At 38.6% G+C, this 228,841-nt stretch overlaps 2 protein-coding genes and 1 long non-coding RNA gene across 10 annotated transcripts; 2 read left to right on the top strand and 1 right to left on the bottom strand.

The window, feature by feature from the left end:
• The first annotated feature begins 1,017 nt into the window (after positions 1 to 1,017).
• On the top strand, positions 1,018 to 5,808 carry LOC108502063. Its single transcript, XR_001876339.1, has 3 exons — positions 1,018 to 1,244; positions 5,473 to 5,531; positions 5,643 to 5,808. It is a non-coding gene; the product is annotated as an uncharacterized LOC108502063 (long non-coding RNA).
• Positions 5,809 to 22,854: 17,046 nt separating this feature from the next.
• Positions 22,855 to 171,658, top strand: PPP2R2C (protein phosphatase 2 regulatory subunit Bgamma). Of its 6 annotated transcripts, XM_017824554.1 has the most exons (11): positions 22,855 to 22,951; positions 33,135 to 33,319; positions 82,950 to 83,105; positions 114,487 to 114,584; positions 115,189 to 115,354; positions 119,506 to 119,618; positions 120,882 to 121,059; positions 140,976 to 141,140; positions 153,980 to 154,149; positions 158,795 to 158,886; positions 168,776 to 171,658. In XM_017824554.1, exons 3-11 carry the CDS (start codon positions 83,093 to 83,095, stop codon positions 169,065 to 169,067), a joined length of 1,287 nt encoding a protein of 428 aa, XP_017680043.1. In that variant the 5' UTR covers positions 22,855 to 22,951; positions 33,135 to 33,319; positions 82,950 to 83,092; the 3' UTR covers positions 169,068 to 171,658. The 6 variants fall into 6 exon arrangements, with proteins under 6 accessions (XP_017680043.1, XP_017680038.1, XP_017680041.1 ...); XM_017824549.1 differs by lacking the exons at positions 22,855 to 22,951; positions 33,135 to 33,319; positions 82,950 to 83,105 and adding exons at positions 33,991 to 34,559; positions 52,855 to 52,946; XM_017824552.1 differs by lacking the exons at positions 22,855 to 22,951; positions 33,135 to 33,319 and adding an exon at positions 33,992 to 34,559.
• An 11,040-nt stretch (positions 171,659 to 182,698) lies between these two features.
• Positions 182,699 to 216,542, bottom strand: WFS1 (wolframin ER transmembrane glycoprotein). 3 transcript variants are annotated; one of them, XM_017824543.1, is made up of 8 exons: positions 216,524 to 216,542; positions 214,137 to 214,313; positions 196,663 to 196,745; positions 192,644 to 192,788; positions 191,628 to 191,798; positions 190,931 to 191,011; positions 187,021 to 187,166; positions 182,699 to 185,367 (listed from the first exon to the last, which is right to left on the bottom strand). In XM_017824543.1, exons 2-8 carry the CDS (start codon positions 214,306 to 214,308, stop codon positions 183,559 to 183,561), a joined length of 2,607 nt encoding a protein of 868 aa, XP_017680032.1. In that variant the 5' UTR covers positions 214,309 to 214,313; positions 216,524 to 216,542; the 3' UTR covers positions 182,699 to 183,558. The 3 variants fall into 3 exon arrangements, with proteins under 3 accessions (XP_017680032.1, XP_017680031.1, XP_017680033.1); XM_017824542.1 differs by lacking the exon at positions 216,524 to 216,542 and adding an exon at positions 216,270 to 216,400; XM_017824544.1 differs by lacking the exon at positions 216,524 to 216,542 and adding an exon at positions 215,706 to 215,722.
• Between the last annotated feature and the right edge of the window lie 12,299 nt (positions 216,543 to 228,841).

Genomic DNA, 228,841 nt, shown 5'->3' with positions numbered 1-228,841 from the left:
GTATAATGTGATATGGTATTTATCTGTACAGTCATTGTAATATATTCCCTTTCCCCCGTTCTGAGTCTGGTGTGTTTTGTCTGGAAAAACCCATCTCACATTAGGTTGAGATGTGGGAGGGGGCTTAGACTAGAGGATTGGATTTTGGGGCTATCTCAAACCATGACAGGTATTAATCATCAGACTCCTAAATGATTTATTTCAAAATTAACAGCTTAAAGGATGTGTGCTTAGAGAAACCCAAAGCTTCCTGTTGTGTTTCTGTAACTATTTGGTGGTTTGTATTTAGAGCTTACAGTTCTGTATTTGAATTTTAGAATCTGAGAATCAAGATGTTCCTAAAGTAGCGTTGACTGTATTTTCCTGGCCTAATCCATCAGTGCTGAGATAACTGAATCATGTGCTTAAATTAGCTGTTCTAAAACAAGAAAAAAAAGCCTTGTACAATCTGACAGGATTCATATTGCTCTTTCTGAACTGTGTTAAAAGGAGAAATTATACTAACCTGTTTTTTATAGTTCAGTCTAGCTACTTTACGTTTCTACTCAGAAACCAATGAATAAATCATGTGTTACATATGTGTTAATCTAACCAGATCCTCAAGGAAGAATAAGTAGAGCGGCTGTTATTTTTACAGCTGTAGCTCATAATTTGAGTGCTTTCCATTTAGCTAAGTATTTAAATGCTGTCTATTTAAATATAGTGCAGGATTTAGACTTCTAATAAGTGTATTGATACAATACATCAAGCCTCTTTGCTTTTTCTGAAGCCCTAATTTTATGTCAGAAACTAGCTGTTAAACTAGTTTAAAATTAACTTGTACCATGATCCCTTTGGAGAGAGCTTATGTCTTAAAATGTTTTTGCAATGCCTAGCCTACTTAAGTTGTCAAGTTGAAGCTGTAAGTTTCTCTCTCAGAACAAGTATTAAATAAAAATGTTAAACTGTGGTTTGTGTGAAGATCTCCAGTCCAAGGGTGTGGCTTCACTGAATTCTCAAGACCTTTGTTCACTGGGGTGAATCTCTAGTTGTTAAAGAATTGACCTCATAGATATTAAGTTATTCTCCACAAGTCATGGAAAAGTTTAGATAGTAGAGCTTTGCATTAGAAAGTAATTGTGTTGATAATTTCTTTCACATAAAGATTTTGGTGTTCTGGCTAGGTTTTTTTTGTTTCAAGGTTTAGATGGAGACCCTGCTAATGGCTGTCTATGAAGAAAATGAAATTATATATACCACATATGGTAAGTACTTACTGTTTTATTCAGATTATTTAATTAAAATATTGCTGTTATTTTTATTTGATATTTCATTTATCACAAGTGAAATTTGTTGTAAATTACATATGAAAACTCACTTTCTAGCTGTGTCCTCTCACAGATACTGCTTTTTTTGGTAGTACATTCAAGGTTTTAAAGGAACTATCAGCAACTCTTCATGGTAGAGATAAAATGCTTCTGTGTGTTGGAACAGAAAAGAACACCTTTAGAAACAATTATGGCAAAGTAAAAATTTTTTCTTAAGTCAAAGGAGAGAAAAAATCCATTATCCCAGAGATGAAGTGGCCTGACATATTAGGACACTAGAGAGATTTCTGTTTCAGTTTGGCAGCTGGTGGCATTAGAGTTATAGTTCTGTTAAATAGTCAAAGAAAGGCTGGTAGTTATAAATAAAATCTTATTTGCTAGCAAATATGTTACTGAAGTACAAATGTTCTTTTTAATGTGTTTATTGAGTACTCCTCTGTTCAATTGTATATGTCATTTAAATATAATCAGTAGTCATTCTGTGGGAACTCTTTAGGTAATCAAAATGAAATATTGCTTTGAAAGGTGAGGATTTAGAACTAGGAAAGAGGGATAAGGCCCTAAAATTTCCTGTGGCTTCTGGTAATCAAACAGGTACCATGAGCAATTTGTTGATGAGTGATGCCCTAAATAACTTAATGCCCAATTAGGTATCACCTTATCAACAAAGGGAGGAGCTGTAGTTGGTTTCAGAGGGTTGGTACTGCACTCTGAATATCTGTAGAAGATACTTCTATGTTGGGCCTGTGAGTCCGTAGCCCCCGAAGAACTTCACTGCTGTAAGATTCTGTCTGGGACTTGCAGTGTAGCACCATAAAATCAGCTTTGTTGGCTGCAAACGCTGTGTTCCGCCTGGTTCACTGGGCTGGGGGAAGCTGCCATTATCAGCTGCGCTGTGGATGAGGAGGGTGATCGGAATGTGGTCTTCCCTTTGCTGTTCTATCTCACACTGTGCACACAATAATGTCCCTTCGTATCCTGGCTGCCTGTAAAGTAGTTATTAAGGACAGACGTGCCCGTTGCTGGAAGTCCTAGATTTTTTTCTAGTTAGTTGTGGGAAAAAAAATCTGTTGTTTTGCATAGCTGTGTAGCTGTGCTTCAGTCCTTTGGAGTGGTGACAGTTTCTGTGCCCTTCAGTGACCGTGGAGCCCTTGGCTGTTCTTGGCTGCCCACTTTGTTTGATTGAGCCTTGTTTGATTGAGCTGCTGTACCGAGAGCCTCATGGCTTATAAACATCAAAACATGTGAAGGATAGTTCAATGGATGAGAAAAATGAAGCTTGTTGAAAATATGCCACAGTTTCTCCCTGTGTCTGCATTGGTCCCTGATTAGATCTTTGAGGTTATGAGGCCTTGTTCCACCTAGGGACTCTAAACTGAGGTACCATCTAAGAAGGTTTCTGCATCAGCTCTTGCCTCTGTCATGTGGATTGGACCTTGTCACTGTTACTTAGGTGCTCTAAAGCTATTTGGCCGTACTGGGGAGCAGGATTAGGATAACAGGATGACACTCCTGTATTCTCATTTTGCCTCTGATTTATTGCTATGCTTTGGTCAGAAATGTATTTTGCTGCAGCCATGGTTGCATTCCTACAAGCTATATTTCTGGTGGGTTTTGCATTTCTTTGATTTCAGTGGGAATTAAAGTGTAATGAGATTTTAATTTTTTTTTTTTAAAGCACTCGGAAGACCTATCACTGTCTTTTTGGCACCAAAGTTCAAAAACATAACAAAACTGTTAAAAATGGTATCTCTTACTACTAAACCATCAGAAGTTACTGTTCTTTTGGTGTGATTGTAGGAAGTGATTTTCATTATTCCACAATATGCCTTGGCAGTTTACAGTGTTTACTGTACCACTGTGTTTGTAGTGTTCCACGGTAAAGTCCAGTGGAACTTGGGACCTTAAGAATCCATCAGCCTGATGAATGCTGAGGTTCACAGAGGTTCACTAGCACAAGGTTTTCAATGAAGACTTGGTTTGTGGGTCAGAGGATAGAAGGTTGATTCCTTTTTGTTTTGCTTTGAGGGGAAAAAGGTCTGTTTTTAATCAGATTTGGATGTAGGTTTCTGTTGGACTGCTATTCACAGCTGCCTCAGAGTTTGTATGATGTTCATAAAATCAGAAATCTCATCTTTATTTGGAATATCGAGTTAGTTTGACTTTTTGGAAGCAGATGTTTTCACTATTGTCTGTGTTTTATTTCCTCACAGAAATCATGATGTGTGTTTGTTTGCTTTTATTCATTTAGTCCAGTGTGAGATTTTAAAAACAAATGTTTCTTTAGGAAACTGAAAATATAGCAATAACTGTATAACAGTGTTAAAAACTTTATCCAGCTTAGTAACTTAGAAAAATACAAAGTACTGGGAAATATAAAATCAAACTCTAAATCCAAATGGAAAATAAGTTTCATCTCCAAAATAGTTTCTTCTTTGTAGAATTTAATTCTGAGCTATAGCAGATATATATCTTGCTTTGAAGGTAAAAAGAAGATTATGTAATCATTTAGATTAGAAAAGACCCCTTAGATCATTGAGTCTAACCATTTACATTTCCAAGTCCACCATTAAACCATGTCCCAAAGCACCACATCTACATGTCTTTTAAATTCCTCCAGGGATGGTGACTCAACCACTTCCCTGGGCAGACTTTTCCAGTCCTTGATAACCCTTTCAGTGAAGAAATTTTTCCTGATATAATCCAGTATTACCGATTTTCTTGCTCCTACGTTCTCCAGTTTATAGAAGTAGTATAGGAGTTTTTGTAGGATTTTGACTGTTTAATCGAGAGTTTAAATTGTCTTTATATAGATTTAAATAATAATCAGGAGAATACCAGGTCAATACCATGCTCAATAGACAAGGCTTATGATTTCATTAATATTTATAAATTAATACTGTGCTCAATAAGAAATGCCTTCATAATTGGACTGTAGGAAGATTAAGTAACTAAATATGAAAGGGTAATTTTAGAAAGTAACTGTCAAGCTAAAGGAACAGTGTTGTCAGCTGTGGTGCTCACCATTCTGTTCAAGATGTGTGAAACAACTGTTGAAGGACTATTTTGGGGGAAGGGATGAGGCCTCTTCCAGGGTTCAGTTTAGGTAAGAACAGAGACAAGTAAGTATATTGTAGATAAGTTCTTATACATGTGATATCTTGGCAACCATGGGAAGTTAAGATAATTTCAGGTAATCTCATGTTTTCATGTAGCATGAGAATATTTTATGATTTCTCACTTAAAAAAGAAAAAAGGCAGAATTGTTATTTTTCTCTCTAAACACAATAAAAACACCTTTTATTCTTAAAAAGTTTTTGCTTGTTTTTCCCTATACAAAGAATACCTACATTTTCCAGTCGCAGACAACTGCATAAGTCTTGAAAACAGTTTCTCTTGAAACCAGGGGAGAGAGTAAGAGAGCAAATATCACCTGATGTGACAAAGGATCTAGAAAAGACACTATAAAGAGGTGTTTCAGATGCTTTGATGGGGAGGGTACAAAATGACCTCAACAGATTAAAGGAACAGTGCTTTCCATCTCATTTCCCCAGATCTTTCTGGCTGTGGCTCTAGCTTGTTTGCTTGTCATTTACAGCACCAACACAGGGCACTAAGCAATTCAACAGGATAAAATTATCAGAGTTTATGAGCAGTTAAAGTCTACTGGAAACATGTTTCTTCAGTCTTGGTGTGATTGATGAGACAGTCTGGGTATCTCTGGTTGTAATTTACAGAGAATAACAAACTCGAAACTGTTTCAAAATGACTTGCTCACACTGATAAACAGCTGTAATTGGAGCAAGTAAATTGCATGTTTCAAATAGCCCCAGAATATTTCTTTAAAGGGTATGTCTAGCTTCAAGTATGGAGAGTCAGTATAAGACAAACAGGGAGTACACTGGGATTACGAGATAAATCCTTTATTGTACTTCAGTTCTGCAGTATCTTTGGTTGTTTGACTTTCTGGTTTAGTCTCAGGAAGGGTAGTTTGAAGGGATATTCACATTACATAGTCAGCGTCTCACATGAAGCGTGCTGGTATGTGCAGCAGCTTTTTGTGTAAAGATTGAGACAAAAAAGACGTTGAGTCTTTTCTTGCTGTCTGTCACTGAGTTCTCTCCCCTGTCTGTCACCCACACATTTTCTGAACTTCCTTTTACAGCTGTCATGCCCATGGCTTCCCTACATTCCCAAAATGTCCCTCCCTAGGCCTGTCTTCAGGTGAGTTCTGGCCTCTCTGATTTTGTCCTGAAGTTTCTGAACAGTTCTTTTGTACTCTGTCTTTTTTTGCCTGTCCTGGTTTTCATCTCCCTTTTTCTTTCTAAATTTTAGCTCATCAAAAAGCTTCTTCCTAAGCCAAGTGGGCCTCCTGCCGAAACTCCTAGTCTTTACATAGTGCCTTCTTCCTGCCTGAATTCTCAAACATCAAGAAGCTCTCCTGGGAACGCTTCGACCTTATGCCTGTTCTCCTGGGATTTTACCCTGCTGTTCTCTTTAATAAACGTAAATCTGCACTTGCAAAATCTCTCCTCACTCTGCTTATTACCTTTTCAGCCTTTCTCCATGTCCTCAGCTCAGTCATCTTGAGGTCACTGCAACCCAGGCCACTGGACAAGGACCACCAGCCAGTTCATGCCTGTTTGTGAGCAGCAGCAGTGTTACTGCTGGTGAGCCCCTTCAGTGGCTGTGTTAGGAAATGGTCACCAATGCAGTGCCATAATTTGCATTGCCAGTCTAGTGCTGTGCTGTCCTCTCAGCAGATGTCCAAGTTCCTTGATCAGGAAGTCTGTAGGACACCCCTGCCTACAGCAGTAAAAGGTTTTTCTCTCTTGCCTCAGGGCCTTGGTCTCTATTTCTTAAAAAATCCCCAAAACAGTGTAAAGCCACCTCGCTGGATTTAGCCTGTTTGCAAAGATGTTCTTCCCGGTCCAGATCAGGTGGGTTCTGCCTCTCCCCAGCAGTGGTTCCTCTCATCAGACAAGATGCTGTGATTTAGGAAACCAAATCCTTGCTGATGACGCTGGCTCTGAATGCTGCAGGTGACCCATGGATGCATTTGCTGCTACTTATGTCTCATTAAATGTAAAACAGCACGGGGACATCAGAGATTTGGTTACATGGTGCTAGACTGAAACTGCAGGGAGAACAGAGTCCTCTAGGAGAAGAGACTCATTTTAGCCTGCTTTGGGTTTTTCATTTTCCTCGGTTGTGCTGTTTTGAGGAGACACTGCTTGTAGTATCTAAACTAGTTTGTTTGTCTCTGCAGAGCATTGTGCTGTGAGTAGAATATACCTTTAGTCAGTTCTTCTGCAGAAAGGAGACCAGTTTATTATCTGTATACATCTTCTATCTGATTTCCTTTCCTGAGTTTGGCCTGTGGAACTGAATCTCAGGCTCTTCCTGTCTCTTTCATACTTATGAGTATCTTCTGGCTGTGTTTTCTGGGAAATTACGGGTTTTCTTTTAGGGCTGCTGCCAGGCTGTAGCGTGCAGAGACTGCATGTTTCTCTGTCAGAAGTGGAAAGCCCTGTTTACATTCAACACTTTACTCAACAATAGTAACTGGACTGGAATATCATTTGAATGAGTTCAGAGGATAAATTTCTGAAGAATTTACCTTGTTGCTTCTGTGTGGTGCCTAGCACATAAGGCTCTCATCTATCACAGGAGTCTCTAGGCACTGGTAAAGTACCAGTGCTAAAAGTCACCATTACACAGGATGGATTTTAGGTGTTCTGGCTTTTACTTTACTCGCTGGAGTGGTCAGCAGTGTCCTAGAGGCCTCTTGAAGCCTTTCAGAACCTCCCCTGTGTGAGACAGTGCAGATTCTAGAATTAGAGGATGGATGGCTTTTGGATTGAGATCCAAAGATGTTTTCCTGGTTATGAATTGAAAGTTCAGCCTGGCTGCTTTAAATATTTTATAACAACATACAATCCAGTAAAATTATTTGATAGCTTGGCAATGTGGTAGATTCAGCCTGCACTGTTATGAAGATGAGAAAACCTGCACCAATAAGACGGTGATCAAATTATCCTTATCTACTTGAAACCTGTTCCCTCACAGGTGGAAAATATCATAAATTCTTAACTTCTGTTGAAGATTGCTTGCATAATCTCTTATTGTCTGTATGAAAAGCTTTTTGAAACTACTTTCAAGGCAATATATTAATTCATAATACTTATAGGACTACCAACTAATAGCTTCATGACCTTGAGGATGAAGATAGAAAAATAATATTTTACAATAACAGGTTTTTTATTTATTAATATAAAAATAAAATGGTTTGCAGAATATATGGATAAAAGAAGTTGACATAGGAATTTAAAAATGTGAGATGATATTTTAGCAGACATACTTGGTTTCAAAAAATAGCATGACTAAAGAAGATAGGGTCAGCCACAGTTCCTTAAAAAGAGAAAAAAAAAAAGAAAAAAGTCTTTGAATCAGTGTTGCTGAGGACGAGTTTTGGTTTTGGAAAATGGAGCTAAATGTGATCCTAGGGCATAAATTAGAAAAAATGAGGGAATCTACAGCAAGTAGCTTCAGTAGAACTGGATGACCGAGCTGATATAGAGATCATAAAAATGAATCTGAACATAGCTAATCTGAGTCAGTTTTAATGGCAAACAACAACAAAAGTATTTTGTAGTTGGGAAGCGGATGATGGATGGTTTGTTTCTTCAGGTAACTGGGTGATGGAAAAGCAGCTTGTTAGCAAGATTAAATGTAAGAGTGATGTAAAGACCCTGGAAGCTGAAGGGACGCATTAACCTGCTGCCCTGCCCAATCTGGTTTACTCGGCTACAAATTGTGTGGTGTGTTCAGGAGGTCAGGCCAAGTCATCTGGGGGCTTGATTATGAATCTTGGAATCTCTCAAACTCATCAGTCTGTATTTTTATTCCACTGATCTTTATAGAATCAAAAGAATAACTATGGTAAGTAGACACAGCACAGTTAGCCATGATTAGCCACATTTTCCAGTGTCTTGTGGCCTTTTTGGAAACTTCTGAGATGGATGCCTTCCGCTGGTTACAGATATTAGATATGTCTAGTCCATCTAGTTTTCAGAGTTCTTTTGTTCAAGATTTTTAAAGCTATAATTAGACTTTTTATTTTTGTGTGAGAGGTTAGTTTTAAATATCTGGGAAAAAAAATTCAAACCAAACCAAAATGTGAGCATTGCTGTGAGTGAGCTATAATACCTGGCTGAAAACACTGAATTCAGAGCTCAGAGGAATGCTGACTGGCTACTGTATTGCTTATTAGAAAACTTGGTGTTTTCAAAAGCTTGACAGTACAAAACTAAAATGAGCAAGGCAGTGTTGGATAGAAAGCTTCAATTAAAAGGAAATCACCGAGAGTTGTTCATAGATATCTTTTTTTTTCTTGAGAAGGGGTCATGCAAGGTGCATTTTCTGGGGGCATAATAGACCACTTTCTCTTACAGCAATAAAGTTTTTGCCAATTACTCTATCTGTAATCTTCCTTTTATTATGGAAAATTAATTAGAAGGTTCTGGAGGAAATGGGGCCTAACAGGGGTCTTTATTTTTTATGGCCTATTTAGCTTTGAAAGCACAAATTAAAGTATTTTCCTAATATTTATAATGAAATCTGTCCTCTCATTCTCCTGTCTTGGTGATTACAAAACAAAAGCCTAGACTGCAAGGCTTCAGCCTGTATAATGGAACAAACAGCAGCTATGTCTTTACTGTGCTGGCTGAAACAGAAGCATGAAGAATTTAACCAAGGCAACGGAGTCACAAAAAGTCTTTTTAAAACAAAAATGTTTGGGAGCTGCCAGCAATATAAAACAGTGAGAGCTAACTAATATGATAGCATCTGGCTTCACCTATTGTGTTGAATGGAGATACAATCGGAAAAATGAAATATTCTTATGTAATTAGATTAAGCTTGCAAGGAATAGAGCTCTTAAATATTCTGAAGTTATTTTAAATAACTGAAATTGCACCTATTTTCATCCTTTTGCTTCAAATGCAGTTGTCTGTTTGAAGAAGTTTACCAGACCGTTAGCAACATGGTTTCAGTCTTACTACCCTGCACAGGTAAGACTTCTTTCTGTTTTCATCTGACACGGCACCTCCCTCGCAGCTCAAGTCCTTGCTATGAGGTGGTGTATCACAGATTGAGAACCAGAGAGCAGATGGAGCACAGAACGCCTGGACAGTTTTTTTTATGAGAAGATCAGAAATTATGACTTTATAATCTTCCCTCTCGCTGTTTTGGAGAGAAGCCATGTTTCCTGCTTTTACAGTAAGCATTAGCATAGCAATTTATGCCATCAGCTGTAACGAGTGGGGCTGGTGGGAGAGGAGGTGAGTAGTGAGATTGCGAAAGACAACCCTGAACCTGAAGAGCTGAGAATACTGATCGGAAACAAATGCTAGTTATTCAGCTTGTGCAATGAATTGTATCTAATGGTGAGTCCAGGCTGATGAGAAGTGAAACAGTTTCCAATTCCGTACTTCTTTTACCAACACCTGCAGACAGACTGAAACAGGAGGCCTCTGTGTTTGACATGTTCTGTGCAGAGAGCATTAAAGGAAATTGGAGGTTTTTCTGCAGAAACACTTTATTGCTGCTGTTATTCATCTTTAAGTGAATTTACTCAACTTTAGCTTCAACGTCCTGGAGTCAAATTAAGAAGTGATTAATTTTTTTCCAATTGTGACATTTTTACACTTGTAGAACCAAGCAGCAGTGTTTGCATTGGGTCAAACGTATATTATTTTTCTTTATCTGTTTGAGCTTTTTAAATTTTTTTTTTTTAGTAGTTTGTAATTCATGTCCTTTACATCTCCATTGTCTCTTTTGTCTGTGAGGGTTCACCTCAGGTAACGTACTTCAGTTAAGGCTTCCTGCAGGAGATTGCAACTGTCTGTTGCCATCCTGCCTACCTCAACCTATGGGCTACAGTGGGGGAAATAATTCTGGAAAATGACTTGTCCTGAGTATAATCTGAGAACAGATTGAGTTTAACATTTTGCCTGGAGAAGCTCTGGGTCTCCAATCCCTGAAAGTGTTCAAGGCCAGGTTGGATGGGGCTTTAAGAACCTCGTCTAGTGGAAGATATCCTTGCCCTTGGTGGGGGTTGGAACTAGGTGATTTTTAAAGGCCTCTTACAATCCAAACCATTCTATGAATCAGAAAACATGGTAATGACCATGTGAAGGTTTTTTGGACTCCTCAACTCTCCCACATCCCCCGGTTGCTTTGTGAATTCCAGCAAATTTCTGCAAAGGGCTCTATTATAATAAAGTACAAAACCAGCTCCAAAGTGGCTCTGAAGACTTACCATCCTATTTGCATTAATAGCTGTAAGGATCATGATTTTCAACAGTGGGTCTCCTTGTCTAATAGTAATTCAAGAATTTCCTTGTTAGGATTCATGACAAACTTTAACAAGCATGTTTGATTGTCAGCTTGTACGTGATGGTGAAGAGAAGAAAACAAGCATAACAGTGAGTGCTAGACAGCACTATACTGCAAGGCAAATTACTGTAACATGAAAAAATACAGACTAACATGGATGTGAGAAACAAACAGAAGTATCTGAACTGGGAGAACAGAACTGGGGTGAATGCATTTTCAGCATGATCCCATTAGATCTTTTCAACTAGAGCCGATGGATTAAAACAGTATAGCGTCCCTCAGCTGACATGGCTGGGTACATGGCTATGTCTCTGGAGGTTTGCACACTTTGCATGCCTAGTCAGTCTGCTCACCCTTTTAGCCTCTGGGTTTTCTGCTGTTGATGGGTTAAGAGATGCCTGCTCTTGTGATGGTTTGTGTGTGATGTACGAACCGGTTCATTCAACAGCTGATCTGAGTTTGTGAATTCATTTTCTACTGTTTATGTAATAGTCAGCTCTCTGATTTTCAACAGTCAGGTCCAGATCTAGATCTCAATGTCTTCATATTCCTTTATGAATGCCTTGTGTTACTTTTCTTTGATTTATAGCCATTTCATTTTTTTACTTGTATCCCTGCCTCCTTTGTTATTAATTAATTCAAAATAAAGCATAGTACAAGACAGTAGATTTTCAGAGTGGACATACTTCCTTACCACGTTTTTCTAATCTGAAGTTTTACAGGTCTACATTTTTGGACTTTTAATTTGATGGTTGTTTTCTGAAACTGTTTAGGATTTGGTTTCAGGTATCACAGCAGGTAATTTTTCTGATGGAAAAAGAGGTTTCATGTTGGGCTTTTTAATTTGTGTGTGCTAAAATACAAAAATTGAAAATGTACTTATATTTCCCCACTGTATTAGAAGAATGTTTCTTAATAATATAGTATATCTTCAAAGATTAATCACCTAGTACATTTTCTGTATTATTTGATACATTGCATTGATCAAACTCCGTGAGCAGTATCTAGTGTGAAGTTTTTTCAGGATACTGAGCCTGTTCATTTTAGTACTGTGGTCTGTCTATTTTTATCATTTTCTATATCTTTTATTATAACTTGTTTTTGGTAAATGCTAATGTTATTTATGCTTCAGAAAATATAAGTTCAGACATCAATCTGAGCAAGCCTTTTGGCAGTGCCAGGGTAAAATGAGAAAAATAATAACAGTCAAAGGAGCAAAAAGACCAACCAGAGCTTATGGATGAATTTAAAAGTGGTGAGGTGGTTTTTTTTTTAATTAAAAACAAATTCTATATGGATTTGCCTGGAAAGTAAACTTCCTTTAATATCAAGAGATTACTTATTCACTGATTTACTGATTCAGTCTTGTTTAAAGCAGATAGGATATTTTTGATTACCTGCAAGTAGTGTTGAATCTGTCCTTTACTACTGTTTTGTACTCCCTGGGGAAAGAATCCTGCTTTCCATTAGGTACAGCATTTTTCTTAATGGGCTTCTGCTGACAAGATCCTTGCAACTACTGACAGCTTAGTTTTCCTGCCATCTATGTATAAGGAAAGGTATTAACTACAAGTATTAACTTTTTGCTTTTTACTTGCTGCCTATTTTATATACAATAAAATGTGTTCTCAGTTTGAAAGGTGTCTTAGGACATCTAGAGTTTAGAGCCAGAGAAAGAAGAATTTTATGGTGCTCTCTTTGCTAAAGCATAATTTTTTTTTCATATAATTCATTCATTAATTTAGTATAGATAATAGAGGTCTTGTGTTTCTTTATTTCTAACTGAGCTATTACCAATGTGCTTCAGCCTTATTTCTGTGAAAGGAAGGAAGGTAGGTATGGGAAGGAGTATGATTTTACCTTGAGGTCCTAGCTCACGCTGAGCTCAGAATGCAGACGGAGCTTGGCTCTGAAGCCAAGAAATATAAAGTTTTGCATCTTAATAGCTAAGCTCTTTTCCCCTCTGGAGCAAAATTGGATGATACATCTGCACTACTCATTGGTACGATCCCTGGCTTGTGCTGTCCTTGAACAATTCTCAGGCATGGTGAGCATTAGCTAACACAGACAAAAGCCATTCTGGGAGCTGTTGTGACAGCTTAATGGGACAGAAATTGCATGCCAGCACCCAGCTCCATACTCTGTCTCTAGTTTAACAGTGTAGACAAAGCCACAGTGTCTCCATGGTGCCAGTTTGGCTCAACCCCACCCTTTGCTCACTTGATGGGATAATTTAGCTCCTGCACTTTCTTTTGAAGTAGTTCCCTTCAAAACTCAGGCACGGCAAGAGGTGTAGTGTGTTCAGGATTGCTCTGGGCAGTACAGATATGAACCATGCCAAGTTTGACTGCTTCAGTCAGCACTGCCCCAGCAGCACTTGCATCTTTGTATGCCCTACCTCGATCTACTTCTGTGCCTGTGCCTTTGGCATCGTGCTCTAATTCTGGGGTTGTGCAGCACAACTTTCTCATCATTTCAAGCACTTTAAACTAAAAAAAAAACAAACCTAGCAGAAAACAATCGTTGCATTAGGGCACCATATGTAGCTCAGAGGAGTTCCAAGCTGGGTGCTGTACAATGTGGACACGAATTGAGCTGATCTGAAAGGTGCTTGTCCAAAGCAGTGTGGATGTGAACCAGTCAGCTTTAACTGGAGTAGGTCACAAGCCTGTCTCTTTTTCTGGTCATATCATGTTTCTTTATGAGGCAAGCTGTTCTTGTTAATAGCCAGCAGCTGTCCCAAATGTTGCCATTTCTTACCAAAAGTTGCAATATGCTAATATTTAGACCTAAAAGCCCTAACTGATCTTGCATTTAAAAAGCACTATGTTAAATTGTGAGATACTCTAATTAAAAGCATTTAATTTCAAAAAAAATGCAACACCCCCCACCCGATTTTCTATTTTCCATTTTCTGATTAAAATGTATGCAATTATAAGTTGGGCTATAAGTGCTCATGCAGAAGTATCCCTATACACTGTTAAAAGTGCCCTGACACTTTGTGAACCTTGTGAACCTTCTTGACACAGGGCAGGACATCTGTAGTTTTCATATGCTGAAGAACAATTGGATACATTCATGGAAGAAAGACCTGGGAGAGACTGACAGAAATCTAAAAGCTGTATTCTGGGGTAGTCCCTAATCTACAAATTGATGGTGCCCAGGAGAGGTCTGTCTATGCTGCCCCTGTTCTTTATATTCCTCCTGAGACTGCTGTTCCTGCCAGGATATTGAGATACAGGGATCTTTGAGCACGTACTGCTGATTTTATGCTCTTATTTGCAATTCCTAAAAACACCTGCTTTTGTAAGTGTTGGATTTTCACTCTCTTCATGATCAAACATACTCAATTTCATTTTCATAAAAAAGAAACTGCTGTAAATGAAGAGTAGACTCTGAATCTGTGTCTTGTTGACATTGTCCTTTACAGAGATGGAGACTGTCATACCACAGCAGTATTATATAAGGGAATGGTGGTGTATAAATGTTGCTGCAAAGCATACAAATATTGTACCCTTGTCCCTTAGGGTTGATCTTCTGAAAGACACAAACAGAAGATGACTGTAGAATGAGAATGTAACATATAGGGAAAAAAGCAGATTAAATAATTGGTACAGATTGGTTGTATGCAAGTGGTGGTATTGGTATTTTCTTCTTTTTGCATGTTTTTTACCTAAAATTATAGGTAAGGAATTTTTATAGTGTTAATTTATACATTTGATATATTGTCTATTCAAAGCAGAGGTTTTGTGTCCAGAGCTGAGTAAGCCAGGAAGGAGGTGGGAGGGGGAAAGGACCAGCACAAGAAACCAGAGAAATTGTTTGTTTCCGCCAAGAACAGGAAAAACATCCTGTGGCTATCACCATCCACGTGCTGGCTTTCTACATGATACCAATAATAGGGACAGCAATTCTGTCTTCTAATTGCAATTGTTAATCAGTTTCACAATATTTTTGGATTATTTTTTTTTTTGACCATCAGTTGTGCTGTGGCAAAACTTTGTTCTTTGACTTGTGCTGCATCATATATATGATGAAAAACACTTTGTGCTTTATGGAGCATGTTGTGACTCTAGAAGGAAATGGCATTTGAATTACATTTGTGGGCTTAAGAATAAACTGCTTTGGCAACCCCTTACCTTTCTGTTACTGAGATTTTATGATTATAAGTTACTGATTTTCTGCTGAAATGATTTACTGCTTAAAAGTCTGGGGCTTGCAGGCATACCACCTTATGCTTTGGTAATGCTGTGGTGATGTGAATTACTGATTTTGTATTTTTGAACCTTTGCTGAACACCTTTTCTTTTCTTTGTATAGTGGTTATTTGCTTAATGGAGAGTTGTTTTTGCAGTTGCTAAACTCATCCTTTCATAGTGCTTATTGATTTTGAAGTGATGCTTCTGCTTTTCTCCCCCCAGTTTTTGTGACCTGATTGTATCTCTTGAGTATTGCTATGGTAATAACTTCTATTTTCTTTATCTGCCGTGTGTATTAATTTTAGTCTGTGCTGATTTTAGCTATAACAAAAAGAACTGGAACAGAAGCACTGACCTATTTGTATTGTGTTAGATAATACACATCTTCAGTAGAAAGTAAGGTGCATCTTCAAAGTGGGTCATGTCCTGAAATCCCGACTAAAGTTTACTTGAAGTTCAGTGTATTTTTAAAAATGAGAGACAAAAGCATCACTAATATGATATGAAAGGGAGAAAATCACCTGTAACTGCATTGTCAGTTCACAAATTGCTTAAAAATATTTTTAAAGTCATGACAGTTAATTGAAAGTCTCTTCTTTCTCCCTAAAACTGCATTTCCAAGTAATTTTACTAGCTGTTATGTAGTTGATGTGACATAAAAGCCAGCTCCCAAATCTGTGCATAAAGAGCTCAGATTTTTCTACAGTATGTTCAATTACGTAATATGTGCAATTTTAGATATCTAGCTTAAATGCTACTTCAAGATAACATTCCAAATAGTGTTTAATACTGATGATGTTCAAATGAATTCTCCATAACTTTTTGAAAATGTAGCTGATTTTGAACAAGTGTTGATACCTCTAGAGATACAATTGTGTGTTTTAGATGTAGTAAGTTTCTTAAAGATGATACATAAACAGTATTAGTAAAGTCAATGTCCTGTCTAGCCTTGCAGTGTTAATTTATATTTCATCTTCATTTAATATTAAATTCTCCATCTTTTGCCCTGTAAAATTTCTTAATGCAAAGGGTGTTACTGAGATTAATAACTGCAGAGGCTGCCCCCTAGGCTATGAGTCTTAGCCCCCTTAGGCTTACATAGAAACCTAGAGACAGAGACTTTCTTAAACTATGGCACTTACCATAGTTTAAGAAGAGAAAATAACTTAAATAATTTTTCAGTTCTTCTCTTTAGCTGTTAACATTTTAGAGCTGTGCAACAATGTCATGGTTTGGTTTGGCTTCTTTTTCATTCTTAAAGTTCCCAGTGGGAACTGTAAATCCCAGTTCAAATGTGTTATTGAGTTGGTTATAAAAATCTAAATTTATCTGGTGTTCTTCACCTTTGTCAATACCTAAGCACTCTTTTTAAGAAAGAGTCAGGTTTGCATTGCTCATTCTAAATTGTCTTTGGAAACTATTAGATACATTCAGCTGTTCCTTCTGCAACTTATAAAAAAAGCTTTAAAATCTATTTTATTTTGTAATTTTGTAATTACAGTGTATATATATTTATATTATTATATATTTATATTATTTTTTGTTTTCTTCAATATAGATCTGTCTCTAATCACTAATATCTGGAAATGGATTTGAAAGCTGGGAAGGCTAGATTGAGAGTATCTGTTTTATGTGATAAAGATCAGCAGCTGGGTTTTTAGATAGCCTCATGTCTTCCTAGCAGATATATAAAGATACATATGAGACCTTTTATTGCACATTTGTGATGTCTACGTTTAGCATTACTTTACAGACTTGTCATTATTTTCTGTAGAAATACAGTGCAACTCTACTAGAATTTGTTTTTTGTCTTTCATCATAAAGTGTGATTTGGTGCTTGAAAGATCCTGGTAAAAGTTCTGGACTGTACTGGATATTCTACTTTAACATGTGTAACATAGTTGAATTATACATAGTTTATGTTTCAGAGTTTGTTATAGTTTTTGTTTGTTGTTTTAACAGGGACTAAAATTGCAAATTTTACACCTTATAATGTATAAGAATTTTCGAAACAATACTGCCAAAATAAAAAGCTGTGCAACTCTTGCAGTTTTATTCCATCCTTGGTTCTCTTCTAGGTCTGGGCATGTGCCCAGAAAAGCACTTGAATTTTAGAAATGTGGGGTTAGTGCCAAGTGTGCCAAAGCAGATGCTTGTTTGTACAAGAACAAAATAAGAAGGGCCCCAATCTTGCATAATCTGTGCAAAAGTTCCTATAAAATCAGGCTGCTTCAAGAGGGAGTCCTTTGTGAAATCAGTGAAGGTCCTTATGAAATCAGTAATGGGATCAGCCCATGGTGTGGAGCCTTGATTTGTTTGTACAGTGGTGCTTTGTTATTACTAAAAATGAATAAAAGCCTGGTAGCAGAGTGCTGCAAAACTCTGGTATAAAAAGTAGGACAAGGAGCTCATCAACTTTGTATAATTACAGTTGCTTTGTTATGGTACAGTTTTAAAATAAATTTATATTCAGAGTATTTTATTCTTACTGAAAATTAAAACCAAGTAAAGTGATTCACCTTTTTTTTTGATAAACCAAATAATTAGGGCTATTTCGCATATATCAGAGTGTTTAGAACAAGGTCTGATCTCATTCTAATTAGTTGTGTGTTCGATTATAGTTCACAACACTTTATATATAGGAGTTTTTCTGACAGTCTTGTTAGATAGGAAGTATTCCTCTTGGAACATTAGGTCAGAATTTGAACTTGGAACTTGTAAACTGTTTGATCTGGAGACCTTTAATAGCTTTGTGAAGAGTCTTCAGAACTTGACAGAAGCCTACTGGGCAACGCAGAGATCAGTGACAGCACTTTAGGTGAAGAAATGACCAAATCAATCAGCTTATCCTGGGCACCCGTGGCTTTCAATGAAGCTGTCTTAGAACAGGTTCTTCCATGTGCTTCACACCAGTGAAAGGCTTCATGCTGCTTTTCCTTATCAGTTGTGAAGTGGTTAAATTGTGTGCCCTGAATGAAAACCTAATTTGCACATATTTTCGCTCAGGCAGTATTTCCCCTTTCTGTTCTGTGGATGGGGTCTTGGAAACCATTTCCTTTGACAGGGCTCCCACCCCAACAAAAGAAAATCCTACTAAGAAGAAAGTTGATTGGCCCGTCCCTGATGCTTGCTTTGGTAGGTGTCAGTGAGTAGCTGCTGGATATGGAGAGGAGTAGAGGAAATACAAGATCTTATGAGAAATAAGATAATAGAATAAGATAAATAGCATATGAAAATGTAGAAATTTCCTAATGTTTTGATAAGTAGCAGTATAAAACTTTGGACACCTACATACCGTGCAACATAGAAGTGTGACAAAAGACAGTGGATATTCTGTGTAACAGTTGTTACCTTCAGAATCCACTACATGAAGATTACTGACTGTGTGTGTAGCTTTGGATCCTCATGCTAAGCTTCCAGTGATGTAAAAAAAATCCCTGGAAATGATTGCAAATGCACTTTGCCATTCAGAGGCAGATCAATTGCATTCATTTTCTATACGTTGATAAAGTGTAGCGGTTGGCTGCTAATTACAAATAAAGACATAGCATCTTTTTAACCTTGCAGTCTTCAATTTTGAGTGTTTATTTTACGGATTAAGCTGGAAAAGGTTTGGAAGCGAGCCAACTGTCAGTGGTGTTACTGTTTTACACTTTATCACAGCATCCAGTCCAAAGGATGGATTCAAGTCTTCCTGCTCTTCTAAAGCAAATCCAAGTGGTTTCTTAAGCTTTGCCAATCTACCTAGTCCCTTCTTGTATTATTTTCTCTTCTTTTTCATTATACAGACAATTTTTGATGGAAAACTCTGGACTCCCGGTTGACTGTATTACCAGAAGGAAGAGATGTCAGAAACCTGTTGGCTTTAGTTTTAGGATGTATGTGATTTTTCACATTAGCAGCATACAGTTTATGTCTTGTAAATTGTATTTGTGAGGAGACATTGTCTCCTGCTCTTGCAAAGCTGAGAATGATGATCTGAATTGTGAGGCCTGTGAAAGATGCAATTTAGTATAAAGCGTGAATAAAAATCTTATGCTCCTTATAATGATACGGACTAATCCATAATGTCTAAGTATTGGTGGAGAACAAAATAAAGAAACAAAGCCAGAGTAAAATTCAATTCCCATGAGAAATATTAATATTTTAAAATAGCAATGTATATGTGGGGTTGAACTAGATGACCTTTAAAGATCCTTTCCAACCCAGTCTATTCTGTGATTCTGTGATTAGTGTTTTAAATAACGCTCATTGCATTTTGTTGTTTTTTTTTTTTTTTTAAATATAATTTTAATGAACAGCTATGCATTAGCATGCCATTTGATACTGTAAAATTGGTCTCTCTTATTTTGGTACAGAATAAGTAATTAATGATTCATCTGTTCTTATAGCTTGCCAATTTATATTTTATGTTGCCAGCTGGTTTATGATATATCAGAGAGACAGAGAAAGGTATCATGGGTGTACTACATGTGAAATACAGGTTTTATCTACTGTTACACAGATACAAACTAATCAGAAAGTGGAATTATGACCTTGCGTTACTGAAGGTATTTTGAAAACTACGTGTTCTAAAAATTATGAAAAGTAACTTGTAAGCAAGGAAAGACAAAAGCACTTAGTGGTTGCATTTCCACAAATGAGTGGAGAGTTCTGTAACTGGAAATGGAGCGTTAAGTTACTCACCAATGAGATTTTTACTGGCCCCCTTAACTGGATTGTCAATGTCATATGTTGGAGGTACTTATATTACTGGGTGTTCTCTTTAATTTTATCATTTTTACTGTGTCAGCTTTTATTATCATTAACAACTAGGCTCACAGACTCAATTGTGTCCCAGCAGGATTTCAGATTATTCTTCAAATTACAGCAATTTGTCATGATGTCAGTGTTTTTTAACCTATAACCCCAGGTTACCTATGGAGGCTGCAGAGCCCGAATTTCGCATGCCACAGATTCAATTTATGTGTGTAAACAATTACAGGGCTTCACAAACAAATGAAAGGCAGCCAAAGTCAAAACTAAAGGTCAGAGTCTAGCTTGTCCTGAATCCATTCTAATTGGATCCTTTTTCCAAACGGAATATAGGCAATGCAATGGCATCAGCTCTTGGCCATAAAATACAGTAGAGGTGAGTTAGGCTCTTGTTAATGGCAGAACCTCTACTGCTGATGGCAGCTACAGAGTTTAGAATAATGGCTGTTGCAACAAGTATTTCTCATTATATGTGACTGTATATGTGACTGTAAAAGTTTTCAAGAGTTTTGATGATATTAAAAGAGAGAACCAAGAAAAATGATCTTGAAGCTGAATGTTCTAGTTCAGGGACACCCAGAGCTGGGGAAGAGAAGGGAAGGCAAGAGAGTGACTGTTCATCTTCTCATAACTCATGTAACATTTCTGGGCATCATCAGTGCTGGGGGTTGGAACAGGTGGTCTGAAAGCCCAGAACCAGCCTGGCTGCCTGTGGTGGCCAGAGCTGCCTTACAGGACACAGCGGTGCTGATCCTTACCCACAGACAAGCTCTAGGATAACTCAGCTGCAGAGTGGAGGTTGGGACAAAGTTACCATCTTCACAAATTCTGTGTGAGGTATTGGAGTGTCAGATGGAGAATTTGATTGTTAAATGTGATGTAGAATTGCAATTTTTAGATTCTCTATTTATTACTTTGTTACTATTTCAACTACTGCCACCATATGTTGATCTGCTTGTTTAGTATGGAGCTTTGCCTGTAACAATGTGATTTTACAGAATAAATAGATAGTTTACTGTGCTTCCTCTGAAATGATACTGTATTAAATTCCTCTTTTATTCATGTTTTTTCTGGTGATCTTGAAATGCTGACATCTATCAATTACATTGGCACAAATGAAAGATAAATCTTCCTGGTTTTTTATAGATTAATTGCATAATTAATAAGCCACTCTTAATTACTGTCCCAAGGAGTTACAGAAATTACAGTTCTAAGTGTGTTACCAAGGAATTCTTTAGATTATATTTCTTTAAATAGAACTGTACAAAGTACATACTACCAGAGGTTTCTGCCACATCTTATTTGAAAAATTTTTTTAATAATCTAACTGCATGTTAAAATCTTTAAAAGTGCTTAACTGATTTGAAGATGAGATTTATGGTTAAATACTAAACAGGACTTAGGTATATGCTTAAAGGCTAATATATGTAATCAAACTCATAGTATGCCATTTTTTGGAAGTGGCTAAACTTACTAGGTTGTTCCCAGTTCTCCACTGAGTTTCTGAAATGAAGTAAGAAATTATCCTGAAAGCTCAAGCCAGGTTTAGAGTATTTCCTACATGCATACATTTAACCCAACAGAAAATGCAACTTTATTTGATTTTTGTTATGTTTTTGATGCAGAGTTAGTGTGGGTTAGCTTTGAGGGAGGGAGGGTGTTTAGCAGCATTATCTGGCAAGGAAGAAGACTCATTTTACAAGGAGATAGGATTTTTATAAGCTTATGCAGGTTGACAGTGTTTATGGACAAAGCAGAGCAATGACAGCTAAAAATCAGTGGCACTTAGCTATGGGATAATCAGAACAAGTCGGGATCACAGGCAGAGTCAGCAATCAGACTGTGAAGGAGGTTATGATAAGAATGACAGTGGGGTTGTTGGCAGAGGAATTCTGTAACTAAAGAGATTACATAAATGGCAGCAAGTATGAGGAACAGCCTATAGTCATTAACATATGTAATTTCATTTCTTTCTCTGGAGATACTCAAAAGCTGTCTGGACACAGTCCTGAGTAATGTGCTCTAGGAGACCCTACTGGAGCAGGGAGGTTGGACTAGATGACCTCCAGTGCTCCCTTCCAATCTTAACCATTCTGTGAGTCTGTAATTTTGCCATTATGGTAGTTACCTTTACTTCCAGATGCTTATGCCCTCCCAACCCCTAAGATACGCAAACCCTCTTCCTTAGGCCATATAGACCACACTCATGGCATGAGGGATAGAAGGACATCCCTCTGATGCATCAAGGTTTTTCAGGGAAGTACTCACCTCTACAAAAGTCAGTTCTCTGCTGTAGTGGTTTGCAGTGTTGATCCTCTTTTGCTATGCCCACCTTGTTGACTTTTGAATTTTCCTTTATTCTGTTCAAACTGCCACAACCATAGCTTACTTCCCTGATTTCCCACACTGCTCACTTTTTTACTGCTTCAGTTCCAGTCCTCAGATCACTGGTCACTGCGCCCTTAGGCAAGATGTCTCATAGATAGTCTTCCTCATCCTTCCCTAGGGAGTTGTTCCTTAAAGCTTAGAGATATCATCCTCTTTTCTTTGATTTATAATTGTCTTAAGCATACCATTATTGCATTACTTTTCCCATGCTTTGGTCTTTTCGTTGTGCTGGTGTGGCAGTTCATTAGTTGAAATGAGTTCATTCTGTTACAGACTGCAGATGTGTTAAGACCTAACACTTATGCTTGCTCAGCAACTGGGTTAGTCCCTGTCTGACTGTAAGTAAGGCTAAATATAGTTTTGCAGAGTTTAGCAAAAATTGTACTATTAAATGGCCCCCCCGCTCCCTTCTTTTTTTCTAAAGTGGTTATTGGTGCACAAGGGCTTGCTTTTGCTTAGCAGACCTTTCTTCTCTATCAGTAAGTTATGCTGGAGCGTTTTGGCCTCTGTTGGGTGGGGGCTCCTGTTCCCCAGCTTTGCCAAGTTGAATTTCCTCGTACACACAGTTGCAGTGTAGCTGTGTTTCCACATACTGTTCGAATGATTGTTTCTCTGTTATGTAAAGTAATTGCCAGTGCAAAAACTTGGAGCTGACCTCAAGTTTGGCTCAAAAAGCCCCAGATTTCCAGGCTATGGTGAGCATCTCCATCATAAAGACACAGATTTGTGTTCTTTTTAGTTAGGATAATTTCTGGTTCTACAAATACTGCATTTTTTGTTAATACCAGGTGCAGCTTCAGCAGGAGATATGGTAAATGTCCATACCCAGATGTTTTCCCTTGAACTAAAATGAAATGATACTGGATTTCTCATATGAGTTATCAGCACACAATTATCTAATAAGGTAAGACTGTCTCCCAGTTTTTTCAGGGAATATTCAGTGTCACCAGCTATTAGGACTGTATTAATATTGAGGCTGTAGATCTTATATCAGTGAGCACGTCTCCTTTGTGACCTTATTTGAGACCTGTGAGCTCTGGAAAGGAATGGATGTGTGTTTCTGGTCAGTGTTTTCAGGTGCTGGTTCTAGAGAGCTCCCCCTGAGTGGGCAGTTTCTGCACTGGACAGGCTGAGCACTTCCACCCCCCATTTCCAGATTCTCCTTGGTGCCCTGTGCCTCTGTTGTTTTTATTGCAACACTTAATTTTTGGGTGCTTAGTCCTTTATTATGTTGCAAGATCAATTAATAACTTTCCACTTGTATGTTCCCTTGTAAGTATAGCTCAAAATGAGCAACGTGTTTTCCTTTAATTTAATTTGCGCTTACTATGTCTTGAGCCACAATAAAAATGATTTCATTTGATATTTGTGCTTCCACGCCTTTCAAATTATTCCTACAGGAGTCTTTTCAGTCTTTGTTTACCTTGGAATTCTCAGATTCCAATGTTCCACCTCTGTGATTTATTCTGTTTTTCTGAATTTTGATCGCTGCTGTCGGTGTGAGGGCGGCCAGAAGTGGAACACAACATTTAGGTGCATTTGCTCTTTACTGCAATGTAGTATGGGGTTTCATACTCCTCAAAATTTGGGGCTTAATATGTGTTGCAAACTTCTGTTGTCATTCAGTACTGTCTTTCTTTCTACATTTCTGCATACAAATTACTTTTTTGTCCTCACACCATTGAATGCTTATGTGTTTGTTTTCTGTTGAGTGGTGGTTTATTTTTTTTCTTCTTTTTAAAATAGCTTGAATTTATTTTTAGCTTTTGTTTTATCAAGTGAATTTTATTTCAGAAATTGCAGTTCTTAGAGCGAGTGTAGCATTTTTTACTGTAGTTCAGATGCTACAGTAATTTAAATATTTGGATGATCAGGAGGAAAGGCTAACAGCAAAATCCTTGTTTATATTGACACAATTAGTTTTTTGAGAGATTTCCTCTCTCTTGAGGATGTTTCAACAATATTGCAGTTAATATTATGTACAAGGAAAAAATTTAGGAATGTATCATTTTCTAGAACAGCTTTTTTGCTTTTTGCAGCAGTGCCTTCTCCGTGGCCCAGGATGGCTGGGGTCTGCAGGCGCTTCCAAATGGCTGGATTCACATGTCACCTTAGTTACTGTAGAACAGAGAAATATGTAACTACTCACTGTGGTGTAATGCTGGAGAAAGAGCTGTGTGCACTATGCCTATCTGAATTAATTAATTCCTTTGGTGGAAGCAAGGAGTCAGGCTGAATGTCCTGTCATATGCCATGTCATTTCTCTGTGGTCTTGTGAAAAGCATAGTCTTCTGGGCTAAGTTCACTTCAAAACTGTCATTTTTTTATCACTGTCTGGAATTCAAAAACCGTAATAAATGATCCTGTATGTTGATTTTGTTTAACAGACTTGCCACAAGCAGGAATTGTTCCTGAACTGTTATCTCCTGAAATATTTTGAGATCTGAATTAGCAAAATGTTAGGAAGAGTGGCTATGGTTTGCATTTTTAATGTAAGAGTGAATACAACCTACTATGTTGATTTGATTTTTAATTATTTTTTTAAGTCTCACAAATCATAGAATCATAGAATGTTAAGGGGTTGGAATAGACTTTTTAGATCATCTAGTCCCAGGCCCCCTGCCATGGGCAGGGACACCTCCCACTAGACCAGGTTGCTCAAGGCCTTGTCCAACCTGGCCTTGAACACTTCCAGGATTGGGGTATCCACAACCTCCTTGGCCAACCTGCTCCAGTGCCTCATCACCCTCACAGTAAAGAATTTCTTCCTAATATCTAACCTAAATTTCCTCTCTTTCGATTTGCACTCATTACTCCTGGTCCTATCACTGCAGTTTCTGATGAATATTTTAGAGGTGTTACAAATTCTCAGTCAGCTTCTGATATTTTATGACAGGCCATGGTATTTAAAACAATTTCCTGTTTTATCACTTGTTTTTGTGCAACACTGAAAGTTTGTTTCTTTGTACCTGTTTTGATGACTTTTCTCTTGATTTTTTTTTTCTGTTTAGGTCGTTCAAGCTCCATCTCTTGAGATTTCTGTATCTTATTGGCTTAATCTTTTCAGCATGCTGAGTTTTGGAACCTGTTCTACAAACTGCTTTCCTTTCCTCATGTTTTGACTCACCACCCAGATGCCACACCAGGGTACTGCTGAAATGTTTTGGTCCATTGCTTTTCAGAAAAGATGTAGATGACCCTTAGCGTGGGTTTGAATACTGTTCACACTTGCTTTTCTTCCTGTCTTCCAGTTTCTGTCTTGGACAAATATGCACACAAACATATCTACACAGTCTAAAGGAGTTCTGACAGTGCCTGTATCCCTGCTATAAATTCCTTTTTCAGGCCACTTTCTGATCTGTGTTTTATGACAATATTTCCTTGGATTGTCCAGTGCCTTCAAGTGACAATTCTGTAATTATTTCACACCATTTGTAGGTTCTCTGTTGGTCTTTTTTCAGGCTTTTCAGTCTCAGCAGGCTTCATGTCCCACTCCAGAGCCTGACATCTACAAAGTTATTTGGGATGTGGGTCATCTTGTCTTAGGGTATGAAGTTAGTTTTGTAATGGCAGGCTCTCCTGGCTGTGCAGTGATAGGTCTTGTCTGGAAAGCATTTGTGACAGTGTGCTGGGTGACTTGCCGGGGAGGCAGCTGCGGTTCAGCTCCTGAGGCTCCACTGTTGTGACAGTCCCCATCAGCAGCCTCTGGTGCTGTGTGCTCTGATGCCTCTGATCCGTCCATCATGAACAGCCACTGAAACATCTTCCCTTCATACTTTCCAGACCTTTCCAGCAGGATTTTAACTATCCTTTTTAGGATCAATTGCTGCTTTACAGGTTCATAATTTTTTAGTAGTGTGGATACATTTTCTGCTTTGTTTGTGGGCATAAAAAGGCATAACGTAACAATGTTAGTTTGAATAAGCTATATGCATCAGGATTTTATAGGCCTGCATGTAGAGACATACATTCACTACCAGAGAACATGGTAGTGAGTTACTGATGTTAAAGGGTAATTCAGAGGGAGAATGCTGTCATAGGTGTCCCTTTAGAGAGAAAGTCGTACATGAGGTATGAGGCAACATGCAAGTGATGCTGTATGTATGAGTTAATTAACATCTGTTTAAAGTATTTATAAAACTAAACTAAATTAGCAAAATTAGTAGTATGCTTTCTCCAGCATGTAATGCAATGATACCAAACGTAACATAATTCTTCTTTGGAATATTTTTTTATTTGTATTGGTATTTCAATTTGAGAAACTTTGGAGCAGAGTAACCTCTGCTGAAAGTTAAGGCTTGGTTTGAAGCATTTGTTTCAACACTTGTCCCCAGTCCTGCTTTCCTCTTCAGGCTGTATTTTAATTTGTCCACCAAGGCCCCTGGCTTGCTTGGCACAGTGACAGGCGCTGTCACTGATAGGTTTTCTATGTGGGACTTGTCTTGAACCCTTCTTCAAGAAGGCTGCAGTTTATATGTTGTCTTTTTCTGTGATGCTGTTTGCAGTGGAGTAAATAATCCGCTTCATGTTTTAGAGGACACAGAAGCTTGTTTTAGGAACAGATGAGCTTTATTAGCTAGGAACAGTGTCTCATAAGTATCAACAGTGCTCAGGGGTTCTGCATCAGTCTCCATTTGCTAACTGTAGTGGGGAAGCCCTTGTAATTTTTGGTTTAAATAGGCAATACAGTGGAAAAGTGAAAAAGAAGAGTAAGAAAGTTAAATGTCATGGCTAAAGCCTCAAAGACAGCATTAGTGCTTGGTCTTTGATTCCTCGTCCTGTGCTCTTTCCCTTGGACCACTCTTCCCATTCCTGCTGCAGTCACTGAATAGGCTTCATCTCCAAATTAGTAAATTCTGGGAAAACGTCCAGCTTCTTCTTTTTGGCATCTTGTCTGTTCTTTCTACATTTCCTTCCCCTATGATTTTGCAGCCTTGCTTTCCATCTCTAGCTAAGCCTAGATCTTGCTGAAATCTGTTACAGTATTCTGAAGGTTGCCAAACTAAAACTTGCCCCTAGAGTGTGCAGAACTGGAATTTCTTCATGCTCTTGTTACCTGGTTCTTTGGGCTCATTATCTGATAGGTTGTAGGATTTGTTTTAGATGTGATTTTAAACCACAAAAGGACAGTGCAAAGATGCAGTTGGTTTTTCTAATACAGCTCTGGCTCTTCAGCTGCAAGCTTGCTCCGGCCAGACCCAAGCCAGTAGATAGGAAGCTTTATCTTTCCAAATTCTTCCTTTCTCCAGAGGGAAAACCTGAAAGCAGTGGCCAGTGTAGGTTGTGAGATTGTGGATTAACATGCCCTTATGGAGTTAGGAGGGGGCTATGGTTTGCAGCTGCTGTGGTAGGATGGGGAAATGTATTTCTTTCCAGCCAGAGGGATACAGTAGCCCTAGAGAGGAGCTTGTATCACAGAGAGGCATCCTGGGGGCACAAGAGTGTCATAGCTCAGGGCATCTTCTCTGCTGCGGGGAGACTTCTTGCAGGAACCTTTATGTCCAAATATGCTGGCTGCATTCTCTCAGTTTTTAAAAATCAATAAATTCGTCCCAGAGCTCTCCATATTGATTAGTTTCACCGCTACCATCAGCACATCACAGAAAAAGAAGAGCAGAACTGCTGGTTCCTGTGTGAAAAACTGTGAGCATGGTGTGTATTCACTTCATCCCATGCTCTGGCTTTCTGCAGACCTTGAAGTGGTGCTGGCTCTGCTAAGGATCCTTATGCAGTCAGTGTTCACCGGAACAGACAGGGTGAAAGTCGCTGACGGAAGTTGGCTTCTGTAATTTAAATTGCTCAATGATGACTTTTAATTTCTTGCTTTCTAAAATCACCAGGTGCTGGGAGGCATTAGTTTTACTCTACATACTCTGTGTCTAGAGTATGTAACTAAAAATAAATTACTTCTTCTGGGCAGGTGTTATTTTTAGGTTTAACACAGCAAAAGGTAGTGTGTTGTAGAAACTTCCCCTTTTTGAATAATGAAATATTTTCCAATTATGATAGCAGCCATTAGTTTTTTCAAAATTGTTGAGCTACATAATACTTTTAAATAGAAAATATTAAATGCAACTGATGACTGTGTATTGAAATATGAATTAAATGCTATACATGTAAAGATTCTAAATGGTTACTGTTGAGGTGTTAGAATAAGACAAAATTAATTTTTACTTGAGAGCTATGATTGATATAATTTTTCTTCTATTCCTTTTTATGTTAGCTTTTGGCAGTTTCTATTTGTTTTTGTTCAGCTGCCAGAAATCATAAAGGAACTGCATGGTAGTGCTGTATTTTATGTTATATTTGGCTATTAGACAAATATAAAAAGGACTTCAGAAGTGTATGGGAATGCAGATATTTATTTTTAAGGCACACTTTTATCAGAGTAATTTATGATACACTTACTACTATCATAAAGCCATTAGCTTAATTCCCTTGCAAGTAGGCATCATGTGATGAGCTGTACTTGAATGTCTTCAAAATAAGCAGTGGTGGAAAGATGTTTGTGCTGCTGCTGCTTTAATCACATGTGGGGTAACTTCCCTCCAAGGCACAGAGCTCGTGCTCAGGTCTCTGCCATCAGGGTTGGTTGGTTTTTAAGGCTCTAACTTGTTTAAAGCAAGCGTTGGTTAACATTAGCTGTTGCAATTTGCAGTTTAGATCTAGTCTCAGTATAGGGAAGGGTATGATCCAGACTGAATGTTCATTCTGGACACAAGTACTAAGAAAGGACAAATAGCAGGGAAAACCACAGTTTTAAAGTCAGCACTTTCAAATAGTGAGAAGGAAAATTACTCAAACTTGAGGGAGTGGGTTTGCTGTCTTATCCCTGGCTGAGAGCTCCAAGTCCCTTCTCTGAGCAGGGCTGGAGGAAGACCAGGGGAGTAGCTTTTTATCATGTTCCTTGTTGCTTTATCCTTTTAAATGAAAGGCAGCCAACGAGCTCCACTATTTCAAACAGAAACATGACTGTACTACATAATCTTATTTTCCTGGACATTATGAAAAAATAAATGAACTGCATGGCTGTTTTGCTGAAGGCCTAACTGGAGAAGTCAGTAGCTGAGCATTTCACATCTCTGTACATAGACCAGATATGCATAAAGGGAGAGAACATCTGGGTTATAAATGCTCTCTTTTGGTGAGCACACTCAGTTGCAATGAGCTATAATTGTCAAAGGTTAGCTAAATATTGTGTTGTATTTTTTATGTAGTTGACTGATGTGTTATCTTATTCCATCTGAAGATGAGAAGAGAAACTTTGTACTATTTCACACAGTTTGCAAATATTAGGATATGGTTAGAAGCAAATGCTGTCAAAGCTCTTAAAAACTGCCACTGACTTCAGCAACATTAAATTAAGGTAATATTTTAAGATAGTCTGGGTTTGGTGCAATTTGTGTAACTTCTAAGGGTTTTTTACTATCAGAGTTCTTTAAATCCCTTGTTCTTCAAAAATAAGTAACTCAAAGTTCTGTGCCAATTCAAAATTCAGTTCCATTTCATTTAAAGCCACTGTACTTTACCAAATGAAGTACAGAATGATCTGTATATGAGAAGTTTAGTTAGACAAAGAAAATATGTAAGTATTCAATAGCTATTTCTTTTGATTGCAGTTCAAGCTTAATTGTTCTAATTCAGAGAGAGTGATGAATTCAGGGGTAGTAAGCAGGAGACTTGGAGTACCTGATGATGCTTTATTTCGGATATTGCGAGTTTTAATTATTAAAGGCTGTGCTCTCAGTGTCTGACAAAGCTTAGTTTGCTTGATTTTGGTTTTGGTTTTGCCCTCTACCTTCCCCTTTCTCCAGTTCTTCTGCCCAAAACTGTGACAAAGGGAAATACATGTATATTCATCTCCTCAAATATTTTTCTCTCCCTGTGCTATCAGATTTTTCTCTTCCTGGCACAGATCCAGGTTTTTTTTACTTTGCTCTCTTATTGACACCTGCAGTCTGTATTGGCATCTGTGTCATGCCTGCCCTTGTCTTTTACTTTCCTCCTTGATCTGCTAGCCAGTCTTCCTCCTCTTACCTCTAAGCTCACTTTATTCTTGTTATGCAGTTGTTTTTCAACTTCTTGAATCCAGTTTTAATGTATTGCTGCTCTCCACAGTCTCTAATGACCTCCTTTTGAAGAAAGCTCTAAACCAGGACTCCATCCTCATTAATGACTCTGTTTACTTAAATGTCTCTGCTGATCTGTATATGGCTCTTCCATTTTATGGTGTACTTATAAATTCTTCAGGATAGGGCACCCTTTTTTACAGTATTCAGCTCAGTTAGTGTGTTGTTTTATGGGTACGACTATGAACTACTATGAAAGTCCAAATGACCAATATATTTTTGATTAAAGGTTCCTCCCTCCTGCACACCTTCTCTCTGGGTATTTGACTGAATGAAATTATGTAGGTTATTGCTGGGATTGATAAAAAAATAGCATTTTTAAATGGCACAGCTAGTTATCTGCAAATGCTGGCTCACAAATTTCCGTTGTGCTACAAATTTAGAGCAGAATTTTGCTAATCTTTCTCATGTGAACTGACCTACTTAAGTCAGTGGACTGCTAATATTTGCCACACAGTAAGGATTTGGCTCATAATCTTGGGGAAAGCATTTGCATGCACACAGGGAATATTGTCTAGTGTTTTTGCTAAAGGCTTCCTCCTCATTCTGTTCCACCTTATGAGATTTTTTTTAACTTAGAAATTGGAAGGTAAAGGTAAGTGCGATTTGCCCCCTATGTGATGCCTAAGAAAGTTGTCTGTGAACCTCTCTTATTCAAATGGTGAGTGGAGAAAATTATCTCTGGATGGGAGTTATTATTTTGGACTTGAGAAAAAAATGTCTACTTGGCTCCTAGAAAAAATGAAAACATCTTGAACTGCTTAAATTACACCTTACAAATAATGGGAGGAGGCTCAAAATGATAGATCACAGAAATTGTAAAGCTTCAACTGATTGAGGACAAATAAAGGACAGTGATTGGCAAGCTTACATGGAAGAGCAGGAACAGCAGGAAGGGCAGAATTCTCTCAAGCGCTGTAGAAATTGCAGACACGCTGGTCACAGAAATTTAGAGGTATTTACAAAGAAAATGATTCCTGGTGTTTTTTCACAGACTGTCAGTTTGACTTTTTTTGAGATTTTACACAACATTCACATAATTTATTATGGATTTATTTTCAGTAATAAATTTTTTATATAATTATTTTTCTCAGAACACATATTCATTTTCTGTATATTTGTAGATATAAATTGTTCCTGTGCCTTCTTACTGAATTGTGCTGCTTGATTTTTGGGATCAAATGCCCTGCAAGGTGACGTTTCTTTCAGTTTTAGCATCATCACAGTGATGGGAGGAAAGCTGCTCAGTGTTACCTCCACAGAGGAATCCACACTCTGCGATACATCAGCAACAAAGGATGGGCTAAAGAGAATCTCCATCCTTTACTGAATGCAAGGGGAAGCATAGTGACAAAGAATGAGGAAAAGGCTGAGGTACTTAATGCCTTCTTTGCCTCAGTCTTTAATAGTGAGACCAGTTGTTCTCGGGTACCCAGCCCCCTGAGCTGGACGACGGGGTGCAGAACGAAACTCTGATAATCCAAGGGGAAATGATCATTGATCTCCTATGCAACTTAGACACTCACAAGCCTATGGGGCTGGATGGGATTCACCTGAGGGTACTGAGGGAGCTGGCTGGTGAAGGGTCTGGAGCACAAGTCTGATGAGGAGTGGCTGAGGGAGCTGGGAGTGTTTAGCCTGGAGAGAAGGAGGCTCAGAGGAGACCTTATTGCTCTCTACCTGAAAGGATGTTGTAGCCCAGTGAGGACTGGTCTGTTCTCCCAGGCAACTAGCAATAGGATGAGAGGAAATGGCCTCAAGTTTCACCAGGGGAGGTTTAGATTGGATATTAGGAAAAATTTGTTCACTGAGAGGGTTGTCACGCACTGGATAAGGCTGCCCAGGGAAGTGATGGAGTCTCTGTCCCTGGAGGTATTTAAAAGACGTGTAGATGTGGGACTTGGGGACATGGGTGCTGGTCTTGGCAGTGCTGTGTTAATGGTGGGACTTGATGATTTTAAGGGTCTTTTCCAATCTGATATGATTCTATGATTCTAATGCTGTTATCTAACGTGGGTGCCTTAGTGAGAAACGTAAGCATCCAATATACAAAAGGGAGAATGAGAGGTTTAAATGACACTGAGTATATAAGGAGCTCAGGTTCCTAACAGAAGTACCTAGGTTACCAGGCAGTTTGACTGTCTCCTGCACAGATGCTGAAGGGGAAGTGCCTTCTTGACCCAGACCTGTCTAACCACGGTGTTAATAGTTGAGTGTAAGCTGGCTGTTTGTTGCGCTCTTTGCCAAGGACTTGGGTGGAGCTGGGATTTCGTGTGCAGTGCATATTGCTCATAGACCCTTTCCTTTGGAAAAACAAATCCAAGATGATAACATAACGTGTCAGGGAATGGCAGAATACACCAGCACCATCACATAGGTTAGAACCATTTTATACAAAATAAATGCAAGTGTTTGCAAGGCCTCCTTCCTCATTTCTGAAGAGGATAGGGTGGACACTGGAGAGCTGCTGGTACTGCACAGTATTGACTGATACTCTCAATGCAGAAATATCATTTCTAGTATTGTCACCCACAAAACCTGCATATAAATAAAATGTTTTATAGAGGTGCAAGTATTGAATAACTTCTTTACTTTTCCACCTGCTCAAATGTGAAGATTTTATAATATTTATTGGTAAGGTTGGAGATGGTTCTGTTTTATTTATTCATGAGAAAAAGAAGAAAGTCATTCTTCTTTCCCCTCCCAGTCTTACTTCATTCTGAAATTAGACATTTATCCCTGGGTAGGTTTTTACATAGTTCTCGACTTTTTCCAATGTCACATGCCTGTTTATAGTAGTAGCAGGGTAGTTGAATTTTCCTTCAAAAACTGTATGTTCTAGCTTCTTTAGAAAGAAATAAAACCGAAACAGCAAAAAATTTCAAGATTTGTTCAAAGTTACAGAAAATACTGTAGTAATGCTGACAACTGGATTGTATTTTTTGTGTGCAATTCCAGGGCCTAGAGCACAGGACTGTTCTTCTCTCCCCTAAATTGGTTCTGTGACTGTGGACTCCCTTAGCATGCTGTAGTGGTGGTTTGTGGTTTCTTGAACAGATACTGAAAGCTAAAGGAGAGAATTTTGCTGTAATATAAGCCATTAAACATCTGGACTAAAGAGCAAGCTTTATTTTATAATACAGGTGAGTAATTTTCCTCTTCTACTTATGTTCCTATTTCTGAGTATACATATTTCAACATGGCTTTTTCAAGATGATAGGATAATGCAGTGAAAGAGAGTAGCAGTTTTAAGAAAACCTCATGACCTGCAAACATTCCCTTTGTCCAGCTTTTCTTTCCTGTACAGGGAAGATACAGAGGTTTTCTGCCCCTCATTTTTTAATACTTTGTAATTTGTAATTTATTTACAAACTGGGGGTAAAAAAAGATGAATAACAGTTATTTTATCTTACTTTTTCTGAATGGTTGCCTTGACTCTAACAAATCCTTTTGCATAGGCAGATATTTGGCAATTTCAGTAGCATTTATCCAGGCTGACATTGAACGACTGTTGCTTTTGCTGCAGATGACAGCACGACTAGCACAAAACCGTGGCCGCGTATTAGTGTGCGGTACGTGTCGATGCAAACCCTTTTAGGCGCCTTGAAGTTTCTTCTCCCTCATCCTCCCCCCTCCCTCTCTCCCTCGGTGTTTTTTCCTCGCCCGTGTTCCCGGCAGCGGAGCCGAGATGATTACCTGCAGTCCCATTTTTCACCTCGCTCCATGCAGATGCGGCGCGGGCGGGCCGCGGGCGGGGAGGGGCCAGCGCTGATGCAGCACCGGCGTGTGACAGCGGCGCGGCCCGAGCCCGCTCCGGGCGGGTCCTGCTGCAGTCCGCGCATCGCCACCTGCCAGCGGCACCGCCAGCCCGGCACCAGCCGCCTGGAGGAGACGCTGCGGGGGCACTTGTTTAAGGAGTACCTGCCTGGCTGAACCACGGGGTTATTCTTTAACTGTGGGAGAAGTGCCTGTGCTGCCTTCACGCAAGCTCCCTACTGGCTTTCTGCAGTCGTAATTTCTCGGAGCCGTCTTTCCCTTCTCCCTCCGGCTTTTTCCCGCTACTTCTTTTTCCCCCCCCCCCCCCCCCCTTCTTTTTTTTCCCCCCCCCCCCCCCCTTTTTTTTTTTTTTAACCCGATCGTTATTCGCCCCCCCAATCTGTGCTGCCTCACTAGCTCTCATTATGCTGTGCTCAGTGGCCCGGTGTGTTCCCCGCCTCTGCTAGGCAGTGGCAGCATGGATGGTGCTCTTGTGACGACCTCTGCTGATGCTATCAGTCCACTGCGGATAGGCATGCTGAGTAATCCTGCTGTAAATGGGCGAGGACACGGACACACGGAAAATTAACCACAGCTTTCTGCGAGACCACAACTATGTGACTGAAGGTAACATGAATACTGTCATTATTCTCTTCTTGCACTGCGTATTCTGTGCCGGGAATGCACTGTCATGTTTGGAGATGTAGGCTCTTCCTTTTTTTCTCTTTTAAACAGGGAGAATGTCAAGGCGTTTTTCTGTGGGATGTAGCAACAGAATGTGTTTGAATTTGCTAAACCCCAAAGGCATTCTGTCGTGCTACAGCAGTATCTGAAACTATATGGGCTGGAGAAGGTCTTGCATTGTGCTGAGTTTCTGCTCGTGAGGTGTGCAGCACCTGGCATTGAATGCACAGTAGCTGCAGTGTGCAAGATTGGAAGCAGTTGGTTACTTTAAAAAAAAGATGAAAGATTTGAGAGCACCAAAGTAAGAGAAATAATCTGTAAAGTTAACTGTTTGCTGGTGTAATAAAGGTTATGCATCTCATTTTGGTAATTATAGCCTGAGCGTTACAGACATTGCTGAGTTGATTGTTCCCTAGAGAACCGTATACATTTAGAAGGGATGTGTAAGCATCATCTTTTGAAATACTTCTGCCTTCTTTCCATCCCCTGTGTATGTGCAAGGTACATGAGAAAAGGCACCTTCATTTTAAACCATTCAATGGCTGGTAGGTTATTACATAAAAAGGAATATTCCTGCAGGTGACACACATTAAATGCTGAGAGAATTTACCTTGAGAACAGTGAAATGGTCGGGTGAGGTACTGGTCTGTATTTTCCTGCCAGAAAGTTGGTTTAAGAGTAGGCCATTTTAAGATTGATTGAACAAGAGAAATGTGCTTGTAGGTGTTTGACTTTGCAAATATATTTGTATGTGCAGTTTTAATAGCACTTTTCAGCAGCAGAAACACTACTTCAGTGTAGGCTTATATAATATGAACATACTTAACATCAGGGTCAACCAATATTACTTGAGACTCAGTCTCCAGATTCTGTCGTCATTTGATCAATGCCCAGTCACTTAATACTCCCATGCTGCATCCTAAAATGTGATCAGCTGATGCTCTCTTGATTATTGATGATTTCAATTTTTTTAGAATGTAGAAAACATCAGTATTATTTAGAATGTAGAAAACAGCAGGACGATTTTGCCATACTGGGAACACAAAGCAGATTTTTAGAAGAAAAATTAAAAATACAGTATATTGTTACCAGTGACTGGTGTAATTGCTTGCCAATCTTGCCTCAAGGACATTCTTTGCACTCTGGTTCATGTTTCAGTAATTTTTAAATTCATTTTGAAGTTTTGGTTAATACTTTTTATCAGGATGATGATTTATGTTTTGAGATGTAGTCACCTGTAATAACATTTGAGGAAACTTTGTCTTAAATTTGTAAATTTATGCCTTAGATTCTGCAAAATGCACAATATAATAACTGCAGTGTACCTGCTACGTGGTGAAATTCAGATGTATATTTAATGTGCATGTGCAGCTATGTCGAAAATTGAATTTTCAAGTGTCTCAGTTTTGTAATCTGAGGAAAATAGTTCCTTGTGGATTTTGCAAATCTATATTCTATTTTATATGTTATGGGTGTTCTAAAAATTAGATGGAGATCTTTAATATTGTTTGTGACACTGCTGATGCAAGTGTTAGTTTTTTCTCATGTTTTATCTTCTCTTGATATTTGAATCAGAAGGACTAGATATTCTTCTGGGATAGCACATGGAGTGGCTTGTCTGAAATGGGTCAAAATATACCTTAAATGTCCATATTGGCCTGTATTATATTTTTCCTGTGATCAGAAGTCATCATGAAATATGTTGGCATCTGTTTTTGAAACCTGCAGTAGCAAAGTGGCAGTTCTTCAGCTCTACCTAGTTAATGCTTGTTGGGAATGCTCACTTGGTCAGGTGTAATGAAATTCTTCACATCTGTTATATCTGAAATTGCCACACGTTTTAAAAGCTCTTGGAAATCATGAGGGAATGGATTTATCTGTGAAATTTTTCCAGGGACACCTTCAACTCAAAGAGGAACATCACAAATTTAATTTCTCATTGATATTCTTTGTTCAAAATGCATAATGAATACCTGAGTTGAACTGATACTTAAAATGTGCTTTGCTTGTTCTGTTGTGGGGTTTTGGGTATTTTTTGTTTAAAGATTCGGCTTAAAGATGAAGCAATCTTAAACACTTCTCATCTGTAAAGGCCTGTAGTCCTTCCACAGTCCTTGTATTTGGTCCCATGACATGTTAAGTGCTGCATGTAGCAAAATACATATAAAAGGCAGTAATGTATTACTTTGTTATACTTCTTTGGGCTCAAATCTAAGTCTTTCTTTTGGGGTCTTTGGCTTTTGTAATCCACCATTTAAAACTAAGTAATACTTTATGTTGTGTTCAGTATATTAGAGAAGTTACCAGTTCATTGTTGTTTGTGAATAACTGCAGTTTTATCTTGTTTTCAGAGTATTAAAATCTTGGTAAGTGGTATCCTCTGTCCTTGGTGGTCCATGCAGCAGACTAAATTCTTTTACAAAGAAGGTATTTCTAGCCTTTACATGTACATTCTTCCTCTAACTGTTCCCTGAGGAAAGTAAAGCCAATAATAATCAAGAAGATGCAGGTTAACTACAGTCTTACTTTACCTCTCTTCCTCTTTTACTTCTTCAGTGATTTAAAAAAGCCTAAATAATCAGATGACACATGAATTCAGGGTATAGGAAAGCTGTGAGCCAAGTCTGATTTGCTCTGCTCTTGCTAGAGGACTGTGTTCTAACAAAACTGCTTGCTTGAGCAAAGTCAAATTTCATCTCTTTGATAGGTCATTATTCTGTAACATTGGGGTTGTCTGTATGAAATGTGGCTTTACCTTGACTACGGAAAATGGAATTGGTTTTTAAATCTCAGCAGTTCTTTGATTTGATGTTACACTGTTGATGTTATACTGTTTCTGGTAATAGGCATTATAGACACACATATGAGAACAGTGACTACTTGGACCTGTTTCTCCTGTTTCATATGCACAACTGCAATAAACCAAATGGAATTAAAACATGCAGGACTTGAATAATTTTGTCATTTAAAGTCTTAAAATTATGTTACAGTTGCACAATGGAAATTCCAGCAGCAATATACAGTAAGTTTTTCAGTGATCGCTTTCAAAAGTGGTTTTTGAAGCAAGCTGCTTTAATTGGAGTTGTCTGTGGGGGGAAAACAGAAAAGACCTGATGAGACTTGTAAAGAAAGAGAGGATAAAGATCTGAGGCCTAGAAAATGTGACCTGTGAGGAAAGATTGAACTTCTTTGTGAAAGTGGTGAAATGCTGGGATATATTGCCTGGGGAGCTTGTGTAATTTTTATCTCTGAAGTTTTTAAAAGCAGGTGACATAGATGTCTGTAAGAAATGACATGGGGATAGCTGAGCCTCCCGTGGGGCAGAGGAATGGACTAGATGACCTCTGAGATCTGTTCAGGCTTGTGATTCATTGCTGAGCTGTGTTTTATCTTAATTGCCTTTTGCACCACTACAGCTGTGGGAACCAGCTGCCCAGGAGGTGTTGGGTCAGTACAATGTGTTATTTCCACAGCAACTGTAGGAGCATTGAGGAGAGAGGAGAGGCACGGGAAAAGAAGATGGGCTGGATGGGAGAAACATGATCCTTCCTCACTTACAGACAGAGTCTGTTAGGGGAGAGGGCAAGAAAATTGTAGACAGTGAGTTGGGGGAAGGGGGATATCTTGTGTGCTTTAGAGGGCAGAGAATGTCCTTCAGCCCTAGAGTTCCCTTGATGTTACCTGTGGTTAAGATTAATGGTAAAACTCACAGGACTGCTGATGTGCTTTACTGTCTCTGGGCCTTGGGATAAGCCAAGAATCAGATCTGACTCAGAACAGTGAATTGTGTGGTATGGTTCCTATACTCCTGCCAGGGGCAAAAAGCTATAGGAATCAATGGTGCCACTCTTTTGCTCAACTGCCGTGTTAATTCAGTTACTCTGTATTTTACTGATTTAGTGATTAACAGAGAAATAATGAACAAAATGCACTATTCTTGCCAAAACTGTGTTAAAGGATGTGGTTCACCTCCATGATCCCAAATTTCCTTGGAGAAATGCTTCTCTGGTGGCGAAGGCGTGTCGCAGGTTGCATGCAGGCACATCTAGCATATGAATTGATCCCTGCCTTCTTCCGGAAGATCCCTGTTTTGGGAAGGAATAAAAAGTTGCTTATACTTCCAGTTTCTAGAGAGAAACAGGTTCTTATCTTGGTCTAGGCCTGCAAATACAAGTGAAGCCAGTGGAGTTGCACTGGTGCAGTGGGGCAGAAGCTGACCTGCACTGTCCAGTCATTTATATGGCTGAATTGAGCCAGTTGGTTCCATATGGCTTAACTCCTATGAAAAACTTAATCATGTTAATGGTGAATTAACCTCCTCAAATACGATATTTGAAGAATAATGAGAATTATCAATGTAGTGTAAAACATACTGAATCATAACCATGTGAAATATTTATTATAGAGGAAGAAAAAAAATTTTTTTCCTAATGATTTTAAAGGAAAATCCTCTGCAGATAAAAAAAAAATTTGGGGCCTTTTTTCTGCCTTAACTAAAGAAGTTAATATCTCTTTTCTTCAGTGTTCAAAGTTAAGGGAAATCTATTTTCATCTGCCAGAAAGAAATTTATTTATGAGCTTTTCTTTCATAAGCATCTCAAATATAATTTGAATAAGAGTTTAATACCTGAGAGTATTGGATGAATATAGTGAACAGGTACCACTGTACTAGCTCAGGCTCACCGCCAGTCAGTCTAGTTCACTGATTTCTGCTTATTAAGAAAAGTGCAAGAGGTAACTCTTCCTCTCTTAACCTTCAGCAATTCAGGATTTATGTTGTGAATATTGATGATTTTTATCTTTTTACAGAATTCATTTAGAAGCAGTTTTAGAATGACCCTAGAAATTATTGCTTATTCTTAATCTAGTCACTTGCATTTTTTTCTTCCCTCAAGGAGAGAACGAATAGGGGTAAACCTTGTTAAAGCATAGCTTTGCCCCTTGTTAAATACAGGATGTAGTTGTGTCTTTTTGTGCGTGGATTTGGTTCTTTTATTCACAATGATATTCATATGAATGTTGTGGGTAGGCTTGAAGATTTGGATTAATAAGGTTTATTTCATCCAAGTGATGTTGCTGACTCTGTAATCTGTATTTGTGCAGCTTAGTTGGGAGGAGGCAGGGCTGGAGCGTTGCTGTCACACTGGCTTGCACTGAAGCCCAATCCCTTTGCTCACTCACTCAAACCTGCAGCTGGGTGTGTGGTTCAGCATGCAGGAAATTCAAACACTGGTACTACTCAAAACTTGTATCTGCATAGCACAGACATTTTAAGGCAATGACATTTAAGGCAACATCTGTATGGGCAACACAGGGCAGCGATTTATTCTGACAAGCCCAGAAAAAGCAGAATAGATTTAGCTGAAGTGAATTACGCCATCAGAAACACTTGTCATGATGCAGTACCAGCGACACATTCAAAGTACTCCACTGACATAATTTTCATACTACATCTGTTAGACACTCATAATATCGTTGTCTCTGTTTTACTTGCCAATTCTACTTTATGAGGAAATAATAAATCAGCAGTGGGATTAGAACGGTTGATCCTAGACTGGGGCTTTAGTTTCTTAGTTTGCTGTTCCCAGCATTCCCAGAGAGCAGGAACATGTTACTGTTAATTTGCTACTGCCTCTTCAAAAGACCTACCTCTTCAAGGATGAGGTTAGTTTAAGGAGTGGTTGTTAGATCTCCTGACAGCACTTCAACCTGCTCTGAGCTGCATGACATGCTTCAAAGGCATGCAGTTAACTTGGCCTGGATCTTCATTTAATGTCATGTTCTCCACATGACAGTTATTCACCAATGTCACATGTACCCTGTAAAATGTTACCAAGTCAATCTCTAATGCTGGCTCACTGGTCTTGGTGGGTTGCCCTTAGGGACTGATGGCAACCTTGGCTCTCTTTGCATGCATATATAATCAACAGATGATCTTGCACTCACTAATTTAATAATAAATGTGTTCGGTTGCTGTATAGTGTTAAAGGTCCTGTAGAAGTGAATAAGATGTATTAACAAAAGACAAGAACGATCTAAAATATTAGCTACATGACAAACAAGCCAAGCTCCTTCCATGACAGTGAGAGTGCAGAGCTGTGAAAGAAGCTGCTTCCTCAGGTGCCAGCAGACTAGAAACATTATAAATAGAAGTGATTATAGGATATTTGGCTATAAATCTGCTATACGTGATAGATTTACCTACATATAAACCTTAAAAATGGAAACTCAGGAGGTCAGCACTGCTATGTACGTGTAAGATAAAATGCAGGCATAAAATGTGATCCGTGCAAGCTCGACATCTGTGCCGGATTTTGTCGTACTTGAAAGTGACAATTCAAAAGTATTGAAGAACTGAACAACACCGTGCAGGTAGAGCCAGTGCCGTTGGAACACTTTATTTAGTATATGCATCATGATGAAAAGAAAACCATACTTTGCAGTGTATTTTGTTTTCTACGTAGAAAACATATATTTAAATGGTGAGTTTAGTGAATAATAGATGTGGTTCTTGCATCAGTTTAAAATGTGAAGCACAATACAATAACACTGAATATTTTATAATAGAAGAGCTGACTATCTTTTATTATAGCCATAAAAAGGTAATCAATCATTACTGCTTATGTTGTGTTACTACATTGTTACCGGTTTCGGTGTCTTTGAGACTTTCCTTCCACAATTTGTTTCATCCACCGTAGTAAGGCTTTTTGTTGAGGAGTGTGTGCTAAGAGAAGACAAGGTATTTGCTGGGTAATCTCAGTGTAATTGCTTTGGCCAGGGAAAGGATGGTAGAGTAGGTAATAATCTCAGGAAATTAGATGAAGTTATTATGGGGATTTTTGTTTTTTAAAGAAGAAAGGGTTTTAAATTAACTTCTAGCCATGTTGAGGCATTTTCTTGATGAACTGTAGTTCTTAGGTTAATGCTGAGCTTGCCCTTAGTTATGAATGTGGTCTATATTACTAGTTCCTGGTGAAAGTTCTCCAGTTCTTTATCAAGAACAAAGCCCCCACCTAGCAAAGCAGCCTTATATATGATGAGAGTTCCTTTTCTCAGGAATGTTTCCTTACTGAAAAGCTCTTGTACCTGTTTTTGTTATTGCTTCAATGCAAATGAGAACAGACTGTATTTTGCCAGTGCAAAGACAAGTAATAAAAATGTGCATTAAGAGACTCAATTCCTAATAAAATCTCTCAGCACAACATGTCATGCAGTTCAGTGACTTTTGTGAATTATTAATATGACAGGGATTTGGGATCTATATTGTTAAATATAGCAGTGTTTTTTTCTTTTATGTTCACTGGTCCATCTGAAAAAAAGAAGAAAAAGATGCAAACGTTTGTGTTATGATGGCATTTGTATGTTTTACTTAGAAACAGAGTACAGAAGACAGTAAAAGACTGAGAGTTGGTTTATTACCTTCTAGTTCCAGTTCAACTCAAGTCTGACTAGAACTTCATTATTGTCCTCTTACTTCTTCCTGTTTCGTAGTGCTTTTGTTGTTTGTGTGACTCAGGTGTTGCAAGTAGTTGGTGACTGTACAAAATAACACCTTTTGAGCAGATTCTGAGGTTAATGCTGCCTGTGATAGTACTGTTTGCATTAAAGACAGCCATAGCATGCTCTGCCTGCTCAGCCAGTTTCTAGTAGAAATAAAGATCATCAGAGTTGAATTAAAATTAAATTATTGGTTATTTCCTTCTCTCAGTTTTTAATGGCTCCATATTATTTCTCCTCAATCGAAGATGTTAAATGAGCATTTCAAATAGAAACTAGAAATATTTTTTAAGCAATGAGCTGGTCACAAATTTTCAATAATTTATTTCTAAACTTTTATCCATTCAACATAACCTCATGTTCTATTATTTGACAGGTTTGAATTTATGATAGAACCTGGCACAAGGTCTTTAATAAATCTTTTCAGCATTTTCAAATGTACAGCTGTAAATTAGGATCTGTCATTATTTCATAAATAATTTCTGATAGAACATCTTTATTTCTACCTTGTGTTATGATAAAAAGAAAAATTGATTTAATAAATTAAGTAGTAATAATTAATTAGAAAAATTAAACAAATAGGCACAGTGGACTGGTAAGTGCAGGACACAATTGGCTGCTAAGGTGGCACATGAGACTTTTGTCATTCTACGTTTTAATTTGACACCCTGCTTGATTTGATACCTTTTGTTTCTGCATGCATATCTGTGATATGGGAATAACCAGTACAACATGAAGTCAGATGTGTGTTCTGTAGTCTCCTTTTGAATGGAAGATTTAGGTCAAGTGTATTCTCTTTAATCAGCAGCGAAGCTCAAAGCAGAATTCACATATGCAGTCTCTTTGAAATAGGTAGATGTGNATTCTTATTGATCAAGTGGAATGTGAATATGATTTTGTGCATGTTGTGTGCACTTGTGTTCTTGTATGTCTTCCACCTACACAAGTCTTGTGGATGACTGCTGCTACATTTTTTTCTGGTGTGTCTGTATTCCTTCCAGTTGCTGTGCTTGAAATGTGAGTCTAAAAGTATTAAAATGGCTATGGAGAAGTTTCAGCATTGGGAAATGGGACAGTAAGAGCTTGCATGTAGGGCACTGTATGTCTTTCAAGTCCCAAATGATTCACAGACTCTTTTGTTCTATGTTTGTCAGTGTTTGCTGGTCAGGGGAGAGAGAGTTGGCTGTGACTTCCTTGTGCCCTGGTGTGATAATCAGTGTCTTCGCATTTCTGGTTTTCCTCTGAGGTGGTGATGAGCTGCAGCTTTCTGAAAAACTCATTGCTTGGACATGAATTTTATTTTCCAGGGTTAGATGTGTCCTTAATTGCTAGCTTAGACATTTCTGTGCTTCCACATGCGTTTCAGAAAAATGAGTCATATATAGTAGAGGCCTTTTATGTTACTATGTAAATGTTATGAAGGGTGCTAGATGTAAAACAAGTAAGTTGCATCTGTTAGCAGTAATGATATTGCAAATCAGCCAATTGTATTAAAACTTCAGCGTTTATTAGCTGCAGGAATTTATACTATGTCCAAGTGATGGGTTTTAGTTGCCTTAACTTTGAAATGTCCTGCAGAAATAATTGCTGAATGTGATTTGTACAGAGTACAAACAAACAGCTGTTTGTTGCATTGATCTTTCCCAGTTTTTTGGTTAGGTTGTAACACTGACAATGTTTCTTCTACTTTTTTATACCTTAAAATTAATTTCATGGTATTTAAAGTTTGGAGTTTGTTTTGAAACTGATATGGATGTGATTATTGTCAGCAAATGGTCTGTTCTCCAGAGGAAGCTGTAGCCTTGGTTGCCCATCTTTCTTTGTCTGCCGCTGTTGGAGCCTGTCTCATCTCAGAGGAAGTATCAGAACAGAGTGAAAGAGGCACTGGTTAGCCCACCAACCTAAGCTTCTTCAGAAAATGTCAGCAAACTTGGCCTGGTATTTATTAAGTTTGTCCCTTGCTAGCAGGGAGGGAAGCACCACACCTGCCTGCTCCTGAAAGCACAGGTTACTGTGGGCAGTGCTGTCTTCTGCAGGTGCAAAGTTTCCATCTGTCATCAGAGTCCCACCACTGCTCTCTCTAAACTGTTCAATCACTGTGGTTAAAAACTCAGAGTAGTGAAGCTTTACTGTAATGCTCCTTCAAAACCACCTTGTTATAAGGCTTTTGCAATATTTATGCCCTACTGCGCATAAATGGGAAAAGGAGGAAATACAAGCTAGAAGTATTATTGGAAAAATGTTTGACAGCTATCCTGGGTGTACCTGGGAAATGGTGGTAAGAGTAGTAATGTTAAATCTGAAAGCAGAAAGCTTTGATGCTTCTGTGCTATAAATAATTACTAAGACGATTGCCAGTGTGGAGAGTTGTTTGCAGAAGGATTCATTTCTGATTGTTGAGTGTAAGTATATTTAGACAGAAAATGATTTTTGTTCCTGAAAGCCAGGAAGTTGTTGTAAATGGGAGGAATTAGCAATTTGGACTGCACAGAGCAAACACCACCCTGGTTATTACAGATGAGACTTGATGGATATAGTTATATTGAGGTTAGCACAGGAAGCTATTCTTATATTTAACATTTTAATGACTGAATTCAGTAATATTGTTTTTAGCAGTTGACTTTACACAGTTTTCTTTAAAAAAATATTTAGTTTGGCTGTTTCCTTTCCTGAAATGTTGTGAATACTTCTAAGCTCTCAGTGTCCTTCTTGCTGAGTCACTCTTGATCTAGAAATCTCAATTCAGAAATTTGTTTGTGCATATGAGCGCAGATATGCTTTATAACAACAGTAGAATCCAAATAGTTGAGCTTAAGGAAAGGAATAAAGGAACTCACCAGAATCTGCTTTCAAAGCTGAAAAATGGAGGTGCTCCTGTTCTCTGCCTTTTGCAGTTTTGCGCTGCAGTCCAGAAATCGTGACTCCAGAATCTGAGGTTTTACTGTGCAAGTGAAACCCTGTAGGAGTTTGCAAGGCAAGATATGTTAGTTAAATACTGCTGATACCTGCATCCTGAAAGTATAAAAGATAGCTAGATGAGATTTGACTACATGTGACAACAAGAGATAGCTAAACATTTTAACTAGGAACTGCCATCATGGGTGGAACCTGACAGTAGAAAAGCTGCTGGACAGTTCTAGCAAACTTGAGCACAGTTTTTTCCCCTAAAAATAATAACTTCACCTATTTGCTCATTCTGGACAAGCAATTTGTTTAAGTCTTGTGCTTTAGCTTGTGGTTCTCATGAGTTTATGTAAAGAGTAATTGTTTTTTCTGTTCCTTATTCTGGCCCACTGAGAAACCTTCTGCTGGAGCACAGTAAGATTTTCCTTTGTTTTCATTTTATTTTTCAAAAACTGCTTCTTTCGATGGAAGCCTGAACAGAGTTTTTTGGCAGAGTTCAATAGTTGCACATGGGCAGAAATAGAGATGAGGTAAAACACCTGTTCATCGTAATAGCTCTTAAAAGCAGCAACCCAACAGTTCCCTTTAATATTTATCCAACTCGAAATCCTCAGAGTTCCTCTTTTCAACTCTGAGGCTACCCAGGTCATATCCATGGATGGTCCGTTTCTGGTTTCGAAGGTAACTGCTTTAAAAACTGTCCTCTTTTGATGTTATTTCTGTAAAATGGCTGATTACTCATGCCTGCATTATATATTTACCCCAATAAATGTGATATAAGGCATGAACTGTAGTTTATCTGTGTTTAAGATGTTTTAACTCACAGATAGCTATCAGACTGACTTTTTCCCCAGTCTGAACCTCAGATCCAATAACATGCCACACTTGAAGAACAGAAAGAAGGATATGTTGATCAGTTGTTGGAGTTCAAAATTTGGGCGGAATCTAAAATACATCTGTTCTCCTAGATGGCTGACATGTGGTCAAGACCGGAAGTTATACAAGATAGCATAGATATTTTTGGACTAAATATGTGACAAGAGTAATTCACATTTTCCCCCTGGTTCACACAGCCTTCTACCCAGGCAACAGATACTTTCTTAAACCTAATGGTTTGCCTTAAAGTTCCTTTTCATGTGCTTCTGGTATGTGTCTTTATGCTGCTAAAGTTCCTTTGAACTCCTTTTGGCGACTTGCCAGACCATCTTTTAATTCCTTTTGTGAAATTTCCATACCAGCTTTAATTCCTGCCAGATGGCAACTGTTCCATCTCTGCCCAAGCAGGACTCCAAAGTTTTAAATTCTCAACATTTCTCTCTCTGGAAGTAATATTGCCTGCTCAGACTTTGGTGACATTAGGAATGTGTAGATCCAAGCACTTCTGGGGAAAGAAACAAAGAGACAGAACTCCTTCCTTGATTACAATTGTTCTCTTTCCATTTGCTGCTTGACGATATTGTAGTGATACTTGGCTCTTATCTGCAGTACTTACTACTCTTCAAGCTCCAGAAATCTTTATTAGGAAAACAAAAAGGAAGTCCAGCCAAAACCATAACTCATTTGACCAAAGTCTTTCTGCTCTCTCTACTCATAACCATTGAATCTTGTGAGTACAAGACCTGGAATTGCCACTTGATACCATTCTTTTACTGTCATTAAAGGACACAGATATGACTCAAAATCATCTTGGACTTGATTAATTGATTGATTAATCTGTAGATGACTCTCAGGTTTAGGGGAAGGGTTTTTAAAATTTGAAGAGTCCTTATTTCTGCAGCGTTCTACTGAAAAGGAACTTCTGGCTTTGTGGGGAGGCCTGACAGGTTTCCTGGGTGAGGTCCCAGTTAAATAGGTGAGTACCAACAGACTTGTTTGAAGAATTGCCTCAGGATTTTACCATGTGATCATAATGGAAAAGCTAGTAGTATTTCCTTTTTAAGTTTACCATTCTACTATAAAACTGGAAGTGACTAAATAGTGGAAGTTGTATAGGTTGTGGTTTGGTTTTTTTTTTTTTTTTTTTTTTTTTTTTTTTTTAAATTCAGTTTTATTTTTTCTGCTGTGGCGGGTTATAAAATTCTGAAATGGGCTACTTCTTTTTGTTAGGACACTGAGTTCCTTTTTTCCATCAAAGAGCAACAGCAACAGTGTCATCTTTACAAACCTGACAGATTATTACAGCCTTTATGTATGTAACTGTGATTTAATATCCAGTGGAGTCTATTGAGAACCTCTCACTGGCTCGAGTGGGGTTGAGTCAGCGGGCGTGGCTTTGCATGGCCGTAGTCTATGTACGTATTATAATTCCATAAAAATACATGGATGTATATACAAACCACAGACTTTGTGTGTGCTTTGAAAGTCTTGATTTTAATCTCATAGAACCATAGAATGGATTGGGTTGGAAGGCATCTTAAAGACACCTTCCACTAGACCACATTGCTCAAAGGCCCCTCCAACCTGACCTTGAACACTTCCAAGGATGGGGCATCCACAGCTTCTCTCAGCAGCCTGTTTCAGTGCTTCACCTCTACATCTATTCTTCGTCTATACATCTATTAATATATCTACTCTCTGCCTCTGTTTGTTCTAACTACTTTGTACAGTAACCTTAGTTACTTTTGTCTTCAGTACTCCATTGTATACAGTGTGGAGATGTAGTTTATAACCCCTGATACAGGAGGAGTGTTTTTTTGAAGAGTTTATCGGACTCAGTGCAGGAATAGACAAAGTAACTGCTTACCAAAAACCTTTCTGGGAGTCTCAGTGTATTCAGAAATTCTTAGAATCTACAAAGCTTAGAGTTTTCTATATAGTGTCAGGAAATATAAGTACTTCCTGTGGTTTCACTCAAAAGTACCTCAGAGATAAAAGTATATGGATTTGTTAGTTAATTTTCTTAGGATTTACTGCAATCCTGTTCATCAGCAAGCCATATGCTATTCTTTAAACAAAAGAACAGATTTTCCGTAGCTACTATAACTGTTTAGAGTTATCATTTTGTTCCTTTGCATAATGAGTTAGGAAATCTCCTTGGAAATTCTCATGCATAGCATGATTTGTTAAATTTAAGGTTAAAATTAGGGTTAAAATTATCCTGTTGAATACTGTGACCTTAATACCGTTTTTGCAGGTTTCCTTAGCAGCTTAATGCATTCAGATTTATACTAACATGAGTACAACCCATTTATTTTTCTTTGACCCTTTTGCCTGCTGTATGACTTACTTATGCTGCACATTGTTTTCTTTTAAATACTGTTAAGTCTTTGCTTGAAGCAAAACTGCTCTCCAGATTTTCTCTTTGAGGTAATTTGCTTCAGGCTACTTTTTAGCTTTCTGAAATGCAAAGTAATTGCAGTTCAGGTTTTAATTGCATGTCTTTTTCTTCTTTTCAAGAATATGCTGCCTGGACACATCAGTTTGTTATTTAAAGGGCTGATAAGTATGTCTAAATTGTATTAATTTATGTTGCAATAGAATTCAAATTAATGCTAACCAGAAGATCTGTTAATGCATGAGTAGCATGAAAGGTATAATTAAATCTCCTTGAAAAAAATTGCAGGATATTTCATGAATGTCAGCGACATAGTTTTAGCCCTTAAATAGTTTTTCTTTGTTACAGATACTTTTCAGGGTTATCTCTACCAGAACCTTAGAAAATGTATGTCATAAGGAAACAGTAATTCTTCCCCTTCATCTGCCCGTTCACATATTTTTGGGTTTGTGTTTATTTGTTAAGTTCATATTGTCTTCCTTAAGGATGCCTTCACAGATTCCAAAAGTTAATATTGTGGTAGTATCATAACAACACAGTGGGGTTTTTGAGCTATGTGCAGAACATTTAGGGAAATACTTAAGCTGATGAGGAGTCTTCCTGTAGTTGGTGATTCATGTTAAGAGCATCCCAGAGTTCTTTGATAGAGGCATTACTTGAAAGATTAACCCACTATCAAGGAATAGACTCTGGCTGAAGAATTAGCATGGTTGCATTTTTTGGAAGAAAAATTGTGTACCAAGTGCAGAATTAGTCACTTTATTAGTTAGTCTTAAAAATAGTGGTTAACTTTATCATAATCTGGTTTGTTCACTTGTGGAAATGTATTGAACTCTTGTGACACAATGTTCCAAGTGTAGCTTCATCAGAGATGAGCAGAGAGTGATTTCCCTCTTTCTTCTGGCCACTTTCTTCCTAGTGTTGTTCCAGCATGTGGTTTGCTGATGTGAAGCACTGTTGGCTCATATTTGGCCACTAGCATCCAGACTGACCCCAGGTCCTTTCCAGCCAGTTGCTTTTCAGCCAGATGTGTGGAATTATTCTGCTCCAAGTGCAGAATTTTGCACTTCTTTTTGAAGTTACTCAGGGTCCATCTAGATAGCTTACAGTCATTTCTTGTCTTTCCTTAGTCTGTAACTCGGAGGTGAAGCACTGAGTTTGTACTGTTAGCTGTATCACTATGGATGTTTTAGATTGGCAGTGTCTTGCAGTCCACAGTGCACAGTGAAAATACTCTAAGCTTGTCTGGTACCAAAGTGAGTTTGCTGTATGTTTTTTTCATGAATCAGTGTATGTTTTTGGCTACCTCTAGCTGCCAAGATTGTTTGAAAATATGCAAAGGAGCCTTAGACATTTCTGCTTCAAGAAAGACTTGCTGATTCTCTTCTTAGTGAGAAACATACCTTGAATAGCAACAGTGGAAATTGTATTTAGTGTGCAATGGACCATTATCAATCAATATCCTTTTTAGCTTGCATAAAAAAACCTCATAGGTTCTTAGCAAAGCCATAGCATGTAGTATATTGAAACTGCCATTATCCTTTTTTCTGTGGAGTCTGTCCATTAAAGTTCAGATAGATACTAGCATCATCATTTCTGGATGCTGGAATGCAAGTATGGGCTCCTTAACAGTGCTATCTGACATGTTTCAGCTGTAGGTACAGATTGTCAGTCTTATTTTATTTCACCAGCTGTATGTTGGTTGGAGAGACCCAGGTGGGACTACAGTCATCTCACACCTGCAGGAAATGGGAAAGGTTATGTTGAAGCACCACCTGAATGTTGTCACTGGGGAATCCACTGCTGTAGTCATAGATGCATGGATTCACTCATCTAAAGGCTCATGCAATGTACACCATTTATTTTTCCAGTTAGGGAGACTGAAAGGTGGGATTTCCTCATTTCTCAAATGGAAAATGAACTTTAGAAAGAACAATGATTTCCATAGGACTCACAGGAAAACTTCTGGTGTATCTGAGAACTGAGTAGAGTCCTTATGTACACAATAGATTCTACACAATTTTTAAATAAGGAGGAAGAGGGGATATTCTAGCTTGGATATCGTGGCAGGATGTGAATTCATCCTAAAAATAGCATGTGCTTTCTCTCATGGAATAGATTTCTGTTTGCATTGGACTAATCTCTGGAACATGTATCTTCCTCCTGAGGCAAAGTTGTTTTCTTTTTTTTGTTCCATGGATTACTATTCCAGACAGAGAAAATGATCCTACATTTTAGAAATATCCCATATGGTTAAAGTGCCTCTTGAAGTGCTTGAGATGTATAGGTCAATGTAGACTGTAGGGGAGGTTTAAGAACAATAATTTGTTGGGAGCAAATCAGGAGGATGTAAGCAAAGGAAAAGCGTTTTGAAGTATTTAATGCATAAGGTGCTTGTTTTTGAACACTTTAGGCTTGTTTTTTAAATAAATGTGTGTTACCCTCAAAAACCTTGTCATTTGATGTTTTTGTACTAAACCAAACAAACAGAAATCCACACTGTGACCATTTCAACTCTTGCTTTCAATTATAAGGTCCCCTCTCTCACCAGTTTTAGCTTTTACCAGTTTGGATTTGAGCGAGGATAAACACATTAGAAGTCCTAGTCCTTTCAGTGATTATTCAAATATATCCCCAAATATTTTGAAGCATTTGAATTCTCATGTCTGGAGAAGAAAAGTCTCAGTGATATCTCTGTATTGTTTCTGTAATATCTAGATTATCAATGTGTGATGGTGTTGGGGGCAGCTTTTTGGTGATACTGGAAGTATCACTTGAGGCAGTATGTAAAACCTAAGGTTGTCAGGTTCTTTTCATTTTGGTTCTTTCTGATACTCATAGTATTTGTCACATGAAGAAAAGGAGCAGATTTACTAAAACTCCTGTTAATGCTTAGAATAATCACTGCCTTAGAAGGTGAACAGAACATTGATCTGTAGTGCCTGGGACAGAATTAATGTTTGTCCTATTTATGTGAGCCAACCTGCTGTATCTTATTTCATATTTAAATTCTGGCTTTATTAAGTATGATATTATATATGTGACCAATTTTTATTATTTCTCTTGGAAATTCCTCATCCAAATATCTTGGCCAAAGTCTCTTTATAATCAGCCATAATTATACTCCAAGGTGGTAGATATTCAGAGACACAAATTATTTTGTTGCTTTGAAGGGATTAATATTTTGGAACTTTAGGAAGAGGAAAACCAGCATACAGTGACAAATTAAAAAATAAAAACATCTGGTATCTTTGTTAAGGAAGAGAGTGATGGGTAAATCTGTTTTGCACAAATAAGAAGTTAACAATGCTATTTACTCCTACATTAACTCTCCAGCTTCAGTAATTAGTGCAGGGGTTTTTGTTTGGGGTGTTTTTCTTTAATAGAGTTGCTTTGCCATATTATTATAATCATAATTTCCTTGGCTTGCTTTCCATACTTTTCAGCAGTTCTGAATTCTGTATAAACTTCACATGCATAGGCTTTGCCTTGTCTCTCAATTCACTTGCATGGTTAACATTGCTGTTGACCAAAGTTAAGCAAATACAGGGAAGGCTGATATGTTTCCAGTTAATTATTGGAAATTGTTCCTGCCTGTGAACATCAGTATTCAGTGCACACTCGTACCACAATGAAATAGTCATTAGCTTTGGTCCTCGGTGTCTAAACCTGACATTTCCTCCAACAAAAGTCATCATGGTACTCCTGAAAGATACACAGAGATCACTTTTGGGACAAACACTCGTTTTAGTAGGGCTTTAGAGAATTGTTTTTGAAATTGTAAAATATTACATTCGTCACCATGCTCAGAAGAATGGTTTATTCATGCATTTCGGACAGTTATTTTTGTCTCTTTCTCTCTCTAATGGATTGCACTTTGGTATATACGAATGTGTCATAATAAAATCTGGGGGCTGAAAACCATTGTCCTAGCTGGAAATCATGGGAAGAGTGGAAAGTTTACTTTTTTCCTTTTTTAAGGGGAAAGGTCTTTGTTTGAATGGATTCTTGTGGTAACCCTATTTAAATTAATGTGGAAGTAAAATAAAATGCCTCTATGGAATTGGTTGGACAGGAGAAGCAAAATACCTATTTCTCTGTTACATAATTCATCTAGTAATGGTTTCTGTAAAGGAAAATGTGTGAAGAGAAGAAAATTGCCATTTTGAAAGGGAGGTAGAAGGGAGAGCTACTCAGTGGTTACTTGTCCATGTCAGAGTTCAGAGATTATTTTAAACATGATTTCCTTAATTATTCTGTTTAGGCTGTCTAGTTATGTTGATTCTCTGGCCATGTCTCAGCTTGCTACAATAGGTAACTGGCAAGAGCATCATCAGCTCATGAACCAAAGAATCCAGCTTGCTGGCCGGGCAAACCAGTGGAGCTCACAGAAGATATGAAAGTCCTCTAAAGACTTCAGTAGGAAGTGGGGGTTCTTCACCACACCCCCAAAATATACTGGCTCAGAGCGGGCATTGTCAAATTCGTTTCTTTTTCCTTCACTTGTAATGTGGAAGGTGCTGACTGACAGCCCTGGAAATTAAGTCCTCTATTTCTCCACAGGACAGGTATAGCCAGGGCGGCAGCAATGCAAGCTTCCCCACATTGTCCTGCCAATGTTCCTCAACCCAGTTCTGAAGAGGTCACTTCTGGAGGTGAGTGGGTGGAAGAGTCTGTCCGTGCAGCGACTGCTGCCAGGCGGTGGTTCCTGCAGGACAGGCTGTTGGATGGAGGCTGACCCCTTGTCTTGAGTGAGCCACCAGTCTTTAACAGAGAATCAGTTTATGTAGCATAAAGCGGCGTGGGCTGGATTCGTTGAGGTTGCATTATTCTGCTTGGCTGCTCTCACATTTTGGTATTTCTTTGTGGTTGGATGGCACCTTTGCATTTTTTCTTTTTGCATTGTTTTGTTTCAGAAACTTTGTCAGTGCTTTATGTACACGTCTACAAAGTGGCATGTGAAAACCTGAATGCAGCCTGGTTGTAAATGTGGTAGAGAAGAGTACTTACTGGTGGCAGCCATGTGTGCAAGAGGAGCTGTAAAGCACTAGACCAGGAGGCATGCTTTGAAATGCACCAAAAATTGATAAGAAAGTGTATGTTGGTTTTTAGTATCTAAATGAGCTATTAGGTTTCTGTTGCAAAACCATATCTCAACATTTTCTCTTTTTGTAATTACTGTGTAATTTAGATATTAACACCAATTAAGCTGGTAAACTAGTGTTCCTTTTTAGATTATTTTACAGTTAATGAAATCTGCCTATCTGAAGTTAGACGTGCAACATTCTACACTATATGAAAATAATGAGTATGTATTGCAGTTACAATAGATAGTTGTCATCCAAACCAGAAATATATGATATGTGAGAGGCATTGATGACTGATGCAAGTTTTCAGAACAAAAATGAGTCCTTACAAGTTTGCAAATTAATTCTCATATAAATTTCTGGAGCTATTTAAATACTACATACTTCAAATACAGTAAGGAGTATTCTGTTTTCAGCCAAATTTACATCTCTTAAATATAGAAATACACTTGAGAAAATGGAAACAAAGGCTTAGGAAGGCTGTTAGGTCATGGTGAATTACTTTTGTAGCTTCAAGGGCTGTGTGAAAGGTTTGCAATGCCCTGATTGTTACTTGTAGCGGAGGCCTGTAAGTCTGTTTAACTCTGTTTCTATGGCTGTTTGTAAACAGGTATGATAACAAGAGAACATAGTAAAATTAAATAACTGTATAAATTTAGGATTATTCCTGTCCATTTCCCCAAGATCATAGAAGAGTTAATTTTCCTAACTAATATAGACTTCCTGAAGAGATTTCCTAATTTTTTTACTTTAAAGGATATGAATCAGAATAGTATTCATTCCATATATATAGCTAAAAGAGTTCCTGACTTTTTTTTTTTATTATTATTTTGTAGGGTAGCAAGGGATAACAGGTTTGGTTTACTGATAAAATTAGTCACAAAGTCCTGTTGAGAAGTCATTTGTCACTGATCCATGAGGTCATTTTAAGTGGAGAACAGTTTGAGGATCCTTGTCATGACAATACATGTCATTAGAAGGTATAATATCGGGCATGTTTGTTATTAAATCACCTCACTTAACATTTGTAGGGTGCCGATAAATCATGTGGATTTGATTTGGTTTCAGCTCTGAATGCAGTGCAGATTGCTAACTCCTTACTGACATTGACAAAGCTACAGAGAGGTGCAGAGTTGTTCTCCCACACACCTGTGTGAACTGACTGCAGAATTTCAGCTCACACCTCCCTCTGTGCCATGTAAAGCTTTGAAGATAATTATATACCTTGTCACAATTAAACCTTTTTTATGGTACACTTTGTTTTAAATTTGAGTAAAAAAACACAGTTGAATCATTGTCAGTGTAAACACAAAAGAATGGCCACAGAAACTGTTTTCTTCTCACTGTATTTTATTCATAACACATTCATCGTTCTGTCTCTGTGTCTGCTTTCTGTGAATACTAATTGATACGGAGTCTGATTTTTCTGCATATTTACATTGAATAATGGTGATCTAAAGGAACATACTTGTAAACCAGAGTATGACCCCGAGCATCCCAGAGCAGGATAATCCTCACAGCCTCCATCGTGGAGCCCTAGCTTGTGTAACTCTCTTACGCTATGACTGGTCACATGAGAAAAGGCTTTGCCATTAGATTCATAGTTATAGTACCCTGTCTTAAGAGTTTCCATTTTATCAACTTGTCATTTGATTGTGTAGCCTCACTGATTATGTCCAGGGACTGGGACGAGAAGAAAGTTAAAGCAGTCTTTGGAGAGGGTATATAAATACCTTTCCTGAATTGCAGTGAGTTGGTTTGGGGCTTCAGGCTCAGTTTTTAAAAACTGATTTTTTTTTCACCAACCACTGAATAACAGAGTTTAAGGAATATAGTCATAATTTTGGGTCAGGTGTCAGAGCAGAGGTTGCAGACAAGAAATAAGAAATACCTTGGGCTCACATTGAATAATATGTGGATTTAGCACGGTCACAGTTGGGACACCCCCATGCTGAAACGTTGTTTGCTTTTCATCTTTCTGCCTGTGAAGATAATGGATATCTGTGTTCATATGTAGGTGATCCCTCACAGGTTTGGAGCTAGGGCACGGTACATCAGTCTGCGTGTGATGATCTGGAAGGAACTGTGTAATGTTAGATTGCTCAAAAGGAAGCGTTTATTTGATGCATTTAGAAATATTTCATGTGTCAGGGATGGACTTCTAAAAATAAATTGCTGAGATGCAGCAGAAGGAAATTCCTTCTAATCGAAACTTTATGCCACTGGCATCTGGAAGTAAAAGGGAGACTAAAGCACCAAAGCCACTGGAAATGAAAACTCATTGCTCAGCTCTCAGGCTGTGCAACTGATTTCACAGGTTTACCAGGTAGATATCATAGGCTTCTAACATGTCCCTGTTTAGAATGATTGGGATTGTAGAAAGGAATTTTTCACCTGTCTCTCTGGGTTTCATGAAGGACTTAAGTTTTTACCCTCCATTAATCTTTGGGTTGGCAGTTTTAGTCCAGCAGTTTGTGACTAGGATACCATTATCAATCAATAGCTGTAAAACAGTGTATATGAAAAATGCTTGATTTCACACTTATTTAGTAATCTACTGAATATAGCAATATGCATAGCAATACTATGGCATCTGTAAGGGTTCAAGTGTTGCCACACATGGAAATCATTGCAGGACCATTGCCAGTGCTGAACTCTTACAGGGCAGGAAATTTGTTTTTCTGTTTGCATGCATAAAGCCAACCCTCCCTGAGACTCTGGATGTTCCTGTAATGCACATAATAGAGAAATGTGTATTTATAGCTTATTGCAGACTCTGTGCAAGGAACAAACCAGCAAACAGCCCCCCAAGTCCCACAATGACAACCTCACTGATTTAATTATTTTCTTTTGAGTGCCTAGAAAGTTGAGGCCCATTGAAATAGCTTTTGAGAATGTCACCTTTAATCTTGTAGCAGAATATTTGAACTCAGACGTTTGAGTATTTGAGAGTATTTGAACTGAAAACAGTTTAACAGAAAAAATATTGCATACACAGGATGAGATATTCAGACAAAAATGAAAAGGTGATACGGAATGTAAATCTTCTTTCAGGGGCCTTATGAGAATGCCATCTGATTATCATCATGACAAGTACAATACAGGTAACCGTCATCCTCTGCATTCCATAAAATCCTGACTCACAAATGAGTTAAGTTTTCATGAAGTCAAACTATCAGATCAACTACAAAACCCCATGTGAAGTGGTTTTTTTGTTTTTGATATTATTCCTAGGACAGCTAGTGAGACCTAACAGCTCAAGAGTATTCAGGTTGATGAAATCTGAATTTTCAGAAAGTTTTTTCTACTTTAGTATGTAGCAAATGAAAAATTAGCAGAATAAATACTGAGACTCTAGAATTGTTAGATTTTATGGGGTAAAAGGAAGGTTTGTTTGCACTTAAATACTGTTTGCGCCGTTTTCTTCTTGGGCTCATCTGTTCTACATTTGGAGTTGATAGAGAATTTCTCTTGTGCTCAGTTGTTGTGCCAGGGGGCTGTGGATTTTGGTAGATTTTCTTTTGCTTGATCAAATTCTTTAGGGTCTTCTAGGGAGATGAAGCAAATTAGGAAATGTGTTCTTTTTAAAAAAATACTTAAGAATATGCTTCAGGAAAAAGAAAACTTAATTTGTTCTAAAGGACAGATGCATCTTAATAAGAACTTAAATTTTAATCAGTCCCTTAATTTTTATTAATCTGTAATGAAAAAAAACAGTGACTAAAATTCCAGGAAATAGATCTGAACTTTTGGTGAAAAAAAAATTCGAGTTGTTAGTGGGAATCTTAGGGCAAAAGTGGCTGGAGTGCAGTGGTTTTGTTGTAACACTGTTTACCAGATCCTGTCTGTGGATATGTGTGTTAAGTGCTGAATGACCTAGTGTGACCTATTGCTCTGTAGTTTGTCAAAAGAAAAAAAATTTAATTTGCTAATTAGTAGAAAAGAATGAAAAAATGAATTCTGGCAGTTTGGGACCAGGTTGGGAGAGCAGCATCCTGTTTGTCCTCTGGGATGGAAGCAATAGAGATAAATTCAGAATTGCAACATTTATTCTGGATAAGAGTTGCCTTTATTTTTTTATTCCAAGATAGTTTTTACACTAACATTGTTGTTTTGTGAGAAAAGAGTCTCCATGCTAGCTTTCTTAATTCTATAGCAGTGCTGGAGTGAAGGCTGCCCATTTATCTCAGGCAAAACACAATGGTACAGTATTCTTCAACCTCCAGAACTACAAAAAATATTCAAAACAATAGATGTGTAATTAGAAAGGACACTTCAAATGTAAAGAGATTTCTTTCATTCTGTTTTTGGTAGGATTTTGGATAGCCTTTTTTTTGTTCTATGGCCCGGTAGGATGGTGCTGCTAGATTAATGCTGATGCTGCTGGTTTCTTCCCTCCTCCTCCTTTCTGTTGCATTCCCTTCCCCATGAAATGTCCTCTTGGCTAAATGCTCATGCAGAAGAAAACTGATGGTGTGGCCTGTGAACTTGGCCTGCCCTAGTTTTAACAGCTGACAGTGCAGTGACTGTGCCAAGTGCATTGTGAATTTGCTGCCTGTACCCTTGAACCTCCTCATAAATGTATAGGGATTTCTTGTTTGGAATAATCTCTGTTGCTGGGAATGCTGCAAGTGTGTGTTTTCTTATAACTTGTACTGGGAGTCTGACACAAGTTCTGAGCAGACATCATGCTGTTTTGAGCTGAGCACTTCTGAGGAACACAAGGTAAAGGAAGCTGGGAGACACATGGAGTTGAACCTGGAAGTATTAAAACTTTTTAATCCATGGTGCTGCTGGTTTCACACTGATAGAGATAATTATTTTTTAGTATTTTCCTCATGATGGTATTTTTCTTTCAAATATTTATACTCTTTTGCTTGTGCTGTTAGCTTGTCTACATAGAGTCTGTGTGCTGAAACTCTGCTTAGAGGTGAGTCTGTGTTGTAGAGATCTGTTCCACTCATTGACCTGGCTGTTGACTTCCCTTCACAGGAACAGGACATGAATGAAGAAAATGCTGCCGTTTTAATGTTAGATACAGAAAAAATCTTCTCTGTTCACAGGATCAGTTTTGTAGCATCAGTGTGCAAAAAAAACCCAGCTGAACTGCTTCTTTTAGGCACCTGGCTGTAGAATTACATGGAAATGGGAGTGGAGGAGTGGTTGATATCAACAAATTTACAGAAGCCACTGTAAAACAAAACCAAAACCTCTCCCATCCTGGAAAGATTTATAAACAGGGCCAGCAAGCAGTTCTAGTTCTCACCTGATTTGGACTTAACAGTTTAGCTTAGAATTTTCCTTGTAGAGCAGGAGATCTTGTTTTGCATCATCTGCAGAGAGTGTGTCACCAGTTACACTGTCCTTCATCTGGACAACAAAATATGTCTTTTTCTTTCTTTCTGTGAGCAAAGTAAATGTAAAATCTAGACTGGTTTGATGATCGGGAAAATTCTCTGTTTTTGGTCACTCTTTACAAGATCCAGTGCTGTGCTAGAGGGCGAAGAGCCCTGTGGTATGAAACCAAACATTTCACTGAAGTCAGCGTTACTAATTTCGGCAAAGCGAAGATTTCCATGGCCTGTGTCTAAGACTGAGTATAATCTAAATGTTATTTGTCTCTTAAAAAATATGAGATTAATAGTGGGATGGAGACAGATATGTATAGTGGGAAGGGGAAGGAAGACGGGAGTGTAATTGTAAAACTGTAGGGTGCACTCATTTAAGATCACCTTGCTCCTTGTCCAATACCAGAGGCAGAAACTCCTAATCATGCCGGGAGCTGAGCAGCTGTTGCCCTCCTGTACAAGCTGATGCCTTCAAGGGTTCATTTACAGGAAAACACAGAAAAATAGAACTGTAAGCGTGGGAGTGGGTACACATAACAGGACAGGCTAAGCCAATGAATCTCTAACTTTGCAATATGTGTATTTGTGTGTGTGTATATATATATCTCTCTGTGCATTTCATAGAATCATAGAATCAGCTTGGTTGGAAGGGACCTCAGAGATCATCAAGTCCAACCCTTGATCCACTACCACCGTGGTTACTAGACCAGTAGCACTAAGTGCCACATCCAGTCTCATCTTAAAAACCTCCAGGGACGGAGAATCCACCACTTCCCTGGGCAGCCCATTCCAATGCCTGATTATCCGTTTTGTAAAGAATTTTTTCCTAATATCTGACCTATATATATACTTTGCAATATATAGACTTTGTTTTCTTTTTTCAAATCAGAATAAAATCTTGCATTTAATTTAAATGTTTTCTCTTTGATCTGCCTCTTTCAAATCTGATTGAGGGAAACAGCATGCTCTGTTATTGAAACATAAGCTGCTCTGCTATGCATTTTCTATTTTGAATGCTTTAGGATTGTTACGTGTTTCTGTAGTAATAAGTTAAATAAATAGACTTGGAGCAGCAATTTTGAAGGTACAAGCTTAGGGTGCACACATCTGTTGTGTATATTCGATGCCTCCCTGCCTGCCCTTCTCCTTCACCGCCTTTCCAATGAGCCTTTCAAGGTCTGTCTTTTCAGTATAGTTAGCCTGCAGTGCTTGGTAATATTTACCATGGTTCTGTGACCATAACCATAATATTCTGAATATAAAAGATAAATTATCTGTTCAGTTTTCTCCTCCTCCTTTTTCTGTGTAGCCTCTCTGTCTCTTCTGGTGAAGTGCTTCTGTATTGAGGGCTCCACAGAAGGTAAAGCTGGCATACTGACATCTTAAATCTTACTTGTGGTAGCTTCTACTATTTGAAGTTTTTGAGAATTGGGAAGGATTTGGCATTACCTAAGTGTGCACATGAATGATATTTTTCCCTCACTGTTCCTGCTGGCAAAAGGTCCTTTAGGGACTTTTGCCAGCAAGTGCAAGTCAGAATAGCCTCTAGGATTGACTGCACTGCTACAGATATCAGGCAGCCTTTCCTTCTTGCTGAGCTCAGCAGAACCAGCCTGCCAGTGAGCCTGATCTATCATTTTCAAAGTTATTTCATTTTTTTCTCTCAGTAATCACAGTAGCTGCAGAGCAGAGTGTTTAGCTCCCCATGAGAGTTGTCAAACATAACCAAATATGAAATTAAATGATTGTTACAAAATAAATGCCTGGAAGAGTAAGCTTTCAGTCTTAATGCTGCAACAACAGAGGTACCTTTTAAAATATAAGCTTTAACATATTTTTTTTGTTCAAAATAAGTATTCCTTCTGAAACATAAGCTCAGTTAAAAGGATTTTACACGTTGGAATAATTTTCAGGATGCCAGTAAATGCTGCTCTGTAGCAGCACTTTCACTGCCATGATAGTTCTGTATATAAATGTTGTGGTTTAACCCCAGCCAGCAAACAAGCCCCAGAAACTGCTCACTCACTGCCCCACCATCAGGATCGGGGAGAGAATCAGAAGGGTAAAAGTCAGAAAACTGGTGTGTTGAGGTGAAGAAACTTTAATAGGGAAAGCAAAAGCTGCACACACAAGCAAAGCAATGCAAGGAATTAATTCACTGTTTCCCAAGTGCAGGCAGGTGTTCAGCCATCTCCAGGAGAGCAGGGCCCCATAATCCTGGCAGTGACTCGAGAAGACAAATGCCATCACTTCAAACATTCCCCCATTGCTCCTTCTTCCCCCCACTTTATATACTTAGCATGATGTCATACAGTCTGGAATATCCCTTTGCTCAGTTGGGGTCACCTCTCCTGGCTGTGTTGCCTCCCAGCTTCCCATGTACCCCCAACTTCCTTGCCAGTGTGGCAATACGAAAAGCAGAAAAGGCCTTGGCTCTGTGTAAGCCCTGCTCAGCAATAACAGAAACGTCTCTGTATTATCAACACTGTGTTCAGCACAGATCCAAAACACAGCCCCATACTAGCTCCTGTGAAGAAAATTAACTCTACCCCAGCCAAAACCAGCACCTTAACCCAGATTTAACCAACGAATATGTATTTAATAATTAATGTTTCTTTTTGTGTAAAATAGTGGAACTTCATTTTGTGGATGAGAATTCCTCTTTTTGTATTAGATTCTGTTTGAATTCATATATCTCTTTCTTTTTTAGTTGTTCTAAATCCTCCCCTGAACACTTGTTCTCTGCTTGGCCTCTAATACTGTGGATTAAAAAAAAAAAAAAAGCAGAACTCCAGATGGTTCACTTCATAGAATGAGGGCACCTTGATTTGAAAGGCATTTACACTAGTTAAAAATCCAACAAAGAAAGTAAACAGTCTTAAGCAGTGGTCCTTAAAAATTGTGTATGCAGTTTCAGACAATCATGAGTTGTAGTATGACATTGAATAAATATCTCCCAGACTTCTCACAGGCTATCAGAGAGCTATCTGAGTCTGACAGAATGTCTTAGAAGTCTGTCTTCTATTGGTAGGTATCCCATACTTTCTGATATCTGCTGTAATAGCAGGTGGTTTTCTGCAGCTGTGCAGAAGTGGGGTTTGGTGTCTGGTCATCAGTGAGTGGTTATAGAATATAGGAGAGGTCAATCCCATGTGTGCCCCTAATGGACCAAAGCTGTCTTTTAGTAATCTTATGGTGAATATCTTCCAAACTGCAGAATTCCAGTCTGCATCCTGAGACATTCTCTGTGTGCCACTGGGCTTGGAAGAAATGGTGGATGGAATGAGAGTATTTGACAAAAGTGCTGGTGAAAATATTACTCTTACTCACATTATATGTGGTTGTGGTAATAATTGCAAAGTATCAGAATTGACAGGTGACTAAAAATGATTTTCTTATGTGAAAGAAAGCTTGTAGCAAGAAGATACCAACTCTGATGATACAATATAAAAAACCCTAGTCTTCAGAATAAAAATTTCCATTGACTTCAATAATGCAGAGATTTAATCGAATGGTTCAACTCTGCCCTAAATCAGGATCAGATGCATATCTTTCTTGTTGTTTATACTGTGATAGCCGTGAGTCACTGGGCACAGCTCGTTCTGTGAACACACAAGAAGGTGGTCTCTGCCCAGAGGAATGTTAATGTTAAGTATAAGACAAGCAAGTGACAATGTGAGGGTGTATGGGGCAACACAGGGTCATGGTGACAGGTCAGCACAAGAAGCAGCTGTAATATGAACCTGACTGCCAAGTGTCTTTATTTTATGATAATCCGTTTGTTGCAGTGCCCTGAGGAATATGGTTTGTTTTAGCTGAACTCAGAGCTGAAGTTAGATCAAGCTGATCATCCAGTCTCTGAAAACATTCTTCACATTGAAAATATTCTCACGTTGTCCTTCATCACTATTTTCTGCAAATAATGATGCAGTAATAATTATTAACACTATAATAACTAACTGAGCAACTGTACTTATACTCAATTGTGTGACAGTCTTGCACACCCTGGGACTCCAGTGGTTACTCCAAAAAACCTAACTCAGAGAACTTTGCTGGTTACCAGTGAACTATGAGAAACATTTCCTCTGGTCTCTGACGTACTGGTTCTTCTTTAATCCATGCAGCAAAATACCTGAGGTTTCCTCAAAAATCCACAACTTAAATATTAGAAAGAGAAAATCGATGGCAGTCATCATGTTGTTGGACAAACCTAGAGGACTTCACGTGGATGAGAGAGTCTTAAGCAATTTAACCATAGAATCACAGAATATGCTGAGTTGGAAGGGACCTATCAGGATCATCGAGTCCAACTCTTGGCCCTGTGCAGGACACCCCAAGAATCTCACCATGTCTCTGAGAGCATTGTCCAAATGCTTCTTGAGATCTCTCAGGTTTGGTGCTGTGAACCCTTCTCTGGGGAACCTGTTCCAGTCCCGAGCCACTGGAATCTCAGTGTAAGTAGATTTGACATGGATGTTTTTGTGTTTATTTAAAAGACCTGTACTGTAAAAATTTGTCACCGTATTGTGTAGTTTGAATGTGGTGCAATAAATCTATAAGCCTTGTCATGGGGACCTGACATGCCTTAAGTGCATTATGTGCCCACAAGTGACCCTTCGGTGAGGTAAAGGACTAGTGGGGCAGGGGTCAGGACAGAGCAAGTGCTCTCCAAAGTGGCTTTTTTGCAAAGATGTTAAGATATTTTCTTGTGTACTACCAGACTCCAGGCAAATTCAGTCTCTCTCTCTCTCTCTCTCTCTCTCTCTGATGGAATTCTAGGCTGTGATTGATTCATAATCTATCCTCAGAGATTTTTTATGACCTCAGATATTCCTAGCTAAACCGGATTTGAATTGTGTTCAGCTGGTCTCAGCAACAGATGTCAGATATCACTTAATAATGGGGGGTCATGCAAGAGAAAGGCAAGAATATTCACTTTGTGTAATCTTGACCAAATGAATCTTTTGTTCACCGCATGTTTTTCAAAATAATTTTGTATTTTTACTATTAGTGAAGTACTAGGATATAGATAATGTATAAGTATTGCTGTGAAATTGAGTAAAAATGTATTGGGAATATGTCTTGCTCCAGTTTACTTTTCATTCATTTTTCAGCCATTATTAAATGTTAAAATAAAAAATAAGAGAATTACAAGTGGTTCCGTAAATCAATATGTGTCCTGAACTGCAGAGCAGGTAATTTTTATAAGAGGGCAAGCCCCTGTGTTTATAATAAATCAAGTTCATTATCTTTTGAGCTTCCTGATTAAAGTAATTAGTCATTTATGCTGATACAAAGTCAGCAGTGAATACTTCGCTTTGTTTCACAAATATTGAATCTTAACTTGTTTTGTAAGGGTCATTGGTTATAAGCAGCTGCACATTGTAATGTAAATTTGTTGTTTTGTTGGTGGGGAAGTAGTTTCTACCAATGCAAATTAATAAACCAAGCAACTCTCCTGCAGTTAGAACAAACTGCCTTGAAGATTGTAACACGAAAACTAATTTGCAGTGTCAGATAGGACATAGGTGGAGTGAGGCAGGGAGTTGGTAGTAACTCAGTGCTGAGGAGAAGGTCTCAAGGTTAGTGGGGGTGCTGCAGGGTGTGCAGCTGGCTACCTCTCAGGAAGGCTGTGCGGGCTGCCCCACTTCTGCAGCAGCTGTGCTTAGAGCTGCCCATTCCCACAAAGCACTGTGGAGAGGTCTGGCTAATGTAATTCTCAGAATCTTTGGAAATTTGAGAACTGCATATGCTTTTATATCTGCAAAATACTGTTGTTACCTGAGGGGCTTCACTTTGGAATATGAGTTCTCTCCAGCCAGGTGTAAAACACAGGTCGTTGCCAAGCTAAAATTCCTGTTTTTGAGGCATGGAAAAGCATGCACGAAATCAGACTTCCTCCTGCTCTGTTTTAGCTGTTGGTAAGGTCAGTCTGTTTTGGAGTAGGCTCAAAAACAGCTTATTTTTCAGTATGAAAATATTGTGTGCATCTGGAGTGGGATAGTTTCTGTATTTCCAGGCATCAGTTCTGACCAGTAAGTACTTGGCATCACTTTTTTTAACAGTTGCCCTTAGATTGGAATAAATGCATACATTAAGGACAAAAGGTGATGCTTCCTTGGAGAACAGATGTTCAGAAGTCTCCTGAGCTCTTTTTGGATATTAGTTGGGTATGCCTGTGCTCATAGGTAGAACTAAGTAGGATGAGCCTAGTAATTTCAGTGTAAGTCTAGCTTTTCCTCTGATGATCAAGTGGTAGAAGATCTGTGAAAATGTAGCATTAGAAAGGACCTAGTGATCTACTTTGACTACAACTTCTATATGAATAAAACAAGTCTCTTTTCTGATTTGATTTTTATGTACAATTCCAATTCAAGTGTAATTGTGAATCTCCAAATTCTTTCTTTTCATATTAGATTACATCCTTTGGGGTTAAAATAAGTGAAACCTTTCCAGCAGTTACTTTGGTGACCTGCTGTGCAAACTAATAATGCCATGCTAATCTCCAAAGGAGTGTCAGTCACAGTCACATTTGAATTTCAGTATTTCAGGAAGGAGACAATCAAGGGTGGGAAATTAGCTGAACTAGTGCTATTTTGTATTATTATAAAATCTACAGTCAAGCAATTACATCAAGAATGGGAGGTGTGTTTTAAGGAGGTAAAGTTTTGTTTACAGGCTTTTTTTGTGAACTACAATTGTAAAATATTAATAAGGAGACATTACTATATGTTCTTCTTTCTTTTAGCTTATACTCCAGTGATAAATAAGTAATAACATATAGGATGAGGGTTTGAGATAATCAGCATATAAAAGAGGGTAATTGTGACTAAGTGCAGGTTAACACATGAGCTCTGACATTTATTTTCTCGATTGTTAGTGATGAAACCGCACAATTTTCACAAGGAAGCTTAAGTGTGCTTTAGAGAAAGACTTTGCATATGCTAGGACAAATAAAATAGGTATTTTTCAGAGATTCTTTATTTCTAAGCATTCTAGCATTTTCCACACTAAAAAAAAAAGGCAGACTACAAGAAGCCTCCTAAAAGGATGAACATTGTGATTTGAAAAGAAAATAGGTACTCGTGACTGTTCACCACCTGGGTATTAATGCAGGCAATTACAGGGTCCTGCTTTTCAAACATTATTATGTTAGAGCAAGAAAAGAGCCAATATTGTATTTTATATGACCTTTCTAATACTATATATACACATATAGATTTGTGTTATTTGTCTCGGATTCACTAAATGTTTCTTATGTGTGGCTCAAGGCATTTATTTATTGCAAGGCTTCAAGCTGTGGTAAGCAAGGTCATAGATTAAGAATTGATTTCCACAGTTGCTCTAGCATACAAACTAAATTTCTCTTGGTTGGTTATAAAAACTACAACTGGGCATAAATTCCACTTTTCAACATTGTCTTGAAAATGAATGTTAAAGCAAATGAGAAAATACTCTGTGTGTGTTGTGTGCTTCGTTTAGACTTTCAGCTAAAACTTAAGGAAAGCAAATTGATTTTATTCTGCAAAATACTAAGTAAAACTGTGCTAGTAATAAAGTTTTTATTTCACTTGGAGTTTTTTTGTTATGACTATTATTTTTTTATTCAGATTTTCTGGATAGTTTCTGTCAAATCATATTTTGATCAATATCTTGTTTAGTCCTTTGTTTCTGGTATATGCTCCCAGAGTAATTTCTAATTACAACAGGGCTTTCAAAATGGAATATAGTTTCTTTCTTTTGGAAACAGACAATCCTACTAGAAATAGAAAATCCTAGTGTTTTGTTAGCATTGTCCATAATGTGAAACACATCATCTTTTAAACTGTATTTAGACTGCAAACTGAAAATTCGCTGGACCAAGGAAGTATGTTCTGCACATGTTCTTAAAGTGTTCTTTGTGCATTTTGATGTTGGGTTTTACTTTTAAGGTGTGCTTTGTGTTGGTCACAGTAGTAGAGCTAAACCGTGTGCAGCAATCAATTTGTTTCAATGTAAATTCACTCTGATGAATCTTTGCCACAATACACAGATTCCTGGTAACTACATGATAAATCTTAAGTTGCAGAAATTGACTTCTTAGATGCATCTTTAAAGAAAATATTTCTGATATAATATCTTGCCCTCTGGTTTTGGATTAGTATGCCTAGAGCAGAAACCATAATTTGTGGTGCATTTTCAGATCACAATCAACATCATCAGGTGGCTTTAAAAAATATTAACTTGGACTCTACTGTTCTGCACATGTCATAGTTAGTGTTTCTGCTATTAGCAGAGGAAATAAATTGTAAAATTATTTTTCTAAGGTAACAGAGAGTATTGTCTTGGCTTGATGGGAATTCTTGGTTTGCAGGGCACAGTCCACACTGTACCTTATAGCACTGGCCTGTAAGGAAGAGAGTAGTGTGTCAAATGTTTTGTGGTACTCTGTTCTACTAAATCAGAGGCTGAATTGCCAACCCTTTTCTTTACAGAAGTCACATTATGTATGTAAAGAAAAGCAGTTGGAAAGCAAAGTGTTGTGTGATGAGAGTGGTGAAATAGTTTGGTGACTAAAACAGATAGGGATTTAAAATATAAACTTCATTAAGGAAAATTGTGTGTGGAAATGAAGTACCTCAGACATAGAAATTACTCCTCAATTCAGATGGATGTTTTGGAGAAGTTGTGAAATTCATCTGTTGGTAGTGATTCTTATCCCATCCCTGAACTGTATTTCTGCAGGATTAGAATACATGGACCTTCTTTCATGGGTGTTTCTAGCAAACCAATTTGTTAGCACTTGACCTTATTTTGCAAAATCTTGAGTGGCAGGCTTATTTTGGTGTTTTGAAAACTGAGGATTTTCTCAGTATTGAAAATACCCATGTCCATAGCAAAATTCCTTTTGACTTCCTTGAGATTTCCATATGGAGATATCTCAAAAAAATTCAGCTTTGTGGTGAAATGTGGTGAATCTGTTCAACTCAGACTTTCTTGGAATAATAAAACAGTCTCACTGAAAGCCTTGTTAGGAAGGAATTACGGTTATCAAGTCTGGTAGTCAGGAAGGCTTGTTGTTAGTGTATTACTGCAGGACAACTCAAGCATGGTTATGCCTGACTGAATAAAAGATTTATGCCCATTTCTAAATGTAGATTTCTTTTTTTGAAAAACACTGAAATATGTATGAAGAATTTTGGACTGATTCATTAACTTTGAATAAATTCCTGTGACAAATGAGGGACATGAAGAGAAAGCAAAAATAAATAGTTGAGCGGGACTCTTTATGTGAGGTTGGCTGCCTGCAGACACACAGGACTAGTACAGATAGATCACTTATAATTCATTGTAGATCCACTTGCTGGTAAACTTTGAGAAACAGAACCTTTCCTGAAGCAGATACGGCACCAGCCTCCTCTGTATTGATGTAGTGGTACAGATTTTCAGATTTTTTTCTTTTCTCCTGTCCTGCCCCAAGGCAGGGGAACCAGTTGGAAGAACTGCTGATCAGTTTTATTCTGCTCCTATGATAAGGTTGGTATATAGTAGTGCTACAGATCTGGTACTCTACCTTTGGGTCCTTCTTGATATTAGATGTTTTCCTAAAAGCTACAAAGCCAGTCTCTCCAGTCACCTAATTCTCATGCTCAGTATGTTCTCAGAATAGATCCATTCTCTAGTAACACTCAGTGCAAATCATTAAAAAAACAGTGTTTCCAACAAACAGAACACAAAAGGCTGGTGAGCAGGGAGAGGGAAGGAGTCCTACCTGTTGTGCCCTCTGCAGTGTGCCCCATAGAGAGAAAAGAATGGAGGGAGGTGAAGGGAGGTGAACCATCTGTTGTATAAACTACCTGAAAAAGACCCTCTGAGATTTACGGGAAGGAGTCAACAGTGTATATTTGAGGAAGGTCTGTCTAGCTGCAGTCTAGAAGTTTGGTTTTATGTAGGAATGTGTTGTGAAAAATGCTATTTGGAAACGTGCACCTGCAACATGTATTTGGGACTGCTGGGGTTTTTGAGTTAGCAGAGAAGTGTGCTGCTGTGGTGACTTAGGGCCCCAAAGATGATCAGCAGGCTGGCGCACTTCTCCTATGAGAAAAGGCTGAGAAAATTGAGATTGTTCAACCTGGAGAAGAGAAGGCTCCACAGTGACCTTGTTGTGGTCTTTCAGTATCTAAAGGGGGGCTAAAAGAGAGCTGGAAAGGGACTTTTTACATGGGCACATAGGGACAGGACAAGGGGTAATGACCTTAAACTGAAAGAGGGCAGGTGTAGATTGAGTATTAGGAAGAAATTATTTTCTGTGGGGGTGGTGAGACGCTGAAACAGGTTGCCCCTAGAAGCTGTGGATGGCCCATCTCTGGAAGTGTTCAAGGACACATTGGATAGGGCCCTGAGCAGCCTGATCTAGTAGAAGGTGTTCCTTCTCATGGCAGGGGGTTGGAACTAGATGATCTTTAAGGTCCCTTCCAATCCAAACCATTCTATGATTCTCTAACTTCAGTCTTTCCTTTACATTTTAATTCTGACATGTTTGTTATCTCAGAACTTGATGTGAAATCTAGAAAACTCTGGGATCTTTCTGGCTTTAATTGAAAAATTAAACCCGTCAAGTTCCCTGAAGGTTTGAAGTGTGTAAATGTAAATACTCTTATCATACTGGCATTTTTGTAACACAATTTTTGCTTTTTCCCATATTCCTATCAGAATATATGTATACTCCACTGGTAGTATTCTGTTACATTAGTGGGGATTAATGCTGCAGAATCCAATATCTGCAGGCAGAGGGCTAACCACATAATTTCAGGGGACTGCAGTCATTTACATTTGATTGGGCTTACTCGAATGCATATGCAACTTCTGTGCACCCCACTGTACAGCACTTGGAGCCAGGCACTGGTCTGAAGAAGGCAACTAATAACAGGAATTATCTGTTGCTCTTTTGTCTGCACATCTGCTTGGGAATGTAACTCCTTGGCATGAGTTAAAACAGCAGTGAGGCTTCTTTGACCACTCTGAGGGAAAAAATACAAATCATGCAAGTAGTACCTAGTTATGCATTCCCAGCTTCATCTTTCTGCCACCTGCTGCCTTGCTCTGACATGGGTGGTTCTGTGAACTACACTCAGGCAGAAGGTGTGAACAACTGGTCTTGCTGAGACTCTTCTGAGCCTCCTTCTATGTCCTGTAGCCTAAATGCCAGAAACATCTTTCCAATAGCTGACAAAGAGTTAAGATTACAAAACTCAAGTAGACGTGTTCATTGGGTTTTTTCCCCCTCATGATAGCGTTTTTGTCAAGGACCAGATGCCGGCACCAAATGATGGTGTTTGGTCCCATGTGGCTTTATTCTCTGTTGTGATGGTGGAAAATGGGACCTTGATGTTAACTGGGGGAAGGATCTGGATGAGCAAGAAGCTGCCAAACAATGAAACTGTGGGACCAAAGGAGTCCTATAATGTAGGTTTCAAAGGCTCTATAATTTAAGAAGGATCAAGGTTATTCCTTCATTCTGTTTTAAAACAACTTTAATCATACCTCGTTCTTCACTGCTGCTCTGCTGTGGAATTTTTGTTTCTTGATAGGGCTGACTTGAAACATTTCAGGTTTTTCTCTCCCCTGTGTAAGGGGTAAACACATAGCCAAGCATGAAGCAGTTCTGCACTAAGAATTCTGTCTCTGTGGTTACTCCATTGCTGTGATTTCATTTGAGCAGCTCTAGATTTTGGTACCTGGTGCATCATTTTGCTTTCAGTTTTTAATTAAGAAGTTTTCATAACCAGAAAACAGAACAATAGGGGGGTTTCTATCCATTAACAGCCCCTCCTCCCCCTGAAAAGGTTCAGCTGTGAGTGAAATGCCATTAAAAATAATATTGGTACAGATGCCAAATGGGAAGAGACAGCAAGCATATAATAAAGAACAATGCATTTGTTTCACAATGAAATGTATGTAAAATAATAAACTATTTTAAAACAGGTTTTCTTCCGTTTCTCTGCTTTTAATCTCAGTTCCCCATAAGAATAGTAATAATAATTTTTAACTAGGCAGCAAAGACTTCAGTTCCATTTAATGTCTCAGTAGCCTTGCACTGAAATGCTAGTAGTTTTCAATACTAATACCTAATTTTAGCAGTCAACCCTTATGCACTGACTGTCATGAAATGTAGTACTTTCTACACTTAGAGGTTTTGATAAAGGCATGCAGACTTCATTTAATGCATCACTATAAGACAAAATGAGATGATAGATTTTTCATAAGGACACACATTTTTGTTTACAGATAGATGAACACATTGAGCTGTGCAACAGCTGTGTCTAAGTAGATGTAGAAGTTGGTGTTTATGCTGGGCACAAGTGACTTTTTCTCCCCAAATGCAGGCAGAAGGCCCAGATAAAAATATAATGTTTAGTTTCTAGACAGAGTACAGTGTCCTTTTTTCGGCAGTTACTTTATTATACAAGCATGTTTCTGTATTGCTGTGCAGGAGAACTGTAGCATTCATCATAAAACCCCCCATCTGAGCAGAATAAGATGACCTTTTCAAAAGAAAACTTGCAATAAAAGTTCTTACATTTGAAGGGCTGTGGCTGACTTTCTTAAATGATGGTCATTTGCTCGTCTGTCCCATTTGTTCAGAAAAAATACTACTAAATCCCGTGATAGACACAGTAGAACTTCTTTGATCATGGGAATCCAGTATTCATTGCTTGAGAGCATTTGCTTTTCTAAACAATAACTCTGTTTGTTAATGTTCTTGTGAGAACATTAATCCTAAATCAGCATTTGGAGCATACATACTTCAGGTGTGAATACACAGCCAGAGCTTGATACTATAGCTGTTGTGTCCCATTTATTTGTTTGGTAAGTATTTTCATATTTTTAAAATAAAATGAATGGATTTTCTTTTTTACCAAAGTAAAATTTTTGCATTGGATGCTTCATCACTAAGAATCAGCATTATCGTGGATCCTTTCTCAGTCTTTTGCAAACTGTAGTACCATACCTTCTGAAAAACATGAATGTGGATTTAGAAGAACACCTCGAATTGCTGATGGAAGTTTAAGAAGAGGCATCAGCAGCATAAGATGGCTGTACTACAATTTTCACTCCACTGGAAGCGTGCTCAGTGTTTTGCAGTGCCATGCATGCTCTGTTACATGGCATACACCTATACTGGCTCACCCAGCAGAAAACCGACAAAAACATGCAGATGCTGAGAGAGATGCTTGGAGAAGCTGAAGAAGTAGAGTCCTCTGGTGTGAGAATTCTAGGTATGCCCTTCTTTTTATCAACAAAATGACATAGTGCTTGAACTATTGATTTTCTTTTACTTGATGTCTGAATACGGATTTGCTTATAATATTCATTGCTTTCTTGTTGATAGGGACTTGAAAAAGGGAGTTGATCAAAACATAAAGAGCAGTTCATGTTAATACAGAACTTTTTTTCCCTTTTCCACCCTCTCAATAAAATGCAGTGGCATGGGACAGTTTGGGTGCTCTCCTAATGACATGGAAAAACAAAAGAGAAGGCCACAGACTTGCAAAATAAAAATTGTTATTTGCTCATTTGAAACTGGCAAGGAATCAGCCAATACATTGCTCCATGACTAGCTCTGAGTTACTAATGGTACCTGAACAGTTTTTATGTATCACATCATTCATGTACTTGATCATCATTCTCTCATCATGTTTTCTGTTCTTGGCCTGTCCGAGTTCATTTCTGGCAGACAGAAACCTACGTGCTCTTTTTGGATGCCTTTTGGTTTCCGATTTCCTTTGTTTTAAAAACAATCAGATTGCAAATCTTACATGGGGGATGAGTGTTGGAGCTTATCCTTGCTTTGCTGTCTGGATCATGAGCATCTGACATGACAATTCTCTGCTTGCTGCAAAACTACTCTACTAACTCCATGCTGTTCTGATTGCTTTTTGTGTGCATGTTTCCTGACTCATTCGTAAGTTTTTTTTTAAATTCAGTAACAGTTATTTCTCTTTTATTCAGAAAGAGAAGGTGCTGGTAAAAACTAGTTACACTGGACAGTAACAGAGAAACAACCAGCTATTCAGACTCAATTTAAGGAAAAGACTTTGCTCCTTTACTGTCCTTCTTTGAAATAAACGAAGAGGTGGTTTTATTCTTTTGTCCACACACATCTTTACACTTCATTGCTAAACTGAGATGCTTTCTCTACCTAAACATAAAGTAACCCTAAGAGTAGTCTTAAGAACGTGAACCCACATAATCTGTGTGCTTTCAGTCTGTATTTGTTGTTTGCAAACTGAATGTAATTTGGTTTCACAGTACTCTCAGTGTGCCAGAGAAGAGCTAATCCTGTGGATGAGTAGTATATTGCCCATATTGCCCATTCCTAGTCCTGTCAGGCCATATGAATGAGCCCGGGCCTGTGCTGAGGCCTCCCCCTTAATACAGTCTTGTAATTTGGACTGATGTAACCTCTTCATATTGGGTGGAGAGTTTGTACTGTGAATCACAGTTGAGTTTACAAGGGGAAAAGAGCTCAGATACCTACTGAAAAGACTGTATTGATAGAAAGAGCTGCAGTATTGGATGTAGATCTAACTGACACACAGTCTTGAAAAGGTGAGGACTTGAGGGAGAAATTAAATGACCTCTCTGTTGTATAGCAGAAGTGGATCAATGGCTTTGTTTTTATGTTTTTCTTTGAAAGATATTCCCTGCTGGCTGCAGAGTGGGTGGATTCAGCTTCCTTCTGGAGCCTGAGCAAATCATTTGATGAAGATCTTGCTTTCTGCTGCATCCTAAGACAACATGGAAGGGGAGAGCATCTATGAGGTTGATTCTGGAGATGGACTTGGAGGTAGGGATTCCTATCACTTACTTTGTTTCCATCCCAGATGCTGGTTACAGGGATTCCTTATGACAATGGACCTTGGAACCGACAAAAAGCAAATGTGATAAAAGCATCTACAGTTCACTGATTGTATTTTTGTTACTTTACAAACAGGGAATAAAAATTTTTCAAAACAACTGTGTCCTAGAGGAAGTGGCCCACCTAGACAGTGGATGTTCTGAATGTTGTTATTTAGAATCTGAGATGTCCCAAAAATAATGCAAACCCTAAAGACTTACAATAAAAGTAAAGCAATTTCTCTCTTTCTTTGTTTCTGCTTTTTCTGTGTCTCACACACTAAGTAACTGTACTACACACACTGTTTTGTTTGTATTTTTTTAACTGGACTTCAGATGATGGAATGAAATGGTACTGACCCTTTTATGCTACTGACCCATGTGTAGATGGAGACTTTTCATTGACCTAAAATAAAGAATTTTTGTTCTTACTTAGCTACTAATTCTACAAGTGTCCTTTGGCGAGTTAGATAACATCATTGCTGTGGTTTATCATTTTCATAATGGGGTGAAAAACTTCTCAGAGACAATAATATTATATCCTTTTATAGAGCTGCTGTTTTTGTGTATAATGCAGGGGATCTTTGACAGGGTGTTTGGATAGATCTGTCTGTTTTAAATTTGTGGTTTAACACAGCTTCTTCTGAGACTAACCAGTCAAACATCTTTAGTTTGCAGAACACCTTGAACTGCCTAGGTCAACTCTCGTTTGAACTCAGAAATCTGAATATTATGGGAAATAATGAAGTTCTACAGTAAAAGGTTGTAATAACATAAAACTGGGTGTGCTGCACATCTGTTTAGTGGTTTAGATGTTTTCCTGTGACTGGACGGTAATCAGGCAGATTGTTTTTTGTCTTGAGTGTACTGTGCTTGTGCTAAGATGCCCTCTTCTGTGTTTAATATTTCTGTAATTCTTTTCCTGGGCCCTAGAGGTATCAACAGTACTGTTAAGTAGGAGGAACAGTTCCAGCAGTCTTGCCACAGAGTTTCCTTCTCATGGATAAGTTGCTTCCAGACACTCATCAGTTGGGCTAACATGCAGATATATATTCTTAAACAGTTTATTTTTTTTAACAAAAAAAATGATGGTTCAAATTACTTTTAAAATTCCTGATAATACTGTCTTACGAAATAATTATTTTGTTATAATAATAATTTTGTCATAGCAAATTTTGTGATAAGAACAATATAAGTATTTGTGCTCAGATAATGCCTTTCTGCTAGGTGAATGAAGGATAATAGAATAGCAGGATTCTCTGACATTCTGTTGTTCTGTTGCCCTCTCCCAAAGTTTTGGAAACAGCTGGAACCATGGTTATGGCAGTTACATTCAAGCACTAGTTTTGGCATTACCATTGTGTGCTTCAGTCACTGGATGTCTCCTGCAGTACTGCAGCTTTGTCAATTATTTCATGCCACTTTGAGTATGGAAAAATTGTTTCGGAACTCTAGTCAATGACAATTTTGTATTCCAGCCCTCCCTGAGGTCTGACCTTTGTTGTTGTAGTAAGTTTCTCTCCTTAATCCACATTTTTCTAATTTATACAGGCAAGAGTGAGTGTGTTTTTAAGTATGCAGAATGGGTAACCATTTTTCTGGCTTGTCCTCCTCTCTTTTCTTTGGATTCTGACTTAAGATTGTAGGCTCTTCAGAGCAAGTTTAACATTTTGGGGAGCAGAATATATTGTAATTGACGTAAGTTGAGTAGAATTACTGTCATGAGAACAAAATCTGGTCTTGCACATCATAGGGCCGTACTTCCAGTCAGCATCTCCAGCATACATATTATGTATTGTGGTTTTTTGGACAAAGTGTGCTTGCCTGAGTAATACTAACCACAGAGTACTATTTCACATTGTATGCTCTTCCTGGATAGCTGTTCAAGTGAAAAAAAAAAGATTCCTTGCTTCGTCCTTTATAAACAAAACAAAGGTTTTTCAAAACAAGCTAACCATAAAATCCCAGTCTGAAGTATGAGGAATGGGTAAGAGTGAGCACTCTGTGATGATCAACCCATCAAGCATTCTTATCTGATGAGGAAGAAAAGTGTTGGATACTCACATGTTTTAAAATCAAGGGCAACTAAAACTTTGAATGTAGCTTTGCTAAGTTTCTTGGATTCTCTTTGTCCTGATTTTCCTTTATTTATACTTTTGATATCTACTGTTTGTGGAGCCAGATTAGTAAATTTTTCTCTCTTTTATGGTATGTGAAGTAAATGAATTTGTGACGTTGAAATAAAGTAAGTATCTCTTGGAAGAAAAATGGCATGCATGCTTTCTGAGTAGGTACATAGTTCTCAGTAGTGTTTAACAAGTTCTGTATACATGCTATATATATATTATAAATACAGACATGCCTTGAGGTATGTACATATCAAGCACAGACATATGGTTAAAATTAGGCTGATTTCATGTCTTTATGATATATCAGAGATCTGAGACAAAACAGAAAGGTGCCCATTTCCAGCATACATGTACAGAACATGTCAAACAATTTACTAATATGATGGAATCACCTCCAAAACCCAAAGTATGTTTCGTTGATTCAAGGTTTGTGGTCTCTGATGGAAGGGTTTCTGGGGACCATAAACTCCCTGTAAGACTGCATAAGTTTGAAGGTCAAGACCTTAAGAATTTTGTGGCCATTTATTATCAGATACAAAAAACATACTACCAAAAATATCACCTTATAGTTAATTATTTCCTTAATGGAAAACCAGGCCACTATTTTTAGGAACCCAGAGTAAAGCTCTATCCCTCATTTTAATTGCAAGAAAGTACATGGATATTCATAGGTGTGTGTGGTTTATAACACTCCTTAATGTCAGTAAAAGCTCAGAAATTATGCTGATAGATCAGGTAAATTAATTTGATACTGTGCAGTTATGGACTTAACTCTTGACTTCTTTGGTTTAAAAATTAGCCCTAATGTGAAAAGCAATTTAAGTGGCTGTGCTGTGGGTATTGTATCTTGCCTTCTTGACTGGATAATACTTCATAGGACCTTTGAATTCCTCTTAAATGATGCACAAGGAGGAACAAAGCTGAAATTTTCCTGGTCTGTAAAGCCAAGCTCAGTCTTGGTCCTTTTTATGCAGGCAAATAGAGTCCTCAGATTAAAGCCACCCCAAATGTGGTGGAGAAGAGAGGGGACTCTGATTCTTTACTGTGCAGTGAAGACATATTATAGCTCACCTAGAACAGATGGGTACCTCTACTTCAGAGCAAAGACTACATAGCTTCAGTTGCCTAGGAGAAGTTTATGCTTTCCTCAAACACAAGTACTCCATGGTGGGGTGACCTTGGCTGGGTCCCAGGTGCCCACCAAGCTGCTCTGTCCCACTCTTCGGCAGGACAGGGGAAAAAAATAAGATGAAAGAAAAAGGAGGACAAACATCACTCACCAGTTACTGTCACAAGCTAAAAAGGCTTGACTTGAGAAAGATTAATTTATTACTAATTAAAAATATAGCAGGTTAGTGACAAAAAAACCCTCAAAACTCAAACCACCTTCCTGTCACCCCCTTTCCTCCCAGACTCAACTTTACTCCTAACTTCCTAACTTTTCTGCCACTTCCTGCCACCCCTGAGCAGCACAGGGGCAATGGGGAACGAGTTACTGTCAGTATACAACTCTTCATCTCTGCTGCTCCTTTTCCTGCTGCTCTTCCCATGCTCCAGCATGAGGTCCCACTCAGGGATAGTCCTGATAGTCCTTCATAAACTTTTCCAACATGTGGCCTTTTCCACTGCTGCAGTATGGATGCTTTGCACAGGGTACAGTCATCAGGAATGTGCTGCTCCAGCATGGGTCCCCCACAGGCTACAGTTCTTGCCAGAAGACCTGCTCCTGTGTGGGCTTCTCTGTGTGGGCCACGGCTCCTGTCAGGATCCTGCTCCAGCCTGGGCTCTCCATGGGCTGCAGTTTCCTTCAGAGCATTTCCACATGCTCTGATATGGGGTTCTCCATGTGCTGCAGGGTGGATCTGTGCTCCACTGTGGTCCTCCATCAGGTGCAGGAGGACAACCTGCGTTGCCATCGTCTTCTCCATTGACTGCAATGGAATTTCTGCTCTGGTGCCTGCAGAACAACTTCCTTCTTCTCCTCCTTCGCTGACCTTGGCATCTGCAGGGTAGTTTCTCTCATGTTTTCTCATTTCTCTCTCACAGGTGCTGCTGCAGAGGTATTTTAGCCTTTCTTAAATATGTTATTACGGAGGTACCACCAGCATGACTTGTGGGTTCAACTTGGACAAGCAGTGGATTTGTCTTGGAACTGCCTCTGTCCAACATGGGGCAGCTTCTAGTTGCTCCTCACAGAGCCCACCCTCTGCCAAAACATTGCCCTATAAACTGAACGCAGACTCTTACCATAATTCCACAGCAATACGCTTTCAAATGTATTCCTTATAGGCCTTATGCAATTCTTAGCGGGTTTTGTTGTTAAGTGATTGGTTTTTATTATCAATATCTTGACTGCTTTGTTATGTTCCTGAAAGTGATCACTAAAATGGGCAATGTGGAGTTAAGTATATTTGGAAATGTTTCTTTAGAAACTTTTAATCCTTTTATTTATGGAGTGATATGATTATTAATTAAAACTGAAGGTCAGACTCTATTACTGCTCTGCTTCCATGACTTGATTTTTCAAAATTTAATCCTTACTAGATATATACATAGAATCAGTACTATAGGACACATTTTTCCTTGTTCTCTGAACTGTATTTTAATAAGAACCTGAAGATTCTTTGCTGCCCAAGAGGTATTACAGGGAAGAGATTGCGGAGGGGATAAGCAATTTTTGTGTTTTTGTGGCGTTGTTGATATTATGCCAGATCTGCTTTTGGCCTGGTGTTTTCACTTGTAGCTCTTGTTCAAGTAAAAAATCCTTCCTGCATGTTAGCAAGGCTGCAAGGCAGTTGCTATGGTATTCAGCAGTTTTTTTATTATTTTTAGCCAATCAAGTGGCTTTTGTGATGATTCAGCCCAGAATAAGAAATCGGTCACAAAGGCTAGAGCTGTATCAAAAGAGCAGGTATTGTTGACTTGAAGAATCTAAGGAGGTTGGGACAACGGCAGAATTTGAGTTTCGAGAAAATATCACAGTCTATGCCTGTGATGTATATTCTAATGTGTAACTAAATGCTAGTAATGGTGGTAATAGCACTCGTTCTTTTTCAGGATTATGTTAAAAATTGAATAACTGGACTAATTTCTCTATATTGTTTTATCACCCAAAAGGTATCAGTAATTTCTAGCTAAAACATTATCTGGTGTTCTTATTCTGTATCCACTTTTGATTGTTTTTCATTGTGTTACTAAAAGGTAGGATGTTTCCGACAGGATATTATTTGCTTATAGAAAATCAACAGACTGCTGGTTGTCTGCCCAATTTTAGTGTTGCTGTTTGGCTAATCAGAAAATTCTGGAAGACTGCTAGATCATGTAGAAGAATTTAGAAGTTCTAATGGTGCTGATATGTAGCTGCAGTGATACAAGGATAAAAGAAAAATTAGATAGTTAGAGAGAGGTATATTCTAATAGGCGAAGACAAAAGAAGGGACGGACTTTTGCGAGTCTTCTGCAGGTTTTATGGAGCTTCTTGGCTTTGAGGCAAGGTGGTTTTTCTATCTACCCAGCCTGCAACTGTATCAGCAGGACAAATAAAAAACAGAGCTTCTTTTACAGAAAGCAACTTACTGCTGAACTCATGGCTATGTCAAAAGTAAAACTTTTAAATTTCAATTTAGAAATGACTCTTATAGAAGACAGTGCTACATACTAGAAGTCCATCAAAATCTAGACAGTATACCTGATAACAATAAGTATGTAGAAACACATATTTGAATATGGAAATAACTGGACAAAAAAAGTAAAGATTTCTGCTTGGAATGCTTTTTTCTGCATGCCCTATACAATACAGTGTCACAGTCCTTTCCCTATGGGTAGCAGGATCTTCTGAAAAAGCCTTTGCCTATTGCTCCCAGAAGTGTCATGAGAGCTTTTGTTTGTTTGTTTGCTGTCCCAAAGCTTTATGTGCTATCCCTTTTTTTTCTGTATGCAGGTAATAATGTCCCACCATGGACTAAAATGCTGGCAGTGAATAATGATATCTCTACTCTCACTATGAGCAAAACCACCTCCCTTATCAGGGGTTTGACTAAGAATAGCAACAAAGTGATGAAGTTGAATCTTGGAGAGGCTTTAAATGGTGCTGGTAGAGATGGTGAGCTTTCCCCCCTCCGTAATAGCTCAGTTTCAGTGGTTGAATTCCTCATTGCTACTGGACATCCAGGAAAACCTCAGTGTGCTGCATATGTGCCACTAGGATAGTAAAGCAGTCAGCTGTGATGTTCAGGAAATACAGGTCCTGAACGCATGTGGTACGTGACTTTGCAAGAGATCAAGATGAAGATGTGCATCAGCTCATCAAACAGAAGCAAAAATCCACCTACCAAGATAGTACCAAGAAAAAAAAACAGACCCAAAACCAGCAGAGCAAAACCATACGTGTCATAGCAAACTAAAAGGAAGCGTAAAACTCTTCCTTGCTTATAATAAAGAGCAAGTCTTAATTTATTACACTGGGATTCCTGTACCCTAATAAGTAGTACATGGAGTGTTCCCCATTGACTATTTAGCTAAACAGACTAAAGTCTTTTTAGGTCAATTATTAATTTTTATTTATGTCAAATCTGTGCTTTAAACATACACTCGTGGGACAATCTCCCACATTTTTCAGTGAAATGAAAACCCTAGAAAAATCTGGATGGATCAAGAAATATTTTTAGAGTTTCTGGGTTTGGTTTGCCAAATTTAATACATGTGGTATTTCACATTTTTACAGGTGCGATTCTAATAACACAGTTCACGGATGTTTTCTCTTCTTATGTTTTCAGTTGAGCATTTTATTATTAGATGAGCTTTTTATTGTTTATTAGTATTCTTTAACTTATTTTAGAAGAGAACTATATACTAAGTTGCGAGATACGTACAAATGACTAGCAGTCGTTATGGCATTATAGCATTAGAGTATGGCAGATAGTTTTGCATTATAATTAATATGGGATATTTTATATTGATTTTTCAACTATAAATAAATACAGGATGGAAAGCAAAGAATGAGAGTTTTTTCTTCTTGGACATAGCCTTTTTATGGCATGCATTTAAAATGTATGGAGGGCACTTGTGAAAAATAATGCTAATTTGTGACCGTTGTGGATACTAAAATACCGTGGAAGACATCCTGAAGGTGATTACAAAATCAAAATGTTCATAAACACATTGCCAGTATTTAAGTGACAGTTATTGTCCCTGATGTGGAGTTTCACTCGATGATGGGGATGCGGAGAGTTCATTAAGGGCTGATGGTTTGAAATGTAAAAGAGGAAAACCCCAACAAATGGCTCCTAGAGAAATGATGGAAATGACACTTGTCAGAGCTCTTGTATAGTTGTTCTCTGAAAAGAAATGCTTTGATGAGGTCTTCCAGTGCTGACATAGATGATCTGGAGATAGCTTAATTTGTTCTTTGTTGAGCAAAGAGTCATTGATCATATAATTTAAAAAGTGTTGAGCATCTAAAATTGTTAAGGCAGAAAGCGGACAAGAATATTCGAGCTCTCGAGAGATTGTTCTGCAGTGACCCTTGCATTTTAATAATTTTTAAGAACATCTATACAAGATATTAATTTTAGTAATTTTTTGGGTCACATCTCAAGTACATGTTTATTCCTATATTACTTCACCTAAAAATTGCCTTTGGCTAGTGATTGCTGATGTCTACTTGCCACCCAGCTTGCAAGGCAAGTCGTAAGGAATGGGATTTCACTTTGTAGGGCTCTGCCTTTTTAAGGAAATTGCAATGTAAGGGATGGGAAGTGTACTTAAATTTGGTTATATAAAGAGTACTCTCTGCACTGATGGGTTGTTCAAAGGCGTGGCTTGCTACATATCACTTTATTTACCATTCACGTGTTGTATACACATACTGATAGTTCTTCACTGCTTATACTGAATCTTTGAAGTAGTGATGTACAGCAGTCCCTCTTCTGGTGTAAGTATTGTACCTCCACTGCTTTTGGAAATTATGTAATAGAGATATGATGATCTACATACCCAGAGGACTTGCCCCATTTCCACCAAAAGAGTACCATGGGCTTGATTCAGATTCACTGTTTATTAAAAGTACTGCTTTAAATAGTGCAAGCATAAGTAGAAAGAAAACTCTCTCATGAGAGTGCATGATGCACACAAATACAGACCTGAGTAACTAACTGGAATGGATTGCTGCTGTCTGGACTAGATTCACACAATGACAAATGCCTTAATAAAAAGAACTGCTTTGATACAGCACTTCATCTTTCTGAATTTCAAAGCTCTGCAAATTTAAATGTAAGCATGTGTAAATAAGCATTGAAATCACCCTGGAACGTATAATAGATTTCCTTTTTTCATATTCAGTGCTTGCATGTATTTGCTATCCTATGTAACTCCTAGAAAAGAAAGGCTTTTGAAAAGTGAAAGATGTAAATTAAAATGAAGAATATATTTCTGCATGGATCCATGAGGTTTTTCTCTTTGATGCTATACAGACCTGGAATGAGGCTGGTAGTTTGGACTGCTTTGGTTTGAATACCAATATTAATATAAAATGTGGTTCCTGAATTCCATCTCCTTATGTTCTGATGACAGAAATACAGTTCATTTCTCTGAAATAAATATGCTTGTGTGTTTTTTTTTCCTATAATTTTTGCCTTTTTCACTAGGAAGATCATACCTTTTAAAGGGAAAGAGCACCTGTTCTCTAGATCCTGTAGACTGATTTTTCTGGGCTCCATTTTAAATTTTATTAACTGAAGAAGTTAGTACTTCTTCAAACTCTGCTTCAACAAGCATTCAATTGAACTGTTGTTGATGGAAGGTAAATTGATTAATCTGAGTTGAATCCCTTTAACAGCGATACAATGGGTTTCACATTAAGGAATATTCAAGGTACTTAATTATTTCAGTGACTTAGATCAGGACTGGTAATTCTAAAGTTAGTATCTACTTCTTTGGGGTTAGCAGTATGAGGGAGGAAACTCTCCTGAGCCTCAGCTAATTACACTGATGTACGTGAATATAGAAGCTAGAAATATCTGGGCTGCAGCTTGTGACTTACACTCCTATAAGTCTGGGAATGTCCACTGAGGAAGTATTTTTCTATTATTGAAAGTGATTGGGAGAACAAGGTGCTTGCTTGCTTACAGGGTCAGCAGTTTTGTTCCTGCTTGAAAAATTATCCTTAGATGAGGAAAGTTTTCACCATTTTTGTCTTGAATTTCTTTGTTTTTTAGGGAAAGCTATAAGGAAGCTTGTGCGCAAGGCGACTCTGGTGGCATCTAGAATCCTCACATTTCCTTGACTGAATCCATCTGGGTTTAGCCCTATATATAGTAGACAAGCTGCACTGCTTGCACTGATAAATTATATCTTCCAAATGATAGACCAAGGTACAGTCATGTATACTAACCGTTTTTGATCTCATTTGACTCTTGATTCTGTTGCTTTTTGGGTAGTTGTGACAGTACGATTTGTCCTCATTCTTGTGGACTATCTTTTCATCAGTACTCTCAAAAAAAAATTAATTGAAAAGAGACTTCTGGCCTGACTCTGGCATTTGATGTTGACATCTCCTTACGAGTCTGCAGCTTGGTGGGGAACTCACCCTCTCCTGAGATTCACAAACTTGCCTTCAGTGGCAGGTAGACAGTGGGACTGTTGGCAGCTCAACTTTATTTGGTTTTAACTACTTGTGGAAAAGAAAAAAGAAAGTGAAAACCTAAACCAAAACTCCACTTCTTTTTTTACACATACTTTCATTTTACTTTTTATGCTCAACAATCATAAAATGAAAATAGACTGTGTTCTAACAAAGCATAGATTTTGTCTATAAAATAACAGCTCTATTATCAAAAGAAAAAATGGATCAATAAATAATAGTTAATAATGAGGTTTCTTTATATCTGCTCTGGTATCTCAGCTAGCTGTTGGAATGAGCAAGCAATCTCGGTGTCAACTGGCTGCTTTTTGAGGTCAGAACTTCTCTTTGCTTTTTTGTTTTAGATGGGAAAATCTTCTGTCTCCTGCCTGTGTCTTTTCTGAACTATAAGGGACATAACTTTAAAAATACAGAATTTTACGAGTTTCAAGATGTTTTTGAAGTGGTACTGTTGGTTCACATTTTAAAAGACTTTGATATCCAATAGGATATATTGTTCTGCTTGGATCATCCATAACATCTAAAAATTAAGACTGATTAGGCAGGATTTTTAAATTGTCTTATATGAGCATGACATTGGTTGAATATTAATCCAGTTGCACAAAGACTATTACAATTTTGATTTTTACATCATTTAGATATTGAGTTGAAAGTCTTCAAAGCTGTCTTGTCTTGCCCAGAGATGAGGGGAATACTTTCTGCATGCAGTTCCTTCGTGGTACCTGGTGGGCTGCAGCTGTTCGCTGCCTCCACCTTCAGATGCTGAGCTTTATCCTTACTTTGGTGGTGTGCCCAGAGACAACCCCTTCCAGTGGCTTCTCCCTAGTGCACTAAGGACTTGGGAGAGCATCTGGGTTGTGCAGTGAATGGTTGCAAGCTCATATTGGCTGGCACATTTGGCCCCCGGTGAATGTCCAGGTCTTGCTAAGGGAGATCCTGTACCAGCCATGGTCTAAACCATCAGCTGATGATCACGACAAAGAATTCTGTAGGTCACGTGCAATTTGTGAGTTACATGTGGCTTTGAAGTATCTACATAGCATCTGTTTTCTGTTGTCTGGCAAAAGAATATTAGATTTAGAGAATAGATGCCACTGATGTTCAGCCTTGCAAAATTGGTCTTTAGATGATTTTCCTTTTGAATGTAGTTGTTTTAAAATATATGTTCTTGCTAAGAGGTTAATAAAAGGTTCCCATAATTCTCCTGTTTAATTTGTGCAATACAGCAAATAATTTAAGGTATGTCTATCTTTTCAATTGACAGGTCATACCTTTGGCAAACAGATAATTGGTAATTTTCTATGTGTATCATTAGTGGAACAGGAAGATGAGTAGATCTTTTTTGTGATGCTGTCTGTGATGACATGCTGGTCATACTATAGTGGTCTGTGTCAAATGCTTCCCTTTCTTGTCCACTGCCAGGGTTTTGTGATTAGTCTTTATATCTGTTGTATATCTATCTAGTCCACATCTGGGCAGGTCAAAGCATTTGAATCATAGAATCATGGAAAGGTTTGGGTTGGAAGGAGCCATAAAGATCATCTAGTTCCAACCCCCTAGAAGGTGGATGAGATAAATTAATTCTTTTTGTTTTACAAAATTCTGATGGTGTTTAATGGTAGTTTTAGGTTATAAAATATTGTGCTTCTGTCTTTATTTATGATCTGACTGCCAACAAAATAATTTCTGAACAGAAAAGGCCTTGAGAAAGATTCCTTCTCAAGAGAAAAAGTGTACACCACATTGGAAATATCTGGGAGCTGGCAAAGAAAATTAAATCTAACCATATGCTTTGGAATAAGGCTCTGGAGTTTAATGCCTGCTGTGGAAGTGCAGGATGTGGACAGGGTATCCTCCAACCCCTGATAAATGCTCACCTTAACCCCTCATTGCAACAAGACTAGAGCATGACAGAATTCTGTTAGCATAGATAGTATTACAACAGTAGTAAAATGCTGGAGATGGTTTTAAAATCCAGATAATATATGAAAGGAATTTCATAATCAGAGAATTTAGAAGTATCAGACCCAGAGACATTTCTAATGTTAAATGAAAAATGTGTTTACTGAAGTCAAGTAATGAAAAGTTGGAATCTCTAATCTGTTTTTGTATTCAGGTGTATAATCACAAGCTGATTTTACTTTAGCTTGGTAGTCACTCAGTGAATCAATTAAATGTATAGAAAGGTAATTTGAAAAATAGTAACGGCAAATGAGTTTCTCCTATCGTTGTTTTTGAGAGCTTGACCCAAAAGCTCTCGCTTTATTTGAAAGGTCGTCATATGTAACTAAACCTTTTAAAATGAAACTCCAGATGCTCCAGGTAGAATCTAGCTAGACTTAGAACATGATGATATACAGACCATTCTATCAGCACCAATTCTTCAGCACAAAGTGCTGAGGATGAATATCATGGAAAGCAAGTAGGAGAGGATGCAGATTTCAAATGCTCAGTAGAAGAAATCTCTAAGTTGGTTTGGGAGTGGACTGGTTGTCCCAATGTAGTACACACACAGTGAGACAGACCTTAAAATGAAGGAAGAGTGGAGGAGAGAAAAGCTTTTTGGTGTTATTCTGCCCTGCTCTGTAAAAGGAATGAATATGATTCAGTGTTCCATGGTGTTTGCTTTTGTTACCTCCCCGCATGCCCATCTGAAAACACAACAAACGTGGATAGCAGCTGAAGCGCTCGTTCTTCAGCACCAGCAAACTGATGGGAACTTTTATGTGTACTCAGCACTGTAACATCACTGAACCCTTGCTGCTATTTAATGCTGCTCTGGCTGCTCTTGACAAGTTGATGTACTGGTACATCAGCATCCTGTATTGGTACATCATCGAGAGACAGGATGATCAGTATCCGTGTTCCCTTGCAGGGAGTGGTTATAAATAAACCTCAGAAGGAGATCACTTCTTTGCCTTCTGTTCTTGCTCTTGTAAAAGGCATTTTCACTTTTCTGTGTTATGGAGATGGTGCTGACTCAAGCAGTGTCATAGTATATATTCAAAGAGTCCAAAAGCCTGATGTGCTGTCACATGTCTTTGATTATGCAGTGCTATGTTATGTGCCATTAAAATGGACAGGTTTGATAACTAGTGAATTTACATTTCTGGTAACTTACACACTTTGCACTGTCTCTGTTATAAAAGTTAAAAGTGAAATACTTGGAGTTTCCTTGGGGAAATAGATAATTCTGACCTTTTAACAAAACACAGAAAGGCTTATATCCAGTATAGTATTACTTATTTCATTTTAGTGTTTTCCTCTTTTCTGTTTGGGTTTTATTTCTTTACTTATGTATATAATGAAGCAATTTCCACTGGGGCAGCGATTAATAAATATTATTTTAAATATTAGCATAAAAATAGTTATCTTCCACTTAGTTGATGGGAAAAGTCATGATTGAAGAGTTAATATTATGATGAGGTAGCACATTTGCTCTTCAAAGTTTCAAATACTGTGTGAGCAAAAATTAAAAAGCAGCAATGGCTTTCAATAGCTGGTGTTGTATCCTTATATTAATATATTTGGAAATCTAAACAGCTACACTCATTTCTGTCTTCAGAAGTTGTGTAGAGTCTGCATGTTCTTTTGTTGCCTGTAGTATGGACATGCTCTAGCTCACAGTAAAATCTGAAAAAGTGAGCAGCTGAAGCTATTTTGCAGAGTAGTTATTTTTAAGCCCTTTTATAACTACACTTTGCAACATTTTGTTATCTGCTATTTTATAATTTAGATAGCTTACTTTGGTAATCTTAGTAGTTAATATATTGTTGCTTGATTACTCTGCAGTGGGGACATATTTCTTTTCTGAATAATACAGTGATTCAAACTAAAGCACATGGTCAATAAACACAGAATTAAGTAAATATAATGAAATTAAATGAACAAACAGCAAAAGTGAGAACAGAATAAAAAAACCCCACAACAAACCAGAAGCCTTCCCTCAGCCTGAAACTGAGCAAACCTCAGGTCAGCTTCTCTCCATTTCCTGAACAAAATCAATGCACACACACAAAGTAGTGTATCCTTTTACACTCTGTAAAAGGTCTGATTCTGGAAATGGATGTTCACCAGTCACTGAGCTGTGCTTCCTAATGCTATCAGAATATTCTGCTAAAGGGGAAAACCCCCAAACCCTAGAAGAGTTATTGATGGAGATCTGCATTCTTTCTGTTAAATTTAGTTAGAGCTTCAGACTATGCTTATTTGGGTGTACGCTCACAATATCTAGTTGTAGTTTATGTTTAACATGTGTTATAAATAATTTTCATGCTGCTTCTGCTGTGGTAGAAGTAAAATTAGGATATTGTCATGCTACTCAGTAAAAACTAGAGGCCCTAGGGGCTATGAATTACAAATTGGCGGAGTTCATTCACATTGTTTCATATAGAAATTAATTCCAATTTAAGCATAAAACCTGTTAACAAAAACTTGCCTTTTAATTAAGAAGTAACAGAAGCCCCAGATTAAATAGTGGGTCATTGTTTGCTAAGTCTTTGAGCCATAGGGTAATTGGTGGGGGTGTTTTTGGACTTTTTTTCTTCTTTTTTTGTCCACAAGGGCCCTTATTCTTCTATCAGAGTTAGCAGAGTCCCATGGCAATAGTAGCTCCCGGGGAGTACCAGCTGGGGCTCCTCACAGCCTCTCCTACCAGCTTATTTATGATGCTGCCTTGGCACCAGCATTGTTTGAAACCACACTGTTCTTAGGACACTCTCCTTGAGTCAAGCTGTTATAACACCTGGTGTCAGCGTGTGGAAGAAAAGCGAAGGAAAACAGAAATTGTTGGTGTGGACAAACGAGAAGTCTGTCACTGCACTGAGCATTGTGCCAGCTTGCTGCTTTGTATCTGCAGCAGAATGGAAGCTCAATGTGCTTATTGATGTCTCTCAAGTACTACAAATCCTTATCTTTCTTATCTGCTATTTAATTCTTAATCATTTGTAATAAAATATTCAGCAATTTACTCCATGGAATAATACTTAGCTGATCTGTTTTTCCTACAACAAAAAACTAAGTGAACTCAAACCCTATCATATGCAGATATTACAGTTGCATTGCTCACCGAATTTTTTAGCAGGTTTTCCCATTTTTCCTACTGATATGCCCAATAATATATTGGATTTTAATCCAGTTTATAGAAAACTATTTGATAAAAAAATGTGTTATCTAGGAAAATGAGCAGCATTCTTAATAGCTTGGGAAACTGCTATGTTGTGAAATGCTTTTATCAAGTAATAGGTATGGACCTCTTCAGGAAATAGATATGAGGCAGGGAAAGAAAATACTACTGTGGAGATTTAGTTTGATTAAAATATTTTGGTAAAGAATCCTTAATTATTTTAAAGAAAGCCACAGTGGGGTCTTTTCTCCTGTGCTGATAAGAAACTGGGAAGTTTTCATATTGCATTCAAATGTGTGATGTGAAATGAATTAGTTATTAGCTATATCTCCTTCGGGCATATGCAGTATAAATAGCTTTTCCAAGTCTATGGCTTTATTCTGCTCTGCGCTGTATTCTCAAATTGCAGACCAGAGTAAAAATGTTTCCAGTCAGTTGCACTCTGAAGCAATGCATATAATACAGATTTGGCTTTTGCAGATCGAGGTTTATTTATTGTTATGGTACACAAGCAAATAGAGGACTCTTTCATTCACCAACCTCTAATTTTTCAGAGTCTCAGGAAAAACAAAACACCTGGTGTTTCTGTCACCTCTCATTGTTGTCAACAACAGCAAGAAGGGGAAACCTAGGTTTAATTACTGAATAAAATCTATAATAGTACCAGTAAGGGTGAAAAAAGGCTTTAGTCAGGGCTGTGGAAAGCCCTTACTGTGAAGTCAGGTATCAGCCTCACTGGCTTTAAGGTTTGCTATAGTAGCAAGTACAAGTGAACTGGGGCCATAAATTAGTTTACAACTTTGGACTTTGAAGAGCAGTCTGATTATAAACCCAGAAGATCATGGTGTTTTCTAGGGTATGTGAATTCTGGCATGTTGTTCATCTAGTTTTATTTTGTAAGAAATAAGAGAGGCCACTGTCCTGACTGTTAAAAATTTACACTGTCTTTACATTAACAAACCCAGTGTGCTGCCCAGGACAGTTCCTTGCACTACCAATATCTGAGGGTGTTAAAATTACCATGAACCTAATTCTCTACCTGTTCAGTTCAAAATTCTTATAAGTCCAGGATTATACCCTTTGTATTATTCTATCACTGTTCCAGACCATATAGGAACTTCAGGCACTCAAGGAAGTGGTCACCCTAAGGAAACTACATCTTCATGCTCATGTTTATAAAATCTATAGCTACTTTCTCAAGTCTGTAAATAACAGTTTGAACAAGAGTGCTTTTCACCATGTTTTGACCATTTCCTTGATTTTTTAGATCTTCCAGGACTATTCTTAGTTGTCTTAGTGTACAGGCTACAGCATTGAAGGATATTGTGGCAAACTGTGCCACACAGCCAGATCCCTGCTATGGCAGCCTGGCTGCTCATACTGCCCTTTGAGTTGGAAATATCTGGTGAAGAGTCTTGGAGTGTAAGGTTGTAGCAGCAGCCTTGCCTTCTCCCTTGGGTAGCAGTGACCTTCACACAAACTTCACTTCATGTGAAGTATCGTGAGGGGAGTTTGTGAGTCATTGTGTAAGGAGGATAAGAGAGTACAAGGACACATCCCCAAAAGATCAGCTGATGCCATGTGGCTTCCAGAATTGCTAAGTTCTCAATAATGTATCGCTTTTTAGTCCTCTTCGGTGCATACCCAGTTAATGGGTCTGTGCTGCTGTCTAAATCTCAAAGAACAGGATGTCTGTACCACATAGCATGTAGATGTTTCAAAAAAAATGTGATGCTGCTTCTGTTTTGAAACACAAGATCCCAGAGCACTTAAGTATGCAAGTCATAAGTGCCTTGGCCTAAAGTCACCCAATTCTGACTTAATTCTGGTCGAAATGGACTCAAAGTCCGACTGTATCTATGGAGCATCCTGAGCTTTAGATTTTTACAGATTCTCAGTGAATTCCCTGAGCTTATGCTGAGCTCTGTGTGAAGATGACTTGTGTGTGCCCATCTTGTTTGGTAATGCTGTAGAAGAGGAGGAGAAAATGGCAGGAGGCAGGTGAGCACCCTTCCTGTGTTGAGGCACTTAGGAAACTGAGAGACTTGAGTTTTAGGCTTAGCCCAGGGGAGTTGGAAGGCACTGGTTACGATTTTGCTTTCTACCAGGTGAGAGGAAAAGCTCAACTGGGACCTTCAGCATCCCTGCTGAAGGTGAGCATCCCTGTTGGCTGAGCCCCCAGCCTGGGTAGTGATGGACAATCTGCCTATAGGATCTGTGGTACCAACACAGCAGCTCTAAGCATATCCCGTACCAAATTCTCTCCCTACTGTTCAGCACCAGTTGAACTGTCATTTGTCATGCTCTGTGTCCCTGGTCTCACTGGAGTGTGGCACTTTGTGGGATCACAGTATTTCTTTCTGTCTTGGTATCTTGAAGTTCAAATTACTACCATGCAGCCAGACCCCAAGAACTAAGTTAGGGAGAGAATAACAAAGGTGAAGCCTGGCCCTTCAGTAGCTAACAGCAGTGTAGTGAGGTAAGCAAACATGCTTAGCTACTCCTCTTGTTACCTTATTGAGCAACATAGTTGTTTTTTTTTAGCTATCCAATAGAGCGGTATGAGACAAAACACTATATTGCTTTATGGGACCTACACATTTTCTACTGAAGCGAAAAATACTAAGTACAGATTAAAAATATATTAAACGTTTTCATGTATTATGGCATATTTTAACTTGCTTGAGTGATCTCGCATGCTGCCTTGGAGGGATATATCATAAATACAATTATTATTATCCTTTATGCCAAAATGACATTGACATTGGTTGAGATTCTCATGTAAACTGAATAGCGTAGCTCCAGTGAAGGAAAAGGACAGATCTGGTACCTTCTGTTTAAGTTGTCAAGGTTGGCTGAATTCTCAGTTAATTTAAAATCCTGCTTTATGGCCTCTATTACACAGGTTTCTGCTTCCTCCTTGAAATCTCTCTTCTGGAGTGACAAATGTAACCATAAATGTTGTTATGTTTTGTTGAATTTTTTTATGCTTTATTCTATGTGGTTTTGGTTTTGTTCTTTTTAAAGTAACAATCGTGTTGCTTCATAGGCTTGTAGGGAGGCCTTTGTACTTCTTTTTGCTTGTAATGTAAGTCTTTACAGCTGGATGAAAAATTTTAAAATGCAAACAGAGTCCTCATTTTCTGTGCCTGGCAAACTTTCCCTTTTATCCCTCAGCCAACTTCTATCCAGTCCACTGGTTCTCCTCCTCTGTGTCATGCTTGCTAACTTTTACAGATTAATTTTTTATGAGAGGTACTATTAAAATGACTTCAGAGATTCACATAAATTATCTCTGCAGCTTTCACTTGCTCTTTGTTGTTGTGTGGAATTTACTAATATTTCTTCAATGCAGCTTATATTCTCTAAATCAATCCTGAGTGTTTTTCTAATTTGAGCATTAAGTAATTTCAACTTGATTTTTTAATGAAATAAAATATTAAGTATGTTATGCAAACTTTAATCCTGGGGGAAGGGAAGCAGAGAAAGTGTGTCAATTTTGCTTTGCCGTTTACACAGCTACTGAATCTTCATTAAAGAAATTCAGCTGAACCCTCCCTGCCAGGAGTAGCCCCCGTAGCTCCTGTGCCATTGAGGTGCCTTTCTACGGTGCAGTTCTTTTTCTTTGTTCCTTCAAAGTATGGGGACAGCCTTCATTAGCAGAGAACTGTGAAATGGAGGTTTACTGTTTCCCTGCCTCTTCGGTTTGCTTCCACCACAAGAGTAGGCAGAGTTTCCCTTTGCATTTGTCCTTGAGTGCTAGAGTCTGAGCAAGAATTCATACTCATACAGGAGGAAATTATGAAGTGGTACAGGAGAACAAGAAGATGCAGGCTAACAGGAGATATACAGAGTGGCTGTAAGCAGCCTGCTCTGTCCTAAACTTGTAAAAGATTAACTGCTGTGCTCTGTGAGATGATGATTTGAGACAATGATGAGTGTCCTTTCCATTTTTAAGAGCCGGTGAAAATGATGCAGTTTTATATATTTGTACTGTGCAAAGCCATACCTACAAACTTGAGATGTTGAGCTAGACATCTAATTTGTTCTGCAAAACAGAATGTTTTAATATCCATAAGTCTTGTAATAGGTAGCCCTCCTAAATTATTTTCGTGTTTATTTCTCTTCTAGTAAAATCTTAGTCGTTTTTTATTGTTGTGAATGAATCGATTCTGCTTTGTTGCAATTTCATTTAAAGGATTAGATGTTATATTTGGGAGAGCTGATTTAGGGCCAAATTCGCCATGTGAGTTTTTGTCATCTAAGAACCTTACAGTTTGCTTGCTGTTCACATATGAGCTGCCAAACTGAACACAAACCAAACCTCTGTTACTTTTCTAATGTAGTTCAAAAGCATTGTAGTTGATTTAAGGGTTTTCCAACGTTTATGACTGGTAGGTAGTGCATGTATAGGTATGAAGGTTAATTAAATCAAGAGGTGAAGTTTGTAGAACAGAGAATGCTTCATTAAGCCCTGTGTGAAGTAACATGTACAATCTGTTCACAATACCCCAAGTGCCATTCACTGAGACAGTGTAATTATAGCTTACGCACAGTTTCATTAGTTTGTGTTTCTTCTACTGTGGTTGACATGTATGTTGTCTTCACTGAAACCCTGGAATAGAGGAGGGACTGCTCGCTGGTGGGCATCTGAGCATGCTGACATTCAGCAAATCATTTTCCTATGGGTTCTAAAATGTCTTATCCCAGATGTAATTAAGCTTGTAATTCATCAACTGACACTTTTTTATTTCTCAAATTCCAGATCTAGCTAAGTAGTTGTGAAATGGCTCTTCTTGTATGCTTTTTCTTTTGTTGTTTTTTTTTCTTTAAACAGAGTGAAATAGTAATTATCTTTCCCCACTGCTAGTAGTTCATTTTTTGTCTGGGTAGTTTTTTAGCTAAGAGTTCATTTGTTCTTATTTCAGGATATTATGACACCCTAAAGATGCAGTCTTTAATGTGCATGGTGTTTATAAGATCTAGGGGGCTGTTCAGATATGGTGGCTTCACTGGAATTTTAACTATATGGATTCCCAAGAGTGTCTTTTAATAAAACTTCTCCTACCAAGCACTGTGAATGCACTTAAATAGGCTGAAGTGTTATCACCAGTCCAGGCAAATTATGCGTTTCTTTGATTCCCAGAGAAGGACAGTTAAAGCTCCAGTTATGATCTCTGCAAGTCAGAGACTAGATGCATACATAAAAATCCTGGAAATATGTGAACATACTTAATATTACCCTTGAGATAAGTCCCATGGTCCTATTCAGGTGAGAGAAATTGAGGAAGCACTTGGAGGCACAGGTCTGTAGACAGAAAAGCAATATTAATGAGGGTAATAAAGAGACTAGCAAGGAGGAATGAATGATGAGCTTTATTGCAAACCTTATCTGTACATAATTTCTTTATATTAAAAACCCGTGCATAACTGTTCTTGTGCAAATTTGCTAGTCTGATGTAAGAAAAGAATACAGCAGGGATGTAGCAGAGGTAGTAGTAAGACCAGCCTTCTGTTGTCCTCTTGTTGTCCTACTAATATCTTTAAATATCTTTAAAACATTTTTGTTTAGAACTACTATACAATGCATGTTATATCTATGCCATGTGGCATCACAGCTCTGCCAAGCAGTGACGGGTGCCAGAGTGATAGTGATCTGTCATCAGTCCTCTGCCTGTAGTCTGAAAACACTGGAAAGCTTAGGGCCTGTTCCAGAACTGTTTTACCCTTTGTTACCTCTTATAAATTTTTGGTATCTAGTAAAGAAAATATTAAAATATTTCACAGAAGCTTCCTGCCTAAATTTTCTCGTGCCAGGAATTAGTGTTCTGACATGACATCTGAAGTTAGTATCCTAAGTATTCTTTAGGTTTTTGATAGATCATGTCTATCTCCTGATTTTAGTGAGTTCTGGTATTGTATCATACATTTCATGTAAGATCATTCCACAAGAAAAGCTAGCAATAAAACATGTATGAAATAATACATGGACTTAATTAGATCTTAGCAGTATATAAATTACTGCACAGACGTAGGCTGATGTAACTTCAGAAACCATTGTCTGCCAAACCTACCCTAAATCATCTGACAGTGTTTCAGGAGCAGCATATTCTGAGGCAGAACTTCCAGCCTTTGTGCAGATAATGAAGGCAGGGAATAGGGGAACTAAGATGTCATCCATTTGCTCCATGTAAGTTCAGAAATGGGTCTCAGTACTGCTGCAAAGCACAAACTGCGTGCCAGGCAGACTGTGAGGAGGACAAACTTGCATGCCAGCTAGAGAACAAAACAGCATGCCAGGTTTTAGGCATGGTGTTTTGTGAATTTATGCACTTGGAGATTGTCAAAAGCTTTAGGATGATGCATAGGATCTTTAAAAATATATGTATTTTTTAATATTTCACCTTTGAAGTGAAGGACTACATTGATTTGAGGCTGTCTGTCATTTGGGTGAGTAGAACATACATCATGACTAAGAGTTGTGACTTCTCAAAATAAAAGACATCATGTTATTTATTAACTTCAGTGCCACAATAGTGTATGATGCCTCCTAGGTGATTAAAATGAACATGCCAACAGACAGTGCACAGCAAGAGGTGACAAAAAAAAGGCAGATAAGTACAGGAAGCATGAGGGTTACGGTGGCAAAAGCTCATGAAAATGCTTTCATATACCAATAAAAGCTTTCACTTATGCCTCACATATGTTTCCTCACTGCGTGTTGCCTGTATGTCTTGCTGGTTATTTGATTTTTGGTTTTGTTAACGTATTCTACTCATAGACTTTGGTCCTGATACTGTTTCCCTTGAAGTCCCTGGAAGGAACTCCCAGTGATTTAAGCAGTGTGGGATCAATCTCAGTAAGCAAAGACTGTTGGGATGTGGTAATGAAGAAGCTGGCACTTGAAACTTCTTCTAAAAGGAAGTGTTTTGTTAGAATGAATAATGAAGCATTTTTGTTGTTCACATAGTAGGTGTAATATTATGTACAAAAATACTGCATGCTTCCTCATAACTAGCCAAATACAAAGTGGGAACATTTGATGATCTTCCCCTGTTACTGTCCTGCTTCTAAGTGTGCATCATTTGTCCAGAAATATGTTTACTTTTCCACAGTGTTGAGGTGATTGTTTTGAAGGTATGGAATTATTCTGGCTTTGTAGGTTTTTTTATTTTTTTAATACATCTTTCTGTTCCAGTTAGTAAAATTTTGTCATAATTAGTGATGTGGATAGGTGCATAGCTGCACTTCTTGCTTGAATCCTACTGATCTCCTTGTCTCAGTGATATTTTGTAGTAGATTCCGAAATGCTTGGTGAAGAACACTGTTGCTATTAGCTTTAAGTATGTGGTTTTTAATTTAATGAGGTTTTCCTTACCCTTGCATGATGAAAAAATCTTCACTCATTATGTTTCAAAATGTCTATAATACTGTATTTCCAGTATTATGCCTCTTGCTTGTGTCCCATGAATTCACTTTTATCCTTCTGTTCCTGCCATATCCTTTTCAGTAGTGTTATAATTTCAGCTGACTTTACATATGTTTCTTCACTCTAAAGGGATCCCATCAGCTTGATGTGAATGTAGATTTTTTTTTTTAAAGTTGAACATCCTTTAGATGTTCACACTAGAACACAACTAGTGTTCTAGCCTTGACAAAACACATTCTCAAATGCATAGGGCAAAAAGGATCCATGTACGTTACAAGCTGTAAAATGTGGAGAGAGGAGCCGTCTTCTTTGACATCAGTGTCCGAGTAGCAAAGGTAGAGTCTGCCTTGTAACATGTGTATTTGGGTTTTAAGCTTTACATGAAGGAGAGACACAGGAGTGAAAGGAAACTATTTCTGCCTTTCTGTGGTAATGCCATTATTTTCTGTTAAGTGTATTTGAGGAAGATCTTCCTTAACTATTCAGACATGAAAATATGCAGACAGACAACTCAGGACAGCTGCAGAAATACCTGACTCTTTAAAGTATTTTAAACCCTATTTGTTTGTTCTTTTTGGCCCCGTGTAGAGATCCTTCAAAAATACCTCTCTGAAGGTTTTGTTGATGGTGTATACCTAAGAAGCACCAAACAATACAAAAATATTCAGTGTTTCAAATAGAAACAGATGCACAATAGAATGTAATGAAATTTATTCACCTGTTTATGTGAGTGCTGTGCATGTTTGATGGGTATAACTATTAAACGGCTTGCCCATGTGTTGCCAGATAGTGAATTAAATTCTAGTAAGTCTGCTTAAGTATCTGTATGCTCATGAATATGACATTTAGTCTATTTACACCTCTTCAACTGGGTTAAAATGTCAAAAAGATGTATTTTTGTAGTATAAGTACCTCAATTCTTTTTGACATTATTTTCTGTAGCTCATTTTATATGCATATCTTTCTTTTATATTATCATCATGATGGTATTAATTTGGATGTGCAAATTAGCTCTTCATGATGTTGTCATGTCAGCATCTGGATTCAAGATGTGCTGTTTCATAAGCATCACATCCTATTGCGTTTCATCACAGTCCCCCTTTTCTAATCTAATTATTCATAAGGAACCTTGGGGATTGTGCTAATGGGCATCTGAAGCTATAAAGAGTAATGAAAGTGGTTGTGTTACTGCTATGCAATTAAGTGTGTACAGAATACCATTCAAATAATTAAATTCAGAAATTTTTACCACTCTTTTTCTCGTTTATAGTACATCAATTACTTCTCTGAAGTTAAAAATAATACCAGTGGAGTTTAAGAACTTTTTATGAGAGTTGTAGCATTTGTGGTAAGAAAAGCTGATTTTGGCTTTTATTATTAAAAGCTTCAGCAAATAAGTAGCGAGTTTTATGATTTTTTTAAATGGATTTTTCATGTTTTATATGAAAAGGTAGAGGATTGTGGTTGAAGCAGAATTTGAACTGCTGCGAAACCAAGGGGTGTGAGTGTGTGTGCGTGCTGTGTGTTTCCAATTTAATATTCTGTTCATTGGTTTGATTGGGTACAATACACATTATACTGCTGCTGCTGGTAACTTGTATCAGCAGTCATTGCAATTTGTAAGTTCAGCCTGACCTTTGGTCTAGGTTCAGTTTTCTGTCTTTGTTCATTTGGATGAAGTGTTTTGATGAATGAAGATAAAGTATTTAGATCAAGTAGTCAATATGTTTTCTGCTGATAATTCCATATTAATAAGTGCTGATGGTTAGTATCTTTAAGGTCTACTGACAATCTGATTGAAATCAATGGCAGTTTTGCCTCATTTAGTTCAATGGGAGCAAGAATGAGTCTTTAACCAGCAGAAAATTATAAACACCAGTCTCTGTTCATGTGTCATTCACTATGAACAAGAGTTTTTATGGTGCTGTCAGGCTGAAAAAAATCCTTTTCTCTTTTGATAACAAAGCTGCATTTAGCTGAAGTAATCCCTAGGTAGCCTGTTAGAGGTGTTCCAGCTTTGTTATTCCCAAACAATAGGGAATGTGGTCTCTCGCTGATTCTACTTAAGTAGTTGCTACTGCTCAAAATAGCTTGAGACTGCTGTGCAGCTGAAATTCTGCTGCAGACATCCTGCATTAACCTAGTTATATTGAATTTTCATGTGAAATTCAGAATTTATTTTAATTCTGCAGAGTACATGATATTAAATACATTGTGCGGTTCCTTTTTCCAGAACACCAGTAACAGCCATGATGTTCCATGACAATGAAGAGGCCACGGCATTTTGAAAGCATCCTCCATCTTCTGTCTTTTATTATACACAGCTGATTGGGATCACATCCTGTTCTGGGCTGCCTTAACCATAACAATCCCACTATCATTTTAAAATTGCTCATCTGCCAAGTAACCTACTACAAAACTGAGTGGCAGCTTCATAAAACAACTCTGCCAGGATATCTTCCTAGTTTCTTCTCAAATATCCACCAGGAGAAATGAGCTGTGAAGTTTGAATGAGAGTTTTAATAGGTCCATGTCCTGTCTGACCGAATGACACAATGGCTGAGGGGGACTGACAGCTTCTCTCTAATCATTTTTGTAAAAGCTAGAGAAAAAAAGGAAGAGGGGTAAAGTGCACAGAAAGCCTGGTCTCTGGGCTAGATTACCAGATTGCTTAGGACTTTAAAGGTCAAACTCAAGACCTTAGGTTAGTACCTCCTTAATTAGTAGGAGACAGCCTTTATAACACAGGAATAGCATGCTTTTGGCATTACTCAGCAAATGTCTACACTCTCCATTAGTTCATAATTTAAAATAGTCTTGAAGTACAACAGTATATTAGTAGGTCATTAATCTGCTCTTACAAAGGCAAGTAAGTTTTGCCTCCAAGAGAATAAAGTTATATTCATCTCACTTTCTGTTCAAAATACTCATGGTGCTTGGTCATATCAGTCATCTCCAAAGTCAGGCTAAAGCTGCCAGATATTCTACTGTAATTAAGGCAATGACTGGCAAATTTTCTATCCATTTTCTGCAGTTAACCATTGCTGTTCCCATTTGCTCTTGAATAAAACTCAGCATTACTTTCATATACCTTTGGGCCTCTGAGATAACAGACATGTCTGAAAATCAGTAGATGAGAGAAGAAATCCTTCAATGCACTCAAATAACCTTTTTTATATGTTTGTGGGTTTGGCTTTTTTTTTTTACTTTACAGTGGTAAATTTTACATTTTTATAATTATATATTTTTTCTCTGGTAATTTGTGTTTTTCCACATTATTTTAGTTTCCTTTGATTACAGGCTAAGATCCTTAATTCACAACTCTAATGTATTAAATAGGGACCAGTTAAAATAGCATTGCTATTGATTGCTTCTTACTCTTCCTATTACTTTTCCCTGTTTGTGGATTTCTATGTAAATATGAAAATAATTGTTTAGAACAACTTAGTACAATAAAAGGTATGTTTTTTTTTTATTCCTACTTGGTGTGTAAATATCTTTAATCATCCAAGTAGTCTTGGTCGATGGACTGTACTTCTGGATATTCACCTAAAAACTTAAATAATCCTTGAATCTGACATGTGGTTAGTCATTGCTTTGTTAGGCCTAACTTCTACTAATGCTTTGTTCTTGCACTTTACATATAAATTATTATCTTAATGATCCTTAAGTTTAATCTTGTGCAGATCAGATATGCGGGGTAGGGGAGGTTTTTGCCTGTTTTTCATTGTCAAATGAAATGTCTCTCCTTTTAAAGCCAATTTCCACACACATGTTCAAATCCCTTAGATAAAGAATATGCTCATTTACAAAGATTATAATTGATTTTTTGGCCCTGTTTTTAATACTTTGCACTGTAAATGACATCCCAGTGGAGAATAATCATCATACAGATGTTTGAAAGCTCCTTCCTGCCGAGTATGGTAATTGGAGTCTATAAAGTGTCATCAGGCAGCACATTGTTTCTAATTAGTACTAGACAGTTTCTCTTGGCTTTGTATAGTTTTACTGGCCTCTTTCCTTCATTATTTTACCAACTGACTAGTAAATCTTGTCAGTCATTGAAAAAAACCAAACCAGCAGATGAAAAGTTAGAAATTCTTCTGTGTGGTTCATGGTATCCTGCTTTCCTTTACTAAAAAATACATATTTTTGTATGGTTTGATTCTGACTTTCTAAAGCTATCAATATGCTTTTAGCTTCCATGGGTCAGGTACTACTCTGACATCTTCTGAAAGACTCTACAATCTCACATCAGCAGGAGAAACATTAGTACAACAATAAATTTCTTTTCTCATAAAAGGGCTTGTATGATAATGATTCTCATTTGTCTTTTGTCTGAAAAAGGAATGTTTTAGTTGCTGCTTGAGAGTTGAATGTTTATGGCAGACAGTTTGCCAGGATATACTCAGAAAAATCAACAGTGGGATGGAACTGGGCAGATAAAAGAGTTTCTTCTATTGAAAGGAGCTCAAAATTATGTGCAAAATTACTTGGAAAAGAAGATTTGCTGCCTGTTTCAGCTCCCCTGTGTGAGTGTACTGGGGTACAGGTCAAGTTCAGTGGTCCTTAATGAGGGTTGGATTGTACCTTCAAAACTCTGGTAGGTACATCCTTCTTGTAGGTTAATTTAGCCCAAAGTAGTGTCCCTGTATTTCCTCATGTGTTTTTGCAAGTTCTTTTTGCCTTAAATAATCTGGGAGTTTATAGGACTGTAGAAGATAGACAGAAGTATGGAATTTGCAGGCCCTGGCTGCTTTCTTCAGGCCTCCATTCTAAGCATGAAGAGCTAGTTCTCTTGTGATAAGACTCTGAGGCAGGAGCCATGATGATTTTTTTTTAATATTTATATTTCTCCCTTACATGCAGTGAACACCTTGTCTGAATATTCAGAAAGCACATAAAAAATTTGTCATGATTCATTCTTTAAATGATTTCCTGTTGATTCCAGTTGAAGGTCACTCTAATAATAAGGTCTACATTTTGCTTGAAGATCAAGGAAGTTTAAGAACACCCTCATGAACAGTTAACAGGAAGTAATTTGTTGTATAGTCTAAAGTATCAGACTGAGATTTAGGAGGTTGATTTGATCCTCTCCAAATGACAGCATCCCCAGGAAATAATGTTCTTTCTCCCATCTTTGTTTCTGTCTTGAAGCGAAATGATAATGCTATACATCTCTTCCTTCATGTCTGTGTTCTTTTTAGTGTTTGGGATAAAAATAATATATGACAGCTATATTCTGAAGAAGAGCATAGTGTAAATAATAAAAATAGAATAGACTATTTCAGTTGGAAGGGACCTGCAACGACCAGCTAGTCCAACTGCCTGATCGGTTCAAGGATGACCAAAAGTTAAAGAATATTGTTAAGGGCGTTGTCTGAATGCCTCTTAAACAGTGACAGGCTCCAGGATTTGACCACCTCTCTGGGAAGCCTGTTCCAGTTTTTGACCACCCTCTCAGTAAAGGAATGCTAAAGAAATCTTGTTGTCCAGTCTGAACCTGCCCTGATGCAGCTTTGATCCATTCCCGCATGTCCTGTCACTGGATACCAGGAAGAAGTGATCGGCACCTCCCACTTTGCTTTCCCTCCTCAGGAAGCTGCAGAGAGCAATGAGCTCACCCCTCAGCCTCCTTTGCTCCAAACTAGACAAACCTGAAGTCCTCAGCTGCAACTTCTAGAACATTCCTTCCATCCCTTACACCATCTTTGTTGCCTTCCTCTGGATGCATTCAGAGACCTGAACATCCTTCTTAATTCATGGGGCCCAGCACAGCACACAGCACTCCAACTGAGGCCACACCAGCACTGAACACAGCAGCACAGTCACCTTTTTTGACTGACTGGTGATGCCTTGTTGGATGCACTCCAGGATGGGGTTGGGCTGCCGGGGCCACTGCTGGCTCACCCTGAGCTGCTGTCGGCCAGCACCCCCAGAGCCTTTCTGCAGGGCTGCTCTCCAGCTACTCTTCTCCCCATTTGTACTTGTGCCTGGTGTTACTCAGTCCTAGGTGTGGAATCTGACATTTTGACTTTTTAAATTCCATCCCATTCATCATAGCCCAGTGCTCCAGTCTGTCTAGATCCTTCTGCAAGGCCAATTACAGAAATCCTCCTTACTGGTTGCAGTGGAAAGTATACTTAGTATCTACATTCTACTTACTATGGTACTGCTTTACAGTGGACCCTCCAGTTAGTGCAAAGCATGTGTCAAAGCAGACCTCTTTCTCCAGTGAAGTATTGCTGATTGTACAAATGCGTAGGAGGCTATTAAACTAAAAACAGCAGGTGTTTGATCTGAGGTGGTGTTCCAAGCAAAGTACAGTGACACATTGCTTTCTGAAGTAAAAAGAGTTTATTTGTTACTTTACTGATAAATATTGCATCACTAAGGGATAACAATGTAAAATAAAAATATTATTGTAGAGAGCTAGCTTCTTCCAGGGTTAGGAAATAGTGCCAGAGACTGCAGCTGTCCCCTTCACTGCAGCATGAGGCCTGATGGAAACTGCAAGCTGGTGCAGGCATGGAGAACACAATGCCTCTCTCCACTCAACCAGTCTTTGGCAAATTTTCCAGCATCTATTCTGTGGTTCTGGCTTGGGTAATACTTTTCCCTTATCACGGTCCTTTGAACAACTAACCAGTGTGTTTCTCCACTGTTTTGCCCCGGAGAAACCTGTCAACACCTTTTCTCTTCATTCTGTATTTAATGGATATGTCAACATTGCTTAATGGAGGATGGTGAAAAGGTATGTTTTGTTGTTAGCTCTGAACATGGCAGTGTGTCCTGACAGCAGTGATGTCTTGGGCACAGCGTCGTGCTGTTGTTATATTGGCTCTGATGCCAGTTCAGTCAGTTCAAGCTCAGATACTCCTCTGCAGTGCTCTTCTGCAGTGCATAAATACACCCTTATGCAAACAAAAATTCAGAAGCATCTCAACTACATATCCATAATTTATAATTATAGTGGGATTAAAATAGACTTGAGGCTTCAGTTGGCCTCATGTCTCAGAGCTGCTGTACTGCAGCAAAGGCTGCTCTGCTTTGAGAGCACAGCAGTAATTACTGTGGACTGCGTTTTAACAACAGCGATGATTGCGAGGCGCAGCTTCAAGGATGTTGGGGGAGGTTGGAAGCCTTGAGCTTCTGTCAAGGGTTTAGATGTCTAAATGTTATCTATGTGGGCTGCAAATTAGCAGCTCTCAAACTATATGGCTTCAGGAGGCATGGCCTTAGGGAAGGTGCCTGCAGATTTGTGAGCCATCACCATATGCTTTGAAGCCCCCCTGATCTGGGGAGGCTCCTAAGAAAATTCCTCTAGTTCTGTCTTAGTAGAGGAGACAGAAATCTGACCTACTGATGTTTGTTTTTCCAGATTATTTTTTTTCAACTTTTCAGTTTTAGCAGTAGGCTGGCAAAAGCTATATTTTGCATTTAACTTTTTGATAAAGAAGGATTGATGGTACTTAGTGTTAAAACATGATAGGTTTGAAGCCTTAAAATCCATGTTCCATAGTTGTAAACAGAGTGGAAATGGTCTGATTTCCCACTTGCAATACTGTATTATTAGACTGGAAAGAGCTTTTGGGGCTGTTTACATGATGATTGGGTTCCCTGCATGCTGCTACATTCTGAAGCAGGAAAAAAATTGGAAACTGCTTGATCAGCAAGCATTTCCTGTTTTAGACATTGTCCATAGCATTTGTAATATATGCTGATCTAGTCCTGTTATGTAATTGATGTCCATTGGGAATATCCTAAAACAGGGATGTTTATTTCCCAAGGCTGTTAACAGTTGTTTGATGTTTCTTTATCAGACACAGACTGGGGAAAGGTGCATTGATTTTTAATGTCTTTTGCTCTTTAAGTAATTTTTTTTAAATGAGTAATTATAGAAATACAATGCATTTAAACTTGCGGGCAAATTTAATGTTGAGTTTTGCACACTCCAGCTATCTAGAATTCAATGTTTCGGGGCCAGGAGTTCTTCTATTTCCTGACATAATAGGACAATTTAGCATGCTCTGAATTTTAAGCATATGAGCAATCCCATCTTTCCTCACATTTTTTAGTTGGATACATATGTGTGTGTGTATATATATAGGTAAAAAAATGAAGACTTTGGCCTTTCATGAACTGAATCTTATGAAATGAGCTTTTAGACCAATGTAAAGTTGTGTAAGCCACTATCTTTTTTATATCACTTTCGCACTCATATGAAACCTTAAAGCAGTAGGATGATATGAAGCTGATACAGTTATCCTGTTTGTTTCTAGACAAGCTTGGGAGCAGTCTCTAGTGTTCCATCAGTAACAGCAACCCATGTTAACACTAAAAAATCTGATTTTTGTCTTCATGGGGTCATTATGTAAACTTGCTGAAGAGATCGTGATTGCAAACAAGAAGAGCTAATTGCATGATCTTTGAGCTTGGCTTTAGTTTACACACTTAAACCAGCCATACTACCTGAATAATTCTTAGAGGTCACAAACATGAATTTCAAAGGGTGCTTAGAATGGATCTAATATATTATGATGTGCATGATCTTCATCAAAGAAGTATTAGGCACTCCCAGAAGTCCCACAGTTTTATGATCTTGTGACAGACCCAGAGGCAAATTCAGAGTTGTCAGCTGAATTGCCTTTGGAGCCTGCCAAGCAAACAGATGCTAATGTTAGATGAGTAGCTACATGGCTTGGCATGGAGCTCCCATGACAGGCAACAAGCCCTGTGTGTGACCTTATCTTGCTGGTCCACCACTGGGAATCACAGAGGAGATATCTAGTGATGTGCAAGTTAGAGCTGTATGTTGCTCACGGTATTTGGATATAGTTTATTTGCATCCTGTACTCAAAGTGTCCGATGAGTAGATTTAAACACTGCTATCTACCCTCATGTGTTACGACTGAGAAAAGTTATCACGGTTTGTTTTCCCTGCACTGGTTCTACAGGCTCCAGAGCCCCCTGTATGCTGGGAACCCCCAGCCTCTGCCAGTTGCAGTAGAAAATAATCTGACATAGCAGAGTGCGTTACTCTTCTGTGTGCCTGTCATGGGTTGAGACCACAGTGCCACACGGGTTCCCTCTGAGTTGCGATCAAGAAGTACCTGTGCCTGGGTAAACGGGATGTTTGGGTGCACTGGGACCAGCTGGCACAGAGGGGCTCATGCCTGTGAGGGTGACATTCCGCAGCTTCCAGAACATGGTGGCCAGGTGCGTGCTACCTGTTGGGAAGTGTCCCTGCCTAGCAGCCTCTGAACTGTGCTGAAGTGGTGTTCGGAGGAAAGCCATTTATCATAGCCAAGAGCCTGTCAAGGTCCTCTCTTTAGCAATTTAACAGTATGAATCATAGCACTGCAAAGCCCAAGGATGTCCTGGAGCTCTTCCTCATTTGCCAGCGCAGAAAGGGCTGTGGTGTCTCTGCCTTTCTTTGACATCACTCTGTGCTTAAAGGCTCTGGCTCTATTCCAGCTTCTAGCTCCATGACTTTTAAGATTATATCCCCCTCGCTTCACCCAAAAGCCTGCTCACTGGGCTTTTTCCTCCCTCGGTGGATGCTATTGAGATGCTTTATTTGTTGGGGCTCCATCAGTATATTCATTTAACAACATGCATACTCATTTGAGCTGAATACAGGAACATTTAAGTCTCTAGACAAGTGATTAAGAGCTTTATTGAATAGAAATGTTTTCTGAACCACATCCTGGATTATCTGTCCCTTAGTATGTGTATAATCAAAACTGCTTCTCTGATCTTGGATAAAAACTCTGGAGGATCTGTTTCATTTTTTCCTTTGTGTGAAATGGGAATGCTGACATTTCCTTACTGACTTCCTTGGATTGCTGTGGAGTTTAATGCCCGGAAAGTGCTTTGAACGTGAGAACTGCTGTGACAGAATTACTGAGAGCTTTGCTTCTGGAATTTAATTGCTTAGTTAAGGAGGGGGGGAAAAAGTTCAGAACCAGCTGGCAGTGAAATTCTATTGAAGTTTATTTGTAATATATGTAATATATGGAAATAACATTCATATTGAATCTGGTTATTGAGGATTTTTTTTTAAAATTTTCAATGACTTTTCATTATTCTTTAATATATTTTAAATTAATTATTTTCCTTTAAAATTCTAAATATGGATGGGATTTTTTTCCCTTGTTTTATAATAGGCTTTTAGCAAAACTTGATGTTTGCTTATTGTAGATCATTGTAGTTATTATGCACAAGCATAATCACTTCTGACAATGAAAGTAAAATTAGTATATTTTAATAATTTGTATGCTTTCCATATTTGGCTTTCATTTGCTCCAAAATGAGGCATGAGGTTCAAGGTCTTTCTGCTCTCAATAAAACCCGGTTGCCTAGCATTTCTAACACTTGGCAGCACCATTTCTAATCTGTCTGTAGCTGGCAGCCAGGCTGTGCAGCTCCTCAGTGGGAAGTACCATGGAGCTGAGCAGCAGCTCCCAGCTCAGGCAGGCTTCCTTCTGTGGTTACCACTTTAAACTCCGCTTGAAATTGTAAATCCATGGCAATTTTTTTATCTTTTGTCCTTCAGTGTTGGTTGGTAAGAGTAGTGGACTGGCACATTTTCTAAATGTGCTCATGTTTATCAGATGGAGTGTTCCAAGCCTGTTACTCAGTCCTTAGCTTGCATGAGGGTCTCATCTGTCAGTAAAGAAAGAAAGAAAAAAGAAAGAAACATCCGGCTGTATTTTTTCTTTTTCTTTTTTCTGCCCTCCCCGAAATCTCAGAAGAGTAAGTGACTAGCATGTGTTACACAGTGTAAGTTGTGAAGGAGATTTGAGGGAATGTGAAGGTTAGAAGCCTTCTAACCTTTTAGCTTTGCTAAAATAGAGATTGATCTGCAGCGTTTCCTTAATTTTAAACATTGTTTGTAAGAATAGATACAAGCATTGTTACCAAATAGCTTAGATTTAGTGAAGGTGAAAGGCTTTCTAGTGAGTTTTTTCAGTTTGTTCATGCTGAACAGGATGGAGGCATCAGCACTTCCCAGGCTTCACCTCTTTGGACATCCCCAGTGGCGGAGGCACCTGCGGGAAGCAGGGCTGGAGTCATCCCCGGCACTGCCTGTTAGTGCCCAGTGCCAGTCTCACAGCACGGAAAGGCTGCTCAGTTACTGCAGGGGATGCAGGGACGCTATTGGGGAGCCCCTGAATAGCTATTAAAAGGAGTCATAGCAAGCTTTTTATCAGTCCACTGAGTGTCTCAGATTAAGAAGACACAAAGCAGTGCTCTTAGAGACTTCAGCAAGGATAATGGTAACGTTAATTAAGCATTCTGCAGAACCAACCACTGAAGCTTTGCAGCTGATCCAACCGGGTCACCTTGAGCAAGAAGACACTAAAGTGCATGTAAACTGTAGCCAAATTTTTGAGAAATATGTCCTAATTTTCAGCTACACCACGTCTGACAAATGTTGCTTGACCTTATTTCCTACTGAAGCAGTGGGAAACTTTCCATTTACCTCAGTGGGCAGAAGGTCATGTCTCTTGAGCCTCTTTTCCTGGAGGCCTTGTACTCTGCAGGAGGGAGATGGGTGCCAGAACCTCTGAAATAAGGGCTTTGAGCTTTTAAATTAGGAATACACATATGTAGGGGGGTCAGTTTATGAAAAACTGAATCTCAGTAACTTGCATTCAGTAGAAAGTGCTGTTTTTAGCACAGAACACTGAACCCAGATAATCTATTTTACATATTTGTCCCATAAGCAATTTTTTTTCCACATTGACTGTGCTCCAATAATTGGGTGTCATTTCCTGACATTTCTAATTTGAGAAATACAGCTAGAAATTAGCATATGATTAAAAAGCTGTTGAAATAATTTTTCTAAGCTCTTAAAATAAATACATACAAAAATAGTTGAGGAAAAACCCAACTCTATTAAAGCTCCATGCTAGAAAGAGGAAATCACAGTGTTCATAGGTGTTCATAGAGGGCGTGCAAGTTTTGGGTTTGTTTTTTTAGATTCTGATTCAAGTAAATTCTTTCTTTGAGTGAGCACTGAACATATGTTCAGATGTTCTGAATGGGAAGGCGTTTTCCTTGGTCCCCGAGGATATAAGGATGCACGGATCTGTGAAACTCAGCAGTATCATGCTGTTCTCATGATCACCTAGACTCATGCAGGCCACCAAGGTGTGCATGTGTAGCATTTCTAAAATCAAAAAGCTGGAGTTTAAAGATGAAAAAAGAAAAGGGAAAATTATCTCAGTGCGTGCAAGGATTTGAAGTTATGAAATTTGTTGCTTCCATTATTTTTTTTTACTTTTTTTACTATCATCCCTAGCTGAAGTGGTCATATTTCAAGGAACCTTTCAAGACCTGTTCAGGGTTTGACCCTGTGGTTTTGGATTTCATATCAGGAAGAGATTGTCCTCAGGAAGAAACGTGATATTTAGCCTGATAAACCTCCTTGTTCTTGTGTGACGAGATTAAATGGGACTGCTTGGTTTTTGCCCTTGATATATTTTCCCTTGCTAGCAATGAAGCCAGGCAAGGTGTCACTTAGCAAAACAACTACATGAAGTGTAGTGGAGACACATCTCTGGACTTCATTCTGTTACTGATTGATCACCTTGTTTCACTGATCCCTGAAGCACTTCCACTGTTAGCATCTGTGTTCAAAGTTTGCTTTGACCAAAACCGGTTTCCTGTTGTGTTTTGCATTGCCCCTGCATCTAACATGGAGCAAACATTTGCCATTTTTCAGCCCTAACTCCACCAGATTTTAAAGATATAATAAAGGAGGAAAAAAAGCAAAGCGAAAGCTTTGCCAAGGTGACAGATAATCCCAGGAGCAAAGGGGCAGATAGATCCTTCATTTCAAACTGCTTATTTTCTGTTGTAGCATTTCTTTGTACTCTTTCATGCTTTCTTAAGCTCTCATGTGTGCATATAGTCCCTCTTTTGTACCCATCATCATGCTTTTGCTCTTTTTAACATGTTTGTATGCTCTCTCCTCCTCTTTCCATCTCATGCATCCTTGTGTTCTCATTTTCTCTCATGTGTTGTCCTCACCGGGCCACCCAACTGTCTGCTCATATCCTACGTCATTTTGGTTCCTTGGAGAGGTGATCAGGCAGTTTGTGTGTAGGTCAGTGAACTTCTGTCTGGGTGATATGGTTTAGTGGTTTAGGGGTTGCAGTGGGAGTTCTGGGTTGACAGTTGGACTTGATGATCTGAAAGGTCTTTTCCAGCCTTGGCGAGTCTGATTCTATGACTCCACATCTTGTCTGCCCAGAGTGGAGCTGGCTTTCTGGTGTGCAGGTTATTAGCATTAAGTATCTGACTGAGCCAAGGTGGACAGTGTGATATGTGAGAGTTTGCATTGTGCTTACTTGAATTTTGAGGAGTGATTTCTGATGTCATACAAGCCCTGGATCCAAGATGGTGAATAACATTGCTGTGAACCAAAATAGATGTGTGTTACAGAGACCACTACTTCAAGTGGGAAATTTTTCTGTTGTCAGGGATTTCTCTGCCAGCTATTTCAGAAAAGAAGGATTCATTTGACCTTTTGAGATTTTGCATACCTTGTTTTCTTGCTGTTTGAGGAAACCTTTGAAACTTCCACTTTAAAAAAGGTAGCAGGCTTTTTCTTTCCATTAATTTTTTCTTTCCCTCCATTTTTTTCTTTCCCCTTTTTTTTTTTTGTGTCCAAATCTAGACTAAATTCTGACAGCACAGCTCTTTGTAATGGCCTTCCCTTCAAGATGCTGTAATACTGCTCCTCTTTTATTTGCCATTTGTCTTTTTGTTTTATGGCTCTCTTTGTTGCAAGCTTCTTTGTTGTTTCTTCCAGATTATGCCCCTCAGGGACTTTTGTATCAGTATGACTGAACATTGCTTGCAGCCATGCCAGATTGTGCTGTGATCTTATTGGATTTCACAAACCAAGGTTAGGCCAGGTCAGAACTTGGTTGAAATAACGTAGACTACAAGATTGCCTGCTAACCACTGGGAACACGCACAACAAAAACCTGACCCAGTTGCTGATTCAGTCAGCTCAGGCCAACAGTGTTGCTGTGCTGACTTCGGTGGGTGTGATATTAAGAAGTAGTTCTGACCTGTTCTGGCTGGTAGGATTTCCCAGCTTTTGTTTGAGAAAAGTACTGATGTTAATTCCTGTGTTCTGGCCCATTCCAAATCCTTTAATTCTCAATCAGGATTACACTGGAATTCAATTGAAGATTATATTCTCTGATCTTCTTTTCCCTGTACTGTTGCGTGATGTTTGCCCTCGAAACTTGCTATACTGTGCTGGGTGAAATAGTCCTGTCATTTTCTTTGCTTTCCTGATCTTCTGAAGCAAAATAAAGTATACCAGGGTCTTCAGATGAAAGGTTCCAAAAAGGTAGACATGTTTAGTAAAAATAACATACTGAAAATTATAGTTGAGCTTTTCTTAGATTTACTTGAGGTTTCTGACCAAAAGACTGTATGAAGATATGTAAGTACATTCAGATTTTTCTTCCCTGAGTGCATATTAGGTGGAAAATAATCTGCATTTATGTGAGTACCCCAAAATGATGGGAAGATTGATTATATAGATAAGGCTTTTCTAATCATTGCAGAGGTATTTAGACCAGTTTTTAATTGCTTATTCCTCAAAACAAACCTGTAGGAGGCTAGAAAGTGAATATTGAAAAAATATATAATGGCCAAAATTGACTTGAGCTACATGTACCAACCTTAGTTTCATCTCCCCAGTGAGCTTGAGGGGTGGGGTGGCTGCTGCTGAGTTCATTTGCCTGAGGTTGTGCTGGAGCAATGCTCTTAAGTTGAGGGAAGAGCAGCTACATACACCTTGGTGTGCACAGATGTACATTGATGGACTTAGATCTATCACAAAACCAGAATGTATCTAGCTAAGCAGCAGCTGTTGGGTAAAACGTAGCCATTAAGAAAATGTAAGGAGTTTGAATTGTGAAGCTGCAGAGGAATTAGTGACGTGTGAAAGGGCAGCGGTACTGGGAGTCAGAGAATTAAATACCTCAGACTGGATCAGGAAAAGCTTCCTGTCAGTTTAAGCTGTAGAGTAATATGACATCTTCCAGTGAACATGTAAAATTAATCTGTGAGTTCAAGTCTATAATGCATTGTACCTGCTGGAACAGTTTGCTGTGGCTGGATGTGGACCAGATAACCAGGAGTTTACACCCCTGGAGTATTTTCATTTTCTGAAAGTTTTGTGTTTGCTTTTTTCAGTCAGCATCTCTATTTTAAGTGAAAATATTGAAACTTTCAAATCCAAGTTTATATATATTTCTGCATAGACAAAATGGAGGAGGAAGATTAATGTTGGATAAAAGTTGGGATTTATGATTTGATTGGAAATGCTCAGCTGTTGGCATTGAGGTTACCCATAATTATTCTTAATAGGTAAATTATCTCTGTCTCTGATAATCCTAATTGTTAGTGCAAAGCTTGGCACTGCCAGCAGAGATATGGAAGGTGTAGTGCGGAAGAAGGCTGGAAGGAGTCTTTCATCTCTGCCATCCCTTGCCAAGGGCTTACTGTACATGCAAATTCATCAGCTTTTCCATTGTGGTGCATTTATATATCCTGGAGAGGGTGAAATCTGGTAGTTAATTGCTCTGTTTGCTCAGGGGACCATTCTGCAATGGAAGAATCTGTAGGATTGGGACCACAGTGACTGATGTTGCTACAGAATTAATAATAAATACATAGGGGAGTGTTCTGCAGAAGGGTATGAAGAGCTTTGTTGATTGATTCTGTTCCTACCTCCTCTGTCTTAGGAAGAGCCAGCCTGGCTAATCTTTTGTATGAAAACAGCATGACTAATGTTCACCTGCTGAACAGATATGCTGGATAATTTTATTTTTGGGGATGGGGTGGGGGACACCTGTTGATTTCAGCTGTTGTTTTCAGCTGTTATTTACAGGATCAATAAAAGTGATTTTCCAGTTCAAGGATAATTTTTTACCAACATGCTACATGTCTGTAAGGTCATAATATTGGATCTGCTCTTTTTCAGAACAAGTTAATTTAAAAATGATAGGTAGTTTCCAGTTCGGAATTAGTTTTTCTAATAGAAAGGAGAGATGTATCTGGAAGAAACACCTTGGGGGGGGGATGAGAATTTTGCCTCAGAACAACATCACTGTACGGTGCCCACAGATACTTAATGTATTGACTCCTTAAACAATAATCACTTAATTGTGTATGATATTTTAATGACAAATGCAATATAATAAAATGCAGATCTGTCTTATTACAATCCAGTTTCAGTTACTATTGAAATCTGTGCAAGTACTCCTGTGGACTTTACTGGGCATTGACTGATGCCCTCTGTAAAGTGTGGTGTAATGTTTTATGACCATCGTGACCATAGAGAAGAATATGTCATGATGTTGTGGGTGTATTTCAGGCCGATAGCAAATGTATTCAATATGAAATATGTTCAAATGCCATTCATTCCTTTTGCACAGTTATTTTATCTGATTCTTCTGTGACCTGTTGAGAACATCTCAGTGCATGACTCATGCACACACACACATGTATTTTAATAGATTCTACATTCTTCCCTCTGCATTTGGCTCTCCAGTTGGGTGGCTGCAGTTCTGCCTGTATGATTGGGGTAAGACACAGCTTTAAATGAGTAAAATCATGCAGGTATCATTTTATAAGCAGGAGACCACACCTATTATTGGTGTGAATTCTGCAGGATAAGAACAAAACAGCCAGGAAGTGTTCTTCCATTGGAAGCAGTATGAATGAACTTTACACACCAGAAAAGTTGATTAGACTTTTAGATTAAATAAAAAAGGCAATTTTTTTTCAAACTCAACCCATCCCAAGCCCCAGAGCATCACTAGCCATAACTAGAGTCTCTCTACTCTTCTGTACTCGAATAAGTTTAGAGCTATTGTGGTTATTACCTATGAATTATGCAGTCTGTGGAAGTGCACATTAAAATCAAATGCCATTACCTTTGAGAAGCTTTGGGTTCAGACCCAAAATATTGTAAGTCTTCATGTTCCATTTTTCTCAAAATCTACACATCCATAGATTTTATTCAACACACAAGAAAATTACATGCTTTAGGATTCCTCTTTCTTCCTTTGTATAGGTAGTAGGGGAGGAAAAAGGGAGGAAGATTGCTTTGATTTAGAAGGACTTTATGGTGAAGATTTCTTAAAAAAAGAAGATATTTTTCTTTACTGTGATTGGAGTAAAGTTTTCCTTTTTTAAATGATAAATTGTTTATAATATTTGAGTAAGAATCTGGCTTTTGGGTGGCTGTGTTGCTGATGAGAGCTACTGGCAGTAGAAGCTTTCTAACACTGAACTGCTAGTTTATTAAAAGAATAATGGGAACAGATGTTTTCAATTCATAAAATGTATCAAGTAAATGGTACATCCACTTGTTATTTCAATTCCTTTGAATTTTTGTGAACTCATTTGGGGCTAGGTTTTCAAAAGAGCTTAGCCACTGTCACTTCATTGTTCTCAGTATAAACTGATGGATGATGAACATGTTTGGAAACTGTAGCTTTTTGTGCCTAAAGGGGAGCTCCTAACTACTGACGCTTCTAAAATCTGGCCCATGTTTCTGATGAGTGAATACTGATCGTTACAGAGGATTCAGACATGCAATCTCTGAGTAATACCCTGCATTTGCCTGTGATTGTATATATGATGGTTTCTTAATTTACTATTGCACTAGGCATTTTAATTTAAATTATGCTAATAGTGTAGGATTAACTGCGGATTATGATTCCAGCATGTACTGTCATTCAAACACAAGCACCAGTTCTTTTGCTCCTCCAGTCTCCCTCTCCCTCTCATCCTCACTTGTAGTAATTTGTGCTCAAGACTGGCCTCCGGTTTTGATGAGGTTTCTTGTTCAAGCTGATACAGTTGCTTACAGAAAGGCAGTTGTTGAAAACTAGAAAGAGTGAACTTTCTTGTCGTCTGATGACACATTTTTATGGTGCTGAAATGATTTTCTGAAAGCAGTGATTTGAATGGGCTCTTGCCAGCACTGCACAGTGAACAGCTCTGGTTTTGCCTTCATTCCTCAGTGGTAGGACAGTGTACATGTACTTTGCTTTTGCACTCTTGACTCAAACACATATTTGAGAAAACCAGTGCTAGGGGCTTATGTTAAAACCCTCATAAAGGTTGCAGAATAAATAATTGTGCAACGGGAGTGAGATGTTACATTGTCCTTGTTACAGGAAATAGCAGGAGGCCACTTTTGTTGCTATTGCCAGTACTGAGATGGCTATTCTTGAAGCACAGCCTCTCCAGAGAGCTGCTCCAGTCCCAAACTGCAGATGTGCTGGAAACACAAATTTGCCTCATTAATGTTTGCACTTGTTTCATTGTGTAGCACCCTCAGATTCTAATGGCATGCAGCCTGTTTGCATCAGTGACTTGCTGTTGAATTCATCTGTATCCCTTCAAATCCCTCATTTGTTGCATTTTTTGTGAAGTGCCTCATATTTTTAGTGGCTTTGTGTTGTAGTAGCAGTCTAAAGTTTTCCTTTTTTCTTTTCCTTCCTCCAGCTGATATTATTTCTACAGTTGAGTTCAACCACACTGGAGAACTACTGGCTACTGGTGACAAGGGGGGTCGAGTTGTTATATTCCAAAGGGAACCTGAGGTATGTGAGTTACCAATGTAGTCCTTAATAGTTTGATAAAACCTGGATTGAATTTTAATACTTTAATTGAATTGAGTTAAAAAACTTGTTTATAGTCTCAAGATCCAGTAAAACAGAATATCACCTGTTTAGAAATGAAGTGAAAGAGGGATCTTTTCCTTGTAAGTTTGCTGTCCCAAACAAAAATGCTTCAAAGCTTCAAAATTCCAAAATAAGAAAAAAGAAAGTTATTTTTGTTTTACTTCTGCATTGTTTTAATAGCTTGTGCCTGATGATGGAACCATTCCATTTAAAACAATACCTTCTCTGTGGTACCTTTATGTTTCACTTGTAAATTCCATCCATCTGCAATGTCTTTTTTAGAAATCTTTCCTGAATAATTGACATTCCTTCAAAAATTCTGTCTATTATTTAATGCTGTTTCAATACGTACAGGAAATTTCATTCCTGTTGAAACAAGTCTGTCAATATCATGTTTTAAATGAGAAATTAAATTAACTTCCAATATTTTTATATTTATAAGACTGCCTATACACCTTTCCTAAGAGATGAAGAAATATTGCTCTCATAAACCGCATATTTTTGTTGTTCTTATTCTCCACAGAGTAAAAATGAGCCTTACAATCAGGGGGAGTACAATGTTTACAGCACTTTCCAGAGCCATGAACCTGAATTTGATTATTTGAAGAGCTTGGAGATAGAAGAAAAAATAAACAAGATCAAGTGGTTACCACAGCAAAATGCAGCTCACTCACTCCTATCAACAAATGGTAAGATGGATGAGAGTGTGCAGGACATATCAGTATTTGCTGTACTGTGTTTTAGTGCTGGTGGTATATGTTTGTTCATGTTAATCTACTGTTTTAGAAATTTCCTCTTTCAGAGTTTACCAAGACTGTCATACTGACTCTGATATCTGTTATTTATGTATTTTACCCATAGAATCATAACCTTTTTCCTATTGATTATCCATTGACATTTAGAGAGCTATCCATTTTTCTGTGAAGTGCTGTCCTGAAATAGGTCTTGTGACAAAGGCATCACCACACTCAGCAGCTTGTGTTTCACTGGGAATATGGAATTTTGTCTGCTGTATTTGTCATAACCGTTATTATTTATAGATGTGTAAATGAAGGTAGGTGAGAGAGATGAATTTCTTTTTTTTTTCATTCATTATCATCAGAATGGTTTATTTAAGTTTTAAAGAGTTACACAAATCTTTGGAAGGCAGGAGGAATAATAATAGGATATTAATACTGACTCATATTTCTAAAATGTTTGACTATTGATTTATAAAGGCAGTATTATTCCTAAGGGGGGGTATGAGGATGTGAAATAGGGGGAAGAAACTGAATGTAACTAACATACACAGGTGTCATTTGGACACCCTCAGCCTTTATTACTGCAGATGATGCATGAGGCAAAATACCTGATTTTAAATCTTAGATCTCATTGTAATAAGAAAATAATTTTTCTTGTGGAAGTTTGAGCATAATTAGGAATTGCTGATAAAAATATAGTGTAATCTGACCTCTGGGAATTGATACTTTGGTGCAAAGGGATTACTTTTAACTAAAATTTATAGCATTAAATAATATTTACAATAATTCACAGATAGCAGTTTTTTAATATTTTGTAGTTTGTTTTCCTTAAGGTTGTCTTTGACTTTCTGGGGGCACTGTTGCTTATTTGGAATGAAAAGTATCTGTTACAGATAGGTGATTTGTGCTAATTTAATGATTAGTCAGCTTATTATGAAGTTTGGGAGTTCTGCTCTTCTCCCATCATCAAAATATCCCTTCTTTCTTCAGATAACTAAGAATGGCTTCTTCCAAGTCCATGATACAAAACTAGATTATTAAAAGTAAATCTCTCCCTTTCCATTTTAAAGCTTGTTTTTAGAAACACAGAGAAATACAGCCAAGTCCTCAGATATGCTTCTTTTACACTTGGCCTAGTAGACCTTTATATGAGTCTTCTGGTTCATACCGTGATGAGAGGGGAGAAAGGAAGAAATAATCAGTGCTGCTGTGGGTTAATCCTGTTTGAACCAAGGGGCAAGCCTAGGACCTGGCAAAATACTTTGGCCTCTGTTTTTCCCCCTTCTTAATTCTGGAGCATACCAGCAGACTTCTTTGTTGTGAGGAGAACAGAAATGGTTCCACTGGCATAGGCTTTGGATTTTGGCTTTGAATTGCAAAACATATGTGTGTGCCAAGGAGGATTCCTAGCTTCCTGGCACTCAGGGTTGAAGTCTGAAGATTCACCTCTTGGCGTATTCTTAAAGATGGTTTTAATTTTAGGATAGAGACGGCCCGTGATGGATTACTCACTCTCTCACAGATTACCTGTGAGAAGTCTTTGACAACATATATCAATTCTATGCCTTTTAAAAGAGATAATAGTATGTTTCCTAACTTGTAGAGAACCAAGGCATTACCTGTTATACATGCTCATATCGGATAGGTTGTAGAAATATCTTCAATACTGGTTTTGTTTCCTAATTTCTGAGCCTGATATTTGAATGCAATTTTTGATATTTTGCTTTCTTGTAGTTTAGGATCTAAAGCACAGATTTGGTCAGAAAAATGAGAACTGTGATGCAACATCCTTGCTTTCCACGGGCACACGTGGACAGTGCCCATTGAATTTGCTGGAAGGAGCATCCTGCTGTTTGGGAACATGAGGGGAGAGCTGGTCTAAATCTAACCCTCAATATGTGAGACTTGGCAGGACTGCACCTGCTCAGATCTGTTTCTGTCATTATAAGGAGGACTTTTGTCTGAAACTGTTCCTGCACAGGTCACCTCTCTCAGAGGGGATCTTGGTTCCTTTCCAGTTCACGTGTTATCAACAGGTTATCAGCTTAGCTTTGATTGTAGCATCTTAATTAATGGAGGCAGAAGGAAACCACCAAGGCTTTCAAACCCCTCTGTGGATTTGCAGTGCTTGCAGTTAGCAGTTTTGTAGTTTGCACTGTAAACTGAAATGATTTTGTACTATAATAATAAATTATTATGATTCATTGATATCTTCTGTACTAGAATGAATTGGGGCCATTTTCGATGTGAGCTACATAGGGTAGATCAGAATTTGGCCCATACAGGTCCTTTCATCTGAGGATTTCAGACTGCTTACCAGACATTAATTAATTTTAACTTCATAACACCCTTGAGACTGAATGCTTAACCTCACAGAGATGTTTCTATTTTTTCTATTTTGCAAAATATAAGCATACTTAAAATTTCTAAGGAATATTTAAAGTCCAGAGGTGGATGAAGAAGAAGAAAACCAACATGTGATAACCTTAACTGCTACTAAAATAGTTTTCACTTGGAAAGGGATAGATTAATAGCAGTCAAGTCCAACAATGGAAAAACCTTTGTATTTTTTCTTATAATTAATTTTACAATTGCTGTATTTATAAATTTTTGTCTAGATAAGCAGAAATGCACTGTTTACGTGTAATAAAAATCCAAGTGGATGACATGGCCTATATATATTTTTAGTAATTAATTAATGTAATATACAATACAAATGAAATTTACTGAATATTTAAATGAACCTTTTTAGTTGCAGATTGAAGTAACTTCTTGTTCTGTAGATTGATCAGTTGTAATTTCTTTTTTGCTTGTAAATTAGCATATCAATATTATTAGGAGATGCATAATAGTAAAAAAACCTGAGTAATGGAGGGATTGATTTTGGAAAGAAAAAAGTTCAAAGTTATAGTTGCTATAGAAATGCAAATCAATTCACGTATTCATATAGCCTGCCTTTAAAATGATTTGTACTAGCATTTGAAAGAATATTTGGATCACCACACTGCAGAAATAGTTATGCTCTGCTATGTACTTGGGGACAGAAGGGGAAAGGAAGAAAGTGGGCTGAAATCAGAACTGGTGCAGGAGCTGAGCTTAATAAAAGCTGTGGTGGCAGCTGAAGGGCAGAAACTTTGGAAGGACTTTGGCTGCTCCACAAGCAGATGAGCGAAACAACTGTTAGAATATCAAGGACAGATGTTTTTTTGCAGGAGAAGAATTGGCATTGATTTTTCAGTCTAGGAAGTGTTAGGGTTGGCAGGTTGGAAGCACAGCCAGAGTGGGAGTGGACAGTCAATGTCAGGGAAATCTTCAACTTCAGCTACTATGCAATGTGAAATGTTTAAAACATGTTTTTTGGCTCCAGAGGATCTTTGAGAGGCATCATTATTCTATCATCATATGCTTCTCTCATCATGAAAAAAGGAGAGTAGGTTTTATTCCATTCAATGCAAGATTAATATATTTTTCTCCCCGCTTCTCTCTCTTAGCATTACAACACAGTTCTCTTAGGGTTTTTTTTTTCCCTCAGTTCTTCCTCAGTTGCTTTCCCTTAGGAGGAAGAAATGTCTCATTTTTCACACAGCCTTTCATTTACTGGAGCTCCTGATGTTACACCGGTACACCACTGCCTGTTTCCACAATGGGCCAGGCAGGGATCTTTGACCTGTCTCTCTACTCCATGCTCTTCTTGTGCTATTTATAAGTAGCCTATCAAACTGACTTTAATATCAAACTGGTTTTAGCATCAAGATTATTTCCTTGCAGAGTCAAGTTGTCAAACTGAGCTTCAGCAGTGAGCATTGGGTGGTTTGGGTTTGTTCCACCTGCAAACTTCCAGGTTGGATACATGAGCAGCATGTGCTCTACATGCTCTGCATGGTCTGTCAGCTGCCAGGAACCTCTGACTCAGTTTGAAGGTATTTTTTTCTGTTGGCAGCATTTTCTGGATGTGCAGAATGAAGTGACCCAGTGACTGTGACAGTGTTTCAGCACAGGACTTGTCTAAACCAAGGTGTAAAAGTTTCTTTAAGGAATATATTGTGAAAGGTGAGTAACCACATTCCTATGCTGATAGTTGTTTGTCTTTTCTTTTAAAGATAAAACAATCAAGTTATGGAAAATTACTGAAAGAGATAAGAGACCAGAGGGGTACAACTTAAAAGATGAAGAAGGAAAACTTAAAGATCTTTCTACAGTAACATCACTGCAGGTAAGCTGCTGTCCATGTCCAAAATCCAGTTGTTTCTGTAAGAAGAAGGGAGTTCTAACTCAGTAAAAAATTTAAATATCCAGTCTAAACTTCCCCAGTGCAACTGGAGCCCATTTCCTTTTGTTGTGTCACTTGTTTCTTGGGAGAGAAGACCAACATCCAGACATTAACATACTAGATTTTTACTCTCAAATTTTATTGGCTGAATTCACTCCAGGGGCTTTGGCAAAGGAAGTGGCTAAAGGTTAGAACTGGGAGGTTATGTTGTATAAACAATACTATTTCTTTGTTATTGAAAACAAACAACCTCCATCTCCAAAATAAGCCAATATTATCTATTGTGAAAAAAGCCTCCAAAGTGTAAAAATGACTACAGTAATGGGATATTTATCTATTCAGTATGATTAGGCAAACAAAACCATTCCAGATTGCTTATAGTCTGAGAATTCAAAGTTTGGGTGAACCCTTGTTTTGTTCCTTTAGTAGAAAGCTAAACTCAAATATTTAACTGCTCCATATTCCTCTTTAAACTACCTTGTGGATTGATGTAGGATAGATTGCTTCTAATGCACGTTCAACAACATTGAATAGTCCCAGTTATGGGCCACAGCCTTACATTGTTTAATGCTTTATTGATAGGGAATAAATTGAGTGTCTGCTTTTTGAAGCATGACATTGAAGTGACACAGGGGAATAAAGAGGGCACATTGATGAGTGATAATCTATGCTATTGGCTTTTCAGGGGTATGTCTGTATGTACAATATGTCAATACACATGTTGGCTTTGTTTTCCAAGACTCTGTTTATTATGTTTTCTGAGATTACAACCTTCTCACCACTTGACTTTTTTGAAAGAGAGACATCAAGTAGCAAAGCAAATACTGTTAAGTGATTTACAACTAATGGCAAACTCTTTAGCAAAATACTAGTACTTCACTGCTTGCCAGACCCTCCTACATATGTGAGACAGTAGCTCCTGTTGTGGGACTGGCCTGTTGTGTGGCAGCTGCCAGTCCTTCCTTTCCCATAGTCTAGGCTCTGCCTGGCTCTCCATGGCTCTTATGTCTCTCCTTTCCTCCTTGACAAGGAAGGCTTTGTCCAGCAATTCATTCATGGGGAAATTCAGCTTGTGCACACTGTCAATAAGTTTTATAATATCATAGTCTTTGAATGCTTTCTCTCCACTGAAATTCTCATCGTCTTAGCAAAAGATTATTTAAAATCTTACTCCCTTTCTGGTTTGTGTTTTGGTTTTTTTGGCAGGTGCCTGTATTGAAACCTATGGATTTGATGGTAGAAGTCACTCCCCGGAGAATCTTTGCTAATGGTCACACCTATCATGTCAACTCAATATCCGTCAACAGTGACTGTGAGACATACATGTCAGCGGATGATCTCAGGATTAACCTCTGGCATTTAGCTATCACAGATAGGAGCTTCAGTATCCTTTATTGTGATTCCTTGCTCAGTGTTGATGTTGTTAGTGGGGCTTAAGAGAGCTGTTTTAAAATATTTTTTCTGCAATTTTTAAAATATACCTTTACTTACCAGAATCCCTGGAGTGTTTGTAACAGAAAATGCTCAGATATTGTAAGACACGGCTAAGAGATTATGAAAGTCAGGGAATTTTATATGAAAAATAACAGTCTTGGAGTTGGTTAATGACAAGCAAATAGGAAACTAATGCCAGCTGAATGGTAACTGTCCACCTAACTAGAATACTCTGTACTAGTGCAGACATTTCCCACTGAGCTACGCCACCTTGTTTTGCCGCAAGGTCAGTCTTTACCCTGTCCCTGCCCCCAATTCCCCATCATCCTGCTTCCCTGAAGTCTAATGCCGGAGATGTGCTCAGTTTGGGGGTAAGGCTCAGCTGCTTTATGTGAGTTGTGTCTGTGATTAATGCAGTCATTGCTGTATCAAGTGCTCATGTTATCCTGAAAGCTGTGCTGTGGAATCATTCCAGCCATCTGTGAGGCTGCCCCTCACACTGCAACAGGGTGGCTTGGAGCGGGAGCAAAAGGAAATGTAGCCAAGAAAAGTGATTCTCTGTGTTTTGCAGAACATAAATACACTGGTGAGAAGAGAAATAGGTTATGGGGCCAGCTCAGAATATTGTATTCCTTTGATGATTTCTTTTTGAGTGGATCAAAAGGAGTTAGAGGAATATTTCTCCATGGATTTATCTGAGGGACTATTAGATGTCAAAGTGAAGTTGTCCTGCTAGGGGAGATTTCCTAAAAGAGAGCACCAATGTGATGGGGTGTTCTCCTTGTCTCTAGTGATTGTATTTCTTCCTTTGTGGGCAAGTCATCTGTGAAACTTAACCCCTGCTTTGTGAATGTCACAGGAAAAATTTTCTTTAAATCAAACAGCTCTTAATGTCCTTAAAAAATGACCTTTGTCAGATCAAGTGACAGGTGTCTTTACCCTGGAGGTTGTAGTGAATACCTCCTCAGTTTGTTTCCAAACTCACATTGTTTTTCTGTCTTTCGCCTGTCTAGATTAAGCAAGCTTAATGGTGCCCTCTTTAATATGACTGTCCATAAAGGAAAAATTTATGTGTGATTCTTCAAAGTCCAGCTGTGTCTGACTCAATATACAGGCAACTGTGCTTCCATTCTTTAGTAAGAATGGAGTGGGAAGGAAAGTTATTTGCCATCATGCCTGTGTGGAGTAGCAGTGTGGCTCCTGACAGTGTCTTCACAGTAGCTCCAGTCTCTGTCCTGGATACTTTTACTGTGTGTTCTCCTCTACTGTTTATCCTCCTCTTTCTTCTAAGGCAGAGCAGTGGGTCAGACCAAGCACAGCAATGTCTCTGTCATTTCCCACAGTAAGAGCTTACTGACAGAAATATCAACCCCAAATGAATTTTTAAGTGCCAAATGTGGGTAAATCCTTGAAAATCAGAGACTTGCTATGGCGTATTGATACAATCAGAACAAAAGCTTGTGAATATGCTAGTGTAAAATAATTCTTAGCATTTCTGCAAAGCTTTTTATCTTCATGTCCTAGTAGATAGATAAATTTGTCTACTATTTTGTGGATGAGGAAACTGAGGCAGAAAAACAAAAGAAATTGTTTATGAGAACTACATTTCCTAGCCCTGATTAACAACATCTCATTTGCCTTTTGTGTGAAAACACTTGCATGCAGGCTTCAGAAGCACTTGGCCTCCCATGATGTTTCAAATTCTAGCAATATCCTGGGAAAGAGCTGGAAAACAGGCTAAGTCTGGAACAGTGTGGATAGCAAAATTATTTGAGATTAAATAACTGTTTAGGATCTTATGGCTTCTGCTCCTGTGTGTTCAAACTGCCACATTTGGTGACAGCTGCATGGACTCTGTTTCAAGCATTAACACTCCTGTTGTTGAATATTGACTGATAAAATGTGTTTTAAGGTTTCTGATTGATTCATTGATTTAACTCTTAAAACATGATACAATTTATAGTAATAGATTCCATTTCTGAGTATGATCTTAAGAGTGATGATGAGAGGGAAATTAAGAATGTATTTCTGAACTTTAGGATAGGAAACTTTTGCTGTATCTGAGACAGTGGCTTTGAGATACTTATGTGGATGGCTTTGGGATACTTATATGGATGACTTTGGGATAACTGGATTTCTGTCTTGGATTTGGATGCAGATATTGCTGCTTCTTTTAGATACGCTTGAATTAACATGTATGAGGATTGTGATGAGAGAGTTTAGGCAGTGATAGGAGAGAACACTAGGTAACATTTTGCTAGGGGCAAAATGTTCTTGCTAGGCTGGCCATGGTGGTAGCAGATTGGCTTTTGTAGCTGGATACCAGTGTGTATTCAAGAGAGCAGACTGAGTCAAATAGACTCTATCCAGTTCTATTTCTGTACTCAGTTGTCAAAACCAGATCATCAGGCACATTACTTCTACTGAATTTTTTGATAAACAGAAAAGTTGACATAAATGTTCCAAAGAGGGTGAGATAGTTACAGAATATTACTCATACTGGGAAATTAACTGGGAGACCGTGATAACCTGAAGAAGGGGTTGAGTAAGTTAAACTTGCATCAGTCTTTTCACAGGTGTCTTTCTGTCCATATAGAGTCCTCTAAGTCCTTGTAAAATTGCAGAGACATGTTTTCCCCTGGATAAGAACATCTGTCCCTGAAACTGCATTTCTGTCCATAGAAAACCAAGTTACATAGAAATCTTCTGGAAGTCGTTGAGTTTCTGGTAAAAACATTGGGTGTGCCAGTTGCAATTAGGGCTAGACATATTAAGGTGAAAAAATTCTGCCAAGCAAACAGTTTAAATTATAAATGAATGTTGCTGGGCTTGATGCCTTCTGTTACACATTTAGGCAGGAGGAGGCTGTGGTAGTTTTAAAAATGCTTGCTTCACATCTTTTTACTAGATGCAAAAGGGAAATGAAGCATCTTGCTGTTTTACATTCAAGGCTTGATTCCTTGAAATACATGTTCAAAACAATAAATAGAAAACATTTTGGTTTGAAGTGGCATTTGTTATTAAGGGATCTGGCCGGGATGTGTGTTTGTCTTTCTACTTTCCCTCAGAGGCAGCACTGCTATGTATAATGACCTACAATCTGTTTACCCAAGAGGCTGTTTGTGACAATGACACAGACAACAAATACAGTGGTAGAGTTTCTGGACATTCAGCTCATGTCTGAACACCTTTACAAATTGCATGGGAAACACTGGAGAAAGTAAAGTACTTTGTCTTGTAGAATTTTATTTGAGAACAGTTGGGTTCTAACCATTATTTTAGCAGTTTTACGAATCTCTCAGAGTTGTTCAGTTCTTTGAAAAGAGAGAGAGCAATGGAGATCTTAAGTGAATTCTCTTTCTATCGTCTTTGGAAAATATTTTAGATCAGCTTTGCAGAATTTGACCAGAATGATTGCCTTAGGCAAATAAAATACAAATAGTGCTTTTCTGGTTTGCTTTTGTATTAGCATAAACACTAACTGGGTTAAAAAGCAGACAACTGAGTTTATGCTATGCCTGGTAAATTTTAATGAGGAATATGCAAGACTTCTGTACATTGCTTCCCACTTGCAAGCAGATTTGCTCAGTATCATTTGGGCAGGAGGAGGCAGGAGAGAGGAGGAGGTGAGAGAAAAGGAAGGGGGAAGATCAACTGGTAAATAATTGCATGTATTAGGATTTTCTTCAGCAAAAGCTTTAATGTGTTTCGCTGTGTTATGGAGAGTGAGAGTCAGTGTCCTTAATTATGGATGATATTCTGCACTGGAAAAGAAGTAAGGTTCAGGTTGCTGTATTTGTTAATGGTCTGAAATGGCTTAGCAGTGTTGCCCATAGCTTAAGCCGTTAGATAAGTCATCTTGGGTGTAGTGAACAAGAAAAAAGGACTGCTGGGAGCATACTGATAAGGCTTTCTTGCCATCAGCAGCAATCTTTGGACTATCTAGCTGCACTAAATATTCTTTATGAGAATGTATTTGGATTGCTCACAGAACTATGTAGCTCATAGCACTTGAACTCCCTTCATTTCCTGGTAGCACACTATTTCACTCTGGAGGCTGTCATGGCATTGCTATGGAAACAACATCGCAGTTTCCAGCATGTGCTCATCTTGAGACTCATCTTGACTAAAATACTCATTTCTCAGTCAGATCAATATAGTCCAGGGTTATCCTGTTTTAATAAAAAATTCCTTCTTCTGTGTCCCAAAAGGGTTAAGCTAATTAGCAAATCACCATAGGGCCTTCTTATAGTCTAATGTATTCTGGTATTTGAAGCATATCATGGATAGGCAGATTGTTAGGCACCACATCCTGGGAAAATGAATTTACTTAAGAAGTAAACAACAACAGGAAAAGAATTAGGAAAAACAAGATAACATGGTACACTGATGGAGACCAAGTCTGTGGCAGGCGCTGTGCACCTGAATGTAGTGCATATATAGGGCATATATGAGATCTGGGAGCAGCCCCTAGGCTGGGGAAGATAATCAGCCTTGCAAAATCCCTGTTACCTGCCTCAGTGCTTGGTATTTGAATGCTAAACTGAAAGCAGATCTGCAGTATTCTCTTGGCAAATTTATACCCTTGAGTAAGATAAGGCTGTTTCTATAAAAATGCCTCAGCCAGGATGACTGTGCACAAGCTGTGTGCACAAGGATGCTTTTTCTGTGCTCTCAAAAAAATGTTTGTACTGTGTGAGAACCTGCTGCCACCTCCACCCACAGCACTGTTTTCCTGCAAAATAGACTTTCTGTTTGGGAGATGGCAGACATCATTTCTCTTTTGAGAGCTCTGTGTAATACATATTAGCACTTCCTATTCTATCAAGAAAAGTCTGTCAATCTGTATCATGTATTTAAAAGGTGTATGTTATACCACGGAGTCATATTCCAGCTGAGTTGCTACTAGCAATATTTGAGTAGCTTTTCCTCAAATTTTTGTTTTTCTTTTATTCTTTACTTTCTGGAGTCTCTCCTTCTCCCACATGCACTGTCTATCTCTCTCTCCTTTAAGGGAGAATGAAGATGTCTGCAAAGCTAAAATCAGATCTGTAAGTTAGAAGTAAGGGATTTCAGAGGTACTAGGTATACTGATCTGTCTCATGGTTTGGCGAGCTCTTTTAGTCTGACTATTGAGAAATGATTGCCTTGCCCTTCTAATTAAAACACTCCTAGGGGAACAACTGAGGGGAGAAAACTGTTTCAACAAGCTGATTGGACTTAGGGTTGATGTGATGCACACTTTTTTCAGCAGGAGAATAGTGGCCTTCTACTACAAATTAGAATTGACAGTAACAAAGATTTTGACATGTAGCTCACACCTGAGTACTGTCAACTGCAGGTTTTATCTGATAAACATTTTGATAAATTTTGAATTGTGCTCTGAGGTAAACTACTGGAAATGCTTTCTGAGGGCTCCAATGCCCCATCTTGCAAAGCCATGGGGAAGAACAATATGTAGAGGAAATAGAATAAACAATAAAAAAGATTAAGTTCTACTGCATGAAACTTGTGAATACATGAAGTCCACACCAAACATCAATGCTTAACTGTTATATTCTTTGCTGCATTGCCATTTCTCATCTGCTTATCATTACATTGTAAACTGGTCATGATAGAGGTCCTCGGTATTACTGAAGTGCTTGACGTACTTCACACAACTAAATGCTTTGCAATAAAAGTATTTCAAAATAATTGTAATAGAATTTTGAGGTTAGTCTTAGCACCACTTTATACACAGTTAAACAAAGACTGTGAGAGCCAAATAGGCTTGCTGGAATTTTAACTCAGAATCTGACTGTTGCCCAGTGAGATCGCGCTTTCCATTACTTCCATCCGTACTCTAATTCTGCATTAGGTGAGGTGACAGACTTTTCAGGAGAGAGAAATCCTGTTAAAATGGTAACAGGTGAAGAAATGCTAGGAAAGTGGTTTTGTTTCTGAGAAATACAAATCAATGCTCTATAGAGATTTCTTAACTTCCAGAATGTAATGAGATGGAATTTCACTGAGTACCAACAGAGGTTTTCTGTTAGGGATCACTTGTTTTAATGGACAGAGAAAAATAATTTACTGTTTTTCAAAAATACATGACAATTCTAAGCTTGCAGAAGGTAGTAAGAAGCAAAAACTTGGTTGTCTAGAGAGATGAATCTTTACCTTGCCGGTGCTTAGCATTTAGCCATTTGATGATGAATTTAGGAAAAGAGTTGTAGCCCCTAAGCCTCCTTGTCTCTCCTAAGAATTTTCAATTTATGTTACTCTTATCTGAAGCAAAAAAGAAAAAGAAAGCTTCTTCATTTCAAAAATGACTGTAGTAGATGGAAATTCACTGTTATCTATTTAGCAACAATTTGCGATTTATTTCAGGTTGTTTTAAAGTGATCTGACTCTCAAAGCTCTGCAAAATGGCAGTTTTCGTTGACTTTGTCTTTTAACTTTTGGGTTTCAGATCTTTCAGCTTAGAGTAGTTGTGCATTGAAAATAAATTATTTAGGAATTGCCTATGCAACTGCAGATACCAAATCACCTGGTAACTTGAGGATCATTTACACTGGTGTAGTTCAGTAATTAGTTTTGCTAAGATATAATTAATAGGTTGGCAGCAGGTACTATATTCTTCTATAGTTTTTATTCCTAATGCTTATTATTTTTATGTCAGCAAAGATGTGTATGAGTGGCAGCAGATCACAGGTCATATGCTGAGGCTCAGGATAGGAACAAACTCCAGCATAAAGCTCATAAAGTGCTGCTGATGGGATCAAAACAAAGTGCTGTCCTATATAGTTGTGATGGTGCTTCTGGGTACTGAAGAGAATTATTGAAATCATAAAAAATAGCCCCTCATTTCTGGAAAGATTCTTTGCATTAAGTAAGCAGAAAGTATAAACAATTCATGTAGTCTTTTTCTGATGTCTTTTTTAGGATGTCCCAGAAAACTAGAGAATGAAGTTCTAGTTTGTAGGGAGACCTGACTTAAAGCTTAACTAATGCATCAAGTTTTTAAATGGTTGCCTAATTTAGGCTCTTCCATACAGTATTTTGGGCTTTTTTAGTTGGTGTTGTGGACCTGAGAAAGCAAGTATGGCTATACTATTTGATCTAACTATAGTAGTTATTGAAGAGAAAGATGTTTTGCTACTGCCAAGGTGAAGTACATATACATTATTTCTTGTCTAAAGTACTGACCTGCAAAAATTCTGATAGTCTTCTTTTATTTTCCTCTTGGTAGGCTTATTTCATGCAATCATTGATTGCATGAAAGTAAAAAACATTTTGTGTTTTCTTTAGTTTTTAGGAGGACTTCCTGATTGTACTGAGAAGGTCACAAATAGTGATACCCAAAATAAACCCAACTGGAAATCAAGACACAGATTTGTAGTCAGGTATTTGAATTCCCAAATATCACATTTACACATCATCCGAGGATGAGATCCAAGAACTAGGGAGGGTACTGAATCTTTGTTAGTGAATATTAAAGTAAATTTAATCAATATTTTTGGAGAGAAAAGTATACTGAAATGCATTTTAGCCTCTTTTATATTTTTTTCATGCATCACTTTTCACTTACTTTATATGATGTCTGTAACATTAAGCCTTAAACTGATGGCTTAAACAAAGCACACCACTTCTTTAAGTTAAAATACTAACTTCATAGCCCACCTTGCTCACATGTACACGCAAGCTAGGCAGACTTCCAATGTTAAAATTGCATATGCACTAGAAAAGCATATTTTACTATACAGTAAATTGAAGAAAGACAGCTCTTAACAGAATAAAACCCAATCATCATTTTAATAGAGCTGATAAGCAGCATTCCTGTATATTAGTGATCGCATAAAGCCTGATTTTATTTTGAACTGTTAGAGATGCTGTACTGTTCCATCCTAATTGGATACATAGTACTTGATAAATAATAATTAAGAGGAAAATAAAAAGAGGAAAGAATTCTCTGACTGCTAGACTGGGGACCACACTGGCTCTGTGAGTAATTAAACAATGCATCAGGCACTTCTTCTTTGTAAACTCTGTAGTCAAATGTGGCCTGAAGTAAAGAATTTTCAGTTTTAAACAAAATAACTCTTATGACCCTTCTAACCAAAACCATCCTATGATTCTATGACCATCAGAATAAGGATTTTAGAAATGTGGTAGCTGGGAGACTCATAGAATCATGGAATCATAAAATGGCCTGGGTTGGAAGAGACCTTAAAGGTCATCTTGTTCCAATCCCCCTGCCATGGGCAGGGACACCTTCCACTAGACCAGGTTGCTCAGAGCTCCTTCTGGCCTGGCCTTGAACACTTCCAGGGATGGAGCATCAAACTTCTCTGGGCAACTTGTTCCAGTGCCTCACCACACTCACAGTAAAGATTTTTTTCCAAATATCTGATCTAAGCCTACTCTCTTTTAACCTAAGTTGTCATCTTCTCTGAACTGCACAGAATCCTGATAGTAAATGGAGCCTTTCATGAACTCTCAACAGACTCATTTGTAAGAAAAATTCTGCGTGTCCCAAGTGTAAAGTGCCAAGAGAGAACTGCATTTTTAGCATTACTTAAATGGCTTTGTCTTGTAGACACTAACATAGCTTCTACAACAGGCACTGACTTGGTTCTTTGGCTTCTGTTAAGGTAAGAATACGTCTAGTTCAGTTACAGTATTATTTCTGATCTGTTCATCATCTACTGTAGAATATCTTAATTGAGTACAGCTTTTAAACTTTTCAGAGTAGGAACAGTTGTATGTTTATATATAATCTTGTGCAGATTGCAGTCGTTACAACTAGCTGTATAATTCAAATAATAGATAATAATTATAGCAGTAAGACTGTGTGAGTGGGGTCTGTAAGGACCTTACAGATTATTTGTTTTCACAAAATACAGAGAAGTCTCAACATCCGTTAGGAAGACCTATAAGCATCTCTAAGTCCAGATTTAGGGTGCTCTGAAAACAGTGAATAAATTTGCAAAAGTGGTCTTTCAATACTTTCAGGACTTCTGTTAGGTTTTGCTAGAGGACACTCTTTTATCCTTGTCAGAAACAATTGCTTTTAACTATTCTTGCCACCTTAAAATGACTCCTATCTCAGGAATTTGACTGTCAGCCAGTCAGAGAGAACTGAATGACAGAGTGTGACTCACAGCCAAAGGAGCAGTATCAGAGCTAGTTAAGCAGTATTTTAGCACTGAATCCCTGTCTGAGACCTTCCTGCCATACAGCTGAAATGTACATTGCAGCAGAAGCAAACAGTGCGTGGCTGCAGCGTATGGTATCAATGTCGTCAGGACATGGGATAGTGCTATGGAAATATTCCCTATCTAGCCATCCTCTAAAAGAAATAAATTGGAAGATTTGAATCTGGCTGTGAAAAAATAATTACAACTGAGGCCTTTACGTTCTTGGCAACAACCAGTCTCTTCCTTTTTTTGGAGTTGCTTTTAAAGAAGTTAATTTAAGGTGATTTGAGCATAGCTATAGCCTTGGGATAATTACTGCACTGCAGATTTATTGTTTAATAAAAAAATTAATTTGTGAATCAGAATACATAATTTTCTTACTTATCACTCCTGTCCATACACAACTTGAATGAATACGTATGTGATTACGTTATTCTTTTAATGGATTTCTTTATCTGGTCCTCTGTCTTCTCTAATGCAGTTGTCCCCAAATAGAGACCCATATCTATTATTTAGTTTCTGCAGAGGTAAGGAAAAACATAGCCAGAGGCATTAGAATACTGTTGCTTTTTAAAAACGTATAGTGAATTGCAAAAAGGAAAACCAAAATGTACTGGAGTTACTGCAAATGATAAAGAATAGTGTGAAATCATGAGCCTGTAAAAACCATTTCAGCATTCTTTAATAGTACATTAAAGAGCACTGGGATTGCACTGAATTCATGTGTTTGTAGAGTGATCCAGGCAATGCAACTACTGGAGATACTTAGAAGTTTTAAAATAGGTGCAAACATGTCTTTTCACAGATCTCCACAGAGATTAATTGGGACTGTAGCAGACAAGTTACTCTTTTGTAGCAGGAATGCCTTTTAAAATGCCATTATCTCAAACTTTCTCAAGTTTATTGCCATCAAAGACAGAAAGAGCACAGTAGAGCTGAAACGAATGTTAGCATGAAATAGACTTTTCAGGTTTTATCCAGAATCTGCAATCCTTAGCAGAGAGGGACTTGGGAACTATGGCAAGGAATATTAAATTCCAGATAAAGGGTCACGTCATGGAACCAATACTCATCTTAGTAGCACTCACATTTTTAGTGTAATGTGACTGCAGTCAATGAAGTTATTCCTCTGGAAATGGGTAACAGGATTCAGTCCAAGATTTATTGTCTTACTAATTTTATTTCTTCAGTTGATGAGTTTTAATCAGTATGGTGTCGTTGTGGAAGCTTTTAAATTGCCTACTTCTGTTTCCCTCTGGATTAATTTCTCACTGAAGCATTCTGAGAATGAGCCATTCTCTGTTGTCACAGGTGCAGGCGATGTATCCAACTTGAAAAACATGTATTATGAATTTATTGAAAGTTAGACAAAAAACCCATTTACACAGTTCTAGGTACAATTATATGAAAAGATAATGTATAAATAATTTAATCACGTCTGCCAGAGGGAAGAATTCTCTTAAATGAGTCTAATTATTCTTGTTCCCATGTGAGTTTGGACTTGAAATTAACCTTGCAAAGCACAATCTTTTGCAGAGTATTAACATAAAGAAGAAGAAAATATAACTTGCTTTGCTCATTAGCTAAAATATCTTGAAGAATGTTCCATATAAGAGCAGAGATGTCATAAAAACACTCACATGGTCATCTTAGGTATTATAGAACTTGAAGTCTGTACTCTGTGTTCTACGTGAGTCATCAAAACCTGAGATCTTGGAATCTTTTCTCACTATTGAGTAGCCAGAGCACTTCTCATTAATGCAGACATTGCTTTCTTTTCTGTTGTTGTAATAGAAACTTGTGAGGACTGCATGTGAAATTGTAGTAATTAAGGTAGGTCACTTTTTGGGCCTTTGGAATAGAAATGCTCTGTAAATAAAGGCCATAACGAAGTTATACCAGCAGAGTTAAGAACAAGTCTAAAACGACTGTTTTGCTACTGACACTAGAAGTTACCTGACTTGTTTGGAATCAGTGTTCTGAAAGCACATCAAGCAAACAGACAAAAAGCTGTGAATATTTAACCCCCTTTGCTTTGGAAAATAATCTTGATGTTTCAAACTCCCAGAATGGAATTTCTCTGCAGTGCCTTGAGACCAAGCTGAGGGGTGTTTCTGTAAATCTTTTCAAATAAATTAAGCAACTAGGATATAAGTCCTGCCCCAAGGTTTTGATCAGGTGTCTTATGTAATGTAATATAAACAATTTGAATGTAAGCTTTTATTAGGATTTTTATAGCAGCTATTTTTTAGAAGTGTCTGCCTGTTTTTGAAGATAGTTTTATTTCACTACTCCCATAACAAGCATACAGGGAAGAGGAAGAGCTTTATGTTCTAAAAAGCACTTTTGGCTAGCTAAATTTAGCAAAAGTTGCATCCTTTGTGACTTGAATTGCAACATCAGTTAAAATACAGAATTATTCTACTCTATTAGGGTGCAAATATTACTGTATTGGGGTTTTCTGGAAGGTATATGAAGAAATAAGTTGCCTATTGGGAAAGAAAAATCCCCACCAAAATGCTCTGAGGAGTCTATAACTGCCAGCTGGAAGTTCTGTGTCTGCTTTTTAAGAGACAGTTCTTCCTGAGCTGCATGGCATTTTAATAATAATCAAGAAGAAATTTCTTGATGGGATTACCTGTTAGTGCATGGGTTAATCATTAAAAAAAAAAAAAAAAAAGAAGAAAAGAGACGTTTCATCTGTTATTTCCAAGTTATGTGGGAAACAATGCCTGGCTGTTTTTAAGATGGGATTTGGGAAGTTATATATATATACTGTATTTCTCTGTAGTACCAGGAACTCTATTCAGCAAACTAGGTAGATCCCTCCAAGTTTTCTGTTAAATGTCTAATGGATCTCAGAAAAGCAGGTTTGTGAATGATGAGATTATACTGCTGTTGCTTATAAATTGTCCTTGCCTTATTAATGTTGAAAGTTGCACTCTTTTCTTGGAACCCTTGCTAGTATGTAGTACGTGTTGCCATTTACTATCCTATGTAGAACAGAACTGCTGAAGAGAAGTTAAGCTGGGAGACTTAGTAGGGCTCTTCTATTAATAATTTATATGTACCTGAGGTTCTTCTGGTATTTATATTCCAAATGTGGGACATTCAACGTCCCACAACAGTTTCAGACAATTCATATGCAAATGTGTTAACTAAATATGACTTTGGAACCTTTCAGTGATTGAGTACCTTACACAGAGAAATGCAGATGTACGTTTATGAAGGCAGGTCTTTGTCTGTTGATTCATCCACTTAATTTTCCTTTTAGCTGTGTGCAGATGATTTCTTTGCTCTTGAAAATTTGAATCTGCGTGTGGTTGTTGCTAAAGCAGGCACGTGACTGTGTCTACAGATGAAAATGCGGGCGTTCTGTTCAAAAAAACAAGCCAAAAATTCCATTCTTAAATAAATTAAAATTTTCCAGTATCAAATTCTAAATTCATTATTCTCTAAGTAAGTCACTGGTTGCAGTATGTATAAACAGGCCTATCTATGACAAAATTTGGATGTGACTTGCACCATTTTGCACCATTTTAAATGCTCTTTTTCCTAGCAGTTGCTAGCAATTGCTACTCTACAGTTCTTACTTTTAACGCTTATTCAAATGTTGCACCTACTCCATAGACAGTTTCTCCTTATATATTAGGAGATATAAGGAGATATGTTTTTCTTCAACTTGCATACAGCAAAGTCTGTGATGTTTACTGCATGTATAGCAGTAAAAGCAATTTCCTGAAATTTGACAAATTACATTTAAAATATGTTGATTCTTTTTTTAAGTAATATTTATGTAATCAAGGTTTGAGGCTTTCTTGCTGCTATCTCTTTTTATTCTCCTAAGACAATAGGAATGTGAAGTAATTCTGATATTGCAAAGATCGGAATGAGATCTCTCAAATTCAGAATGAGTCTTTAGACTATTCTCCCCCCTGTGAGGGAGGAAGTTCCAAAAGACAAATGTAATAGTGAGAATAATAACCTCTCAAAACCAACTAACCAAGAAGAGAACTGAGCCAATACTCACGTAGCTGGACTACTGTGGATAGGTAGGAGAGAGACCAATAGATTAGAATCCAGAGCTATTGCTCTTGCTGGCCCTTAAACTGACCTTTGCCAAACCTTTGCCACTTCATGCCTCAGTTTCATTCTCTGTAAAACATTAACACTGATACTAACTCTCCTTTGCTTTAAACTTAATGAATGGAAAACGTTTTTAATACTACTTTTAATTTCTTGTCAAGTATCTCCAATTCCAAATGAAACTTCAGATGCGAAGTCCAGGAGTTGCAGTTTTGGTTCAGAAGTTTGATATTTAGATTCTGTTCCTGGCTTCCTGTTCAGCCTTGGTCTTGAGGGACTGTGGTTTCTTTCAGCTGCCAGTTAAACCAGTAACCTATTCCTACCTGAATAGCTGGAAAGTTTATTGCTACTGCACCCTGTTAACTATGACCGTGTCTTTTCTTCTTCCACTAACAGCTCTTTTTCATCCAATTTAGGCTGTAATCCTTGACATAAGAAACCTCAGAAGTCCACAGAACTGTGTTAACATTACTTATTCTCTTCTTTGAATGCACTCCATATGTATTCTTTCTGTCATTGGCAATCCCTTTACTTTTTGCTTGCACAGCACCTAACCTAATTGTCTATGGTTTGCCTTCCACGCAGAGCTAACAGGCCCCATAATGGGTTTTACTTTTTCAGTGTCTTATAATCCTGATATGAGGAAAAATACAGAAGCCTTTGTATTGTTATAATAGCACTGTTTAAATGCCTTTTGATGAAGACATTTTGTTGCCAATCAAAATCAAGCCATTTAAATTGGTATGTTCAGCAAATCACCACCAGTGTGAGACTGTTGCCAATTCTCAACTCCAGTATGATGTCTGAAGAATCAAAATTCTTCCACTGCTCAGTAGAGTCATTGTTATAGTGACCATGGAATTAAAAATGGAATTGGGCTGACATTGTCCTGCTAAGTAATTTTCAGGTATGGATCAATACCTTGTATTAACAGATACTAGGTTCAGCTGGAAGGAGCACACACTTATGCAGCAGTTTCTGCTTTTGTGGTTCACAAGAGTCAAGTGGTACAGAAAATGTAATTGCAACTCTCTGAGCTTATAATAAAACCCATACAGTACATGCTTTTAGTGGAGCAGTGGGCAAATGCTGTGCGATGGAAGGCATTGACACTGTGGTTATTGGGAGTACTTAGAATATAAACACTGGGTCATCTCTTTGCCTAAGGTAAAACACTGGAATTTGAAGAAAAGGCCAAATCCATTAACCTATTGACAATTCATTCCAGAAACCCTTGACTCTTGGACAACAGGTCTGAAATAGAGATTCAGAAGCTGGAGCCTATCCAGTGCTTTCCTTACTGTCGAGATATGCCTATTGTAGAACTGTCATTCAACAGTGAAAACATACAGTGTATCTTTACGAAATGAGAAGAAGCAAATAAGTTGATGGTTATTTAAAGGTCAGGACTTGCTTCTTTCGTTGATAATAAGATCGATGTAATCACATTATGATATCAGGCACACTGAGGCCTAGTTCTGTCCCTGGTCCCCCTCATGTACACAACCTGGAAGAAAACTGGAGCCATTTGGAATTAATTTTCTCAGCTAGCATGTGGTATAGGAATGATATAACCATCATGTAGGAAGTGTAAGGCTGGTAGAGCTTGATTTGTAAGCATCACAGTTCCCTCCTTGTAATGAAAATAGTTTGCACTAAATGACTAACAGAGGAAACCACTCAGAGAAATGCTTATATTAAAAGTGTAGAGCCTTAGCAGGGCCACAGTAATCAATTACTCTAAACTGAAGCCCTGGCAGCTTCTATGAATTGCTATTGATTTCAGCTACTAGTCAGTGAGTCTTTCTAGGACTAGGCTGAAATGTAGGTGTGAGATACAGACAAAATAAGGAGCCTGAACAAACCTCAGTGGAAAACACAGGGAACAGCCAGGTTCGGCAAGATATGTTATGCTGAAGGTTATTTTTTGAAAATGCCTAAAAATTGCAAAAACTTAAGTCCCACGCAGGGATAAAAATGAAGTGTCATATCAGCATATATTGAAAAAAGAAAGATGAGAATTTTGGTTATCTTGTGAAGTTACTATGGAAAATTTTGTCTGGCTTTCTAAAGAAAGCTCTTCTCCTCCTCCATTCCAGTTGAATAAAAGAGGGAGGGGACAAGTAATATTTTTTGTAGCCTTCTTCTGACCATAAAAATTATTTCCTTCTTACAGTTAACCCACAAGTCATATAAAAATTATTCCAAAACAATGATAGAAGATTCAGTCCTTTATATGCCATAGCTTGTGAGTTGCGAATTTGTTCTCTACAAAAATTTGGTTTCTTGTAGAATTCCTTGATGGTTTCAGGAAGATGAAGCAGCTATTTCTTTATGCATACTGTTCACTTCAAAGGGAATTTAATCTATTTTCAGGAGACTGCTATGTTTCCATTATCATACAAGGAAACTTATTCTGGGACGTTTTTCGCTCAGCAGGAATCCTGTGTATTTTCCACATTCTCATTATACATGTTTTGGCATGAGCATAAAGCAGGCGGGCTCATTTAAATTCTAGCTGATCAAGAGGAAAAGTCTGATTAATGTGAGTTTTGGATCACGGTGAGGGTCAAGTTGGCAACCTGCAATAAAAGGAACTTTCTGGAGTGACTTCTCCCAGAGGGGTATATTTGTGTTAGATCGGTGGCCCAGAGGCAGTGGAACAAATTTTCTTCTTCCTGTTAGCCTTATTTTGCTATCAGCTGCACGACAGCAGCACAAAATACTGGATTAGAACTAAACATATCATATAACTGAATCGTGCACTCGGATCACATCCCTCACACTGCATAGCACTGCAGGTCGTTAATCGTGCCTTTCCTTACACTCTTTCCTCCTTTCTCTGACACTGTTTTTCTTCCCCCTCTCCCCTCTTTGAGATCTTTCCCTAAAGCCTCCTTGCAGTCAGGCCTTGTCCTGCCTCCTTTCTCTCCTATGTTATACCTCTGTTCTTGAATAGTTTCGGGAAAGCAACATAGACACTCAGCCAAGTTAAGGTTACATTGCCTTAGAGTGGCTTTGTTGCCTTTCCCAGAATTAACTTCCTGGTCTTTTAGCTTTACTAACCCATCTCTAAGACCATCATCTCTCACCGTTGTGGTCGCCAAGTGTACTAGACCTTTCATTTCCATTTTGCTGTGAACAGCAAGTCTTCTATGTAGATTTCCTATAGAAAATCTTCACAGCTTTATCCTGTTTCACTGAGCCAAGCAATGGAGGAGAGTCCTGGTATGTCAGACTGCAAATACTGAGGGGGGACAGACCTGTTCTGTTTTTTGTGAGCAAGAAGATATTTTCTGTTCTCTGTTTTAATGTTAATGAATTAAAAACTTCCAGTGCATTCCAACCCATTGCTGGCAAGGTGTCATTTCAACCTTCCCTTAGTGCAAGTATCTATCAAGGATTAAAATGCCTCATTCTTGACAAGCATGTATGAGAGTCAAAGCAGAATGAAAATCTTTTTCATTTTCTTAGGGGAAATTCCTACCCTGTTCAGGCACAGTAACACCAGGTTTTACAGGACAACAGAATTATATCCTAGTACGCTGCCAATGGTGAACTGAACTCTGTTCTTTTTGTCTTAGATAGCTTTGGTCTTAGGTGTTTTGTCCATACTCTGAAAATTAACCAGATTTTCAACAGGAGTCAGATGTGACTGGTATTTTGGAGGTGAGTGAACTGAGAGAGAGGGACCGTGCTCCACTCAAGACATCCTTCCATGAGATACAATTGCAAAGGAAGACAATAGTGTAGGAGACAACTCTACAGATTTATGCCATTAGAATACTTTTCTCTGTAGCAATGGAATTTTAGTTTAATCAGTTTCTGCCAGATTCCCTCTGCTTTGAGCTTTTCAAGTTCACCAAAGGGCTTGTTTCTGAAGCACACTGTCTGATCCAATTTTTTTTTTATTTATTTTTTTTCCTGCCATGCAACATTGTGCTTAAAAGGAAGAAAAAGACACAAAGGGAAGATAGAAAAGTAGAAATGAGAAATGTCTCATGGGAGATACTTGCCCTTACCATGTCATGCTAGTTTAAATACAGTTTCCACACATCACATGTACTTGATTGTTTTCAAATAGATGGCAAAAATCATGAGAGGAGGAAAATGTTCCTTTGTGTGACATATTATTCTTTTGATATATTGGGTTCTGTAGCTGTCAAAACAAAGGCTGTTTTTCCATCTATTATTACAAATGCATTTGGGGTAAATCTCTTCTGCAACTCTCCATTCCCTTGATTGTTTACTTCAATACAGTGTTATTGTTTTAATTTTTCTAAATCTAACGAAATGATGAATTTTCAGTGGTGCATTTTTGCTGTGATCCTCAGTAGGCAATGAGGTTCTTTCTCAGTGGAGATTTAGATCACATCTGGAAATGCAGTCTGTTTCAAGTATTTTTTGCTTTTCTGGCAGGAGAATGGAATATTTAATTTCATTATTCAACATAGGTTTATTCATTTTATGCAATGAAGGGAAATTCATCAATAGTGTCTTCAACATCCAGAAAAATGATACTTGCCATGACTGTTTCACATACTCTATTTATATTTTATATCTTTTTCATCACTCAGCAGTTATTCATCTCTCTACTGAGAGGTGAAATTCTTTTATTGAGTTACTGTAATTTCTCTGAACCCCAGAAAGCAATTCAGTCTCTGAAAGCAATTGCTTTTACTTAAAGATATTTCTTGAGACAAATTCACCAAATACAAATAACTGAATAAACGTTTTTTTTTTTCTGTTGATTTTCAAGAATGTTTAGTGATGCTTTATAAAGGAGGTAAATCAATGTTTTTCTATCTTAACATTTATTGCACTAATATTAATCATGATGGATTCTTGGAGATGAATGCAAGCATGATAGTACAAGTAAGTAGGAATGCAGTTAAAATGCAACATTAATTCATTCCCAGTTTTTATTAAATGTCATAAGATATTAATAGTTTTGCTGATATTTTCCTTGGTGTAAAAAAAAAAGGCACAACAGTGTGATGCAAAGTCATCAAGATATTTATCTCTGAATATTTTATATTATTTCAGTATAGTGTCTTGGACCTGCATTTTTGGGAAAGATCAAAGAGTGTAAAGGTGGTGATAGACTGTGCCCCATTCCCACAGAAATCAATCAAAGGTCTTCCGTTTCAGAAGTGGGCACAGTGGGAACAGAAACAGGCTTAATACCACAATATATGATTTCTCTTGCCATCAATAAAACAGATTTTCTCATTTATCTTATCCTCTGAGATGCTTAAATTTTGAATGTCAGCTGATTCAAATTTTATGTTCAGGGAATCCAAGCACTGAGATGATTTGTGTTTAGGGCACTGAACTGGGATTCAGTAGATCTGGGTTTGTTCTGTCATGCATTTCCCGTGTGATCTTATGCAAATCCTGTATTGCTTCTCTCACAGCCTCATCAGTAAAATAGGGTAATGTTACTCTTCTTCTTGTTCGAAGGATTTGTTAACATTTGGATGGCTTATCTACAGCAGATTGCTGAGGGCCATGTGAAAATGTACAATCTTATTTAAATGTAGTACTTTACATAAATATTCTTTCATTTTATGCTTCTGTATCTACTGCTCTCTTACAGCCCCCTCATGGGACTCTTTTCATTCTTTTCTTTATAAGCAGTCTTCCACAGGCTGGCCTTCTCCTCCAAACACATGCTAATCAGGTCCTGCTTTTTAAGCTCACCAAAGCAGGTAATATATACCTGCCACAGAGACACAAGTGTTGGAGAGGCACCGTGTGAGCTGTACTTCATGTGGATGTTCTTTGGTGATCTAACTGACAGGTTTGTTCTTGAGAAACTTGATCTTTGATGTATTTTTGGTCCCAGTAATGTTCACTTAAATGATTCAAATGTACAATTCTCAGTCACAGAAATTCATATTGATTTCAGTAATGAGCATCATTTACATAAAAACCTAAGAATGCCATTTCATATACTTCTTTTGTAAGTATATAAATGGCAAACCTAATACTGTGCAGAGTTTGTTTTTGAACAAATTGTATTAGTATGTATTCACCCAAAACCATTTCCATAAATGCTTCTGTGTTTTCCATGAGCCTTTCCAAAACAAGTACCTTTTTTGAGGCTTTTAACTTAAACTACATGGATTTTTTTAGCTTAAGTTGCTTGATCATAAAAGCCAGTGAACCTTCACTGGAATGAACAGACCTGAGCTGTGCATTGTTCCCTATCAGTCAGTGTTATCTGGGATAGAGCAGTGATTTCAATAGCAAATGCAGGAGATACAGCTACATGCTCTGTTAGTTTCAATGAAGGTGAGAATTCTGTATCCCTGGAATACTGTTTCTTTGATGTCCTTGCACAGCATGGGCAAATGTTGACCTGCTAATGGCATCTGCTGTAAAACCATGCAGACTGTGAGTTTGATGTTGGTCTTTGAGTTTGGTGTAAGTGGGGCAGGTACGGAAATTTAAAAATGCACCACTGCCAAACAAATGAGTATATTTTTACCTAAAAGTGTTTCTTGTGTGCACATTTACGTGCTTCCTTCGAGGAGGCAGTAAGAGTTGTGGTTTACCTGCAGACAACTGCATTTTCCTTGATGAAACTTCCATTCAGACATTGTAGATATAAAGCCAGCCAATATGGAGGACCTGACAGAAGTGATCACAGCCTCTGAGTTCCATCCCCACCACTGCAATCTCTTTGTCTACAGCAGCAGCAAAGGATCCCTGAGACTCTGCGACATGAGGGCATCGGCTCTCTGTGACAAACATTCCAAGCGTAAGTCCTTGCTTCGTTGAGCCCCAGATGTCATTAAAGTCTTATTATTCACGGACAGCATGTAGATGTGTGCAAACCCCGGTGTATTAGTTTCTCCTTTGCAGGCACATTGGAAAACAGCGAAAGGAAGAAAATTTTTTTTTATCTGTACAAGTATTAGCTGTGAACTTGATAAGAGTCATATCTGTGACTGGTTGTCTTTATAGTTCTTATTGCAGGGATCAGTGAGGAACCCAGAACTCTCTAGCAAAAGAGAGAGGATTCCTAACAAATCAAAGAGGGTGGGGGCGGTATTTAAGTAGGTGAGCATAGTGTTTTGAATACACAACTACTGTTCTGAGTATTGCAGCAAGTAAATTTTGATTGGCAAACTGCCTTCAAAATTTTGAATCCATTTTCATGGATTAAGAAATACTAGTGTCCTACCTAAAAATGTAGTCCTGCATTCCCTAATATGTATTTTTTCAATAACATGCCTGAACAGATTCAGAGGAAATGCGGTAAGTAATATTGAAGGGGAAAAAAGAGAAGAAAAGGTTACTGTTTTGGTATAGAAGGTGTCATCTGTCCTAAGTGATTTTATGTAGTCTGTGAAACTTTGTTATGAACCACCAATTCATGACAGTTCAAATCTGAAACCTACATAAGAATAAGGAAGCAAAATGTTAAATTTTTTTCTCAAAGTGAAGGTTGAAGGAAAATGCATATTCATAATGTCTTACTATCAGCTCTTTATGTTCTAGGGAAGACAGACTATGGTTCATCAGTAATCTGGAAGCCCGGGCACTTCACTTTTTGCAAATGATAAATGCTGAGACAAAGGCATCATATTGTGTGGCTGGTTCCTTTGAGGAGCTGAGAACCTAAGGAGTCAACTGTGGTGGCTCTGCTTTAGTCACCTTCAGGACTGGGGCTTCCATTTGAAACACTGGAAGGAAATTCAGGAGAAATTCTCTTGGTGCAAGAGCACATAAGAGTTTTAATGTCACTCAGTGCCTACTTGAACCTTTATGAGGTAGGCAGATCTTATTAGTAGGGCAGAAAGGGAGGGAAAAGCATTTGAATATTTAAATGAGACAGAAGTGGGGCACAGATTTAGTACACAAGCTATTTTTTAAACTGAAGTAAATGTAGTAAAGAGCCTATGTCTAGGCCTTTTGGCTGTAAGGAAAAGTGAGCATGCTCAGAACCTCTTAGGATGTGGTCTCCAATTATAGAAAATAACCTTCAAGGACAATTTCCTAAGCAGAGAAGTGTTTTACCTTTGTTAGCTGTATCTCGTTGTACTTGTAGGGGGAATTCAATACCATGAAGTGAAATATAAGCGTGACACAGTGACACAATGCTGTGGGTTATCCTGTCCCACTTAATTGTTTTGTTCTGTACTACTTTCATTTCTTCCTGTTAATAAGGCCTCCATGCCCCTGTAACTCATTGCCAAATGCCAATCACAACTTATTAAAGCCACAATACAGTAACCCTGGATGAAAGAAGGCGTTTTATGCCAGAAGAGAGCGCAAGGTCTAATGGTCATTGATTAAACCCCATTTTCCAGATCTATGAGTTAGAAAATAGCCATTTAATGTAGCATTGCTGCACTGAACTCAAGTCAAGCTCATTGAGAAGCTGAGCGTGTACAGCACAAAATTGATAAGCAATGGTAGAACTTCCAAAGTGTTAAAAGAGTAGGCCCATGTCTTGCTGATCGGAGTTTTGAGCGTAGCTCTCAGAGGCAAGCAAAGCTAATTTTGTAAAGCCCACAGTAGCCCAGAAGGATGTACCATAAAACCCAATCAATCTGCAAAATCAAGTTATTTACATGATTGTCTCTCTAGTACCTTCACTGTGTATCTGATTCTTCTTTACAGTAGCTAAATTTACATATGGTCCGTATGCATGATGAGTACCCTGCTCTCCAAGCTCGCCTTGTCTTTCAGTCTTTCCCCATAACTGACTTCACTTCTAAACCAAAACACTACAACTGGAGTCACTGTAAACCCTTGTGTTCTGCCATGCATCCTTACTTCCTCAGCTCTGTTTGGTATCACTGTGTGTTGCGTTTCAGATACTGTTCTGAGAACATAATAGATTTACGTATTTTTAGGGATAAAAGATCCAGTGTAAAACTTAGAAAAATACCTGGATGATGAGCATATGTTGTGAACTTCTAGGTTTTATTCAGATCTCTATAGCTGTGATAAAGTCCATTGCAGCCCTCGGGGAAAGGGCCCTTCCATTTGTACAAGCTTACAGAGTGCCATGAATAATTACTGTGCCGTACTGTAAAAATAAATTATGTACTAATATCTGTGGTGTAAGTGAACTGACATGGGATGTTAATAAATTACAGTGTCTTGAAGATTTCTGGTTTGCTGAACTCAGTGGCAAAATCTCTCTTTTCAGCATTAGTGACAGGAGCCCTGCAAGGTTTCCCTTATAAATCCTCATGGCTCTGACCTGGATGAGACGAGTATGTACTCATCCTTGATGCCTATGCTGAGATTTATTAGCAAGCAGCCAATTCGTGTGATGAGATGTAGTGGGGATCTCCGTCCCTTAGAAAAATTATCTCAGACCACCAAATTATTCATAAAGCATTGAAAGAATATCAGGTCAGTAGCTGAATTTTAAATGGTCATTGAGATACTGATAAGGTGTGATAAAATGTGCTGTGTTTTTAATAGACTACCGTAAACTGCTTCTTATAACAGCTCTATAATAGATCATGCAATGCTGAGCAAGTATCAGAAGAAAGTCTTGTGTGGCCATAGCAAATGTATATTGGAGAAAGCCCAGCCTGTAACCACAGGGCAGGTACATACATAGTACTATTCTGTGTTATTATCACACTTGGCAAGTAGTGGGAGAGGATGCCATCAAAAATGTTCAGGAGAGGAGGTGCCAAGAGGGATGCATGTCCCTGCTTATTTAGAATGTTAGAGGGATGGGAATAAGGAAGCAGTCTACAGCATTAGAGGTAAAGATTTAAAACAGGTACAAAAGTCAGACTCAAGCAGCAAGAAATAGGGATTAATTTAAATAATATGGAACATTTCACCTAAATAGTGTACTTGCCCAAAAACCCAAAGATTGCCTTTAAGACATTATTCAGGCAACACTCACGGTAATGCAGTGTAGAAAAAAAGCAGTATAGGGAAATCTGCGGCAGCAGCAAAAGTATCATTTTTAGAGCAGTCAGCTGGGAACATTGAAAATAAAAGAATTACCCACCACAAATTCCATAAATTCTCATGCAGGGGATTCAGATGACACAGAAGACAAGCATAAGGATCCTGTTGCATTACAGCAATATAATATGCAATTGTTCAATTAAGAAATAGTTGCTAATTTGGTTTTGAGTTTTTCTTGCTAATATTATGTTCAGATGCCCTTATAAATGTGTTCGGAGTTAATATCATTCTTCCAAACAGCTTGTAGGCTAGATGGGTACATATGGCTGTTTCAACAAATCATATAATAAAGCAGTCAGCTAAAGAAAACTGTGCTTGAACACGTGAAGTCAGAAAAACAATGAAGAGCTTTTTCAGTAGTTCATCAGAATTATTAAAAACATTATTAAGTGGTAAATATGAAGTATATAGTTATGTGATATGGAAATTTAAGTCACTCAGGAGTATAACTCCTGTTGATATTTCATGTAATAGCCTTAATATCTTAAAATCATTGCATACTTCAGAAGTAGTAATCTATTTGAATGCCATATGTTGCTTTAAGGGTTTTTTATTATTCATTTCTTAATATGTATTTGTAGACTAAAACCCTGTTTCTAATTATCCATTACCCATGTGCAAAATTTACAACAACATACTTCAAGGAAAGAGGAGCTGCAGTTTCAAGTTGATTGCTCTGTGTGCCATGGTGATCTTTAAAATGCAGATTTTGGGGTTATACAGCATTAGCCTCTGTCACCATTCATGCTTTTTGTCCTCCAGACAGACTTCACAAGCTCCTGAAATTGGGGTCTGTAAGAGAAGCCATTTAGAGCCCCCCTCTCTTTGACCAAAGAAGTGTTTATAGGTGACAGTCCTAACAGCTGTATTCTCTGGCCTCTCCCTGAAAGGAGCAAAGCATCTCACCTGGTGCATCCCAATTCCATGGGATCCAGTATCTTGAAAGTATAAAATGGTCTTGGGAGCAATGCAGAGTGAATTTTGGGGTTGGTTTGTCACTCAGAGATGCCACCCGAAGATAATGGTAGTGGTTTTTTCATTCAGAGTCCTCTTCCACATTTTTGTTTGAAATCCAGGCATGAAAGAAATGCCAGCCCTTCCCCAAGGATAAATACCACTGTCCTGTTAGTCTGGCATGTAACTCAATTGGGTTAGCTGCTAGGCTTTTTTGAGATTACCTTTAATTTTAAAGAATTCAGAACTGTGGAAGCAGCCAAGACAGAAATCAAGGATAATCTACTCGAACATGTTGAATTTTTAAAATCAAATTAATTATGTTTACTGGTTGTTTAAAGCAGATTGGAATTTCAGGGACAAGACAACTTTCAGACCTCTGACTGAATATGGATTATCTTTCGTTTGCAACGGAGAACAACCAGATGCACAAAAAAGTCTGTGACAGACTATCCCTGCTGGATTTGCTAATTAATATTGACCTTTCCAAATGAATGATGCTTATTGTCTGACTGAAAAAGGGACAACTTGTTTTTCTTCTATGTGAGCTTTACATCTAAAATACGCTTTTTATTTCTGCGTCTGGTCTCATGTCAACTTATCATCTGAGAGAGAGGGACAATCACCATTCTCCCTTTCTGCACTGAGAGGCCACTGTCCAAGTGATGTCCACTTCAGGCAGAATCAGCAAGGTTTCATGTGACAGGAGTGAAATTTACCCGAGCTTCCAAAATGATTTGACCCTGTGCTTTGATGAAGTCTTGTTCTTCCTATCCTAATTCTGGATTTATTTTTAAAGGCATACATATGCACTACAAAGGCATATATTCATTGCTGATTTTGTATCCCCAGTGAAGAAATGTGCCTGTATCCTGATAATTCTTTAATTATGAGTGTCACTAAAGATCTGTTACTACAATTTCATGCACGGTAAACTAGATCCTGGAATAGATCCTTCCTTGTGCAGGAATCCATTGTGCCGTCAGCATGGACTCCAGACCTTCCATTCTGCTCAGTTTAGATGAATGTTTGGATAATAAAGACATTTAAAACATGGCTAATGTAAATTCCAAAATGTTTCTACAGAAATGCAGTTATGTCTATATAGTATTTCCTTCAGTTGTGCAAAGTATGTTAAATCAGAGGAAGAAAAAAAGCTGATTTGTATACTTCTAGCTATCAAATAGAAGGAGGAAAGAGAAAAGCCTGAAGCAATGGTAAATGATTTATGATTGAAAAGGTGTTTCTTTAACCCCTCTCCCCCAGCTACACACAGATAAAGCAAATAACTGCTCCAAGATTGATTTAATTATTCAGTCTATTAAAATTCCTGTCTTGTTTGCTTAATTTTTTTAATAGCAACGAATACTGCTTTTCAATGTCTCATGAAACCGACATTCAAGATTTTGTTTCACTGTGGGAGAAAAAACTCACCATTAATCTTACATAGCAAGATCAGGAAGGCTTACGCATGAATTTGGCTGTAGAGGAGTAGTAGTTTTATGTCCCATTAATTCCACGGGATTGCTCACAATACGTGACATTAAATATGCACATAAGTCTTTGTGAGACCGAGGTTTAAAGAGCCTTGATCTTCTAGATTGTGCTTGTGGTTTTTTTCACTTCTTTAGCGCCATTTCTCTTTATTAACAAACTCACTGGCAAAGTTACATTAATCTAAGCAACTCTGTAGTGAAGCTCCCACCCACTGATCTTTAGCTATTGATCTGGCTTTGCCTTTCAGCACTAATGCACTGTCCCTTGTGGTTTGCGACAAGCTGCAGCAACTCACTGCAGATGGTAAAACAGATTCTTAAATATTGATTTGAGGCTCCACTTTTAAAAGCCATGCTCTCTAGAGGTATTGATGAGAAGCCTAGTTTTAATATTGGGTCACTGGATAAAGGAATGCTTTGTGGTAGGTGGAATTTCAGTCTTGTGGTGAGGAGGTAGCTTCAGAAATTTGCTCTGAGTAAAAGAAGAAAAATGATGTGTAAGTGACCGGGGCACAGAGAGGTGCCCTATGAATTATATAAAAACAAACAGAAAATTGAAATGTAAAAAGGTTCTGCTTTTTCAGTTTAAAACAGGATAAGCAACCACAGGCTACAGTAATATAAATTTTTAAATAAAGGTGTCTTACAAAGTAATTGTGTTTTACATTGCTTATGAAAGTGCATTCAAAAATTCCCACATGTGTATAATCATATTAATCAGTGTAGACCAAGAAGACAAGATTGTCATATTAGCAGATAATTTTGTTATTGAAAGAGAATTTCTGAAGGAGATGAATATATGAGTGGATTGGCTTAATAGAAAACAATAAAACATTTGGAGTTAGTGAAAGATAGAGTAAATAATACTGGTAAATCAAATTATTATCATGAATAATGAAGCTAAAAGGCATAAAGAGACCATGAATTTCAAAGGGAACTTGCAGTTGGGGGATTATTCACTTAGAATGAACTCGGGAACTCTTTTGCATGAAATCCTAAAATAGATTTTAAACAGTGCATGTTAGTGACTATACCTGGTCCTTCTGGCCCAGTGTTCTGGCTCTGGTAGTGGGCAGAAAATACACGAACAGAGCAAGTGTATATATAATCTTTAGCCTCTGCAATATGCAGCTGGAAACTTGAGCTTCACGGACTTTAGTGAGAATGAATTTACTGCATTTAACAATACTGAAATGGATGTTAGGTTTTGGGTTTTTTTTAATTTCTACAGTTACCTTTGAATCTGAGTATATTTTTTACCATTCACAATATCTTTCAATAAGGTCTTTAGTAGCTTAATTAGGCATGGTATGAAGAACCATCTGCTCTCTCCTTACCCTTTCCTGGTTTCATGTGGTGACCCCTACTTGTCGATTGGAAGAGACAGTGTACAAAGTGAACTGTCATTCCCTATTCATCCTTTCCATGCCACTCTTTATTGCAAACCCCTCAGTCTTTCCTAGGCTGAGAGACCCCAGTCTATTTAGTCATTCCCTGCAAGGAAGAAATTTTGTACTTCTGGTCGTTTTTATTGCCCATTTTTGTGTCTTCTTGAGATCTCTGTCACATTAGAGATAAGTCCAGAACTACGCTTAGCTCAAGATGTAAGCATATCCTGAATTAATTGGCACCAAAAAAAGGCTTTCTGTGTTGAAGGATAGCAACAAGTGTCATATGCTTTAGAAAAAAGAATAAGATTAGTATTTTTATATGTGTTCAAGTGAAATTTAGTTCAGTTTTTTTATACTAAATTTGATGAAATATATGTGATGGAGCAAATCACAGCTGATCTGAGAATGGTACTAATTTGCCATCTAAAAATATTATAGTTAAATAATTTGTAAGACTTTTAGCTTAGGATCATGTTTTGTGTGAAACATTGAAGTAGAATAACCATGTATTCCAGAAAAAAAGAATGGTTAAAATTTTTTATTTATCAAGTTCTTTTATATTGGTTCTTGTTCCTTTTGCAAGTAACTGTGGCTAGTCAAGATGGGTCCAGTTCCATTTCAAAGTACTGTTTTCCAGTACATTTTAATTGGGAATTGCAGGCATTTGCATTCGGGATCTGGAATTAAATAGGGACTTAGTTTAAATCATAAATTGGTTGGCCTGGGACTGCATCTCTTTTCTGTGTTTATGAACCTTAAAGCCCACTGAAGGATTACCTGATCCACCATCAGTATTTCCAGGTCCAGCTGAAATACACCTGTTGTTTGTATACCTGTGTAATCTGTAATAAATTCTTAATTCAGCCTAGCTGCAGACTGTTTGCTTGCTTATATAATAAAAATGAAAATTATTCTCCCCCTCTTGTTCCAGCATCTTTGTTGGCCCTGGCTTCTGTGGTCCTCTCCCTCCTCACTAACCCCACTGCCTCTTGTTCCACTGTTACCAAAACTGTCTTCACCCATTTGTAGCTGTGATCCTTGAACAGGAACTGGATGATTTTGTGTATTCATTAGCTATCTTTTGAGGGAGAGAGAGTAATTTCATGGTGCAGAATTACCAAGGATTTAAATCTAAGTAACAACACTTAAATACTATAAAAACAGAAGTTCTGAGGACAGGATACAAAATATGAACATTGTCCTTTAGGAAAAAAAAATGCTTTAATAAGTTATTACTTGTTCATAAGTAGAAAGCAAATAGGAGGTTTTTTTCAGGTAGAGGGAATGACTTTTTAAGGCTGTCTATAATTTTATCCTATGACTGATGGTATTTCTCACCAGATCTATGGAGCTGTTAAGCATTCATCTTCAAGTTTTCCCTTGCTTTGTTTTTTCCCCCCAGATAATCACATGTGCAATATGTATAAACATAATTTATTTTTCCTTTTCTTTTTAAATATATTCAGCTTTGTAGTAGCAAAAAGTTGGTTTGATCTGTAGTTCTGCTTTTAGTCATCAGTAGCAGAAATTTCCAGGGTTCGTATCTTTAGGCCTTAAGGAGTACACAACATTATCATTGTCTTCTCCCTCACTAGTTCTTTGTTTCTCTTAGTTTTTACTGATAATTCATAGTAAATACAGTTATCTGCATGGCCAGATGCTCAGACCATGATAAAAAAAATTTGCCAAGGCTTAGACCCTATGTTTCTGTCTTTTAAAATCAGTGAGAGTTTTGTGTATCTGCACACAGTTGGCATGTCCTTCATCCCATCAATCCATTATATACTTATGAATTCAGGTCCATAATAAGAAGCAGCTCTAAATAAACTTTCACTGCATTAGAAAGGTAGGTTTCCTAACCCCTGCCCCATTTATTTCAGATACTGTATTGCTTTCCCTTTAAATAGATAATTCTTCTTTGTGTTTTTATTAAAAACATTATTTGTATTTTGGAACCATCTGTGTTGTGACAGTGCTGTGAGCGCTTGTGTTTTTATTTCATCCAGGCAAAAGAGTGAAGGTAACAGAAAAAGGAGAAGCAGAAGGAATATTCAAAATTCAGCCAATGCATTACCCAAGGTCATATACTGTAATATAGAAAATCGTGCATACTCCATCTTGTGATGATTTTGGGAGGAATGCAGGATTTTGTATGCTATATCAGATTGTGAGACTGCACCCACCATATAAGACATTTTTAGCATTATTTTTAATATTTTTTAAAGTTCACATATGCCAGAATTTACACCCTGCAATGATTAAAGCTCTGCCCAGCTACTTGTTTAGAATTGAACTTGAAAATTACTTGGGGTTGGTTTTTTGTTTTCTTTATTGGATGTATCTTGTCCAAAGTGTATCACTTTTAAGTGTGTGGAATCAGGCCAATATTAATAGGATATTGCAGTGGCAGCACCTGTGACCCCCAGAGTGCAGCTCAATGAGGACCACAAGGGTATTAGTAGTGTGTGCACCACACTTCTTTTAGCTACTGCCCAAGGCATCTCCATTCTTTTGGCCAGTGAAGCTGAGTGAGATGGACCTTCCCACTCACTCTTGCTGTTCCTGGCCTTTTTTTTTTTTTAACTTCAGATATCTGCATCTATTTCTGCATGATAAATGCACACATTAGAGATGTCTTTCCTATCCATTGATTCTAAGGAAAGTCTCCATGCGTAGCTTAGATCAGAGAAATTCAAGGAACACACAAGGAAACAGTGTTCTTTATGAGAGATAGGAGTTTGCTTCTCAGCAGATGGCAGTTTCTTTTGAGAAGGACGCAACATATTTTTATGCTGCAGATTTTCTTCAGGATTCAGGAAAAGAGTGCTCTGGCAAGTGTCCTTCAACCAACCCATCCTTCTCTACAAAATGTGGACTTCTGTGAAAAGCTACTGGGGTTTTCAACTTGTGAGCAGGAAGCCATGCAGAAAGGAAAATTTTTACTTCCATAGGCAGACTTCTCAGTTTACCCATGTATCTGCTAGTAGGGTAAGGGGCAGGAACAATGTCTTCCTTGGAGGTTCCTCTTTAAGCATTGGCTGTACTCAGAAATATGTTCCACTTCTCTCTGTAATCCCATGATGTTTCTCTATTCTAGGGGCCTGTCATCAAGGTCACATGTAAGTCTGAGCAAGTGTCATGTGAAAGCTCAGCGCATCGCACCATTTGTGGTTTCTGTGTTCATTAGGTAGCTAGACAAGTAACTTTGTCTTTCACATAATTAGCACTGTGACCATTATCAAGAACAATATTAATGAAAGTTAAATACCCTTTTTAATGACAAATTTTAGTTATTTAAAATTAATGAAGAAATTGATCAAAGAGTATAATCGAATCTGTAGTTGTATCTCAGTAAAGTTCAGATTCCAAGTCCTGGTCTAGCAAGATTTATTTTGCTACAGAAAAATAAGCTAGATTTGAAGTCTCGTGTTTTGGGCACTGATTGCTCCCTGGCATAAGAGCGGCCTCCAAAAGATAAGTCTGAACTGTAATGAATGGAAAATATGTTTTCAGTGCAGGCTGTCAAAACCTGTTTTTGCAAACAGTGGGATAGATCCATGTTTTATTCCTATCAGCTTGGAGAGGCCAAGGTTGAATTTGAATTGCTTTCCTTAACTGAAGTCCAAGTCACATGGCTGTCACTGCTGTTCTGTCTCCAATTATTCAGCTCATATTAGCCAAACTGAATGAAGACTATGCTGTTTTGCAGTGTGTGCATAACCTTATGTTGATGCTAAACCAGAAATAGCCAAGTCCCATGAACACTATCTCTCACCTTCATTTTCTGAGGTTAATGCCTTGTTCTTGTTGCTCAGGCAGATGTTGGTAGTTGCTAATCTTTCTCTTCTTTTACTGGGAGCTGCTCCTTAATTTCCTGTAGCAATTTTCCTGTGTTGGTTATGCTCACTTATAGGAACTATCTGCAAAGAATTACTGCTACTAACATTTTTACTGCTATCTTTCTTTCTGTAGTGATATGAGCCTTTCATGCCTCTGTTAGTTTCCACAGTTAATTAATCTAAGTCTTTCTAATACTTAATATGGTAAGGATAGAAAAGCAATAAACAGGGCAGATAAAGGATTAAATAAATGGTTTAATCTCATTAATTAACAAAATACAGAGTATCCAGGTACAAATATTACTCCTCTTCTTATCACTGGGAGTTGGATAAGCCATATAGAGCCAAGAAAATATATCTAAGCTATAAATGAAGGTGTAGTTCAGTTAGTGTGGGTTTTGTTTTTTTCTTTCCTGATTTTAATAGCAGCTTCACATCATAATTAGGAGGATGAAATTCCTGCCAACCAAGTACATAGTTTGGACAGATTAAAGGGAAGAGGTATGAGAAATGATAATTGCTTTCTGCTCATCAGACTTCTATTGAAAATCTGACAGGATAATTACAAAATACCTGCCTTTGCAGAATGTCTAGGCAAATTTTTAAAGAGCTATTTAAAGTTGTTCGTTTACAATCTGTCTGAAAAGAAAAGTTTTTTCCCCTCTTTTTGAGGTAGTTAATTACAGTTGAGATGTGTGGTGCATGTTTAAATATAGACTTTCTTCCCATGTGCATGCCTGGCTGCATTCCACTGCCCACCCCCAAAGAAAATTGCCCATAATTTTTTGCATTACCCCACATACTTCACCCACGTACTCACCCTTAACTTTCAGCAGAACATTATTTCCCCTGATGGAAACTAACCTCATTGCTTCCAACAGTCTGAATCATAGTCAGAGATAAATTAATTGAGAGAGGAATGTTCCAGTGGACTATACAAAAAACTTTATTCTGACTGACAGTAAAAAAGTGTTCTGCTTTCAGGTGCTTTTGTGTCTCATCACAGTTTTCAAAGAATATTTTAGGCGTAGGTCCCAAAAACCTACTAACTAAGGCCCCTAAGGTCTGACTTTCTACTAAAGTTCCCCATATAAGGTCATTTGAGTCACAGAGCCACAGATGCCTGCAGAAAGACAACAGAACTCTGGGAACCTGGTAGGCAGGGTTAGAGTCATCCAGTATCATTTTCATGTGCAGTTGAACAGGGATGACCAATCTCCTAGCTCACAAGAGCTGGATTCTAATGTATGGCAGTACTATAAGCAGTGTTCCACGATCTCCTTCCTTGTTGCATCACACCGAACCACAGTCAGGGAGCTTAGTCCTTTCCAGAACTGTCAGCAATTGCACATCAATTACATAGTTCCTGCATCTGTGTGGTAAATCTCTGTCTATTTTCTGCTCACCTCCCAGGAAGAGGTAATTGCAATTTGCAATTGCTTTCTAAAATTCTCATGTTTAGTCTCAGATGCCTTCAGATATGACCGATGAGTATCTTGCAGCCTGGCCAGCTGGTTCTGGCAACTAGGGCAGGCTTTGAGTAACCAACCTTACCAGGGACGCCAGGACTGTTGTGGGACCATAAGTACACCTCTCATGTGACAGGGATGCCTGAATTTTGGTAATATCAAGAAACAGGATGTGCGGATCCTAGAAAGGATGACCATAGATGAACTGCCTTACTGTAGGTATCTGTAGTCAACTGACTGGTGTATTTACATAATTTCCCAAAGTGATGCTTTGAGTCCATAGCTATAACATTAATTAATATAGTATTTAAAGCTTACAGTTTGTATTTTTATATAAAGTAAAAGAATAAATTAAGTGCTGGGCATATAATTAGTTCTGTATCGTGTTCCTTGGTAGATCGAATTACGTGTTTCACAAGAAATGCACACTTCAGATTGTACAACAGAGCATTTTTTCATATAATTCTAATTTGTCTCTTGCTTCTGTTTCTTTGAACAGTTTACGAAGAACCAGAAGACCCCAGCAACAGATCATTTTTTTCAGAAATTATATCTTCAGTGTCAGATGTCAAATTCAGTCACAGCGGTAGATACATGCTAACAAGAGATTACCTCACTGTCAAGGTTTGGGATCTGAACATGGAAACAAAGCCCGTAGAAACATACCAGGTAGGAATCTCCTGTGTCTTAAAATGCAACAATATAAAAGCATCTCACCATTCAAAAACTGAATGTTTTTGTAAACTTCTCATCTGAGAAGCAGCAAGCTTGGGAACTCATCAAGGTGGCCGAAATCCTCACAGTTGTGTCCTTGTAGGTAGAAAAGAGCAATTTCAGCGTTAGTAAGGAACCTGGGGAGTCAAGATAACACTCCCTGTGGGTTGAGCTCTTGAAAGAAATTATTCTTCTAACGAGGGAAATCATCTCTGCACTCTGGCATCTGCTTTCAAATGATACATCTCACTATTAACATTTAAAATTACTGAGGGAAGATTTTGTGTGTTGCTTAACCCTCTGCTCCTGCGAGGACTGCTTAGAATTTACACCTTTGTCATTTCAGGACTGCTTTTTAAAACTTCATCTCTGTGTTTCTCCCTTGTGCCTAGTTCTAGAAGTGATCAGTGTTAAACCCTGGCATCACCACTGACACAGCAGTTCACAAATGCCAGACATACATCTGGTTGCCTGAATTCATTGCAATATTATCCAGACAAAATGCCAGTGGCTTCAGCCAGTGCTAAGTTTGTACTCTGACATCTGTTGTGTTTGGCAATAGAGAGCTGAGCTTACATTTTTTTACTCTGGCTTGAAGAAAGAAAATATGTCTGTGACACAGAAACTCCTTGTTACAAAAATGCAGTAAGAAAAAACTGTCAAGTTACCTACAGAAGAGTATGCAAAGTAGGAAAAATGTAATTCATCTGGCTCGTGTTGCTTACTGAGAGACAGTCCTGTGACAGTCCTAGACCAGTCCCTTGTTTTCTGTGTGTGTATAATGGCAGGTGGGGTACAGTAGTTCACAGTAACTATAATTAAGATTGGTTTTAAAATAACATGTGATGAGAGTTTGGTAGTGTGTCTTGTCAAAACAACCAAAATTTTCCACTATTTGTTAGGTAGTGTTTAGTAGACAGAGTGGGCTCCGGTGCTTTTCAATGCACCTATTACATTTCAACGGATACTCTCCAGTGTGTCTCCTATTAGTACTGGAAAGTCTGAGCCTATGTACCTTTAAAGCTACAGAACTGATTTTGCACTTAAAATGGCAGTACTTGTAATGCTAAATGTGTTAGAAATGTTGATATGCTGTGAAAATGTGGTGGGAGGGTAAGGGCGAGACTGTGTTTTATATAACAGAATCATATTTCAGATTTTGGCAACTTAGGTAAAACATTATTTTATACCTATGCTAATTTAGTAGGCAGCCTTGTCCCTGGAGAGGAATAGCTGGTCAAGCCAACCTGTTTGTCTTGACACCTGCTTTTATTTCCTCGTGTACGTAGCTGTGAAACAAGCTGGCAACCCTTAAATTAGTCTGACACCCAACAGTAGGGCCAATTAAAAAGTCATATTTCTTCATGCTGAGATGGGAAAAATTAGTATAATGTAAAATTTTCAGTACTGATAATTACAGTCAGAAGCTTATAGAAAAAAAAGACAAGACCCGCAACAACAAACCTCCTATAAATATAACAGTGTTCTTACTGCCTTACTTTAACCTTTGGATTGCCTTTTGTTTTTGAATATTTGTCCAGTGCCTTGTAAAGAATATACAGATGTGTTGCTGAGCATTGCAGTGGACTAAAAGAGAATCTGGAATCTGGGGAGCCTTGGGAAGCCAATAGCACAGGACTCCAGATGATTTGCATAGTTCAGCTGCTCTGAGCAACCTTTCATGTTTTTTAACTGCAGAGAGTAGAAAGGTTCTGTTCTAAGAAAAAGTGGTTTAAATGACTCTCTTAAATAATTTGTCTTACAGATATCTCTCTCTCACATACCTAAATCTCATATATAAACTTGGAAATCTCTCAAAAGGTTTTTTTGTGGTAGATCACCTGAAGGCAACAAATAAACCTAACATTTTCAGTTATGTACCCACATAATTATGATGACAAATATATCATTAAAAGATTAAAAGGTGCTCATTAAAAGATTGTATTTCTCATTTCATCCACTGCATGGTAGCCACTTAGATATTACCTAGGTGTGAGACTCATGAAGAGGGTCACAACAGGAGACTTCACACAGAGCTGTAAGAAAGAGCAAAGTCTGTAACTGTACTGCTTCATTATCAGGTTACAATTTTAGTATTAAAAAAACCAACAAACAAAAATGAATGACTCATGCAGGTCCTTTTTCATATCAGTGTTGTGGCTCAACGAATGCTGTTGCATAGAGCAGCTGTTGCAGTCCTGCTGAACACATCTGCTGACTGTTCCAACATGATTTTCTCCTGTTCATGCTTCACACAATAGAAAAAGGGGCAGAGTATGGTCACTGGACAGCACTAAGAGAGCCATACAGCCGAGTGGCCAATGCTTGAATGTTGTAAGGCAGCCCTGCCTAATAGCTTACTCTTCTGATGCTGCCAGGTGAATTAACCCAGCAGAAGCCTCAGCAGCAGCAAGGTGAACACTCATAATGGCTTGATCCACTTTTGGCAGGGTCTGTAGCATAGGGATTCGGAGTAATGTGTCACCAGTGCAATTCCTGATTGTGTCTGTTCAGTCCCAGCAAAATAGCTCCCTGTGAAGATATGTAGTCTGGAGCACAGAATTGCAAGATAATTCCGTGAGGGTCTAACCTAAAACATTGCAGTGAAGAAAAGGTGAATGCCTTTGGTAATTAGTTAGGAATTAATTGTGTTTGGATTCAAATACTATTCTTATGTGATAAGACCAATATGTAACAGACAAGGCAAATCTGATTTTACCCTCAGTTGGTAGTGGCAGATGAACATATAAACAGGGTGAAAATGAAGTGTTTCTTCCAGTTAGTTTTTCATAGTCACTTCAAGGGTCCAAATGTGTTCAAATGTGGTAACAAAAGGGCCACATAAGGAGCAAGGTGGTTGTCCAAGGCAGTAGTGCAAGTCTGACAGTCTTGACTTGACAGTCAACAAAAAGGAACTGAGACCTTGGGGTGGTAGGACATCTGAGAGAGGAATTGCAAAATGCTTTTTGACAGAGCTGATAGAAAGGCACAGCTCCAAGCTGTGGAGTTGGGCACACTTTGCAAAGGGTGTGTACATGGCAGTGGTCATGACAGATGGCTGCTGGAAATGGTAACAAGAGAAAGACCTAGGAATGACAGTCAATGAGGCAAATGATCTCCTCCCTTCTGCCTTACCTAGCCTATTTCTTCCAAGTGCTGCGAGCTCAAAAAGATGATAAAGGAAACATTACAGTGCTAACATAAAAAGGCTTAAGTAAAGAGAAAATGAAAGGATTTAATTACAGGAGGTGCAGGAAACTGCATCAATACTAAAAGTGTTCTGACCTATTGCTCACCATGAAGATAAATGCATTTAATTGTGAAATGCTCTACCTGCATCTGACATTTGGCAATTATTTGCTGTATAAGGTGTTATCTTTTAATGCACAGTTCAGTGTTCATTAATTTATTAATGAAAATTGATCCATAACTAAAATTTATCATCCCTAATAACCTTATGTTACAAATATTCTTTGGATACTGTATAATTTGGCAATTGAAAATGGGTTAGTTTAAAGAAAATATAAGTGAAAGGTCATTGTTCTTCACCTGGTCTTGATAGAAAATATTTTGCCAGAAGAAATGTTTGTGCCTTCAGGACAGGGAAGGATGCTGAGCAACCACGAGCAGGAACAGTTTCACCGAACTTGCAAGAACCAGTAACCTTAGTACGCCAGAGCTAAATTATGTCCCTGGGTCATTGGGTTGGTGTGTCGACTCCAAGAGAGGCCACCCATGCACCTTTGTTTTACAGTTTCTACAATAGCTGGAAGAAAATATCACGAGTGGAAATGCATTAGTAAATTTGTCTAGGCAGGGATTTTCGAGCTTATTATTTCCTTGTGGAATGAAACCAATTATCCAGAAGGAAAACTAATCCAGTTCAGCAAAGGATTGAAACAGTTTGCATGAGATCTCTCTTTATGAGAACCCTTGTTCCTCAGAGCCCAGAGGAGAAAGTTCTTCTGCTGGTTAGTCCCACTTTTCAAGTGAGAATTTACAATGTTGTTTTTAAGTCTCAGACAAAGAGGAGGTATCCTTGGGCTGAATTAGTGTTCTGATTTGCAGCCTGTACAACTGCAGCCTTGTGCTGTATTTGGCTTTTGAAATACTTTACACAAATATATGTAATACCATATACTACAGATTCTTTTAATAGAGCCAAGTTCTTTCTGCCACAAGTGAGAGTCCACTTATCTTGGAATATGACCTTTTTGTTACTATTTAAATTAGATTTCGTGCACATTAATTAGCACATCGAGGGTATCAGCTGGTGAAATGTCTCTGGGAATTAGGTTCCACTGAGAAAATCACCCAAGCAGGAAACAAATATGTTGAAGACGGGTGGTTTGCAGCCTGCTGAGGGAAGCAGACTTCGTGCCTTCCTGCAACAGTAATTCTGCATCACCTGGGTAATTGGGCTGTGGAAAAGTACAGATAGCTTCTTTAGAGTTTAAACACAGTATCTTCTGCAGTGCTACCAGTTTGTGCAGCATATTTTAAAAGTGAACGTGGGAGACAAAGCAGAAAGTGGAGGGCTGGTTGTAAAGTTTTGTATTTTCTTTGATTTCAAGAATAACAGTTATTTTCTTTGAAACAGGTCCATGATTACCTTAGAAGCAAGTTATGTTCCCTCTATGAAAATGACTGCATCTTTGACAAGTTTGAATGTGCATGGAATGGATCAGACAGGTAATCCATCTTTCTGTCCATCACTGTCTTCAGTTAGCAAAAGAGCTCCCATATGATGGGGAACAAACCAAAAATAGTTACACATGGTTATTTTCCACATCAATATACAGAATTACACACCAGTGTTCAGGTTGATAAAAGATGTTTGGATATTTGTGCAGTTGTGTTCTGACCTCCTTAGACATGATGTATGCCTTAATACCCTTGGCTCATACCTTAAGGGAAGAAAATCTTCAAATTATGTCCATTTTCACCAAAATCATAAGTAGGCTGCAGAAGTTAAAAAGAATTATGCCAACTCTCACAACCCCACCAACACACTAAGGAAACTTGTGTGATCCTGTATTTGCACATGAGCTGCCTCAGAATTGAGTTCATTTACTGGAAATAGGGAGTGAGGAAAGGCAGTCACAGGCACCCACTAATTCTCTGCAAACTGCTGCCAAATGGCACTTCTGATATCTCCCTCCATCAGAGCAGCCTCTTTCCTTATGCACTGAAGGAGAGATCTGCGCTTTTATCTTGGACATAATATCTTGTTGAATATTTTAATGAGAAATATGGTCACAAGTCAGCAAGTGTGAGTGAGGGTGGAATGGGCTAATGCCATAATATTAGCAAATGGTAACAGTAGTTTGTGGAGTAGGAATATTGTGCAGGAATAGCTAGATGAGAGGACTGGGTTAATAAAAATGGATAAAATCCCAGAGTATAAATGAAAGGTGAGGATTTTAGTTAAAAAAGAACACAAGCCTTCATCTTATCAGTTGGAAACAACTCCCAGGGACATTCATATATGCTAGGTGACTGTGGAAGGGATTAGCAGTCTACAAAATGCATGTGAAAGAGAGCACAGGAGCCAGTGCTGAATGACACACAGTGGCTCCTGGTTGAGCAGAGCTAGGAGCCAAGAGGCAGAAGTTTGGCACTGGGCCTGGAGCTGCTCCTTCAGCTCACTTAGCCTCTCATTTGGGAAAAACAGTCTGTCTCATTGTATTGAAGCAGGCCTGCCCCCCCTGGACTGGGCAAGGACTGTGAAACAGAGTGTGGGGCAGCTGTGAAAAAAGCAAATATGATCCTTGAATGGGCAAGACTGGGATATCCAGCAGAGAAAGAAGTAGTGGTGACATTATGTTGGGCTCTTATTCAAAGACCTTTGGACTGCATTTACACATTTCCTGTCCCGTGTCTCCAAGGTGGATGAAATAATTGAGCAAATGGACAGCTGCTCCAAAGAGAGGAGAGACCAGGACTTTGGTTTTTATCAGCTTAGCAAAAGAGAAGCCAAGATTATACTTGCTTCTAGTAAGTATATCAGGGAGGTATACATAGGGAGGAAGGAGGATCTAGCTAAGAAAAATGAGAATGACAATGACAGAACAGCAAATAGGTTTTGAGTGTCAAGAGGGTAATTATAACCTGGAAATTAGAGGTAGTTCATACCTGTCCAGAAAGTGACAGTGTGGAGCTGTCTTCCCATCCTGAGTGGTGGAGATATGAGAAAGCCAATGGTTTTGATGATGGTGCTCAGGAAATTTGTGAAAGCAGTTATATGTGACTTTGGTTAAAATTACAAGTGTCTGAACTTGGAAGTACAGAACAAGGTCTCTTCCATTCCTGTGTTCCATGAATGCAGATAAAGTGTTATGCCATACACTGAACAAGGGACATCTTTAGACTACTCTCTTTTGCTCAGTTCCTGTGCCTGCCCAATGGAAAGATTCTGTCTTTGTTAAGAAATAAAACTTTTACCTTGTATCATTTATTATGCAAATGAAAAAATATAATTCCATTATCTCTGTTGTCTGCATGCCAGACTAATGTGTTTTCTGACATTGAGTTCCCCCTGTGATACAAAATGCTGGCCATTTAAAATTACGAAGGTGGACCACACTGAGCAAACTGCTTCCCAAATTGCTCTCACTACAATTTCAGCACCAGCTGTTGTGAAAATGGCTTTGGGATGGTCAGGAAGTGGGAATGATTCACAGAAGTTTTAGAGGAAGATCCAGGTTTTGAGGCTTTTTTCTGAAACTCCCAAACCCATGCATGAATGGATGTTTAGCAGAGGTTTTTTTCAGTAGCCTGGTTACTGCATGAGTTTGGTCCTACTAGAAATACAAAATTTAAAACATTTCTTGGAAATACAGATAGTGCTGATCCCTGCCTAAATCTGGCACGGAACAACAGTGCAATCAAATCATGTAGATACTGTGAAACTTTGACAGAGATCCAGGACTTTTCAGGTCTTTTCAAACCATTTTGCTTATCCTTGATGGGAATTCTTAGTGCATTGTATAGGATGGACAGCCACTGGTTCCCAGGCCCAGAGTCTTTCTCCTGTGGTCAAATGAAGTGCTGCCATCCTCATTACTGCAGTAAGACCACTCTCTGGATAGTTGCCTGGTAATAATAGAATTCTTATTCAATATCAGGATTTAAAGTGAGCTTAATATTTTCATTCCTACTTGACAGATCAGAAAGATCAATGCAGAAAGTAATTATTAAGTGGGAACATTAGATTGTGAGGGCTTCATTTATTCTACTGCCTGGACACTGAGGCATTATTAGTCATGCACAATTACCAAATCCGTCACTAAACACAATGTGCTGCCCTTGATTATAAGAAACTCTTGAGTACAGAAGGTGGCAACATTTGACAAAAGATAAGGGTTCCCTTTAATTTAGTTGTTTCTTTTTAAGAGTCAAATGCATCAGAACTGATGTCCATCTTTTGAAGAACATTCACTCTTCTGAGCTCCTTGTTTCTGTGTATGACAAGTTTTGTATTACTACATGCTACAAGGATAATTTCTTCTTGGTGGATCATCATTTAAATAATATTTAGGTACCAGTACCTCTTAAAGGACAGTTCATTTGAATACTAAGGTCACTTAATTGATCCTTTTGGTATGTATTTTTTTAAAAAGGGCTACTGCTAAAGATAAGCAATATGTAGTAACAGTGGTACTTTTAAGAGATGCTGCAGTATTTATATTATTAATCCATCTACATAACAGCAATAACTGCAGTTATTATTCTTATAAACATGTTATTTTTATCTTTAAAGCTACAGCAACAACTTAAAGTGACAGGATTGTTCAGGTAAAAATGAAAGTGTGTTTATTATTTCGGTGAAAATACTTTTTATTCATTTTTGTCATTACTAAGGAGTTAATCTAGGCTATGATAGAACCTGATGGTGAGGCCGTTCTCAAAAAAAATCAACATACGTGAGCTCTGATTAGAACGTGATTGATGCTCAGTTACTCCAATGAACAGGAACTAATACAATCAGACAGAGCCGATCTCATTTGCTGAAGGGCACATTAATCACTGTGTACTTTGGCTACAACGGTGGTCAGGGGAGGGAGCCAAGCAAGGGTCGTACACTAATTCAACCAGATGAGCACATGTTATCTGTAGTTGAGAATATTACACTGAAATCATGCTATCTTTGTTGTATATACCATTACATGATTATGTAGAATATGTGAGCTCTATTTACACAGCAATTTAATTTATGTTTTCTATTCATGTCTAAAGCCAAGTCTTTTAATAACGACCCCCAAGACATTGTTTTCTTCCCACTGTCAACAGTTTTCAGTTTTACCTTAAAAATTAGCTCCCTTTTGTAGCTGTTTACGAGGTAAAGAAACCAGTAAAGGCAAGAAAATAGTAATTCTACGTGGTAGTAAGTAAATACCTTAGTTACTATTATATTTTTTTTAAGATTTCAAATGAATGGGTGTATGGGACCCTTCCAGGCAGACTTCTGAATACCGTCATGATAAGTGATATGCTGTAAGCAAATGAGTGAAGTCACATACAACTGTTCAGTCAGTCCTTTCCTACTGAACTGTCATTCATTCCCCTGAATATCCGTCAGCCTTCACTCTAATCAGGCAGAATTGGCAGATCCCATTGGATGAGTTTTTGAAAGTCTATTCCTGTCTGGCAGCACAGTCCATGGTGGAGAGCTAGAAGACATCATTTTGTTCTCAAGGCTCAGCATGTCAAATATTAACTTGGAAGTACTTGGGGATCCCTTATTCTTATTCCCAGTCTTATGCTAGGCAGCTGTACCAGAGTGCCACAACCCTGAATCTGGTGTCTCGAGTTTTTCCATCTGCATACTCCCCAGGAGGTTTAAATAAGTTCCTTCTTTGTGACGGGGAGTCAGTGGCTTCACACAGCACAGCATAAAGGAAAATTCCTCAATATGTCAGCAGGTCCTGATTGCTTAGAACAGTGCTTCCTCCTTTCCCTTTGTTATAATAAATATTATTTTTATTTCTGTGAAGAATGTTTTTGAAGAGTTTTCCTGCAACCAATCTGTTTTTCTTGTTAGGTCAGCTTGTTGTGAAACCAGATATGGTGGACCTTTCATGTCAATCCTAGGAGGTTGCAGATGTGCTGTTCTGCACTGGTACACATGGTAGTGAAATCTTGCAAATTTAGGGGCTAAAAATATAATTGAGAGACAGTTTCAGGTCAAAGAAATGGTCCCTTTCCATGCTGGATGCTTTGAGGGACTCTTGCTGCTCTGAGTCTCCTCCCCTCACACCTGCTTGAAGTCCAAGCCTTGCCTCTCCTGCCTCAGGGAATGATGTTCTGTTGCCACATCTGCAGTGAGGGGCAGATTAGCTGGACTCTTTTAGCTTTTCTGTCATCCTTAAGCCTGGTGTGTGCTGGTCCTTGAAGCCCTGCCCAGCCTTAGTCCTATCACATCCTCTGTCCATGGTCTCTTGAACAAGAGTGAAGAAGGGGAACTATGACAGGAGCTGAATTTCTCCAGCCAGTAAAAATGTGTGTAGAATAAAAATTTCTATGCATCTAGAAAGAGTAATCTGGAGCCCAAAAGTTGTTATCAAAGAGTCTAAAAAAAAAAAAAAAGCTAAACAAGAAAACTAACACAAAACAAGGTGAAACAAGTAATGGTTTGGTTTTTAAGCAAGCCTTAATTCCAGCTGATGTCCCCAGAGCTTCAGAACAAACCCTGACAATCCAGCTGAATAGAGCAGTTTTGACAAAGACTGTTGTTTGCAAGGATGGCTGCAACATGGATGACATTTAAGAGGTTGGCTTGAAGTATGGGAATAACAGATCTGAGAAAGACAGAGCTATGCCAATTCTTAGTGACTGGCATGTTTGATGAAATCTTGTTGCCTAAAAAATACTGTGGAAGATCTCATTGTAATGTAGTACAAATGATACTAATTTTCTTCTCAAATCCTTTGCTCCAGACAATTTTGCAGATTAAAAATTGACTTTTAGAAGAAACAACCTTACCTGAATTTTTGCTGGCTACCAGATCAGCATGGCACAGTGTGAAGAAGCCTGAACTGAATGGGAGCTGTACAGTTAATGTTCTGCTAATTTTGAAACTACCTCTCCAGCCCAAATGGGCTTTAGTTCCTGGGGATTTGCTGAAAGCTCATCAAAGTCTGTGTTGTTATTGCCCAGCTGAAAAGCAGATTGCACACCTGGTTGTATGCAAAGCTCTTTCTTACAGCTCTTGTCAAGAATAAAAATTCCTGCAGAATAGACAACCCACAATGCTTTTTTCCCTGCATTCCATGGTAAGCTGGTAGATGACCAGCCTAGACCTGTGATCTCCCAGCATCCTGACATCTGTGGTGTCACAACCTGCACTACCAAATTCTTGATGGATTCAGGGGCACAAGAACCAGTCATTTGTATGTGATGAGAGAGGAGACACACCCACCAGCTATTTCTCCAGCCTTTAGCCCAAAGAAGGCAAGGATGCAAGTCCAAAAACCTTGAGAGCCGAGCAAGCTGTGTGTGAGACTGGAGGTAGCAGAAGATCACCATGAAAGGGTGAGCGGTGAGACTTCCAGAAGTAGAACAGAGACCTGAGAGGGCAGAAAAGGAAGAGAGAAGCAGATAAGGCTTTTTTTTTTTTTTTTTAATTGTAGAGGAGGATAGTTGGAAATGGAAGAAGGAGAGGGAAGAAGGAAGAGAAGGGGAAAGAGAAACCTGTCTGGAAAATGTGGTAAAGGCCAGATTCTTCACTGGAGATGAAGAGAGAAAGAGAACAGAATAGTTACTAGGGAGGGAGTGAGAAGAAAAGTCAATTAATAATAGTAGGATTGGTCTGCACTGGTGTTTTCCCTTTCCCCTTTCACCTTCTGTAAAAAAAAAGTAAATAACGTGGAAGACTTTGGGCCGTAGTGACCCTGCATGAGAGGTGCTGAAGTTTGGCAGTGAGATATGTCAGATTGCATCATTAATAAGCAAGAATGCCCAGTGTCAGTGCAGGCTGCAGGAATCAGTAGCATTTTGTGTTGTCACTCCAACCACACATACCCAAAAAATTGCCAGAAACCCTCAGACCTTGCTTGGAGCAGCACAAACAGAGGGAGCACAGAATACTCCAGAGGCTCTGCAGAGCAGCACAGTGTAAAGAGGAAGACGTGTTCCCCTCATGGGGCAACACAGGAGTGTTAGTGTGAGGCAGTGTGGATGCATTCAAAGCTCTGCAGGTATGGGGTGTTGTCTCTCCTTCCAGATCACTGGCTGGGCTGCCAGTGAGTGAAAGGTAGGTAGTGGTAGGTAGTATAGGTAGTCATATTGCAGCCATTGGGTTTTTTCCCTGCTTTTTTTTTCGCCTTTTTTTTTTTTTTTTTTTGTTGTTGTAATCGTGCTACCTGTAGCTGTGGTGATTGGGGCAGGGTGCAGTAGTCAGGCTGGAGTTTTGTTCCAGCCTGAGCTATAAGTACACTCAGAGTGCACTGGAGCGTGATCTGTGTCTGAAGTCTGTGCATGTCTGAGATGATGGTACTCTGAGCAGGTAAAGCAGAACTTGTAAGCCTGCTTTCTAAATAAAATAAAAGTAGTTAGGCAGAGCTTTTCAGGGCTGCTCCCTTACACACCTGTGAAGTGATGTGGGGTTTTTTGAGTGAGGGGCTTGCTTTGGTTTCTTGGACCAGCCTCTCTTGCAAGGGTTTTGTGCAAACCTTTGTCATTAAACTGCTGTGCAGAGCAGAATCTGGAAATACAGAACAGACTCTTCCTATATTGAGCTGCAATTTATATTCTAATATTTATAAAAAAAAATCTCCATGCCGCATTATTGTGCATTGTATTTTCTTGAATGAGAATAAATTGCAGGCTTACATCTAGTTCTCACTCTCTTTTATTGTTATTTTAAGCAGCAGGTAAGGTTATAATCCATCTGTGTTTGTGACCTTGAACAAGAATGGGCACTTTCTCATTTACATAATGCTGTTTTTTACTGAGCCATTAAACTGCAGAAAAACAGGGCCAGCATGAAAAGTAGTCATCTACATATGTTAAAAAAATAACTGCAGTAAATCCAACTGAAAAAAGCAGCTTTTTAAAAACATGCAAGAGTTCAAGAAATTAAAAAGCAAATGGACTGTAAAAGCAGTTTTACTGCAAGTAAAACCTCCTAAAAATAAGCCCCTTAACAAACATCTCTCTCTGCATTTGGTGCACTGGTACTCTGCCAGCATGAAAACTGTTTCCCTGACAGTTCTTGCATTCATCAGGAGGGGTGCTCCTCATCCCCCTGGGAGCCACAGCTCTGCAGCCTGTGGCACAAGGGTACCCCAGCACTATGAACCTGTTTCAAAATTTTGCCTAGGGGAAAATATACAGCTGGGCTGTTTGCATCACAAATGGTGTATGTGAGTGCTGAGATATGAAATAACCATTACAGTGGGGGCTGTAATGACAAGACACGGTGATTTGGAAGGAGTGAAACATTTGATTTAGTGCTGTTGATTCAATTTCTGAAATAGGCACTAATCTTGATCAATAGGCTTTCTGCAGCTTCTGGGATACATTTTATCAATCTGTCACACTGACTCTTGTTTTTTAACGTGTGAGTTTAACTTGCACCTTGCTAAGCAGGATTGTGCCAGGCCATTGTAGGTGGGGAAGGTAAGGGAAACCTTTCTGCAGGCAACCCTGGGGTGGGTACTACTCCGGGAGAGTAGTGAGGAGCTCTCTGCCAGGGCTGGATGCTGCTGTGTATGGACAAGTGTCTCTGCATCCCCAGTCTCAGCAGCAGAGCAGCTGACACTGTGCTGCCTGCAGACCTCAGGAGAACAGCCCCTCTCCACAGGACCAAGGCTGTAGATGAGCTGTTGTTGAGGGCAGCGTGTGCTGGGTCTCTGTGCTACCCCATCTAATTTGCAGCAGTTTCCTTTGGCACTTCAGCAGCTGCACAAAGCTCATTGTGGTATCAGCTGTCATCAAACTCCAGTGTGCCATCACCGAATGTGGAAGCAGGCTGGAGCTGGCAGCTCTGCTAGTGATTCACAGCATCCACACCCAGCTCACCTGCTCTCGTTACCCTGCAGTGCTCTGAGCTGCTGTCAGTCACCAGCTGCAGTGCAGGAGCAGTGAGATGCACAGCTCACATTTGTGACTTTCCCTGTGTATTACTCATTTGTATTACAGTCACTCCTAATGGCCCCAAATGAGATCAAGGCAGCACTGGCTCGAGGCTGTGCTCACAGAGTAAGACAGCTCCTGAATCCAGGAGTGTATAATCTAATCAGCCAATGAGTGTCTGTGTGGTGGAGAGTGTGGTTTATGCCTTTAAATTCTCCCATATTCTCCCATGTGCCATGGTTCCCTGGCTAGTCTGCTGCTCCATACAGATTCCCTCCAACAGCAAAGTGCTAAAGCAGCTGTCATTTGACATGGAGGTTAGTTTATTAAAGCAAAGCATGTGAAATATGTTCTGTTGGACTCAACTAGAAAGGCAAATAATTCCTGATTACCTGAGTCTTAAAACTGTACAGCTTTTCCTGTGGAGACCTGACCATTTGGGGTAGATTCCTCTTTCAGAAAGGAAATTCAGAAGAAAAACATCCTATTTGGGGCTGAGACAGAAGAGTAGAGCACAGCCCTGGCTTCTCATATGGAAAAAGTTCACAGGGGATGAGCTTTCGAACAAGGCTCTGAAACCCATGATTATGCTAATCCAATAACCTGAGGGCCATGGATGAAATCCTGAATTCATTAAAGTTAGTGACAAAATATCCTCCCCTAGGGACTAGGGGAATGAAGCAACTGGCAATCCATTATTTCAAACTACAAGCTGATTAATGGGGTAATTTTTATACAGATCGAGGTATGTTTTCTGTCTCTTTTTCCCAGACCCAGAAATATATCCTGGACTTGATGTTTCATTCAAACTTCATACAAGAGATGACAGAATCCTGTTTATTAATGTGTTTATTTCTATGAAGCATTGTAGATACAAATTTTAATGGTGTCTGGACTTGCAGGGTCTGTGGCTTCAGAAAGGAAAAGGGTTTATTCTGGAAAGAATTTGGTATGATTTTTCAGAACACCTTTCTTCAAAATATTTGTTAAAGTATAGAATTATGTACTAAATCTTACTGTTGTATGAAAAGGTTTGAAATACTTGAAAAAATTTTTTAGACTGTTTCTGGAATTACAGTAAAACTCAGCTGTCATTGAAGGTATAGCTCTGGAGAAAGAAAAAAGCCTGCAGTATATGATCCTTAAGTGCTCATAAAAGGCTGGAGGGTAATTAAAAATAACATAAGTAAAAGCATATTGCTTTTATAATCTTGTGAAGTCAGTCTCTTGACGTCAGGGTCCTTACATTTGTGCATGCTTCAGGATGCATGTTTTGGGGTAACTGTAACTGTTAATAAATTGAAAGGGGAAGACATTGGTAGAAGAAAACCATTATGGGACATACTGAGGAACCTCCCTTTTTTATTATTCTTTCCCATCTGAAACCAGAAGACAACTTAGCTTAAGGCTAAACTCAGCTGTCCTGATCCAGTCACATTAGTAGGCTTCCCACCAGCTTCTGTTTAACCGTCTTTGTTTTCGCTCTCTTTCTTTCTCTCTCCAGTGTGATAATGACAGGTGCTTATAACAACTTTTTTCGAATGTTTGACCGAAATACAAAGCGGGATGTTACCTTGGAGGCTTCCCGAGAGAGCAGCAAACCACGAGCTATTCTTAAGCCCCGGAGAGTCTGCGTTGGAGGCAAACGGAGGAAAGATGACATCAGTGTTGATAGTTTGGACTTTACTAAGAAGATCTTGCACACAGCATGGCACCCAACTGAGAACATCATTGCTATAGCAGCGACAAACAATCTGTACATATTTCAGGATAAAGTGAACTCAGAAATGCACTAGATTTATCAATATCCCTCTATATTTACAAACCAGCCTTTTGAGAGTTGTAGAAGGATGTGATCTTCACAAAAATTGTGGCTTCTGTGGTGGGATTTGTAGGTTGCATCCTTTCATCCCTCAGCCTGTATCATTATTGGTGGCAAGCCAACTATTTTCCATCACTGCAACAGTATGAGTAAAAGGCACGGCTGCAAATCCAGTACTATGGTCTGTATCGATCCCCCTAAACAAACTGGGATATTTATTCACTTTGGGAACGTTCCTGAGGAGAGCTGAGGCTCCTCAACTCCCATCCATCCTTTCAAGGGTCTCAGTGGTTTGCAGGACTGTGCTGTTCTGGTGCCCTGCCTGCTTTTGCAGCCACAGCATTTACCACATTGTTAGAGCTTTTTGCCTCGATCTCTTGATTGTTTTTTTTTTTTTCCAGTACTGTTTTCCTGTCTGTCAACTAAGCTGAGCCTGTTTGAGAGAATGAATAGCCACATCCCTTTAGAGCATGTGGCACATTGGAGGGGCCTCATGACAGTTATAGCTGGAAGCAGAATCCCTGCTGGTGAAAAGCTGCCCCATCTCACCCATCCCATTCCCTTCTTTACAATGCCCTCTTATTTATTTATTTATTTATCACATTACTTTGTGCTTCACCTTCCCAAGTGAGTAAGTTACAGACTGGTATAGTTACTCAGCCAGTTTATGTTAGGAAGTTTATTCTCCATAGATCTCTTTGCTCTGTTTAAAACAGTAAGTAATGTCTTAATTGTGTGGAGGACTGTTAAAAAACCTGGCATTGCCACTCCAGAGGGACCGTCTGGTCAGACAGAGCCTGGCAGTTAGCACACAAACCCATCCTACCATTTGGGGGTTAGAGTTCTGGAAACCTTGGCTAGAAGTGCTATGAAGGCAACAACCACCTTGAGTGGGAATAAAGTTACATCACTGTAACTGGGTAAAGTCCCTTATTTGTTGATTGCAGAATGGTTATGTTAATCCTGGCCTTTGGGGGTTACAGGCAGTGCCTGGTATCTGTTAACTGTGAAAAGAATGATACTGTGAGAGGCAGCACTGCTCGGTGAATTTTAATGCTTTTAAATGAGTCCACTGATGGGAGACAAAATTATTCCTGGAGAAACACGAAAAATCAAAAAATCCAAACCAAACAAAATCTTCTCCCACATAAATACTGTTAGATCTATCTCAGTTATAAAATGATTAGTGATATAAGTGGAAAAGGAAAATACACACAATGTAGAGCATGCATGAATGATACAGGGATGGTGCAGTGGGCTGGAAGCCCTTCTAATACAGGAAAAGAAAGTTCTGCTGCACCCCCAATAGCTCTGGCAGAAAATTCAGGATCCCAAAGGATTTCTACTCAAACCGTGAATAAAAGAGCACAACTCACATGGCCTGTTAATCTGCCCATATTAAAACTCCTCAGAAAAAAAAAAAAGTCTTTAAGCCATTATGCACTGATTTCTTGGTAAGTGGAGAATGTACTGATGAAGGGATCTGCATGCTTTTATATTTCAGTTTGGGGGGAAGGGTGGGTGAAAATCCGCTTACAAGAAATAAAAAACCAAACTCTACAGCTTTTATATGACATCTCAACACAACACCTGAAATCTGTCTGTTTGAAGTTTTCTACATCAATGCTGTATATTTTGTGTGTAGAAGCACAAACGCATGTGCACCAGTTTCCAGCCACACTAAACACATATGGTATGAAATGTGTAGGGTAATTCTGAAGGGAACAAAGAATGTTTGTTTATAAAATACTGTGTGCTGTAGTGGGCATGGACAGTATATGTACATACTTATTCTAATGAAATTTAACAAAATTGCCTTTTCCTTTTTTTTTTTTCCTTGTAAAAAGGTTTAAGAATGTGGTAAATTGTATAGAAAACTTGTTAATGCCAAACTACTGCTTCAAGGGTGTCATACAATTTCTTTGACTTTTGGCCCCCTCCATTAACCTTTGCAGCTCAAAAAGAAAAAAAATTGCTGTCAGCTCATATTGGCATTTACAGCTAGAGATACTGTAAAACATATATTTAGCTTTTAACAGTCTGAAGTAAGAGTCTATAGATAACTTATTATAAAGCAGATCTTAATGCAACGATTTTTTGTTTTTCATTTGAAGTACCTTACTCTGTTACAGCTTTGGGTACCAAAAAGAACATGTTAAAATTAAATAAAGAAATATATCTTTGGAGCTTTATAAAACTAATTAAATACCCAACCAAAATACCATTAAGTGATTATAGAGGAAATAAATAGAAACCTTTCAAAGACCAGTATTCCGTTCCTGTCTTTGACATCACTGCTACAGATTGGTTTCCTGGTTTCTTGAATGTATGGAAAGTTAACATCGTCATTGTGAACGTTTCCAACTTTCTTTCTCTTTTTAGTTTGAGCTTTCAGTGGCGTAGAGTAAGTGATGGTAAAGTTGGTAAATCTGATTGTTTTGAAAGCTGTTGTTCATGGCTGCATTTTTTGTGTTGCACAAATTAGCTAATTGTTGTTGAATAAAAATATAAATATGTTAATACCAGCTTTTTCAATAAAACTACAACCAAAAAAAGGCATAAATAGATGACTTCAAGGCACAGCTTATTTTTAAGCTAGGCAAGAAAGAGTTGTTTAGCTCTTTTTATGAAGAAAGAAGAGTTGGGGATCAGCACTTAGAGGACAAGCTACTGTGGGAACCTCAAGTGTTGTGGCAGGTAGAGAAGTAAACACAGTGCCAGGAGTTGGATCAGGGGTGTAGCACGATGGAGAGTGTGCACAACTGGAGATACACTCTGGGCTCAGTCCTTGGGCCAGCTGCTTCTTCTGGTCATAGCCCAAGCTAGACTTTAGGAGACTTGAGTCTCAGTCTCCTACAGATGGAATAAGACAGGTGTGCAATGTGGATTGACACACAAAATCACAGGGTAAGAAATTGGCATTAATGTCATCACTGGCCAGGTTGGAGACCTTCCAGCACAGCGGATTGTGGGGGCAGGTCTGGGGTGTGTCGAGGCCTGGCCTCCCAGATGAGACAGATACTGGCCCAAGTGACAAACCAGACTGCTACCAGCAGAGCAGCATCCCACTTCCCCCCCCACACTCTTTGCACAGGGTAAAATAAAACAAAATAATTAAGTAAAAAGACAAATGCTGGCTTGGCACACACCCCTAAAGCTAGGAAAGCATTCCCTTCCCGGCCCAAGCTGATGCCTGGGCCTCCCTGGTGGTCATGATGCTTGCCCCAGATCTGGGGCGGCTCTCTGGACTCTCAGTCCAAGGCAGCTGACCCTGCCTGCCTGTCCTGCACGGTGCTCTGGGAGTGTAAACCCGCTCACCATCAGTACACATGGGTTAGACACTGAGAGGCTGAGGCCATTTTCTGGATGCAGACCAGAATAAATTTGCTTCAGCTGTTACATGAGGCAAGTGTGTGGCTTTGCACAGCTCTCCCAGAGCTTAGATGATAATTTTTTTGCCCTTTTTTGGGAAGACACAGTCAATCCCACTCATTTAGATGGACAAATATGACTAGGCACTGAAGAGAGAAATCTGAGATGAAAATCAACACATCAAGCAATACACTATTTACTTTTCCAGGTTCCCTTTTCATCCCCAAATACCCAGTAGGAGCAGAAGCCAGATGGCTGACTCTCATGCTTTTGAAATTTTCACACGCATACTTAGTAGCTGCATACAGCAGTTTAACCCTCTGTGGTCTGGGGGGAGATACTGGCACAAGCCACCTGCTCTGGTTTGCAGCCAGCATGTCGTCTTGCTTTCAGGCAGAGTTAAGTCCTTTGGAGCCTTCAGTTGGAGCCTTTGGTTGACCCTGATGAGAGGACAAGTATAAGGATTGTTTGCCCTTATATCCATTTTTTAGTAACCTTATTATCATCAATTTTCTCCCACTCCCAATAGGAACTCTTTTCCATTTGCAGTCTTCTCAGCAAATTGTATTACATCTAAAATTAGAGCATGAATTCACTTACCTTGCTCATGTAGCAGAATCAGGATTACTGGAGTGGGCCTAATTTTGTAGGGACAGAGAGTGTTTCTTAGGCTTTGTGAAGCCATGGAACAGTCTGGATATTCTGTAGAGGCCAGTTCACTCTGCATTCTGGAAGGTTTGCTCTCAGAGATCACCATGAAAAAAGCATTTCTTAGTAATGAAACTTTCTTTTCCTTCTCACTGTCTTTGGATGAGGATCAAACTTTTACTCATGTAAAAGTGAGCACAACTCTTTAGGCAGTTGTAGATCCTGAATCTGGCCCATGATACAAAGCATGTTTACTGAGTAAACTTTTAGCTCGGTTCCCTCAGCTATATAAGCTGCCATGAATATGGATCGGCCAGGCGAGGTTCACTTATTACTTGTCTTGCCATTTGCCAAGTGGAGACCCTCAATTAGCAGGACAAGATCCTTAAACCAACAATTCCATTAAGCAATTATTTTAATTACCACAGTGAAGCTATACATTCTTTTTATGACATGGCTGCTAAAATGAATAAACTATACAACAGTGACTCTATCAAAGTATGCAGGGTGGTTTTCTGGACAGCCACTTCTTGATTTAAAACTAGTACTAATCATACGTGTATGTCTCGTGCAAAAGCCTGGTCCAAGATGTTTAAACGGGTTCTCAAGCAGAATAAATATAGGGCCAAGTTCTTCAGCTGGCACTAGGTTACATGAATATGGCAATGTGCCTGTGCTCTAGGGAGAGGAGCACTTAGCTCAGAGAACTCCAGAAACCCCATCACTTTCTGTGGCTTCATCTTAATTTATTGAATAGGAGGAACAGAATAACTTCTGGGGGAAAAAACCTCACTACGAATTATAAAAAGTAAGTAATTGAAATTGGAATTAAGGTGTCAGATTGGGAGAAAAGGAGTTTGATATTCCTTCATTCTTTACCTGTAACATAAATGCTACCCAAGCAAGACACCAGAGTGAGAGCCAACTGTCGATAACTTGAGCCAGTACCTCAGCCTTAGCAGGTTCTTGCTTTCATTTCTCCTTGGCAAGGCTTGAACACCCCCAACAGTCCTGCCAGGTGCTCTAGACCAGGCTCCTTCTCACTTCAGTGGGAAGATGCAGAAAGAAGCAGAGGTTTCCCTCAGATAGGAGAGATGCTGGCATTGCAGTCTGTTTGCAATACAGAAAACAATGATCACAGTAAATTTATGCACATCTTTGACTGTCTTGTGGAAGAGATGGGGAGGAGAACATTGTTCGTTCAATTATCGTCCCCTGACATCTCTGCTAACACCTCTCTGAGATGAACAGCTGCACTCTGTTTCTCTCAGCTATTGATCTGCAAACCCAGATAGATGTTGCTGCATCAATTGCACTCTGTCAACATGTTCAAAATATTCTCTTCAACCTTTGCAGGTAAAGACTTATTTTAGAATGAAATGAGAGATAAGCTGCGCTATTTTATACCGCCTTCCTCCACACATTTTTTAAGGCTTCCTTTTAAAATATTTGGTTATTTTGAGCTGCTATTGTAATATTGCTAATGAATGTTGAGGAATCTAGTGCTACTTTTAAATCTGTATCTCCTAATCACTTTGTAGAGCTGCAAGAAATCTCTTCCTTGTACAGGTTAAACCCAAGGTGCTGTCAAACCTGTCCCAAAACTAGTTTCTCCTGAGATCCAATCTTCATTACAAAAGAGCAGAGATGATTCTTTCTTGGGAAGGACAATTGAAGCCTGAAGCTATCCAAGGCAGGGGACAGAAAGATTTCCCTTGCTTCCTCTACAGAGTCTTATTCCACACCCCACCCCTAGACTGTTGTGCTGCCTGTTTTTCCTGTGTTACCTTTCCTTCCACCACATCCTATCACTTTCCATGTTTTCCCTTCAGGCTTTTTCTTGGGCCACACCCAGTGTCCAGAATCTGGTAAAACCCCCAGGGACTCCCACCACTGGACCAAGCACAGCCACCTCAGCTAGCCACAGGAGCAGTTTCTTATCGGCACAAGGTTAAGGGCCCTGTCACCTCCCTCTCTCCTGAGCTGTCAGAGAGGAAAGCTCTATTTGCCAATATACTATATTTCAAGTGGAAGATCCACAGAATTGGAGAGATTGTTTCTTAGCAACCACCAATGCATTAAGAAAGGGGTTTAACTGTTTAAACCTTCAATTATAAAATCCAGTACAAAGAGGTAACTGTCATGTACAGGACACAAAGCCCTTCCCATGATTCCAGGGACGTGGCTGCCTTATGCACATCCACCTGCCAAAGGCACCCAGAGTTAACTTTTCTCCCTTTCCAGCATACACAAGAGGGTGCTGTCATGGCCCACACCCATATCGTTTGCTCTCTTGCAGGAAGTGAAGTGGAGAAAAGACATCTTTTTGCAGAGAAACCCTGAGGGTTTGTATATTGGTCTCATCCCCATGGGACCAAAGCGAGATCTTCAGGAGTTTCCCAGGGAAATAAAGAGGTTCCACAATGAAAACCCAGAGTGAAATAGGCACTGTGATCAGGAAGTAGGGCTGTGAGCACTTGACATGAGGTGGCATTATGTATCTATTCCCTGGTTTGTACAGCTTAGTATTCCCATCTTTTTCCTTACAGCATAGCACCTTAATTATCAATCTTCAGATACACCTTTCCCTTAGTTCTCTTATTCCAAAGATTTGTGCCAGGTACAGACTGGAACCAGGCCTCTCTCTGCTTTATGTGGACACCACACACAACAGATGTTGGGAGGTTTTCTTACCATGACTGCAGCAAACCTGGCTTTCATTTTTGACCTGACAAAGTTACAACAAAAACAATAGGGCTTCTATAAAAGTTAGTTTAGAGAAATCACCATTTTCTGTCTCAAAAACTTTGTGTCTTGCCAGTATTTAGTGCACATTGTATTCCATTCTACATTGTTCTCAATGAACTGATCCAAGTTGTGTGATTGCACCTGGCAACAGCAGGACAAACCCCATTGTACTGCTAATGGAGCTACAAGGGATGTTGTTAATCCCTCCAAAGGGAGCTGCCTGAGAGGAACACACAGTAGAAGCAGTGCAGAGTCCTTCATCCACAGGTTGGAAGTTTTCTGCACAGAAGGGTAGGACTTAACCCATAACCACAATCCATAACCAGCCTCTGAGGGGAGAAGGAGAACATCTGGCACTGCAAAGGCAGGTGTTTGTACAACCCACAAACTTAATGGGACAGGAAAGCTGGCAGCCCTTGTCTTTCTTGCTTTTGCTTCATAGATGCACTATTCTGGAGAAACTTAATTTGATAAATAAAACCAGACAGAAATCATGCCAGGACAACTACCAGTCCCAAAGAGTGCCCATGCTGTGTGAGGACTGTGATATAAGGCACATGCATGTACTCAGTGTATCCATCTTCACTTAAAGACTATGTATGTCTAAGCTGCAAGACAGAATTACTGCCCTGAGCTAGAGAAACTTCAGGCTATAGGATTGAAACACTCCATGGAGATTCACTTTTTAAACAACGATTAAAGATCAATTGAACTAGAAGCAGCATTAGGAGAGATTTATGAATCATCCATTTATAACTCTAGGAAAGCATCTTCTCTAAAGAGAAAACTGCAAAATCCATTTATTGCAAATCCATTTGCTGGGCTCATCATCTGTCTGCACCACGGGCTGCCTTTGGTGAGGAAGTTGGTAAATTCCTGCCAGTATGTGCTTTGAACAAAATTTAGCACCAAAAAACCCCAAAACAAAACACCATCAACTTGTTTTGCATTGCATTGTTTGGATTAAATATGTTTTGATCTTGAAGGGTTTCTCATAAAAAAGAGGGTTCTTAGAGTATTCAGACGGTGATATCCATCCTGACCTTCAGATGGCAGCTTTGGCTTTGATTGTAGATAAATTCTTGATCAGAATTTGGTTTGTAGACTACTTCCAAAGCATCTAAGCCCTATTAAAATAACATTTCCATTACCTAATTAATTGTTTGAAGCTATTTTCAGTGATTATTTATTGAAGTTATAGTTTGTCACCTGAGGCAACAGCATGGCTTGTTGTCGTGGAAACATCTCTGCTGTCACCAGCGATGAATAGGGAGGGAGGAACAGGAGAGAAACTACAGAAGAGATGCTTTGTTGAAATGCCTCACCCTTTAAAGTGAAGAAATTATTTCAGATAAAGACAGGCCATGCTGAGACTAACACACAGTGATTCCTGGGATATTATGGGGTCTGTGGGCTTGGTTCAAGCCCTTTCTGATTTAGTGTGACACAGCTCCTGCTGTCAAGCACTGCTGTCTCCCATGGTTAACAGCAACATTTGCAGGTCTCCTTCTGATGCCAAACTTGCTATTATTGCAGAAAAATCCTGCCATCTTCAAAAGTAGAACAAAAACTCTCTAACAACCTGCTGCCATTTTTCTATTTGATTTGTAAAAGATGAAAAATCAGTATTTCAGGGTTTCCCTTATTGGCCTTTACCTGGTGCGTGATCTTGCCACAACCTTTTTGCGTTCCCCAAATACTTCTTAATCATAGTGCATGGTTATCTCAAGCAAGAGTTGCAGTTAGAATTTCCCTTAAAGCAGCATGGCTTCTGCCTAAGTTTTAATTAAACTCTGCCACGGATTTTCTCTGTTATTTTCTCTGTTCTTTTATTGTTCAGATAACAGAGAGTTAATAAAAAGGTTAAAGCTATATTAAGCCCTGATTATTATTATTTTTTGCATCTAAGAGATGAAGACACAGGAGAAAATAGGGTTTCCACCATCAGGACCATCAGGACTGTGTGTTGTCACCGCTCACATTACTACAGAATCAGACAATGCAGATTGTCACTGACAGGTTTATTGTATAAGATCTTAGAGACAGGAACCCTCTTAAAATCTGCTGAGCTGCAAAGTAGCCGGACTGCACTTTTTACAACTTTCCCATGTTTCATATGCTGTTCGTTTATCACTGTGCAGTATTTTATCACAGGGAAAAATAGATTTTTCCCTCCTCCCTTTTCATATTCTTGGATTGTAGACACACTCCACAGTGATGTCTTGTCTTGAAATTCGTTTAACGTTTCTTGTAACTGGCAGGGAATTGGCTTTACAAATGGTTATCTATTTTTCATAAAAGGTTTTTTTTCTATCTGCATTTCCTCTCCGAAAATGAGTAAAACCAGACCCTGATTCTTTTGTTCGTTGGCAATGCCCTCTGGAGACAGCAGCAGAGGGAAGGAAGCGCAGCGTGAGCCTGGAGTGCCATCTCATGGCACAGAAGCAAAGCGCGCAGGTGAGGTCTCTGCCAGACAGGGGACACCTACCCCCTGCCAAACTGGAGAACGGACGGTTTTCTTGCAAAAAGTACTGAATAGATAAACAAGGACAGAGAGGCTCCAGACACAAATGTGCTCTCTCTGGAGGTTAACGAGCCCTGTCTAATTGCCAGGCAGGGCCCCTGTGTGAGGACATGATCTGCTGGACACCCCAGCACTGGATTTTCTGACTTTTTAAAGAACATATTGAAGAAGTATAACTCATCAACAGTTGGGTGATGTACTGCAATGCTTTTGACATCCAACAACAAACTGCAGATGAGAACAAAATCTCTGCCAATAATTAGGACTGGAAATGTCTTAATTAATGAATTGTTAATTACCTTTGTACATCATTCACTGACGTCTCTGTAAAGCCAAGGCAGATGTCACTAACACTGACTAATCCAGTCTCATAACAAACAAAATGCCAACCAAAATGAAGCTACAAACTTGGCTATGAAATGAAGGGATTTTAAGTGAAGGTTAGTTTTTAGCCCATAAAGAGCACTTTTTCTTAAAACTTAATTTGTTTTTTTCTAGAATGTACACTAACATGTAATTACAGGATTCAAGAACAGGGTTAAGAGAAATATCACCTGTCATAAGAGTGGGAATAAAATCAGATGCAGTGGCAACATCACAGGAACTCAACTGGAAATACAGCAGCTGTAGCATGAGCTGTGGAGCTGCCGCCCTGTGCTTCGGCCAGAGCAACACAGGATCCAAGGGAAGTGTTTTGTGGTGGAAGATAGAGTACACCCCCCAGACTCCAGAGCTGGCACAGCAAGAGCTCACAGTGGGGTCTACATCTCCATGTGGAGCAAATTGCCAGAACTCAAACAAAAGCCTTTCTCCCTGGCTGTGGTGTTGTGAGCCTCATGCTGCCTGAGGTAGAACTGGTCTAGAGGCAGAGGCTGCTTTATATTTATCCTTGGAACAGCAATAGATGCGCAATCTAATGCCAACACAGAAATTTTACAAATAGGTGAATTATATCATCACAAAGGTTAAAACCTCTACTTCACACTTACATTAGGACACAGGATACCAGATTTTAAGATGACAACATTCTGACTACCGTATACCCACACAACTTATGTGCAAATCTACTTTCAGTTATTCTTTGTAAAGTGTAATCGTTTAAGTTCCCCACCTGTCCAAGTCGACTTTGCAGTCTGACCTCATAAGCAGATGCACCTAAAAGCTGCAAAAAATCCTACATGACACTAGTGTCACTGCGAAATAGGAACTTCCCAAGGGCAACCCATCACACCATTCTCTCTGCTTTCATATTATATTTCTCCGATTGCAAAGTGTGTGTTTGTTTTTCAGCCACACTCTTTCTAGCTTCTTTCTGTGTTGTGCATGGACTAAACAGTTTTGGAGGCATGGATACTTCTATGTCACAAATCTACAACATCTATACTGCTCAAGCAATAAAGGTAAGTACTGAGGGGAGTATAACCTCAGACACTGCAGAACAATCCTAAATTGACACTCCATCTATACTGCATGTGGAACAAGCCAGGCTGTGTTGGGGAAACTCAAGCCATCTCAGAGTTTCCTCTCCAAATGGCCCCTGAAAAGAAAAACAACCTGATGCACATCATCTAGAGAGTACCAGGAAGATACAAGCACCTTAAAAAAGACGATGTGATTAGAACAAAAGTTGTAACAGAAAAGTTTTGCCAGAATTGAGACCCCTCCACTGCCTGGGACCAGAAATGGCCCATGTAGACCCCCATCTTCTGCACACAGGACAACTAGAGTCAAAGATCTCCAGGTGGTACAATACAGCCCAGCCCGGGAGTCTGTGATCCCCTGGGAAACCCAGCACCACTAAAGCACTTTGCTGGGACATATGTCTTTTGATGGCACAGAAGGAGTGGGATTGCTGCTGTGAAGTTGAGTCTCAGTGCTGAAAAGGCATCATGTACAGCCACAGCGAAGGGACAGCAGCTTCTGCTCCAGACAACAAAGAGCTCCTGTTGGCAATGGACCCAGGATAAGAGACATCGGCACCCCGTGGCACTGGAGTGGGCACCTCTGCATGTGACTTGGCCTGATTTCTGTTACTGGTGACATGTGGGAAAGTTCAAAACTGATGGAATGCAGCCTCCCTTTGTAAATCCATCCCCATCCCACTGAAGAATCCACAAACCTTTAGGTATACCAATTTCTTTCTCTGGAAAAATAGGGCAAAACTCTTTGCATTTTTGCCTACTGCAAGATGCTGTTAGTCATTACAGAGTGGGTTCCTAAGTTATTCAGAATTTCTATGTGTTTTGTTGTTTTTCTGTGCTTATGGAAGAATGTACCAGTTTGGAGAACAAGCAGTACTTTTTCATGCTACTCTGAAGATGAAATTCAAATAATGAATACTTATTCTAAATTCTGTATATTCTAAATGCTAAAGCTGAGCTTACAGAAAAACAGCTGAACCTAATTTGGATGTGTCAATAGCCATGTAATATCCTCCTCTTCCTCTTTAGTTAATGAATACTAATTCAAAAGACTGAATTATCAGCATAGAGAAAGGGCACCCTCTTTGGAAGTGTTGATAATTCAGTATATCTTCAAAACTGAGTAAGAAAATAATAAATATAGGATTAATCAAACAATTAACTGCAGCTGCTACATTCTGGTGTCTCCTCAACCTAGAAAACGGACTGGTTTGGAATACAGAGCTGTAGCAGGAGTGGAATGAAGTTATTTTGTGCTCTGTTTGCTTGCAAGATGTGAACTGGATGGAGGTACCCTTTGCAAAAACACCTTGCCTGGAACTGCAAGTTCAATTTTGTGCATCAAGAACTAGCACTAAAGGGCATTATTTAAAGGTCTTTAAGTCAAATTTACCTGTTCTGTCCCTTTTGGCTACACTGAAGAGCTGAAAATGTACGGAAAATGACCTCCAATGTGCCAGCATTCAAAACTTTCCACCTCAGTTGGAAAGAAGCGCCTGACAAATTCAAGTGTCCCCATCAACCCCTCACTAGGGGCACATGAATTATTTTTCCCTGCATCTAGCTAAATCAGGGTTTGGCTTTGTGTTTGTTTGGGGTTTTTTTCCATGTAAGTGCATAAAGGAGAATTATATAACTTTCAATCTGACCGATATTGATATGAATATTCCCCCTTCCAAGGAACAGTTATATGCAAATATCCTCTACCTATTTCCTCAGAAAAAGCTGAAATACAAGTCTCAGAGTTGTTATTATGGTACAGATGGGAACTGATGTCTCCTCTTAAAAAGCAAATCTTTCCAAAAAAATCAATAAAGAACTCTCCTTCTTCTTGCACAACTTCCCACATTTGACTTCAGTCACTTTGGTCTTTTCAGAATATGTAACAACTCCTTCAAAATGCGCCACAGTAAGTCAGTAAATTGACATCCTTGCATGGAATAAAAGCTAAATAGAGAAATGTTATCATTAGTTCTGAATACCAAGACTGTTGCCTCTTTTTCTCCTGACAAACATATGAAGTTTCACAACTGTGTCTATGAAAGGAAAAAAAAAGTTAACAAATAATGTTTTGTCTTTTCATTTCAGAGCTAGGAAGAATGGTGGGTATTAAAAAAAAAGCCCATGGATATTCTAACAAAAGGAGGTTCAAAAGGGCTAAGTTTGGCCTATTTTCAGCCAAAATGGGACTAGGCAAGTGAAAATACATCAAAATTTACATTTCCTTGCTGCCTTACTCCTTTTCCCCAGATGGAAACAGAAAAGGTTGACAAGATTTCAAAACTACAATGAAACACCCTGAGGACATGATTCTACTTCACAGTAATTTCTGATGGGCTGAAGCATGACTACAGGGCTTTGGATGGTGAAGGTTTCTGCCATGGGAACTGGGCAGGAGGTCTGTTGGTGCCTTTGGCTTCTTCCCAACTGCAGCCCTGGGCGATGCTCATAGGTGGAGTGCTGCCAAATGCCTCCCTGTCCCGAAAAGTTTCCCCTTCTCTATTGTGTTTTCACTGATAAACCTTCTCCCCGGTCCCAGTGATGACTGATATGGAAAGGCAGAAAAGAATCTAAAGCAGGATCAGTGGAGTAGTCACAGATCAATGGTGTGATGTATCTGTGACCTACAGCTATACAGTGCTCAGTAAAGGTCACAAGTCACAACAAAAGCAGGGGGAAGCAGTGTGTGTAGACTTCACAGCTACAAAAACTTCACCTGCCATACCAGATTTTACTGATGGCTTTAAAAATGCCAATTACAACTTCAAGTATCTCACACCAGAACATTTTAAACATTCTAAATTATAGTTTTCAGTGAAAGCTGCTATCAGCACAACACAAACAACTGCTCACAACGCCAAAGCATAATGAACAAATGTTGAAGCCATTTAATTCAAGTTGGTATTTTATGTTTATTTGCACAATAAAAATCATTAAACAAACATTCTATTTCAGTTTCTACAGTAGACTTTTAGGTACAGTTTCAGTTGCTTTGGCTTGTCCATTACTGGTACCATCCCAACACCAGCCTTACTCTCTGGTGTTTGCCTTTCACACACCAGCATGGATTATACCTTAGTGTAACTATCATAACCAGTCAGAACAAATAGAAACTTTTGTACACCACATTTAATGCAAAATAGAAGCTTGAGGACTTTTTAAAACCTTGCTGGGGTGTGAAATGTGCCCTTTCAAAAAACAAGTCACTATCTTCTGGACAAATAGTGAAACAGTGATTTCTGTACGCAGATATCACCACCAGGTACTGGCTCTAAGATCACTTTTTTCTAGAAAACACCAAATAAATACAAGCAATAAATGCAACATAAGCTGTTGTCAGCAACTTATTCTAAATCATACCTGTGAAAATACAAATGGGCACATTGTGAATACTTAAAGAGTAAAGTGCTTTTAACATTGAGAAAGTGAATGCATCTAGTGTCGTACCACAGGCAAATATATACCCATTTTGGACAAAACAGTCTCCATGCAATTAGTCAGCAGCAATCCCCCGTATTCATTTACGATATTAAACTAGTATATATTACTTCAGTCATACAGGGTTTAAAGTCAGGATACAGTGTGTACACTTACAGAACTCAAGCAATGCTCTGCATTAGCATACATTTTGAGCATTGCTACAGCAGGGTGGATTTTTGTTGGTTTTTTTACCTTTTAAGACGCCAAACCTTTGGTAGTGTAAATGCAGTAAATGTACACTAAAGATACCACTGAACCAATATGAGAGCTCATTATACAGCTGACAGGAATGGGAAGAAGAAAAAATCAAAAGCAAATTTAATGGCTTTATGCACTGTGCTCCTCCAGTCATGCTCTATTTTCACATGCCTCCCTGCAGGTAAGAGTTTAGACATGCAATTCAAGCAAGTGATTGCTTTCAGTTCAAAGACAGGCCATTTACTGCCAAGACGACCCTCTAGAATTGTGCTGAATTCAATTATACTCCCTTGCCTCAAGTTCAACAACACTTTTTTAAACTCATTGCTTGCCTTCAGGACAATATCTTTGGTTATATCATCCTCCTCTATAGGCTTGGTTCCGTTTTTGCTACTGAAAGGCATGCCCACAGTTATTTCAAATTTGTACCGATCAAACATTTTCATGTGGCATTTATGCTTTGTCAAATATTTCAGGCGACACAATTCCTCCTCCTCCAGTGTAACATTTTTGGGATCACAAAGAGGGTAAGTTTCACCATACAAGCATCTCATCCAATCGCCAATAAAAAATGGAAGCATGTTTATTGCAGATTCTGCACTGTTGTCGATCTCTGTCACGCGCACGTATTTGAACCGCCCAGTCCACGTCACTCTGTGTCCTTCCAGGTGACTGCATAAAATCTGGGTACGTGCCATGTTAGTCTCCTTCCACGCCCGGGGTCCGCAGAGGAAAGCATACTGATTCCACGTCAAGGTGGAGTTGTAAACTTTCATCCCCTCCGATCGATACACATAGAACCAACAGAACAACACCACAGCTGTGATCCACACCAGAATGAGCTTCACAATCGAGCTTCGAGTGAGCGATTTAACCACTTCAACTACAGAGAAGTTAACCTTTGTCCACCACCGAAAGAGCAAAGGAACAGTACACAGAACCAGGGTCACTACAATTTTCATGAGCTCCAGAGACAAAAACCACTTAATGAAGTGGATAAGACACATCAATGCAATGACAACACCCAGAACTGGAAGTGCAAAGAGAAACAGAAAATAACCAATTGATGCACGAACGAGCCCAATGCCAGAGGACTCCCGCAGAATGACCACGGAGAGCTCACACCACATAAAGCAGACCAGATATGGGACCAGGTAGCAGTAGGTGCCCTTAAAATTCCGTAGTTGTGCCATTCTAAAAAAAAGATAGAACAAGTACAAAAACAGAAGGCATGGGATGCTTACATTTATCACAAAGAAATGGCCTACAGGAACAGTAAAGAAGGTTTTACCTAAGAATTTCAAGTAGCCAAAATTCCCAGGTAACACCTGCAATAGGGATAAGCAACCTGCAGCTATCTCAGTCATTAATGCCCTTCGTGTGTAAGGTTCTGCACTCGTGCTTAAACTCATGTAACTTGTCACTGTGAAGAACACTGAGATAGTAGCTAACTCTGAGCATGGTATACAGTCTTTGCTTGCTATAGGGAAGGAAAAAATGACAAAGAATACTGACAGTAAAAAATAGATGTATGGCTCTAAGTGATTCCATCCAAAGTTCACCTCAGCTTGCTCGACATCTAGGTTTGGTTCAAAGCGAAGCAGTAAGTCAGTCAAAGCACGGAAGTTTTCCCAAGCCTTACTGTCCTGAAAAACTTTCAGTGTGCAAATCACCATAGAAATGAAGGACAAATAGAATATGACTAATGGAATAATGAAGGCAAAAAAATCAATTGTCAGATTACTGATGATGAAGAAGAAGATGAGAGCATTGATATGGTGTGTTGGAACAATGGTAGACAGCCAATGCATTCCTGCCTTTGAGGCAATATCTATAAGGTATTCTTTAATTTCCATAATGGCATGAAGTGGATATTTTACAACCTGGAAAGAGAGAAAGAAGCATTTTATTAATGAGCAGTTTTGTATCTTTACATCCCAGATATTCTTAGCTGAAGCAGTAGCAACCAGTTGTTTAACCTCAGCTGACATGAAAAGATTTATATTTCAGACTAATGTTGCCAATAAAATAAGATTACTCTGTCTGAGATTATTAGCTCTATTTTGATTAATTCAGTCAGATGAAGCTCAGAGGCGATTTTGATTTCAAGAAAGATGTATTTCATTACCTTTGACACATATAATTAAATGGCTTCCTAGTCAAATATTCTGCTCCACTAGCTTCATACTGAAGATAAACTACATGGCTGCAGTCCTGCACAATCTTAAGTCATTATTTGAGCTGTGAGTGCTGAGGCTTTAAAGGATGTAACTCTGCCACATTGTGCAAGGATTATGCTATACATTCTATGCATACAGGAAGTAGTGCCTATGATTCATATGCAACTATAGCAAGTCTTTACAGTTGTGGTTTGTCTTTAAACAATTCTTCCCAAGTATCTAGGGATGCAGCTGTCAAAATCTCATTTGGAAGCAGCAGCAATATGTTTAACTAATTACTGCACATTTAGTGATTCTTATAACTCCAAACTGTAACTTGTAACTGTAGAGGATCTTAAAATTCTACCTATTTTATGTGGCATTTTCCAACACAGTCACCAGACAACAGAGGAACTGCTGGATTGAATCCATTCCCTATGACCAACAACACACTTTATACAGGATCAATTAAAAGGTACGTGATTTTTCAAACACACATTCAGATACTTCATATTAGATGATGCTATCAATCCTCCTTCCCCCATAAAATGACAGTTTTTGTGTTTTCCCAGATCCTACACTTTAATACTAATCAGTTCAAGGGAAAGGCCAAGAATGCCCCAGCAAATATCTGTGCACTGTGATGAACTGGGACAACACACACAATGACTTGAGCGGAAGCTTATTTATTTGTGAAAGTATCCCTGTTCTTCATAAATGCATATCTTTCAGAACATGAGCTATTCCAAAGCTTGGAAAGATAAGCATCTCACTCCCTCTTTTTCCCCTACCATATGATAACGGACAACAACACTACAATGAAAACTCTCAGGTCATCAGCCAGAAACCCCCTACCTTGCTTAAAATTTATACCAGTATTGAAGGCATGCACCTTTATTTTCCCTTCTCCGTTCACTACCTAGAGAAGTATCAGTGTAGGAACTAACAGCAAGTTCCACCATTCTTGAATTCCTTCATAATAGAACCTTTTCACACCTCAAGGCTATGGGTAATTTTTCTCACCTGCTTGTTCCTGTTTAAATAAGAAAGATATGAAGCATATAATAACATATATAATAAAAATACGGCAGCAATGACAGGTACATGTAAATCCTCACTGAGGTGTAATGAAGGTAGATTGTCCTCTTACAGGGAAAACCATTATCTCTTTCCTTTAAATATATGACTCATATATATGAAACTCTAAATATATATATATGAAGTCAAGTCCAAAAATAAATTACAGCAATAATTCTTGTCCTGATTGATATAGACCAAACACCAGTATTGAGAGAGAAGTGTAAGCCACCTCTGTCTTGTCTGGGATGTATAAGTTAAGAGCTCCTCAACATAATGTGTTCAGTATTGCCTTTTTACCTTCAGTCGCAGGGGTAACTCTTCAGGACTCTTCCCTGCCAGTTCATCATCTTCCTCTTCCTGCATAATCAGGTTAGATGGGATGATTCCCTTTGCATACTTCTTGGTAATTTCAACAAAGTCATCCAAAGCAATAAATTTTTTAGCTAAAAAGATAAAATGAAAATAGTATCACCACAACATTGTATTAATTATGAATGGGAATATTAATTTTCTTTCCTGCCAGACTCTAGTCTTCAAAAACTGAACTACTGATAACACAGGTTTATCTTGCAACTTGTTCTGAGGTCTCTGCTGAAAACAACAAGCTGCTTGTGCCAGCAATATATGACTACATCTTGTCAGATCAGCAGGTAAGTTTATTATAAAGTTAAGTAGGAGAACAGAGTGAGTGAATGTAGCTTATGTGCAAATATTCCACAGGAAAAAAGACTACTGGACTAGGTCACACAGTTTTAAATCATAAACTATTGCATCTGTTTGAGAGAAATCTTTAACAGTCACACTGAAAAGAAAGAATTGTACAGGAACAGTAATGAATTATCTGTACATTATCAACTGAAAAACTGACTTCTAATTTGTCATTTAACAGTCATTTTTCTGATTTCAGAAGTTACAGACATATAATTATGGGAACTACACAATTATTCATATCTACAAGACTAAATGTGGATTCCTTACAGAGTATTAATTGAATATGCTATGTGACTATACAAAGGGCCTTCCCCAAACTGTACCAACTGTGATCTAAAACAGAGAGCCAGCAACAAAACAGACTTTACTCAGCTGACACAGAGACAAAATTTATCACTGCCCTGGAAGATCCTTATCCACTCCAGTGAGTAGAAGGGAGGCATGAGGTTACTTCTGAAAACTCTAGGGAAGCTGCAAGACTGAAGATGATTTACACACTGGCTCAGACTATTTGCACAGCCAGTTCCTCACATTAGCATGGATTAGCTAGTTTCTATGGCAGACAAGCTTGATGCAGTTTGTAAAGGAGGATAATTAACAGTAACTTTTCTTCCATACACTAAAGCAAACGATATTGCTGTATACGTGAAAGAATTGAATGACAAAAATCCGTAACACGCCTCCTACACAGTAAGTTTAGTTAGTCAGCTGATACTAAGAAATGAAAGCTGGCCTGCTCAATACTAGTTTGAAATTTTAAAGAGACAGAAAATTTAACTGCTTCATTAAATTTAAAATCAGAGGATTAGTGGATTTGAGCCTATCAATTTTTTAATTTAAAAACCACTACATTCACAGAAACTACATAGAAATATCCTAGTATTTAATATTGAAAACACTGTAGATACAGAACAAAATAAAGTATTTGTCTCGAGATACATATTACAGGAAAAGGAGTTTAAAAAGAGTTCAACAGAAAACCAGCAATTTACAAACTATTTTTTGCTTTAATCTCACAACATGGATACTGCCTTTTGATTGGACTTCTACCTCTCCCTCCTCCTTGCATGAACCCTTATGTCCCACAAAATACCATCTGGCATGCCTCCCAAGAAACCAGAAAGGATTTATTTTCGCTAACTATTCTTACCATTCACAGACTGTAAGGCAACATTGCTTGCACCAAGAAGGCTGTGAGACTCTTTAGCTGTCTTGGTGGGGTTTCAAGCCTAATACGAAATGTGTCATCTGAATTTATTAGGACATACCATACATTGCTAAAATAGTCCTATTGGTATAGAATCAGCAAGGAGACATGGTTAGAACCTCACAAAAATACCTTAGTGGCACTTTTAAAGGACTACAGGACATCCTGAGAAGGAAGGAGTTATTAACTTACTATGTATAGATGGCCTATGAAATGCAATGACATGTACCCTCTCAGGCATGCAACAACTGCCCATTGACAATGTTAGTTTAATTTTCTGATTATACCTCCATTAAGGATAACCTAGATCAGATATCTGCAAACACATATCTGGCTTAAAGATTATCTTCCAAGTATTGTCAATGTCTTAAAACTGAAGGAAAAATCTCCTGCTGGCAAGATAAATGGAGAAACTCAGTGAATTAGAGAAGTAAATGCTGGAGAGTAGCAGCTGTCTTGTTCCTCCATGAAAAGATAAAAGCTCTCTAGAGAAGAGGCAACAGCTTAACTCTAAGTGCTTGATGAAAAATTTTCATTTTTAAATGTTATTAGTATTTTGTCACCCAAGTATCTCTTGAATTGATATAAAAAGCACGTGTTGTAGATTCTACTTTATTATTCATAGATTTTCCTTCAATGTGGTTATGACAAATTCCCCTGCCTCCTCCATCCACCACAGAAAAAGAAAAATATTCACATCAATTTCTGCCTACGCTTACATGTAGGTTCATTTACTGTCCCGTTATTTTATCTACCATTTAAGTCTTTAAAAAATCATATCTGCCAGTTCCTTTTCTGACACTCTCTGAATTACTGAAGAATTCAGAACAAAATGATTTGCACACTAGCAGCATAGGCCAGTTCAGCTAAGGACTGGAAAGAACGACCAATGCAACACAGCTCTAAAGAACCCAAATACATCTGCATTACGACACAGAGACTGGATGATGAAACTCAACAGCCTTATCCTTGAAGGACTATTTCTAGCTTTCCAGAAACAGCAGACAAGTCACAAGACCATCTGACAATACTCTCACAGAAGGTTTGATACGACCAGAGGTTTGCTCTCCAGATTATTATTTCTCCCGTCACCTACTCCCTTATTCATACACAACACATGGTCCTCCTCTTTTACTTCTGTGAAAGTTAACATAAGACTGAAATATTCCACTCTTCTTAGGAATGTTATTTTCAGAAATCACCTGTGTAATGAACACAATCCTTAAAGGTAAAGGCCAAACTGACCTAAGAAATGTAAATCTAATCTTTCAAGGAGTTTAAACCTGCAAACCCCCAGATTTGGCTCACTAATCCATGTACCACTTCAGTCACACGTATTCTCAGCTACAGATGTATTAGTAAATAACATGCTTTGTGACATTTAAAAGTGCTCTTCAAGAATTGATGTAGATTGCACATCAGCTATTTCATATGACCTACTGCATTTCAAGAAACTGAGGTTTTCCCAACACTGATTAATTGAGCCTTATGTTAGATACTGTTCTTGAAAAACTACAAGTGCTGTATTGTTGATAATTCATTTTCTTAATATAAAACTTTAACTTTCTTCCTGAAAGCCCAACAACACATTAGTATTCCTCAGTTATGCAAGCTTAAGGAGAACTTTATTTCAATTCTAATCCCCCACCCCACCATACCTTACAAAACTCACAGAGTTTGGGTCTACAAATCTGACCCTGTCTGTGTTGAGTGGTTTAATTCTTCCTAGTACATGAACTAAGCTGCTCCTAAATTATGAAAGAAATCTCTTGGTGCATCTTTCCTATATCACTTATTGAACAAATATGAAAAGACAAATATTAATTATAAGGAAAGGGCAAACAGAAGCAAGACAAATAGAATGAGGGATCTGTCTGCATTAAGTGGTTGCATAATTAATTCCATCATTGTAATCATAAAGCTTAGTGCAGTTTAGAACTAAAAAAAATATTGAAAGTGCAAAATCTGTTTTGCTGAATGGACCTTTAAGTGCTGAAAGGGCAAGAATATAAAAGTAACAAATGACATGCAAACTCCTCTTAGCAGTTGACTATAATGGTGATGTCTTCTGTGAGTTCACATGCAGATCAGTTATTTACCTTGCACATACAAGAAACGAACACTGCCAGTTTATGGCAATCCAAACGTTCTACACATATGTATATAGAATATATATATATATATTTGTAAAGAATATATATTCTTACTCTGGCAGCACAAAATTGTTTAGCAAAACCAAACAGAAACCAAAACCACTAGCAAAGATTGAAAGCAGCAGCATGCACTCACATTCACTGTTCACCAATCGCTCCAACATTCTTCTCTGCTTCTGCACGGACTTTGGGACTGGGCCAGGTTGCTTCTCACCATCTGGTTCAATAACAGAAGTTTAGGGAAAGTCAAAGCAGTCAAAGTGATCAAACAGTACCTGCAATATCTGGGGAATGGTACATCCTCAAGAGTCGGGAAAAGACAGACTTGCATATAAACAGGTAAGAAGTGGCTATATAGTTTTCTATGTTCCTGTTACTGTATTAGAAAAGGAAACAGGACTGACATTGCTAACATGGAGTGCTGTGATGGCAGAGTGAGCCAGGTGTCTTGAAGACTGGGTTGGTAAAACTGAAACATCTAATAAGGTATCATCAGGATGATGATAAGAAGAAAAGAAAATCAAATACAGCAAAGCCATAAAGTATCTATTTGCCAAGGACAGCGAGTGTTAAACGAAGATATTTTAAATATTTGGTCACTTGAGTGAGTGCTTAACTGAATCACAACCTACAGCAAGAGTTGGCAGGCCCTTACGAAATAACTTCATTGGTCCAGAGAGCATTGTTATTAAAAGATGGTTACATTTTCTTAAGTAGATAATACATTTACTATTATCTCATGCCTAATTGTTTATAAAGCCCTTTAGGTTCTAGCTGTATTCTGCCCGTGAGTCTGTATTTTATGAATACCATAAATCAGTTCATAAACAAACCTCCATCGTCAACTTGCCCAACATTTTCCAGTAGTTCAGAAACTGCTAATTGCTTCTTCTTTTTTGGGTTTAATTTCCAATACATGACTAAGGCAGCTTTTCGCACAGCTCTCTCCAAGTCAGTCTCAGATGATAACTTTTTTACTTCTTCCTCATTCTCAGTGGTGATGCCTCAAGAAAAGAAAAAAATACATTGCACACTATTATCCCACATCCATGCAGAAATGATAGATTTGCTCACAATTTATTTTTCTCAGTTGAGTCTGAAACTTCTCAAGTTTCAGTCACATTTTGACCATCTAAGTAAATTACTCAAATGCTCTTCTCTGCCCATTGCTTATCAAAATCTAAACACACTGCTTAAGTTTAAACTGTACTTCAAAGACTGTGCAAGACATGCATTATAATTATGTCTTGCTTCACTTCTGAAGTACAGCGGATCAGGCAAAAGGTAGTGTAGATGCACATGGGTGACATATAAAGGTCAGCAAGAACTGAGTGAAAGTCAGTGGGGTTTTTTGTTGTTTTTTTTTTTTACTCCTGTAAGTAAGAGTTCAAAGAGCTGGCAGATGACAGGAGATGATTCCAAGCATAGGAAGTAGCATGAAGAAAGATGAGAATCTTAGTGGGAGAAGCCAGTGAAAAAGACCAATTAAGAGTTGGTTGGAGAGGGGCAAAAGAATGAAATAACAGCAGATATGTAGGTGGTGTGTGGTTATATATGACCTTCACAGTAAAAGAAAAGAAGCTTCAATGAAAGATGAGGAGAGAAAGAACAAGTGTGGATTTCATAAAGGAATTCAAGCAAAAAAATTAATAAAAATGCTTTAATAAGCAGTATCGGTAATTAATGCTTTTTTAATTCCCAACTGGAACAGGCTGCTAGCAATTACTCACATAATTTTGCCCTGATAATTTCCATCACATTTTAACCCCTCTTTTCAGAGTTAAAATGAATGCAGTATGATTTCAGGTAAAGTGGGAAGTGCAAGCAGAAAGCCTCAGAGAACCCATACCTCTTCTGTCTGCCAGGCACCTACGCAACAGTTTGACAGCTTCTCTTCGACCTTGCTTAGCAGCAAGGATGAACCAGTCAACCGCACTACAATTGTTAAGTTCTTCATCCTCCTCTTCTGCTAATCTCAAGAAGTGTTTCCCCACCTAGAATAAACAGAAAACAAAATTCCTTCAATTACTGCAATACTCTTTCTCCGCATCTCTCTCTCCCCTCCCAACCCCCAGCACTCAGCTAAAATAAATTCTCTCTGAACAAAAGGTCACATTTGCTCCTAGCACTAAAGAACATAGTTGTAAGTTGATCTTCTGCATGGAAAGATCTGAAAGAACTGGAAGCAAGAAGGAATTGCAACACATTTGGCCAGGTCAACGAATTAGATGCAGTTGGTCTTCAGGTATCTAGCAGGATCAGGTAAACCTCCTCATGTTAAAAGTTTTCTTGAATTCTTTTCCTCCTATGACGAATGACCAGACAACACTGCTGGCCTCATTTGAGAAACAGAAAAAAGTAAGTGTAATATGGCACATTCTGAAATTCAGAGGAAGTTATTGACAAGGCCTTGACACAAAAGCAGGCTTCAAGCAGTGCTGTTCCTGACTCATAGCAGTTTGCCAAAGCAAATTCATGATTACTTAGTGAATGGAATAAAACTAATACTGCTTAGGCATCAAATAAATTCAGTGAAATATCATATCAAAATCTTCCTATTCAGGATTACAGAAATTACCAAGCAGCTGCCTATATTACTATTTTACAGATAAGAAAAAAACACCACCTTTTTTCTTCCTTCTAAAAATTGAAATAGATGATAATAGACTAGCAAATATATTTATGCAATAGTATGAAACACTTCTACCTATCACAACACAAGGCAACAAAACATTAAAGGGCAGAAAATGACCAAAACTGCTGGACATTTTATTGGCATACCTGGAGAAACTGGGAAATGTTTTTGCTTGGCTCACTGCACTTCCTCTCTCCCTAATGTTACTTGAGCTACATTTTAGGAGCAATTAATGTAATACCTTAACAGTCTAGCTCCCTAAGTCCACTGTATTATCTGCTGAAAAAAAACCCTGTTTGACAGTTTCTCTGAAACTTTGGTACTGCCATTAAAGATGACTAAAGAAATACTGTTAAAAGATGAATAACTCACATTATTCTTATATAGACTAAATGCACTGATATAATCAAAAAGGTCTTTTTTATTCCAGTAAAGTTTATGTCTCCAGCCTTTTAAATTGTTTCATACACTTAAGTCAGTGCTCCAACAACTTCTACACAGACAGTTACTGGGTAGACATCAGTGATTAAACCCATAGCACATACAATGAAGCTACCCCAAATCATACAGAAATAATAAGAAAAATGGACTAAGTAATCCAAAAGTCAGAACTAAACGCTGATTGCAAAGTCACACCAGAGTTCAACAGGAGTGCACCAATATAGTGGCACAACAAGGAAAGAGTAAGATTTAAAAAAAAAAAAAAAATAATTTCAGCAATTGCCTGGTAATTTCTCACCCAACTGCAGATATACCTTCAGCTATTTATTTCAGAAAGGAATTGCTTAAACAAGTTACATGGTAAATAACATCCATCTGAGAAGAACAGCTGTTTCTTGAGCATGGTTATATTTATAGCCATTAAGATTTTGAGCAAAGCTTCAAGGGTAGCAGCATTTAATGATGCAGCTCTTAAGCTTTTCAGGGCCTCCTGGAGATAGACACTTGTATTGCAACATCAGCTAGCAGACCCTGAGACTAGTCATACCTCACAAGGCTACTACACTGGCAAAATGACAGCATATCACCTGTTTTATGACAGAATCGGGTTTTTTGCATTGTCTATGATTTTAATAGCAAAGCTCTTACATCAAACCACACGAAAATAGCTGCAAAGCTCTGGCCTGCAGCAGTCAAAGGAGAAAGAACTGATGGAAAAAGGTGTTAACCTCAGATTTGTCATTTAAGCAATCTGGGATTCTCTTTCCCATGAACTAAAACTGAAATGAAGTCATAGCTGGTAATGGCTTAGCACACATCCTCATACTGTACTTCTCAAAGGTTGCTCCCATCTCTGGCTTTGCTGAGGTGGTTATCTCAAGCAGTCCCAGTGCAGACATCCTCTGATTAAAGGCACAGAGCTGCCTTTTCTCCATTACAGAATTCCAGCTGTGGGTGTTTCATTTACATAACCACCGTATAGTTATTTCTGAATGAAAAAACCTACAAAATGTTACAGTAATACATGTTGACAGCCAGTCAGAGTGCATGTATTTCCATAGTCATGGAAGAATTATTTTTGAATAAACACACAGTAATAACTACAAGTCAATAAACTGACTGATTTTCCATGTTTGACTTTGTGATTATTAGCAAACAGCACAACAGTGGCATTTCAACCTCTCATTCATACTCCTACAATGGTAAGAAACAAAAATAGATTTTTTTCTGATTCTACAGGAACATATTCAGCAATACAGAAGAAATATATCTCTTTTTAGTGTTTTAAAAACTAAAAGTTAATTCCCTCTCCAAAAGTCACATAAAACGTGACTGCATAGAAATGAAATGACTGTATTTTGGGTTCCATTTCAGGCAGTCAATCCATTCTGAGTGCATACTGAAGCAAAATTGTATGCTGTATCCCTTTATGATAGGAATCCTATTATTGTGTGGGAACAGAAAATGTACAGTTATGGAGCTAAAGGAAGGGAGTGAAAGTGGAATGAACTGAGAAGAAGAAAAAAATTATTATTTATATACATACATATGCATCATAGGCTTAGAGTACATAAGTATTTCTGAGTGTTCTTACTCAACTGCAAGTTATATCCAGAAAGAATATTTATAGAGTTTGCTTTCTTTTGTGTGGAGAAATAGAGCCAAAACATGGATTTTACAGCAGTGATTCCCTCGATGATAATGTTTCCCCCCCCACAAAGCCACCAGCTGTTTCAGAGTGAGGAATTTGTTACTGTCTCAGGTTACAACTCCAAGGTCAGTCTGCCCCTCAAACAAGTCGAGATGGAATGTGAAGCAAGCTTGGCATTGCCGTATCTTTTATACCACGTTTAAAATATTTTTTCCTCATTTTTTCCCATCCCAGCTTTTGATTTTCATTTGCAAAAAGAGTTGTGATCCTTGGGGAAAAATCCAAACCACCAATGAGCATGTGGGAGACTGTAACCTTTCAGCATCAAAGCTGAAGCTGGAAAAGAATGCTCAAGTAAAACACTAACCAAGTTAAACACAAATTAAAACCCTTCTAAACAATTTTAAGCTGTTTATACTAGACCAATACACCAGATGATGGAATGCAGTGGAAAACTGGTACAATTTTCCTAAAACCTAAGGGATACCTGAAGTGCTAACAAACACAGGGACAGAATTGCTACTATTAATTCAATTTTATCTGCCATTAAACAACTAAACACAGCTAATTTCAATAAACAAGGAGGGGCTTCTTCTCTAAAATATCTTAATTCAAGAGAGAAATGATATCTGAGCAAAACACCAACCAACCTCTGTCCCTGCTAAAGCAACTCGATGGCAGGTGCTTCCTGCATGTTTCTTCCACAGAGTCCAGCCTAAGAGCCCTGGTATCTTTGTACATAGTGCAGTGCTGAACCACCACCATTTAACAGTCCCTATTCCACAAGTAACTGAAACGTTTCTTTCAAAAAAAACCCCAAAAGCCAAAATAAAAAACAACAATACAAAAAACCAAACTGAAAAGCAAAAGCAGTTCTGCACCTTCTCCGTGCTCTCTGCCCGCCCTCCCCATTTTTCATGTGTTCTAAAGGCTTGCTCAGGAGATGGACCTGAAGCCAGTCACAATGCTGAGCAAGCAGCATTTCTCAAGGCAGAGAAATCATCTGGCATCACCTTCTTTGAATAGTTTAAGAACAAAACAGACATGGTTCAACTGAAGAAGAGATAATAGTTCTACAGCAGGCAGTGCTATTTTTGGACTTAAGAGCAAACCAGACTGGACAAAGAACATATAAAATTACCTCTGTTTGTGCTTTTGGTTCTCCAGCTTTTGCCCTCTCAAGCAGTTCTTCAAAGAGCACTTCAGGTTCTTCCTTCATGCCCTCTATAAATTAATTTGATAAAGAAAATTGTTTAGTACCAATAGCTTAAAGCATTTTAAAAATCATTGCTATATGTGGTCGAAGAATTAAAGGATCATACCTAAAAAAATCCAACACAAGTGTTTTGCAAGAACAGTGGAAATTAACTTATTACAGTATTTACACTCCATCTCAGTATTGTACTTCAGCATATTTACTTGTTATTTGGTACCTGCCACAGGATGACACATACAGTTTACAGTTTCTCATTTACTTCCACAAAATTCCTTTCTCAATAGAATATTCATTAAAATAAATGAGCACACACAGAATATGTAGTACAGATCAGCTTTTGTACTTAACTATTCTTAATAGCACTTCAGTCTTTCACCTGTCATTCTCTTTATTTAGTACTAGAACCTTTCCTAGAGTCTTGAAAAATTAATAGACCTTTAAAACATGTCCAGTATATTTGAAAGCTCAGGTCCTCAGTCTCTGGAGCATAGAGAGACTAACGGTGATTATATCCTCTAAGCCTCACCATTTTTTTGTCTGGTTCCACACTCCACCTGATTTTTTTTTTCTCCTTTCCCATCTACTGTACCCATATAGACTTAAATAATTCTTTTCTTCAAAAGAATCATATTGCTTCACCAGTCAATCATAAAGAAAAAGTCTTGAAAGTTTTATCTGACATCCAGTGTTTGTAAAGAACTCCATGTTGCATTCTACTTGATGAATGAAGAATGGATTAGTGGAAAAGCTGACAAAGGTCACAACTACTACTTTTTTTTTTACGAGATGACTTTTTATGAGATGGCCTAATTTGGGCAGCAGCAACGCCAGAAGCTGGTAAGCAGCCCTGCCAGCTGAGGTGCCATTTAGTATCCGCTCTTTTTCAGCAGCTGGGAGGAAGGAAGAAATAAACCGCATTCCATATAGTCTCCTGAAGAACAGGGCTACTTACATTCTTTAACATCCCTGGTACTGGGACTATTTTCAAACAAGAACAGGCTACAAGCCAACGCTTTCATTAAATGGATGTATTTTAACAGGAGCAAACCATGAAGTAAGACTTCCTTCTTCACCATGCCACAGTTTTGTCTGCCAAGCTCCACTTGGAAAAGTACTAATGCCAGATTATAACATGTTGTCTGACTAAACAAGGCACACAATGAAAAGCAATTTTCATTTAGTACTTGGTCTTTTCAGAAAGCTGCAAAAATATTATTGTAAAATAGGCAAACAGCATCCCAAAGCAAAATTAACCACTTAATCTCCTTGTCCTGATATATAACCAATAGGATTGAACTCTAACCAAGTCAGAAGCCTGTTTTCCAGATGGCACCACTCACACCAGCAGACATCATACAGGGGTTCTCTGCTAACAATAAACAAGAAGTTACAGGGAAGAGCATACTGCTTGAAAGAAGCATAATATTAATCCGCTTACCCCACCCAAATGAAACAAGCTGGCCAAGGCAGTACTTTTCTGTTTCTTCCTGTGCTTTCATATTCATTAGCCCCTTCAACACTACTGTTTTAGAAATGCATTTTTTTCTGTTCAGGGTTTTCTGCATGTTGAGAATACCACAAATATTTCAGTGATACTCTGGATAATATAGGAGGCACCATTCAGAAGTCAGTGTTAGCTAACTAGGTGGAATTTACACACACAAGAAAAAACCCAAATTATAAAAAGCAGTTTGCTAAACTGATAAAAATGGTTATAAGAAAGGCAGTAGTCTGGCAGCTTACATGGCAAAGTGTCTTCCTTTCTCTCCTGCTCCACTTGCCACACATAAGAGCATGGCACAATGGATCCCTTCCAGCTCTTCTTGCTCAGATAAATGCATTAGATAGGAACACTTTTACAATAGAAAGCTGAAGAAACAAAACAGGAATGTTTTACACCATCAGGATATAGTTACTTTATTGCAATTACATTGCAGATTAACATGTAAATAATGGTCTTTGAGAAGATGGGGAAAAAAGAAAAATTAAAAACATGCAGCCTTATGAACCACCACCTTCAGTGAGGAAAAAAAGTGGTGTTATTGTAGCAAACTCATTGAAATGTTTTTTTTACCAGAGCTGACTGCCAGGGGAAAGAAACACTTTCTGCTGTTATTTTCAACCTACTGCCCAATTCCTCCCATCCAGTTATCAATTCTATGTACTTTCACACGTGATCTATGAATATAAATAACAGCTAGTTAATTAAAAATATGTCTGTGGGCTGGTTCTGTAGTTGTAGGGCAAGGGCAGAAGAACAGGTTGTGGAGTGTTGTGCAGATCAAATTCATAATATCTTAGTACCATTTCTAGTAACTGGCAATGTTTTTGCTTTACTTGAAATAAAGATGATAAGTAAACAGGTAAAGCATGAATGACTAGTTTCATGGCTGCCATATCCTTTTACTTTCTCACAGAAGTATATAGGTCAGTCTCTGAAAGTTAAAGGTCCAAAACACAGTCAAAGTGTGTTCTGGAAAAAGGATGGACAATACACACTTTCTTTCAATTCAGCCCAACTCTAGAACAAACACTATATAAGAGCATATGCACCTGCCATAAAAATACCATAAAAAGTGGTGATCTATAACTTATCACCTTTGTTCTTAAGAATGTTTTTAGTCAGAAAATGCCTTGATGTGTATTCCTCCCACATAAGAGTACTGTAATGGAAATGCTGTCAGTAGACGCTTTTATTTTCCAGTTTTGCTAAAAACTCATGTCTTTTTCATGTCAAATTCTACTCTGTATTGAATATAAAAATTTCCAGAAGACAGGAACATTCATCTTGCAATACTTCATGTATCTTTTATGACAATTAAAATAGATTTCACTAGCTGTCTTGTGTCAGGTGCATTTATATAAGCCAATGAAGTCTATCAGTTATTCAAGGTTCGCAAGCACCACAGTAATTCAAATGAAAGCAGGCAAGTGAAAGCACTCAAGTTTTAGGTGGCACGTAGCATTTATGTGAGAAACAAATTAAGACAGAACAGGGGTGTGGAAGGGTGGTTAGTACTAAATATTGTCTGTAGTTCCTACTCTGCCACCAAGACCTTATGTAAACCTTATTTCATCATCAGACTGCTCTATAGTTCAGTTCCCAATATAGTTAATTCTACCTTCCCAGAGACAGGTCATACAACACAAATTAGTCAGTGGATATTGGAACAATAGCATCATTACTAATTTTTTCTTTTTTATTCTGTGTTATTAAGTCTTAAGCTTAAAATATAAAATGACAAGATATACTTTAATTTTCTCAGTCCTACTCAAAAAAAAAGGAAAAAACTTTATTTGTGATCTGCAAAGAATGAAGCAGGTGTATCTGAGTTTGCTGTGTTTATCTCATCATACTACAGAAAGCATTTAAACCTCTAAGGGCCTACAGCAATATCCACTTCTGATATTCAGGTTTTTCATTTAACAAGTTGAAGCTGCCACTTAAACCCCACTTTATTAAAGCATTTATTAAAAAAGACTCAGTACAATGAAACTGATAAAGACCAGTATGCATTTCACAGTCAAACACAGCATTCAGAATAAGAGTAAGCTAAAACCTACTGTTATTAACTGACAGATTTCAAAGGTACTAGAAACACATTACTAGAGTAATTTCTGTTTACTAGTAAAAACTATGTTTTACAACTCCAGGAAAAGTACTCAGAATATGGAAGTCTAAACACAGCTGTTTATGTAAGCAGATTGTAAACAGGCTGATGAAAACTGAAGACAACTATTTACTTTCTGAAACTTTACACATTACTTGGCACTTTGGCTACATGAAGTAGAATTCCAGCTTTGCTGCTATAGTCTCAAATGAAAATTTAGCATTCATTTTGGCATAGGCAGCCTTTTTACTGTTTGTTAGCTTTTGACCAGAAATAGGAAATGTTGCTGAAGGAAATGTTTCAGTTTTTTAAAGAATGCTATGTCAGAATGCAATTATTGTCCCCTACCTCTGAAATTGAGCCATTAAATTGATAAAAAGGCAGTTAATCCACAGTAGGGGATTAGTCCAAGTGAGATTACAAGATACCAATGCTCAGAATTTTTAGGCTGCAAAAGAAAGATGCCAACATAGATTAAATAACACATATAAGCCTCATCTTTGGACTGTACCAAAGACTAAAACCCCACAAACTCTTTGACATACGTACAAGGTTTTGACGAATGGACTTACACAATCTAGGTAAGAAATCTTTTCAATGCCAAAGATTTTACAAGACAAACAACAGTACCCTGGGGTTGTAATTGTCTCTGCTAGTATTCAAGCACAAATCAATAATAGATGCAATAGATTTCCAGCCTTTCTAGTACCCTTAACACATACAACTGAAACATGTCATGCCTGCATCACTGTAGCTGGCTGACTTGTTGCGAAGTGTCTGATAACGTATTTAGCAAAAATTTTAGACAAACGTTCCTTCCAAAAAATCAGCATTTTAAGTGACACTGTGTATGTATGACACTTCCATTCTCGAATTCCAAAATCTTTAAAGGCACATAAATAATAATCCTTTCACACAGAAAAATATTTTAGTTGCATATATATACATAGAGTGGATCATACACACACACCCATTACATAAAATACCCTACATTTTCTAAGTGCTCTTCTAACCTCTTCCTTCAAAAAAATCTACTGCAGTTATTTCATGCAGAAAGAATCAACAGAGTGTATGCTGAATAATAAAAGCATTGTTGATTTACTTTCCTATACAAGCACATTAAAGCTCTCAGCAGAGTGGATTTACCCAGCACAAGGGAGTTTTTAGCACCTTGCCAGCTATTATCACCCCCTGGCCAGGTGCACACAGCTTTCTTGTTAGGTCACAGCTACAGCTGATCTGAATTCCAGATTAAACAAGACGAGAAAGACCACGAACAAGGAGTAACAAAGAGAAAAAACGATATTTTAAAGGATCACAATTTCTTATGGCTTTTGAGCTTAAAGATCTTATTTGTTTCCACAGTTATTGGAGGACAGCCCTGAGACAGTTATGTTATCATGCACAACAAATCTTTTTTTTAAACAAACACAAGCTGGGGACTTCTAAGTGCTTTGAACAGTGAAAGGCTAATGAGAACAAAATAAAAGGAAAACGGAAAGTACAGGAAGCAATAATGAAGTATTCACATGAAATATGTAAGTTTAAAAGAAATTACAGGTTTTACGAGTGAATATTAAAGCTCATGGAAACTCTACTGAACAAAAGATGAATGCATTAAGCAACACCCACACTGAGAGTATGAAGGAAACCTGTATGGCATACACACTTTATATGATCGTGACTACAAGCATTAATTTGGGCTCAGAAAAAGAAGTGACTGGGGTGTGCAGGAGGAGGAGTCAAAAACCCATGTGTTGGGGAGAATAAAGGATCCAAGATGACAAGATACGAAACAAGCTTTCTGGATTGGCCTTCCCATTTTATTAGTACAGCAAGTGTTCCTGAAGTGACTGAAAATAGTCAAGAACAATTAAGCATATGCACAACACAAGTGATCATTCCTTCCAATTCAGTGGGAATACACCTCCAAGCTCATTGAATACACATCTAGAAAAATACATAAAACATTTCCACTATTCCATGAGAAGATCTGATAGTTGCCATAGGTGAAAGCTGTTACCAAGGTGGCCCAGCACAGTGAGCCAAGCAATGGCTAGCAGTCTCACAAATGATCTTGCAAATTTTAGGTTTTTTAAGTACAGGGTTTTAAAATGCGGTTTCCTTGATCTTTTGTTTGAATAAAGATGAGTAAGGCACACTGACAAAAATCAGGGTAACAAAAAGGCCAGAAAGCAGCAACAATGGCATCAACTCCACCCCAGAAAGTTATACATTTAGGAATGACACATGATTTTAAAGACTTTTAACAAATAACTTTATGAGTTAAGTAGTCAGATAAACCAAAAGACAGAAACACCCTTTTTTCCCTAATTGAGAAAAAAAAAAGATACTGGGTAAAAAGCCTTGACATAAGACATCCTTGAAGGAGTCAAAAGGTTGGACAGGTGGATCCAGTTCATATTTCCATCTCCAAAGGTAGTTTGAGTAAGGCCTCTCATAGAAGTCCTCTAAACAAATTTGAATGTAGCCTGTTACACAGATAAGTGAGAGATTAAGAAATAAAATATGAAGAATAGAAATACACAGCTTTCATTCTCCCAGGGGAAAGTTGATCACTTCAGACACACAGGTATATACAGTAAGGCCTACATCATTCAAGGCATTTATATGTGAATGAAAAAAGGAAGGAGGCTAACATAGAGGTGCTAAAGTCTGTTGATGATTCTCTGTTATTCAGGCAAAAAACCCACCAAACCTCCCCCCAAAAACCTGCAGAAGGATTTAACAACTGATTAAGTGATAATAATGGCCAGTCTTCGCGAGCGAAGATTTGGGAAAGGTCATTAACCCTTCGAGCCTGCGCAGTGGATTTTTTAGGTGAGACACAGAGTGCGCTGAACTGAGCCCACCCTTTAATCCTGAGGTTCATCTGCCGGGGCCGAGCAAACTTGGACAGTGGCAGTGAGGTCCCCAGGATGTAGGTTTGTTTAGAGTGACCTTCTCTTAGATGGATGGCCTCACAAGGCTGACGAGCTCCATCTGCCCGGGGGGCTGGGAATCGAACCCGGGTCACAGCGGTGAGAGTCCTGCACCCTAACCACTAGACCACCAGAGGCCCCTTAAGTGATAAAAGGCCAGGTCAAATGCAGCAAACCAAGAAGTAACATTACCGCTGCACACACAGGGATAAGCTCTGAACTATTACCACTCAGAATAACACCTTGGAGTTGTTACACAGTGTTTTATGAAAAACCCAGCTCAGTGCTAGTAAGACGCTATTATCAGGGCTTTATAACCTGGGGGAAGAAACTAAGGAGCATGATACAATATACATGAAGAATTTGCAAAATGGACCAGGCAAATAGAGAGACTATTCAATGTCTTTCCAAATCCAAAACCTAAAAGGCATATATGGATAAATGCCAAATAATTCCATGAGTTTAAAAAGCAACTGGACAAATCAAGGGTAAAAGAAAAAAAACACAGAAAGCACAATACTAAGACCTCACCATTGAACAAGAAAATTTCTAGCTGAAGGTGCTAAAGAACATTCTGAGAAGGAAACAGCTGATATTGAACACATTTAACATCTCAGTAAAAGATGAATAAAATCAGGTAAGGACAGCATTAGCACTGCATTTAGAAAAAGCTCCCTGGCTCTAGCAGGCATGCTGTAACTAATAGTGTAAAGGATTCTCACGAAAAAGGTAACAAGAATATTGAACTTGAAAAAGCCTATCACATTCTCCAGTATTAACACTGAGCAACTTCTGTGAGCCTTCACAAACTGTAATGCTCCCATGTTAGTTCAGGTAGAAGAAAAAGGTGGATGGCTTCCAGAGGAAGAAAAACTGTATTTTGTGTTTTCACGACCTTTATTTTAGAAGCTCAGTACATAACATGTGGGTTTTCTACTCATAAGAAGTCACAGATGTCAGGTGTCTCTCTCAGCTTCATGTTATTAACTGACAAGAATAATTCAGATGTTTGATAGAGCAGTAGGGAACAAGCTTTCATCCACAGATATTTGAACCAGCTAAATTACTGGGGTGGGAGCAGGGAGGGAAGAACGTCTTTGACATTAGATCTTCTCCCACACATGAACAAATTCTCCATATACCTTGAAGAGTACTGATGTCTGAACTGAACTTTGTCACATTGCACAGCACTGTACTTACTTGAAGCTTCAGGCATACATCATTTTACTGCCTTAGCAAGAAGTCTTTACTGTAATTGAATCTGAAATGGAGTCCTGTCTGAACCACAAGGAAAATTACTTGCTTTTACTGTGAGAGGATACTAGTTAGCATAACCTATGTTCGCTGCTAAACTCCACTCCTCCCACCATGCTCCACAAGGTAAGATGAAAAAATGAATGTGTAGGTAGAGACAGACATGACACAGAAAAGACAGATATAGAATTATTTGTATTTGAAAAAGCCTCTTTCATGACTTTCATTATGATGAACTTGAAGCTGGATTTTTATTTCATCTTTTTTTATGTCTAGATATTTCCATAAAAACATGCCTCTGAAGTGCAACATGCAAAGCTTATTCTTAATATTAATAAAAGTGCTGAAGATAGGGTCTAACTGTTCTACAATCATTAAATTTAGAACTATAAATGCACTCTGTGCCACTCTGTGCCATGGAAAAAAATTAAAATGTAGCTATCTAACACAGCACTGGATTAGCCTGAAAAAGAAACAGACAGTAACAGATCAAAACCATGTTATAAATCCCGAAACAAAGGAATTTAGGGTGGAGCACAGAAAGGACCCTCATCACCTTAAACATTACCATAAATATCTCCAATTAATCAACTTGCTGAAAGCCAGTCACTTTTTAATACTAATCTTTCATCCTCCATCATCCTCAGTTTGCCTTTAAGGGCCCTGAAATGTGTTCTGTTCCCTGGCTTTCAATGCCTACAGTAGAAACAAGCTAAAATTAACCAAAAGAGAAAAAGCATCATTTGGCTTCCTAAAAACTAAGGATTCAGCTGCTAAACTGAACCCACCTGCAAAAACTCTGTATATGCAGACTACTTTGAAGCACTGTCATCTTTCGGCCTTGGATGACTGAATGGGATTCTCAAACCACGGTTGTAAGTGAATCGTGTCTCCTACACCTCAGCTTTCATCGGACTTGTTCTCTACTCCTCCATTATTTACCTTTCTCATTACCTCCATTATTGCTAGAGTACAGTCAAAAACTGTTAGAGCTTCTTACAAAGTCAGCAGAGGCTTTACTATACTGTCCAAAACTATGATAGGACTGTATTGTAATCACCTGGTCTTTTTGTGGTACAAAAAACCCCAACAAACAAAATATGACTGAAACATCAGAAATAACAGCCTGTTGCACATGTGGAGTTAATTTATGTTAGAAAAGTGAATTTCCTTTAAGAATTTCACAAATTAAATATACTAGCTATAGAAAATAATTTTATGGTGAATTTTCAGTAATAGTTCATTTGCTAGTATGGAGAAAATTTTATAATATTAGGTGGGAAGTGGGCAACAAGAATGCATGCACATACAAAGTAAATAATTGATTTTCAAGCAATAAATAATCAAGAAAAGGTAGAAAAATGAATCTTACAGGGATGCCTGCCCATGGGTATCAACCAAAACAGACAGAAAATACATTTTGTGCAAAATCTCCCTACTTCTTTCAGAGTCACATCTTACACAATACCTCCAGTCCCTTTTGGAAGTGTATGGTCATAATTTTCATGCAGTGGTACACAGGATTTTATGCAGGAAAAGTTTTTTCTGTAAGTACAAATCTGCTAAGTTAATAAAATTCAACAAATCCAACAATTTCAGAGAACAGCACCAGCTTTTTATTAGAGATTTTGTTTTCACTATGACACAAGCTTTCTAGAATCTCAGACACCCTTAGGACTAAGGGCATATACATGCTAGTGACAAAATAAAAATCATTCCATTTGTTAGGAGATGCTATGTAACCTTATCTCCAAAGATGTCTGATTTCTTTCACTCAGGAAAAACAGATTCATCCATGGGTAGAATGTGGTAGCAGTACACTATCAACGTACTTTTGTAAAAAGTTGATCTGTACATTTTGTAACAATAAATGAAGGTTCTAATAGCTTTTGTGTGTCACTCGATTGTACTGTAGCTTTCAGTGTTCAGCAGAGCCAGCCTGAGGCTCTAGAAAAATCCTCCTACTCCCTTTTCACAAGCTCCAAAAGTTCAGCGGTATTGTGTGCAGTAAGTATGTAGGAGTAAAATTTCTGGAAAGACTGACATTCCACTTAAAAGCAGGCATCAAGTGTCACATGTCATAAACATGATTTGTACATATAGAATATAATGACACAGAGGAACTGACTGGAGAAGAAGAAATACAACAAACATCATTGATTTGAAAAACGGTTTTATTAACTTTAGATGCTTAGCTGCTCTTCCTTGAGTGCTGAATTCTTTCATCCATTCAGAAGCCTCCCGTGTTCTTATCTCAACTGCAAAGGGCTTGGTACAATTAAGAGTGCATTGCATGTTTTTCTTGTACCTTCATAGTTAGATCTTTAACCTTCATAGTTAGATCTTAAGATGGTCCTAGTTGTCCCAAGAACAATTAGAAGTATTTATATGTGCATACTTTGGCAGGCATTCTATTCTTAAAGGTGATAACAGGGATGGGAGAGAAGCGAATAATATTTGTTTACAAAGGTGTTGAAGTCTGGGACTCAACTCTGCTTTCTCTGGGAGGAGCAACACATTTGTAGATACAGTAATACTCTTAGTCACACCACAATTGCAAGTCATCAAATAGCATTAAATTGAAATAGGAACAACTTCTGCACCCCCACAAAATGAAGGTAAATTGTCAGGAGAGCAATAAAAAAAAAAGCGTGTAGGTGGAAGACTAAGAGTGATGATATTATAGACTATAAATTTTAAAAGTGGAGAAAAAAGTTATTTTTTTCTAGCATATCTATTATTGTACAATGATCTTTTAAAGCCATTAAAATAATTTTACACACAACTAATGAGACAGTCCTGCTGTCTCTGACTAAATTCTTTATGGATAAGCTGGGATAAATCTAACATGTCCCAAAAATGAAGAGTTACAAATAAATTAGCTGTTTTGTCATTTCTCAGTTGATAATCATCATTATTAACCCTCTCCAGCCAAAAAAAAAAAAAATTCAACCTACAGAAAAGCAATGGAAGAAAGAGTTGAGACCATAAACCTCACCAAGCCCACATATTTTTGTAGGTGCAGACCTAAAGTTATCATGACAACCTGCACAATGCACATGAAATTTCAGCAATTCTGCAGTTTGAGCAGTTCACCACAGAGCCACTCCAGCAGTTCACTAGCTTACCATCAAAACAGAGTGGCCCTTCAAAAAGGCCCATTGCAACTCTTTAGCAAATCCACAGTGTCTTAAGTAAGCACTTGTAATTAACTAACTTTGCAAAGGATTCCTTTTATCTCCCAGTTTCCAGTCTCCTAACTTTTGCAACAAAGTGGGCCTGCTGCTGCTGCAAGGGGCCCTCCAGCAGCACAACAGACTTTAAGTCTCTCCTTGATTCCTGTAGTGTCACAGGGATTTGCTGTGGTTTTATTTGAAGATGAACGTACGGGTATTAGGTACTTCCAATGTTTTCCTCCAAAGCCATTGCAAAACATGTCCAGAAGTTAGCAGTGCTGGCTGCTGCTGAGTGCAGATATGTTATATTAGAGAATTGGTTCAGATAAGGAATGTCTTTTTAACTTTTCAACAGTTCCCATTTAACGCATTTTGTTTGCACAGCGGAACACGAATATTGGATTCCTTTCGAAGGAAACTTAATTGAAAGGTTGTATTCCAACCACTAGATTAAATTTATAAATGTGTACGATAGAAACCTTGAATCTTTAACACAAAACAGTTTATAGAGCCACTCCCATTTCGTTACATACTTTAAAAATTTGAGCATAGCTCTTCCTCTTCTACCCTCCAACTGCTCATTTCTATCCTTCCAACACCCTAGGACTATGCTAGAAAAAACCCCATTTTATTATCAAACAGATTAGGAAAACTATCCACCTGAAAAATAATGGGTAAAGATTGAGCTAGGGCACTTTTCTTAATCTGGTTCATTGTGTGAATGTGAAAAATTGTTAGCAGTAACAGTATCTTTGTTATCAGCAGAAAAAAAGCCATTTCTGTAAATAGTGAAAGAGGCAAAGATGGAGAATCTTTCTTCAAATAAATGGGTGTCCAGTCTTACTCCTACATATGCTACAACCACCAGCATGCTATTGACGACAATAGCAGCAGACTGAAAAAGCCAATTTCCATTGTTCTGCAGCAACTATGATGATGTCTCAAAATTTTATCAAAAACACAGTCATTAACTTTTTTTTGGATAGAATCCTTTCTCCCCCACAGCAATGCCTGGCAAATGAGCTTTCCAGGAGCCTTAGTAATTACAGGTAAAGTTTGAAGGGGCATTAATAAACTGACAGTCAAATTGTTAAGTAATTAATACTTCAAGATATAATATGCCCCTTCAAACAATCAAAGGTTTTTCTGAGATTTCTTCAAGCTTTGCACAAACATTTCACTTTGCCTCAAAAGTTAGTCTACAATAGCAAACTGCCAGAAAGTGAAGACACAGAAGTGCTACAACAGAGTTCTGAAGCAAAGGTTTTCTGTAACCTGAAGTGGAAGAGGCTAACACTCAGAAAATATTTGTAAATTAGAGAGGTTCCCTATTTGTTAGCTATCATTTACAAATGTGTTGGAGATGCACTGTTGTAAATTGTTATGATGCATCATAAACTGTTTAAAAGACCTTTTTTTTTACTATTCATAAATTCTAAGTCACTCAAATAATAAAGTAATTCTCTTGCAAGAGATATTTAAAACCTCATAACCTAAGTACATGCAGAACTCTGTATAAACAAAACAAAACCAAAATTAGTTCCTTAACCAACATAACGTTTCTTCAAGCACTGCAACTTAGCTTTTCAATTCCTCCTCTCCAACCTTATTGGCTAGCAAATGTGCATGAATGATGTAAAAAACACATAAAATCTGTTTTATCCACATAGAAAAGAAAGCTATCACCCTCACAGTGCCCCCAGTTTCTCTTTTACCTGCTGACTGGCAGACAGTCAATTTTTAAGAAAGACACTTTACATGCTGGAACGTCCTTAAGCATTACAAGAAATGGTAGCTCCTCCAGATAACCTGCAGCACAATAAATGTTCCCCTGGGGTGAGAGTTAGTCCAGCTCAAGCTACCATTGTGACTGACCTGAAGCAGTTACTTGAATCCTGACATCCCAGGCAAGTATTCGATCACCATCGTATTGTGAGAAGCTTCTCTCAACTCTGTTTTCCTTTCATCTGAATCAAAAGTAAAACATCCCCTGGGCCACATAAATCTACTTTCTAGCTCAGCAATACAGACCACTTACCTGGAGTGTGGATTCAGGCATCTCTTTCAAAAACCATTACATTAATAGCAGCAGCACTACAGATGCCCACATGCTAACTAAGCCACCATGTTGAAGGTGCTTTTTCCCTCTCTGTTCTGTGTACAAGTGGAGGAAATGGTTCCACTAGCAAGAATGATGTTTCTAAGCCTACTTGGAGAATTTGGTGTTGGGACCTCGAGAGCTCTCATCTGAGCTCTGTCTTTTCGCACTGCCTTAGGGCTGTATCTGAAGGAAGAAGATGCAGAGTGGACGAAATACAGATGCCAGAAAGGGGTATTGCACTTGAGAGACATAAAAATGTCTCTGGAGATTTGAGTTTTAGTCTGTTTTGACAGACTTCACAAGTAAGCAGACACTGATCTTCCTTGCCATACACAAACTCTCCTGTAATTTGCTTACATGGATACTGATGACTCAATGGTTTTAAAATTTCAGGAGCTCTAATTAGTAGTGTATATGCTTTGCTCACTAATAAACTTCCTGTCCATGAATATCCTTGAAAGAGTAACAACTTTTTTTTCTCATTTGTTTGTAAACATGAGAGCTGATGTAACCATATTCATTCCATTCCCTACAAATACACAAAACTCAATAACATATGTAGGCAGAATGCAACAGTTTTGGGTAGAAATACGAATACGCTCCTTTTCTTTTTTAACTCAGCAAAACCAGTTATCTATAAATTATCCTAACAATTGAATATTTTTTCATTAAATTCAGATTTGATTAGCTCAATAAATTCTCAAACCACTGTTACCTTGTTAAAGGAATTATATGAGGAATAACAAACACTATCCAATGATTCATGGCTAGGCTTCGCGAACGAAGATTTGGGAAAGCTCTATCCAATGATACATTAGCAGAATATAGACTGAAGGATTGCTAAGAAAAAACCTGTAGTATAGGAGTTTGACCCCAAGAAAGTACCTGAGCAGATGAGGATATGTGAGTGCTTAAGTGCTTTACTGAATCAGAGCCAGGGCGCTCATTAATTTGCTGGATTATGCTGCAAGATATGGATAATGCTACAGGAATAGATGATGGGTGTTTCCGGGAAACAAATTACTTAACATTCACTTTGATTCTATGGCCTTAAAACACAGTGGGTATAAATAAAGGCTGGAAGAAAATGCACAGATCAGAAGTGCAGACACTTTGGCAAGAATATTACAAGAATTAGTAGAATGGTTGAGGTTGGAAGGAACCTCTGGAGGTCACCTGTTCCAACCCCTCTGCTCATGCAGGGCCAACTACAGCTGGTTGCCCAGGACCACATGGCCTTTGAGTATCTCTAAGGATGGACACTCTGTGACCTTCCCAGCCAACCTTTTGAGGGTGCCAGTGCTTGGTCACCCTCAAAAAACAAAAAAGTTCCCTCTGATGTTCGGAGAGAACCTCCAGTGTTTCAGTTTGTGCCCAGTGCCTCTGATCCTGTCCCTGGGCACCACTGGAAAGATCCTGGCTTCATCTTCTTTGCACCCCTCCTTCAAGTATTTACGTACATTCATAGAACCCCCCTGAGCCTTCTCCTTCTCCAAGCTCAACAGCCCCAGCTCTCTCAGCTTTCTCTCACAGCAGAGAAGGCTCCAGCCCCTTCATCATCTCTGTGGCCCTTTGTTGGACTCACTCCATGTCTCTCTTGTACTGGGAAGCCCAGAGGTGGACACAGCACTCCAGGTGTGGCCTCACCAGTGCTGAGTGGAGGGGAAGGATCTCCCTCCACCTGTGGGGCAATGCTTTGACTACTGCAGCCCAGGATACCAGTAACCCTCTTTAGGGGAAGGGCACAAGGACATGCGGTAGAAAGGCCTGAGATAAAACTGCCTTTCAAGATAATTGAGATGTACACTGTACATCTCCCAATCTCTAACAGAAATCATAGCTGATTTATTAAAAATTAAATTACTTGTATTACAAATTTAAGTTTATAAAATTTTGTGCAAGATACTAAAGTCATCAGTAAAGAGGAGTGTTATACGTATTTGATAATATTTATTGAGATGGCTTTTTGTATATCAATGTGCTGGTCTTTTCAGTCCTCCTTTACATCACTCAGAGTTAGTCATGGTCATAGTGACTATTCAAAATAACTGACTTCTTAATCTTCCAAGAAAGAAATCAGCAGAGCCCTTCTCAGAACATCTGGTCTAGTGCATATTTCCTTTGATACAATTAAACCACAACATGCCATGGCTAAGAAACCAAACCCTTTGCTCTCCCTAGACCTATCAGCAATTTGAATGTTATTTATTGGTAAAAGCTCTAGTGATTCCAAGGAATACTTTCTCTGTCAGTCATATTCTGAAAATTGGTGAAGTGCCAATTTTCTGTTTGAGATATCACTTTCTGTCATATTGGTTTTTATATGCACATACATCTCTGTGAATTTGTATTTCTATTTGCACTTCTTTCTGACGTCCTACTAAAATCCCCATTTTTAAGTCCTAATGACCAGTGCTGCTCTAGGTGGAAAAAAAATTCTCTAATTCCTTTCTTTTAAAAAAGTTTTCAATTTTAGAAACTGTTAGCATTATGCCGAACGGCATAACTCTAAAATAACCATAGAAGAAAATACTGTATTACATGTTACTGAAGACATGTTCATCTAAATCCACTAAAATCTTGGTTGTTAGAGACTCCAGCATGACACAATGGCAACGGTAGCTCATTCTGCTGCATTAAATACTTGCATACATTAATACACGGATGGAAAGTGCAATGACAATGGCAACAGGCACCAGTAATATTTTAATGGGAAGAGATTTAAAGCAATCAGGAATGAGTCACAACTGAAATGGAGAAATACATCAATGGTCAAAAGTCCTCTTTTATAGGGGAACAAATAAGAACATCTCTAAAACAAAACTGCATAGGTAGAGACCATTAGTAGACACACAGGTCTGTGAAGAGAATTAGGATAAAAATCAGTATTTTGTTAGAAGTCCAGTATTTGTGTAGAATAAGGAAATCTCCAAATTAGCCATAAAAAAAAAACATGTGACAGCAGCTATGTGCAAAACACCGCTAAAATGCTTGTATTAATTTTCAGAATCTTGCATGAATGTGGGCACCAATAACAGAAACCTATGTACTGCTCTTTCAAATCACCTTATAACTAAGCCCAAGATAACATTATACCACATTCACATTATAGTTGCTATTCTTTCCCTGTTGAAGTATATTAAGAAACTGGAGAATGAAGAATGAAAGAAAATATACCTGTTGGCACTGATTCTAAATTAATAATAACTTAATTAATGTTAGAAGTGTCAGGTCTCTCTAATTTCTCAATTCTTTTACAGGTGGGCTAGATGAAAAAATTGGTAATGAACACTGAGGAATCTTAGAAATTGAGGTATCTAAAAAAATACTTTCCTCTATCTGGAATGTGCTTTTTAGTAGCAAAGAACCCAGAAGGTTCCAACAGTCAGTTCTGAATTAGATGCACACAATAGATGTGCTAACACAGCCACAATATTGGCCTGAACTATGCGCAGAGCTCAGCTGCACCTGATTCGTGCCACTTAAGATATTCACACATTTAATAATTTTAAACTCTTGGATAGCCTTATTACCTTCAACAGTGACTCATATATGTCAGTCTAAGGACAGGCACATAAGCAGTTTCACAATCAAAAGTCAAATTTTAAAGAAAGTTAAAGAGCAGTAATTTTTCTAGACCTTGAACACAAGACTGTCTTGCTCAAGTGTTAAATTACAAACAGAATTTAAAACTGGAACTCAGTAGCTGAATACAGGAGCAAGATATTTTTTGTTTTACATTTTGTACGAGACATTTCTCTCATCCCATCAGTTTCCACAATCTTTTAAACTCAATGGTTTCACAGTGAGGGGAAAAAAAAAAATCATCATTCTGCCTTTCACACTGTATGATGATTGTAAACCCAAGTTGTTATCTGACGGCTAATATTAACTTCAATTCTGGTTTCATATATCAACTTGTTATTCCCTCAGTCTACATTACAGTAGTATCTATGCATCCACATTAGAATTCATATTAAAGCTATAGTTAGTATGCAATCTAGCCAAATAAAGAATTAAATTGAAATTATGATAGTATTATGATAAATTTAATTTAATTCTTCCTGCCAATTTTTCAAACAAACTGTTTTCCTATTGCTCTGTACACATATGAAAAATTGGATAGGAAAATTTGAAAATATGCACAAAGTAAACTGCAGAAGAAAAGTCTCTTCCACAAGAACAGGTTAAAAGAAATTGGAGAAATTTATGTTCCTACTTTACAGTGTCTCTTTAAACAGAGTTTAGAATACACATACACCAAATAATCTCCCCGTGTTTAACATAAGCCAATAAAAATTGCTTTCATACTTACCATTTCTTTCAGTTTTCTCTCTGTTACAGGAATAGCCAGGAACTGAAGAAGTTGCAGAATCTTCTGAAGGTGTGTTCTCCCTGTGGTCCACAGGAGCAGCGTTTAGCTGGGACCTTCCAAGATGCTGCTGGGGGTGAGAGGGACTTGAAGCAGGATCAGGAGTTGAATTCATTTTAGCTGCCAAAGAAGAGAATAATGACTAATTATCAGACAGTAGGGTCACAATGTAAAACCAAAGTAAAAACTTAAAATCTGAACGTATTTGTATAATTAGTTGAACAAGAAGCCTAAAAAAGGACAAGAAGGGAGATAGCAACTTCAGGATTTATTTATACATTCCTGAGTAATTCCAAGCTTGGGCAGCTATTGTTGAGTAAGACTGACCATATATACAGCATTGTGCTAGAATAGGGACTCCCTTTTTTCCTAACTAAATAAGAACTGATTTTCAAATGTAAATAAACACTAAAATTAATTAATCAATCCTGTAAATGCTGTATATAAATAACTTCTTTGAATCTACACATGCAAGAAATAAAGACTAACCCCTAACTTTTTATGGACACATCTATAATAATAGAAAAATTCACTTTAGATCAAAGGCCTGGTTAACTGCCATCACCTAAGCAGGTGACAGAGAAAGACAACAAATATTAGAAAGCAAAGGAAGAGGAGATGTAGAACTCTGCATGGAAAATGAGAAGGCGGACACCACCAAGGCTGCTCTTTAGAGACATTTCCAATTGAAATACACATGGACCAAAATAAGCTTACCAAAATAAGATTACTTTATTTACTATATCCATTTTTTAAAAAACTGTATTTACATGCCACACTAAGGCAGGGAGGGAAAGGCCTTATGGCTCCATACAAGAGAAGGCCTTTTAACTGTAAGCCCTCTCCTAAAGAATGAGGGGATCTCAGTTCATTAGTAAAAAGTTCCTTAAATAAGTAAACTTTAATAAAAGTACTCACTGAAAGTTTAGCTTTTACAAGACAGAAGTGGCAAGATATGCACATACTACTACAGTGTAACATAGAGTAACACTTGCTGCTTAAGAGCAACTTCCCTGAAGTCAAGCAACTTTCAAGGAGCATTGCAGAAGGTATGTGTCCACAAACTATAGTTTTTAAGTCCGGATAAATACAGAATTAATTCACAGTGCTGACCTGAAGATGTCCCTGTAAAGATGAAAGTAGTATAGCCAAAACCAAAGATACTACATAACTCAGCCAACAACTTTTTCCACTTAAAGAACAGTAAAATCACGACAGGATGCTAAAAGTACCAGCAATATTACAATTCCAAAACATATTCTTTGTAATTTGACAACTTAGTTGCCAAAATTAAGCTTCCCTAAACCAGAATATATTTCACTGATACAAGTAAATGCATTCCTGTATTATGTTTCTACATCAAGTTATAAATAAACCAAGACAGTTCAGTTCAACCTTCAAACAGTCCTCGGAAAACACAGAGATTAAAATACCTTCCCAGTAAACCAGCATGGGTATTTTTAACCCTTATACAATCACAAAAGTTACTTTGCCTCCAGTTTTAAACTTGACCTTAGCGCTTTGTCAGAGGGACAGCCAGGGCAGCCAGGCCGCGGCCGCAGCGCGGGGGATGCGCGGCACGGGCGGGTCCGGCTCCAGCCCCTTCCCGAACAGGCACCGGGCGGCACCGGCACTTCTCCGGCACAGGGCGGGGAGCAGGAGCTCCCCTCGGCATCAGCCAGCCCGCAAAAACACTCCCGTCCCAACAGCCACGCCGCGCCTATCCTACGAAGGGCACCACCAACTTTCCCTCCCGCGCCAGCAGAAAACAGCCCTTAAGATCTGATTTGAGGATTTCCTCTGAAAGTCTGGGAATGGGAGACAGGGCAAGGCTTTAGGGAGCCCGGGTTTGTTCACAAGCCCGCGGGCGCTGCAGGGGGAGCCGGGAGCCGCCCGGGACCGCCCGCGCTGCGCTGCCGGCAGTGACTCCGCACCCCCCGGGGACGGGCCGGAGTTCGCTCGGCCTCGTTCCCCGCCAGGTCCGGGAGTGCCCGGGCGGCGATGCCGCCCCGGAAGGCCGGGAAGGGGCCCGGCAGCTTGGGCCGTCCTGCGCGGCGTCCCGCCCCAGACGCTCACCGAGCCCGGCAGGGCAAAGTCAGCAGCGCGGACTCCCCCGATGCTCCCCGATGCTCCCCTGCGCCTCCGGAGGCGGCCGGGCAAGAGTGGGGCGCCGCCAGGAGCCCTCAGCCCTCGGGGGCGGCCCCGGCCCGCCCATCGGCCGCGGCCCCGGCCCGCCCATCGGCCGCGGCCCCGGCCCGCCCATCGGCCGCGGCCCCCTCTCCTCCCCTCCCCGCCGCGCCGTGTGAGGGGGCGGCGTGGCTGCCACTCACCGCCCGCTGAGCTCGGGGAGGGCTCCGGGGAGGGCCCGCCGGGGCCGGGCGGGGCTGGTGGGAGGAGGAAGAGGCGGAGGCCGCGGCGCAGGGGCGGGCAGCGGGCTGGTGAGGGCGGTGCGGCTTGTGCGGGCTCTCCCCGCGCAGCGGCACCCGCAAAGGGACTCCCCTCCGCCCGGCCCTTGGGAACGAGGGGGTGTCACGGAGGCGGCCGGGACGGGCTGGGGCAGCTGCAAAATGGCAGCGCTGGAAGCGGGGCCGGTGCTGAGCGCGCGGGGAGGCGGCGGCAGCTGGAGCGGTCCGGGGTGCGGGCACAGCCCTGCTCGGGAAGGGCCGGCGCTGCTGAAGGGGCCGGTGTGGGCGAACAGGGAGCGGCGGGGGCTGCTGCCATGCAGCCCGGTGGGATGAACCGGAGCTTCCCCCTAAGGCAGTGTTCCTCAGTGGAGAGCAACAGGAGCGAAGGGAAGGAGGGAAAGGGCGGTAACCGAGTAACTAATTCCTCTAAGTTACTACTCTATACACCAGCACTTCTGCCACATACATGGAAAGCTCCTTGGCTGGAAGCAAGCTCTGAGCTTACCTGTAAGTGTTGCTGTTGTATTGATAGTAATCTTACTACTTTTTGGAAATAATACATTACTTTTTATTTTCCAGCTCAAGGTCTCTACATGGTACTTTGAATACCTTCTAATTAAAAAAAAAACCCCAAAAACCAAAACACAATCAACCTATAAATTCAAAATAGGAGTTACTCAGTTGGTTTTCACAAGTTCCAAGTTTGCAGCAGATCATGGAGAGCTCTGATGTGTTTCATTTTTTTAAATGTCAGATCCTACTTCTTGGTGTCGCTGCATGTTGGAGTTGTTTTTAATCCCCAAATAAAAATGTGCCCCCCCGTGTCCTCATTATTTCCTTGTCTTGGAAGTCATAAGAAAATTCTTTTTTTTACCTAAAGTAAGTTTAAACAAACATCAAGCTCGTGTTTACTTCAAATTAAAATTTGCAAAAACCTCCCTGCATTTACTTTTAAGAAGATCATTTGCAGTCTGAATGTAATATGGTTTCATTAGGAACATGCAATGCCTGCCTTGTGTTATCTGTTGTTACTTTGGGCTGACGGTATGACAACTCTGATATGACAAACTGCTGGTGCAATCTGCTCCCCCTTTTATTCACATTTCCGTCAAGATACTATTTTATACAATTGATTTGATATTTAGTGGGTATGCTTAACAGATGTAACATGCTTTGGGAACAGGTGGAAATGAGGGTGGTAGCTGGAAAAGTAAGTAACAAGGGAGTGTAAAATAAAGCCTCCTCTACTGCTTGTGCCTGCAACTTTCCAACTGAAGGCACAGTCACACATGGCATAAGTCATTCCAGAGGAGCTCAGTTCAAGGATGAAACTGCCACACTGACTACTAACCTGCTTAATGATGAGGCTTGGTGTAAAATACATTCTGTGTGATCCTACACTGAAGATGGAAATTAGTGCCATTGCTGAATTTGATCAGGTCCTTACTTAAGGCCAGTTTAAACCTTTCCAGTAAATGAATTGTCACATACACCTTATATACTCATTTACATGTTATATAAATACAGATAATGTTAGTGAGAGTAAACAGAACTCAGACATGATGACAGCTGCCATTATCAACTCCACTGGTTTCACTTTGGCTTTACTTTATCACAAGTAATGAGTTCCCATTTGGTATTATCACAGTTGCAAATTGTTGCAACTACAGAGAAGAAACATAAAAGTACTGTAGTAACTTGGCACAGCACCTTTTTAAATTTCAGATATGACTCATAGTATTAGTAGAATGGTTGAGGTTGGAAGGGACTTCCTGAGGTCAGCTTCTGTTCCTCCCTGCTCATGCAGGACCACCTGGTTGCCTAGGACTGTGTCCACATGGCTCTTAGAGTACCTCTAAGGATGGAGACTCCATCACCTCCCCAGTGCCAGTGCTCAGTCACCCTCCCAGAAAAAAGTGTACTTCCTAATGTGGAGAGGGAACCCTCTGTGTTCCAGTTTGTGCCCATTGCCTCTGGTCCTGTCACTGGGCACCACTAGAAAGATCCTGGTTCCATCCATTCTCCCTTTGGGTATGTAAGTACATTGATAGATAGCCCTGTGCCTTCTCCTCTCCAGGCTGAACAGTCCCAGCTCTTTCAGCCTTTCCTCATAGGAGAGATATTCCAGCTGTAGGAGAGATGCTCCAGCTCCTTTGTCATCTTAGAGGTCCTCTGTTGGACTTACTCAGTATCTCCATGTCTCTTATACTGGGGAGTCCAGAACTGGACACTTGCTTAACTGCGTGAGGTTCCTGTCAGCCCAAATTAAAAAAAAGACTAATGCAACAAGAACAAAATAAAAAAGGTTGGAGTTAGCCAGTTTCTTTCTATATTACAAAAATCAATAAAACTTTCACAAATATTTTTAAAGTTTTCAGAGTGATGTTTGATTTTAGCTGATTTCTGTAAACATTGTTTACTCAGGAGATGATGAAATGCAGTAGAAATGACTGTGTGAACATCTGAGATGCAGTACTGAGATATAGGCTGAAATTAACTGCTTTTCTGTATAATCATCAATTAGTTCTAGAAATATCCTTGGGGTATCTAATGATCCGATCAACTCATATGTTGCCTCTGTTAAACAGCATGTAATATAAACTGACATTTTCACATTCTGTTATGAAGTTTGTATTTCAGCATCTAGGCATGTGTTTAGTATTGAAATGTTTAAGAAAAGTGTCTTTTCATTTGTAACAGCAAAGGATCATGCTAAGCAATATTTATTTAAATACAAGATTTTGTTATCAAATCAATCAATTCACACTGATTTACCTATCATTACTGAAATTCAATCACACTTATAGCGTTGCTGGCATACAAGTAGTTTCTTGTCAGTCCAGAGGAAAAACTATTTAATCAAACTGTTCCTAAATGAAGAGAGAAAGCAGTGATCATCCAAGAAAACAGACCTGCATGAAGCATGATTCATTCCAATGAATAGCCTTCAGCTCCTTATGTTTGTCATACCACCTCTGAATAGGAGTCCATTTCTTTAGTACATTCAGAAACAGATTTGGTTACTCTGGACATTTTTGGAATACATTAATCCCAGCAGAAATCTTGTCAGCAGTGCTCTTGTAGGAGAAAGAAGAGCTGAAAAATTCACAGAGAAATGCCATGTGCATCCTCAGTAGTTATGAAAGGAAGTACATTATGAAAATGAAAATATCTGAGTGATGCTAAGTAACCTGTACTAAAAGCTGTCTCAAAGATCATGTCTTTTTTTTTGCCACACCTTACTAATTAGGACAAGAGCTGTTATTTTAAAATAATAGGTTTTGTTGTTTACTCTGTTACACCCATTTTTAACAGTATAATTTAATTGATGGAAGCATTACATCACCATAATATTAGTGCAATAAAAGCTTCAACATCCTTCATGAGCAGCTGGGTACTATTGTTTCATTAGACTAAGGGCCAACCTGAAAACAGAATTTTTTTTTATTTTATTTTATATTTTTTAAGGCAATGTGTAATCAAAAGTGGGAGGTATTTTCTGTCAGAAAGAGCACAATACAAAAGCATGCTGAAACAAGGGACGTAGAATCTGGAGAATCAACAGTATGATGTGAGCAACTAAGATGTTAGTGTCATTTGGGATGAACATGTGGTAGAAAGAATTAATAAAAGATGAGCATGGGAGGAAATGGAAAGAAAAACACAAGAAAGTGGGCACAAAAAGCAGGTAAAAATAGGAATTGAGTTTTGTGAAGATGGTGATGAAGACTCTTCTTCCCACATCTGCGTATTAAATACACCTCTGTCACCTTAGGGTTGGAGCAGCCTTTGCATAAGTACCTGTTTTCATGTGCTAAGATGTGTAGGGTAATGTGACCATCATTCCCTGTCCTGCTCTTTTAACCTCTCTTTGTTCCACTGTCCCTGTGCCAAATACTTTTTGGGTGACAGCACAAAAGTATTGTTCATCATCACTGCTTTATATAAAAAGCATCATTATCATTCTCCCATCAGCTTTCTCAGCTGTGAGAACAGGGTCAACATTTTCCTTTTCGTGAATACCTATGCTATAGGAAGCTATAGGTGACTTACATAGCATCAGATCTTCAGTTTTGCCCTTATTGCTCAGCCATGTTTTTAATCATGGACATACACTGTGAAAGAGGAGAAATTTTCTAAAAATGGTCACAGATACAGCCATATTCACACAGGTGATAAGTAAGGCTGTGAAGGTCTGACACAGCAGCTATTGGGAGGTAAGCCCTGGGCGAGATGCATTCCCTGGAACAAGAAACTCCTCTTCCACTTTCTTAGATGCTCTAGATTTGTTCTATTCACAACTTCACTCTGAGACAGCTAGTGATTTCATTGCTAATCTACAATACAACGGGACTTGGCTCTCTTAACTCTGGAAGCAGCACCTGAATCAAATTGTACTTGTACCGTTCTGCTACAGTCAAGAGAAAATGGGGCAGTTTCCCTAGAGGGAAGGAATAGTACCTTAATGTTTATACACAGAAACCCAGCAACAAGTATCAACAAATCTGGAACTCTTCTCTTGAATCAGTTTGTTGCCAGAGATGTAAAATTAAACTGGACATATTTAAGCACTTAGGATTTCTTGATAGGAATAACTTCTTACTCTACAGTTTGTAAATAGTTTGTCAGTAAATGAAGGTGCATTAAGAAGTACCGTGGTCTCCCTCAAGCAACAGATTTAACACAGATGGATTTGCATCAGCCTTTCAAATTAAAAAGTATGCCACAAATTCCATCTGTAAATTGATCTATGTGTGTTCTTGCCTTTGCAAGTGGAGCTTCATCTTTTGCTCACAGTGACCTCTAGTGTGAATGGATGAGACAACTCAGTGCAATTCAAGGCAGTGCATGAAGAACTTGGTGTGTGTTCATACTAATACCTGGGTAAGGGGACACATATGTGTGCCATCTGTTTGACTGCATGACACACTGCTTAAAGCATGCAAAAAGTGAACAGGAAACCATGAAGCTAAAAACATTCCCTCAGCCATAGCAAATAAAGAATTTGGAGATCTTTCCTTTCTGTGTAATTTTGGTCAGATTTTTCTTTACCAAAACCTCCATGCATAGTTCAGGTAATTTTCAGGCTGCCAAGCGCAAGAGATTGCTTTTACTTTCTGAAGCCTTGCACTCGACTTTGTGTGAGAGATACAAATCAGAAGGCAGTGATGCAAGAATTTCTACAAGAACTGCTGTAAAACGTACAGATTCTCCAAACACTGCCCTCAGTATAGTTATGAATTAACTTCATTATATTACATACATTTTCTTCAACCAAGTATACTGGAGTGACTGTTTCCCTTCTCTCTTCTGCAGAGCAATTTGAATGAACTGGGGGGGGGGGGAAGAAAAGGCTCTAAAGCAAAGGTTTCTCCAAAATTGCAGAAGAAAGTGAAGCAGATCAATATAGAAAGTAAGTTAGCAAGAAATATTCCTGACGGTTGGCAGTGTTAAATTGCAATTTGGTAGTTAAAGAGAATTTAGCTCTGGAATTAGCTAATTCAATCTCTGACTACTAAGAATTAAAGCTATAAGCACCTTCTCACATTTCAGGTTCAGTTTGGACAAATAAAAATGACCATTCCTTTTTCAGAAAAGTTCACATGGCTTGAAATACAAGGTGTCAATAATTTGCAAAAAACACTACAATTTTTTTTCCTATAAACTACCTTCTGTCCTTTCCAAGATTCCATCTGCTACACAGCAGCAAACATAGACATGTTGTTCTCCAATCAAAAAACATTACATATAAATTTCTGCCTGAAAAACTGCCTTGCTGTATCTCAGTTTCAGGCATGTTTAATGTAAAAGAATTCTGTAATAGAGATTGTGCAAAATTTAATTAAGGTTTTAAAAATCTATGAAACTGTCACATTGAAAATTTAATTTCTGACAAGAAATATATGCTATTAGTCATGTCAGATCAAATTCTGTCATATTGTGGCTTTCAGGGTTTTAATCAAGAAGCAGGACTTGTCATGGTAACCGTTTCATAGCATTCCATGTCCAGGTAAGGTGAATTCTCTTTGCAAACTCATAGAGTCTTAGAATCATAGAATGCCCTGGCTTGGAAGGGACCTTAAAGATCATCTAGTTTCAACACCCCTGCCATGGGCAGGGGTGCCGCCCACTACAGTAGGTTGCTCAGGGACCCATCCAGCCTGGCCTTGGAACACTTCCAGAGATGGGACATCCACAACTTCTCTGGGCAACCTGTTCAGTGCCTTGCCAACCTCTGAGTAAAGAACTTCTTCCTCGCATGTAACCTAAATGTCCTCTCTGTAGTTTAAAACCATTCCCCTTGTCCTATCACTACTGGTTCGCATAGAAACTTTCTCTCCATGTTTTTCATAATCTTGATATTGGAAAGTTGCTGTAAGGTGTACACAGAGCCTTCTTCAGACTGAGCAACCCCAATTCTCAGTCTGTCTGCATGGAGGAGGTGCTCCAGCCCTCTTTGTGGCCTTCACTGGTCTTGCTCTAACGGGTCCACATTTTTCTTGTGCTGGGACCTCAGAGCTGGACACAGTGCTCCAGGTAGAGTATCACGAGGGCAGAGTAGAAGAGGGAAGAATTCCCTGGCCTGCTGGCTGTGCCTCTTTTGATGCAGCCCAGGATGCAGTTGGCCTTCTGGGATGCAAGCGCATACTGCTGGGGCATGTCCAGATTTTGTTCCACCAGAATCTCCAAGTCCTTATCTGAAGGGCTTTCCTCAATGAATTCTTCTCCCAGTCTGGACTCTGCCTGGGATTGCCCTGACCCTGGCTTAGCATCTTGCACTTGGATTGTTGAAACTCATGAGATTCCCATGGTCCCACTTTTTGAGGTTGTCCAGGTCCCTCTGGATGGCAACCCCTCCTTCCGTTGTGTCAACAGCCCCGCTCAGGTTGGTGTCATCTGCAAACTTGCTGAGGGTGCATTCGATCCCACTCTCTAGGTCATTGATATTCAAGAGCACTGGTCCGACTCATTTTGAAATATGGCAAAACAGGGTGCCTTTTTCTTTCCAGAAAGTAAAACTGCTTCCCAGACAGCCAGAGCTACGGCAGAGGGAGTAGAGTGAAAGAACAATGCAACAGGAAGATGCAGGAAGTCTGTTGTAAGCAAGGATCTGTAGAAAACACATGCATTTAATGAGCTTAATTAACACCAACACAATTCAGAAAACTGCATTTGCTCACAAGGGAGCTGTTCAGGTCCACAAGCGAAGAAGGAAGGGAAGGTCCCCGAATGCAGCCAGAGGAAGGCAACAAAGTCCGTGAGAGGGCTGGAAGGCACGTGCTGTGAGGAGCAGCTGAGGGCACTGGGTCTGCGTCATTTAAAGCAAAGAAGGCTGAGGGGTGACCTCATTGCTCTCTCCACAGCTGTTCAACTCCATCCTAAAACACTTGTTCTGACATCAATCAAATTGATAAGATTTCAAGTAGACCTCTGATGTAGTGCATTTACATATGCAAATGATTCTAGTGGACATGCTCTATAAATTGCTTATGGACAGGTAAATTCCTGAATAGCAGGTGTCAAAATGTTGTGATCAGTGGGACATAGTCTAGTTGGAGACCTGTCACTAGTGGTGTCCCCCAAGGGTCCATACGGGGTCTAGTATTTTTTAACTTATTCATCAGCGACTTGGATTAAGGGGCAGATGCCTCAGCAAGTTTGCTGAGGACACAAACCTGGGAGGAGTGGCTGATACCCCAGAGTGCTGTGCAGCCCTTCAGAAGGATCTCGACAGTTTAGAGGGATGGGCACACTGCTTCACATCTGAACACCTCTGCACACAACAGGCAATGGGAGCTTTGTCTACAGCTTAACAGCAGGGACATGGCACAACAGCCTCCTGTCCTTTCCAGTGCCCCTCTGGCACTGGTTCCTGGGCTCCCCTCACTCATGAGCCCACCTCTGCATCACCCCACTGCTGCAGCGCAGAGCAGGACTGTACCCTCTCCTTCCCACATCACTCCCACTCCAGGCAGTGCCTTTCTCCTTTTCGCCATCCAACACACACTGGACACAAGAAGTAAAGGCTCAGGACTTTTTTCCAAAACTTTTTTTCTCCCCAAATCAATGACTACAGCATGATGAAAAGAACAAGTGCTTCTGATTGATCACACTGATAGTTTTATTTCCACCTGTTAAAAGAAGAGGGAACCAGCAGAGACTAGCACAGGGGACACAATTAAATATAGAAAAAGGTTGAACTATATATAACAAGACACATTTACACACAAAAAAAGTCTTTATATCACCTATCAGTTATTGCCAATGTGAAACATCACTGGAACTCAAATACATTATATTTGATGGGATAAAATCAAAACTGTGATGAAATGGCAAATTGCCCATTAAATCTTCAGAACACTGAAAACATGACATTTCCCCCCAAAATCCAGCTGAGTCTGTCCTGAGAAAGGACTTATATATAAATGGGATGATATTGGCTGTGAGTTTCTTCTGACGATTTATTTCAAAGCTTTTCATGCAAGCACATTGACAGAAATTTGAAAAGAAAGGAAAATGTTAAAGGATTATTAAATGGAGAATTTCAGAATTGTTATCTGCAAATTTCACATTATTCATTGTCAATTACATAAAAAAATAAAGAGAAAGGGTTCAGTCAATTTAAAATGCAAATTTAAACCTCTGTTCATTAGACTCTTGTCTTCCCAAGACCTTTTACATACAATTTTTCTACTACATATTTTGTATATACATATATATATATAATATATATATATGCATGCTTGTTCAGATTTTATGTATGCATGTCAGTACTCCAATCCTGTTGATTAACATCAAAAGCACTGGAACTTACTAACTTTAACAGTGCCTCTACCTGACATTAAAACGAGTTCAAGGACAAGTTGCAGCTCTTTAATAATGCTGTTTTGTCTTAGCAAACGCAATCATCTATTTGTTCTCGTGATGCCAGATGTAGTTAGACTGTATTCTCACAGGATGGTGCTGGTCAGCTTGAACTATTTCAATATCACCACAATCTGCTCTGCAATTAGTGCATGGTACACACAAGGCTCCCACCAGGTGGCAATAATAGTCTTCATTCTTTAAAGCATTTGCTATTATTTTAGATGGTAAAAATGTATGTTATGTACTAAGTAGAAGGAAAAAATTGGGTTTTATAATACGGTGATAGAAAATTATTTTCCTGAGCTCTCAAGGTACAAACATTTTCCAAAAGTCATTTGTAACTAGGAACAGACAGCAGCATGCAGGGCAATAGCCACATGCTATGCTATATGTCGGGGTCTTAACAGCTCTTTCAATATAAATACAGGTAACACATTCCAATTGGTTCCTGAGAAACTGAAATTGTTTAAATTTGCCTTTTGATGGAATTGCAGAGAGCAGAGAGTGTGAAATGCTAATTTACTAGTGGGAGCTTAAACCTCACAAAAGTCTCACAATTTTCGCTCAAATTTAGACCGATCAATTTCACACCTTCAACTACAAAATAAACGCTCTTTCTAGATTTAGTCCAAATGTATTTCTGTAAGTGTTGTGCAACTGTTATCTTCCTATCCTGTATTTCCATCCCTGTCCTGTATTTCTGAAAGAGAAAAAACCTGCACAAGTGCACTGTATGACTCCTATTTGCCAGAAGCGGTGGAATTGCTGTCCCTCATTTTTCAACTGCTCTGCACATGGTCAGCAGTCTTTGTACAACACAGTACAAACGTGCCCCACCTGCAGAGCTGTGCATCTGCTTAGGCCAGCAGTACGAGTTCCACATACTCAGGATTTCCCAATTTTTTGAAGCCAACATAGAGTTACTGGTCTGACAGCATCTGTAAAGTCCTTGACCAGTGAGAAAAATCCTCAAATTTCTCCTAGAAAAGTTTCCAGAAAGGAAAATAGGGCATGCCTGAGGAAACCAAAAGATGTAACAATTGTGGAATCTCAAAACTAGTTGCATGGTAATTGACTTTTCTGTGTCTTGTCAGGCACAAACAGGCAATGTTCTCAGTTGTTTACTTGAGTTCCCTAACTGTGAGAAGTTGTAAGTGCCCAAACTGGTCTTCAAAAGAGAAGAGGACATCATCTAATAAGTCAAGCAGACAATCCTAAGGAAAGAGGTGAAGACAAACACTACGAACTTTCTCACACAGAGGAAATCGTTTAGAAAAAATGCCTGTTTCTGTTCATACAGTTCAACACACTGTCATTTTTTAGAACTGAGGTCATCTTGTGCACTTCACAGGCACTCTTTTTGTATGTTTTAGTCAGCAGAACTCTATATGCCAGCAATATAACCACCATTTAATAATTTCTAAAAATCCTATACAAGTAAACTACTTTTTCCTGCTCCCTCGTGTAGAGGTATGTACATGAATCAAATTTCATAAATATTTCCAAACCATTTTGCTGTTACCTAAGAAACCAGAATCCTTTCTTGTACATTTTCAATTGTCAACCTATTGCAACTTGTGCGATCACATGGAGTGCACTTTTTGTTCCAAATGCTTACACTTGGCATGAAGAAAATCATGTAGGAAAAGCTGATATCAACATAGGCATTATTTTTCTACTGTAGCTATATAGAATATCAGATAACATTGGTTGAAATAGGGATATTGCATTTGGTTCAGATTAAGGAAAATGTAAGGTAAAGGTACAAGTTATTGCCTTGAGGTAATAGGTTATGAACATGACAGCTGTTTTATCTTGGTATATAATGAAGCACCCATAAATCTGAAAAATTTTATTTATATGAAGTTTTAGACCTCTTTGAACACAAATAGGTATGGCTGCAAAAGTGTCTCTTGAAAGAGAATCTGAGTTACGTTTTCCTTTCTTTCTCAGTTCACTTTAAACAACACAAGTCTAAACCATTATTTGATGACTGTAGTCAGTTTATCATACATTGTCTCTGCTGCTCCTTCCTCCTCAGGAGTAGGACTCCTCACACTCTTCCCCTGCTCCAGCTTGGGCTCCCTCCCACAGGACACATTCCTCCACGCAGTTCTCTGAGTCCTTGCATGGGCTGTAGTTCTTCACAAACTGCTCCAGCATGGGTCCCTCCCATGGGGACAATTCTTTGGGAACAGGCTGCTCCAGTGTGGGTCCCCTGTGGAGCCACAGGTCATAATTCTTTTATATAATTGCTACCTTTTAACCAGCTAAAAATGGCTATTTGTAAAATTACTCGATTTTTTCCAACTCCCACCTGTTAAGCTGTTGTTGTTTGAGCCAGCAGGCTAAAATCTGCCAGACCTATATTTGTTCACAATGTTTATTTACAAGACTCTTTGTCTGAAATTATTGCTGAATCCTTGTTTTCTTTACGCAGCCCTAACTTAAGCCAGATAAACACAATACTGGAAAAACTTCAACATCTTGAGAAGGACATGTAGCATTCATCTAGATTCTTAGCCAGTCACGTGTCAGACTGACTCCCTGTATGCACACTGCAATGAGCACAGCAGGGGTGCACTGCCATCCTGAATATGCCGCCTCTCAGGTTCCAGAATGTTTTGCAGATGTATGGCAGTATTTATCTCTTTCCCAAAGTCTTGCAATATTTTCCCCTCTTCAAAGAACTTTCTTGCACAACATTTTGTTGTTCATTTCAAATCAAAACACGTAGAAAACTAACATTTGGGGGGAGGGGGAGAATGCTAAGGTGAGAACCCTGTAAAAGAGTTATGAATATTTTTAAAATTTATTTCACCAGAAATGGTACTTCTTGATCAAAATAAGTTCAAGCACTATTTGGTGGGATGAGAAATCCAGCAAGAGAAGCCCACAGGAAAAGCTGACAGGAAGCTGGGTAGACTTTCTGTTTCAATTTGAAGAGACTGGAATGTTTGTTAAAGAGGATGAGTTACGAGACAGACCAAACTCCTCTCTCTCAGCAGTTGTAAATTCAAAAATTAAGGGGCTTTAATCGAGGAAGAGCGGAAGAAAAGAAAAAAATAGCAACCCTTTATTAAAAGATATATGTATATTGGCAAGAACAGTAACAGAACATAAAAACAGCTAAACAATAGTCCTGTACCCAGAAGTTCCCTTCAAACAAAAGAAAAAGTCTGAACACTTCCCTGTCCTTTAGCGCAGTTCTGATCACGGTCGGCAGGGGGCGCTGTTGGATCGCTGGAGGTGCAGGACCTGCAGTTCTGGTGTTGGCCGGCAGGGGGCGCTGTTGGATCGCTGGAGGTCCCCACACGGGAGAGGGGTCTGGGGGGTGGTCTCGGGTCGCGGGAGGAGCCGAAAAGAAGATGGGGG

The sequence above is a fragment of the Lepidothrix coronata genome, unplaced genomic scaffold (genome assembly GCF_001604755.1).
Source record: "Lepidothrix coronata isolate B3197 unplaced genomic scaffold, Lepidothrix_coronata-1.0 Scaffold111, whole genome shotgun sequence".
Lineage (NCBI taxonomy): Eukaryota > Metazoa > Chordata > Aves > Passeriformes > Pipridae > Lepidothrix > Lepidothrix coronata.
This window is presented reverse-complemented; position numbering and strand designations above follow the sequence as displayed.

Coding starts and splice junctions, on each gene's coding strand:
- PPP2R2C (XM_017824548.1), top strand. CDS start 34,490: ATGGGCGAGGACACGGACACACGGAAAATTAACCACAGCTTTCTGCGA. Junction 115,355..119,505: donor CTCACTCCTATCAACAAATG/GTAAGATGGATG, acceptor TTTCTTTTAAAG/ATAAAACAATCAAGTTATGG. Junction 141,141..153,979: donor CTGTGACAAACATTCCAAGC/GTAAGTCCTTGC, acceptor TTCTTTGAACAG/TTTACGAAGAACCAGAAGAC.
- WFS1 (XM_017824543.1), bottom strand. CDS start 214,308: ATGAATTCAACTCCTGATCCTGCTTCAAGTCCCTCTCACCCCCAGCAG. Junction 196,746..214,136: donor AGAGAAAACTGAAAGAAATG/GTAAGTATGAAA, acceptor ATTAATTTATAG/AGGGCATGAAGGAAGAACCT. Junction 192,789..196,662: donor AACCAAAAGCACAAACAGAG/GTAATTTTATAT, acceptor TGTTTATTCTAG/GTGGGGAAACACTTCTTGAG.